The sequence below is a fragment of the Haliotis rufescens genome, unplaced genomic scaffold (genome assembly GCF_023055435.1).
Source record: "Haliotis rufescens isolate VD_foot unplaced genomic scaffold, xgHalRufe1.0.p SCAF_15, whole genome shotgun sequence".
NCBI classification, from domain to species: Eukaryota; Metazoa; Mollusca; class Gastropoda; order Lepetellida; family Haliotidae; genus Haliotis; species Haliotis rufescens.
In genome coordinates, this window is record NW_025963835.1 from 28,209,021 (window position 1) to 28,497,378 (window position 288,358).

Below are 288,358 nucleotides of genomic sequence, written 5' to 3' on the forward strand. Positions count from 1 at the left end.
CGCATCGCCAGTAAATAAAGCACTATACTGAAGCAGCATCACAACGCTCATCATCTTCTTACGACCTTGAACTTCGTGTTGGAAATGAGAGTAACTCCCCTTGAACCACGTGGACAGTCGTTGGAAATGTCATTCGCGTGTCAACCAATACAACCCGTGTCATGTTTTGTTGGCGCTTCAGTTGGTGTTCCTTACCTGTAATTACAATCAATTTCATAACATGTGAACTTCTGCGTCGTATGAAATAACATCTTGAACATCTCTAGGGACTCCGCGCCCTGGTCGCATCTTCAGAAACAGTACATAGTGAGTGAGTGAGTGAGTTGGGTTAAAAGCCGCTTTTAAAAGTATTCCAGTTAAATCACGGCGTGTCAGCTTAATGTGGGAGGAAAGCCCGAAGTGATTCAGGTCTTAGACGTTTACCACTTCGGTGAAACCAACGAGCACGGGTATGGTGCTGACAAACCTAGAAACATAATCGGGGCGAACCGGGATTCGCACCCACAATCATAGGTTTCTGGCGTGCCCAAGGGACGCAACTCTGCACAGCGAATCGCGGCGCCTTAGACGACTGGGCCAGCCGTGCCCCGAAACAGTATTTGGACGCATTACCATCTACAAATGTTGCAAAATTTATACCAGCGACGTACAATGTTAACTTTAGATCATGTGCAAAGTTTATGTGAGTAATCAATAAAGTACTACACTCGTTTCCATTAGATACTGTTATTATTACAAATTTCGCTTGTTAGGTACGTTTTGAAATTTGTTCGTTGTAACAAAAGGGATATCTAACGGGAACTCGTTTAGTAGTCAATGTTTATTACTAATAAAACGTCAGTGAGATCGACACTCAATAGAATGACCAGTGATCTCATTTGAACTTTAACGATAACAGTAACAACTGGAACATATTACTTGAATAAAAACTCACTCACTCACTCACTCACTCACTCACTCACTCACTCACTAAAATGGTTGTATTCTGCTGTGTAGACAAGCGCCCCTCAGCGATGTTAGAATCAGCCGATTTCCTGTGGTCGCTTATTTTCACTTACGACCTCAAAATATGGGGTTTAAAAAAAACTTCATAAAAATACATATATTTTAAGAAATAGTAAAAAACACGGGGATTGTGACAAAGAAGTAAACACTTTCCTTGCCGAGGCAAGGGAGTTATCTGACTATAAAAGTACAGTTTCCACCCTTGCCGAACTAGGCTCTGGGCTCGATCGTAGCGCCACCGGTGACTACTACGAGTTATGTCCCTACTATGTCCCTCGTATTGACCAAACAGATTCCACCTCCCATATCACTTGCATTTGCTTCAAACAAAATGGCGGTGCCCAGTGAAGACGATCTGATCGATAATCAAGATCTATAGTGTAATAAAACGGGTCTTACTTCGCGAAGTGCATCAAATCACTAAGCACTTTAATTAAATATATGAAAAGATTTGGAAACTATCTGTTGACGCTAAGTGGACGGTACACATGCTTTGTTAATCCTGCATTCGACCGAAATTAAATAAAAGTAGTTTACTGTATATTTAAGTTCATTGATGGACAGTGGAATGACCAGCTTGAAAGGCTGCATTATATCTGTACAATACGGTGCTGATTAAAATAGTTTGACACGTGTTTAAAAAACCCCATTTCAAACAGTTTACCAATGCAACAAATAAGATATATGGGTTTATAATATGACACTTCAGTTTTCTCGCTTTTCAAAGAAACGGCAGAGCATAAGCTATTTTCCATTCAGTTGAATAAAAACCTTTTTGCGGTGACAGACATTACAAATTAAACAATTTAACACTTAAATGATTGTATGTTCTGGGTTTTTTATCCTATCAGGGCAAATGGTTTTATTAGGGGACAAACACTGAATGATGTCAGCTATTTCATTTTTTGTAACTACTTTATTTTCTGAAGTAGAATTTGTGCCCTAAAATTAGGTAAAGGCATATTTTCGTCAGTTATACATAAAATAGAAACAAAATTACCATTCATTAGCTCTGCTGCATCTATATCCGGAAAAATAGACAGTTCATTTGGATTCTGCCTTGGAGCTGAAATGGAAGTTTGCGTAAAAAAGTTCTTTGGTGTGTTATTAATGGTGTTTCTTTCACAGCCGAATATCTCTTTCATACCCCTTTTAGGCTTTTTTAAAATTTTGTTTCATTTTCAAACAAAATTGCGGTGCCCAGTGAAGACGATCTGATCGATATTCAAGATCTATAGTGTAATAAAACGGGTCTTACTTCGCGAAGTGCATCAAGTCACAAAGCACTTTAATTAAATATATGAAAAGATTTGGAAAATATCTGTTGACGCTAAGTGGACGGTACATATGCTTTGTTAATCCTGCATTCGACCGAAATCTGCACGGCAGTTTACGAACCCGATGTCGATTGGACCATGCATAGACTGGTTAGTCCAGCAACAATATAACACCATGATTCCATTCCAGTTCGGCAAGGGTGGAAACTGGACTTTTATAGTCAATTAACTCCCTTGCCTCAGGAAGATGCACTTATCTATGTTTAAACACAACTTTAAATATGTTTTGACTATCATTCTGAGAAGGACTGATCCCGAACTACCCGTTACCATGATTCTCATCCGACATTGTTGCCCTTACACATTTTTATTATTTGGTCCGGATCGCCCTCCACTTTCAGATACACACAGATAACCGACATATCATTATGATAACCAGTCGCAGTTACACTTTGATTACATACTCAGACAGTAGTGACAATCACGGAGACGACACTATCTCCTGAACGTGGGGGGTGCCCGTGTCCCTAATGCCCAGCAAAATAATAAACAGTCACGATATATTTGCAATCATGTAGCCTTCTTATTTAGTTGATTATTTGGAAGGGGCTCGAGGATAAAAGAGTGAGAGGTAAGAATAAACTTACTGTAATACATCATAATTGAATAACACAGTAATTACCAATCACTTTTAACAGACTTTAAGAAATTGTGTCAATTGTCAAAATGGCATTCTATAGATACACCTGGATAAGATTACACACCCCTGCTTCCATATTTATATAGTTTCTGATCTAAGTAACATTGTATCGGTATCAACTGTAGACATCCCTATAAAGCTCGTCGACACACTTAGTAACATTGTATCGGTATCAACTGTAGACATCCCTATAAAGCTCGTCGACACACTAAGTAACATTGTATCGGTATCAACTGAAGACATCCCTATAAAGCTCGTCGACACACTTAGTAACATTGTATCGGTATCAACTGTAGACATCCCTATAAAGCTCGTCGACACACTAAGTAACATTGTATCGGTATCAACTGTAGACATCCCTATAAAGCTCGTCGACACACTTAGTAACATTGTATCGGTATCAACTGTAGACATCCCTATAAAGCTCGTCGACACACTTAGTAACATTGTATCGGTATCAACTGTAGACATCCCTATAAAGCTCGTCGACACACTAAGTAACATTGTATCGGTATCAACTGTAGACATCCCTATAAAGCTCGTCGACACACTTAGTAACATTGTATCGGTATCAACTGTAGACATCCCTATAAAGCTCGTCGACACACTAAGTAACATTGTATCGGTATCAACTGTAGACATCCCTATAAAGCTCGTCGACACACTTAGTAACATTGTATCGGTATCAACTGTAGACATCCCTATAAAGCTCGTCGACACACTAAGTAACATTGTATCGGTATCAACTGTAGACATCCCTATAAAGCTCGTCGACACACTTAGTAACATTGTATCGGTATCAACTGTAGACATCCCTATAAAGCTCGTCGACACACTTAGTAACATTGTATCGGTATCAACTGTAGACATCCCTATGAAGCTCGTCGACACACTAAGTAACATTGTATCGGTATCAACTGTAGACATCCCTATAAAGCTCGTCAACACACTTAGTAACATTGTATCGGTATCAACTGTAGACATCCCTATAAAGCTCGTCGACACACTTAGTAACATTGTATCGGTATCAACTGTAGACATCCCTATAAAGCTCGTCGACACACTAAGTAACATTGTATCGGTATCAACTGTAGACATCCCTATAAAGCTCGTCGACACACTTAGTAACATTGTATCGGTATCAACTGTAGACATCCCTATAAAGCTCGTCGACACACTTAGTAAGATTGTATCGGTATCAACTGTAGACATCCCTATGAAGCTCGTCGACACACTAAGTAACATTGTATCGGTATCAACTGTAGACATCCCTATAAAGCTCGTCGACACACTAAGTAACATTGTATCGGTATCAACTGTAGACATCCCTATAAAGCTCGTCGACACACTAAGTAACATTGTATCAGTATCAACTGTAGACATCCCTATAAAGCTCGTCGACACACTAAGTAACATTGTATCGGTATCAACTGTAGACATCCCTATAAAGCTCGTCGACACACTAAGTAACATTGTATCGGTATCAACTGTAGACATCCCTATAAAGCTCGTCGACACACTAAGTAACATTGTATCGGTATCAACTGTAGACATCCCTATAAAGCTCGTCGACACACTAAGTAACATTGTATCGGTATCAACTGTAGACATCCCTATAAAGCTCGTCGACACACTAAGTAACATTGTATCGGTATCAACTGTAGAAATCCCTATAAAGCTCGTCGACACACTAAGTAACATTGTATCGGTATCAACTGTAGACATCCCTATAAAGCTCGTCGACACACTAAGTAACATTGTATCGGTATCAACTGTAGACATCCCTATAAAGCTCGTCGACACACTTAGTAACATTGTATCGGTATCAACTGTAGACATCCCTATAAAGCTCGTCGACACACTTAGTAACATTGTATCGGTATCAACTGTAGACATCCCTATGAAGCTCGTCGACACACTAAGTAACATTGTATCGGTATCAACTGTAGACATCCCTATAAAGCTCGTCGACACACTAAGTAACATTGTATCGGTATCAACTGTAGACATCCCTATAAAGCTCGTCGACACACTAAGTAACATTGTATCGGTATCAACTGTAGACATCCCTATAAAGCTCGTCGACACACTAAGTAACATTGTATCGGTATCAACTGTAGACATCCCTATAAAGCTCGTCGACACACTAAGTAACATTGTATCGGTATCAACTGTAGACATCCCTATAAAGCTCGTCGACACACTAAGTAACATTGTATCGGTATCAACTGTAGACATCCCTATAAAGCTCGTCGACACACTTAGTAACATTGGATCGGTATCAACTGTAGAAATCCCTATAAAGCTCGTCGACACACTAAGTAACATTGTATCGGTATCAACTGTAGAAATCCCTATAAAGCTCGTCGACACACTAAGTAACATTGTATCGGTATCAACTGTAGACATCCCTATAAAGCTCGTCGACACACTAAGTAACATTGTATCGGTATCAACTGTAGACATCCCTATAAAGCTCGTCGACACACTTAGTAACATTGTATCGGTATCAACTGTAGACATCCCTATAAAGCTCGTCGACACACTTAGTAACATTGTATCGGTATCAACTGTAGACATGCCTATAAAGCTCGTCGACACACTTAGTAACATTGTATCGGTATCAACTGTAGACATCCCTATAAAGCTCGTCGACACACTTAGTAACATTGTATCGGTATCAACTGTAGACATCCCTATAAAGCTCGTCGACACACTTAGTAACATTGTATCGGTATCAACTGTAGACATCCCTATAAAGCTCGTCGACACACTTAGTAACATTGTATCGGTATCAACTGTAGACATCCCTATAAAGCTCGTCGACACACTTAGTAACATTGTATCGGTATCAACTGTAGACATCCCTATAAAGCTCGTCGACACACTAAGTAACATTGTATCGGTATCAACTGTAGACATCCCTATAAAGCTCGTCGACACACTAAGTAACATTGTATCGGTATCAACTGTAGACATCCCTATAAAGCTCGTCGACACACTTAGTAACATTGTATCGGTATCAACTGTAGACATCCCTATAAAGCTCGTCGACACACTAAGTAACATTGTATCGGTATCAACTGTAGACATCCCTATAAAGCTCGTCGACACACTAAGTAACATTGTATCGGTATCAACTGTAGACATCCCTATAAAGCTCGTCGACACACTTAGTAACATTGTATCGGTATCAACTGTAGACATCCCTATAAAGCTCGTCGACACACTAAGTAACATTGTATCGGTATCAACTGTAGACATCCCTATAAAGCTCGTCGACACACTTAGTAACATTGTATCGGTATCAACTGTAGACATCCCTATAAAGCTCGTCGACACACTAAGTAACATTGTATCGGTATCAACTGTAGACATCCCTATAAAGCTCGTCGACACACTTAGTAACATTGTATCGGTATCAACTGTAGACATCCCTATAAAGCTCGTCGACACACTAAGTAACATTGTATCGGTATCAACTGTAGACATCCCTATAAAGCTCGTCGACACACTTAGTAACATTGTATCGGTATCAACTGTAGACATCCCTATAAAGCTCGTCGACACACTAAGTAACATTGTATCGGTATCAACTGTAGACATCCCTATAAAGCTCGTCGACACACTTAGTAACATTGTATCGGTATCAACTGTAGACATCCCTATAAAGCTCGTCGACACACTAGGTAACATTGTATCGGTATCAACTGTAGACATCCCTATAAAGCTCGTCGACACACTTAGTAACATTGTATCGGTATCAACTGTAGACATCCCTATAAAGCTCGTCGACACACTTAGTAACATTGTATCGGTATCAACTGTAGACATCCCTATGAAGCTCGTCGACACACTAAGTAACATTGTATCGGTATCAACTGTAGACATCCCTATAAAGCTCGTCGACACACTTAGTAACATTGTATCGGTATCAACTGTAGACATCCCTATAAAGCTCGTCGACACACTAAGTAACATTGTATCGGTATCAACTGTAGACATCCCTATAAAGCTCGTCGACACACTTAGTAACATTGTATCGGTATCAACTGTAGACATCCCTATAAAGCTCGTCGACACACTAAGTAACATTGTATCGGTATCAACTGTAGACATCCCTATAAAGCTCGTCGACACACTTAGTAACATTGTATCGGTATCAACTGTAGACATCCCTATAAAGCTCGTCGACACACTTAGTAACATTGTATCGGTATCAACTGTAGACATCCCTATGAAGCTCGTCGACACACTAAGTAACATTGTATCGGTATCAACTGTAGACATCCCTATAAAGCTCGTCGACACACTAAGTAACATTGTATCGGTATCAACTGTAGACATCCCTATAAAGCTCGTCGACACACTAAGTAACATTGTATCGGTATCAACTGTAGACATCCCTATAAAGCTTGTCGACACACTTAGTAACATTGTATCGGTATCAACTGTAGACATCCCTATAAAGCTCGTCGACACACTTAGTAACATTGTATCGGTATCAACTGTAGACATCCCTATAAAGCTCGTCGACACACTAAGTAACATTGTATCGGTATCAACTGTAGACATCCCTATAAAGCTCGTCGACACACTAAGTAACATTGTATCGGTATCAACTGTAGACATCCCTATAAAGCTCGTCGACACACTAAGTAACATTGTATCGGTATCAACTGAAGACATCCCTATAAAGCTCGTCGACACACTTAGTAACATTGTATCGGTATCAACTGTAGACATCCCTATAAAGCTCGTCGACACACTTAGTAACATTGTATCGGTATCAACTGTAGACATCCCTATAAAGCTCGTCGACACACTAAGTAACATTGTATCGGTATCAACTGTAGACATCCCTATAAAGCTCGTCGACACACTTAGTAACATTGTATCGGTATCAACTGTAGACATCCCTATAAAGCTCGTCGACACACTAAGTAACATTGTATCGGTATCAACTGTAGACATCCCTATAAAGCTCGTCGACACACTAAGTAACATTGTATCGGTATCAACTGTAGACATCCCTATAAAGCTCGTCGACACACTTAGTAACATTGTATCGGTATCAACTGTAGACATCCCTATAAAGCTCGTCGACACACTTAGTAACATTGTATCGGTATCAACTGTAGACATCCCTATAAAGCTCGTCGACACACTAAGTAACATTGTATCGGTATCAACTGTAGACATCCCTATAAAGCTCGTCGACACACTTAGTAACATTGTATCGGTATCAACTGTAGACATCCCTATAAAGCTCGTCGACACACTAAGTAACATTGTATCGGTATCAACTGTAGACATCCCTATAAAGCTCGTCGACACACTAAGTAACATTGTATCGGTATCAACTGTAGACATCCCTATAAAGCTCGTCGACACACTAAGTAACATTGTATCGGTATCAACTGTAGACATCCCTATAAAGCTCGTCGACACACTTAGTAACAGTGTATCGGTATCAACTGTAGACATCCCTATAAAGCTCGTCGACACACTTAGTAACATTGTATCGGTATCAACTGTAGACATCCCTATAAAGCTCGTCGACACACTAAGTAACATTGTATCGGTATCAACTGTAGACATCCCTATAAAGCTCGTCGACACACTTAGTAACAGTGTATCGGTATCAACTGTAGACATCCCTATAAAGCTCGTCGACACACTAAGTAACATTGTATCGGTATCAACTGTAGACATCCCTATAAAGCTCGTCGACACACTTAGTAACAGTGTATCAGTGTTAACCGGTGAAATCCCTATACACTCAAACCCCGTTGACTCACTGAGGCTGAGTGTGAATCATATTTAATCGTCTAAAAATATAGCTGTATACCGTAGTCCGTGTTTAGGTAAACGGAAAAGTTTCAATTCTTAACTTAGATTAGATACTCCTATCCTATCTCCCTTTATTCCTTTCTAGCGCACAGCCTCCACTCTATCGTCCGTCTCGTTCACTATGGAAAACAATGGTGAACAACCCAAGTAACCCTTAACCACGTGGGCACGTAAGGGATGGATTGTATTCATCGTGGTTGTTCTGTGAATAAAGGTAAACATTTAATCTTCTTATCCCGTATAGGGTCAAATTGTATATCGTCAGAACATGTATATGTGATTTAAATTGTCATAATGATATACCGTTATTTTTTCGAAAAAGTGGTATAAAATTCCACATTCTTGATGCAGATGCGGCGAATGAGAGACGATAATTCTCTTTTTGGCAAAGAAATATTTCCAGAGTTTCATATCTCATACCCTATACATTGAGGGTCAATCTCCTTTAAATGCGAAGGGACTTCTTCATTGTAACCATTATAAAATAGAGAAAGGTTCATTTTGCCATCTACGTTCTGCTAATGTTTGTAGTCCAGTTTCAATTTTGAGAAACTGGTATAAAGGAGTAAGTTAATTATTCATGCTGTTTTCACCTGAAGTTTTTCCAGGTGTATACTTAACTCTTGCCCACGTCCATCCAAACTTTCATATGCATACTCAAAGTTTGGCCTTATTAATACTTTAATTCTATTTTAAGAAGTATGTTTCTATTCAATAGATACTTAATTTCATTCTTTAGAGAGAAAGGCTCAGTCTATGTTTTTTTTTCTAGATTGTAAGATATTAAGCACTGTTTAGACCCACTAATGCTGTTAAGTTTGAATTCATTGACGTTTCTAATGAAGTGAGATTTTGGAAGCTTGGCCCATAGCTGTATCATCAGCAAGGAGTCTTGTTATGTATTCATTAAAATATATCGGCAATATGGTTTACACAAACAATGAGTAAAATGGTCCCACGGCCGACCTTTTGGACCAGCCTCCAGTTCTCGTGATTAATGGGGCCTTTACACAGGATGGCGACCTTTGTGCCTCCCGTGTGCGACCATAACATTTGCCAGGTCGTCGTTGGAGGCTCAAAGGAGGCAGAATGGTTGCCTAGGTCGTTCCAAGGTGGTACACGGGAGGTTCAGACATCGCGATGGACGCCATGGTCGCCGTGAATTTTTCAACATGTTCAAAACAGTCGCACAAAGGTCGCCGAGGAGGCTGGTTGCTCAAAGGTGCCTCAAAGGAGGCAGAATGGAGGCACAAGCATTGTCGGAGTTGCAGAATGAAGGCACAGTGGTCGTCGAATGGTCGCCAGGTGAAGGATGCGTTCTGTTGCAATTTTTTCCTGTCAATCTGGTCGATGCTTCTGCCTCCCTTGTGCCTCCTTTGGGCGACCAACATGGTGCATTGAACGATGACTGTGGCGACTGCTGTGCCTCCATTCGGCGACCACGGCAACCCTTGAGACACCATGGCAATGCTTCTGCCTCCTTTGAGCTACCTGTAATGCCTCCACAGTCTGCCTATAAATAGGGGGTTTGTACCTGCAGTGTTTCACTGTGGTTGCAGACGCTGAACAACTCGAGCAGTTACTGCTGAACAACTGCTGGAGCAGTTACATAGATACATGATTTCCTGGGTTCAGGCGACCATTGAGCGTCCTGGCCAGTTTTTGATCTCTCAAAGGTGGCACAAAGGTCGCAGCCCAGAGTTCCATTCACAAAGACCCTTTGATAACGATTACTTATATAATTACATGTCCACTCGAACAATCCTCCTTTAATATCATACATTTCTCATTTGTGCATAATCCCTCAAAGCCAAACTCTGTCAAAGGCCTTCGATACATCACATAAGACCATACAATACTGTTATTCACCATCTAGAACTTTGAATAGTTGATGGTACAGTAAACTACGGTTATAACGAACTCGATGGGACCGCTAATTTGAGTTTGTAATAACCGTAGTTAGTTATTAGCATACTTACAGCATATACACAGCAAATGGTCGGGACTAAATAATAAGTTCGTCATATGGGTCAGTTCGTTATAAGAGTGTTCGTTATAAACGTAGTTTACTGTATATCTAAGTTAATTGATGGACAGTGGAATGACCAGCTTGAAAGGCTGCATTATATCTGTACAGTACGGTACTGATTAAAATTGTTTGACACGGTTTTTTTTAAATACAACCATTTCAAACGGCTTACCAATGCAACTAACAAAGATATATGGGTTTATAATATGACACTTCAGTTTTATCGGTTTCAACGAAACGGCATAGCATAAGCTATTTTCCATTCAGTTGGATAAAAACCTTTTTTGCGATGACAGCCATGACAAATTAAACAATTAACTTAACACTTTACTAATTGTATGTTCTGGGGTTTTTTTTTAAGTTACGGCTTATCCTGTCAGGGCCTGTAGTTTTATTTTGGGACAAATACTGAATGATATCCACTATTTCATTCTTTGTAACTACTTTATTTGCTGAAGTAGAATGTGTACCTTAAAATTAGGTAACGGCATATTTTCGTCAGTCATACATAAAATAGAAAGAAAATAACCATTCATTACCTCTGCTGTATCAAAATATGCTTGTTGTGTAAGGCGACTAACGGGATCGGGTGGTCAGGCTCGCTGACTTGGTTGATATATGTGATTAATCCCAATTGCGTGGATCGATGCTCATGGTATTAATCACTGGATTGTCTGGTCCAGACTCGATTAATTACAGACCGTCGTAATATAGCTGGAATATTGCTGAGTGCGGCGTTAAACAATAAACAAACAAACTATATCCGGAAAAATCGACAGTTCACCGTCATTTGGGTTCTGTCTGGGAGCTGAAATGGGAGTTTGCGTAAATATGTTCTTTCGTGTGTTATTAATGTTATTTTTTTGTTTCTTATACGGTCGAATATCTCTTTCATATCCTTATAGGCTTTTTCTGAATTTTGTTCCATTTTCTGCCTTCGCGTCTTCGGTCTGGATCATACCCAGATTTATCAAGTAGACTGTTTTTGTATTCGATGGAGCAAATGGTTTTACAAACTCTATGAAAACTTCATAAAATCTGTCACATGCTTCATCAACATTTACACCTTAGTATTAAATATATGTAACCATTTTGTATTTCCTGTAGGGTTGTTCAATTTATCGTAGTCGCCCATTTTATATCTTCACAATTCACGGGTAAAAGAATTTTTAGAACACCTTTTTACATCTAATGATATACATGTGTACCTTTGTGGTCGCTCGAGCTCATCTTATCAAACTCAGCAACTCCACTGTCGATAACAGAGATTTCATCACTTACAATAACAGGGCTTAACAGCGAACTTGTCGTTTAAGCTACTATAGCTGTTTCCTCTATAATATTTCATAAATATTTCCTTTCCATTAAATCAAAGATGCTTAGTCTTCTTTCAGACAAAAGATTTCAATTAGATCCCAAACAAGCACTAACTCATCAAGGACGGTTTAAACACTGTTACTTTGTCAAACGACGTGGTATAATTTTGATTTCATCGTTCAACACTGATGCAATGCCACTTAGTGTGTCAACCGGGTGTATAGGGATGTTCACGGTTTCATTGTTGTCCGTAGACATCCCTATACAACCCGTCGTCAGATTGAGTATTACAACATGTTGCCAGAGTAAGTACCTTTGCGTTAAGTGTTGAGCGTTGACCATTACTATACACATCGCCACCAGACATCGACACGTTAAATCAGCGTTAACTGAGTGTACATCATCGCAATACATATTGTCGCGAAAAAAAGCAAAATTACGTTATTCTGTTATTCTTTTGTTTCAAATTTTGGTATGAGTTTCAGACATTCTTACAGTTTTCGCGAACACCAGGTATCTTCACTGATTTTAGTGTTCCATTTATATAATGTTGACCACTATTTTGCCCCTATTCTCCTAATGTAATCTGTTTCAGCAAACAATCGCAACAGATTATTCTCTGGTGTTGATACTTTATTTTTTATGAATATTTATAAATGTTTGCATTGTAAAGATGCATTCTGTTACAAAACGTAGTTGGAATAAGTAATAAACTGTATGGTAAGGTGGAACAGAAACTACGAGGTTCTTCAGATTGAGTTTCATTACACAGTGTGCTCACAGAGCTCCATGGTGGCGTTGACGCCCCTGTACAATTTACATAAACGTTTTGCAACCTAACATGTACTAAATGTTACATAACAAGTTGAGTAAATAGAATTGAAAAAAACTTTCCAATTGAAAAAAGAAGGGTGTGTGTGCCCTCTATTGCCGTAGTGACAAGTTTGCTGAGGAAACAATATTTGAATGCTAGACCTCCTCAATAATATTTTTTGTAACATTTAGGGGTAAGAGATTTAGGCAGGAAGTAGCATTCCCCATGGGCACCAATTGCTCCCATTCTTGCTGATCTGTTTCTTTGTGTATATGAATCAGAATCTGCTCGGATTGGTCAAAACAAAATAATTTGGCCAAGAAGTTTAACTTAGGCTTCAGGTATATCGATGATCTGATATCGTCCAATAACCAATTCCCTTCCATTGATTCACCCACCTGAACTAGAAATAAAGGAGGCCAGTGAGACCCCCTCATCTGTGTCATATTTATATATATGCATAAAGATTAAGAGTGATAAAATACTCTCCATCAGGCTGTATGAAAAGAGGGATGACTTCAACTTTCCAACAGTCAACTTTCCCTTCATGTCGAGCAATATTCCTGCAGCTCCAGCCTTGTGAGGTACAAACGAGATGCTCTTTCTACCACAATTTTAAAGAGCTTCAGACCCCTCTTCCCAGTAGTTGTTTGATCAAGGCTGCGACATTCAAGGCCTCAATAAAACTTTCAAAAGGTTTTATGGTATACATGTAGGGGATATTTCCATAATTGACGCACCAGTTCCAAGAATGATGTCCGATTCAATTACCTTTTTGGCTTGTAGCTTTATGTTCTCGGACCCGTGAAGATCCGGGTTAGAATAGGTCTTCAGCAACCCATACTTGATGTAAATGGCGACTATGCTTGTCGTAAGGGGCGACTAACGGGATCGGGTGGTCAGGCTCGCTGACTAGTTTGATACATGACATCGTATCCCAATTGCGTGGATCGATGCTCATGATTCCAATTACTGGACTGTCTGGTCCAGACTCGATTATTTACAGACCGCCGTCATATAGCTGGGGCGTTGCTGAGAGTGGCGTTAGACAACAAACAAACAAACGTATGTTCTCTTGTGTTGTTGTTTTCTTGACTTGCCCTTCCATGTGTTTGTGACGGGTGCCACCGCTGGGGCAGGATATGCTACCTTTTCGCGAAAACCAGGTATCGTCACTATTTAATAGTGATTAATAAACACATGCTCATGATATAGTAGGAATCGTACATTCGACTCTGTTTATGGAATATAATTCTTATGAATATGGAAATGATTTATTGCTTTTGTTTCAATAAAATATTGCATTAAAAGTTTACATTGCCAAAGGATTGCTTAATGACATGCATCTGCATGTTGCATTGAAATGTTATGTTGACAAAGACACTTTAGTATCACGCTTCAATATGTTGCATTGCAACATTATCAACGAAATGTATTTGGATTTGTTGTATTAATAACATTATTTGCGAAATGTATTTTGATTTGTTGTATTAATAATATTATTTGCGCAATGTATCGGGATTTGTTGTATTAATAATATCATTTGCGCAATGTATTTGCATTTGTTGTATTAATAACATTATTTGCGAAATGTATTTTGATTTGTTATATTAATAACATTATTTGCGAAATGGATTTGGATTTGTTTTATTAATAACATGATTTGCGAAATGTATTTTGATTTGGAATATTAACAACATTATTTGCGAAATGTATTTGGATTTGTTGTATTAATAATATCATTTGCGCAATGTATTTGCATTTGTTGTATTAATAACATTATTTGCAAAATGTATTTTGATTTGTTGTATTAATAACATAATTTGCGAAATGTATTTGGATTTGTTGTATTAATAACATTATTTGCGAAATGTATTTTGATTTAGAATATTAATAACATTATTTGCGAAATGTATTTGGATTTGTTGTATTAATAACATTATTTGCGAAATGTATTGGGATTTGTTGTATTAATAATATCATTTGCACAATGTATTTGCATTTGTTGTATTAATAACATTATTTGCGAAATGTATTTGGATTTGTTGTATTAATAACATTATTTGCGAAATGTATCGTTGGGGTCCTGCATGCATGGCTGCACAAATATTGACATGAGTTGAAATGTTGCATGAAATGTAAGATAGAGAAAGACGCCAGGGATCTGCATGCATAGCTGTATAAAGATTAAACACAGACGAAGTTGCATTGGTGACATGCGCTACATATTAGCATAAACCTATACATGTGAAACCTTCATTTACATAAACATTGATACTGCATTGATGAAATAAAGTAAACCGTTACAATAATAACCGATGCATTGTAACATTATTAAAACTTGGACAGCATCAATTTTCTTGTATAGTATACATAGAAAACTGCATTTAGGATAAACACAAAAATTCTCAATAAGTAAATATGTAAAAAGGTTGCACTGACAAAGTGTTAATGGCGCGCTCCAAAGATTACATATATATAGAATAATAGATCTCAAGTCCGGCTGGTTTCAGGCCAAGACTGGCGTGTCTATATTGGAACATCTCTGTAATAAGCACGTGATTTCAGTAAACTCTCCTCCACAGAGAAAAGGGGAGTGTAGTTGAGCAAGGTGCGCGCTTTGACGTTGCTCAGTTTGATGGTGGTGTTGGCGAAGCGTAGGGCGCTGGAGGTGACGCCGATGTCGATTTTGATTAAGGGAGATAGGAGAAAAAGAAGGCACTCCGCCAAGTAAAATAGCACGAACATCATCCAGAAAGGGAACCTGATGGGGGATGGTCGTATACCCTTCTCCGCCAGAAAGGGGATCACCTGGCTGTATATGTTGCTAACTGGGGTGTCGTCCGTGATGAAGTAAGCCTCACCAGCAGCAGCAGGGTTGGTACGGACAATCTTCTCGGCGCAGATGAAGGCCCAGGCGATGTTACCGACGTAGGCGTGCTGATGGAGTGCCTTGTCGTTACCTGTCTGGATGAGGATGCCCGCAGTCCTCTTCACCACCTTCATGAGCTGCGTGATGTAGTGGCGGTCCAGTTCGCCGTAGAAGACGTAGGGTCGTAGGGCGGCCGTCTTGAGTACGCCACCTACGTAGACAGGGACGGACAGCAACCCACAGAAACTCATCAGTGCAGTAAATGAGACAATATCTTCCCAATGAAAACATCAGGCTAAAACATTTCCGTGATGGGGTCAGAGAAAATATGTTTTCGAAGAAAGGCCTCTAAATTTAGGCAGGGATGATAGAATAATCATTTTGTATTTGTGCTCAAAAGGACTTATCCTAAATGGCGTCGTTATTATAACAAAACTAGGGTTACATTCGTTCCGTATAGCAGGTAATGCAAGGCGTGGGACACTGTACCTGTATCCAACTGGCAGTTGTTTTCCTGCAGTACCATACTCTCTGCCTGGAGCTTGGTCTTGGCATAACCCTCGTGGACATACGTCTTGGGGGCCTTCATGTTGTCCTCGGTGCCGTCAATAATGTCGTCGAACCCCAGCACAACCTCAATGGTGCTGCAGTAGATGAGGCATTCCACCCCCTCCTTGATGCAGGCGTCTATCACCTGTCGAGTTCCTGTACAACATAGAAGTGTCAAACGTCGTTCCTGTACAACAAAGATATGTCACACATTGTTCCTGTACAACACAAATATGTCATACATTGTTCCTGTACAACAAAGATATGTCATACGTTGTTCCTGTACAACAAAGATATGTCACACATTGTTCCTGTACAACAAAGGTATGTCATACATTGTTCCTGTGCAACAAAGATATGTCATAAATTGTTCCTGTACAACAAAGATATGTCATACATTGTTCCTGATATGTCACACATTGTTTCTGTAAAACGTAGAAATGTCATACATTGTTCCTGTAGAACATAGAAATGTCACACATTGTTCCTGCGCAACATATATATGTCACACTTTGCAAGTTATGGCAGTGATTATATAAAGTAAATTTTATTTACACGGACATGTTTACGTCACCACGTCATGGATTTTTTGACAAGACAAGAAGATTTTTGGAAAAACGTCGTGCAATAAAGACATATAAGGCGGTAGGACTTCAGATTCGTGTGGTTGCACATTGTTGCTGTCCAACATATATATTTCAAACACTGTAACATGGGTAATGTTGTAGTGGTTTGTCTTTACCTTTGTTTGTGTCCGTGAGTGAGTGAGTATGGTTTTACGCCGCTTTTAGCAATATTCCAGGCCTATCACGGCGTGGGACACCAGAAATGGGCTTCACACATTGTACCCATGTCGGGAATCGAACCCGGGTCTTCGGCGTGACAAGCAAACGCTTTAACCTCTAGGCTGCCCCTTGTGCCAGTGTCTTGATGTACATGTGTCATGTTTGTCCGGCGTCTGCTGTCTCACGTTTGACGTTTATATTATTCTCTCATTGGCCACATATATGTCACACACTGTAATATGTGTAATATGTGTATCTGTGTGCGAGACATGTCGTTGTCTCACCTTTCACGTTTATTCTTTCCATACCCTGGTTGTCGGGGAAACTGCCTAGGCTGACGAGACTGGCCAGATGGAAGACTGACTTAGCTCCCCTGAATATCCGGCGAAGTAGGTCTGTGTTAGTGATGTCACCGCACGTTGAAATCACAGGCTTTGTCTCTTTATGACCTGTGCATGGTATAACCAACAACGGTAGTATTGATAGTAGTAGTAGTAGTAGTAGTAGTAGTAGTAGTAGTAGTAGTAGTATGACAATGATGATATCTAGAATAACTTCAACAGTTCAGATCATAACCTGTTGCCACCAAAACAAATTCCATTGCGTGTAAAAGTCAAACTAGCAGTGACAATTATATGAATAGATTTTGTTGTCTTCTGACCCAAATGACATGACGTCTACCAATCTGCAAAATGTAGACCTTCACTGGAAATAAAACAGTTGTGATGCTTTTTTCGCAATTTCAATATTTATCTACTCCTTGCAAAAAAAAAATATGCTCGACATAAGTGGTCAGTATGTTGCCATATGTTCCTTGATGGATTTGCTTTCTTATTTTACCCTCCATAACTCACCAAGTTTGTTCTCGTACGGAATGGCGTCGAGTACCCGGATCTCAGTCACGTGATCAGCGTTCGTTTGGAGAAGTTTGATCAGGTGTTGCCCCAAACAGCCAGATCCACCCGTCACAACCACCGGGTATTTGGAGGTCATCGATGAGGTCATCGTGGAGAGGTCAGTGGAGATGAAGACACGAACTCTACAATCAAATAGAATCTAACAGTTGCGACATTGATTGATATCCTTTCTCGGTGAAACAATGTTTGCATAATGTTTCCTGAGGAAGAATTTTGTATATGTTTGAATACGGTAGTAAAGCATATGGACAATGAATTATTTAATATACATAACGTTGCAAGAAACGAATACAATGGTACGTATAGGAATAAGAAAGATGAATATTACAAACAAATCATTCTAATAGTTTAGATCTTCTGTTGAAAGTAACAGTTCAAATAAATAGCAAGAGAACAAGCTTAAACAATCTGTATATACATTTGATTCCAACGATGAAAACGAAGATTATTAATTTAGACTTTGGTGACAATTTGTAAGGGAGCAAAGTCAGGTGAAAAAAACTGTTTTGTTCACCACCTACTACATAAAATGTTTGACCATACGGTTTGGTCCAGGAGAGAGAACTGAACCTTTTCAGGCATTATGTAATCCCAACTTATATGGTAGGTAAAAAGCTATAGGCAATCTAACCTAGTGTTTGAATTTCACCTACAAGCTTCTCAACTGATTCTTGAAAGCCATAGGATTCAAGTTTAAATATGTGTCTTTGTAATCCATGTATCGTGTTACCAATATACGTATATCTTCGCTGTGCAGAACTGCGTCCCTTGGGCATGCCAGAAACCTATGATTGTGGGTTCGAATCCCGATTCGCCCCGATTATGTTTCTAGGTTTGTCAGCACCATACCCGTGCTCCTGGGTTTCACCGAAATCGTAAACGTCTGAGCCCTGCATCACTTTGGGCCTTCCTCCCACATTAAGCTGACACCCAACTCACTTACTCACATGTATATCATCGGTAACAAACGGAGAAATAACTTGACCGTTCCAGGAGGTATTTGTATACCATCTTTATAATTTGCCTTCATTTGCTCGACTGATTAATTTATGAAGACAGGGAAGAGAAACGGACTTAAACTACATCCTTGACGAATACCAATATTACAAGCAAAAGTATCCGATACAGTAGTGTTATTACGCACACAAACCTTTACATGGACTTTGGTCCATGCATTTATTTGCCGTGTGTTTATCTGTATGAAAACAGTCAAACGCTTTCGCAAAAACTGCCAATAATGCCTATAGTTTGGCAACCTTTGTTGTAAGATTATTATAACAGCAAAAATACCTGTAAATGTTTGAGAGAATGTGCACCATTGTGTCGCATATCTTTGTTTGCATTGAGCACCTTCCCTACCATGATATGATAACATGAAATTGATTAGAGGATCATGGAAGATAAACGGTTATTGGAGCATCTTAGAACACAGTACAACAACCTTTTGCGAGGACGGTCTCTGGCGTAGGTCACGTGTCTCACAGACAAGTACCTCAGTTTTTGTGAGAATACGTCTGAAGGGTCGGACGCGTCGGACGCGAACTCGCGACCCCTAACACCGGCGACATTTGGATGTGTTCAGCGCCAATATAATTTTACCTAATAAACTGCATTCCTGTGCATAATAATATAAAATTAATGAATCAAAAGAATAATATATGTATATTAGTTCCCAGTTACCATCATTTTAGCCACTTGAATTACGAATAAAAAACGAAATAAAAAATATATTGAAAATAAAAATGCTTTCGTAAACTAGCGCTTGCTATAAAATGCGACACCGAAGGCTATATTTAGTAAACAAATATTCAAAACTCTCAACATCGCTGGGCGTATACAATGACATTGCGCGTAGAGATTATAGATCAATGGGAGGAGCTTCTGCACACTCTATGACCCCTGACGTCACAGGGCATTGTTACTACATATTACGTCACAGGGTATTGTCACGTGTTTGAAAAGTTTGTGGTACTGTATTCTAAAGGTAGGCCCTGTAATTTTGTGACTCTAAATTAATATTGATGACACAAAACAATTCGAAAATAAATATATTAATTATTCTTTTTAGTTATTAAATGAAATACATTTTATATCTTTCAATGCAACGAATGATGCTAACAATAAAATACATCAGTTTGCAACTAATTTTTTTAAGTATGAAGACAAATACATGCTTACACTTTTCGCGAACACCTGCCTGGTGTCATCACTGATTTTCAGTGATCCATTCATATAATTTTCTAAGTATTATCTGTTTCAGCGGATAATCTAGTTATTCTCTGGCGTTGATGTTTAATATTTTTTACAGTATTCAGTTACTGTGTTTCAGCGTATTGTGGAGGAATGAACTTGCATTCTATGGTTAAACGTATCGCAACAGACCAAGGCGCACCAATTGGTCGATTCTGGAATGTGTCTCGTGATGCATTGGTCCACTATGTTTCCTAAAGCAGACATTTTCCTCCAACAGAAAGCTGAAACGCCTTCAAATAACTAAAATACCCCCCTCGCTCACTACCTTATCCGTGAAGATCCGGGGAAGAATAGGTCTTCAGCAACCAACGCTTGCCGTAAAAAGCGACTCTTCTTGTCGTAAGAGGCGACTAACGGGATCGGGTTGTCAGGCTCGCTGACTTGGTTCATGAATGTCATTGATCCCAGTTGCGTGGATCGATGCTCATGATGTCAATTACTGGATTGTCTGGTCTAAACTCGATTATTTAAAGACCGCCGTCATATAGCTGGAAAATTGCTGAGTGCGGCGTTAAACAACAAACAAACAAACACTACCTTATCTGTAAAGTATCCCTTTCTGTTCCGACGTTGTGCTGCTATGTTCTCGGTGTTCTCTACAGAACTACTTCTGGTCTATGCTGTGTCTACCCCAGTCAGCAATGTACCATGGTCCCTAATTCTTCTATCTCTGTCCCGTCTGCACTTTGCATCCAGACGTTCATTGGCAGCTGCAGTTGACGTTGATGTCTTCACCTCTGCCCCACGCGTGCCGTATCTACCTTGGTGACGTTGAGTACAAGTGTACTTTCACACCCTCATGTTCCCTCCACATGCATGCAAACCATGTGAATATCTACCTGACATACTCTGATGTGTGAGTGAGTGAGCGCGTTCACTTTTATGAGTATAACATGTAAATAATGTCTTAAATTTCCTTAAACAAACAAACAAACAAAATACAACTTAACACATGGTTAAAACAAAAATACTTTCCAGAGGGTTTAATGCATTCGGAACACACGAGGGAAGAGAAATAATTAAGTCGAATTTTTTCTATGTTTTTGAATTTAATGTCAACACGGGCTACTTCCAGTCAAGGCTTAAAGGTGCTCTAACATTTATTTCAGTAATAAAACTGCCTGTTAGTTTTATGGCCGAGGTAACCCTAAACAGACGCAGATCGTAGGCCCAGATCGTAGGCGCAGATCGTAGACGCAGATCGTAGGCGCAGATCGTAGATAGTAAAATTTAATAACGAAACCTACGGGTACGGGTATGGAGCTCACCAACCAAGGATCATAATCGGATGATCAGCAACTTGGGCACCCGTGGCCATCTGAATTCTATGATGCTAGTTAGGGATACTTGTTTCTAATCCGGCAGGAATTACATCATGGCAACCGTTCATCGACCTTGACTACATTCACAAATGGGGAACAATGGAAATTTAGAAACAAAACAAAAACGTCTGTTCTAAGGCAACTATGGCATAATAAATATATCTATCATCCAAAACAGGCAGACATCGGGCATGTTGCTTGGGTGGGTCCAAGCTACATGTATATCCAGCGGTAGAAACTACCATTTCTAGTCCACTTGTTCTTATAATGATAATATATAGCAACACCCTTAGAAATGTCAAATCTCTACTAGTCCTCATGATACCTTAACTATTGGGCAGTTTGGCAAGGACTGCTGGACTAGTGTCAATTTCCAACGCTGTATTATATCTCCTGGAGATATGCTACTATGAAATCATACCATGACGTCATAATCAAATGACATCACTGATCTCTTTTCCACCTAAGTTTCTTGGCTGTAGTTTTTACACTCAAGAAACTGGTTATTACTGATTACAAACTGAAAAAAAGGTTTGGGAAGAGTGATTTTGGACGATAAATAGAATCTCAGCATCATGTCATTTGTTATTAAAGATATGAACTCTCGTCGATAAATGGTTAATTTTGCTGACATATTTATGATTCTCTATTGATAGCTCACGAAGACATTACCGTTGATTTTAAACAAAAGTACAACACTGACGTCCTACGGATAAGGGGTCACTAAAACTTAATGAATATATATATATATATATATTAAGGAGTAAAAAAATTCAAACAAGTCTGAAATATTTCACTTACTGGGTGATCACTAATTTATAAATTCGCCATACTTAAACACAACGTTGTATATGTATTGACTAAAAGTCTGAAAATGCCCTGTCCCGAACTTGCTGCCGTAGATTTCACTAAGTTGAAAACGTCTGAGACCTGCATCAGTAAGGGCTGACACACCGTGATCTAAGTGGAATACTGCACAAAGCGACGTTAAACCGAACTCACTCACTCACTCAAGCTAACATTGTTTCACTTAAACCATTGAGACTATACAATGCTAGACTCTATATAGACTCCCTGCTTAGACACTGTCAATTGGGGGTAACGATCGCCGTCCGCTCTAATACAGACACAGATAACCGACATATCATTACGATAACCAGTCGCAGTTACACTTTGATTACATACTCAGCCAGTGGTGACAATCACGCAGACGACACTATCTCCTGAACGTGGTGACTTACCCACAACGTCCCACAAAATAATAAAAAGTTAGAATATATTTGCAATCATATCAGCCTTTCTTATTAATTTGATTATTTGGTAGGCCTGCAGGGTTAAACAGTCCGACGTAAAAATACATCTTCCTGGGGCAAGAGAGTTAACTGACTATAAAAGTCCAGTTTCCACCCTTGCCGAACTAGGCTGGTATTATGGAGTTACAGTTTGGCCTGACTAACGAGTCTATGCATAGTCCAATCAAAATCGCGCAACGAAATCGAAATCCGGTTTGTGAATTGTCATGCAGATTTCCGTCGATTGCAGGATTTGCAAAACATGTGCACTGCCAACTCGTTGTCAACAGATATATTCCTAATCTTTTCATGCTTTTAATAAAAGGTGCTCACGTGATTTGATGCACTTCGCGATGTAAGACCTGTTTTATCACAATGTAGATCTTGATTATCAATCAGATCGTCCTGACTGTGCGCCGTCATTTTGTTTGAAGCAAATGCAAGTGATACGAGAGGTGGAATCTGATTGGTCGGTCCATAGGAGAGGTATAGAAGGGACATAACTCGTAATAGCCACTGATTGCAGCCTTGTTCGGCAAGGGTGGAAACTGGACTTTTAAAGTCAGTTTACTCTCTTGCCTCGGGAAGATGTAAAAATAGAAATATCAACAATACATTTATCACATTGGATTAACACTGTTATAATCAATCCCTCTGACAACACTTTCAGCATGTTTGTCATAGTGATTACGTATGTAAAAGTAACCTTGTACCAGCCTTGACAGTAGAAATCCCCCCACACACCGTTGACACATTAAGTAACATTGTAACAGTGTTAACAGACGCAATTCCAATAATGACGATTATTGGGGATCTAAATGAAAACGGCCGCCTCAGTGATCTAGTGGTAGAGCATCCGCCCGGACAGCGGAAGGGGTTCGATCCAGGTGTTCGTGAAAAGGTGAGCGTATCCTCCACCACCGGTGGCATCCACATGCAAAGGAAAGTCAATTGTTCACCTGATAAAACACGGGAACATGTGGTACAAGTCAAAATTGGGAATTGCGTTGGACATTGTTCTTGTTACTGATGCGTCACATTTTGAAATCCACATGTCTGCCATAAAACATTTCGGAAGCTTCATTGAGTCCTTAAATGTTGCAACCTTTATCCAGCAAATTCTGCGCAAGAGTTGTATGACGCTCTATAAAATCGTCGTAGAAAGGGAGTGCTCCATTGTATCTAAAACATGTAACACATGTAAAAATGTTACACCAAAGACTGAAACTGCTTCGAATTTGCTTGACAAAAAGGGAGAGTTGACGTCATCCCTCTTTTCATACAGTCGTGTGGAGAGAGTTTTGCGACTCTGAATCTTTATGCATAAGTCTGATTGTGACAAACGGGTCACCTTTACTTCTAGTTCAGGTGGGTAAATCAGAAGAAGGAAATTGGCTATTTGAATGTTATTGAATCATGCGACACACCTGAAGCTTAAGTTAAATTTCTTGGTCAAACTTCCTTGTATTGCCCTTATTTTGCAAACCCGAGCAGAAATTCGTGGATAAAGAAACAGAAGAGCAAGAAAGGGAGCACAATCGGTGCTCCTGGGTGTGCATCAACGAGGAAGTCCAGCATTTCACATAGTGTTTCCTCAATAAACTTCAGATGGCATTTGCTTGCATTTTTGACAAACTATCCTAAATCCCCGAAAGTAGATATACAACCATTATACCACACGGATCAGGGATTGAAGAATTCTCCTTAAGCTTTAGATTTGGGGTAGGCGTCTACAAAGTTGAAAATCGAATGATCTTGGTTCCTTTCTGGGATTGTGAAAAAACAAGCAAATCCTTTGAGTATTTTGATCCACTTGTCTCAAATAGTTATAAAGAAAGTCCTTCCTTGTTTGTATGAAGGGTTATGGTTAACCTTCGAGACAGAGATTTGATGGTACATGATCAAGCAATAGTTCTCTCTTATTACGGATTATTGTGCATGATTTTGGCAGATATCTTCCTCGGTTAACATTCTGGCCTTATGGGGGCGGTCGGGTAGCCTAGTGGTTAAAGCGTTCGCTCGTCACGCCGAAGACCCGATTTGATTCCTGACATGAGTACAATGTGTCAAGCCCATTTCTGGTGTCCCCCGCCGTGATATTGTTGGAATATTGCTAAAAGCGGCGTTAAACCATAATCACCCACTCTAGCCTTATGAGTGGCATTATTTGATATACTTTTCATGTACGGCAGCTACTATTGATTACAGCTGCTTGGGACAGAATGCGTTTATTCCTATGCCATTCCTCTTTCAGAGTGTGCATTCTGCCAACGACAACATCACGCACTGACTTAACCAACTCTGAAAGACATTCAGCAGGTTCCTCGTCTCTTTTTAGCATATGATTCGACAGCATCCACACTTCTAGCTACCAATTGTTAGGAGGCTGCTCACGATATTTTGGTCCATATTTGTATAACAGACGAAGGTTGTTATTGTCAACAATAGCGAAGTCACCTGTGACTATATGACCTGCTAAGTCCACGTTCTGCAACACGTTCCTGTAATTGAACGGGCTGGGTAAAATGGCATCCGTATAGGAAAATGAAATTGTTGGTGGTTCCTGAATTTGGGGATATTTAGGGAAACTGATTTTTGTCTGAACATGTTACTTTGGTTTAAAGCATCTATTCCCTTGTTTGCAAATTTCATATTCAGGTATATGAGGTCTCTGTCAGATTTATTGGAGTCTGTTTCTGGTTTTGCCAAACATGTTAAAGCAATATCAGAACTATACATTCCAGTCGATACTGAGGGATAATCTATTCATCCTTTGTAAACTCATCCATCAGCAAAAAGATGCTAGAGCCGTTTGATTTCTTTTAACGCTACAGAGTATAGTCTTGTTCTTACTTTGTGCACCTCTTGGTTCCTGAAGAAGAGGCAACAAATCTTCAAAATGAATGGTACCATTTGGGCTTTGTCCTTCATGTGACCATGGCTGCGTCTGCGGCTTTGGGATGCCGGAAACAGCTCAAGACACATCGTCACCAGGTTTAGTCATTCGTGACCAACTCGTGTTATTCCGGGACAAGCCGAATAGCGACTCGTGCCCCTCTCGTGGCCATTTTTGCGACCGGGTTCCGTCTTAGCGCAAACGGGCATACCTCAAACAATTGTCAATTCGTTGCGTAATGGTTCACACATATCATGTATATTTCAGATGCAATTTAAGGCACATCGGGACGTGCGGAATTATACAGCATGATTGAACACATTTAACTGTGTCTTTGGTATATTTTTAGATGCAAGACTTATGTAAAATCAAAAATTATTTCTGAGGTATTCTTTGACGAAGAACTTGAAATCATACGCGCATTCTGATTGGTTTGTCGTATTTTCGCACATAACATTCATCGATAGGGGGATGAGTCCTCTTGCAGGTTACGGAAAGGGGCGAGTGTTGACGAATGCAGGTTTAGTAACATTGTACCGGTACTGAACATAGAATAATGCTATTGCCCGTCGCCAGACTTCTAAACGTTAAATCAGCGTTAACTGTACAATATTACATTACTATGCACATCGCAAAGAGAACAAACTAACTTGATGTAATGTGGATAATGTTTATTTGGAAAGAGTGTAACAAATCTTGGCATCTTGAGTATCTTCATTGTATTATAAATACTTGCATTGTAAAGATGCATACTGTTTAACAAAGAAGGTGGCACAAGTAATGTACTGTGTGGAAAGGTGAAACAGGTTGAGCTACATTACACAATGGTAGAGTTGGCGTGCATTTATAATCACCAATCTAAAATGTTCATGTTACACAGACATAATAAGTTGAACAAATAGGTTAAATTGGTAAAACACTGGTTAAATATTCATTCATAAATTGTGGGACATAAACCAAATGTAACTGCTACACTCAAAGATGGAAATTTATGTATAATAATGTTAGAAATATTACAGTCAAAGCTTGCATTGAATGTTGCACTTCCATATGTTTTTAGGACGATTTCCCCAATATACATCGTTTGATGTATCAACTTATCTGTTCCTATTGACAAATTGTGTCTGAACCATGAAAATTACTTTTAACTTGTCCACTGATTTGCATTAACATTGAACTTAATAAGTATTTTTAAATTCCATAAAATTCAATCAAACTTTCCATTTGAAAAAAGAATGGCGCTATTCTGCTTTTTACTGCGCTAGGCACCACTGGTAAGCTAAAACTATAAAGAATTTTAGGGAAAACACTCATGTTCTCTTTTTTTTTACAAAATTAGCGAAAGCATGACTCATGATTCACGACAGTTAAAGATGCACTTTGAACACAAAAACGTAAAGGCCAAAACACTTGAATAAAGATTATTTGGAGCATTGCAATGAAATGCTACATTGACAACCAGCCCCTCCCCCCCCCCCCCCCCCCCTTTGATAACAAGTTTTAAAAGTTGCGCTGAAATGTTACACTGACAAAGATTGCTTGATAACATGATTTAAATATTGCATTGAAATGTTACATTGAAAGATATTGCTTGATAACATATTTTAGATATGGCATTGAAGTCTTGCTTCGACAAAGGATTGCTTGATGACATGCATTGAAATGTTGCATTAGAATGTTACAGTGACCAAAATTGCTTAATATAACACGTTTTAACTGTTGCACTGAAATGTTACACTGACAAAGATTGCTTGATAACATGCCTTTAAATATTGCATTGAAATGTTACATTGAAAGACATTGCTTGATAACATGCTTTAACTGTTGCACTGAAATGTTACATTGACAAAGATTGCTTGATAACATACTTTAACTGTTGCACTGAAATGTTACATTAACAAAGATTCATGCTTTGTCATACTGTATGGCAATATGTTTTTCGAAATGTATTTCGACTTAATAACATTATTTGTGAACTTATCGGCGAGGACCGGCGTGTATATATGGAGCTGTATAAAGATAATAAAATAAACAAAGTTGCATTGGTGAGATGCGTGCAAATCGACCTAAACATGTACATGTAAAACTTGCATTGACATGTTGCATTAATAAAATACATTAGATGGTTACAATGATAAACGAGGCATTTTAACATGCATTTAAACTTTGCATGAACAGAATTGCATTGACAGTTCACAAAGAATATAAGATGCTTGATCAGATGCAGTGGAACATTGCACTGAAATGTTACATTGAAAAAGATGGCTTGATAACATTCTTTAACTGTTGCACTGAAATGTTACATTAGCAAAGATTCTTTAGTTACATGCTGAAACATACTGTATTGCAATATCTTCATCGAAACGTATTTCGACATTTTGCATTAATAACATTATTTGTGAACTGTATCGGCGAGGACCGGCGTGTATACATGGAGCTGTATAAAGATAATAAGATAAACGAAGTCGCATTGGTGATATGCGTGCATATCAGCATAAACATGTACTTGTAAAACTTGCACTGACATGTTGCATTGATAAAGTATATTAGATATTAGATATATAGTTACAATGATAAACGAGGCATTGTTACATCATTTAAACATTGCATGAACAGAATTGCATTGATAGTTCGCAAAGAATATAATATGCTTGATCAGATGCTTTGGAACATTGCACTGAAATATTACTTTGACAAAGATTGCTTGACAACATGCTTTAAATATGTTGCATAGCAATGTTATGTCGACAAAGATTCTATGATAAAATGATATTGAAAATCTGCCTTTGGCAAAAATTATTTGATAACATGCTTTAAATGTTTCATTGAAGTTTTACACTGACAAAGAATTGTTTGAAATGTTGCATTGGAATATTACATTTACAAGGCGCCAAGGTTCTGCATGCATAGCTGCATAAATATTAAGATTCACAAAGTTGCATTGGTGACATGCGCTGCATATCAACATAAACATAATAATACATGAAAAGCTTGCATTGACATGTTGCATTGATAAAATACATTAAATAATTATAATGATAAACGATGCATAGAAACCTTGCATGAACAAAAATGTTTGAAAGCATTGCATTGATATTCACTGAGAAACGGTTTCTTCTAAAATATGCATAGAAAACTGCATTTTAAACACATAAAAATTGTATTAACATGTTGCATGTTACAAGAAAAGATAGATGGACAATAAAATCGATTCTTGCAAGGAATGATTTATCATCAAGGTATTGCATTGAAACATTGCACGATGTTTACATCAGAATATTGCATTGAAGGTTGCAGTATACATGATCTCATGTCCGGAGATGTTCGTGTCTATATGGACTGACGTGTCTATATTGGAACGTCCCTGTAATAAGCACGAGCGTTGCGGAGGCTCTCCTCCACAGAGAACAGGGGAGTGTAGTTGAGCAAGGTGCGCGCTTTGACGTTGCTCAGTTTGATGGTGGTGTTGACGAAACGTAGGGCGCTGGACGTGACGCCGATGTCGATTTTGATAACGGGGGACAAGAGAACCACCAGACACTCCGCCAAGTACATAACCATGAACATAAGCCAGAAAGGGAACCTGATGGGGGATAGGCGCATACCCTTCTCCGCCAGAAAGGGGATCATCTGACTGTACATATCGCTAACTGGGGTGTCGTCTGTGATGAAGTAAGCCTCACCAGCAGCAGCAGGGTTGGTACGGACAGCCTTCTCGGCGCAGATGAAGGCCCAGGCGTTGTTACCGACGTAGGCGTGCTGATGGAGTGCCTTGCCGTTACCTGTCTGGATGAGAATACCCGCAGTCTTCTTAACCAATTTGAAGAGCTGCGTGACGTAATGGCGGTCCAACTCGCCGTAGAAGACGTAGGGTCGAAGGGCGGCCGTCTTGAGTACGCCACCTGGATAGACCATGGACAGCAATATAGAGCAGCTGATTGGTTCTGGGGAAAACGCCTCTACTTTGGACAGCACCGTTCCCAGTGAAAACACATTTCAAGATTAGCGTAATCTTAGTTTCGGGGGACACAGTCTATATGTTTTTTCGAAGATGGGTCCGCAAAGGTTAACCAAACATAAAACCAAAACATATATCTTAGATGTAATCAAAAGGAGTTTGAATTATTTTTTTTCGCAATGGTTACCTCAATGGACACCCTATTCTAATGAAGATATAATGTTTACATGTTCTGCTTTAACAAGGACAGTAACGATCCTGTACAACATAGATATGTACCTGTGTCCAACTGGCAGTTGTTTTCCTGCAGTACCATACTCTCTGCCTGGAGCTTGGTCTTGGCATAACCCTCGTGGAAATACGTCTTGGGTGCCTTCATGTTGTCCTCGGTGCCATCGACAATGTCGTCGTACCCCAGCACAACCTCAACGGAGCTGCAGTAGATGAGGCATTCCACCCCCTCCTTGATGCAGGCGTCTATCACCTGTCGAGTTCCTGTAAAACATAGAAGTGTCAAACGTCGTTCCTGTATGACATATATATGTCAAACATTGGTCCTGTACAACACAAATATGTACACACATTGTTACTACACATAATAACATAGATACGGCACACATTGTTCCTGTACAACACAGATGTGTCACACATTGTTCCTGTACAACATAGATGTGTCACACATTGTTCCTGTACAACATAGATGTGTCACACATTGTTCCTGTACAACATAGATGTGTCACACATTGTTCCTGTACAACATAGATATGTCACGCATTGTTACTACACATAATAGATATGCCACACATTGTTCCTCTACACCATAGATATGTCACACATTGTTCCTGTGCTACAGTGATCTGTCACACATTGTTCCTGTGCTACAATGATCTGTCACACATTGTTCCTGTGCTACAATGATCTGTCACACATTGTTCCAGTACAACAAAAATATGTCACACATTGTATGTTTTGGCATGTGCGTTGGAGAGATGTTTGTCAGTGTGTGAACGACATGTTTGTCTGTTAGTCCGTCTGTGTCTGTTGTCTCACCTTTGACGTTGATTCTCTCCATAGCCTGGTTGTCAGGGAAATTGCCCACACTGACGAGACTGGCCAGATGGAAGACTGACTTAGCTCCCCTGAACGCCCGGCGAAGTATGTCTGAGTTAGTGATGTCACCACACTTGGAAATCACGGGCTTTGTCTCTTTATGACCTGTGCATCATCATCATAATAATAATAATAATAAATGATGATTATGGTGTTCTCAGCAGTCCATATGTGAAAACAGTCTTAAAAATTCGTGACAAACCCGTGAATTCCGGGACAAGCCAAATGGAGACTCGTGGCCCCTTGGACAAGAACGATAACTCTTATTTCATTCTTATAGTTACTGTAATATGTAGACGCCGCTGCAGCGCTCACTTATTCTTGTTGTAGAAGTATTGAACCTCTGTGATATATTAATATACATTTTGCTAAAAAAGTATATTTAACATGTCAGATCATGAATTCTAATATTTCGCTTGCAAATTGTTATTCTTTAAATTAGATTTGAAAATAATATGAAAAAAATACAGTACGAAGGTGGTTGGCGTTTAATTAAGAATTGAACGTCAGTTTGGATGGGTTCATTGAAGTTCGAACGATTTTAAAGCGCTGGTTAAACTGTGTGAACCTCCGAGCTCGCTCAATAAATCAATTTCGTTCACCTCAGTAATTTTACAGAATTCATTTTCTTCACGTGCGTTATTAGTATTGAAAGATCGCCATTCCATATCCACATCACCCTAAGGACAATCCATTTTGTTTCATCTAGCAGCTAGACATTAAACACAAGAAACAAAGCATTTATTTATTTTTAAGTCAGATGAAATGTTACGAGACAAGGCAAAATCACTTAATTAATTATATTCCTGATAAATGCAGGGATTAAAAAGTAAATACGAAAACGAGTTGATTGTAAACATCGATCGAGAATTCGGGGAAACCCCGGAAAGTAGTTCCGGAAAAAGTTCACACGATCAATTTAACAAAAAATTGTTCACATCGTGTGAACTTTTCAATCCGTCCACAGGAGTGTGAACTCCAAATATCAGATCACGTGACTACCTATTCAGCCAATCAGCATGAAAGAAACAGTGTAAACCTTAAAGTATGAAATTATTATATTTTCAACATTTCATTTTTTAGAATTATTCAGTTATGAATAGCAATCAAGATATTGTCTTTACCCTGCTTGTAGTGGCAATTTGAAACTTATATTTCACGACTTAGTTTGTCTTTTTATTGAGAGCGTCAACAAACACTAAACACAAATACTATGTGTTCCTTGCAATACTATAATTAAATATAAACCGTCAAAGCCAGACAATATCTAGTCTTGATTATCCGACGAAAGAGAATCCAGTGGGCGTAAAAGGCAAAATAGCGGTGAAGATTATATGAATAGATCACTAAATATCAGTGATGACACCAGATGTTCGCGAAAAGGGTAAGCATGTGCCTCTCCATTCGTCACCACTCGCCTCGTTCCGTAACCTGCAAGAAGACTCGTCCCCCTAAGGATGCATGTTATGTGCGAAAATACGACAAACCAATCGCGTATGATTTCAAGTCGTTCATCAAAGAATCCGTCAGAAATATTTTTTTTGTTTTTACATCTTTCTTGCATCTAAAAATATACCAGAAAACACAGTTAAATGTGTTCAATCATTCTGTATAATTCCGCATGTCCAGATGTGCTTTAAATTGCATCAATTGGTCACGAATGGTACCTCTCTTCAGGCAACATTCGCCGGTCTGTCTGTTGCCTGACACGCGATGGTGACGAATGGCATATTGAACATATCCAAGAGATACTTAGAAGGATTTCAACATAGTATGGTCATTGTAATATTCAAACCCTGTTGGGATTCGGAGTTGGATGGACTCCAGGATAATATACACATCGTAAGAGGCGATTACATGAATCAGGTGTTTAGACTCGGTGACTAGGTTCATAGTATTCCATTGTACTATGATTGCGTGGATCATTGCTCACAATATAAATCACTGGTTTGTCTGGTCCAGACGTTGTAGTTTAGGGAAGCCAAGAAGAGTCTCAGATCAATGTCGCAGTCTACATGGTCCACCAGTTTATGCCATAAATAGTTCTATTCTTCGTATATTCTTACTTGTGGAACTGACAATCTTCATTTTTCATTTTTTTTAAATAAAGCAAATAGTCTGAATTAAATGAAAAAATAGTGGGTTTTTATTGATCAAAGTACCCCAATCCAGACACGTATTCTGACTGACTTCGACTCATGACAGCCATCGAGAGAGGGCGATACCTCTTCTCGGTCACAGAAAGATGGGAGGGGTGAGGAATACACACAATCAACTGTTCTGGTACCACAGCAGTCACAAAGTTGTCCGAGGCGGGATTGGTGGCATTAGGAATTATGTCTGTCACTAGCTGCGATTACTGTTATAAGGTTAAGATAACCCCTATTTCGTCCCGTCCCTCAGCCCCTTGGGTGTGATCAGCCCTTCCGTTTGTACAATGTTGAATCCTCACCACCGGATAATGCTTCAAACAATATATGGTTGATATCTATCTCTTAGTTCCAGAGAAGAAGCCGTTTAAAGCAATATAGCCAAATTACTCCTATTTGGCTCTGCCCCTCAGTCCCCTTGGGGGTCAGCCCCACCATTTGTACAATTTTGAATCCCCACCACTTAGGGATGCTTCCAACCACATATGGTTGATATTTATCTCTTAGTTCCAGAGAAGAAGCCGTTTAAAGCAATATAGCCAAATGACCCCCATTTGGCCCCGCCCCCCAGCCCCTCCATTTGTAAAATTTTGAATCCTCATAACCGGAGGTTCAGAAGAAGAAGTCGTTTGAATAAATTGTTGACGGACGGACGCACGGACGGACGGACAGACGGACGACGGACATAGTGAGCTAATAAACCTTGTGTTGCGATTTTTATTGTAAGGGGCGGCACATGCATGCTTATGGAAACAGTTCAGAGTAAGGGCCGATAGACCGAGCACTCCTTGACTGAAATGACCCTTGGCTGACCAGGCGAGTTGTAGCGTTGAAGCGTTTGTAAATATGGCGCTCGTAAAATATCAAGTGTTCGGGTGACTACCCCTGCAGCTAGAGTGACCTCCCTTAGTGCTCACATTCCAAACTCAGTCATCCCATAGTGTTTACAGTCCAAACTCCATACCAGCGCTTCACATATTCGTTACCCACCCGGCAAAGAGGACTCCGCTGTGAGGAGTATTTTGTCAGGCATGTTTACAGTCATCGACACTGTGTTCGACTATTTGGTTTAAGTCGTTTCTTGAAGGCTCGCGATTCGAGGCCTTCTTCAACGATTTTAACGTGCGGGTTTTCCACTTGCCCAGTGCGAACGGGATACCTAGCGGAAAACACCGACTCGTTGCCTGCTTCCAACACTGTTACGTAGATTCAAGGCCCGAGCACATAGCCTTATTCGACTGTGACAAATACTAGACGTTCGTCAGTTGACGTTTAGATTAGGACCCATTATAAAATGGCCACATATTTTGAACAACTGTATTCGCTTTTATGAGTGTAAACCTAAGCCTGTGCGTTTCAATATACAGTTTACTACGTTTATAACGAACACGCTTATAGCGAACTGACGGATATAACGAAATGTGTTTTGATCACGTCCATTTGCTGTATGTTGGCTTTATATATATACTACTCAAAAGAAGTTAAGGATCACCCGATTCTTTCATATTGGTTATGTTAATCTGTCATGGCATGAGAGATTAACTATTGTAATACCAAAGAATCAGGTGATTCTTAACTTCTTTTGAGTAGTATATATATATATGTGCTCATAACGAACTATCTAAAATCAGTGGTCCCTTTTAGTTCATTATAACCGTAGTTTACTGCATGTTAATTTTTCAATGATCTTGTGTGGTGTTTTACTGATTTCACAATTTAGTTCTGAACCTACTAGTTTTCTCAAAGAGCATTGAGAATCGCTAAAATGCACATGTGCAAATATCGGGAAGTTATTACACACGACCATTTTACCCTTCTGAGAAATATTCTCTATTTATCATCCAAAACTATCGCTACAGTGAAATTGCATCACAATGACGAGCTGATCATTGCGACGTCATCGGTTACCATGGCGTCACAATGAAATGACATAGAGATTACTACACGAGTGTCTATCAGGGGCGCGTTGCAAACCACGAATCGCTTAGAGAAAGCAAATTCATCGCTGAACCCGGGGTCTGCAACAGTTCGAAGCGCTTGCGCACTCTTCCAAAATGGCGGCGCAACTACCGGTTGGTTGCCTTGACGTTTGTTTGTTTGTTGTTTAACGCCGCACTCAGCAATCTTCCAGCTATATGACGGCGGTTTGTAAATAATCGAGTCTGGACCAGACAATCCAGTGATTGACATCATGTGCATCTATCCACGTAATTGGGATACGATGACATGCATCAACCAAGTCAGCGAGCCTGACCATCCGCGTAATGAAGAACGTAATAGAAGAGGCTCGATGACGAGCTGATGAAATTTATGACTACTTTGAAGATGTGGAGCAGACTGAGGATGATGGTGTGTTAGCTGCCTTTGCTCATTTTCTCGTTGATCCAGTCAAGAATTCCTTGTTAAGCTGTCAAAGTAAGCCGCCATTTTGGTTTGAGAACGAAGCGACCCTCAGTCAGCGATTGTTTCGCTTGCAAGCGGCTGAAAGTTAGCACACTGTTGTAAGGCGAATCGCTGTACATCGCTTACAAGCGATTGGCGCTTTGCAACGCAACCCTGATACCATTGATCTTACAACGAGCTGCTTCAAAACGTATCTAACGAGCGAAAGCGAGTTAGATACGCTTTGTAACAACGAGTTGTAAGATCAATCGTATCTGACAGGCCAGATCTGAGTTGTTTCAAAACGTATCTAACGAGCGAGAGCGGGTTAGATACGCTTTGTAACAACGAGTTATAAGATCAATGGTATCTGACAGGCACGAGTACAGTAATCTGTTTCTTACACACCCTAAAATCGCACCTTTTTAGCATCGGATCGATGCATTTTGTATATTCTCACGATCGCAGTGGCGCATTAATACATAACACCATTGTCATAAGTGACGTCGTTCCATGTACTGCTTACTACTCATAAATAATGTGACCCTACACAAAAAGGTTTCCACCATGTCTGTGTATTATCAAGGCGATGATGATAATGCAAACAAGACAAAAACAAAGAACACGCTGGATGCCGAGTTAAAAGTTTACGCCTCAATAGAGAATACTACACTCATTCTCGTTAGATACCATTTTTACGAAACGAGTGGACTTTCTATGGTATCTGACAGATACCACGGAAAGTTCACGAGTTACGTAAAAATGGTATCTAACGAGAATGAGTGTGGTATTTTATCTATTACCCACGTTAAATATGTATGTAAGTGTAAATACATAACAGCTTTTGTTCGTTGACAGACCAAACTGAAACCGGTTGCAAATTCTGGTTGGGCATGAATATTGATACATGCCCAAATATGGGCATTGTTTACATTCCTATGCATACGCATTTACAACATGCGCCTGCAGTTGTGTTTGCAAACATAACAGCACCGACGCTCAAGATCCTTTTGGAAGAATTTCTGCAACTTATGAGAATTCAAGCGCCATGTTGTTAGTACGCAGGACACCTATAAGAAAATTTGAAAAGTCACATTAGCGCCGCGCTTTGAATATCGGACCAACAGTCGGTCACTCGCACTGCCGGGGTCCTGTCTGTGCATTCAAGATGGTTCGGCTTCCTTGATCTTTCAGGTGAATTTATATAATGTCCGTACCATTTTGGAAGAGGGAAATCAGAGTGTTCGCCAAAGACATTTATGTTTACTGTACCACCCTTTACTGAAGACGTGAAAATCAACACGCTCAAGTCTGCTTGCATGTCAGTAATAGCTTCGAACGAAGGGCAAGGCCACCACAGGAATAAGAAAAGACAACCGTGATCTACTCAGCGTTTTACGCTAGAGATAGGGAATGTTATTGTTCACATTTGGGATATTTTGGACCACATAATCAGAAATCAGGCACACTTCTACGGAGTTTTCGAATGATTTGTATCAGAAATGTTCACTTTGAGTGATCTGGTTGTGCAGTCGTGAACAAACAACTCCCGAAACAGTGCCACAAAATACGCTTCGAAGAGGACAGTGATGGTACAACCGGATCATCCTAAGTAAGTCCAGATATCTGTCCAGATAGCTTAAACTGACTTCATTTCACCACGCTTATCCTTTTACGTTAAATCAAATTGGAAGTTGCAAAAGTAGTTGGGTGCGTCACGCTCATTGGGACCCTCGATCTATTTGAACGGTAGTCAAACATTGTAAATGGATATAGCTCGATTATATAATGTCTGTGGAAGCTCAATGCATTACTTATATAGGATGCAAACCGAATTTGATGCGTGTGACCTTCTTGTTTGGTTTAATAAAGTGTTTGTTAATATCCCTCGATCCCATGAGATTGCTTCAGTTCTGCCTTGTAGTTGCAAAATGAAAGACGTCTCGCGATTTTTATGAATGAAAAAAGTAGTCCCGGTGTGACAGAGGTCACGGTTATCCAATCAAAACGAATAAAACAAGGTCAACTTTGTACGACACACGTGTGACGTACGGATTTAGTATCTTACCACCTGTATCTTCACCGCGTGGGTAATAAAAGAAATTACCAAATATGTACAACAATATTTACTTCCATATGACATCACTACCGGTGACCGACTTTTGCAAAATGGCGTGTACACTGACAACAGTAAGCCGGATTTCCAGGGGAGGATTTTCGTTGATTGAGGGATCGTATATACATAAATGTGTACGTAAGTAATCAGAAACATTCTGACAATCTGCGTACTGTTATTTGTTTAACATTTTTTTCCAATGTAACAAAGTGAATTAGTCAGAAATGCTGTCGTCGTTGTGCGCGATATAGCGTCAGTCATGGCGTCACACTTGTACGGTTTCTATTGAATTTACCGCATCATTGTAATGTTTATACTTGGAATTCCATTATTAGTGCAACGATACTCTTCCCATGAATATTCTCAAACGCGTGATCGAGCCAATGCATGCAACAATTAGACGAAAGTACCTCTAAACATGCAACACAGTGTAAAATCTGAATATTTTGCTTTGTTTACATTTCAGCAAGTAGATCTACAGTTTCCCGAGCACAGTGTTAGTTTCAACACCTAATTTATTTCGCATGATTTCATCTGGATAATTTGCATTGGTGACAAATTTGTCATTTGTTTATAAAATATATGAGGAATTCAGGGATGCATGAATAGCATCTGAGTTTGAAATATACCTGATCGAATAGGCTTCTCATAACCGGCATTTTGTAAACACAATATGGCGGAACGTACACCTCGGCGTTCGTGAATGCGTTTTTTCCAAAACATCAGCGACGTTTCAGAATTATCATCAGTGATTTGATACCCGTGATCACTAATATGCTATTTTTCTACTTTAATTATTCGAGTAAATATCAAATATTTAGATTTCTAAACACACAGTAAATAACGCCGTGAATTATGATTTGGCTAGATTTACAATGTACCTAATTTTCAGAAGTCACTTTCAGTAATTTTGCTTTGCCTAAAATGACAGCAAATGATAAACAGAGGAGTGAATTCAAAACTGCGGAGTGAATTAGTTTGCGTGATGTATTTTGAATTTTATTCGACTTCGAAGTGAGGGCTGAAGAGGATGGACATATGTGTCGCCGTGGCATCCAGGGGGTGCATTACACTCTAAAAAATGATAACGTTGACATAACAGCAGATAATGTAACTGATAATGATAACAAACAACCTCGCAGACGGGTACGAGTTTGTTTATAATTATTATTATCAATTATTACATGGTCCTGTGGTTCAACAAGGCGTAGGTGAACATTCGACTGAAGCACGAGCAACTTATCAATGACTTATAATCAGAAAAGTAGTCCGTCATCATCTGACCTCAGGTCATCACCATGGAGTAGCCAATCACGGGCCTGGAATTCGATCTCACCCATATGTTTGATACCAGTTATCTCAAATGGGTTTCTTACCCACAGGTGTGTAAGAAAACACTAATCTCTCTGCCACCCAAGCTGGTTAGCTGTACCTTTTTCACTCAAGACACTGGTTATTACTATTTACAAACTGAAATGTTGGAAGGATGATTTCGCATTATAAATAGAATCTCACCCCCTTGTCTTGATATCAAGTTAATCAACACGTGTCGATAAATGTTTAAAACTCCGAGGCTTGCCGAGTTGATATGCAAATGACACAAACAAGAGTGAGTGAGTGAGTATGGTTTTACGCCGCTTTTAGCAATATTCCAGCAATATCACGGCGGGGTACACCAGAAAATGGGCTTCACACATTGTACCCATGTCTGGAATCGAACCCTGGTCTTCGGCGTGACGAGCAAACGCTTTAACCACTAGGCTACCCGACCGCCCCTCACAAACAAGAAATGGTTATTCGATTAAGATGTATTTACTACGGGTATCATAGTTGTGTTTTGGACCTTTAGTTTGCATGGTTTCGGCGACAGTTTTCAGCCGTGATTTATTTAACTTAATTCCTATTTCTTTCTTTTTTTTCTTTTTTTTTTACTATATTTAAAAAAAATTACTTTTGGGGTGGGAGGGGGGTCAAATCAAATTTAAAGTTTAAACATTCTTTGGCCCGGCAATTTATGTTCCTTGATATGCAATGACTTCATAACTCACCAAGTTTGTTCTCGTACGGAATGGCGTCAAGTACCCGGATCTCAGTCACGTGATCAGCGTTCGTTTGGAGAAGTTTGATGAGGTGTTGCCCCAAGCAACCAGATCCTCCCGTCACAACCACGGGGTATTCGGAGGTCATCGTGGAGAGGTCAGTGGAGATGAAGACAGGAAATCTACAATCAAATCAAATACATTTATAACAGTTCCCATAAATTGTTACGTTCCCTTAAACTAGACCCCACACAACCTATGTTATTCGAGCTATATGCATATGGCATCGGCCTGTCAATAATCGAGTCTGGACCAGACAATCCAGTGACTAATTTTATTAACAACGATCCACCCGTCGACGTTCAATGACACACAACCAATACGACAGAAAAACTAACCACCCAATCATTTTTATCGACAAGAATATATTGTCACCGAAAATACTTGAAAAAAATAATTGCGTTGACAACAAAAGAAATTATCAGCGGCTCGTGATGCATTAGACCACTGTTGCCACCTTTTCCTCCGACACAAAGTTGAAACGCCTTGAAAAAAACTGTAATACCCAAACTCATTCAATCACTACCTGGGGCGGTCGGGTAGCCTCGTGGCTAAAGCGTTCGCTCGTCACGCTGAAGACCCGGGTTCGATTCCCGACATGGGTACAATGTGTGAAGCCCATTTCTGGTGTCCCCCGCCGTGATATTGCTGGAATATTGCTAAAAGCGGCGTAAAACCATATTCACTCACTCACCAATCACTACCTTATCGGTGTATGCTGGTCAACTGGTTCCCCTTATGTTTCCAGATTGTGCTGCTTTGTGGTCACGCTGTGACTTCTTACAACCTTTCTGCTGCCGAACTAGCTCTGGTCTGTGCTGTGTCTATCCCAGTCAGCAATAACATACTGTCAGTACTCCTTCTATCTCTGCCCCGCCTTTCCGTTGCATCATCTGGACGCTCATTGGCGGCTGTATTTGGCGTTAAGTCTTGACCTCTGAACTTCACATACCCTCGAAGCATCTATCTGCCACGTGCACATGTAGCTAACAGACAGACACCGTATATGTTTATGTCGTATTTTGAATTACTTTTAAAATTCATATTTAAAGCACAGACTTCTAGTCCAGGTTTAACGCTACTTTGAATATCATTTCAGTCATAGCACAGCTTCCAAGTTTCACGTGTGACCGACAAATGCCAGTTTTATAGTGCCAGCTCACTGAGATGCCGCAGTTTAACATAAATACCCCACTCAGACTCAGTATACGGACTCCGAGCAGACCAGTCCTTGTTTTAGCCCCTTAATCCCGAGCGCCAGACAGGGTAACAACAAGTACCATCTTTTAACGTCTTTTGGTATGACGCAGCCGGGGATAGGAACATCGACCTTCCACTCTCCAGGCAGACGCTCTATCGACTAGGCCACGGAGGCGGTCAGTAAGTGCTGGAAAACCAAGGATCTTAATCACACGATCAACAACTGGGCCACCCGTGGCCATCTAAATCTAATGCCCGTTTCAGCATGGCTCAGTATGGGTACTGCGTTGTATTATAGCATCACAGGCCATCAATCCCCAATGACATTCAGTGTATAGGAACATGGATGCTGGGTATCTTCAAAATGACACAAAAACTCAAAAAGGGTTCTGCGAAGGCATCCATATTCAAAACACATATATACATGTCTGCATTCCAAATAAACATTTAACCAGGAACCACAATAAAGTTTGTCTGTTTGTCTGTTGTTTTACGCCGCACTCATCAATATTCCAGCTATATGACGGCGGTCTGTAAATAATCGAGTCTGGACCAGATGGTCCAGTGATTGATACCATAAGCATCGATCCTCGCAATTGGGATACGATGACATTTATCAACCAAGTCAGCGAGTCTGACCTCCCGATACCGTTAGTCGCCTCTTACGACAAGCATAGTCGCCTTTTACGGCAAGCCTGGGTTGCTGAAGACCTATTCTAACTCGGATCTTCACGGGTCCACAATAAAGTGGGTTTAACGGTAATTTCCTTTTCATCGTTTTAATCATTTTACAGATATTAGTGCACATAAAAACTACCTTTTAGCTGACGTAGATATAAAATGAAAAAAAGAAATGCAGTTCATTTTACACTGAGGAATGGCAAGGTAGCCCAGTAGTACACGCGATCGCTCGGTATGAGTGACTCCAGTTCGACTTCATATATATCATGTGTAAACATGAAGGAAATTGTGTTCCTGTTGTTTCCCCCTCACACACTCACTCACTCACTAAGCAATTACCGAGGGGTCACGCTTGGCCCAGTGACCTAAGACGCATCATCCATTCACAATACTACATTGCGCCCCTTAACTGTGCCAGGATCCGGTGATCGTGGATACGAGTTATGATCCTTGGTTAGTCTGCACCATACACATGCTGGCTGGGTGTAACAGTGACACTTTGCCGTTCATCATTGTTTCACTCAGACACAGACAGTCTGGTCGACCTCGACCTTCAGGGAGACACAGATAACCGACATATCACATATAATATTAACCAGTGACAATTAAACTTTGAATATATACTTACTATGCCAGTAGTGACAATCACGGACACTATCTCCTGCACGAGGTGACATATGTATACCATGTCACACACAAAAGCATAAACAGTTGAATATAATTGTTATGTATTTCGTATTTGATAGAGGTTGCAGGAGTCAACTAGTGAGTGAGTGAGTGAGTTTGGTTTAACGCCGCTTTTAACAGTATTCCAGTTATATCACGGCGTGTCAGCTTAATGTGGGAGGAAAGCCCGAAGTGATGCAGGTATCAGACGTTTACCACTTCGGTGAAACCCACGAGCACGGGTATGGTGCTGACAAACCTAGAAACATGATCGGGGCGAACCGGGATTCGAACCCACAATCATAGGTTTCTGGCGTGCCCAAGGGACGCAACTCTGCACAGCGAATCGCGGCGCCTTAGACGACTGGGCCACCCGTGCCCCCCAGGAGTCAACTAAGACTGAGTGTTTAACGCCGCAATAAACAGTATTTCAGTAATTTCAAATCGTGTCTTAGGCAAAAACCTGTGGGAGCAAAGCGCGAATTGGTGCAGGTCTCATCACTTTGGTGAAACCCACGAGCAAAGGAATGGTGCTGACAAACCCGGAAACAGTGTGGGTGAACGGGGATTCGAACCTACAATCATAGGTTTTTGGCACGCCTAAGAAGCGAAACTAATATTTGAATAAACCGAGCTGTTTGGTCTCGTACGGACAACTGACGAAGCAAAACGATTTCTATATACAGTTGAATCTCGTTGTGTCGAACTTGGATGTGTCGAATTCCCGGTTGTCTCGAAGTCACGTTCCGGTCCCTGCGTGTTCTTTCTGTATGTATCATCATTTATACTCGGAAATCTCGCGTAGCGAGATTTCGTCTTCTTTTGAAATGTCCTACATCCGGTTATCATGATGAAGATGCCAATTTGTCATATGTTTCAGTGTGAAAGACTGAGTTTTCTGAAGTTGAAGAAAAAAGTAATATTTTTATTGCAGTGAACATAACACTTGATATGTAACTGCAGTGAACATAACACTTGATATTTCACTGCAATGAACGTACCACCTTGACGAACTATTGCCATACAAGAGTTACCTTCCCGCAACTTGTCTCCCTTTATCGTAAGTGTCTGGCCCGAACACAAACTGTTGAGTTCTTTTTGACGTTTGTTCCACACTGACAAGGCAAATCAATTACACATGGTCTATTATGTTACTGTCGGTTCTTGCCGTTTGTTATTCTCTTGAAAATGTCTCATTTAACTCGTCAATCGGGATCGTTCGTTTCGCAAGCTGCCATATTTGTTACTTGACCAGCCTGTATTCTTTCGCTTCCGACAGCGGTCTCGTAGATTTCACGAATATATTTTGTTGAAGTTGTATATAATCATATATAAATGTCTGATAAAGAATTTTCGTGACCCTAAATATTTTTTGTAACCTTTGTTTATATTTTTTAAGATTTTACAAACACGGAACTGCCTTGTAAGTCGCAAATACCATGGGTGGTGAAACGTCCTGTGTGTTAGGTAAGGAGTATTTACGTTTCAAGGTTTTACATTTGTAATGAAATAAGTTTCCAGTAGACAACTACACAATAAGTATACAATACATATGATATTCCATGTGTCTCGTGAAAAATCATGTTTCTTTCATCGACTGACGGGGGGAAACATGATAATTAACTGGAAATTTCCATTTGCAAGCAATCACTGCACATCCACGTAGTGAAATGTCCACTACAGCATTAAATTTACTTTCATCGTATTGCCCGAACTTGTGTTACAATACTTGGAACCTGTACAATCTGTGTCAGTGAGCCAACTCATTTCAATGTACGTTATTTGGAATTTCCTGCTATTTTGTCACTTTTTTTAACAGTAGTCGCTTTAAAGAATGCGTTTATTGTTTATATATAATCATTTCCGTGCGCCCGTGAAGATCCGGGGTAAAATAGGTCTTCAGCAAACACACCCCCCCCCCCCCCCCCCCCCCCCCCCCCACCCACCCCCTGTATCCGCCCAAGGGGAAATATATGTGAACCATTACGCAACGAGTTGACAATTGTTTTAGGTATGCCCGTTTGCGCTAAGACGGAACTCGGTCGCAAAAATGGCCACGAGAGGGTCACGAGTCGCTATTCGGCTTGTCCCGGAATAACACGAGTTGGTCACGAATGGTGCAGTAATCTAGACAACGACGCGTAATGATACAATCCCTTCAGATACATTGCTCCTACTCAGGATCCACTTCAACTTTCTATTTTTATCGGTGTGTCCCGTGGAATCCTCGGTGGCTGAGTGGGTTAGATCGCTGACTTTGTGTGCTGGCGATAAGGTGCCTCACTCTGGCAGTGTGGGTGCGAATCCCTGATGGGACTCAACCAAACAAATAACTAGAATCTGTACTTTACTAAGAAAGTGTTATCCCAAATATAATAATTGTTGCGTATCCTTGAAAAGAGAGAAAGATTGTGTAAAATCCTTTTGGTGAAGCCGGATTCAAGGGAAAAAACTAGAGAAAGGTAAGTTGCCCTTATGGTTAAAGCATTCGATCGCCACGCCGCAGATCAAGGTTCGAGTCTCAACGTGAACAGTGAATAATTTCATTTAGACTTCCCGTCGTTATTAAGCTGGATTATTGCTTAAAGCGGCTAAAACCATACTCACTAAATATCTCTGAAATCAGTAGTCGTCTTTCTTATCAAAAACCTGTGATCATGTTTGTCGCTGCACCCACATTCATATATACACAAGCACAAGGTCGATACACATTATACTGAAACACTTGAAGTAGAAAGGTGAGGTGAGGTGAAATGGGGTTTAACGTCGCGTCCAAGATTATTGCACTTATATAACTACGTGCATGTACGTGTGTGTGTTTGTGTGGCTGCTTATACTAGTCCGGACTGATGCCGAATTATAGTGCTAGCTCACTGAGATACCATGCCGCAGTGCTCACTAAGATACCATGCTGCAGTTTAATATGAATACCCAACTCAGACACAGTATACTGACTCCGAGCCGACCAGTCCTTGTTTTAGCCCCTTAATGCCGAGCGCCAGACAGGGTAACAACAAGTACCATCTTTTAACGTGTTTTGGTATGACGCGGTCGGGGATCGAACCCCGGACCTTCCGCTCTCCGGGCGGACGCTCTACCACTAGACCACGGAGGCGGTCTGAAGTAGAAATGTAGTCGTGATTGCTGTTATAGCACTATCTATTTCACGTGCGTTCTCAAATGTCAGCTATCTCACAGCTACTCAGCGATACGTGTCATACCCTTGTAAACACTGATATACGGCGATACGCACCAATTTATATGATAAACATCGATCACAAATAGAGTCATAAACAGGTTATCATTGTCAGACATTGAAAACAACGGTTACACAGCTGTACCAACAGAAAGGTGACGACCGAGTTGTCAACATTCTGTAGTGATGGAATCATGTTTTCAGGTTAGCGAGTATAACTAAGTATTTGATACCTCAAATATTATTTGAAACCGGTGTTTTCAAGACTCGTATCGACTGTGTCAGTCGGAGGTTTAAACTGTTAAAACACACAAGCATTATATACTCGGTGACACTCGCAAATTTGAAAAATGTGTTGGCCATCTTTGAAAAAAAATCTTATTGTATGACATTGTTAAATACAAAACTATGAGAAAGTTTTCATAGCACTCATTCTACGTGAATTATCACATACGAGGGGCGTTCAATACGTTTTGCAACTTCAATATAACACCAAGTCTCAGAATATATTTTGCACTTTTAATTTTCAATATAATCTCCATTCACCTCAATACACTTATTCCATTTGTCCTTGAAGCTTTAAATACAACTTTTATAGAAATCCGCAGATTGGCACTCTAACCACGCCTCTGTGGCAGCCTTTATGTCCTCGTCATCCTGTAAGTCTTCCACGTAGGGCAGATTTCATTTGCCGTAACAGGAAATAGTCACTGGGGGCTAAGTCTGGGTTGTAGGGTGGGTGATTTAACTGTTCGAATCCACATTCACATATGGCGGCCTGTGCAATTCTCGACTTGTGAACCGGAGCGTTGTCAGGCAAAAGTAGAATAACACGTGTTAACATCCCACGGCGTTTCTGGTGAATAGATTTTCGCAATTCTTTCATTACATTAGCATCATACTGTCCATTGATTGTAGTTTTTGGTGGCATGTAATCAATCAGTAATATGCCTCTTGCATCCCAAAATATGGTGGCCATTACCTTGCCAGCCGATGATTGAGTGCGAAACTTCCTCGGATGCGGAGAATTGGGTGGCTTCCATTGCATGGATTCCAATTAAGTTTCTGGGTCCCAGTGGTGGATCCATGTTTCATCACCTGTCACTAGACGATAAAGAAGTCCGGCTTCATCAGCAGCATAGAGATCCAGGAGTTCTCGACAACTTTCAGTTCTCTGATGGCGATCTTGAGTTCTGAGGTTTCTAGGTACCCATCTTGCAGATACCTTGGACATACCAAGATGCTCATGAATAATGGTTACAGCAGTTCCAACTGATATTTGGAATTCCCTGGAAAGTTCAGATACTTTCACTCGTTGGCAGCAATGGTTTCCGGTTGGGTGGCATCTGAAGGCCTACCTGATCTTGGGTCATCGTCTATGGACTCCCTACCCCTTATAAACTGTAGAGACCAATGGCAAATTGTGGAATAGTCAGGAGCATCCTTACCCATCACTTTACTCATGGATTTCTTTTGCTTTGCATCCCTCCTTGGTAAGGAACTTTATTACAGCGCGTTGTTCATGTTTGAGAGAATCCATGATTGTGACCACCCTTAGGTGAATGAAGCCATCACATCTAACTTATTGTTGTGTCTGGAACGTTTTACGACACATGTCAACCTGATGTCACGTCATGTCACGCCTGCCACAAGTTGACATTGTTTGTGCAAACACAAATGCACAAGTTTCAAAACTTATTGAACACCCCTCGAATGAGGGACATTCAAGACGCCATTTTGGAACGCAATAACGCCAAATGCTGCCGTGACAACTGAACACCCCTTTTTAGTAATAGAGAAAAAACAAACAAATCGAAGTTATCCAATCTCATTAAAATGAGGGGGCGTAGTTATAAACATTGTCAGAATTTTCTTAAGAATACCCTTAAAACGCCAAAGAAAAGAGTCTTCGACTAACAGTAACTTTTAAAGAATTTAATTTATCTAAAACATAGAAGTAACTTTTTCAACTCTGAGAGTGTTTATTACTATGGCCCCATATCTTTTACGTCCGTACGATACATGTCTTAGTAAAGATTTCCATTCGATTCAACAACGTTTTTTAACCAATCATATTGCAGCACACAATCGTTTTCGTTTGACAATTATAACATTGTGTTGAATAAACAAAAAATAGTTTTGGGCATCCCGAAAAGGTCCTGAACATAGCTAGACTCTACCTTCACTGGGTCTCATGTGAACGGTGAATTATTTAAAGAGATTATGTGCAGTGAGTCGTGGATATAATATACATGTATTGGAAATACGAATATAACTGAAACACACCGGGTAAGATTCTCTTCATCATAAAATACATTCTTAAAAAAGACTAAGTCTCGTTGATAAAACGAGATGATAAAAGTAGCAAAAATCGTCGGCAAGCCTCGGATTTTTTCCACTTTTATCAACTCGTGATTTTATTTATCATCCAACATCATTCGGGTGAGATTCTCTATGTCTACAATGTTAAAACGGTATTCCATCACGTGCCGTCAGCTGTCAAGGTCAAGACCTGTATGACGCACGCCCTGAGATTGTTACCAGATAAGCTTCTGATAAAATACTGACTGTATACTAATGAGGCTGCTATCGTCGCCTTCAGCGAGTACAGGGCTGGTCGTACAGGCATGCCAATCCTTCTCATATCACAATATCACTTATCTCGCATACAGACACTGGAGAAAAAATCTCCCAGTCAAGTCTACAATACTTTGGCATGTCTTGAATTCTTGCGTTTCAAATTGATCTGGGGTTCTTTCTATTATGTATGAAAATATTTATTTAAATATCTTAAAATGTTTTCTTTTCAGAGACTTTATATTCGTTTACAATATCAAGGTCCAACTGACTGCGATACTCCAACAGGTGTCGCTTCGCGTAGCGCACCGAGAATAGCTCCGAACACAAGACAAACCAGTCGAAAATATAGTCCATGATAAGCAAATTTTGAATCCGCGAAGAAAATGCCCATCTACATGTCAATACTTTTAAATTTGGAGTGTTGTTTCCCTTTATGCTAAAATTAAAAGGTGGGACAGTGAAAACAGAAAACATTTTTTCTTGTACAGAGTTCTTCATCCAGGGAGTGTTGTGGCAAATTGTAAGAGATATATCATCTCAGAAAAGATAAAGATGAGCAGATATTACAGATATTTTCATCTTGATATAGAAAAAGTAAACGGCTGGATACGATCCTCTCAAAGCGTACGTAACTGCAACATGGCCAACACCAAAAGCGAAGCCTAATGTCTGTGTAAGGAGTAGATAAGCACGTGGTGCAAACATCCGGTTTCGAGATTTGTATGTGACTTCGGTCGTCGGTGACGAATCTCGATGCCTAGACAGGAGATGGTTGTCAAATCTCCACTGCAGCTTTACCGGTACCTACTTCGATGTACAAAGAAGTTACCAGAGGAGACGCAAGCTCATTACCGCCATCACATTAGACAGGTGCGCACAGAGTATCCTAATTTCGTGATATAAAAATTGAAATATGTAAACAATTCTTTAAGTTTCAAGAGACTCAACTCCTTAGGATTGATGTCTAGAAGACTCAGTCGTGGTATCGACTAAATACTGCTGTACCAATATTATCTGTTTTTAACAAAAAGGTTAACGTGGATCATTTGACCTTTCATTCTTATATGGGGGGCACGGGTGGCCCAGTCGTCCAAGGCGCCGCGATTCGCTGTGCAGAGTTGCGTCCCTTGGGCAAGCAAGAAACCTATGATTATTGGTTCGAATCCCGGTTCGCCCCAATTATGTTTCTAGGTTTGTCAGCACCATACCCGTGCTCGTGGGTTTCACCGAAGTGGTAAACGTCTTAGACCTGCATCACTTCGGGCTTTCCTCCCACATTAAGCTGACACGCCGTGATATAACTGGACTACTGTTAAAAGCGGCGTTAAACCCAACTCACTCACTCACTCATTCTTATATGAATAAAACACGAATCACTATTTTATGAATAAAACATAAATCCATTTGATTGGTGGAGGTAATAGGATATGAAAATTGTCCGTGATCGGACTTAGTCGTTATAATACGCGGTTGTGTTATACACTCGTGATCATGCTTTGGCGAAATGTCATATTTTGAGATAAACGTTTTCTAGAAAGAAATGTTAGCTCAAAGTGAAAGAGTTAATTTATGAATGACGGCCCGGGTTAAAAGGATAACAAAACAACTGACCTAACACCTAAAACTCCCACTCAATCACAATTTAGGTTAGTTTTCCTTTTGCTACGATTACCATATTATACCACGACGCCTGGGCCCACTTGCACAAAGCGATCTTAGCGCCATACTTTAACATAGGCTTACGACAGTCTTAGCGCTAAGATCGCTTTGTGCAAGTGGGTTTTGGACCCGAGACTAACATATTCAATTCTTACAGATGACTCTTGTGGAACCAAGCATGATATATTTGCGCGATCTGTGATAAGTTTTCGAAATACGTTAAATCTACTTAACTTTTAATCTTTCTTGTCAGGGTTTTCGAAGTCATGCGGACGAAATTCACCCAGAGCGTATTCAGCAGATCATCAGTCGTGCAGTTGATGATGCGCACTGGTTGCTGAAGAAGGTCAGTGACGTGTCTGTATTAGACACATGGGAGACGTGACATGTGTGAAGTAAATCCTGACATTAATTTACTAAAGTTATCATGCGACTTGATAAATGTAGTTATGTTTATTGCCCATGATACGTGAATATATTTAAGACAGCTTCTCGATAAATCGCAAAGAATTCGAACAATTAAGCGTGATTTATTTCACGATAAAACAGTTGTATCATGACTTTTTTTCTGGAGATTCGAACATGAACTCTCAACTTCATGACGTCGTAAATTGGACGACGTATTTTTTAGAAGGAAGTTTGTTTGTTGTTTAACGCCGCACTCAGCAATATTCCAGCTATATAACGGCAGTCTGTAAATAATCGAGTCTGAACCAGACAATCCAGTGATTGACATGAACATCGATCCACGCAGTGGGGATACGATGACATGAATCAGCCAAGTCAGCGAGTCTGACCACCCGATCCCGTTAGTCGCCTCTTACGACAAGCGTGTGAAGGGAAGTGTGTGTGCGTGCGTGCGTGCGTGTCCTACATTAATTCGGATAATGGTTATCTAAAATCAATAGCACACACTCACATACATACTTTCCAACTGTGTCACTGTCCATCTTAGATCGATCTTTGATTGAGAAGCATGTTTAACAAACAACTCGAATATACCAGAAAAAAAACATTTTACACTTTTATCTAAAACAGTTGAATTGTGATTTTGTTGATAATCGTTTGTTGACTCTTCGTTACAGTATTCAAAGTGACACCTGTACAACATGGCCGACCGTCAAGAACAAGGGGTAGACAACTCTGGTGACAGTTGTGACCCAAGGATATGTGCATGTGCTGCCAGATTGAATCATGCGACGTCTGTGTGGGACATAGTATCAGACTGTGATATCAAATGAGCGTGTTATGTGACTTACTCCTATGAAAATAGCAAAAAGTATGTGGAAATCACGTAATCTAGTACTTTGCTCTTCTACCACACAGCTCTGTTCTGTTTACAGCCAGTCCATGTCAAAGACCATTAGAAGGAAAGACCCCTTCCATTACTCAACCTTGGGGCTAAGGTGATCATAAGGTCTGAGATTTTAACCTTAATCTTAGCTAAGGTTGTTTTGTGGAACGGGGGTTAATTTTGAGCTGGGTTCCGTTCCACAAAGCCATCTTAGCGCTAAGGTGTCGATAACTCCCATACTTTAACACTGGCTTACGATAGTAGTGCTAAATCGCTTTGTGGAACAGTGCCCAGATTGTAGATTTCAAGGGAATACAATATGTTTGTGATGCAAACTTAGTTCCTCTTATTTTGTTCGTGTAGAATTATATGATACTGCCATGTTTCAAGCTTGGCATTGAGTGAGGAACTCTGGAGATGTCTGCTGACCGCACGTTACTGACCTGCTGACCAAGGGCAGGCAAAGAAGTTACATGACTATAAAAGTCCCGTTTCCACCCTTGCCGAGCTAGGCTGGAATTATGGAGTTATAACGAGTCTATGCAATCAAAATCGCGTAACGAAATGGACATCCGGTTCGTAAACTGCCGCGCAGGTTCCAGTCGATTGCAGGATTTGCAAGGCATGTGTACCGTCAACTTAGCGGTCATTATTATTCCAAATCTCAAGGTGCTCACGTGATTTGGTGCACTTCGCGAAGTGAGACCCGTTTTATTACAATAAAGATATTGGTTATAGATCAAATCGTCCTCACTGGGCGCATCCATTTTGTTTGAAGCACATGGAAGCAGGTGGAATTTGATTGGTCATTAGGAGGGACATAGAAGGGACATAACTCCTAAAAGCCACTGGCGGCGCTTCGATCGCGCCCAGAAATTGCAGTCTAGTTCAGTGAGTATGGTTTTACCCCGCTTTTAGGAATATTCCAGCAATATCACGACGCGGGACAACAGAACTTGGCTTCACACATTGTACCCATGTGGGGATTCGAACCCAGGTCTACGGCGTGACGAGCGAACGCTTTAACCACCAGGCTACCTCACCGCCCAAAGACATAATGAGATGGCGTTGTCACAACGTATTTCAACCTTGAAACATAACGTTAGCTCACGTCGTTGTGACTAAGTCCATGGTAGGCATTCAACAGAATAAAGTTCCATGGACGTAATATTATGATATGTGACAACGTGCAATGCCACGTTCTCATAACGTGAAATACAACGTTCTCACTAACAGGATCGAGTGGTCAGACTCGCTGACTTGGTTGATGCATGTCATCGTGTCCCAATTGCGTGGATCGATGATCATGATGTCAATCACTGCATTGTCTGGTCCAGACTCGATTATTTACAGACCGCCGTCTTATAGCTGGAATATTGCTGAGTGTGGCGTTAAAAAAAACCCCAAAAAACCGTAAAATTCAGCATCCCCACAAGGTAAAATGCACGTTCCTACAACGTAAAAAAACGTCAACGTGATGACGACGTGAAAATGACGTATCACAACGTTAGCCAACAACGTTGTGACAAAATCATTTGAATGAAAGTTCGCTGAAGAACGTTTTATGGACGTAATACGAGGGGTGTTCATTAAAGATTTCCCCTGACCCACTTCCGATGGACCTAGTAAAATGAAACTTGGCAAAGGTATTAGTCTTTCTCCACATAGGAACCACCAAGAGTTACACACTTCTCCCTTCGTTTTATGCAACTATGGAGACCCCGCTTGTAAAAGCCCTCATTTTGCGTCTCAAACCAGGACTTGACTTCAGAAATCAGTGTTTCATCATCTGTGAAACGTTTTCCCTTCAAAAATGACTTCATGGTTGGAAAGAGGTGGAAGTCAGATGGTGCAAGGTCAGGAGAGTAAGGAGGATGTGGAAGGATTTCATAGCCACAGGACCGCGCTTCTGTCTGGGCAACATGAGAGTTGTGTACTGGAGCATTGTCTTGCGGGAGACGGACACCCTTGGTCAGCATGCCACGCCTCTTAAGCTTGATAGCGTCCTGCAATTTCCTCAGCAGTGAAGCATAATAAGCTCCTGTAATTGTGGTACCCTTTGCCAAGAAATCCATCATCACTACTCCGTGCTTGTCCCAAAACACCGTGAGCATGACCTTGCCTGCAGAGGGTTGGACACGTGCCTTCTTTGGGGGTGGTGGCTCCACATGCTTCCATTGCATCGACTGAACTTTAGTCTCAAGATCATAGTGATGGACCCATGTTTCATCCTGTGTGATAAGTCTGTCAAAAAAGTTTGCCTGTTTTTTTTGGCACATGTCCAAAAGATCCTTTGAGCAATTGACTCGTTCCTGCTTTTGGAAAGGTGTGAGCAACCTGGGAATCCATCGTGCAGACACCTTATGCATGTTCAAATTGTCATGGATGATTTTTTCCACAGACCCTACACTGATCTTGACGTCTTGTGCTAACTGGCGAACAGCTATACGTAGGTCTGCCAAAATGGCGGTCTCCACTTGATGGATAGTGTCCTCATCAATGGCTGAATGGGGGCGACCAGGAATGGCAGCTGTTTCCACAGATGTCCGACCACACTAGAACTGGCGATGCCAGTGTTTAACAACGTCATATGATGGGGCATCTTCCCCATAAGTTGCTTTCATTTCATCGAAAGTTTCTTTTGGTGTGCGCCCTTTCAAATATAAAAACCTAATCACTGCTCGGTATTCTACTGGCTCCATTGTCACACCCTACTCGATCATAACACCTGTAAAAGTGGTAAGATTAATAGTTCGGTGCTGCAAATTCAGTGATAACCCATAGATACATGTATCATTACACGTGAAATTTCAACCAAATATGATAACCCTAAGTGGTTTAGGGGAAATCTTTAATGAACACCCCTCGTATCATAACTTGCACCGCCTATTTGTCTCGGGTTTTGTGAGTTGGTTCAACATTTGCTGGATTACCAGTAATATCATAACATTGGGAAAACGTAAACATAACGTTGCCACAACGTTGGAACAGCGTGAAATTGTTGGCTAAGTACATGTACACTGTACAGCGGCCGTATGCATTCACATGAGGTGGAGGCACGTGGTGTATTCTTATCTGTGAAGTATTGACAATGGAGATATGAGTCCAGTTATATTCTTGCCTGCAATAACACCATTAGTTGCCTTGACATGGAAATAATATTTGCTGTCAAAACCTTTTTACAAGGACATAGAAGAGTGATGTTTAACGAAATGAAAACAAACATGAATATGCTTTTAATAACTACATACGTGTTCATTGCTGTTATTACTGAAAATAAATATTGAATACATTGTTGGAGTCCAGATCGATGAGTTGAGTGATACCGCATTTCCTGTATTTACGCCACCAGGGGTCTATTCTGTTTTACGCTGGCAAAGTGGCATCTCCTTACCGAATCCCAATTTTTAAATTTACACAAAGAGTATGTTATTACACCAACATATGACAGTATCAAATCGGGAACTGTATCTTGGATTTTCATTAGAGGCTATTATATGTAAGTGTTTTCAAATCATACCCATATCAACCCGAGACCCACGTATCAGCCCTTATTATCATATGAGTGAGTGAGTTGGGTTTAACGCTGCTTTTAACAGTATTCCAGTTATACCACGTCGTGTCAGCTTAATGTGGGAGGAAAGCCCGAAGTGATGCAGGTCTCAGACTTTTACCACTTCGATGAAACCCACAAGCACGGGTATGGTGCTGACAAACCTAGAAACATAATTGGGGCGAATCTGGATTCGAAACCACAATCACAGGAATCTGACGTGCCCAAGGGACGCAACTCTGCACAGCGAATCGCGGCGCCCTAGTCGACTGGGCCACCCGTGCCCCTCATATACCATGACATCAAATTGTAAAATGTATCCATCAATCAAATCTGGGGACATTCCGTACATATCCGAAAAATTGTGCCGGGTCTTGCATCTCGCCAGATAGTTTCTGAACAGCTTTATGTCGCTTATTATTCATTTTGTTCACAAAACCCTTCCGTGTCCGTTTCGCTTTTAAATCTGTCCTCGTCCCTTAAAGATTCCTGATTAGAATAGGTCTTCAGCAACCCATGCTTGTCGTAAGAGGTGACTATGCTTGTCGTAAGAGGCGACTAGCGGGATCGGGTGGTCAGGCTGACGAATGACTTGGCTGATTCATGTCATCGTATCCCAGTTGCATAGATCGATGCTCATGACGTCAATAATTGGATTGTCTGGTCCAGACTCGATTATTTACTGACCGCCCTCATATAGCTGGAATATTGCTGAGTGCGGTGTTAAACAACAAACAAACACAAAATCTGTCCGCGATTTGGCTGAAAAGAGGTATCTACCTCCATAATTCTATTTGCAAGTGAATGCAGTACATTTTGACCTTGTTTTAAAGGCATTCACGAGAAAGCAAGCCGAGCAGACTTCGCGCTAAGGGACGTAACTCCATTTTCTTAACACTCATATCGATCGTCCATTTGGGGAAATACGGTATGTGTTATCATAGCAGGTTGCCGTAAATTTGCGATGCTCTTTTTTCAAAATGTCTCCATTGTGTCGATGATGCTCGAAGCTTCCTGATGCAGGACGAGTAACTTGGCTATGCAAATAAATAGGTTTCATATTTCAGAAATAGCTGAGAGTAGAATCGAAAATTATTTATTGGTGCATTGTGCTGTATGTGCATTGAAATCCGAATCGTTAGAGAGCATTTGCGTTTAAATTTATATATAACTGTTTTGTTGTGTATGTCAAGAGGAGCTGTTGATCATTACTATACACGTATTACAACGCGGTGTCATTGTGGGGCCCTGCTCCGTTTGCGGTTGTACAAAGACTGGATCAAGCCTGTCCTTCAGTATGGCATGGCCCGGAATTTCACAATACGCGTGTCATATCTGTGTTCTGTTTGTTTGTTGTTTAACGCCGCGCTCAGCAATATTCCAGCTACATGACGGCTGTCTGTAAGTAATCGAGTCTGGACCAGACAAGACAGTGATTGACATCATGAGCATCGATCTACGCAGTTGGGATACGATGACGTGCATCAACCAAGTCAGAGAGCCTGACCACCCGATCCCATTAGTCGCCTCTTACGACAAGCATAGACGCCTTTTACGGCAAGCATGGTTTGCTGAAGACCTATTCTAACCCAGATCTTCATGGATCTATATGCGCTATAAGCGTACGTGACAAGGTACATATGAATGGGAGATTAAATACGAAAGAGATTTTTTTTAAATTTTATCATATTGATTATACTTTTTTAAAAGTCCCGTGCATTGTCTTGTGTGATTATACGCAATTGACAGAATCGGGGTTCTTTCTTAATAGGGGGTACGGGTGGCCCAGTCGTCTAAGGCACCGCGATTCGCTGTGCAGAGTTGCGTCCCTTGAGCTTGCCAGAAACCTGTGATTGTGGTTTCGAATCCCGATTCGCCCCTATTATGTTTCGGGGTTTGTCAGCACCATACCCGCGCTCGTGGGTTTCACCGAAGTGATAAACGTCTGAGACCTGCATCACCTGGGGCTTTCCTCCCACATTAAGCTGACACTTAAGCTGACCTGATATAACTAGAATAATATTAAAAGCGGCGTTAAACCCAACTCACTCACTCTTAATAGGATGCACGCACGCACGCACGCACGCACGCACGCACGCACGCACGCACAACTTCATCTGCATCCGGGTGTTGGGAATCAGCTGCGTACATGATAAACCTAGTGCGGCGGGTCACGTGATCAGTGGTGAACTTAATATTTCGTGGGATTAATGATAAGTTCAGTGGGGATTCCGCGATAATAGGACACTTGCATATGTCATGGTTTTCGTATGGCCTATTACGGTCAGCATCGGACCCCCTCCGTGGTCTAGTGGTTAGAGCGTCTGCTCGGAGTGCGGAGATGTCGGTGGTTCGATTCCCGGCCGCGTCAAACAGATTATACTTATTGGTACCTTGTCTGGCGTTCGACTTTAAGCGAATTAAACAAGGACTGGTCGGCTCGGAGTCAGTTAACATAAAGCAGAGTCGATGGTACTATATCATGAGCATGTGTTTATGAATCATTATCAAATAGTGATGATACCAGGTGTTCGCGTTTTAGTGTTCAGTGTTCAGGTTTTAGAGTCAAGTCAAAGGATGATAGTACTGTTGCATGGTTTTGGCAGATTGTTTCCTCAGCCTTATGTGTGGCATTTTTTTATTTGTCACTTCCACTATGACCAGGAATGTCCCGAATCGTCACGAAATGGAAATATTTTGTGTTCGTAGATATCCGTAGAAATATCTCAATCAATTCTCGAAGTCCGTAGTTGAATCCTATTTGATTCCCAGATATCCATGCAGTTCGCAGACGTTCGGGAAATCGTGGAAAAGTTTTTTGTTTGTCACAAACTTTCGTAGACATTCTTGATCGACCCGGCGTCTATTAGAGGCCCGGCTTCTATTTTTTGCACTGAACAATTGACCCGGCTTCTATTAGAGGCCGGCGTCTATTAGAATAGAGGAAATACGGTAACTGACGAAGGTTGTCATTGTCAACAACGGAGAAGTCACCTGTGATTATATGACCTACAGGTTGGTATCAGTATGATGAGTTTTGGCAGCCACAAGTAGTGGAGTTTACATCATGAACTGCCAAGACCACGTTCCGCAACACGTTCCTAGTATTGAACAACCTGGATTAAAATGTGTTCGTAGGAAAATGTTATTGGTGGTGGTTCCTGAAATTGGAAATATTTTGCCTGAGAATGTTACTTAAATTAAAGGTTTTAATTCCCTTGTTTGCGAATTTCAAATTCAAGAACATGCGGTCTTTGTCTGATTTAGCGGAGTCTGTTTCTGGTTTGGCCAAACGTTTCAAAGCCATATTAAGAATTATACTCTCCAGTCGATACTCGGGCATGAACATCGTTGTTTGAACAATAAATTAGCAGGGGTGAATTCTTCGGATCAGGGGTCTTAATAAAACACGATTTTATTGCTATGACTATTGTATAAAGTATTTGTAAAGACTTAGTGTGAGAAAAAGACAAGTATTTGATCTGCATACTTCATTCCAACACCAAGTACTCAATGTTGACTGCGTTTTCTGTGATTTTACGTCACTTCAAACATATCGTTTTGGGGTTTGTAAAGGGGAGGTAACTCCTGAGATACAGTTGTCATTTGAGCGCACCCCCCTACTTGTAGGTACAAAGTTCTATCTTGAATCTCATGACGGAGCATAGGTGTGTGACGACGGGGCGAGACGCTGGCCACACAGGTAAAGGCATGAAATAGTAACACTGCCACTAACGTTTGTAAAGTTTACCCGCTGGCACCATCCGTTTGTGAACGTTTTTGTGTACAATATATGTTATGAAACATCGAATATTCACTGTTATCTTACTTCTCAACTCTCTCTAAATGAGTTAAGCAGTCTAAGGGTTAATGGACGTGTGAATTATCCCCCGTTCCCTTTCATCGGCTGTTTACACTAAACATGGATACACTTACCTTGAGACACTTTTTACAAGTAGTGTCATAGTTTTTTTAATTTGAAAGACAGACAAGTTAGTCAGTAATGAGGTCAATGGCCCAAAATCAAAGTAACTCGTTATTGGCCAGTAAACAAAAATAAATATATCCGCTATTATAGGGGCATATATTTTTCTTTACTGACCTGTGCATTCTACATTATGATTTGCTTCCTGCAATAAACTTTGTTGAAAGGTACTTTTAAAACAAAAACATTCTAAGCCTTCCCTACAGGCACAGAAAACATCAAGGAATATATCATACACTCAGAAACGTATTCCTCATAATTAAGAAGTTGACATCCATAAATTCTCTCTTTATTTGTATCACTTCTAAATGCCATTTAAAGAATTAACCTGAATATGTGTGTCTTTTGGGCAAACAACTCAAACAAACCTAGAAACATAATTGGGGCGAACCGGGATTCGAACCCACAATCATAGGTTTCTTGCTTGCCCAAGGGACGCAACTCTGCACAGTGAATTGCGGCACCTTAGACGACTGGGCCACCCGTGCCCCCTCATGATTTAAAGTCAGTGTTTAAAATTTAAGAAATTACCAGGCTGCCATCAGGACCCACACCGGAGTTTGTAATATATTTCTTGACTGTGATTTACGTGGCTGTTTGTAGTGAGATGACCGACGCCTATCCAGTGTTAGTGACAGGGGGCTCTGGTTGCCTGGGGCAACACCTCATCAAACTCCTCCACACCCATGCTCCGCATGTAACAGAGATCCGAGTCTTAGACATGGCACCATTCACCAAAAAACTTGGTAGGCATTTACTGGTAACTACATCGTCAATACTTCACATGTTAGGTTGCCCTTGAATACATGCAGCTGTAGTGTGCCAGTACTGGGGAGTGTTCTGACCATCAACTCTCTGCTTACATAAGCAATATTTCTTTTACTCTTTCTCCAAGACCTAAAAAACTTACAAAAGGAGCCCAACTCAAGTCTAGAATGATTTGGCAAGTCTAGATTGCCTCAGCTCCAGGAAATTAAGGATTTTTCTGGGCTCCATTTGGATTTTATATATTTTTATTTTGTAGATATATTAATTTTAGATACGATCACTTTATTTCTGGGACAAAATGTTGGCCCTTATTTCTTGTACAAGCCATATGTAGGCCTGTATAGGGTTACAATGAAGAAGGCCCCAACCCCCTTCTCCCCTGAATCCCAAATACCATCTAATGTTTCACTCTGTCTCATTGTTCGCCCTGTATACTACATAACACAAATTTCAAAAGCAATGAATTGAAATTAAATTACTGAAATTTTTTTTTAAGAAATAATATAAAGGAGACTTTTACATACCCCATTATTTTTTTCAAAATGCAATTATATTTGCATCTCGCGTCCCACACTACCGAGTCCGGAATACCCACTAAATGGCCCCCCGAATACAGCATACTGAAAGGGGTTGGCAGCCTCAATGTGGAGTCCCTTTTACCATGGTTTTACTTCAGCCTCTATAGAGCAGACTGCCTCCGTGGTCTAGTGGTAGAGCGTCCGCCCGGAGACCATAAGGTCCGGGGTTCGAATCCTGGCCATGTCACACCAAAAAATGGCACTTGTTGTTACCCTGTCTGGCGCTCGGCATTAAGGGGCTAAAACAAGGACTGGTCGGCTCGGACACAGTATATAATGGGGTATTCATGTTAAACTGCGGCATGGTATCTCAGTGGCTAGCACTATAAATTTGCATCAGTCCGAACTAGTACAAACAGCCACACACACACACGTGCATGCACGTCGCTATATAAGTGCAATAATCTTGGACGCGACGTTATGTTTCACCTCGCCTCTAGAGAGCAATGAACTGGGGCTAGGCATTGTGTTACTGCATGTCCTGCAGACAGTGGGGATGGGTAACTCGACGACCCGGACCGTGGTCAGTCATGTGATATATTGTATAATGGCTTAACAATAGACAAATTGTTCGTAGTTACATCACCCTCAACCAGCTGTATTTTCTTGGAAAATATGGTATTTATTTATGATCTGAATGTGAATTATGTAGTCGATGAATATAATTTTAAAGGCTGGTATACAGCCGGTCATTTAGTAGGGAGTTGGGAGTCAGGTTGTACATTTGGATTCGGCTCCACCCCAGCTCACACTCAGTCTCAGTAAAATCAGACCTCAGTTCTCGCTACCGCTAAACAAAGATCTGAGGACATCCCATTACAGGTCACGTCAGAACGACCTTTCATCCGACCAATCAGAGCATCGCTTACCAGATTATGAAAGTGACAGTCGGAATGTGATTTTTGATCATGCAGCCTCGAAAACTCCGAACGATAGTTACAGGTTTAACGACTGAATCCATACAATCTAGACCATCTATTAGCCATCCCAGAATGTTCTTTTGTTCAGGTTTCAAATTTGTCAAAATATGTTTCGAAGCATAGTCGCCAATTTGAAATTTAGTGCCGTAAAGCACGAGAAAGCTGCCTTCTGATTGGTCATTCCATTGGTCTGTCAAAGTTCGCGCAAGGTCGGTCTGACATGACCCGTAATGGGATGTCCTCAGATTTTGTTTAGCAGTAGCAAGAACTAAGATCTGATGTTAATGAGATTGAGCTCACACTATCAAACACAGTTTTATCTGATGTGGGTGTGATAAGCTACCAGCTTGTTTGATGAACCTGTAATATTGAAAACTACAGAGCAGCACAAAAATATGTAACTCCCATATGAATGTAGTGTTGTTAGCATATATGTTATCTCCTGTACTGAATTGATTAGTTTGGCAATGTACTTGCCCACATGTTGTGATGTTGTCATGGCAATGGTATGTTTGTATCAGAGTATGAAGACAGAGTGCCGGTCACAAGCATCACTGCAGACATCGGGGAGTTAACCGACACATCGCCGTTCCAAGGAGTGAAGACGGTGTTCCATCTTGCCTCCATCATCAGTGTCAGCAACTTCCCTGACATTGCCAAAATGGAGAGGGTTAATGTGAAAGGTGGGTCTTGGGGTGATGAGGGTGTACGAGATTGCGGTGGGGCTGAGACAGGTAATGTTTGAATGACAGGTAGGGAGTGAAGTGGGTTAAGAAGGATGGGGTGGTGTGTGGTGATGGTGAAGTGGGTCAGGGAAGATGGGGTGGTGTGTGGTGGTGAAATGGGTTAGGGAAGATGGGGTGGCGTGGGGTGGTGGTGAAGTGGGTCAGGGAAGATGCGGTGGCGTGGGGTGGTGGTGAAGTGGGTTGAGGAAGATGGGGTGGGGTGGGGAAGTGAGGAAGTGGGTTGAGGAAGATGGGGTGGGGTGGGGAAGTGAGGAAGTGGGTTGAGGAAGATGGGGTGGGGTGGGGAAGTGATGAAGTGGTTTGCGGAAGACAGGGTGGGGTGGGATGGTGGTGAAGTTGGTCAGGGAAGGTGGGGTGGGGTGGTGGTGAAATTGGTCAGGGAAGATGGGGTGGCATGGGGCGGTGGTGAAGTGGTTCAGGGAAGGTGGGGTGGGGTGGGGTGGTGGTGAAGTGGGTCAGGGAAGATGGGGTGGCGTTGGGCGGTGGTGAAGTGGGTCAGGGAAGACAGGGTGGCGTGGGATGGTGGTGAAGTTGGTAAGGGAAGAAGGGGTGGCGTGGGGCGGTGGTTAAGTGGGTCAGGGAAGATGGGGTGGCATGGGATGGTGGTGAAGTGGGTCAGGGAAGACAGGGTGGCGTGGGGCGGTGGTGAAGTTGGTAAGGGAAGAAGGGGTGGCGTGGGGCGGTGGTGAAGTGGGTCAGGGAAAATGGGGTGGCGTGGGATGGTGGTGAAGTGGGTCAGGGAAGACAGGGTGGCGTGGGATGGTGGTGAAGTTGGTAAGGGAAGAAGGGGTGGCGTGGGGCGGTGGTTAAGTGGGTCAGGGAAGATGGGGTGGCATGGGATGGTGGTGAAGTGGGTCAGGGAAGACAGGGTGGCGTGGGGCGGTGGTGAAGTTGGTAAGGGAAGAAGGGGTGGCGTGGGGCGGTGGTGAAGTGGGTCAGGGAAAATGGGGTGGCGTGGGATGGTGGTGAAGTGGGTTAGGGAAGATGGGGTGGCGTGGGGCGGTGGTGAAGTGGGTAAGGGAAGATGGGGTGGTGTGGGATGGTGGTGAAGTGGGTCAGGGAAGACAGGGTGGCGTGGGATGGTGGAGAAGTGGGTCAGGGAAGATGGGGTGGCGTGGGGCGGTGGTGAAGTTGGTCAGGGAAGATGGGGTGGCGTGGGATGGTGGTGAAGTGGGTCAGGGAAGATGGGGTGGCATGGGGCGGTGGTGAAGTGGGTCAGGGAAGATGGGGTGGCGTGGGGCGGTGGTGAAGTGGGTCAGGGAAGACAGGGTGGCGTGGGATGGTGGTGAAGTGGGTCAGGGAAGATGGGGTGGCGTGGGGCGGTGGTGAAGTGGGTCAGGGAAGAAGGGGTGGCGTGGGGCGGTGGTGAAGTTGGTCAGGGAAGATGGGGTGTCGTGGGATGGTGGTGAAGTGGGTCAGGGAAGATGGGTAGGCGTGGGGCGGTGGTGAAGTTGGTCAGGGAAGATGGGGTGGCGTGGGATGGTGGTGAAGTGGGTCAGGGAGGATGGGGTGGCGTGGGGCAGTGGTGAAGTGGGTCAGGGAAGACAGGGTGGCGTGGGATGGTGGTGAAGTTGGTAAGGGAAGAAGGGGTGGCGTGGGGCGGTGAAGTGGGTCAGGGAAGATGGGGTGGCGTGGGATGGTGGTTAAGTGGGTCAGGGAAGATGGGGTGGCGTGGGGCGGTGGTGAAGTTGGTCAGGGAAGACAGGGTGGCGTGGGATGGTGGTGAAGTTGGTAAGGGAAGAAGGGGTGGCGTGGGGTGGTGGTGAAGTGGGTCAGGGAAGATGGGGTGGCGTGGGATGGTGGTGAAGTGGGTCAGGGAAGACAGGGTGGCGTGGGATGGTGGTGAAGTGGGTCAGGGAAGATGGGGTGGCGTGGGGCGGTGGTGAAGTTGGTAAGGGAAGAAGGGGTGGCGTGGGGCGGTGGTGAAGTGGGTCAGGGAAGATGGGGTGGCGTGGGATGGTGGTGAAGTGGGTCAGGGAAGATGGGGTGGCGTGGGGCGGTGGTGAAGTTGGTAAGGGAAGAAGGGGTGGCGTGGGGCGGTGGTGAAGTGGGTCAGGGAAAATGGGGTGGCGTGGGATGGTGGTGAAGTGGGTCAGGGAAGATGGGGTGGCGTGGGGCGGTGGTGAAGTGGGTCAGGGTAGATGGGTTGGTGTGGGATGGTGGTGAAGTGGGTCAGGGAAGACAGGGTGGCGTGGGATGGTGGAGAAGTGGGTCAGGGAAGATGGGGTGGCGTGGGGCGGTGGTGAAGTTGGTCAGGGAAGATGGGGTGGCGTGGGATGGTGGTGAAGTGGGTCAGGGAAGATGGGGTGGCGTGGGGCGGTGGTGAAGTGGGTCAGGGAAGATGGGGTGGCGTGGGGCGGTGGTGAAGTGGGTCAGGGAAGACAGGGTGGCGTGGGATGGTGGTGAAGTGGGTCAGGGAAGAAGGGGTGGCGTGGGGCGGTGGTGAAGTGGGTCAGGGAAGAAGGGGTGGCGTGGGGCGGTGGTGAAGTTGGTCAGGGAAGATGGGGTGGCGTGGGATGGTGGTGAAGTGGGTCAGGGAAGATGGGGTGGCGTGGGGCGGTGGTGAAGTTGGTCAGGGAAGATGGGGTGGTGTGGGATGGTGGTGAAGTGGGTCAGGGAAGACGGGTGGCGTGGGATGGTGGTGAAGTGGGTCAGGGAAGATGGGGTGGCGTGGGGCGGTGGTGAAGTGTTAAGGGAAGATGGGGTGGCGTGGGGTGGTGGTGAAGTGGGTCAGGGAAGATGGGTTGGTGTGGGATGGTGGTGAAGTTGGTCAGGGAAGACAGGGTGGCGTGGGATGGTGGTGAAGTGGGTCAGGGAAGATGGGGTGGCGTGGGGTGGTGGTGAAGTGGGTCAGGGAAGAAGGGGTGGCGTGGGGCGGTGGTGAATCGGGTTAGGGAAGATGGGGTGGTGTGTGGTGGTGGTGAAGTTGGTTGATGCATGTCATCATATCACAGTTGCATAGATCGATGCTCATGATATCAATCACTGGATTGTCTGGTCCAGACTTATTTACAGACAGCTGTCATATAGCTGGAATATTGCTGAGTGCGGCGTTAAACAACAAACAAACAAATACACAAATATATACCAGGTGACATGTGTAATGCTGTGTGCTTCAGTGATAAAACAATCTCATGCACACAGGCACCAAGAACATACTGGAGGCCTGTCTCAGTGCAGGGGTTGAGCGCATGGTGTACTGCAGCACCGTCGATGTTGTATGCGGCTTCAGCAACATCGTGGATGGCACAGAGGACACAACTAGACCCCCAGGGCGACTGCTATATGAGGGCTACGGTGGCACCAAACTCAGGGCCGAGGAAGCAGTTCTCGCCTCCAATGGCCAACCCTTGCAGTCAGGTACTGTAGCGGAGATTTGTGTCTTCTTCGTCTCTTCTTCCCAGTTTGGGACCGGTCATTTATTAGAGGGGATGTTGAGTCAGAGAGAATCAGAGGGTCACCAAGATATATGACAGTCTCTAGGGGAGGGTCATAAAAAATAATACATATATTTGGGGCGGGTCATAATATATGGACATTTTAATATAATAGTGTGAGTGAGTTAGTATCGTTTTATGCCTCTCTTAGCTATATTCCAGAAACATCACAGCAGGGGACAGAGATGGGCTTTACACATTGTACCCATGATGGGAATCAAACCTGGGTCTTTTGCGTGACTAGCGAATGGTTTAACCACAAGGCTACCCGACCGCCCTCTTTCAGGGGGGGTCATTAAAATGTGGAGGGTTATCCAAAAATATGCATTAGGGGAGGGTTATTATTTTCAGTACATCAGCACATCAAATCCTCTATCCGCCCGACCCATGCTTGTCGTAAAAGGCGACTAACGGGATCGGGTGGTCAGGCTCGCTGACTTGGTTGATGCACGTCATCGTATCCCAACTGCGTAGATCGATGCTCATGATGTCAACCACTGTCTTGTCTGGTCCAGATTCGATTATCTACAGACAGCCGTCATGTAGCTGGAATATTGCTGAGCGCGGCGTTAAACAACAAACAAACATAGCACAGATATGACACGCGTATTGTGAAATGCCTGGCCATGCCATACTGATGGACAGGTTTTGATCCAGTCCACAGAACAACGTCCTCTCTTTGTACAACCGCTGGGCTGGGAGCTGGGCCCCACAATGACACCGCGTTGTAATACGTGTATAGTAATGATCAACAGCTCCTCTTGACATACACAACAAAACAGTTATATATAAATTTAAACGCAAATACTCGTCTCTAACGATTCGGATTTCAATGCACATGCAGAACAATGCACCAATAAATGATTTTCGATTTCTGAAATATGAAACCTATTTAATTGCATAGCCAAGTGACTCGTCCGGCATCAGGAAGCTTCGAGCATCATCGACACAATGGAGACATTTTGAAAAAAGAGCATCGCGGGGATCAATGCTCATGATATCAATCACTGGATTGTCTGGTCCAGACTTGATTATTTACAGACCGCAATCATATAGCTGGAATATTGCTGAGTGCGGCGTTAAACAACAAACCAATCTATCCGCCCGACGCACCTCACACCCCTGGAACTTTCTGTGGTTCCATTTACTCAACTTAATTGATGTCATCCTTGTGGAAGAATATACTTCACTAATTCTAAAATATATCCGAGCAATATTTTTAACTATTTTCCACACTGTCAAAAGCTTAATTAAGATGAAGTTTTTGCTTTCTACTTGTCAACATGAAGAATGGAATTGTGAATGTTTCTACAGGTGGGAGATTCCAGGTGGTGACTCTACGACCCACTGTATTCTATGGAGAGCTGGACGCCCACTACATCCCTTCAGTGCTACGGACGGCAAACCGTAATGGCGGAGTGTTGGTTCAGATTGGCAACGGATCAGCTCTCTATCAGCACACCTACGTCGGCAATGTGGCCTGGGCATTCGTCTGTGCTGACCGGACTCTCAAATCAGTGACAGGGGAGGGGGACATCTCGGGACAAGTCTACTTCATCACCGATGACTGCCCACCATGCAGCTTGCCGGATCAGGTCCTCCCCTTCCTCGTGGGCAGAGGATTCCGTCTCTCCACATACAGAGTACCCTTCTCACTTGTGTACTCCGCACTTTTGTTCACACAGGGGCTGTTGTGGCTTATATCACCCCTAACTAAGGTTGATCTTGGCTTCTCGGCTCTTTCGCTTCGGTACGCCAACATGACCTTGACCTTCAAGAGCAAGAAAGCAAGACTTAAACTGGACTACTCCCCTTTGTTCACACCAGAGGAGTCGATAGTCCAGGCCAACGACTACTATTCCAAACTCACATTGACATGACGTGGAGAACTTAATACTGGAAACCTTCACTTGACCTCAAGAACAAGCAGGATGCTCATCTGAACAGTCAAAGTCAGATAATGAATGATGAATCCCCTTGGGATGATAAAGTCTAAACATATCTTAATAAGTCACCATTTGCCAATTAGTTTAGACTTAGAAATATTTACAAATATGCATGAAAAATAATTAAAATAATAAAAAAATATTTAAAAACTTAATTAGTTTACCAACACTGGGCATGATTACCATATGTAGCCTCTTTAGCTTTTTTTACCCTGTATTATTTTACAGATATTTACTTAATGATTGACGACATTTATACATGAAATCAACTGCAGTTAATAATGCACAAAAGCACTTTGTCTCACTGACTGTTACTTAGGCATGTATGTCCCTGTTGAGCTTACAAGTTACACATTTGGGGCAGCACATGAACAGATACAAATTATATTGGACTTATCATTGGACTGTACCCAAGGGAGTAAAAATATATTGAATGCCCAAAGAATGTGAATGATAATATGAGTAAATACTAAATGGCTGAATATCTGGAGCCCTGCACAATGTTGACAGAGACGTTTTGAGAAGACCTTGACCTTGACCCCAAGAACAAACAGGGATACTCATTTGAACATTGGCCACCAATGCCAACAGTTCTAAGATCTTCACCTTGACCTTGACCTCAAGAACAAACAGGGATACTCATTTGAACATTGGCCACCAATGCTTACAGTTCTAAGACCCTAATTGACATTCAACTTGCCCTTGACCTCAAGAACAAGCAGGGATACTCATTTGAACATTGGCCACCAATGCTTACAGTTCTAAGACCCTAATTGACATTCAACTTGCCCTTGACCTCAAGAACAAGCAGGGATACTCATTTGAACATTGGCCACCCATGCCAACAGTTCTAAGACCTTCACCTTGACCTTGACCTCAAGAACAAACAGGGATACTCATTTGAACATTGGCCACCAATGCTTACAGTTCTAAGACCCTAATTGACATTCAACTTGCCCTTGACCTCAAGAACAAGCAGGGATACTCATTTGAACGTTGGCCACACAATGACAGCAGTTCTAAGACCCTAATTGACATTCAACTTGCCCTTGACCTCAAGAACAAGCAGGGATACTCATCTGAACATTGGCCACCAATGCCAACAGTTCTAAGACCTTCACCTTGACCTTGACGTCAAGAACAAACAGGGATACTCATTTGAACATTGGCCCCCAATGCCAACAGTTCTAAGACCCTAATTGACATTCAACTTGCCCTTGACCTCAAGAACAAGCAGGGATACTCATTTGAACGTTGGCCACACAATGACAGCAGTTCTAAGACCCTAATTGACATTCAACTTGCCCTTGACCTCAAGAACAAGCAGGGATACTCATTTGAACATTGGCCACCAATGCCAACAGTTCTAAGACCTTCACCTTGACCTTGACGTCAAGAACAAACAGGGATACTCATTTGAACATTGGCCCCCAATGCCAACAGTTCTAAGACCCTAATTGACATTCAACTTGCCCTTGACCTCAAGAACAAGCAGGGATACTCATTTGAACGTTGGCCACACAATGACAGCAGTTCTAAGACCCTAATTGACATTCAACTTGCCCTTGACCTCAAGAACAAGCAGGGATACTCATTTGAACATTGGCCACCAATGCCAACACTTCTAAGACCTTCACCTTGACCTTGACCTCAAGAACAAACAGGGATACTCATTTGAACATTGGCCACCAATGCTTACAGTTCTAAGACCCTAATTGACATTCAACTTGCCCTTGACCTCAAGAACAAGCAGGGATACTCATTTGAACGTTGGCCACACAATGACAGCAGTTCTAAGACCCTAATTGACATTCAACTTGCCCTTGACCTCAAGAACAAGCAGGGATACTCATTTGAACATTGGCCACCAATGCCAACAGTTCTAAGACCTTCACCTTGACCTTGACCTCAAGAACAAACAGGGATACTCATTTGAACATTGGCCACCAATGCTTACAGTTCTAAGACCCTAATTGACATTCAACTTGCCCTTGACCTCAAGAACAAGCAGGGATACTCATTTGAACATTGGCCACCAATGCCAACAGTTCTAAGACCTTCACCTTGACCTTGACGTCAAGAACAAACAGGGATACTCATTTGAACATTGGCCCCCAATGCCAACAGTTCTAAGACCCTAATTGACATTAAACTTGCCCTTGACCTCAAGAACAAGCAGGGATACTCATTTGAACATTGGCCACCAATGACAGCAGTTCTAACATCTTCACCTTCACCTTGACCTCAAGACAAAGCAGGGATACTCATTTGAACATGGGCCACACAATGGCAGCAGTTCTAAGACCTTCACCTTCACCTTGACCACAAGAACAAGCAGGGATGCTGACAGCAGAGCATAATATACATGTTACGTAGATAAACATCACTAAATCATTAGGCGATACGTTGTCAACAAAAATAACATGACCAAACAGATTGTTTTGCAAATTATTTGATTCATCCACCATGATGTATGTTAAGTGCACTTCCTGTTCCGAAGAAGATGTTTTGATATGGTGAGGACTGTTGACAGAGGGGTCATACCGTATCATATAGTGTAGGTTTCGTATCATAGTTGACATTTCGTACCACAGTTGACATTAATGTTATTTTGTCATTTTTGTTCACAGCATTCATAATAATTATACATATATGTGATGAAGAAAACGTGTACCATTAATCAACTCTATTTAGCTTTAATTGATGCAGTGATTCAGGGTGGTTGGGTAGCCTCGTGGTTAAAGTGAGTGCTCATCATGCCAAAGGCCCGGGTTCGATTCCCCACATGAGTATACTGTCTGAAGCCATGTATGGTGTCCCTGTAGTGAAATTGCTGGAATATTGCTAAAAGCGGTAAAAGACACACTCACCCCGATATAATCCCCCAAGTCCCAAGTGTTTTCATTAAGGACTCCTGATGGTCAGTCTTTGGGTCTTCTACAGATTCAAATTTGCAACTCATATTTTTACGTCTTTTTATTGAACATTGACCCTCAAATTTTCTGTTTGAAAAAGTTTTAGAACCCATGAATACTAGACATGGGTGTCACTGAAATCTGGTTATCCTGTCCTTACTTGATAATTCACATGACATTGTTAATAAGTAAAATGTTCAGCTTAAAAAGTAGCTTTGTTAATACTTTACTGGATAATTTTTAGTCATATAGGTTTATTTTTACATATATATTTTAATATATTTATGACTGTTATATATTGAGCTGTTGTATAAAATACTTTGTGACCTTTAATGACAATTCCAATAAAACATACTTTATAATTCAGAAGTTGTTTGATAATACGGCAATAAAGGTATGATCATTTTTTTCTGACCAGGTTAGTGTCATACCTCAGACAGCTCCTTCTCCTGTGGTCAATAGTTTGTCTGCTCCAGGACTGACTACAATGACATATCTTAATATTTCTGACAATATTGATATATCTGAACCATCATTGTCTGACAACAATGTAAGTTAATCACTAATGGTTCATTTATCTATCATCTTTATGGATCATGTATTCTTAGAGCATGGTACATTACCATACACATGATGGCGACCCGTGAAGATCCGGGGTAGAATAGATCTTCAGCAACCCTTGCTTGCCATAAAAGGAGACTATGCTTGTCGTAAGAGGCAACTAGTGGGATCGGGTGGTCAGGCTCGCTGACTTGGTTGATGCATGTCATTGTATCCCAATTGCGTGGATCGATGCTCATGATGTCAATCACTTGATAGTCTGGTCCAGACTTGATTATTTTTAGATCAACGTCATATAGCTGGAATATTGCTGAGTGCGGCGTAAAACAACAAACAAGACAAAAACAACAACAATTAGATATCTGAACCAACATTTTTCTCCCTTGCCAAACAAGTCTCAAATTTCTGAGCTCGATCGTAGCGCCATCTGTGGCTATTTCGAGTTCTATGTCCCTCCTATTGACTAATTAGATTCAACCTGTCATCTCGATTGCTTCAAAATAAATGGCATTACCCAATGAAGACAATCTGATTGATAATCAAGATCTATACTGTAATATATAGCGAAATGCATCAAATCACGTCAGCACCTTCATTATAGACATGAAAAGAATTGGAAAATATCTGTTGACGCCTAGTTGACCATACACATGCTTTGCAAATCGAGCAATCGACCGAAATGTACATGGCAGTTTAGGAACCAGTTGTCAATTTCGTCACACGATTTGATTGGACTTTGCATAGACTCGTTCGTCCAGCCATAACTCCATAATTCCAGCCTAATTCGGCAAGGGAGACTTTTATAGTCAGTTAACTCCCTTGCCTCGGAGAGATGACTAATAGTTGATAGATCAGAACTTATCCACACTCAAGGATTCAAGCAGGGAGATTCCTGACAAACAACAGAGGACAAGAGTTCAGTTTTGTGCTATTTTATTGCATATTTGGTTGAGTCTGTAATACAGAGACATAAATACACCGAAGGTTGTGTGGCTGTACAGAGTGCTCTCCCCTTGGACATGGGAGGCACAACACAGTATATATTTCATATACACATGCTTGTATCACTGACTGTGTGACGTAGTCAATATTCACACATTAGGGCGGATTATAGAGATGAACACAGATATCTAGTACAGACAGACAGACAGACAAACACTTGGACAGGGAGCAGGACAATACGTGGTGAAAGTGACAATATTCATAAAATAGATGTAAGTTACACATGACTCTGGTTTACTGGCTACTGACTCTGGATACGGGGTACTGGATCTGGCTTGTCCCATCACAGGGCTTTATTTGCCACCTACAGCACCTACAGATATGTCAGTAACAAAGATGAAGTACCTTTAGACTAACATTAAATGGCTGTTTCAACACTAGTAGCCTTGTTGTAAAACTGCATAGGGCTTGAAACACTATAAAGTTGGGTATGACACCAGATTGTTTCTTGTGTAAAAAATCATACTGGACGAGTGAGTTTAACACCTCAGTATTGCAGTTACATCATGGTGTGTCAGCTTGATGCGGGTAGGAAGTTTGAAGTGAGGCAAGTCTCGGGCGTTTACCACTTTGCTAAAACACACGAAAAAGGATGTGGTGCTGACAAACCTAGAAATAACCAGGGAGAACTAGGGTTAAACCCATGACCGCAGGCTTGTAGCATGTATAAGGGAGGCAACTCTGCAAAACGAATTGTAGTGTCTTAGATGACTGGCCTACCCCCTGCTCCCACGCATCATGAAACACGATTCTGACAACTAAGGTTTGTTTCAAGGCATCAATAGTGGTAATTTGATCGTGGTTGATGTAATTAATGGAAATTGTGTGATCACTTTGTATCACCAGATAGTGAAATAAGAGGAGCAACTTAAATACTTACTTGTCGACATGCTATTTCCAGTGTTACGTGCATTAAAAGAACTTTTACACCAAGGAGCTTATTGTAAAGTGATATGACTTAGTAATATGACTCCCTGCAATCTGAATAAAATCACATATTTTACACCAATATGGACCATAGGTCACATTAGGTGAATTTTCTTATCTGCCAATCAGCATCGAGGCTGAAATATGGCTCCATATATTGCAATGGGGCTCAATATATTCCCAGAGGCCGTAATATAACCCTACATGGTTCAATGTTATGCCAGAGCTCATTGTAATGCCATATGAACACTGGGCTCATTGTAATGCCACAGGGTTCAATGTAATGCCAGAGCTCAGGTGGAAACCAATATGGCTCATTGATATTGAAATGCCATGGGGCTCAATGTAATGCCAGAGCTCAATTGGGACCTAATATGGCTCATTGTAATGCCACAGTGTTCAATGTAATGTCAGAGCTCAATTGGAACCCAATATGGCTCATTGTAACACCACAGGGTTCAATGTAATGCCAGAGCTCAATTGGAACCATATATGGCTCATTGAAACACCACAGGGTTCAATGTAATGCCAGAGCTCAGTTGGAACCTAATATGGCTCATTGATATTGAAATGCTAGGGACTCAATGTAATGCCAGAGCTCAATTGGGACCTAATATGGCTCATTGTAATGCCACAGGGTTCAATGTAATGCCAGAGCTCAATTGGGACCTAATATGGCTCATTGTAATGCCACAGGGTTCAATGTAATGCCAGAGCTCAATTGGAACCCCAAATGGCTCATTGATTTTGAAACGCCATGGAGCTCAATGTAATGCCAGAGCTCAGTTGGAACCCAATATGGCTCATTGAAACCCAATGAGGTTCAATGTAATGTCTTATGACTACGACAGCACTGGGTCATTTTAATACCTATTCCACCAGGTGCATGGACTCCAGAACTCATCATGACCAATAATATATTACTCTCATCACTACCTGCTTGACGACGTTTGGTTGACACCCTGGAGATTGATGTCAACAAGTCCCACATTGACACACACAGACTATTGAACGTATTGCTTCACAACATACAGACATACACACAGACTCGTAGACACACACAAACTCTTAAAGAGCTGGGCCCACTTGCACAAAGCGATCTTAGGGCTCAGATGATCGTAACTCCCATACTTTAGCATAGGCTTACAAAAGTCTTAGCGCTAAGATCGCTTTGTGCAAGTGGGCCCTGGACTATGTACAAAAATTATAAATACCTTCATGAACAATGCGTCAACTGTATGCTGTCTACAATTTGACAACTAGAAAATCATGACTCAGCACACAGACATTTGAATGGCAACCATGCTTAGCACAGGAACAGAACACTTGAGATGGCAACATGGCTTGGAGCAGGAACATTATATACGTGGATGCCACATAGCCTTGACACAGAACAGAAATTTAAGGACGGCAACATGGCTTAGCAGCAGAAAGCAATCTGGTGTGGCAACACTGCTTAGCATAGGAAGAAGAAAAGTGAGCATGGCTTTGTAACAATGAGGGCACCACAGCTTACCACGGTGACAAAACATTGGCTGCACCATCACATGGCGCAGGAACTAGACACTAGGGGCACCACGGCTTAGCACAGCGATAAACATTGGTGTCGTAATGTCAGAGGACAGGAACTAAATACTAGGGGCACCAAGGCTTAGCAGTGGGACAAACATTGGCTGCACCATCACATGGTGCAGGAACTAGATACTAGGGGCACCACGGCTTAGCACAGCGACAAACATTGGTGTCGTAATGTCAGAGGACAGGAACTAGACACTAGGGGCACCACGCCTTAGCACAGTGACAAACATTAGTGTCACGACTTCATAGGACAGGAACTAAACATTAGACGGCTTAGCACAGCAGCAACTATTGGTGTCACAATGGCAGAGGACAGGAACTAGACACTAGGGGCACCATGGTTTAGCACAGCGACAAACATTAGTGTCATGATGGCAGAGAACAGGAACTAGACATGAGCGGTACCACAGCTTAGCACAGCGACAAACATTGGCGTCATGATGGCAGAGAACAGGAAATAGACACTAGGGGCACCATGGCTTAGCACAGGGACAACCATTGGTGTCATAATGTCAGAGGACAGGAACTAAATACTAGGGGCACCACGGTTTAGCACTGGGACAAACATTGGTGTCACGATGGCAGAGGACAGGAACTAGACACGTGGGGCACCACGGCTTAGCACTGGGACAAACATTGGTATCATGATGGAAGAGGACTGGAACTAGACACTAGGGGCACCACGGCTTAGCACAGCGACAAACATTGGTGTCATGATGGCAGAGGACAGGAACTAGACACTAGGGGCTCCACGGCTTAGCACAGGGACAAACATTGGTGTCATAATGTCAGAGGGAAGGAACTAGACATTAGACGGCTTAGCACAGCAACAAACATTGGTGTCACGATGGCAGAGGACAGGAACTAGACACTAGGGGCACCACGGCTTAGCACAGGGACAAACATTGTTGTCAGGAAGTTAGACTGAGAAGAAGGATGGAAGAAGCAGATGGATGCAGCTACTGCAAAGCAGTTTTTCACTAGACACTAGACACTAGGGGCACCACGGCTTAGCACAGGGACAAACATTGGTGTCATGATGGCAGAGGACAGGAACTAGACACGAGGGGCACCATGGCTTAGCAAAGGGACAAACATTGGTGTCAAGATGGTAGACGGAAGAAACTAGACATTAGGGGCACCACGGCTTAGCACAGGGACAAACATTGGTGTCATGATGGCAGAGGACAGGAACTACATTAGGGGCATCACAGCTTAGCACAGGGACAAGCATTGGTGTCACGATGGCAGAGGACAGGAACTAGACACTAGGGGCTCCACGGCTTAGCACAGCGACAAACATTGGTGTCACAATGGCAGAGGACAGGAACTAGACACTAGGGGCACCACGGCTTAGCACAGCGACAAACGTTGGTGTCACGATGGCATAGGACAGGAACTAGACACGAGGGGCTCCACGGCTTAGCACAGGGACAAACATTGGTGTCATAATGTCAGAGGGAAGGAACTAGACATTAGACGGCTTAGCACAGCAACAAACATTGGTGTCACGATGGCAGAGGACAGGAACTAGACACTAGGGGCACCACGGCTTAGCACAGGGACAAACATTGGTGTCAGGAAGTTAGACTGAGAAGAAGGATGGAAGAAGCAGATGGATGCAGCTACTGAAAAGCAGTTTTTCAGATATACTTTAGAACTGATCAGCAACCAAGATTTAACAAAGTGAGGTCTTTGAGCAGGCTGATGAATTTATACACTAATAAATGCAGCTGTGAAAAGGAGAAAAACATATTCCACATAAATAGCAGGCACCTACTCTTGAACATACAATGGCTGATTGGGAAACCAACGACTGGGTTCAAAAGCTCTTAGTGATATTCCAGCAATATTTCAGAAATATAACAGCAATATCACAGCAATATTCCAGCAATATCAGAGCAGGGGACACCAATGGGCTTCACACTTTGTGCCCATGTAGGGAAAAGAACCCAGAACTTCGGTATGACAAACAATCCCTTCAACCATGAGGCTACCCTACTTCCCCTCATGGCTGACGAGGTGGACACATCTATTACTGCTGACACAGGCACACACTATTTACAAACACAAGCAGCAGCAACAACACAATGAGTGTGTTTAACACAATGTCAACAATTATGTAAAAAATAATCATACAACAAGATGGAATATATGAATAAAATCCAAGAGACATTAGAGAATGGTAACACACCTTGAAGTCAAAAACATGTAGAACAGTAGCTGTGGTAACCATATCTGTGATGTTTCCCATAAATGACTTTGATATTGATACTTGTTGCTACACAGAGTTCCGGGCTGTTCTCATAGTGTTTTCCTATTTGGTTCCAGATTCGGAACACACTGCACTAACCTCCTGGCCATAATGAACACAAGCCATCATCCCACGAAATCTGCAACACAGTTCCCTTCCTAAGCATCTTCCCGAGGCAAGAGAGTTAACTGACTATAAGAGTCCAGTTTCCACCCTTTCCGAACTTGGCGGGAATTCCTCGGCTCAATCGTAGCGCCACCAGTGGCTATTACGACCATTCTATTCTATGCCTCTCCCATATGGACCAATCAGATTCCACCTCTCGTATAACATGCATTTGTTTCAAACAAAATGGTGGCACCCAGTCAAGACGATCTGATCGACCACCAAGATCTATTTTGTGGTAAAACGGTTCTTACTTCGCGAAGTACATCAAATCACGTGAGCACCTTGATTAAAAACATGAAAAGATTTGGAAAATATCTGTTGACAACGAGTTGGCGATGCACATGCTTTGCAAATCCTGCAATCGACCGAACTCTACATGACAGTTTACGAACCGGATTTCGATTTCGGTGCGCGATTTTGATTGGACTATGCATAGACTCGTTAGCCCAGCCAAAATGTAACTCCATAATACCAGCCTAGTTCGGCAAGGGTGGAAACTGGACTTTTATAGTCAGTTACTCACTTGCCTCGGGAAGATGCTTCCTAAGACACTTTCCTTGAAATGTGTGTACTCATATTTTTTACTTCCTGTGTACTCATCGGTTTGGAATAATTGAGAGAGTACAGATTTTTTAATGCCATTGCTGAGCTAACTGGCGGATAAAAATCTTTATGAGTCCGGTTTCAAACTTAAGTAAATATTTGTTGTTAGATTACAACACATGCACTTGGCTGAAGCATATACAGTATGATGCAGATTTACATTGGGAACCTATTCGGAAAACACTATGGAACAGCCTGAAGCTCTGTGTACTGACAAGTCAAAATCCAAATCTTCAATAGGGAGCAGCAGGGAGATATGGTTACCACAGCTAGGTGGACAGCACATCAGCTACTCTGACAGTTGAACTGTTGTACATTTGGCAGCTGAAACTGTTTTAGATATTTTTGTTGATGGCACATATAGTACTATACAAATGTACTATTGATAGTTGAACTGTTGATGTACATTTGACAGTTAAACCGCAGTTGTAGATTTCACAGTTTAACAGCTGTTGCACATTTGACAGTTAAACAGTTGTTGCACATTTGACAGTTAAACAGCTGTTGCACATTTGACAGTTAAACAGCTGTTGCACATTTGACAGTTAAACCGCTGTTGCACATTTGACAGTTAAACCGCTGTTGTACATTTGACAGTTAAACCGCTGTTGTACATTTGACAGTTAAACCACTGTTGCACATTTGACAGTTAAACAGCTGTTGCACATTTCGCAGTTAAACCACAGTTGCACATTTGACAGTTAAACCGCTTTTGCACATTTGACAGTTTAAACGCTGTTGCACATTTGACAGTTAAACAGCTGTTGCACATTTGACAGTTAAACAGCCATTGTACATTTGACAGTTAAACCGCTGTTGTACATATGACAGTTAAACAGCTGTTGCACATTTGACAGTTAAACTGCTGTTGCACATTTGACAGTTAAACCGCTGTTGCACATTTCACAGTTAAACAGCTGTTGCACATTTCACAGTTAAACTGCTTTTGCACATTTAACAGAGAAACAGCTGTTGCACAATTCACAGTTAAACCGCTGTTACACATTTCACAGGTGAAGCGATGCTATACTGATCTAGGTGAACTGCCGTTGCATTAGTGAAAGTTCAACTGCCCTCGTACTGATAACAGTTGAACTGCTATATCTTCGTGACCACAGAAGGAACTGGCAAGATCTTAATGGCAAGGTGTGACCAGCTGAGCTAAGCCTGGGCAACAGGGCAGGATGTGGTACAGTTTGACTGTGACCAGGGATCGTCAAGCTAACACAAGTAACCTGAAGGGTTGATTGGAACACATTTGGTGTCAGTAGCTACTAAAAAACTGCTGCCAAGATACCCAGGGCTGGATGTAGATGCACATGGTCAACTTGTTGTCATGGCAACACAGGACTATGTAGTCTTTGCCGCTGCTTCACGCAGGGATCGCGGTTCCAGCTTGTCTTCGAGATAGTTGTCCACAAATAATGTGGCAGATTCTGGTGTGATGGGTTCGGAGCAGACGTAGACTTGCTGGTTTGGTAGGTCAAGGATGACCAGAAGAGGACTTTGGTCATCAAGGTGGGCAAAGTCTCGCACTTGGTCACAGAACTCGTCCTGAAACACAGGCAACGCAGTTAGCAACATGTCAAACAGTAGCTCACAGGATGGACAGTAGCTCACAGGATGGACAGTAGATCACAGGATGGACGGTAGATCACAGGATGGACAGTAGATTGATCACAGGATAAATATTATCTCAGGATCCACATGGAAAAACAACCCTCATGATATCGACATATATCTCATATCCTGATCTGATATAACATTCAAAAATAAGCTACAGATCATATATTTTACGGCCTGCTGTGGTATAACACACTACAAAACATGAGCATAATGCAAAAATAGAAACATAGAAACATCAAACATGAAATACCGTATTCGATGTAATAAGCGCCCAGGGCGCTCTCAAAATTAGAAATAGGGGGCTCTTATTAGAATAGTATTTTGGTGAGAAAAAAAACAGAGTAGAAAGATAAATTTCGCGATTTATGCTGACAGCCTGAAATGTTTATATACGACAGATATATTTTTCCAGAATTTAATTGCCCATAATTAAGTCTTATGTCCATTGATCAATCGGAAGGGGTGCTAATTGGGATTGTTAACTAGCCAATATATTAACAAATATCGCTGTGGGTGCTTATTACAGCGGGGCGCTTATTACGTCGAATACGGTACTTATACTTATATTTTCCCAGGCAATGGTATTTGCTATTTAGTGCAAGTCTCAAGATCCTGACCACAAAAGCTGGTATGAATATCAAGTGCAAACTTCCTGATACTTGTTCTAAATAGTCATAGACACCCAGTCAAATCTGATTACTACTCTGCTATCTGACGGGGATCTTCAGCCATGTCACTAGGATGGTGTTACTAGGAGAAGATCACCGAGAGGAGTGGCTATCATTGGATACACTGGGGTTTTCTATTTGTTTTTTATGGAATAAGAAAAAATATGAAAGACAGAAAATTCCCAAAATATTAAAGTAAGCAGTTGACCAACTGATTAATAAGTGAGGAAATAGAAATGGTTCATAAATGGTGCACTGATCGGAATTTGTTGTCATGGAAACTTGAATAAATGAAACTTTCCAAATATCCTAAATAGCAAAACGCACAAGCTCACGGCTAGACTGATATCTGTGCTAAGTTTGATCAAGATATACTGAGCTGTCATTGAGTTGTCTTCGGAAACAAATTGTGACAGCAGATGGAAGAACGGACAGACAGTTGTCACTTCATTGAGGGGGATAACAAGCATTCATTGAAAATGTGTATTGCAAAGTATGTTTATCAATGTCACGAAAAACAATTAAACATTAAATGCTTGGATTGGATTGAAGATGAGTTAGTGATTGAGTGAGGGAGTATGGCTTTATGCTGCTTTTAGCAATATTCCAGCAATATCACGGCTGGGGACACCAGAAATGGGCTTCACACATTGTACCCATGTCAGGAATCGAACCCCGAGTCTTCGGCGTGACAAGCAAACTCTTTAACCACTAGGCTACCCCACCGCCCCACAAAAACAAAGATGTATAAGGTACTTTATTTTCTGGTCCACAGGGACTGGCAGTAACATGAATTACCGGTGCAAGCCTAATTTGACCTGTAAAAAACTGGTAATTAATGGTAAACAGGAACGCCTTAACCAGTAGGCTACCCAATCGCCCCAGATGAGTTAGTAATGAACAGAGATTATTAAACAATACAAGTGTGTCCCACTGATTCTATGAAACGAGTATCAGAATTCTTGTATTTCCCAAAACGAGAGCAAGAATAATACATGAATTCTTACACGAGTTTCATTAAATCAGTATGACACACATGCGAGTGTAATAATTTCTTAATGACCCATTATTTCTTAATCCTTTTGTGCTCCCCTTTAAAAAATGCACTGATCACCACTGCTGTCCAAGAAAAAAACCAATTTGTCTAATGACGTCAACAATCTTCAGTTATGATGTTGTTTCTTGGGTGACGTCATTCCGACGTTACATCACAATAAGATTTAAATGATGTCAACAATGCTGTCGGAATGATGGAAACAACAACCTGGTGTGCAAGAAGTGATATTTAAGTGCACATATGATTTTTATGAACTCGGTTATGTCAAACCCTATGGGTAATAAATGTCGATTCATCCCAGTTCTCTCACAGAACTTCTCATTTAACTGCTCAACCAATACCCACAAACTGATTGATAAGGGACATCTAGACTACGACTCACGTCTCCTCCATAGAAGAAGAATATCTCCTGGTCCTCCCCCTTCTGGTTTTCCCGCGTTGCCACTTCGGACAGCACCTCCTGCGCCCGCTCGATCTCCTCCGGCTCACCCTCTACAACACACCATCACAATGGAGTCAATGTAGATGCAACCTTGCGAAACACATACCGTATTCGACGTAATAAGCGCCCGGGGCACTCTCAAAATTAGAAATAATGGACTCTTATTTGAATATAATTTTGGTGAGAAAAGAAAACAGAGTTGAAAGATTGTAAATTCGTAGTTTATGCTGATACAAAAGAAAAGTATGTGCGTGTCATACATGACAGATATAGTTTCCAGAATATAATTGCCCATAATTAAGAGTGCATATAACACACGAGTGCGTATTATACACGAATAAATAAGTCTTGTGTACATTGATCAATCGGAAGGGGTGCTAAATTGGATTGTTCACTAGCCAATATATTAGCAAATATCGCCATGGGCGCTTATTAGAGCAGGGCGCTTATTACGTCGAATACGGTATATATGTACACAATCCAGCTGTATGTAATACCTGGAGTCGCTTCATGACAAGGGATAGACCATCCCATATTCTTGGAGGGGGGGGTGCTAAAATACTTGCAATTCTGAAAAAAATATTTGTGCCTAGGTGTTAAAACAATAACAAATAAAAAAGTTCGCTGAACATTCTAGATGACCCCAAGAAGATGTGGTACTTGGCACCATTCAGAGAAAATAATTTTTAGGCAGTGACTGAAAAAATATTCTGTATGCGACACAATCGCTGGTCCCTCCTCCCCATGTATTAGATGGTCCATCCCCGATCACTGGTGTTAACCTACCTGTGAACATGACGAGACACACACACTCATTCAGCTGTATGGCGGCGTTCTGCGTGAGTTCATTCAGTGCCTTTGGGTACCAGGGAAACTCCTGCAATATCAACACATAACTAGAAGGTGTTTTTACTCAGAACAAATGTCTCCCCCATCCTTCATTTTTTTACATTAGTTTAAGTTGTTACTGTAATGTGTTTGCAAATCCGAAAAATAATAATAGCACATTATAGCCTGGAAAGATAATGGTTTCATACAGAAATATTCATTAGCATGATTATCTGTAGAGTTTTGGCGAGAATTAAATGCTACTTAGTCCAAATTGTTACAATGGAAACACAACAATTTTTAAAAATCAAAATTGAAAAATATGAAAGGCAAAAGTTGAGCATGTGCTCATTGCATTTGCGTCTCATTAGTTTATGAGTTATGGCTCGGAGACAAAGCCTTGAGTTGTTTGAGAAAAAGCCAAAATTGTTTCCATGGATACGTATCAAAATAAAAATTGGAAAAATTTCAAATTAGTAAAAGGAACCAGTTAAGCTGATGAGCAATGCATATGCCAAGTTTTGTTGAAAAATGTTGAAGGGTTTTCAAGTTATGGCCCAGAAACAAACCCTAACCTCGTTTGAGAGTAAGTCCAATACAAAAAATCAAAGGAATAAAAAACGTCAAAAAAAAGAAAGAAAGTCCAATACAAAAGTCCCTGCATGTACACATTGTTTTAAATGAAGGTCCAAGATTGCATTTTTGTTACATCAGGATTCAATCAGGATTCATTGTTCTCCACACTTTAGAGTTTAATTCATCCTCGTATATCCAGGGCATAATACCCCAATTCCATCATAATTAATACCCTGGACCAAAATGCCACCATACTTTTGTTGTGAGTCTGGTTTCAATACAAAATGCTCTAAAAAAAGGTCCAATCAAATTACACTGTTTTATCATGTACCTGACCCACCTTTAGTTTGATGTTCCCAACACAACTGAGGCAAGATTTCCCATCCCCTGTCTTAGAACTGACGAAAACATCTTTTCCAGTAAAGACTCAATTTCAACAGTTTTCTGGTCCGATTAACCCTATTAAGGACTCACTCTGACGAAAACTAGATTTTTATTGTAGATCCATGCCAAACTGACTATCAGAACTGGCATTTTGGTTGGTTTGAAGTTAACAAATGAGGAAATTTGAGTTTAGTAATTGATTAGAGAGATGGATCTGGTGACATCACTTCAAAACAAAGCTCATCTTCCCGCGGCAAGAGAGTTAACTGACTTTAACAGTCCAGCTTCCATCCTTGCCGAACTAGGCTGGTATTATGGAGTTACATTTTGGCTGGACTAAAGAGTCTATGCATAGTCCAATCAAAATCGCGCACCGAAATCCAAATCCGGTTCGTAAACTGTCAAGCAGATTTCGGTCGATTGCAGGATTTGCAAAACATGTGCATCGCTAACTCCTTGTCAACAGATATTTTCTGAATCTTTTCATGTTTTTAATCAAGGTGCTAACGTGATTTGATGCATTTGATGTAAGACATGTTTTATCACAATATAGATCTTGATTATCGATCAGATCGTCTTGACTGGGCGCTGCCGTTTTGTTTGAAACAAATGCAAGTGATACGAGAGGTGGAATCTGATTGGTCCATAGGAGAGGCATAAAAGCCACATAACTCGTAATAGCCACTGGTGGCGCTCCGATCAAGCCAAGGAATTCCAGCCTAGTTCGGCAAGGGTGGAAACTGAACTTTTATAGTCAGTTAACTCAATTGCCTCGGAAAGATGAACAAAGCTAGGGTGGCGAATAGATCCAGGATGTATAGAGAACCTAATCCTGGAGTCTTTTCATTTTGAATATGTCATCAAGAGTCGATAAAAGTCGAAAATCTGATCCTTACCAACATGACCAAGGAGTTTCAAACTTTTATTCACTTACATTGATATATTTAAATCAAAAGACACAAGGGTGAGATTCTATTTATCATCAAAAAACATTCTTACAAAATTTTCAGTTTGTAAACAATAATAACTAGTGTCAGTGTTAAAGATACAGCTAATCAGCTTTGGTGCAGATCAAGTATGTCATTCGTTTGTGACGTCATGGTAACTGATAAGGTCACAATGGAAAGCTTTGTGTGGCACTTTCATGTGATGTGGGGAAAGGTAGTCAGCACTAGGGGTGAAACAATACATCGGTGCACCAGTGCATCGTGAGTTTTCATGCGACGATGCGATGCACAAGGCATTTTTTTCTGTATTGATACAAGATGATACACTTGCTAAAATAAATGACTGACTACTCGTTTGATGACCCCGGGAGTTTTTGTCAGTCAAATATTGTGAAATGAGTGTAATTAGGGTTTTAAGTTCACTACTAAAAATAGCTGCTACGAACATGTGTCTACAGCGAGCTTTACCATTTGCACCTGCTCTGAAATATTTATAGTCAAGAAGTTTCTATACGATTTGACGTAAATATGTGTATCGCGATATGTATCGTATCGTGACCTATGTATTATGTTATGTATCGTATCGTGGCCTTGCTGTATCATTTTGCCCCTAGTGACTTAAAAGTCAATACCACTAAAATAACTGTTGGATCAGTTGGGAAATTGGAACATAGCTTTTTGTTTTCGGCCCTAGTTGTCTCCCCTACTCACGGCTCCTGTCTTGTCTGTCAGTAGTGATGATCGACCGTTCAGAGTGATGACGTTGCCCTTCTCATCGATCAGAATCAGACTGGGGATACCTGAAACACAACAGACACATAAATCTCCCCGCTCTGGATGTACCGCCATGATGGTGATCCCTGGGTATGAGTAATGGTCAAACATCCAACATGTGTTAGTGTCTATCTCACATCCTGCTATGATATAACACTACACTACATGAGTGTGTATCTCACATCCTGCTATGATATAACGCTACACTACATGAGTGTCTATCTCACATCCTGCTATGATATAATTCTACACTACATGAGTGTGTATCTCACAACTCACATCCTGCTATCATATAACACAACACTACATGAGTGTGTATCTCACATCGTGCTATGATATAATGCTACACTACATGAGTGTGTATCTCACATACGCCATGATATAACGCTACACTACATGAGTGTATCTCACATCCTGCTATGATATAATGCTACACTACATGAGTGTGTATCTCACATCCTGCTATGATATAACGCTACACTACATGAGTGTGTATCTCACATCCTGCTATGATATAACGCTACACTACATGAGTGTGTATCTCACATCCTGCTATGATATAACGCTACACTACATGAGTGTGTATCTCACATCCTGATATGATATAACACTACACTACATGAGTGCATCTCACATCCTGATATGATATAACACTACACTACATAAGTGCATCTCACATCCTGATATGATATAACACTACACTACATAAGTGCATCTCACATCCTGATATGATATAACACTACACTACATGAGTGCATCTCACATCCTGCAATGATATAACACTACACTACATGAGTGCATCTCACATCCTGCTATGATATGTGTAGGAGAAACCATGTCTCCGAGGGATTACTAGAGATTGTAAACCCTTACATGAGGGACGTTCCCGAATGTGAGGGTTTACAATCTCTAGTAATCTCGAGGAGACATGGTTTGTCCAACTTATAAACCGACTCATCACATAGACAACGTTTTTAATTAAATAACTGTAATAAAAACTCTCAAATGTATAACCTGTATCGGAGATGAAATATCGCCTGCAGTTGTGAACTCGGTTCAATGAAACCGGTGACCTCAGCACTTGGGTTTCGCAACGGTGCGAAATCTGCACATGCATCTCGTAGGCTGTTCGTTGTTTTTGTTCTATCAAGGGTTTACAATGATTGCAAGCCCTCCTGCGAGGTGTTACAATCGTTGTAATAGTTTATAAAACACTAGACTGCATGAGCATGTGTCCCTACATTCACTATGGTAAAGCACCATGACATAAGGCAGTAACCATCTCATATTCTGGTAGGGCTGTAATTGTATCCAAAAAAATAAATTGTCCTCAGACAATGCTTGAAAAAAACCATAATGCTTTGACTGCCAAAAAATTGTCTGCAAATTGTCTTTTTTAATATTAGGCTCATAGTTTTAATTTTAAAAATATCTATTTTTTTCAGCTGTAACTGAAAAATGTCTATCTCTATGCAAAATCCCAGCCCTCCTTCCCCAGAATATCCAATCGTTGGTGCCTAAGCTGTACATATCGCACATCCCACAATGCTCTGTTCACACTTCCAGTACTGAAACAGTAGTAGATGCTGCACATGCTATAGGTGTGATTCACTACGACATGACTATGTGCTGTATGTCTTTCCTATCACTATAATCTCTCCCCCACGTCTGGATTGTTGAAGGCAGGTGCATCACTGTTTAACCCCCCTCTCATCACCCCCTACCCCCTCCTATCACAGAGCCCCTCCCGGTGAACGTATCGCTCAGCATCTCTCACAATCCTCATCACCCCCAGCTTGACAAATGGCTTAGTAGATGCAGTTAGCCGAACTGTGTATTTTATTGCCACTTTCCGCCTGTAAATATCGAAGGTGATAGCTCCCGTCTCCCCCTCATCACCTTCCTGCCTCCCTCACCACATGCAGCCTCTGATTGTGTATGGTGCTGATGGGCTCCCTACGAGGAGTATCGAGAAGTATCGGTCTTCAAAGAAAAACTTGCCACCACTGTTGTGTCTGAGGCTACCTGCTTAAGGATCTCGGCTGGTATGATTTTGTAATCAGCGTACATCTCAAAATGTCGCTCATGGGAATGCTTGGGCAATATAACGTAAGTCTATCTCTCCCTGATTTGGAGTGCGATGTGGAGAAACAGACTGAAATCAAGTCTTCCGAGATGTGGGTTTACACATCAAACAGAAAGGAAACAATTATGGTTTTAATTCATTGTCATGCACAAAGCATATGGAAAAGTTGAATGGGGGTTGTGCTGCGACGCTCTTTAAACCAAGGATGGATCCAGCATCTTCAAAAGGGAGGGATCCAAAATATCAAAATTTTCTCTTCGTCAATATTACTGCTTACAACATTCATTTGGTTTTCAAAAGGTGTGTGTGTGTTTTGTGTGTGTTTTGTGTGTGTTTTGTGTGTGTGTGGGGGGGGGGGGGGGGGGGGGGGGTTGGAGGGAGGTCCCTCTTGATCCCCCTCTGTTAAACTTGGATGTCACTAGCAACCTAACAGCACTGTATGATGTCATCACTAGAATATCGCTGCACTAAAAAGTGGGGAAAATACATAACTGAGCATATTTTTATCAGTTTGGATTAAAAAAAACCCAGTATACCAAGATATTGTGATGTTTTTTCCTACATAAATGATTTATGTTGCTAAATATTTTAAAAGATAAATAAAGTAAATTACGTTTATAGCGAACTGACGGATGTAATGAACTGTTTTTTGGGTCTAAGCTATTGGCTGGATATTTTATTATATAAAATTAATGGATATAACGAACACACTTATAACGAAATAACAGATATGGTTAACTCACTTTGTGGTCCCGTGTGTACTCTGCTTATGCGTGTGACAACGCTTATGTTTATAATGAACTGTTAATCTCTCGGCCATGCGCAGCTGTTCAAAGTGGAAATAAACAGTTGCATGCAAGTAATTAACTGGATTAAGTACTGACACCTCATCTTCATTTTACTCCCTCAAGTAACAATAGTAAAAACGTGATAAGCCTTTGAAGTGGATATATGCTGTCTATAAAATGTGACGACAAGATCGAGGAAATTCAGTCGAAATGCTTATAACGAACTACGGATATAACCAATTTAAATTAGCGGTCCCTTTTGAGTTCGTTATAACCGTAGTTTACTGTACAATACATAAACGATTATGTGAAAATGAGAACATGGTGAATGATTTCCGTTTGTGCTTCTACAGTAGTGTGAATTTACCACATTAGTCAAGAAGTGTCCCTTTGAACAATTTTGTGTCGGTTAATTAGAGAAGACAATAAAGAGTTAAGAACGACCTAACTTACATCTGTATCACACCCTTGATACAAACAGACCTGCCGACATCCTCACCTCCTACTATTGTGTTGGAGTTCACCTCCTACTTTTGTGTATGAAACTTTTAAAACTCACTGTTGTCTTAAAGACTTCACCCAATGTTGTTCAGAGACATTAACACCACTTTGAGCAATATTTCAGTTCCATTTACCACTTTGGTGAAACCCATGATAAATGGTTGGTGCTGACAAACATAAAAAAATAATCAGGTCAAATCTGGGATTCAAACCCACACTCATAGCTTTCTGACACACCTAAGGGAGGCAACTCTGCACAAGGTGAATCAGTTAGAAGACAACAGCACAAAGACATTCTTCACACTCAACTGTCAGCAGAACCTACTGTGAAGAGTGTCCGTAGTTTTCTTATCTGAGTAATCAATAAATTAAAATACACACAGATTACCAACGATTTTGGGAGACATGAATAACACATAAAAAAGGACTTGGTTTCCACCGACAACACTTGGTAATTCTGTCTGAATTCAAGATATCATTTGATGCTTTGTATATCATATACAATGATATGACCCCTTGTAGATGGGAAAAGGTGTTACGGTGACCCCTAGATTCGGAGGTCAAGGTCAAACCCCGCACCTACCACCCGCTGATGCCTTCGAGACTACCAGACATCTATGCTACTAAAATAGTCCATCAAACCCTGTAGGTCATAGATCCTTCAAACATTATGTCTTGTAGGTAACATTCTCGTCCCGAGTGGTGGTGTGGCCCTGAATTCAGGCTGCCATATGTGTAAACATTAAACCAGAACAAGCCTGTGTAATTTCTGTATTAGATCAAATCTCCTTAACTCGATAAGTTTGTTTTGTGCCATTTATTTTCGCCAGAAATGCTGTGCTTCAAAGGCACACTGATTTCTATCTGGATATTTTAAAAAACGAGTTTTGTTTTGTTTTGCTCTTCAGATGTATCAGAATATCCTTTTTTCGCCTGCTTGTGAGTTGCTGTCCCTGTCAACATAGCTGAGGTCCTGCTCAAGTCATAAGTGATGAAACAGACCCTCTGTATTGATCAAACAGATCCCTCTGTATCAAATATATCCTTCGTAGTTATCAAACATAGCCCCTCTAAAGCGATCAAACACCCAATTTTGTAGTGATCACCCCCCCTCCTCTCTCCCTTGCTCAAATATTCCACTCTGTGGTGATCAAACTTTCAACTCTGTAGTGATCAAACACCCTATTCTGTAGAGATCAAACATGGCACTGTAGTGATCAAACAATCCACTCTGTAGTGATCAAACACCCAGCTCTGTAGTGATCAAACAATCCACTCTGTATTGATCAAACACCCAACTATGTAGTGATCAAACAATCCACTCTGTAGTGATCAAACACCCAGCTCTGTAGTGATCAAACATCCCACTCTGTAGTGACCAAACACACCACTGTCGTGATCAAATGTCCCACTCTATAGTGATCAAACAATCCTCTCTGGGGTGTTCAAACATACTTGTGCTCACACACCCCACTCTGTAGTGATCAAACATCCCACAATGTACTGATCAAACATTCTACAATGTTCTGATCAAACAACCTATTCTGTAATGATCAAACACCCTATTCTGTAATGATCAAACATCTGACATTGAAGTGATCAAACACCCCAGTCTGTACTGATCAAACATCCAATTCTGTAGTGATCAAACATCCCACACTGTAGTGATCAAACATCTAACTCTGTAGTGATCAAACACCCCACTCTGTAGTGATCAAACATCTCACAATGTACTGATCAAACACCCTATTCTGTAGTGATAAAACATCTGCACTGTAGTGATCAAACATCCACACTGTAGTGATCAAACAACCCACTCTGTAGTAATCAAAAACCCCACTCTGTAGCGATCAAACATCCACACTGTAGTGGTCAAACATCCCACACAGTAGTGATCAAACACCCCACTCTGTAGTGATCAAACATCCCATAATGTACTGATCAAAAACCCTATTCTGTAGTGATGAAACACCCCATACTGTAGTGATCAAACATCCTTGTGTTCACACATCCCACTCTGTAGTGATCAAACACCCCGCTCTGTTGTGATCAAACATGCCACTGCAGTTATCAAACATTTCACTCTGTAGTGATCAAACACCTTACACCATAGTGATCAGTACCCCACTCTAAAGTGGTCAAACATCCCACTCTGAAGTGATCACACATGCCCCCCTCCACCATGATTAAACTGGCCCCCTCTGAAGTGCTCAGATAGCTCCCCCCACACCCCATCACCCCCCCTTGTTTGATTATTATCATGGGGCACAGGGAAAACTCTTCTCAGATCTAAATTCTGCTTTATTGATAATTAATGCAAAAATCAATGTGTAATCACAACATATCAATTTGATCAAAAGGATTCCCCATTATTATGAAATCCCCCTTCAATGCCTGTGATTAGGCTGCATGTATCCTTCCAACCAGCTTCATAGCGATGGGTTTCACTTATTGGAAATCATCACAACTCACACAAACATTTGTGTCGGTATCTGTGATCATCGGCCCTCTGTTGACCCCTCACTGCCTCTATTACGCCACACATCACAGCAAGCAGTAAATCCTATGATTCATAGGCACTGATGCAAGAGATTTGGCCACGGCTCGCGAGGCAAGCCTACTGACTGCCCAGATCTGCCTTCAGAAGCAACTCAAGCTATTAAAGAGACAGCCACTGGGGCCTGGGATATTCTGATGGACCAGCTCTTGGCAATGACTCTGAAGCAGTCATTAAACAGGCAGTGAATCAGCCAGCAGACTCATCATCAACCGCCTCTTGCAGATCAATGAGACTGCATGCGGACTGACATCATCTCATATTGGCCACCAACTGCATAACACACTGTTAATCAACACTATTGATTGCATGTCACTGTGGTGTTTCCAATAGGCTTGATGTCAAGAACAATATCCACTAATACCAGGAACTGATGGTGAAACTAAAGTAGATTATATAACAACAAACAGCTGGGCATGGTCGTGGGACACGAAGTTAATGATTACAAACACTGGAGGATTATCAGGTTGAACTTCGGAAAACTTTTGGTAGCTTTGGTAGTTCATAGCTGGGATATTATGACATAGCTGCTGATGATATTATGACATAGCTGGAGATATTATTATGACATAGCTGGAGATATTATTATGACATAGCTGGAGATAATATTATGACATAGCTGGAGAGGATATTATGACATAGCTGGAGATATTATTATGACATAGCTGGTGATGATATTATGACATAGCTGGAGAGGATATTATGACATAGCCGATGATGATATTATGACATAGCTGGAGATGATATTATGACATTCCTGTCATTATGACATAGCAGGTGATGATATGACATAGCAGACATAGAGGGTGATGATATTATGACATAGCAGGTGATGATATGACATAGCAGCTGATGATATAATTATGACATAGCAGGTGATAATATAATTATTACATAGTGGGTGATGACATAATTATGACATAGCATGTGATTATATAATTATAAAATTAGCTGGAGATGATATTATGACACAGCGGGTGATGATATAAGTATGACACAGTGGGTGATGATATGAGTATGACTCAGCGGGTGATGATATGACATTTTGAGTAAAATGCATCCAACAACTGTTACCATGCCTGATAGACACTTCTAAGAGAACTGAAGGTGTGAGTTATCTCCCCTGGACAGATGTCATAATATCATCACCTGCGGATATTCGAGTCTTGACATGGGCTCGAATCCACCTAAACCCGATCTGTGCTTGTCTCAGTACCCCTCAGAGCACTAAATCCTATTCTTGCAGGACTCAACGCAAATACTGTAATTTTAGTATCTCTTTCCGCCCAGCCATCATTACATTGTTTGTTTGTTGTTGAATGTGCTTATGGCAATATGTCAGCTATAAGACGTCGGTATGTAAATAACATAGTCTGTACCAGACAATCCAGTGATTGACATCATGAGTATTGATTTACACAAGTGGGGATACGGTGACATGCATCAACCACGTCAGCAAGTCTGACTGCCCAATCCTGTTCGTCGCCTCTTACGACATGCATGGGTTGCTGAAGACCAATTCTCTCCCCAGGGGATATATGATTTACAACTCACCTGCAATGCCGAACTGTGTGGTGAGGTAGTGTACTCGGGGATCTCCGAATGGCAGCGCCAGCCATGGCATGGTTGAATAGTACTGCTCGAACGAGTCTGCACTTCGGTCAGAGGACACAAACACAACCTCAAAGCTCTTCCCATCTTCTCGGAGTTTCTCATAAAGTCGTAAGAGCTCTGGCGTGAAGTGTCGGCAAGGTGGGCACTGTAAGTCAAACAAGATGGATGTACATTTAGGGTTAGAAATTCCTTGCAGCAGAGTGCCCATGGCATGGTTAAAATCGAAATGACATTGCTAAAATATGTTTCTGGTGCAAGAAAGATATGCACAGAGATAAGATAAATGTTCACAAACAAGCCTTTACTGGGATGAAAATGAAATTTTTCTTTCATAAGTTAGAAAAATTGCTCAGCTACAGAATTGTCACCCATCCAGTAGTAAAAGGGGTAGTCCACAAGGAAGTGTCACTAGTCCTTCCAAATCCCATGTCCCCTACACAAGGGAGTTAACGAATATAAAAGTCCAGTTTCCACCATTGCCAAACTAGGCTAGCCTAACAAGTCTATGCATAGTCCAATTAAAAATCGTGTGAAGAAAACTTTGTTTATAACGAAAACACTCTCATAATGATCTGAAGATATAACAAAATGTTGGGTTTTTTGGTTCTCGGCCATTTACTGTATATATGCTGTATCTATTCTTATAACTATTTTTTTATAGAAAACATTTTTCCTTGTGAAAGTTAACTTGAATAAGAAATGAATAATCTTATTTGCCCCCCCCCCCCCCCCCCCCCCCCCCCGTCAAAAAAATGTTAACTACAGCCTTGTAGTATATATATATATGGTGACTGTTCACATACTAGAAGCAGACTTGTAACTTGTATGCAGTGATTTCTTAAGTCATCACATTAATAGTTGTTAAAATACAGATAGTAAAAAAGATAGACATTTATTAAGAAAAAGAAAACACCACCAGGACATGTTCAAGGTACATGACATTTTTATCCCAGTGAGGGGATCAGTGTACATTCAAACTTCATTCTCAGCTCCCTGGGGAATATGCTACCTAAGCTCCCAATTCAGGGGGAGAAGCTTTGTTATTCATATTACCACTACATCCCGCCAGGAATGCATAGCAAATTCAATTTTAAAGAAATCTTAGTCTCATTATATTGCTTGGCATCCTCCTCGCAGTTTCAGCTTCATCCTGTCAGCTGCCTTGTTAAAGATGAGGTGAGGTCAAATGGGGGTAACATCGTATTCAAGATTATTGCACTTTTATGGCATGTGATGTGTGTGTGTGTGGCCGCCTGTAATGGTCCTTACGAATGTTGGCTTTGTTGAGTTATCCCGCTGAGACACGATCCTGCAGTTTAGCATGGATACCCCCACTCAGGCACAGAATACTGATTCTGAACTGACCTATCCTTGTTTTATACCCCTTAGGCCAGGCGTTTTATATTTTTCGGATTACAGACCCGCCGACTCTAATTTTGAGAAAATGTAAAAAAAATACATCAGATTTCAAATTATTTTTTTCCGCCAATAACCACGTAGTCAGTTATTTTATTTGTTATCATCACCTTTTAATAGAAAACATATGAATTTACCATTGTAATCTAGTAAAGAGATACATAATCGATCTTTGTTGATCTCGAAGCCGAACATGAATAGCCTCCCTCGACAATTGTCCGTGTTGTAAGTGGTAGAAATTTTATTGATACAAGGGGCTTTATCGTAACAAATGGTGGTCTTTTTAGCATAGAATATGTTCATAAAGTACGCCAGAGGCATTCTGCATTAAAAAAACTGCATCTGGCTTTTTTTTGCTTTCTTTTTCCCTCCTCGAACCCTGGGCTTTGGGCTGAAAAATCCGAAATCCTAAAAATAAAAAAAGCTTGGCCTAATGTCATGTGCCAAGCAGAGAGAGAGAAATATATTTTAACATCTTTTGATATGGGAATCAAACAACCAACCTTCCGCTCTCTGAGAAGACACTCTACCCACTACACCATGGCCGTGGCTCTGAACTAATTTAAATGAGTAGTATTACCACAGTTGCAGCATTCCCGTTTACTGGTAACTACCAGTTTTTTACTGGTCGAATTAGGCTTGGACAGGTAATTCATGTGACTGCCAGTCCCTGTAGATCAGAAAATACAGTCCCTCATAAATCTTTGTTGTTGTGGGGCGGTAGGGTAGCCTAGTGGTTAAAGAGTTCGCTCGCCACACTAAAGACACGGGTTCGATTCCCCACATGGGCACAATGTGTGAAGCCCATTTCTGGTGTCCCCCGCCGTGATTTTGCTTGAATATTGCTAAAAGCGGCATAAAACCATACTCACTCACTCACTCTTTGTCAGCTTGTCGGTTACCATCAGGGTTTCCCCTTGTCTATTTGTAGTACAAGGAAATAACATTTCGCTTTGCTTCAAGGTTAAATATAATTTTGTAGCAATTTAGTCGAAATATTTGAAACATACGGAACTTTGTGTGAATGATGTGTAGATCTAATTACTACAGAGATGACGTCATTGCATTCAACATGATGTTGAAAGAATTAAAGCCAGGTAGCTTTCATACATTTTTTATATTTGTCGAAAGTTGTGACTGACAAAAATAAGTGGGGACTGTTTATTTTTGGAGTTGCTGGTCCACCAGGACTGGCAGTTTCAAAAGCCAGCAGGAACAATGAGTTGTGATCTCTGTTTCTGACTGAACTCCTCGAGCATCTAAATTTGATTCTCCATCTAGTACAACTGTTGTTCTTGTGATGTTTTTGTTGGAAGAGCAGCACACACACAAGTGACTCCACTCATTTCTGTGTCTAAACTTCATAAATAATGTGAAACAACATGAAGCTTATTTTTATTGTTGAGACCATCTGGGAAATTTGTTTCTTTACTTGCATGAATATTTCAGTAAAATCAACACATTTAGCAGAATAAATACAATGTAATGTGTATGTTGACATTGTAATTCCATACCAGCTTATGGATCAAGGAATGGCTTTGTAATTGGCAAAGTCAGCCATTTTCTAAATCCCTACCCTGGTGACCATGTTAAAGATGAAACTGAGGCCTGGAATTCGATATTATCACGCTTAAGTGCAAGGATTGTCAATGGAGAGTTCTAGTTTCCTGGGCGAGATGGAGAGAGGCTTAGTAGGCAGCAGAGGGACAATGACGAACCTGGCTTGATGGAAGATTTGCCCAATACCTCCTATTTTCTGCATCATAATCAAATTGAACATCAATCGTTCAGAAATGGCTGAGTAATGGGTAATATGACACTTTGAATATGGTTGCTGTTTAAAATCAAATCAAAATTCTGGAATTACTTTTTAATGACATCAGTTTATAGATCATTCATCCCTAAGCGGTTTTAGTGTGGCAATCCTTGCAATAATAGGAAATATAGAAACCTGTTATCACGGGATCAGGGGGAAGTCACTAGCCAATGGTGGCACATATTGTTTACTCACCCAATGAGCTGAGAAGTACAACCAGCCACTGTCAATACTGTTTACTCACCCAATGAGCTGAGAAGTACAACCAGCCACTGTCAATACTGTTTACTCACCCAATGAGCTGAGAAGTACAACCAGCCACTGTCAATACTGTTTACTCACCCAATGAGCTGAGAAGTACAACCAGCCACTGTCAATACTGTTTACTCACCCAATGAGCTGAGAAGTACAACCAGCCACTGTCAATACTGTTTACTCACCCAATGATCTGAGAAGTACAACCAACCACTGTTAATACTGTTTACTCACCCAATGAGCTGAGAAGTACAACCAGCCACTGTCAATACTGTTTACTTACCCAATGAGCTGAGAAGTACAACCAGCCACTGTCAATACTGTTTACTTACCCAATGAGCTGAGAAGTACAACCAGCCACTGTAAATACTGTTTACTCACCCAATGAGCTGAGAGGTAAACCAGCCACTGTCAATACTGTTTACTCACCCAATGAGCTGAGAAGTACAACCAGCCACTGTCAATACTGTTTACTCACCCAATGAGCTGAGAAGTACAACCAGCCACTGTCAATACTGTTTACTTACCCAATGAGCTGAGAAGTACAACCAGCCACTGTCAATACTGTTTACTTACCCAATGAGCTGAGAAGTACAACCAGCCACTGTAAATACTGTTTACTCACCCAATGAGCTGAGAGGTAAACCAGCCACTGTCAATACTGTTTACTCACCCAATGAGCTGAGAAGTACAACCAGCCACTGTCAATACTGTTTACTCACCCAATGAGCTGAGAAGTACAATCCAACCACTTTCCCCTTTAATATTGATGCGTCGATTTCTTCCTTCTCATGGAGTAACTTTCCCTTCATGACGTCATGAAACGGTTTTAACTTCCAGGGGAAGCCATTTCCCGCCTCGTCTTCCTGTACATGGTTGAAGCCGTCCACTGTGATGACCTTCCCCGTCTCCCCGTCCAGCAGCACCAACTTGGGGATGCCCTGAACTCGGAACTTCTTCACCAACTTTGCCTGAAATCATGTTAGGTGTTCAGCTACAGATTTGTATCCTTAAGGCATTGCAAACAGACTGAAACGTTTATGTTTCATGATATGACTGAAATAACACAGTTGCATCAGTTTCATAACACAGATCCACATGGATCTATCCGTTTCAGTACACAGACCCACATGGATCCATCAATGTTTCAGTACACTGACCCACATGGAATCATCAATGTTTAAGTACACAGACCCACATGGATCCATCAATGTTTCAGTACACAGACCCACATGGATCCATCAGTTTCAGTACACAGACCCACATGGATCCATCAGTGTTTCAGTACACAGACCCACATGGATCCATCAATGTTTCAGTACACAGACCCACATGGATCCATCAGTTTCAGTACACAGATCCACATAGATCCATCAATGTTTTAGTACACAGGCCCACATGGATCCATCAGTTTCAGTACACAGACCCACATGGATCCATCAATGTTTCAGTACACAGATCCACATAGATCCGTCAATGTTTCAGTACACAGACCCACATAGATCCGTCAATGTTTCAGTACACAGACCCACATGGATCCATCAATGTTTCAGTACACAGACCCACATGGATCTATCAATGTTTCAGTACACAGACCCACATGGATCCATCAATGTTTCAGTACACAGATCCACATAGATCCATCAATGTTTTAGTACACAGATCCACATAGATCCGTCAATGTTTCAGTACACAGACCCACATGGATCCATCAATGTTTCAGTACACAGACCCACATGGATCCATCAATGTTTCAGTACACAGACCCACATGGATCCATCAATGCTCAGTACACAGATCCACATGGATCCATTAATGTTTTAGTACACAGACCCACATGGATCCATCAATGTTTCAGTACACAGATCCACATGGATCCATCAATTTCAGTACACAGATCCACATGGATCCAAACAGTGTTTCAGACCCACACAGGAACTTCATCAGTGTTTATAATCACATAATGCCGTTTACTTTCAAGAGACTATAAATATACCAGCACCAAGACCCGTGTTCATCAGAACCTTGATCAGTTCGCTGTCTGACAGCCTGATATCTGGGAAAAATCTCTGGGGTTACATGCTGCATGTATAGGACCAGATAAAAAATATTTTTCATTCAGTTTTTCAACAGTTGCAAACTTACAGCGAATATGTTCGTTTTGTTTCCGTTAAGTTTCTGCGTCAACTAAACGCAAGGCTAAATGCACACAGACACTTGATGCACGTGAACAGCCTCAATGCCACTGAAAAAACATGCCTCATTCCGGTCTCCTCCAACAACACATGATCAGGATTCTTCCTGCGTGGTGGAAGGCACGACTCTCATCTCATGAACACCTGGTGTCATCCACAGACATTCATGTAATTTATATTGCCATTACATTCCAAAGAATAACAAGCATTAAATACTATTAGCCCCCCCCCCTCACCCCTGTCAATGGTATGTATATCAAGTGCAAACTGCCTGGTACTTGTTCTAAACAGTCATAGACACTCAAATCTGATTACTCTGCTGTCTGACCGAGATCTTCAGCCATGTCAGTGGGATGGTGTTACTAGGAGAAGATCACTGGGAGCAGTGGCTATCATTGGATACACTGGGGTTTTCTATTTGTTTTCGACTTAATGAGACAGTATATAACTACAAAATATTAAAAAAACATAAAAGTCAGTTGCCCACCGGATTGCAAAGTGATGAGAGACAAATGGTTCATGAGTTATGCTCTGGAAATGAGTCCTTCATTGATTTGAATTTATTGGCATGGAAACCAGAAACGTTTTTTTACAAATTCCAAAATTCCTACATAGAATTTCAAGGCACCTGAATTCATGGCTAGACTTGCATCTGTGCAAATGTTTTATCAAGAACGACAGAACAAACCCTACCCTTACTTGTGCTCAAGTCCAATTTGTTGTCATAGAAACTGGAAATTGTAAAATTCATAAAATTCCAAAATAGAAAAAGGCACCAGTTGATGGCTGGATAGATATCTACGCAAGTTTGATAAGAAATATTCAGTGTCGTCTTTGTGTAATGCCCCGGAAACAAAAACTAATGGACAGATGGACATAATCCATTCCTTATGATATTCCCCTCCCACATCAAGGCAGGGATAATTAAAGGGGCACTTTGCTCAAATCTGAGAACCACCCAGCCAATAATCCAACGCTAGAGTGAGTGAGTGAGTGAGTTTGGTTTTACGCCGCTTTTAGCAATATTCCAGCAATATCACGGCGGGGGACACCAGAAATGGGCTTCACACATTGTACCCATGTCGGGATTCGAACCCGGGTCTTCGGCATGACGAGCGAACGCTTTAACCACTAGGCTACCCGACCGCCCCTTCAAATGTTAGAGCAATCACTTTCACATACTATAGGGCTGTATTATTAGTATCATCATCGGGTCACAAGCACAACAAGCATGTGGCAGTAAAAACTGGAAATTCAACTGACTACATAAGGCGGCCATTTTGAATTTTTCAAAACAAAAACATTACTTCATTGTAAAGAAGGATCTCATGTAAAGAAGGAGGTTACATAAAGAAGGAGGTTACGTAAAGAGGTATATTACATAAAAGAGGATGTTACGCAAAGAAAGAAGTTATGAACATCCTCTAAAGATTCATAACTTGGAGAAGAGGTTGGCCTGTATTCATCACAAAAGTGTCCTTTGCTGACTGCCATTTTGAATATTTGAAAATGAAAAGACTACTGAGTTCCAGTCAGCAATGTGGCATGTGTGTGTGTGTTTGTTGTTGAACACTGCATTCAGCAATATTTCAGTTATGATGACGGCTGCCTGTGAATAATCAAGTCCCGACCAGACTTTATAGTGATTGATATTGTGTGCAATGATCACGTCATCGAGGTATGATGGCACGCCATCAACCAAGTCAGTCAGAGCCTGACCTCCGTATCAATTAAGTCGCCCCTTATAATCAGCATAGGTTGCTGGGGACCAATTCTAACATGGAATCTCCACATGGGACAGACAAGTAGAATATGTTCCTAGGTGAGTGAGTGAGTTTGATCTTATGCCGTTTTTTGCAATATTCCAGAAATATCATGGCATGGGACACCAGAAATAGGCTTCACACAGCATGTCGGGAATCAAACCCGGATCTTCAGCGTGACAAGTGAATGCTTTAACCACTAGGCTACCTGACTGCCCATCATATGGGAATAGGATATTCATAGGTTACATTTGCAAAGCCAAATATTTTCTCTTTCATTTGAAGTGAAGTAAAATGAAGTGAAATGATGCATGCAAGATTATTACATTAATATAGTGATATGCATGCACAGTTTTTTGTGCGTGCGTGCATGCATGCATGTATGCGTGTGTGCATGCGCGTGCTTGTACTAGTCTTGACTAACGCATATTTTATAGTGCTAGCCACTGAGATACCATGCCGCAGTTTAACATGAATACCCCACTCAGACATAGTATACGGACTCCGAGGCAACCAGTCCTTGTATTAGCCCTTAATGTCGAGCGCCAGGCAGGATAACAACAAGTACCATCTTTTAACGTCTTTTGGTATGACGCAAACAGGGAACAAACCCCGGACCTTCCGCTCTCTGGGCGGATGCTCTTCCTCTAGACCATGCAGGCGGTCTCTTTCATTTGACATAAAGCTGGTTGGTTTAGTTGAAAAACATAAAAGCTTATTCTTATTTAATATACTTTTGTCATAGAAGGTCTGCCCAAGGGAAGTTACTTAATGAAAATTAGCGAAATGAAGCACCTCAAACAACTGGGCCACCCGTAACCCTCTTATTTGCCACCGGCACCAGCCTCCCCCCCCACCCCCTCCCCCCCAAACACACACATACATACACACACACACATGACCAGGCATATAAAAATAAACTAATACTAACTATATTTATTATATTTCTGCTCATGGATATTGGATATGGCTAATCTATCCAGAAAAATAAAAAAATAAAGTGTCACCTCCTGTGTTTTTATCATCATTTGTGTCCAGACAGAAAGTCGGAACTCTCCCCACACCGGCAGTGTAATCTGTGCGTGTAATACAGCACGCACATATCTCTCCGAGCTGAATTCAAGGCTGATGCAGAGACACTGAACCCCCTGCTATCTTTATATAAACACCCCCATCTCCACACCAGCAACTCAATTTACCTCCTATCTGGGCTGGAAGTGACAACCAACTGGACTATCTACTACCTGCCAAACTGTAGCACACGATACGATGGCGGGTCGGCAGATCAAACACTACACGCTCAACATTGAAACACTGAACACAGTAATCGGTGGTATTCATATTTGTGTCTCGGTCATAAACTCATTAGAATGGGTCCCAGAATTTCCTGAGAACATACATGCGTGTCCTGCATCCCCAATGCAGGGCTTGGATGCTGAAATACATCCCAAAATCCTTGACCTCTTGATGCAGAAAAGAATTGAAACTTTACATGAAATTTATAAGAATGATGATTACTGTTTAAATTGTGCCATGTCGTATCTATTTATTTATTTTTAGTATTTTTTTCTTGTTTAACGCTGCACTTGGCAATATTCTACGTATATAACTGCAATCTGTAAATAATCGAATCAGATCCAGCAGTCTAGTGATTGACATTATGAGCATCGATTTACGCAATTGGAATATGATGACATTCAGACCCAGGCAGAGATCCTGACCACCCAATCCCCATAAGTGGCCCCTTGTGACAAGCATGGGTTGCTGAAGACCAGTTCTAATCTGGATGTTCACGGTGAATGTATAATTCAACATGTAAATCTTTGAACATGGATAAAATTTGTTAGTACCATACCCGTGCTTGTGAGGTTTCATTAGACTTGCACAAGTCTCTAAGGCAATAATTTTTAATCTAAATCATAATTTTTAAGATTATGTAAATAATAAGAACAAGTTGTCCCAAAAGAGAGTGGAGAACTTACTGCCACATATCTAGACTTGCCTATTAGGAGGATAGAATTACTACACATCCATGGACTTTTCTTTCAGTACAGCCTTGGGGCAAGGCTAGGGATTCATCAAGAAGATGAGACCTGTATCACTTCTGGCTTTCCTCCAATGTCAAGCTAACACACCATGACATAACTGAAATACTCACTGATTTAACTACCTTCCTTCATTTGGATACAAGAGTGGTATATTGCTACAGTTTATGACATCATCTTCTGTCCAGGAACAGCTGATATTGTTTACAGAGACAAGTGAGATCATTAGTTCAAGCACAAGAATGTAGAACAGTCAATATTGTTTACAGGGACATGTGTGATTATTGGCTCACAAGCACAACAATGTAGAACAGTTAACATTGTTTACAGGGACATGTGTGATTATTGGCTCACAACACAACAATGTAGAACAGTTAACATTGTTTACAGGGACATGTGTGATTATTGGCTCACAACACAACAATGTAGAACAGTCAATATTGTTTACAGGGGCATGTGAGATTATTAGCTCAAGCACAACAATGTAGAACAGTTAACATTGTTTACAGGGGCCTGTGTGATTATTGGCTCACAACACAACAATGTAGAACAGTTAACATTGTTTACAGGGACATGTGTGATTATTGGCTCACAAGCACAACAATGTAGAACAGTTAACATTGTTAACAGGGACATGTGTGATTATTGGCTCACAAGCACAACAATGTAGAACAGTTAACATTGTTTACAGGGACATGTGTGATTATTGGCTCACAAGCACAACAATGTAGAACAGTCAATATTGTTTACAGGGGCATTTGACATTATTAGTTCAAGCGTAACAATGTAGAACAGTCAATATTGTTTACAGGGGCCTGTGAGATTATTAGCTCAAGCACAACAACGTAGAACAGTAAATATTGTTTACAGGGCATGTGAGATTATTAGCTCAAGCACAAAAATGTAGAACAGTCAATATTGTTTACAGGGGCATTTGACATTATTAGCTCAAGCACAACAATGTAGAACAGTCAATATTGTTTACAGGGGCATGTGAGATTATTAGCTCAAGCACAAAAATGTAGAACAGTTAATATTGTTTACAGGGGCCTGTGAGATCAATTGCCCAAGCACAACAACGTAGAACGGCTAATTTTCTTTACAGGAGCATGTAGTAGATTATCTTGAGTATAACAGCATAGAGCAGGTACTGATGTTTACAGGGGGGTGGAAGCATTATCCTGGTATTCAGCAAGTGCCTGCTAATTTCCCCAGTAATGCTGTACTCCGAGGCCGCATTGTCTGCCGCGTTGAAGCCCCCTCCAGGATAAGCTAACAATATCTGGGGAGAAGTGACTTGTGAAGTAGTGGCATCGGTGGGATTCCCTGCTCCCCTCGCCTTCCCACAGCTGCCTCGACCATCACTGGCCTTCCTTACAACAGACAACCACAACTTGAAGAGCTGTGATAACAGACGTGCAAGGGGGGAGGGTGGACAGGGAGGGGGAAGCAAGTGATTTACCAGAGCGTTCACATCAAGTCAAGTGTACCTCTATCTCCTGAAGGTGCACCGACTGTCTGATAGCTGTACATTAATAGATTCATACATTGATGTAGCGCATACATGGAAACAGTAAGCTACAAGGAGGTATTCTGGTACATAGGTTAATTTCCTAAATATATTAAAAATAAATGTTGGATCATAAATTGCAATTGTTTCAATAAATCCTTATTCAAATCATAAACAGCATTACACTTACCGGTATTTAATGTAACATTACAATAATTTGTTCTTGATGTATAGAGCTTTTTAAGTGCGGAATATTAATATTTTAATATATCAAATACCAAGAGGTTGGATACGATGCTATAGGCAACAGTAATGTGATAGTTTAACATCCTCCTTGTATAATGGTGTAAAACACAGTACAACACATAAAGTAGGCAGTAACACTGTACACATCCATCATGACTGCCCTATAGCTCAACCAAGTACCGTATTTACTCTAATAAGCACCCAGTCTCTAATAGGCACCGTTCTCCAGTCAACGTCAGGTATGAAGCAGCACACAACACAATAAGCCCTGGATCTCTAATAAACATTGGGTGTTTAAAGCGCCGGATATGTTAGATTTAAATTTCTTCTCCCTGAACTAAACATAAGCTCAGAAACAAGGGTTTAATTATTAAGTGCCAGTTCCCTGATTACATCCATTACCCACTGGGATTGGAAGTTTTTTCAAAGAAAAATACCAAGGCATATATTAGAGAAAATACAGTATATTGTAAATATAGCATCATAGCATGGTAATGCAGCTGGTACATGTATATCTTATAAGAGTGATACCCCATTCAACCTAATAAATGGCCATTAGAAACATATACATCCTCATCCCTGTTTATCCAATGGATCATATACTACTCAAAAGAAGTTAAAGAAACACATTTTTTTCATATGACTAAAGTTAATCTGTTGTGATACGACCGAAGATTAACTATAGTCTCATTGAAAATTTGGTTGTACACTTCAACTTCTTTCATAGTCGTATGAAAAAATCGGTATTCCTTAACTTCTTTTGAGTAGTACATCTCCATTATATTACTACATATACACCGGAGCCATCATAGCCTTGCTTCAGAAGTGACGTCACCATCTTTATCTTTCTTATCAGTAATGGGGCACAGAATTTCTTGTGATAATCAGTTTTTATTCAACAACCAATCAAAATTCCTTTTCTGAACACAAATTTGACAAGGATCTACATATAAATCTCGGCCTCGTAGGACCGAGATCTTGATATATATAATCTTATCAGAAGACTGTTTAATATGCACATTAGCTGGGAGGGATGGTTTCATGAGTTGTGCTGCACGACGTTCCCAGTTGTATTTGAGACCACACAACAAGACAAGTAGTAATTATTTCACTGATGGTTTCATGCCTTAAAAAATAGTATTATTTGATTGGACGTCTGTTTTCAACATCATGTTGCTTAGTGTTTGTTTGATTGTTTGTCGCACTCTGCATTATTCCAGCGATATGACGGCAGTCTGTATATTATAGAATCTGGACCAGACAATCCAGTGATTGACATCATGAGCATCAATCTACACAGTTGGGATACGATGACATGCATCAACCAAGTCAGCGAGCCAGATCACCCGATCCTGTTAGTCACCTCTTACGACAAGCATAGACATGTCTTATGACAAGCATGGTTGCTGAAGACCTATTCTCTACCTGGATCTTCACAGATCGTTTATAAAGTGACAAGCCAAACTGAAACTATGAAACTAAAAAAATTAGTAGATCTTAATTGTGCACCCCCCCTTTTAAAAAAAGCTGTATCCGCCCATGTTTATCATAACACAAAAGAAATAAGATATGATGGCTAACAGCGAGTTGATGTTGTGATACTTGCTTCAAGCTATCACTGAAACATAAAAACATATCAGGGATTTATCTAGGATTCCAAACTATGTGCCCCTGGCAGAGACGTTGGGTTGGTTGGTTGGTTGGTTGGTTGGTTGGTTGGTTGGTTGTTTAACGCCGCACTCAGCAATATTCCAGCTATATGACGGCGGTCTGTAAATAATGGAGTCGGGACCTGACAATCCAGTGATTAATATCATAAGCATCATTTGAGATCAGCGAGCCTGACCACCCGATCCCGTTAGTCGCCTTTTACGGCAAGCATGGATTGCTCAAGATGTGTTCTACCTCGGATCTTCACAGGTCAGAGATATTGGGAAAAAGGTACAGTAAACTATATTTATAACGACCTCTAAGGGACTGCTAATATTACTTCGTGATAACCGAAGTATGTTATGAATATATATACAGAATATATACAGCAAATGAACAGGACCAAAAAACAATTTGTTTTATCCGTCAGTTTGTTATAAGCGTGTTTGTTATAAACATAGTTTACTGTAAACTCAAAATTTTGAATTTTCTAAATAGTCTTCTTTTTCACAAATTCAGGGGTATTTTATGATTTCATTCAAAGCACAAATGTAAACATTACTACTTCTTGTTTATCGGGCCTGTTATTAGTGAGATGCAAGTCCCACTACAAAGAAATAACATTAGTTATTACCATAATAACATGACAGGGCAAATTATTACCGTATTCGGCGTAATAAGCGCCCAGGGCGCTCTCAAAATTAGAAATAGGGGGCTCTTATTAGAATAGTATTTTGTCGGAAAAAAACAGAGTTGAAAGATAAATTTCGTGGTTTATGCTGACAGCCTGAAATGTTTATATACGAGATATATATTTTTCCAGAATTTAATTGCCCATAATTAAGGGTGCATATAACACACAAGTTCGTATTATACGCGAATAAATAAGTATTGTGTTCATTGATCAAACAGAAAGGGTGCTAATTGGGATTGTTCACGAGCCAATATTTTAGCAAATATCGCCGTGGGCACTTATTAGAGCGGGGCGCTTATTACGTCGAATAGGGTAATTCCAATTTAGGAACTGTTACTGCATTAATTTTGCTTTAAACTTGAGGCTAAATATCGTCCCCTCAGCAGGTCTAGATAAATCCATGAATATGTTGTATGAATTTTTTAAATTTGTAAATAATGTTTGAAAGCTTCTGCTGAAGAATACCTTGGACATAACGAACACACGTTTGCATGATGTGTATATTATCTGTCGATGATTTATCATAGTGTAATCTATTTAGTATTAGCCGCACGATCTACTTCTTAAGCCTCTCCTTTGTTTGGAAGCTCTTCACAGTTCAAGGGCTGTTTTTGAGATGAATACAACACGTTTACAATTCTCATGTTTACCTTGGGAGTTGCAGTGATATTTACAGCCCAAAAATAAGAAAATGGTGACTTTTATGAGGAAATAAATTGTCTTCTTCAATTTGCTGCGTATTCTGGTTTAATGGGGGAGCATGGCATGTCATCGGCGTTAACTGTCAGTTCAGGGAAAGCTGTTGAGATCAGTCAGCCACAGTTGAACATTATCTGTGATAAGTGTTGTAATTTTGCACAAATACCTCAACAACTAATTAGTTATAAACCCAAGTCACGCATTTCCTACAGCTATGCCAACACAAGATGAAAATTGAAGTCTTTGAAACTGTGAACAAGGCAACTGGGTTGCAACAATGTAATGTAATCTTCAACACTTTAATAATGTAATTGTAACACTGTGTAACATCAATCCTCGCCATTCACTGGATACATTTTTCAGGCCTTACAATTTTTTTCAAGGTTTATGGATCTTAAAAAGCAAGACTTAGGGAAATGATAAAACTGGTACTCCAAGGTTGTTGTTTTTATGTTGCCGACAGTTAAAATCATTTTGATAATAAAATCGTAAAATATTTTGCATCAAACTGAATGACAGTCTGGGTTTAGTGCATTTGGTACTATACTCCTCAAAAGAAGTTACGGACTACATTAGTATGAAAGAATCGGGTGGTCCTTAACTTCTTTTGAGTAGTATAACTAAAAACAGAACCATAAAACTCTGGTCACAAGCCCCTCAAAAATCTGTGTTATTATTTTTTTCATGTCTTGCCAAATAAGTCTTGCCTGATGCAAATCAGAAGATGTAAATTGTTGCTAATTTAAAGTAGATGATGGCATCAACTGATATGTTTGTGTGTTGCTAAAAGCCCCACTCATCAATTATTCCAGCTATGTGATGACTGTCTGTATAATTATCATGTCTGGATCAGACAATCAAGTGATTGACATCATCAGCATCAATCCACACAATTGGTATACAATGACACATGATCAACCGAATCACCGATTCTGACTGCCCGATCCATTTATTTGCTTCTTACGACAAGCATAGATTGCCAGGGGCCTTCATTATCACCAGGAATCCCCCAACTGATACGTTTATAAACTGAACCTGTCAACCTAGCCTTGCTCCAAGGCTGTACTGATTGATAAGTCCATTGATGTATAGTAATGCTATCCTAATATTAGGCAAGTCTAGTAGTATAGGTAATAGGGGTTCTGCCGCAACTCCACTGGAGCTGGATTTATATACCTATACTGCTACTACAGGTGGCATTTTTTATGCCAAAATGATTATGCGATTCAATGATAGTCATGAGATTAAGTTAAATTGGCTCTAGCTCACCAATAAGCAGACAATACAAGGAAACAAGTCTTTTATAGAGATAACTTGTCTTATTATTTATTTAATGTAGGAATTACGATTTAAACTACCGTATTCGACTAATAAGCCCCCCGCTATAATAAGTGCCCACGGCGATAATTGCTAATATATTGGCTAGTGAACAATCCCAATCAGCACCCCTTCTGATTGATAAATGTACACAAGTCTTATTTATTCGTGTATAATACGCACTCGTGTGTTATATCACCCTTAATTATTGGCAATTAAATTCTTGAAAAATATATCTGTCGTATGTAAACACTTCAGGCTGTTAGCATAAACCACGAAATTTACGATCTTTCAAATCAAAATAATATTCTATTAAGCGCCCCCTATTTCTAATTTTGAGAGCGCCCTGGGCGCTTATTACGTTGAATACAGTAATAATAATTGCCTTAGAGACTGCAAGTCTACAGTTGACTCAGCTGACATACAGTCAAGTCTCGTTAATCCGACATCGTTGGTTGCACATGATTGTGTCGGATTAACGAGTATGTCGGATTAACGAAATTAAGTGATTTGTGATCGAAAATCGGACATCTTCACGATAGATAATAACCGTGTGTTTCCTCGTGTAAATGCAAGTGCTACTGTCTTAACAACTTGCTTCATCTACTTAAAATAGTCTGTCAGTGTTTTCTGTTTCTCACATTTTGAAGGCACATTTCTCAAAGTCCCCTGTTCGCTTGACGTCTAGGGCTGGTGGTTCTTCAGCATTAATAACGCTTGAAATTCTTTATGATCCCGGCATCTAGTGTTAATTGTTAAAGTTAATCTCTGCAGCCGGTGCGTGTCAAAACACGGGGTTGTGTACTCGCGGGCAGATGACCACGGAGTACGCTGACCACTGTGTCGGATTAACGAGACTGATTAATGAGTGATTTCGGTAATTCGTTGCAAATTAGGTGTGTCGGAGTCGGAGTGCGAGAATGTCGGATTAACGGGACTAAATAGCGCTGAATCAATCGGTTCCCATCATTTGTGTCGGATAAAGCCGAGTGTCGGATTAACGAGTGTCGGATTAACGAGACTTGACTGTACTTGTTAAGGAACTGATTATATAACCCACAGGATCATCGACTCAGTTTCAACTACTGAATGCTTTATCATCTTTAACCAATCCCATCTCTGCCTTTTCACGAACACCTTCCCAAGGCAAGTGAGTTAACTGACTATAAAAGTCCAGTGTCCACCCTTGCCGAACTAGGCTGGTATTATGGAGTTACATTTTGTCTGGACTAACGAGTCTATGCATAGTCCAATCAAAATCGCCCACCAAAATCGAAATCCGGTTCGTAAAGTGTCATGCAGATTTCGGTCGACTGCAGGATTTGCAAAGCATGTGCTACGCTAACTCGTTGTCAACAGATATTTTCTAAATCTTTTCATTTTATAATCAAGGTGCTCACGTGATTTGATGCACTTCGCGATGTAAGACTCGTTTTATCACAATATAGATCTTGATTATCGATCATATCGTCTTGACTGGGCGCCACCGTTTTGTTTGAAGCAAATGCAAGTGATACGAGAGGTTGAATCTGATTGGTCAATAGGAGAGGCATAGAAACGACATAACTCGTAATAGCCACTGGTGGCGCTACGATCGAGCCCAGGAATTCCAGCCTAGTTCGGCAAGGGTGGAAACTGGACTTTTAAAGTCAGTTAACTCCCTTGCCTCGGGAAGATGTTTCACGAATGACCCAACTCAACATAAAGGACACTTTTGACTTTGATATTCTTGGAATACATCCCACCATAAACATATATCATTTATCAGGAATTTCAGTCATTTGCCCTTCAGCCAATCAGGGATAATTGCCTAAAATAAAATCTATCTCTTTCCAAATGACGATGCAAAAACTACTGATAGCACTGAATTAGTTTTTTGACAATCACATAAAAACATTCATTGCCAAGAATTAATGATGCCAAAGATACCCTGAAGATATTAACCAATACATATGGAATGCATCTTACTCATAAAGTTTCAACTCTATGCTCATTTTGGTTTAAGGGGGGAAAAAATGCTGTTGTTTTTTAGAAATTAAGGATAGCAGCCCGACTGCCATATCGAAATGATGATTTTGATGTCTTGAACAAATTTAAATACCACCGTTCAGACATACATCAGGCATTTTGGGGAAAGAAGTTGGAATGGGAGGTGTTGATGGATGCCCGACAACATGTGATGGTGTCGCTAAGGTGAGCTAAAAACATTGCATAAAACTGCTTAGATCGGGATGTGTTCCCGTAGGAATCATGAACACCTACTCTTAAGGTCATGCAATCAGGTGAGCTTTGACATTAAATATAAAATATAACTTTAAGTTACTTTGGGTTCAAGGATTATTTCCACACACTGTAATGCCAGACTTTTGATGGGGTTTACGGGAGGGCCAAATGTGTGATTTGTCACGCTCTGCAAAGTTTTCCAAGGTTTTGTATCGCCTTGTGCCAGCACATGGTGCCACGTTTGCCTCTTATTACTTTGCCGTGGTACACCATGTACATGTCATAGACTCCATGTGAACTTTATGCGAAGTTTCTCATGTATTATCATATTTCAGTAGACCCATGAAGATCCCGAGTAGAATAGGTCTTCAGCAACCCATGCTTGCCATATACAACGACCATGCTCGTGGTAAGAGGCAACTAACAGGATCGGATAGTCATGCTCGCTCACTTGGTTGATGCATGTCATCGCATCCCAATTGTGTGGATCGATGTTCATTATGTCAATCAATGGATTGTCTGGTCCAGACTCAATTATTTACAGACCGTCGTCATAGCTGGAATATTGCTGAGTGTGGCATTAAACAATAAACAAGCAAACAAAATATTTCACGCTGCAAAGTTTGCAAAAAGTGTTGTATTTTATTATGTAGTTTGGTTCAATAAATATTATTGCGCCCAATCATGAGTTGTTAGCAACCATAACAGAGTTTTAATTTTTTTTTAAGTATTTTACGTACATCTGGTCAGGGGAATAAAAAAACAAAATCTTTCCGAAATATTTTTCACATTTCAATCTTTCTGAGTCGGCAAATTTGTAAACCAACTTTTATTATAAATCTGGTCTAAGAATGTTGACTAAAGTAACGAGTGTGAAGTCATTCTATATAAGTCTTCAAGCATATTTCTGATTGACATTTAATGGTGTCAAAGATTCCCAGATGCTGTGCAACATATTACTATTAATACTTTTAGAAAATTAACTTCTAAGCAGCTATTTACTCATCAATATAAAAACGTCAACACGTTGCTCATGTGACATCAAACTTTAACCAAATCACATCATCTTTGTTCAAAGTTTCATCACAATCACATCATCTCTGGTGATCTTGACACTTGATCCGAACAAATGCCGCTTTTATAGTGCTAGCCTACTGAGATACCATACCGCAGTCTAGCATGAATACCCAACTCATATCCGGGGTAGAATAGGTCTTCAGCAACCCATGCTTTCCGTAAAAGGCGACTATGCTTGTCGTAAGAGGCGACTAACGGGATCGGTGGTCAGACTCGCTGACTTGGTTGATGCATGTCATCGTATCCCAATTGCATAAATCAATGCTCATGATTTCAATCACTGGATTGTCTGGACTAAATTATTTACAGACCACCGTCATATAGCTGGAATATTGTTGAGTGTGGCATTAAACAACAACTACAATTTATGTAAACTTTGCCAACAAGATGAAAATATGGAACCAGTCCTTGTTTTATCTCCTTAATTTGCCAGGGAAAGAACAAGTACCATCATGTAATGGTATGACACGGTCAGGGATAGACCCACCAACATACCGCTCTCTGGACAAATGCTCTATCCATGACAACACATAGGTTGTCGGCAGGAGGAGTAAAAAGAGACAAACGAAGAATCACATTTGAGTCAAAAATGGGAAATGAACAAACAATAAATGGTTCCTGGCACAGGTAAGGGATGCAACTCCGCACTGCATGTTGCTACACCTTAGCCCACAGTGCCACCCGCACATAACTTTATGAGAATAAACTACGTAAATTATTTGTAAGGGATTCACAATCAATTGTACAGTGACGGCAGAATATGGCGTATTAGTGGTTATGGTATGCCCTTGTCCATACATGAACACAGTACAGCAAGCAGATACCAATCTCTTGCTTAATCTCTTTCCTCCAGAAATGACAATTACAGAGCGAAAAAAACAAGGTTTTTGAAAACAGGATGGCGGTATCCAAGAAACCACTTTTTGTGTTCAATCTGAAATCCTAATCCTTCGTTCACTTTTGATGAAAAATGAACAATTATGTTCCTTTAAGTAAACAGATTGAAAGAAGAAGACTGATTGTGGTTTTGTGGGGTTGGCCATATTGTTTTCAAAAACCTGACTGCTGTTTGTTTTAAGTGATTGAAGAGATTAGTATATTGATTTAATAAATATTTTATTATTTGTAGCCAATCTGAGATGTAGAAGTGTTGTAAATCCTTAGGCACATACTGGCACACTTTTCTAGTGGTGAGTACCCTAGCCCCCAGTAGTGCTGCGGGATTGTAGCTCACCTGGATATGTAGTCTACAGACTAGTGAGTGAATGAGTATGGTTTCATGCCGCTTTCAGCAATATTCTAGCAATATCATGGCAGGGGACACCAGAAATGGGCTTCACACATTGTACCCATGTCAGGAATCGAAACCCAGGTCTTCGGCGTGACGAGCGAAAGTTTCAACCACTAGGCTACCCGATCGTCCCAGTCTACAGGCTAAAGGACAGACACTTAACAAAACATACATGCCAAAGCTCAGTTCCCTCATGCTGTGAATTCCAGGGTAGAAGATATTAGAGGGCCAAAAATGCATTGTGAGAATTTAAAACAAGATCAAAATTTACAATTTTGTCAAAAACAGTAAATGAGTTGATTCCCACAATCAACTAAACAAATGTTACATTTTGCAGACAAAATGGCCATAAAAAGATTTTCAATATGGCTGCTGTGGCGGCCATAGTTAAATTTGATTCCAAAAGCTTAAGCAAATTCAGGTGTAATCATTGGTTGGAACAAACATGAAGTTTCAGCCTCAATGGTTTAGCAGTTTCTGAAGACAAGACACGACCGACTTCAAGGACAGACCCCAGACAAACAGGCCATGACATAAGCTGACTTGAATTTTGGTCAGGTGAGCTAAGAGTATATATAAATTGATGAACAGATACGGGGATGCCACAACTAGGCAGGATTGGCATTAAGTGCTTATTCCACTTCCACTATAAACAACTATACACAAGAGCAATGTGCCCGGTCAGCTAATGATGGAAGTGCTCTGGAGTTGCTGCCCCAACCCTTGACCTGACCCTCCTTGTCTGGACGAACACTCATTACGATGCTACGAAACTATGGCATAACATCAACACATCGGTAAAGTAAAATACAACAACTTATGTAGCCACAAAGGTCATACTGCTCTGATATGCCTTGGTCCCATTCCACGAAGTGATCTTAGCGCTAAGGTGATTGTAACTCCCATACTTTAACATAGGTTACGACAGTTGTAGCATACTGCTCTGATATGCCTTGGTCCCATTCCACGAAGTGATCTTAGCGCTAAGGTGATTGTAACTCCCATACTTTAACATAGGTTACAACAGTTGTAGCATACTGCTCTGATATGCCTTGGTCCCATTCCACGAAGTGATCTTAGCGCTAAGGTGATTGTAACTCCCATACTTTAACATAGGTTACGACAGTTGTAGCATACTGCTCTGATATGCCTTGGTCCCATTCCACGAAGTGATCTTAGCGCTAAGGTGATTGTAACTCCCATACTTTAACATAGGTTACGACAGTTGTAGCATACTGCTCTGATATGCCTTGGTCCCATTCCACGAAGTGATCTTAGCGCTAAGGTGATTGTAACTCCCATACTTTAACATAGGTTACGACAGTTGTAGCATACTGCTCTGATATGCCTGGGTTCCATTCCACGAAGTGATCTTAGCGCTAAGGTGATTGTAATTCCCATACTTCAACATAGGTTACGACAGTTGTAGCGCTACGATTGCTTTATGGAATGGGATCCTGGATATCCATGTTTGCAGAAATGGGACATCACAGTTAGTTTATACTTATATAAGCTTCAAATGAGGAAATGTTATATGTAGATGTTGCAGTACTGACATAGAAGTAGTTGTCATGTAAGTATTGTGAACAGTGCCCTATAACATCATAGTAGTTGTCATGAAGGTAGTTTGAACATGCATCTAAATCACCTGCATTGGTCATTGTGGTCATTGGACAATTCATTTAATTCACAAGCACTTGTCACGGGAGTAGTCTGAACAATGCACTTGAATCACAAGTAGTTGTCATGGATGTAGTCTGAACAATGTTCTTAACTCACAAGTAGTTGTCATGGAAATAGTATGAACAATGCCCTTAACTCACAAGTAGTTGTCATGGAAATAGTATGAACAATGCCCTTAACTCACAAGTACTTGTCACGGACGTAGTCTGAACAACGCACTTGAATCACAAGTAGTTGTCACGTAAGTAGTCTGAACAATGCCCTTAACTCACAAGTAGTTGTCATGGAAATAGTCTGAACAATGCCCTTAACTCACAAGTAGTTGTTACGGACGTAGTCTGAACAACGCACTTGAATCACAAGTAGTTGTCACGTAAGTAGTCTGAACAATGCCCTTAACTCACAAGTACTTGTCACGGACGTAGTCTGAACAACGCACTTGAATCACAAGTAGTTGTCACGTAAGTAGTCTGAACAATGCCCTTAACTCACAAGTAGTTGTCATGGAAATAGTATGAACAATGCCCTTAACTCACAAGTACTTGTCACGGACGTAGTCTGAACAACGCACTTGAATCACAAGTAGTTGTCACGTAAGTAGTCTGAACAATGCCCTTAACTCACAAGTAGTTGTCACGGACGTAGTCTGAACAACGCACTTGAATCACAAGTAGTTGTCACGTAAGTAGTCTGAACAATGCCCTTAACTCACAAGTAGTTGTCATGGAAATAGTATGAACAATGCCCTTGACTCACAAGTACTTGTCACGGACGTAGTCTGAACAACGCACTTGAATCACAAGTAGTTGTCACGTAAGTAGTCTGAACAATGCCCTTAACTCACAAGTAGTTGTCATGGAAATAGTCTGAACAATGCCCTTAACTCAAGACACTGCTTATAACAGTTTAGAAATGGAAAAAGTTGGAAGAATGATTTTGAATGATAAAAATAGAATCTCACCCTGATGTCTTTTGATTTCAAATAAAAAAACATGCATGGACATATGATTTAAAGATTTATATCGACTTGTGTTGATTTGGGTGAGAGTTTTCTATTTCTCAATCAACCTAATTCATCCATTATTCCTCCTAGTTAAGTATTTTATGAAAAATACTTTGTTAATTTAACCATCTCACCTTCCTTTTGCACCCTATTATTCTCCATAAACCTGACTCACACATTTCTTTTATGATTTATATATCCTCTGTACTAGGATATGTAAAGATTACAGTTTGTAAATTATTATTTTTAAAAACTTTTGTAGTAACATCTTTTCAGTTTGCTAATCCATAAAATTAAATAATGCACATGCAAATTTTAATTTAAATAAATTTAATACTTCTTTCAACTGGTGGCAAAGTGATAAATACAGCTTTTCAAAATGTCAGATGTACATGTAACCCTATTTCAGGGGCGGGTTGAGTGTGTGAGTGTGTGTGTGTGTGTGTGTGTGTGTGGGGGGGGGGGGGGGGTAGTAAGTAGTGGGGGTGAGGGAGGGTGATGTATTACCTGACAAAATGAGCATGCACGCCACTCAGGATCTGCCAGTGTCTCTGACCCATCATAAAGAGGAGTGAATTTTCTCCTAAGCACCATGTCCCACCTGTGCTCTCATATAATGAATTGATTTTTCAAGTGGAGTGTTAAATCTATCGATTTTGGTTTTTACATAAGAATATCAAATCCCAGCCATAATCTTCTACTTGTGACTAAACTAAATATTAAGCCTGTAAAATGTTGCAGCTTCACCGACAACGTTCTTAAAATGGTGTTGCCTGCGTCGTAGAGGCAGTGCTGTTAGTCGGCAGACAACCGTCAACGTGCGCCGAGTCGAATGACACAATACACTACACGCACGAAGAACAAAGAAACATTGGGGCAGGTGAAAAACGTGTTGAGAATCTGAGCGTATCTCCGCTAAGAACTCCCGACACCTCTCTTTGATAGCACTGCATGCTGGAAATGCCAATCCTGACTCTGATATCTATCAGTGCACCGTGTCAGGAGCATACATAGGCGATAATCTGTCAGTTGGTATATACACAGTGAAAGTGTACCATCCCACCATGGCTCGAGTCGCGATACCGTCACGCACCCTCCAATCTCTCGCACACACGCGTGACAACGCTGAAGCTAGCTTCACACACACACGTGCTTTACTGCCTCACATTTCGATATTGCGATAACTTATGAAGAAAATGTTTACATACGATCAGATGTAAAGGTGGATTTTAAACAACACTGCTCGAATTGTTGACATTCCATTCCCACACAAACAATGGCACGACTTTAGTAATTGGACCAGATCGCAACTCCCACCCGCTGTTTCCCACGATGAGGAGAGTTGTACACTCCACATCGTCTCAGGTCTATCATGGTGAATAAGATATTGAGACAGCTAGTGTATTGTATTTATTCTTTTAGAAACGTGAGCCCGTTACCGAAATTTATTTCGCGTACGATAAATAAACCAGTGAGTGCTTACTAGGGCGAGATGACCTAACCGAAAAGGAGAATTCTTCTTCCAACTTTAACTTTACCTCCTGTTCTTCGAATCAGTGTGCAAGTACTATTTAACAACGGAAATAACAGTTAAACTTCCCCATGTTGGTCTTACACACGAGAATGGAAAGCAACAGGCCTTAGGACGCCGATGTGAACTAAATTATGCGGCCTATCTACTACGCGAATCTGGCATGTAACTCATAAAACATAACGGTAAAAATACCAAACCGTTTGTGAGCGTTTTGGCTCATCTACAATTTGACTGGCAGCTGTCAGACCGCACGAGACACGCGGATGTTGACAGTCTGACTAGGAATGTGACTTAGCACTTGATGAATGGCACTGCCGGGTGTCGGGGAACGGAGGGGGAGAGGGTGGGGGTAACCTACCTTCCTGTCCCGGTCCTGGTACGGTAGAGCCAGCCACGGCATCGTGGAGAAATATTCCGTGAAACACGCTAAATCTTTGTCCCAACTTACAAACACAATTTCTAGGGTACATCCTTTCTCTGAGCTTTTGAAGTTTTTATAAAATTCCGCAAGCTTTGGCGTGAATCCTTTGCAAGGCGGGCACCATTGTGCTGAGAAATAAAACCCGATCACTTTGTCTTTCCCACATAGCGTCCTGACCCCCACGGCTTCGCCCGACCCCCTGATGACTCGCTCTCCAAGAAGTGCCTCAAGTCGAGTCGCCATCGTAACCTCCGTCATCCAAAGCCCGGCCGGCCGGTTCCCTGTCTCACTCAAGTCAATAACTGGCAAGTCTGTCTACAGGAGAGGGAGAGAGAGAGATCGAGAGAGAGAGAGGTGACCCGATGCTAAAAATACTGACGGGATTTGCATACGGGATAGACTGTACGGTGAGCCGGCAGGGACATCACAGCTAGGAAATGAGAACGTTGGCGCTGTTTTTTCTACCTGGTCTGCGGCGCGGTGGGGTGAACTGGATGGGAGGCTGTGTTTTTTTTATTGTTGTGCAAAGCCTTAATTTAAAATATTCCAGCTTTATGACAGCGGTCTGTAAATAACTGACTCTGGACCATACAATCTGGTGATTGATATTGACGCAACGTCCCATATGCTGTCGGGGTACGATGACACGCAATTTACGAAATCACCGTGCCTGGCCACCCGATCCACTTTGTCGCCTCATACGACCAGCATAGGATGCTTGGGACCTATGTTTACCCGGAATGCTACGGAATTAAATTAAATAGTGAACGAAGACGAGTTAACACCAGACAGTTTTCAAGTCGGTAGCGGATTCTGGTGCTCCATAGTTTTGTTTGTATTGGTACTTTTCATTCATTATATTTATACTGCACGCTAAGACCAAACCAATTCTGGATTTTTGCTTCTGGTGTAATATAGGGGTCGATCATTTGATATGAGATCGATGCCATGCATCAACCAAGTCAGCGAGCCTGACCACCTGATCCCGTTAGTCGCAGCTTGTCGTAAGAGGTGACTAACGGGATCAAGTGGTCAGGCTCGCTGACTTGGTTGATGCATGTCATCGATCTCAATTGCGTGGATCGGTGCTCATGATATCAATCACTGGATTGTCTGGTCCATATTCAATTATTCACAGACATATAGCTGGAATATTATTGCTGAGTGCGGCGTTAAACAACAAACACATTTGATATTCATGGGAGGGGGAAGCATTATTCTTTTTTTTTCTTGTTCCCCCCGAAAATGGTGACAAATACTAATTAACAATCTCCGTTGGCTAGTGGGAGAGCGGTTTAAAGATGGTAAGTGTTGTTACCCTGCCTGTGCATGCATGTCGCTATATAAGTGAAAATAATCTTGGACGTGACGTTGAACCCCATTTCACCTCACAGTGACATATAATGGATAGCGTCATCGATGCCATAAACCAATCAGATAAATATGCAAATGAGATCACCTAGGAGGAACTACTTTTAGCTCCGTACATCGACGCAGTGTCTGCTTACTCAATAAGTTGAAGTGAAATGGGGTTTAACGTCGCGTCCAAGATTATTGCACTTATATAGCGACGTGCATGCACGTGTGTGTGTTTGTTGCTGCTTGTACTAGTCCGGACTGATGCCGATTTATAGTGCTAGCACACTGAGATACCATGCCACAGTTTAACATGAATACCCCACTCAGACACAGTATACTGACTCCGAGCCGACCAGTCCTTGTTTTAGCCCCTTAATACCGAGCGCCAGACAGGGTAACAACAAGTACCGCTCTCCGGGCGGACGCTCTACCACAAGCTCACGGAGGCGGCCTTACTCAATAAACTATTAACTAAAATTCCCAGTGTGTTTAAATAGGGGCGGTTCACTCAAATAATATATTCATACTGCGGTTATTAAAGTTGTTTCATTGAGTAAAATTAAGACTTTAACATCATTTGTTCCAAGAAGGACATTATATATGATAGAGAGATTATTTCCCCCATGTGTTTCCGTATCGTAAATATCACATAAGGAATAAGAGTTGTATTGCGCAAGCTAGTGTTTATTCCTCATATATGATATTTACGGTATGGAAACCCACTCGGCTAATAATCTCTATGTATTAAGATAAGTAGATAAATTAGAGATTATTATATGAGGGTGTGTCAACGATTCATGTTTAGATGCTTTGTTCATGTATGCCAGGCCACATGGTCAAAGGGACGATTGATTTTAACAAGAGGTACTTGAGTGCACTTGAATATATTCAAACCACAAGGGGCGGTGAGGTAGCTTAGTGCTTTGGTTAACGCGTTCGCTCGTCACGCCGAAGCGCCGGATTCGAAACCGATCATGATCCCCCCCCCCCCCCCCCCCCCCGGCTCTAAAAACATAACTAGAATCTGTACTTTACTAAGAGAAGAAAGTGTAATCACAATTATAACATTTGTTACATTTCACTACTTTCTAAATGGCACGGTGTATTCATACCCTTTCTCGCTTGACTGTAAAAAATTGTAATTTCACCCGGCACATGGAGGATTGTTTAGGCAGGATTTTAGACCCCAAGGGCTTCCGGACCGCATCGTTATAGTCTTTACATACGACATTCAATAATAAGTTCAATATTTCTGACTTTAATGATGTTGTCATCTGACACAATAGCAACGAGTAGAAAACAAGGTGTTTTTCAGTATAAAAACATCATTTTTTACTTTTAACTTTTGTGTCAATATTAGCTTGACCAGGCTATGTTAGGATTTGTATCAATGTAATACCTTTGTGTGATGAATATATTATAGGATATTTAGCAAAACAGAAACTGTACGAGTTGATGGTAGTTGGCTGCGTGAACAGATTTGCTGTCAACGTTGTTGGATTAATACAGTCTGGGTAATTAGTATTTGAACAGATTTTTAAAACAGCAGTGACATTGATAAAAACTGATCTGATAAAAACATTTTAAGACGTGTCGTTAGTCCTCGTATTCTCTCATAGTATTTCAATTGCATTGTTTTGGCCGAAGACAGCTTCAAACGAGCTGACATGCTTTTATGCGGGTGCAGGCCAAAACGGCACCTCAGCATAATAATCATGAAACATCTCTTCTAAAAGCAATGTCCATTGTGCGATTCCGACTATATTATGTTTGATTGTTTGTTGTGTAATGCCGCACTCAGCAATATTCCAGTTGAATATTATCATAAGTTTTTCCAATATTCCAATATTCGTATGTAAATACTATAACGATTATGTTCCAGTTATACCAATATTCCGTCTATGTCATACGCCTTTTTTGATGAATCACTATCAAATAGTGATGATACCAGGTGTTCGCGAAAAGGTGAGCATATCCTACTCCACCGGTGGCACCCGTTGCAAACACATGCAAAGGCAGGTCAAATGTTTACCTGAAAAAAAATATTGCTTTGGTCATAATTTTTGTTATTGATGCGTCGAATTTGGAAATGTCCTCTACCATAACATTTTGTGGGTGTTATCAATTAAGAAGTCCAGCATTTCACATATTGTTTTCTCAATAAACTTAGATGACATTTACTTTCATTTTAGATAAATAATGTTCTGAACGTCTGAAGATAGAGATGTAACTGACCGCCTTTGTGGTCTAGTGGTAGAGCGTCCGCCAGGAGAGCGGAAGGTCTGGGGTTCGATCCCACGCCGCGTCATACCAAAAGACGTTAAAAGATGGTACTTGTTGTTACCCTGTCTGGTGCTCGCCATTAAGGGGCTAAAACAAGGACTGGTAGACTAAGAGTCAGTATACTGTGTCTGAGTGGGGTATTCATGTTAAACGGTGGCGTGATATCTCAGTGTGCTAGCACTATAAATCGGCATCATTCCGGACTAGTACAAGCAGCCACACACACACACACACACACACACACACACACACACACACAGCGCGCGCACGTCGCTATATATGTGCAATAATCTTGGACTCGACGTTAAACCCCATTTCACCTCACCTAGAGATGTAACTATGGTCGCCACGCTTAGTTACGCCCGTCCCGTGGATCGATCAAGGAATTACGTTTTCCCTTAAGATTGTCATGTGGGATGTTTATGTGGAAAAGTTGAAGAATCAAATGTTTTGACATAATTGAACTGGGTTCTTTTGGGGGCATTGTAGAAATTCAAGCAAATCCTTTGACGTTTTGAGAATCCACATGGTATTAATTCCACTTGTCTCAAATACTTTCTGTGATGCGTTGTTTTTTTCGGATTTCGTCCTCAGTTAACTTACTAGCCTTATCCTAGTGTGTGGCATTATTTGATGTGTCACTTTAACCAAGTTCTTTCAATGGTCTTTAGTACCAATTTGACATAATTCATTTTCTTTCATATAACCGTGGACATCGAGACAACTGATTAGTCATGTGTGTCACTAACACCAGCTTTAGCACCCACGACAAGAAACATGATTTAATCTGTGAATAATGTCTGAAGACGTGCGAGTCTAAATATGGAATATCACTGCATGTGAAAAGAATTCACTGTAATCAGTAATAGCAGGTCCGTGGTAATAGCAATGAAAAATGGCTTCCGTCGTTCCTAGAATGATAAACATCCTGAACCATTCGTGACCAACTCGTGTTATTCCGGGACAAGCCGAATAGCGACTCGTCCCCTCTCATGGCCATTTTTGCGACCGGGTTCCGTCTTAGCGCAAACGGGCATACCTAAAACAATTTTCAACTATTTGCGTTATGGTTCACATATATTCCCCATATATTATATATATTTCAGATGCAAGATACAGCACATCGGGACATGCGGAATTATACAGTATGATTGAACACATTTAACTGTGTCTTTGGTATATTTTAAGATGCAAGACATATATATATATAAAATATATTTCTGAGGGATTGTTTGACGAAGAACTTGAAATCATACGAGCATTCTGATTGGTTTGTCGTATTTTCGCACATAACATTCATCGATAGGGGGACGAGTCGTTTTGCAGGTTACGGAAAGGGGCGAGTGGTGACGAATCATCCTGAACATGACCTCATATTTGGCCTGTCGGCTCTCTGAAAGGCAGGACCAAAGTCTCATACAGACCCTGAAACAAATATATCAAATACAGCCCATGTTTGGCAAGTCTAGATTACTGCAGGATCTGAAAATGAAGAAAGTCTCTGGGCTCCTTTTTATTATATTTTATAACTATAATTTAACAACTGTTTTTTTCTGTAAAATATGTTCATTTCAGAGACTAGATGTTAGTCTAGAACAAAGTGTAAATGAGATTTTGTCAAACTAAAACAACCACTACAGTCAGCTTATATTAAACCTTAACAACCTAGACACTGTTAAACCAACTACCATGAACTCGTACTGTCTTTTGTTTTGTTAAATATCCCAGAATATATACACCACAGAAAGGTAATATAGTGCTACCAATCCTAAAATATCCTAAAAAAGCTAACGTTGATACAAATGCGATGGAACGAAGTAATTATGTTGCTTATACGCTGAAAACACATTGTTTTCGACTCACCGTTGTCGTGCCAGATGACACCAAAAGTAAAGTAGTTGGTATGGTTTTACGCCGCTTTTTAGCAATATTCGAGCAATATCACGGCAGGGGACACCAGAAATGGGCTTCACCCATGTCGGGAATTGAACCTGACGAGCGGACGCTTTAACCACTACTAAGTAAATAAAAAATATTGAACTTAAGTATTGAGTGTGGTAAATAAATACTACAACGATTGTGGTCCGTAACCGGTGCAAGATTTAAGTCAGATTTTGTTCAAAGTAATAGGGCTAAAAACTCCATGTGTTTTATTGTCTAGCGAGAAAATGGTAGTTGCTACCTTCCAATATCCGGTTTGGCATGGGCGGCGCTTACCCCCTGTGTGATGGCGGTATGTAAATAATCGACATTGACATGATGGGCATCTACACCACTGGGATGCTATGACATGCATCAGCCAAGACAGCGAGCCTGGCCATCTTACCAAAAGCATGGGTTGCTGAAGACTAACTCTAACCGGGATCTTCACGGGTATCGCCATTGAATGGCGTAGACAAAGAAAGTGGCTTTTGAATGACTTCGGTCAAATGAGCTCGGACTGCTAGTTGGCCCGAGCCTACAGTCTATTTTCCCTTTAATGACTTGGGTCATGGCAAACTATATTTTAGAATTCCACTTGTCCGTGCATGCGAGTTCACACGCAGACCTGCCCTTTGTCTAAAGGTCGCTCAGGCACCTACAGGAAGGTTTTCAGGACAGGTACGTGCCGTCTTTCAATATTGCATGGTGACGTAACCATTTCTGCCAGCGAAAAACCAATTAAATTACGTCTGTTGTTGTCTCCACAAAAAATCGGAACCAAACATTTCAAAGTCGGTAACTGAATTTAGAAAAGATTTGGCTTTTATCAACTAAGAGAAGCCTTTCGTATACCAACACTCTTGTGTGAAGTCATTAGCACTTGTCAGAGTACGAGATAGGTTATCAACTCACTTAAGCAACATCGGAGGTAATTGAGCGCGTAATAGTTGCAGGCAAACTGTTAATTGGCCGCTGATTGGTTGGGAGATAGTTCGATAGCCCGCTGATTGGACAGCGCTGCGCGTGCACTTCTCCGTCGGCTCTAATTAATCACCACATATTATATGAGCGTGAAGTAGGGTATCACAGCACATGGCAACGCTCAAGCAGATCACAAGGCAGTACTTCAACAGCTCCCGTCCGTTTGCAGTTGGCCGTGCCAACCCTGACAGGGCGCTCACCCTTGACATATCTGATGTGTCTATAAACGTCGGTAGTATGGGACATGTTACTCGTATCGCTGTCATGGAGAATATGCTACCAGAGACCATATAATAATCTATTATATGGTCTCTGATGCTACTATAAGGGTAACGCTATTTTTCAGGGCATTATCATTTGCAGAAGCCCGAGGTCTTCCGTTAACTGCCCGACGAAGGAGGTCGACCCCACCAAAACCAATTGTAATATGTTGTAGGGAGTAAAATTACCTGAGAGAGGATTTTGATATTTTGCACCCCTCCCTTTTAGAAATGCTGATTCCGCCCTTGCTTCCGCACCAAGCTGGCCCACTGTGATATACCTACAGTACTGCTCAAAGTGCCCTTCAATCCAACTCACTCACTCACCCATGCTGGTCATAAGAGGCGACTTGAAGAGGCTCGGTGACTTGGTTGATGGCATGTCATGATATCCCAATGGCGTGGATTGATGCTCATGTTGACTAGGGGGCACGGGTGGCCCAGTCGTCTAAGGCGCCGCGATTCGCTGTGCAGAGTTGCGTCCCTTGGGCACGCCAGAAACCTATGATTGTGGGTTCGAATCCCGGTTCGCCCCGATTATGTTTCTAGGTTTGTTAGCACCATACCCGTGCTCGTGGGTTTCACCGAAGTGGTAAACGTCTGAGACCTGCAACACTTCGGGCTTTCCTCCCACATTAAGCTGACACGCCGCGATATAACTGGAATACTGTTAAAAGTGGCGTTAAAGCCAACCCACCCACTCGCTCATGCTGACTACTAGATTTGATTGTTTGTTGTTTAACTCCGTACTCAGCAATATTCCAGCCACATGACGGCGGTGTGTAAATAATCGAGTCTGGACCAGACAATCCAGTGATTGATAGCATGAGCATCGATCCACGAAATTGGGATACGATGACATGCATCAACCAAGTCAGCGAGGCTGACCACCCGATCCCGTTAGTCGCCTCTTACGACAAGCATAGTCGCCTTTTACGGCAAGCATGGGTTGTTGAAGACCTATTCTACCTAGGATCTTCACGCGTCTGACTACTAGAGATTGTGCGTCTTTGTACTCCGGTAATTCGTGGATAATGAGTTGATAATGTTATCAACCAGGATGTTTATTTGGCCCCAACTAGAATGTGACCGCCGTGGTTTGAAGTTTAGAAAAAGATGACTACATGAGTTATGTACTGAAAAAGAATGTTGTACAAAATATAATTGTTCGGCTGCCATTTCTGTATTGTATGTTTCAAAGCAGTAACCGCAAAATTATCCTCTCTCAAACCAATACAGCTGCAAATATCTGGTCCCAACCTGTTCTCAGACACACGGTCACGCGACAGCACACTCGCACGTGCAGAACGTGATCATGAGTTTACAGTTATACACGGTCACGTGGCGGATAAAGTCGTTCGTGGAAACGAGATCATTTTAACAGTTTTTTTGGTCACGTGAAAGCTTTTTACACTGGCACGCGGAGGAGCCAATCTTATTTTGAGAGTTACACGCGGCCATGTGACGGAGAGGACTGCACGTGGAAAACGTGATCTTAATTTAACATTATAACGGTATATTGGGCATGCAACAGCACGTGGAAAACATGTTTTAAACATTATCGCAGTTACATCGTATCAGATCAACTGAATTAAATCGTACTTCCCCAATAAGCTGGCATGTAGCGATATAACTACATAATAGACTGTCCAAAGCAACGTCTAACGAATATGTATAAATTATACCTAACTATACAAAATATAGACTAGTCCTGCACCATGACTGTGGAATATATTTATTTTATGAAAAATTACTATCTAGAAACGCATACAAAAGCAAGTCTAGCCAGCTCTAGCTCGCTCTATTCCACATGAAATCAGCAGAGGGAATTATATTTTTAGAGTCACGAAGGATATTGTGTAATATAAGATTTCATAGACTAAATGTTAGTCTAAATATAGACAAACTGAGTGGAATATTTTGAATGGTACCTATATTTGAACAGAAATAGTGTACGACTATCTTATGCATAAAGTAGCAATTCTTTCTTACCCCTTTAGGCACTACGACTGTCGTAAGTCTGTGTTAAGTAAGTATAGGAGTTACGATCATCGAAATACATGTGTGTGTGTGTCTGTGTGTGGATTGGGTGGTCAGGGTTTGGTGACTTTGTTGATTGTGATTGAGAAAATCTTTATACATTATATGTGCGCTTCTCTTGCAGACGCTTGTAATATGTCTGCAAGAGAAGCGCACATATACTGTATAAAGATTTCTCAATCAGTGTTCTCAAGTGTCCAAATAATACGATTCATTATTTTTATTTATTTAACAAATACATATTAAAGTGCTGATCTCAAATAACAATACGTGATATTTATCAATTATCAATTAGTGTTAATTCACGAGGGCAATATGGTTTATGGGCCCAAGAAACGGAAACTTTCTTGAGTTCCATAAAACATGACCTTTCCCAAATTGTGGTCAACAAAATAAATTCACATAATATAAAATAAACAATATTTCAATTTGAGCTTTTAATAACCAACAAATTCAACAATAATTGATTCCCACGAGATGTCACAGGAAGCAAGGATGAAATGCTCATATATATGAATGTTAATTTGAAGCATTTAATAACTGTTTAACAGTTCATCGATCAATATCTGTGTCAGCCATTTCGGTTATGAGTGTCACGTGAGCCGTTGGTTGGGGTTCAGGTAAGGCCTGAAATAGATTCCTTGTTGAAGGTGGGGGCGGTCGGGTAGCTTGGTGGTTAAAGCGTTCGCTCGTCACGCAGAAGATCCGGGTTCGATGTCCGGCATGGGTACAATGTGTGAAGCCCATTTCTGGTGTCCCCCGCCGTGATATTGCTGGACTATTGCTAAAAGGGCGTAAAACCATACTCACTCACTCTTGACGGTGGGCAGGTTTTGTCACTCAGATTGCGCGACCTGATCTTTGTGCCGTCATCTGTCATACCTGTGTAAGTTTTTCGTCTGTTTCGCTTTTGTGAGCGACCAGTGTCATCAGGTGTCTCCTAGGAATTTGTCCTGAATCCAGCACAGGACCTGTAGTTGCCCTGACACAGTGATTAGTGTAGATCTTCGAGTGACCAGGTGGTTTACTCAGGGTTAAGGGCATAGTGCCCAGCTTGTTTTTTTCAAGTGTATATAGGGTCCAGATATTCGTGCTTGTCAAAACTCCTTTATCCACACTAGTTCTTTCGCCGTTTAACGGCTCTTCGGGTGTAAGAACGGCGAAAGATCTTGTATGGATAAAGGAGTTTTGACAAGCACGAATATCTGGACTCTGTTTTTTTCTATATTTAATACTTATACTAAAACAGCTAGGTCACTATCGAATACTGTCTTCTAAAGAAGGCCATGTGGCCGTTTCTCAACCAATGAGTTGTTTGTTTGTTGTTTAAAGCCGCACTCAGCAATATTCCAGCTATATGACGGCTCAACAAATGAAAATACAGTTTTATACACCAGAAGAAACAAACCACACGTTGTAATCATATTTACATTCACAAATGATATCTGTATTTTTAACCAATGAAAATACAGATATCATTTGTGAATGTTAATATGATTACAACGTCTGGTTTGTTTCTTCTTGTGTATAAAACTGCAAAATCCACGCGTCATTCAAGTCCATCGTGTTAACAGTGTCAAATCAACTTTCTATATCTTACTCTTTCCTACACAATGCAGATGAAATCGCATTGTTATTTATTGTTTCACTTTGAAAAAAAATTGGATATTAGTAAAGGGGAATGCCCGGGTAAATCTCCAATCCCTAAAAATAATGGAGCCAGGGCCATTACAGACAGACAGACAGACAGACAAGACAATTGTTTATTTGAGTCTCATCCCACTAATCCAGTATATACTTTGCAAACATATATAACACAACATAAAATTATTACTTAGGCCACTCGATAAGGATTTGTGAGAGAATAAAACGTTTAAAACCGCCTCCGTGGTTTAGTGGTAGACCGTCCGCCCGGAGAGCTGAAGGTCTGGGGTTCGATCCCCGGCCACGTCATACCAAAAGACGTTAAAATATGGTACTTGTTGTTACCCTGTCGGGCGCTCGGCATTAAGGGGCTAAAACAAGGACTGGTCAGCTCGGAGTCAGTATACTGTGTCTGAGTCGGGTATTCATGTTAAACTGCGGCATGGTATCTCAGTGAGCTAGCACTATAAATCGGCAACATTCCGGACTAGTACAAGCAGCCACACAAACACACACACGTACATGCACGTCGCTATATAAGTGCAATAATCTTGGACGTTACGTTAAACCCCATTTCACCTCACCTAAAACGTTTAAAATTATGTACAGCAAACATGTATAAAAATAGTAAAGAAATATCACACTTTGTTATAAATAACCGATTTACGTTCTTGTAAAATTGCATAGCAGGTTTTGGCACTCAGAATACACGTAAAATTATTGGGAAAAAACAAGACACTTTTTCAACTTCGCTAAGAGTATTAACACCAGTATACATATCACAGCATTGTGCTAAAAGAGGTTGAGGCTCATCATTATAAACAGTACGATTCAATGAAACATGTATTTCATCTTCAATAAAAGTTTAGCAACTAAAACAGAACCTTTCATTCACTGGTGTATAATTAAATCTTCCCGTCTCGATGTGTGATGCACGAGGAATGCCTTCTCTGCTGTTGTTGCACGTGCACCAATCTCCGTCGCGTGCATTCGTCACCACTCGCCCCTTTCCGTAACCTGCTATTCGGCTTATCCCGGAATAACACGAGTTGGTCACGAATGCGTCGCGTGCTGATATTTACAATGCATGGTACACGGCTCTTCATAATTTCGTGTGGTCCTAAACTTGTATTTTATCAATCGGTTGCACGATGTAAATACATGCTGACGGGGATTACAGGAAATATGGAGCCCAAAACAAGGATGTTTATATTTACCTGATTTTTTTCTCTCGTCAAAAGTTTATCTAACTGCTTTAATTATGAACATTGTTGCATGTAACCAGCTGTTACACAATGATTATATATCATATATATAATATAATGACGCCACAAATGTGTTTTAACTTTCTCTCATATTATTTCCATGTACTGTACACTCTCGTCTAGATGTGTCTCGTCTCGCAATAGTCCACTGAATCCGAAGAGAATCTGAGAGTAATTGTTGCTTCATCATTATAGGTATATTTTACCAAACAATATATTTGTTTCTGTTAACTGAATTTTGAATGACTTCAAGGACGTTTATACAACACAACTACTATAGTGACATCAATAATTTACACAAAATCTTGCGCAAAGCTTTTTTCAAGTAACATATGTACATGTTACTTGTTTTCAATTAATAGTTTTATAGGGAGTCACGAGGAGAGCTGCGAATGTCCACTGGCCAATGAAATGCAAGCCCTCAGTGTAAGGGAGATAACTCACATTGTGATTGCTATAAGGGGCACTGGAAGGTCGCTAATATAAACGAAAAAAATGGCCTCACTGCGAGCTTCCAAAACAGCAAGTTTCTTGCGAAGTTGGCGCAGGTGAGCACTCGAACACCACTACCACTGCACGTGACAATCATGACACATGACGCATGTTTTGTTGTTTTAATAAGAACTAATGCCATTGTGTAAACATAGCATCATCTTGTAGATGAACTGGATGATTATCATGAACTACGGTCCACATGAGGTGTCTCATACATACATAGACTTAGCAAACAGGCAGAAAAAAATGAACAATGAATGAATCCGATAAATATATTGCATTGGCTCAGCATCGTGAGGTAATCAGGGGAGGTAATCCAGGACTGACCATATAGCCCCTCAAAGAGGAGGGTTATGCTTGGTACAAGGACGGTTTCCCCAAATGAATCCATCCCACTTCATGTTGCAGTTGGAATTATTTTAAACATTACTGTATCTCTTAGTATGTTTCAGTGTCTGCATAAACATGGTAGATCTGCCTGCTTTCCAGGCAAACAAACCTGGTACTATCCTCAGCTAGGCTATGTGACTTTTCGAGTTTCAGACCCGTGAAGATCTGGGCTAGAATAGGTCTTCAGCAACCCATGCTTGCCGTAAAAAGGGACTATGCTTGTCATAAGAGGCGACTAACGGGATCGGGTGGTCAGGCTTGCTGACTTGGTTGATGCATGCCATTGTATCCCAATTGCATGGAACGAAGCTCATGATGCCAATCACTGGATTGTCTGGTCCAGACTCAATTATATAGCTGGAATATTGCTGAGTGCAGTGTTAAACAACAAACAAACAAATTTTGAGTTTCATTTGAGCATCCCCCTGGTAATGTGTATTTGGTGTGTGTACTCATTAAGTCATGTGAGTAGCATTCAATGTTAGACACAGTCACTACATTCTGTTTGTCCGAGACAAGCTTTAAGTCCACTGGGATTAGTTGTTGCCTGAATGCCAGTTACCCTGATACCTGTGAACATCCGGGGTAGAATAGATCTTCAGCAACACGTGCTTGTCATAAGAGGCGACTACGCTTGTTGTAAGAGGCAAGTAACAGGATCGGGTGGTCAGGCTAGCTGACTTCATGCATGCTTGTCATTGTATCCCAATTGCGTGGATCGATAATCATGACATCATTCACTGGATTGTCTGATCCAGACTTGAAGATCATCATATAGCTGGAATATTGCTTAGTATGGCATTAAACAACAAACAAACAAATAAGGAACAATTAAACTAATATTTTTCTGTATCAACAAGTCCAGATTAATGAACCATGTATTTCAGTTTGCCAAGAACTACTGAGTCAACTAGCCAAAGAGCATCTTCCCGAGGCAACCGAGAGTTAACTGGCTCATACACCTTACTAGCCCTGTTATTATGTGGCCTATTATTAGCTGACATTACCAGATCTAACAAAATTTGACTGGACACAGCCTTGGATCTGATGGCTAAAGTTGCAGACTGCATACTGTAAATCTTGAAATTAACACGAGCATGAATTAAATGCAAAAAATGCGAGTGGTCTTTGCTCGCATTATTAAACAATTATCAACAATAAGACATTTTGGATAGCAGAAATACCAACTCAGACATACGCTGAAAACAAACAACTATGTATTCCACATCACTGTTTATTGAGCAGCACTTGTAACAAGTATGTATACAATGCCATTCAAACACTAATTACGTCCTGTGAATTGTCACTGCTGGGGTCCAGACAGGAGTTCCACACACTTAGGTCATCACTGATCACACCTGCAAGTCCAGACAGATGCAACATGGTTTCTTTGTTCTTTGCGACTGCGTCAATGGCCGACATGAGCCAGCGCGCATGTATTGTTTTAGCGGGAGTACTCTAATCAGCGCTAATGAGCGGTGCTATTTGGTGTGTGATTGGATTAATGTTAGGTTGGATGAGGGTGAGGATTCTCCTGTAAACCTGACAGAGAACATTTTCTTTAGATATAAATCCACTGATGCTTGAGAGGAGGGGGGTGTCGCATTCATATTGAGACGCATTATTGGCTAGGGGCCAGCAGTCGCATTCTTTTGGAGACGCATTAATTTCACGATTTTACAGTTACTAGATGTTCCCAAGGTGGGTCAGGACTATAATTATGCACAGCGTTGGACTGACGACTGAATATATACAATGTCAGGCTATTGTCGATCTAATAAACAAAACCGCATAGGACCGATGGAGTTTTCCGACATGGGGTCAGTGATGCACGATATGTCACAGGGACATTGGCCTTGTGCCTAAGATTACAGAAGAGCCCTGTCCAATCTCATTAAAATCAGATCTTAGTTTTCCCTACTGCTAAACAAAGATCTGAGGACATCCCATTACGGGTCACGTCAGAACGACCTCTCGTGAACTTTGACCGATCAATGAAATGACTGACAAGAAATCGACATTAGCCAATCAGAAGGCAGCTTTCTCGAGCTTTACGACACTAGTTTCAAACTGGCCACTACGCTTCGAAACATATTTTGACGTGTTCTCAGTTAAAAAATTTAAAACTGATAAAAAGAACATTCTGGAATGGCTTACAGATGGCCTAGATTGTATGGATATAATCATAAAACCCGTAACTGTCGTTCAGAATACCCTCTGTTAAATATTTTGAGGTTGCATGATCAGAAAACACATTCCGTCTGTCACTTTCATGATCTGGTAAGCGCCGCTCTGATTGGTTGGATGAAAAGTCGTTCTGACGTGACCCGTAATCGGATGTCCTCAGATCTTTGTTTAGTGATAGCGAGAACTAAGATCTGATTTTAATGAGATTGAGCCCTGTCCAATTTGTATTTGCCTTTAAAGAATGTTTGCAATGACCTGGCATAATGTTTCCACCAGAAACCATTTCCTGATGTATTTCCAGATCAGACATCAGCACATCACTATGTCGCAGCTGGAACCGACCTGCATCACAAGGTTGGTATATCATGTGACTTCTGACTGATGGGTGGGCACGGGTGGCCCAGTCGTCTAAGGCGCTGTGATTCGCTGTACAAAGTTGCGTCCCTTGAGCACGCCAGAAACCTATGATTGTGGGTTCGAATCCCGGTTCACCCCGATTATGTTTCTAGGTTTGTCAGCACCATACCTGTGCTCGTGGGTTTCACCGAAGTGGTAAACGTCTAAGACCTGCACCACTTCGGGCTTTCCTCCCACATTAAGCTAACACGCCGTGATATAACTAGACTACTGTTAAAAGTGGCGTTAAACCCAACTCACTCACTCTGTCTGATGAGGTCATGGTTGTCTAAGTACAATGTCGGTCTGTAGAGTTGCATTCCTTGCCAATGCCATAAACCTATGATAGTAGGTTCAAATGAATTGCGTGTAGACTATTGTTCAAAGCAGCATGAAACCTGTCTCACTCACTCACTCATGTCTTACAGCTGCAGCTGCCGCCCCGATGGAGAAGCTGCTGATTGCCAACCGAGGGGAGATCGCCTGCCGCGTGATGAGGACAGCCCACAAACTGGGCATCAAGACGGTGGCCGTGTACAGCGAGGCCGATGCCGATTCTATGCATGTTGCCATGGTAACAGAATACAGTCGCTAAGCACAATTTGGTCATGAGTGATGTACAGCTGCATAATTCCTTTTTTATTTCTTGTTTACTCCTGTCAAAACGAGATTTTCATTGAATTGTAAAAATTGTTGGCATTTGTATAGATTTGAATTGCTCGTACATATGTAGGACATTTTTGAGCTGCAGAAATAGGTGCTGTACCGGTAACTTTGATATTTCAGTTGATATGATTTTGAATATGAGAATGAATATATTTTGAAGCCAGGGTGAGGCATATATTCATGTGTTGTGTGTTTGTGAGGATGTGTATGTGCCAGACCTTGATATGAAATAACCAATAGTACCTTAAGTCTACATGACCATTAAGGTATGCAACTTCACAATCCATTTGGGTTTTGGACAGTGACATCTATTTTTATCAATTCTGTGTGTTTAGGCAGATGAAGCCTACCTGATTGGACCCCCTGCAGCGGGGGAGAGCTACCTGTGTATGGACAAGGTGATGAATGTTGCCAAGGAGTCTGGTGCACAGGTGAGTCAGGTGTACATGTGAGTCAGGTGTACATGTGAGTCGGGTGTACAGGTGAGTCGGGTGTACATGTGAGTCAGGTGTACAGGTGAGTCAGGTGTTCATGTGAGTCGGGTGTACAGGTGAGTCAGGTGTACAGGTGAGTCAGGTGTACAGGTGAGTCAGGTGTACAGGTGAGTCAGGTGTACAGGTGAGTCGGGTGTACATGTGAGTCGGGTGTACAGGTGAGTCGGGTGTTCATGTGAGTCGGGTGTACAGGTGAGTCAGGTGTACAGGTGAGTCAGGTGTACAGGTGAGTCAGGTGTACATGTGAGTCAGGTGTACATGTGAGTCAGGTGTACATGTGAGTCAGGTGTACATGTGAGTCTGGTGTACAGGTGAGTCAGGTGTACAGGTGAGTCAGGTGTACATGTGAGTCGGGTGTACAGGTGAGTCGGGTGTACATGTGAGTCAGGTGTACAGGTGAGTCAGGTGTACATGTGAGTCTGGTGCACATGTGAGTCAGGTGTACATGTGAGTCGGGTGTACAGGTGAGTCGGGTGTACATGTGAGTCAGGTGTACAGGTGAGTCAGGTGTTCATGTGAGTCAGGTGTACAGGTGAGTCAGGTGTACATGTGAGTCTGGTGCACAGGTGAGTCAGGTGTACATGTGAGTCAGGTGTACAGGTGAGTCGGGTGTACATGTGAGTCGGGTGTACATGTGAGTCGGGTGTACATGTGAGTCAGGTGTACAGGTGAGTCAGGTGTTCATGTGAGTCAGGTGTACAGGTGAGTCAGGTGTACAGGTGAGTCGGGTGTACATGTGAGTCAGGTGTACAGGTGAGTCAGGTGTACATGTGAGTCAGGTGTACAGGTGAGTCAGGTGTACAGGTGAGTCAGGTGTACAGGTGAGTCAGGTGTACATGTGAGTCTGGTGCACAGGTGAGTCAGGTGTACAGGTGAGTCAGGTGTACATGTGAGTCGGGTGTACAGGTGAGTCGGGTGTACATGTGAGTCAGGTGTACAGGTGAGTCAGGTGTACAGGTGAGTCAGGTGTACAGGTGAGTCAGGTGTACATGTGAGTCAGGTGTACATGTGAGTCAGGTGTACAGGTGAGTCAGGTGTACATGTGAGTCAGGTGTACAGGTGAGTCAGGTGTACATGTGAGTCTGGTGCACAGGTGAGTCAGGTGCACATGTGAGTCTGGTGCACATGTGAGTCTGGTGCACATGTGAGTCAGGTGTACATGTGAGTCTGGTGCACAGGTGAGTCAGGTGTACATGTGAGTCTGGTGCACATGTGAGTCAGGTGTACATGTGAGTCGGGTGTACATGTGAGTCGGGTGTACAGGTGAGTCGGGTGTACATGTGAGTCAGGTGTACATGTGAGTCAGGTGTACATGTGAGTCAGGTGTACTTGTGGGTCAGGTGTACATGTGAGTCAGGTGTACATGTGAGTCAGGTGTACATGTGGGTCAGGTGTACATGTGAGTCAGGTGTACATGTGAGTCAGGTGTACATGTGGGTCAGGTGTACATGTGAGTCTGGTGCACAGGCGTACATGTGAGTCAGGTGTACAGGCAAGTTTGGTGCACATGTAAGTGATAGAAAATAGGGATATATTCAGTAACAGAAAGGTCTGCAGGAGAACCTGAAAAAGACACAATTTAAGTCCCATGACATATTGCAGCTCACAGGCAGAATGCTTAAGAAATTTTGTGTTTCATGCAATGACTGACTATGAAATAAAACATGGGTTAACTTATTTCAGAGATTATGATACCATATTCATGATGGATACAAATTCACTGTATTTTATAACTTTCTTACCATTGGCTTGTCTCCTCCAAACTTCCCTTATAACAATAAACAAAGAATTCTTGGAGAAGATACATATTTTGGAAAGGAAGGTGAAAGATTGTTCTATCAATAGGATGATGTTAACAAGCTTGTAACAACTTGGTCATCTTCCTGAGGCAAGGGAGTTAACTGACTTTAAAAGTCCAGTTTCCACCCTTGCCGAACTAGGCTGGAATTCCTGGGCTCGATCGTAGCGCCACCAGTGGCTATTACCAGTTATGTTCCTTCTAAGCCTCTCCTATGGATCAATCAGATTACACCTCTTGTATCACGTGCATTTGCTTCAAACAAAATGGCGTCGCCACGTCAGGACGATCTGCTCGATAATCAAGATCTATATTGTGATAAAGCGGGTCTTGCATCGCGAAATGCATCAAATCACGTGAGCACCTGGATAAAAACATGAAAAGATTTAGAAAATATCTGTTGACAACGAGTTAGCGGTGCACATGCTTTGCAAATCCTGCAATAGACCGAAATCTGCATGACAGTTTACGAACTGTATTTCGATTTCGTTGCGCGATTTTGATTGGACTATGCATAGACTCGTTAGTCCAGCCAAATTGTAACTCCATAATACCAGCCTAGTTCGGCAAGGGTGGAAACTGGACTTTTATAGTCAGTTAACTCTCTTGCCTCGGGAAGATGCAACTTGGTAGGAGTGGAAGTAAGGGCGAAACCTGTTTGTAGGTTTTCCTCCTGTCTCATATTGATTTACTTTGTAGGAGAATATTTTCATCACTGAAATATAACACTAAGCAAATAGAAATCACAGAGGAGTGGAATCAATGAGATTTGTGATGGGTATGGAACCCTATGTTCTCAAGAACTTTCATGTTCACAGTTTGATTTTGTTTGTTTGTTGTGTTGATCAGGCCATCCATCCTGGCTATGGTTTCTTGTCCGAGAACACCGAGTTTGCCGAGCTGTGTGCCAGAGAGGGCGTGACCTTTGTAGGCCCACCTGCCTCCGCCATCAGAGACATGGGAATCAAGAGGTGAGATGTGGTCCTGGGGAAGTGGGAATTTGAATCACTAGGTGGGAAATTGGAATCAAGAAATGGGAAATGGGAATCAAGAAATGGGATCAACAACTAGGAAATGGGAATCAAGAAATGGGATGAGGAAGTGGGAAATGGGAATCAAGAAATGGGATCAACAACTAGGAAATGGGAATCAAGAAATGGGATAGAGAAGTGGGAAATGGGAATCAAGAAATGGGATCAACAACTAGGAAATGGGAATCAAGAAATGGGATAGAGAAGTGGGAAATGTGAATCAAGAAATGGGATCAACAACTAGGAAATGGGAATCAAGAAATGGGATAGAGAAGTGGGAAATGTGAATCAAGAAATGGGATCAACAACTAGGAAATGGGAATCAAGAAATGGGATGAAGAAGTGGGAAATCAAATCAAATGGTAGGAAAATGGGAATGAAGAACTCAAATTGGGAATCAAAAGATGATCTGTGTGACTGAAGGAGAGGGAAATTGGAATCAAGAAGTGAAATATGAGAAACTAAAGGTGAGAAATGAGAATTGTGAGTTGAAATGGTATGCAAGAATCACAAGGGATTGATAAGGTGAGATATTAGAATCATGAGGTGAGATATTAGAATCATGAGGTGAGATATTAAAATGATGAGGTGAGATGAGAATCATGAGGTGAAGTATGGGAATCAAGGTGAGATATTAGAATCATGAGTTATATGAGCATTGTGAGGTGACATGAGAATCATGAGATAAGATATCGGAATCAAGGTGAGATATTAGAATCATGAGTTATATGAGCATTGTGAGGTGACATGAGAATCATGAGATAAGATATTGGAATCAAGGTGAGATACAAGGATATAATGGAGAGATGTAGGAATGACATGCACGTTTTAAGATGTAAAATCAGTTGGGATCAAGCCATAATTAAGTACAAAACAGAGTTTCTTTTAGAAGTTAGTTTTTACTTTCCAGTACTTCGAAGACTATCATGTCAGCTGCTGGTGTGCCAATTATCCAGGGTTACCATGGCGAGGACCAATCACTTGACAGGTTAAAGAAAGAGGCCAAGCAGATTGGCTACCCAGTCATGATCAAGGCAGTTAGAGGTGGAGGAGGCAAGGTAGGTGGACGCAAAACCAGTCATGTTCCTTCGAGATATATCACTATTTTTAAACTGATCCTATCTCACACTATGCATTTCTTCTTTCTTCTTCGATCCTCTGTGGAAACGTGCTTGAACCAAGTTTCCAGCTTCTTATGTGCGTGACCCATTTGTTTGGGAGGTGACAATGGTGATGCTGGGGTGTGTTGTAGATTGTTTTTTCGAAGCTGGAAACTCGGTTTAAGAACGTTTGCACATAGGATTGAAGAAATGCATAGTGTGAGAAAGGATAAGTATATGAATATACAATTTATTGGAAAGTTTCCAATATTGATATCCATTTCCATGAGGTATATGTTGTAGCCATTTCCTGCCTGAGGCCCAGCATTAAAAGCATATAACAAGGACTGGTCGGCTCGGAGTCAGTATAGTGTGGCTGAGTGGGGTATTCATGTTCAACTGCGGCATGGTTTCTCAGTGGGCTAGAACTATAAAACTGAGCTAGAACTCTGTATGGGAAAACCAGTGTATAAGTCATCCTCATTCGTTTTTGACAGAATTTATGTCGCATCTGAAATGTAGTTATGAACAGGATTGGCATACTCTTCTGGTAAAAGGTAGTAAATCTTTCTCGTATTCTCTATTCAAGGTATCGTTTGGTACAGAGTTGTATCTTAGCTGTATGACTGTCAGTAAATTGAGAGTGGCGCTAGCTCGGTTTAGATGTTTTTCGCATCAGCTGTGTGTTGAAACTGGGAGATATGCTGATATCCCACGTAACAGAAGACTATGTTGTGTTTGTAATGCTGGGTATGTGGAGGACGAGTTTCATTTTTTGTTAGTTTGCTCCGGTTATAACAAGATACGCATGGATCACTTACCACAGACATTTTATGAATATCCGACCATACAAAAATTTAATATCATTATGTCTACAACTGATTGTAAATAAATTGAACGTCTAGCTATCTATATCTATCAAGCGATGTCACTTCGTAGTACATTATTGTCACAACAATAACAGCTGTGTACATCACGTTCATTGTAATACAAATGTAACTATGGGCCGATGGCCTACACTTACGAAATAAACCGAATTGAATTGAACTATAAAACTGGCATAAGTCTGGACTAGTACAAGCACACATGCATGCATGCACGCATCTCTTTATAAATGCCACAATCTTGGAAGTCCTGTGTGTTATGCAACCTATACCGGCGACTAAATGGATGTGGTTGATTGCTTGTCATCATATCCCAACATGGTGGATCAATGCTCATGATGTCAATCCCTGGATTGTCTGGTCGAGACTCGATTATTTACACATACATGTAGCTGGAATATTGCTGAGTGCAGCATTCAATAACCAACAGACAAACAGTTAAACCATAGCATTCCAATGTGTCATGTCTCACAGCCGTGACAGTTCACGTAGGGAAAGAGTGCTACTGAAAATTAGAGATAACATTTATAGTTCACAATGTTGGTAAATAGGGCTCGGTCAGGTAACTAAGGTACCCGGGTCGGGTGGGTCCTGAGTAGGACACGGGTACCCACAGTACTACCCGGACTCGTGGTAAATCATGTGATATATTGTTTAATGACAAAAACTCTCTATAGCTCAGTGGTTACACTACAAGATGCTAGTGTTCACATTTCTTTCTCACGATGCACACATTCCTTTTGACTTGTATATATTGAGTAAAGATGAAGCTTCAGTCAACTTCAGTGTATGCATGATAAGATCGTTATCTAAATAGTATTGGACAGTGCTGCGGTAAAACAATTCCCAATCAGACATTTTGTTTCCAGCTCTTGCGATCTACAGTGGATCCCCAGGTAGGGTTGGGTAATAGGTTGGGTACCCGGGTAGTAAATTTGGACTCGTCCCAGCCCTATTGATAAACATAATTATTCTCTTTCTGATTAAATCCTCCTTGGGGCACTTATTGCATTTTCCTTGCTCAAGAAAATCTATATGACATAGTTGTAACCATTTTCCTTAATAAAAAATGTTACCACACAAAAAACTTCGTTTTTGTATTATATACGACCACCCTTACGGGGCCTCACCCCCAACGGCGCCTCACGCCAGGGGGAGCAACTCTCACCCAAATCACTTTCCATATGTCATCGGTTTTGGTGACCTTGATCCCATTTTCAAGGTCACAGCAGACAAATTTGCTTTTAGAGTTGGAAAACGGTGTTGCCGCGATATCTCAAGAACTAAAGACTGGATTGTCTTCATATTTGGAACTATGGTGTATATACAGACACCGCAGACACCAGTCGGTTTTGGTGACCTTGACCCCATTTTCAAGGTCACAGCAGGCAAATCTGCTTTTGGAGTTGGAAAACGGTGTTGCCGCGATATCTCAAGAACTAAACACTGGATTGTCTTCATATTTGGAACTATAGTGTATATACAGACTCCGCAAACACCAGTCGGTTTTGGTGACCTTGACCCCATTTTCAAGGTCACAGCAGGCAAATCTGCTTTTAGAGTTAGAAAACGGTGTTGCCGCGATATCTCAAAAACTAATCGCTGGATTGTCTTCATATTTGGAACTATAGTGTATATACAGACACCGCATACACCTGTCAGATTTGGTGACCTTGACCCCATTTTCAAGGTCACAGCAGGCAAATCTGTTTTTGGAGTTGGAAAACGGTGTTGCCACAATATCTCAAGAACTAATCGCTGGATTGTCTTCATATTTGGTACTATGGTGTATATGGCGGGGGATATTTCGTCACTCTGTGACAAATACTTGTTATACTACGACATTGGCTATTAGTATCGCGTTACAAATCGCATTCTACATTACGCCTTTGCTTCTAGTTTCACAATTTATGCACGTTTCTTTCCGATCTTTATATTGCACTGATACACGTTGATACCCTTCCCGCCCACCTCAGAAATTACGGTCTTGTTTACAAGACCTTCAAACTGTGTACGGGTTGTTCTAAGACAGGCACGAACGCTGCCTAATATGTCTGGCGGAGGACATTGCCTTTACCCCCCGGGGCCCCCAAAAAGAGACAAGTTGACTTGTTCCACTTTAAAGAGGTCTATTAAAGGCGGGGGTTGATATCAGATCTACTAAGACATCCCCCCCCTCCCCATCTAAAAAGGGTATAAAAAAAAAAAAAAAAAAAAAAAAAAGCTGCCGAGATTGTCTCCCCCGCTCCCTCTCCGGGGGCCGGGGGAGAAGGCTCGAGGGTCCCCGTAGTAAGCACTGCACCCTCTCCTGCACTGTCTTTGGCAGACTTTTCTGCGTTACTTAAGTCGCAGATGGCGTCGATGATGGAGGAGGTAAAGTCTCAGCTCCGAGAGGAGATGCGTTGTCGGCGCCGGACGCGGCTTCGAGACCTTGTGATATGCCCGGCGTCGGCCGAGGCAGGCAACTTGGTCTCGGGGACGATCTCAGACCGGGCTTCGGCAACGGCTCGAGGTCGCTCCCCAGCGGAGGGGTGGCGGGCGCCGGCCCGTGCACTACAGACGCACAATTTTTCCTAGCGGAGCCAGACGCCTCTTCCGAGGCCGAGGCTTTCACTAGTGGATTCGTAGCCCGGAGCCAGGGGGGTTCCCTTGGTCCCGGGGACGATCCGAGACCGAGCTTCGGCTCCGGCTCGAGGTCGCTCCCCAGCGTAGTGGTGGCGGGCACCGGCCCGTGCACTACCGACGCACAATTTTCCCTAGCGGAGCCAGACGCCTCTTCCGAGGCCGAGGCGTCCACTAGTGGATACCTAGCCCGGAGCCAGGTTGGTTCCCTTTGTCTCGGGGACGATCCGAGACCGAGCTTCGGCTCCGGCTCGAGGTCGCTCCCCAGCGTAGTGGTGGCGGGCACCGGCCCGTGCACTACCGACGCACAATTTTCCCTAGCGGAGCCAGACGCCTCTTCCGAGGCCGAGGCTTTCACTAGTGGATTCGTAGACCGGAGCCAGGGGGGTTCCCTTGGTCCCGGAGACGATCCGAGACCGAGCTTCGGCTCCGGCTCGAGGTCGCTCCCCAGCGTAGTGGTGGCGGGCACCGGCCCGTGCACTACCGACGCACAATTTTCCCTAGCGGAGCCAGACGCCTCTTCCGAGGGCAAGGCTTTCACTAGTGGATACCTAGCCCAGTGCCAGGTGGGTTCCCTTGAACCTCCGGCACCTCGGCACCGGGACTCGGCCTCGGGCCGGGTGCAGAGACACGTGCGGGACAGGATTGTCCATGTACTGCCTCAGGTGGCTGCGCCCATGCCAGAGTCGGAGACACCCAACTTGACTAAGGTCAAGCAGGGCCGGCGGTTGCCCCCCCTTTCCCGTGTGCGGTGCGGAGTTGAAGGCTGCTTACATATGCTTCGAGGAGCAATATCATAATGCATGCCAACAGCTCCGTGTGTCCGTACACTCCGCGTATCTGTCGGCTGTACAGAGGGAGTTAGCGGGAGAGGGGCCGGCCGACTCTTCGGAGTTGGCCGCGCAACTAACATTATCTTGCGCGGGACGCTATTCGTAGCTGTGCCTCGCAGATGATGTGCGCTGTTATGTGCATGCGCAGGCGGTGGATGTCGGTATCTAAATACTCGACTTACACACGCCAAGACCTACTTGCTTTGCCGTATAAGAGGGTGCCACCCTCTTCCCTGGGGCTCAGCAGGCGGTCCGAGAGGCTGCTCAATTGTATACTTCCATCAAAGACTCATAAGGCCTTGTTGGAGGTACCAAGCGTTAAAACCGCGTAAGCGGGCCTCTCCAATTGTCCCCTCCTACGCTAACGCACGGGTCAGACGTCCACACCTGCTTGGAAGCCGCCGCTTCCTTCAGGTATAAGGGCGCCGGGAGGAGCAAGAGAGGCACGGGCCGGGGCAAGGCAGCTGGTCGAGGCCAACAGCTTTTTCGTGGGGCTGGGAACGATGGGTTCCCATTAGCGCCCGAAGAGCCCCGGGTGAACCCACAGTCGCAAGTTATCGGGAAAACTCATCCGCTCCTCCACTTTTCCGGGATAAAGCACACTCCGGTGCCTGCTACCCGAGAGAAGGCGGAATGCCTCCGTGCCGAGGTCGACGCACTTCTTATGAAAGCTGCGATCGAACCGGGTCCCGAGGGACAGGAAAGCGAGGGCTTCTACTCGACTTGTTTCCTAGTCACCAAACAGTGATCTCAACTGTTGAGACAGGAGAATGGCTAACGTCAATAGACTTAAAATACGCCTATCTCCACATACCAATACACCCCGAGTTCAAGAAATACCTGAGGTTTTCTTTCGACGGGAGGTGTTATCAGTTCAGGGTTCTACCATTCGGGATCTCCACGGCCCCGAGGGTGTTCACCAAGCTGATGTTGATTCCCGCCCAAGTGGCCAGGTCAAAAGGTCGGTTCTGCCATCCGTACCTCGACGACTGGTTACTAAGAGCTCTATCGCAATCCCTGAGTCAGATAGCTACACAACAAGTGATAGATATTCTGATCACTCTAGGGTGGATGGTTAATCTCAAGAAGTCAGATCTGAGCCCCACTCAGAATCTAGTCTTCCTAGTGGCTAATTTCAACACGGTGAGAGGACGTGTATCTCTGTCACAAGATATCTAGTCCCTTAAGCGCAAGTCACACTGCTCGTACATGGCTCCAGTTACTGGACAACATGGCGGCGACAGTGGATTTGGTCTGGCGGGCGCGCTTGAGAATGAGTCCCATTCAACAAGCACTCCGTCGACTTTGGGCGAACTCGGAAGATCTCGAGACTGTGCTCGAGACTCCGTAGTGGCTCATTACACACCTCCAGTGGTGGACCGAGGTCGGGAATCACTCCCGTTCCGTCTCTCACAGTTCAAACCGACGCGTCACTCTCCGGCTGGGGAGGCGTTCTGAATGATCACACTGCCTCGGGACTATGGTCCCAGCAGGAGATCAAACTGCATACCAATGTGCTAGAACTGAGAGCGGTCAGGTTGGTGTTCCAATGCTTCCCGGATCTGCTTCGTGGCCAAGTGGTTCGTCTAGAGATGGACAACCAAACGGCGATGACTTACATCCGGAAGCAGGGGGGAACGGCGTCTCCGTCGCTTCGACGAAAGACGTGGCAGCTCCTACTATAGTGCGACTCTCACGATATCAGGGTGCTACCTGTTTATCTCCCGGGGGTGGACAACGTCCGTGCGGACGCTCTGTCTTGCCGGATCCTCGCTCCTCACGAGTGGAGGCTCGACCCGGGGATATTCGGGATTTTCTCCCTGTTATACAGGTCGTTACAGGTGGATCTGTTTGCGTCTGGGTTAAATAACCAGACACCAACGTTCTGCTCCCGAGTCCACGACCCGAGGTCGGTGGCACCAGACGCCTTTCAGCTAGATTGGACGGACAGTTCTGTGGGCATTCTCTCCAGTACCTCTGATTTCCAAGGTCCTGTCTCAGCTAGGCACTCAGCCTGCGCGACTAATTGTGCTCCTGGCACCTCTTTAGTCGGCGCAGAGTGGGTTTCCAGTAATACTCAGGTTTCTGGCTCAGCCTCCTGTTATATTACCTTTACGACCGGACCTCCTATCCCAGAACGGGGCCCTCCACCCGAATCTCAGGATTCAATGGGTGGCTTGGCCACTGTCAGGAATCGCCTCCAGAAGAGCGGTATTCCTGCACGAGTTGCAGACACAATACTGGCTTCGCGGAGGGATTCGACAAACGTTCAGTACGATAGATAGGCCTGCTATGCGCCCTGGTGTGTCGAAAGAGGGATTGCAGATCTTTTTTCTGCAGATCTCGTATCCGTGCTTGAGTTTCTCCAGTCGCGACTAGATGACGGCCTGGCCGCATCAACAGTCCGAGGGTACTCTACAGCTATAGCAGCTTTTCACGTCCCTGTCGACGGGGCACTTCTGGGTGCACACCCATTAGTGCAGCGCTTTTTAGCAGGTGTGGACAGGATCCGACCGCCAGTCCGGCGGATCAGTCCCCCTTGGGACTTGTCAATCATTCTAGATTGGCTGTCCGGTCCTTCCTTTCGGGATCTGTCGTCTCTCTCTCTTCAGCTGTTGAGCTGGGAGACGGCGTTCCTTGTGGTGGTAACGTCCGGCAGAAGGGTAGGCGACATTCGTGTTATGTCAGCCGATCCCAAAATAACTGTCTTCCATGGGGTCGATAAATATCACCGGGACAGTCAGTTTTCGTCTACCGGACTATTACCGTCCTAGGGTCGCACACGATTCCACGTGAACGGCTCCTATTGAGCTACCTGCTCTTTCACAGCCTTCCTCGTCGGGGACCACTGCAAGACATGCTCATGTCTTGGATGTCCGCACGACTCTCAAGGCCTATATCAGCAGAAATATGGGTGTCCGTAAGGATAACCAACTATTTTGCTGTTACTGCGGTAGGAAGGTTGGCTCACCTGCGAGTAAACAATCTATCTCGAGGTGGATAGTTTCAAACATTTGTACAGCGTATACGCTTACAGGCAGGGACCCCCCTACCAGGTTGAAGGCTCATTAGGTTAGAGCAGTAGCTGCGTCAAAAGCGTACGCCGCGGCTCTGCCCATTGAGCAGATCTGCTCCGCGGCTATTTGGAGCCAGCCGAGCACGATTCATCAAACCTTACCAACTCGACAAACACTCAAGCGAGCGTACTCGGTTTGGTCAGTCAGTTCTCCGAACTGGGCAAAGTTCTAATCTCTAGCTGATTGAGCATTCGAGATTTTAGACAGTCTTCCGGTTATACTGCTCAGTAATGGTCCGGATTTTATCTTCTGCGGTCGATAAATATCAGTCCTTACTACTCGATAATACTCGTATTTTGCGCACGCACTCCTTCGATCCTCGGGGACCCTCTGGCCTAGCTCAGCGCTGGTTATGGTCTCTCGTGATCTACGCCCTTATATCACTTGTTCAAAAAAGTGTGGGGGGGTGGGAGGTGTTTCGAGTTCTCAACTTATGACAAGCCGCAAAAACAGGCTTTATCATAATATATGGTCGACCACGCCCTGTCTCTAGCCCCCGCCTTTCGACGGTGGTGCCTCACGATAAGGTTGGTTCCATTTATTGAACTCAATATTTTATTCTGTTGAATAATCAAATACGATGTATTTATTTACGCCTGTTGCTGACGGATGCCACTTCCTAGATTATCTTTGGGAGTCTGTCTTGATGCAATAAGTGCCCCAAGGAGGATTTAATCAGAAAGAGAATTTTACAAACCTGTAGAGGTTATGAATTCTCTGATGAAATCCTCCTTGGGGCACGGCCACCCACCTCCCCACATTCCGTCAGCATTTGACATATGGAAAGTGATTTGGGTGAGAGTTGCTCCCCCTGGCGTGAGGCGCCGTTGGGGGTGAGGCCCCGTAAGGGTGGTCGTATATAATACAAAAACGAAGTTTTTTGTGTGGTAACATTTTTTATTAAGGAAAATGGTTACAACTATGTCATATAGATTTTCTTGAGCAAGGAAAATGCAATAAGTGCCCCAAGGAGGATTTCATCAGAGAATTCATAACCTCTACAGGTTTGTAAAAGTTTTCAGATTTGCAGGTGTTATTGACACCTGAAACACAGAATGTTGATATTTTAGTTCATACATATGTACAGAGGCTGGCTTGTTCACAGGGGATGCGGATCTGTATGTCGGAGGAGGAGTTTGAGACCCAGCTGGAGTCAGCCATGACGGAGGGTCGGAAGTCTTTTGGTGATGACGTGATGCTGATTGAGAAGTTTGTGGAAACACCAAGGTAGGACAGGAAACATTTCCCATGCCACATTGAGAACTCTTTGTCAGGAAATCAAGATGTCTGAAGGTTTCATTGCTCAGCGGGGAGCATCGGAAGTGGTCTGTAAACATTGTACACGTCTGAGGCATCAAACCTAGAACTTTGGATGAGCGCTTCACCTGCTTGGCTACCAACTGTTAGTGTAGGTTTACCGAAGATATAGAGGATGATTCAGAGTTGGCTCCTCTCTATATGCAGTTGTTAAATGTTTAAAGTTCGTTCATAAATATATCGAGATCTCGCGAGAGCGAGACTCCATTCAAAATGGCGGCACCCAGCGAGTGATTGCATTTGATGTCGCCAGGGTAACATATATCTTGTAAGTGATGTTCTTTGTGAATGTGATAGTATATGTGACGTTATGGAGGTAGGCTGCTGGGGAAAGGACAGTTAGACGTTGGGATGGTTGAGAGTACTGCTGTGTGCGCACCTACATGCATTATTATCAAATATATAACCAATAAATAACTTTGACTGATGATATCATCATTGTGTCATCTGGGCCATATTCTGATCTAACACAGTGAATGGTAGTGACGTGGTCAGTTTCTGTGTGTTCTTCTTTGTCAGGCACGTGGAGGTGCAGGTGTTTGGGGACTCCCACGGCAACTACGTGTACCTGTTTGAGCGGGACTGCAGCGTACAACGGCGCCACCAGAAGATCATTGAGGAAGCACCTGCAGTGAGTTTATATAACCAGTACTTCTAGGCCTCATAGTATGTATTCACAGGTGATGGAGGAATGAAGTGTATACATCCCCCTGAAGTATTGACGATGGACTTGTCATTAAGTTGATATATTTATGAAAAATGAAATATGAAAAATATTGCACTTGTTTTTCAACAGTGTGTCATGTTTTTGAACAATGTGTCAAGTTTTTCAAACAGTGTGTCATGTGTTCAACAATGTGTCATGTGTTTCAACAATGTGTCATGTGTTCCAACAATGTGTCATGTGTTCCAACAGTGTGTCATGTGTTTCAACAATGTGTCATGTGTTCCAACAGTGTGTCATGTGTTCCAACAGTGTGTCATGTGTTCAAACAATGTGTCATGTGTTCCAACAATGTGGTATGTTTTGCAGCCTGGAATCAGTGAAGAAGTGAGACAGGCTCTCGGTGAGGCCGCAGTGAAAGCAGCAGCCGCCGTCGACTACGTTGGAGCAGGTAGGTGGCGCTGTGTTCATAAAATCCACCATAAGACAGTGTGACAACCACATCCACTTACGATTAGGTTTCTAGAAATGTTAGTCTTTAAAAACAAATCTTTGTGAACGAAGGGGGAAGATGGGTTTTAAGCCAATTTTAGCAATATTACAACAATATCACAGCGGGGGACACCAGAAATGGGCCTTACACATTGTATCCATGTGAAGAATCGAACCCAAGTGAACGCTAAAATTACTAGGCTAACCTGCCGCCCCAAAAATGTGTAATATATTTTAGTGGAATGAATGTTTTGCTTTCTTCCCTGAATCCTGTCATGAAGATTTTCAAAAGACTTTTTTTCAAATTAGTGAAATTTTTGGTCATTGAATCCATAAAACAAAAATTACAACAAAAAAACATGCATGAGTGTGTGTTGTGCAGGGACAGTGGAGTTTATCATGGACAAGGACTTCAAGTTCTACTTCATGGAGATGAACACACGTCTGCAGGTGGAGCACCCCATCACGGAGATGATCACCAGCACCGACCTCGTGGAGTGGCAGCTCAGGGTGAGGGACTCGACCATTATTGACTTTACTTTGTCATTCTGCCATTCTTTGGATGAGAAGCAGTCACATGTCAATGGACAGAAACCCATATTGACTTAAAATCAGTTATAGATAATTTACGGTATTTACTAAAAATAGAATGGGACAATGTCTGATAGTATAATGACAGTAAATGAATATCTTGTCAGCGTTTCACCAATGGGTGACTGTACTGTCAATGAATATTTTTGTCACCAGTTTGCTGCTGATGTGTGACAATACTGTAAAGAATATTTTGTCAACAGGTCGCAAAAGTGTGACAGTACTGTCAAAGAATATCTTGTCACCAGGTCGCCAATGTGTGATGATACTGTCTGTCAATGAAAATCCCACTGCAGGTTGCCAATGTGTGACAGTACTGTCAATGAATATCTTGTCTACAGGTTGCCAATGTGTGACTGTTCTGTCAATGAATATCTTGTGACCAGGTCGTCAATGTGTGACTGTTCTGTCAATGAATGTCTTGTCAACAGGTCGCCAATGTGTGACTGTTCTGTCAATGAATATCTTGTCTACAGGTTGCCAATGTGTAACTGTTCTGTCAATGAATATCTTTTCACCAGGTCGCCAATGTGTGACTGTTCTGTCAATGAATATCTTGTCACCAGGTCGCCAATGTGTGACTGTTCTGTCAATGAATATCTTGTCACCAGGTCGCCAATGTGTGACTGTTCTGTCAATGAATATCTTGTCACCAGGTCGCCAATGTGTGACTGTTCTGTCAATGAATATCTTGTCACCAGGTCGCCAATGTGTGACTGTTCTGTCAATGAATATCTTGTCTACAGGTTGCCAATGTGTGACTGTTCTGTCAATGAATATCTTGTCACCAGGTCGCCAATGTGTGACTGTACTGTCAAAGAATATCTTGTCACCAGGTCGCCAATGTGTGACTGTTCTGTCAATGAATATCTTGTCACCAGGTCGCCAATGTGTGATGATACTGTCTGTCAATGAAAATCCCACTGCAGGTTGCCAATGTGTGACTGTTCTGTCAATGAATATCTTGTCTACAGGTCGCCAATGTGTGACAGTACTGTCAATGAATATCTTGTCTACAGGTCGCCAATGTGTGACTGTTCTGTCAATGAATATCTTGTCTACAGGTTGCCAATGTGTGACTGTTCTGTCAATGAATATCTTGTCTACAGGTTGCCAATGTGTGACTGTTCTGTCAATGAATATCTTGTCTACAGGTTGCCAATGTGTGACTGTTCTGTCAATGAATATCTTGTCTACAGGTTGCCAATGTGTGACTGTTCTGTCAATGAATATCTTGTCTACAGGTTGCCAATGTGTGACTGTTCTGTCAATGAATATTTTGTCAACAGGTCGCCAATGTGTGACTGTTCTGTCAATGAATATTTTGTCTACAGGTCGCCAATGTGTGACTTTTCTGTCAATGAATATCTTGTCTACAGGTTGCCAATGTGTGACTGTTCTGTCAATGAATATCTTGTCACCAGGTTGCCAATGTGTGACAGTACCCTCAATGAATATCTTGTCACCAGGTTGCCAATGTGTGACAGTACTGTCAATGAATATCTTGTCTACAGGTTGCCAATGTGTGACTGTTCTGTCAAATGAATATCTTGTCTACAGGTTGCCAATGTGTGACTGTTCTGTCAATGAATATTTTGTCACCAGGTTGCCAATGTGTGACAGTACCCTCAATGAATATCTTGTCACCAGGTTGCCATTGTGTGACAGTACTGTCAATGAATATTTTGTCTATTGGTCGCCAATGTGTGACAGTACCCTCAATGAATATCTTGTCACCAGGTCGCCAATGTGTGACAGTACTCTCAGTGAATATTTTGTCTACAGGTCGCCGGCGGAGAGAAGCTGCCTGTAGCACAAGAGCAACTCAAGTTTACTGGTCACGCCTTTGAGGCGAGGATCTACGCTGAAGACCCCAACAACAGCTTCATGCCTGGAGCCGGACCCCTTCTACACATTACCACCCCTGTGGAAGGGGATGGAGTCCGTATCGAGACTGGAGTCCGACAGGGTAACCTTGGTTACTGCTCATTGTTGTAGAGTCAGTCCAGCGACATATATCCGCGACCCAGGGCCCATTTCACAAAGCGATTGTAGTGCTACGACTCTCATAAGTTCTCCATTATTCCAGGCTAATTCAGCAAGGAGGAGACCTGTGAAGATCCGGGGTAGAACAGGTCTTCAGCAACCCATGTTTGCCGTAAAAGGCGACTATGCTTGTCGTAAAAGGCGACTAACGGGATCGGGTGGTCAGTCTCGCTGACTTGGTTGATGCATGTCATCGTATCCCAGTTGCATGGATCGATGCTCATGATGTCAATCTCTGAAATTGTCTGGTCCAGACTCAATTATTTACAGACTGCGGTCATATAGCTGGAATAGTGCTGAGTGCGGCGTAAAACAACAAACCAACAAACAATCAAAACAACAAGGGTGGAAACTGGACTTTTACAGTCCATTTACTCCCTTGCCTAGGGAAGATGGAAGTAAAAAGAAAACCAAATTTTTACATATGAATAAATCTCTGATAAGTGTAAAACTGTAAAAGCTGGGATAATCTCTTTAGATATGATGGGTTCTTTTAAAACTTGGAATAACAAAATGCAGCTTATGTTTATGAGTCTGGACAGTTGCACCAGAGCCGGTCACTTCATCTCACAGAATAAAACTGTCATTGTATAGTTCATCAATGTAACTGCATAGCCTAATCAAACTAGCAGTTCATCATGTGAGTTAGGGGTGTGTGTTTCTGCTGCAGGAGATGAAGTGTCGGTGCATTACGACCCTATGATTGCCAAGCTTGTTGTGTGGGCCGCAGACAGACAGTCAGCTCTCAGACGCACCAGGACAGCATTGCAAGACTACCACGTAAATATTATACAAAGAATTACTCTTGACGAATTCAATTTGCGAAAATTGTGATCAATTTGCGTATTCACCTCATCAAGAGCAATCATTCGTGTTGTTATACCGAAATTCACTTTAAAGTTTATGAAGTCTTAATAAAACATCCTGTTTCATTACAGTAACTTAGTTGCAAACCGAGAAATGTTTGTACCAGAAGCCATCTTGTTTTCTACGGACGAGTCAATACTGATCATGTGACGAGTCATTATTCGAGGTCAGTGTCAGTCACATGATTTCAGGGTCGACATTGAAATGTATTGTTTCGTCACATGGTATGGATTAACCAATGGAATTGCAACATTCTTAACAGAGGTTTAACAATGTCAATTATTGCCAACACATTAACACAGATGATGAGACGTGGCAACACACCCCTCCCTCCTTTCATGGTGTTTCAGATTGTGGGTGTCAACACTAACATCAAGTTCTTGTTGGATCTGGCGGCACACCCCGAGTTCCAGGCAGCCAACGTTCACACCGACTTCATTCCCCAACACAAGGACCAGCTCTTCCCACAGTCCATCCTCTCGGCACAAACACTGTGTCATGCTGCTGTTGCTATGGTTACACTACAGCAGAGTCGGACGGTTAGAAGAAGCCAAATTACACAAGGTGAGTTGTGTCACGTCTGCCTGGGACCGCCTCCATGGCCTAGTGGTAGAGTGTTTGCCTGAAGAGTAGAAGGTCCAGGGTTCAATCCCCGGCTGCGTCATACCAAAAGACATTAAAAGATTGTATTTGCTGTTACCCTGTCTGGCACTCGGCATTAAGGGGGGTAAAACAAGGACTGGTTGTTTGGGAGTCAGTATAATGTGTCTGAGTGGGGTATTCATGGTATCTCAGTGGGCTAGCACTATAGATCGGCATCAGTCCGGACTAGTACAAGCAGCCACACACACACGTGCTTGCACGTCGCTATATAAGTGCAATAATCTTGGATGCAACGTTAACCCCCATTTCACCTCACCAGGAAGGCAGAGTTTTAGTTGGAGCATCAAGCTGTGAAACTGAAGAGTTCGATATCATCCATGAATTCAGTTTATGACATGCTCCTTGGCGTATGTTGCCATGGCATTGCTAGGACGATATAACAAGTTGTATAACCCTCATCACAAAGAGAAGTTGTTGAGATTTTCTCTGCAACCTGTGATGCCACTGATATAAGGTTCGATCCCCAAAATACAGTTTATTTTGTTCTTGCCATGAAAGTTTGTTTGTTGTTTAATGCTGCACTCAGCAATATTCCATCTATATGACAGCAGTCTGTAAATAATCGAGTCTGGTCCAGTCAATCCAGTGATTGACATCATGAGCATCAATTCACACAATTGGGATACAATGACATGCATCAACCAAGTCAGCGAGCCTGACCACCCGATCGCGTTAGTCCCCTTTTACGACAAGCAAAGTCTTCTTTTACGGCAAGCATGGCTTGCTGAAGACTTATTCTACCCCGGATTTTCACGGGTCTGACATGAAAAAGATTGTTATCATATGTCTATACAGATTTCTTCTGCTGTTCTTCACAGATCCCTTCTCTCCTTTCTCGTGGTGCAGCGGAGCCCGTGTTAACCAGGCTGCGTCTAGGCAACTGTTGCTATGTGACGGAGACGAAGGTGAGGCTATGTTGATAGAGGGCTGTGTTCCTGGGTGGCTGTGTCCCAGTGGAGCTGTATTCCAGGGAGGCTGTGTCCCAGGGGGGCTGTGTTCCAGGAGGGCTGAGTTCCAGGGGGGCTGTGTCTCAGGGGGCTGTTTCCCAGTGGGCTGTGTTCCAGGGGGGCTGTGTCCCAGTGGGCTGTGTTCCAGGGGGGCTGTGTCCCAGTGGGCTGTGTTCCAGGGGGGCTGTTTCCCAGTGGGCTGTGTCCCAGGGGTCTGTGTTCCAGGGGGGGCTGTGTTCCAGGGGGGGCTGTGTTCCAGGGGGCTGTGTTCCAGGGGGGCTGTGTTCCAGGGGGGGGGGGGGGGCTGTGTTCCAGGGTGGCTGTGTCCCAGGGGGGGCTGTGTCCCAGAGTATCCCAGGTGTGGTATTTCAGAGATAATACTGCAGGTGTGGTATTTCAGAGATAATATTGGAGAGGTATTTCAGAGATTGTACTAGAAGTATTTCAGAAGTAACATTTAAGAAGTGGTGTTTCAGAGGTGGCAGTGGAAGTGGAGTCAGATGGAGGTATGTTCGTTGTGCGGATGGACGGCGTGGAGCGTGAGGTGGTGGCGGAGATGAAGGAGGATGGGGACAGACTCTCCCTCACCTGCACCATCGACGGAGTCAAGACATCATCCACAGTCATCATGCAGGGAAACTCTCTCCACATCTTCACCCTGGTGAGCTGGGACACCCACTGAAGCTTCCAGCTGCTTCCACCTCACATCATTATTAACAGTATTCAGCCCCGCTTTTTGTTTGGAAAAATAATTGATTTTGCAATTAAGATTTTTCCAGTACAGTTCTTCGTGAAGCTTTGAAGCTTTTTTCTTTTTTTGTTTTGTTTGCTATATGACGGCGGTCTGTAAATAATCGAGTCTGGACCAGACAATCAAGTGATTGATATCATGAGCATCGATCCATGCAATTGGAATATGATGACATGCATCAACCACGTCAGCAAACCTAGACACCCGATCCTGTTAGTCGTCTCTTACTACAAGCATAGTCCCCTTTTACAGCAAGAATGGGTTGCTGAAGACCTTTTCTACCTCGGATCTTCACGGGTCGCTATGAATCAAACCATGTAACTTTCTAGTGATCAAGATCCGGGTTAGAATTGGTCTTCAGCAACCAATGCTTGATTGGTGCTTCGATTCACTGAGTTGGTAGATACATGTCATCAGATCCCAGTTGCGTCGATCAGTGCTCATGATATCGGTCCCTGGATTGTTTGGCCCATCTCTAAGTTACAGACAGCCGTCATATAGCTGAATTATTGCTGGGTGGGGCATTATACAACAAACAAACAACAAATATTGAGGCCTCTTAATGCTGAGCCATCCTCTTTACTTGTTTCATGGCTTGTTGCTCATGATGTCAGTCACTGGACTGTGTAATCCAGACTCGATTATTTACAGGCTGTTGTCATATGGTTGTAATATTGCTGGGTGATGCGTTAAACAACAAACAAACAAACAAGTCGTAGGACTGTGACCGCAATAAGTCTATGTTGAGGTATGTCAGAGCTCCAGATAAGCTGCGTATCTGTGTAAAATACGCATCGGAAATGCAGAAATATGCAGTAAAATAAAATCCAAGCGTATCAAATACGCAACGAACATTACAGATACGCTACAAAAATAAAACTTGTGCTTATCATCAAAATATTGTGAAGTAACCCTGCGTATTCGATTCGCAAATCAGCAACTTATTTTGAAATTATCTACGGGCATTCCGTCAACTCTGTCAAACTCCACGATGACAGTTACATCATGATCATTTGCCATCACACTTTCTTGTGGAAGTATCATGGTATTTTTTAGTCCTTCAAAGCTCTCGAACCCACACGACACCAGTTTGCAGGGACTACATGAATATTTAAATATTTAACTTAATTACCCACATGTGTAAAAACTAGTGGGTAACAGAAATTTGAATACCCAAATAGAATTGCTGATACGCAATGATTTTAAAATGCATGGGTAAAATACCCACAACACCAAAAGCTTATCTGGAGCTCTGGTATGTAGCACTACGATTAGTTTGTGAATAGACGCGATTGTTTCCAGGATGGTAGTCACGAGCTGCACATCCCTGTGCCAAAATATCTGCAGTCTACCGAAGGAGGAGCATCAGATGACGACGCAGTGGCGCCGATGCCGGGCGTGGTGGAGCGGGTGATGGTGGCCGAGGGGACACAAGTTGAGAAGGGGGACCCCCTCGTCGTCATGATTGCCATGAAAATGGAGGTGAGTTGGAGAGAGTTATTTTGGAGAGGGTGGTATGTTGTTTCCCTCAGATTTTGCAGGACAATATAGAAAATGCAATGGCCATACGGTCGCATCCAGAACGTGGACATGATATGGCAACCTCTGTAGGGAGAAAAGGTACAGATCAGCGCCGTTAGAATTGAAAATCTTTAAAAAATTGCATTGTGATCAAATCGGATGTTGGTAACATTTAAAAGAGCAATCATAAACCTATAGTGGATGTTTGCCATTGTAGTGATGGGTACTCAAAACACTGGAACACTTGTTACGAGGTTTCACTTGAATGTTCAATCAATACCTCACAAATGGAGGAATAATTGTAGAGTATTAATAAGACACCCCTTGACAAGTTTTATTTTCAACCATACAGTCAGTTGAAATTTGGGCAGCTATCTGTGCAGGTTCATCTGGTACATGATGTTTGCTTGTTTCAGTATGTTATACGGGCTCCACGGTCCGGGGTGGTCCAGCGGGTAGCGGTATATGATGTTTGCTTGTTTCAGTATGTTATACGGGCTCCACGGTCCGGGGTGGTCCAGCGGGTAGCGTTCCAGCCAGGTCAGACCGTCAACAGAGGGACAGTGCTGGTTCACTTCAAGGAAGACGAAGCAGCACACGACTGAGACCAACAGCATTAGGACATATTGTGTATATAGTGAACAGCGTAGTAGTGTATACGCTGAACAGTGAACAACATTGCTATGGATGAATAGATATCAAACTTGTTGATATCCATGAACTTAGGGCCAGTGAGATTTGTGTCTGTGTGTTGTGTGTGTGTGTTTCACCAATACCAACATGAGGTATCCAGGACTAGTATTCAGAGAGAAATACAAGACATCTTTTATGTGAATTGTTTGATAGGGATTACTTAGACGTTGACGTTACGGTATGGATCCTGTATAAGGATAACTGTATAAGGTGTCAGCCTTGCTTGACAACTGTATAAGGTGTCAGCCTTGCTTGACAACTGTATAAGGTGTCAGCCTTGCTTGACAAATGTATAAGGTGTCAGCCTTGCTTGACAACTGTATAAGGTGTCAGCCTTGCTTGACAACTGTATAAGGTGTCAGCCTTGCTTGACAACTGTATAAGGATCTATACCAAAATGTCACCTTTACAGTAAATGAAGTTGTTATCCATAGATTGTGTCTACTTTATCTCTTATGTGGATCGTAAAAGTCAGGATGTTCATTACTTCCTTCCTTGTTTTGAAATAGGGTCAAAGAAGACATTTGTATCAAGGTTGCAATAATATGGTTAGTGTCAAACAAAAAGATACTGTGTTAACATCTTGACACAAACTTAAGGATTGTAATTTTCCGATGTTATTAATATTTATTTGGCAAGCCTTCTGACAGCCTGTTGGCATGGTGATGGTGAATGTAACTTAACTTGTACATACAACTTTGTGTGTGAGCTGTGTATCTGCACTTGGAAATAAATCATGTTTCCATATTGTCGGAGTTGAGGGTGTTTACTTAAAAATAATGTGCATATTCATGATACGCCAAATCCACACCCTAAGCCATACTTGAGGCACTACATTATTACCCCTGTCCATGGATCAGTCTCAACTCCCTGGGGAGTATGTGCAACCCAAGCTGCCTGTGGAGTGCTAGAAGGTTAACAGTCACACTACCATCTCATCCTAACAGGTAAACCATTCAGTGCTGGGTGAACAGAGGCATATTTCTAACAAAGTCCCTTGCCTAAGGGACCCGTGAAGATTCCGGGGTAGAATAGGTCTTCAGCAACCCATGCTTGCCGTAAAAGGCAACTATGCTTGTCGTAAAAGGCGACTAACAGGATCAGGTGGTCAGGCTTGCTGACTTGGTTGATGCATGTCATCGATCCCAATTGCGTGGATCGATGCTCATGATATCAATCACTGGATTGTCTGGTCAGACCGCCGTCATATAGCTGGAATATTACTGAGTGAGGCGTTTAACAACAAACCAACCAACCAACCAACCACTTAAGGAGACTTGTAATATTGTCTTCCATGTGGGCAGGACTGAAACCCTAGCAACCCTCAGGAGACCAGCTAATAATTTACACCAATATACAGCCTGTCCGGAGCTCTCTTAATATGTATTGAAAGTCAGCACAGACAATAGATATGGATCACAGTATTTTTTATTTTATAATAACCATGAAAATTACATAACTATCACTATTCCTTGGTGCAACTACTTCAGACACAAACACTCTGTATTCTTTCATATCACTGAAGTTCTAACAGGCATTACCTACCGTATATGTCCGCAGATAAGCCGAATTTTGAAGACCAGAAAAAAGATTCTGTAGAAAGGGGTTGGCTTATTTTTCAGATTGTGATCTGTAAGAAACATCGCCTGAATGACGGTCCGATAGATTACAACGTCCCAAAAGTCTGGAAGTTGCCATGACTACAGCCATTGTTATCAATGATCAATAAAATAATTACACATAAATGTTTCAATATAATTACAAGGTTTTCCATCTTATATTAATGAAGTACCATACTGGTACAGTCTTGCAGTCCGACTTTGCGGTGTGTCGTTGCCTTTCACTTCCTGGTTCGGCTTATCTACGGGTTATATCATGTTCCTTCATATTTCAATGGTCAAGTTTATACCTCGGCTTATCTACGGGGTAGGCTTATCTGCGGTCATATACGGTATGTAGCCCTGGCAGAACGATCACCATGAATCTATTTCCAATTCACCTTGTTCTGTTGGAAACGGTAGGAACATATGTCCCAACTATCTCAATATCCTCATCATCGATGACTGGCACACAGTCACAATCTCTGTTGAAGACATACCACGTCTTGGTCCAGGACCTCAATTTGAAACGGCACACACACTAGAAGTTATACTTATTCCCACTTCTTGGAACAGTTTAAGTGATTGAGCTCATCTTCTAAAAGTTTATGTGGAATCATTTTGAGCTGTTTTGATGCTCTTAGTTGCTCAGTTTTCACAGCGCTACGCTCTTTAGTGTGGCCATGTTCTTCATCCTGCAACATAAAAAATGTCATGATCAGCAGGGTGATAGTGAGTGTGTGAGGTTTAACACTGTTTTGAACAGTATTCCAGTTATAGCACAGTATATCAGCTTAATGTGGGAGGAAACCCGAAGTGATTTAGGTATCTTTGTTGAAACCCACGAGCACGGGTATGGTGCCAACAGACCTAGAAACAATCGGGACGAACCGGGAATCGAACTGACATTAGTTTTCTGTAGTGCCAAGGGATGCAACTCTGCATGGAAATTGTAGCCCTGAGACGGCCGGGCCACCCTAGCCCCGGTTACACAAAGCCACTAGTCTTCATACAGAGACTAGCAACATTCTAGAAATAATAGTAATCTTTAGTAAATACTTCCCATGTGTGTTTGTTGTTTAACGCCACACTCAGCAATATTCCAGCTATATCACAGCAGCCTGCAAATAATCAAGTATTGACCAGACAATCCAGTCATTGATATTGTGAGCAACAATCCACGGTGTTGGGGGAAGAAGACACGCCATCAACCAAATCACCATGCCTGATCCATTTAGTTGTTTCCTACAACCAGCATAGGTTGCTGGGGCCCTATTCTAACACGGAATTCCCACTCGGCTAATACTTCATGTTTGCCACCACATTCCTACATAAGCCATAAATACAAAGCTGCCAGTACTTGTAATAGTGATGTGATGTTATGTCTAATTTTAGACCAGTAATAATATGAGGCTGTGTATTACTCACTGATGTCTAACATTGCCCCGATTAGAGCCAAGGCCACAAGGCACATGTGTGCACAAAAAATATTGCCGATGTAATCTGAGCCAAGGCTTGATTCGTTGGTGAAAAATAGCGACTACATTACAAAGTGACTGTATGTATTCACTGTTGAAGGAGGAATGTGAGTGAGTGAGTTGGGTTTAACGCCGCTTTTAACAGTATTCCAGTTATATCACGGCGTGTCAGCTTAATGTGGGAGGAAAGCCCAAAATGATGCAGGTCTCGGACGTTTACCACTTCGGTGAAACTCACGAGCACGGGTATGGTGCTGACAAACCTAGAAACATAATTGGGGCGAACCGGGATTTGAACCCACAATCATAGGTTTCTGGCGTGCCCAACTCTGCACAGCAAAACGTGGCGCCTTAGACGACTTGGCCACCCGTGCCCCCTGGAGGAATGTGAAGTATAGATGTGTTCTCCCACACAAATAGTTGTGCTACATGAACCCCTGGTCCAAAATCAGTAGTGTACACAACTTTAATGCTGGTAAAAAAAAACGCAATCCCACATGCATGAACTAAACAACCATACCGAATGTACTGGTACCTGTTTGCTTAAAGCCTTGCTTCAAATTGTTTCACATGGCCATGATTGCAGTCAGTGGTATTATAACATGACTAATGTAGCTCAAGACACCATACCACACACGTATGCTCTAAGTGCATGCTCCGTCAACTGAGCAGTGTTGGAGACAAAAGAGTATCAAGTGGTCCTTCGGGTTTGCTGTACTAGTATTTGATGCCAGGGAGCCCCAAACCTTTTAACTTTAAACATGTTTGATATTGGGAATCGTCCATTTATTACAGGGGTGGGGTGGGTCAGAGGTTTTTAATGTACAAATATATAGAAAAAAATGACTCTCCCCTATTGTCATATTTTTGGTTGACCCTCCCCATGTCCTTGTACATTTTTTTCATCACCTTTCCAGAAAAGACAACATGCAAAGAAACTTTGTATTTCATTCTGAAATGTCCATTTTTTTCATGACCCTCCCCACATATGTGTATTATTTTTTATGATCCTCCCCTAGAGACTGTCATAATATTTTACCCTCCCCAGATTCCCTCTGGTTCACCCCCTCCTATAATAAATGACTGCTCCCTTAGGATTATGACTAGGATCCTTTTATCATTCTTAATTTCAAACACTGGACCCTTGCGCTTTCCAACTGTCTCGCCTCCCTTGTTACTACATGCACTCTGAAATTAATGCCAGTAGAAATAACCTCAGGCTAATGATATCATAATTCTACAAGCCATACAGCCTGTAAGTTTTTTTACACATGCTGTAAAATATCTATCGTTCTCCATTCCCTGCGCTAGACATTTGGCACAACCCTTTGATTCTTGAAAAACTGAAATGTGAAAGTCTGCGTATATTATGAGGACTTGTAACATTTTGCAGGGTGAGGAGAAAACAAATGCCACTATCCCTATGGCCATGTTTGGCTTTTGAGTTAATTTCCATGTCTGAGCGCTTTGCATGCTATGCTGGTGTATAGTTCTACCTACCCCAGTCAGGTAGGGGTTCTTCAGAATGTCCAGGTTGTCCTGCTCCACCAGGAGGCGACACAGAGCCCTCCGCTTGGCAGCAACAGAGATGCGCAGGATTATCTTGTTCCTCCTGCAGTGAAAACACAACCAGGTAAGTTGAGGTAACCATAGCAATTTGGACATGTTGATTAAATATGCTTCCTGATACATCCAAGTGAACATGATTAATGACATATCCAAATGTATACTACTTAAAAGAGGTTAACACATGGTTTTATGTTACACTAGTTAATCTGTCTTGCCATAACAGATTAACCATAGTATTCATGAAGAAGAGAATTTATGGATATCAACTTCTTTATTATGAGGAACACAATTTTTCAAAGTAGATGCTTACTCTTTCATCCTCATAATAAAGAAGTTGAAATCCATAAATTCTCTTCCTTATGTGTATCACTTCTAAATGCCTTTCAGAGACTTCATAGTATTCATGGTGGTCCTTAACTTCTCCTGAGTAGTGAATGTTTGGATAATATATCATAATTTAGGACTCACAATTTGCAGTGTTTAGACTTTAGAGGTAATCTGATTCAAAACTGAATCCGTTAACCTAGCTGAAAATTTCAACTCTAACTTGTCTAATACCATGAATCTTACACCAGAATATTGAATCCATTGTCAGAAAATTACAAGTTGTGACTTACTAATAAGTTCCATCTAGTGCTCAGTTTGCAATTTGTTACACTAACAAAACTAATTCAAAACAAAATATGAAGCAGTAGCAAGGATCATCTGAAAACGTGTGACTCTTCAAAACCCTGTACACCATGAAAAGAAGCAAAGATATTTACAGATGACTTACTCTTGTAGATATGGCAGCAAAGCCCACATCCATAACTGGCTTCACAAACAGGATAGTCCCGATACATTTACAATTATTTATTCGAATAAACAAAAAAATGGTTTGTTTGGTGATGGACGTTTATGATTGAGATTATCATGTTAGTGGTGTTACATGCAGAAGGGATTTTAGTGAGTTGTATTTAACGCCGCTTTTAACAGTATTCCCCTTATATCACGGCGTGTCAGCTTGGTGTGGGAGGAAAGCCTGAAGCGATGGAGGTCTCAGACGTTTACCACTTCGGTGAAACACACGAGCACGGGTATGGTGCTGACAGACCTAGAAACATAATCGGGTCGAACCGGGATTCGAACCTACGATCATAGGTTTCTGGCGTGTCCAAGAGATGCAACTCTGCAAGTAATTGCCTCACCTTACGCGTTCCCCCCTATTGTGGTCAAATGTAAAACTGTTATATTTCTTAGTCGGTATCCAACTCTAAAACGTTGCCAAGAAAGCGAAGGGTTTACTTGACACCCAATACTTTCGTTGACAGTCGTGCCATTGAGATGGTTTTCTTTACGACTTTAGTCATTACCCTTGATACAGCAACCCCGGCACACGTATCCTGTGTTTATAATACTGCAAGCACCTTGTGAAAAACATTTTTCACACGTGAAATTAACCGGAAGTAGTAGATCTTGGCATACTGTGAAAAAGGTTTCGTATTCTGTCTGATCTTACACCTAAGCATCCTGAAAATATATAAGAAATCTGAACAAAGAAATTTAATTAATGTTACATTCTTTTGATGTCCACATTAGATTATTTATGCAATTACTACGAAAGTACCATACTGATACATTTTCAAAATGGCCGCGTCCATGCGACGAGTGTGCAAAACATGTTTTCAGAGAAAGTTCTACAGGACATTATTTAAGACAAATCCATGTGTTGTTGGTGAGCGTTATATATTTTGAAGCCATGATTGAATGCATATATGTATGTTGAAGTCTGGTCTGTGTTCAAGGAAAATAGAGACAAAAATTCGCATAAGTTTGGCAGAGGCCCTCATCAATGACATCATGACACCGTTTCCTCACTGCGGGTTAATAGCTAAAACGGCACCTTAGCAAAACGTCACCGATTGGCGAAAACGTCACCTCGCCTCAAGCGAAAACGGCTACTATTGCCAGGCGAAAACGGCACCTTATTTTTTTTTACCTTGGTAAAATAAATGAAATTTAACTTACATGGTAACTTGCAAGTTTTTACACCAATAATTGTGAAATGTTGAAACAAGTTTACATTAGAAATTAGCCTCTACAACAATATTCCAAACTTAGCCTGTACACTACTCAACTTACTGTGAAAACATAACGTGCTTTGAAGTATGAAATGAAAATAAACTCACATCATCTCTTACAAACACAAATAACAGGAAATACCATGTAGTCTAAATACATCAAATACATCCAATAACATGTAAATAAACCATAATTACTACTACATTCTTATCATTGTTAAAAATAGAGGTGCCGTTTTCGCCCAACACATAGTAGCCGTTTTCGCCAAATGCTGTGCCGTTTTTGCCCGAGAAATTGGTGACGTTTTGCTGAGGTGCCGTTTTAGCCTGCATCCCTCACTGCGCTCAGGGAATACATCGTATTCTCTGTAATAAGCGCATTGGGCGCATAGAAAATCCACAAGGGAGAGTGTTTAATAAGTCCATACACAGACCAGATAAACTTGTGGTCAGAGATCGAGCTGTAGACAGCAGACTTAGTTTATAAATATGTCAATGAAACGTCTAGACTGTTGCATTTTCTGTGAAAGATCACTGACGTACACAAGGAAATATGGATTGTCATGTAGATTGCCAGACTTAGTACGGTACGCTTATAAAGATTGCACTGAGCATTAAACGGATAAAACAAGGACTGGTGGCAGAGAGTCAGTCTGAATGGGATCTCCATGTTGAACTGCTGCATGGTATCCCACTGGGCCAGCACTAAAAGACCAGCCTGGTACAAGGAGCCACACACATACATACATACACATTTGCTACTGTGCATGTGCATCAAGGTAAACAATTGTGTGCTGGTCACAAGGTAAACACACATTAACCATTTGTGATAGCGCCTGTTGTCGCCTGGTAAAGTGTTGGCTAATAGGCTAACAAATGTGTAAGTTTAACTCAGCTCAATTGGCAATGCAAGTTTTATCATCCAAGTGGCACAAATTCAAATCAGGAAAAAAAGAGTCTGGTAAAGTGCAGTACTCCCCAATAAAGGTACAATACATTTATGACAGGTTTGTTAATTTCTGAAAAACATATTGATCATGTTGCATTGATTACGGTAGCATCTCTTTTTTTATGCAGCAAACCCTGATCAGTAGAACATGGTAGAATATTTCAGCAGTCACAGTGATTTTGCCAGAGACAAATGGCAATAGGACATTTTCTTGATTTTACCTAGGTTTGACATTCTTCTGCATGATTACTAAATTGTCATAGAGATTATGCCTGTAAACATGGTAAAGATCTGTGTTAGAATAGGTCTTCAGCAACCCTTGCTTGTCATAAAAGATCACTATGCTTGTCGTAAGAGGCAACTAACAGAATCAGATGATCAGACTCGCCGACTTGGTTGATGCAAAGACGTATATAGAATATACATGTATATATATATATGTATATACGTCCGTGGTTGATCCATGTCATCATATCCCAACTGCATGAATCAATGCTCATGGTATAAATCACTGGATTGTCTTGTCCAGACTCAATTATTTACAGACCACCATCATATAGCTGAAATATTGCTGAGTGCGGTGTTAAACAACAAACAAATCATAGAGATTGAACTGATCTGAAACAATGTGGCTATTTGCAGCTGATATGCGATAAACAATATACAAGCATTGGCATGATCAGTGTGAATGACCTCTTTTGCAATCCCTTTAACCTTACAAAGGATTCTGAGTAAAATATTTTCTATGTTATTTCACATCTCACTGAAAACCCAGGTATATAGCCATACTTCAGACTGAAAATTATTCAAGGTCACATCTGCATTTTGTTGTTGGGGGATCTAAGCCTGCAATCTATTTTGAAAAAGTAAGAAAAATGAAAACGGTTTTAGATTAAAAATATGGTAATTTAGAAGTTTCAACATCTTAACATGTTAGTGTTTGAATTTTTTGTTAGAAGACTGAATGTCACGGCAGCTTATGTCGTGGTGCATTGTTCATTGTCTGTCTGGTCAAAGAGTTTTCTGTCCATTGTTAACTTTCACATTTTTCATATCTCTAAAACTACAAGGCCTATAAAATTGAAACTTTCCATGAATTATCACAGCTATGGTGTCTCTAAACTTGTTCACAGAATTCCAATCTGACTTTGAAAATGGCAGCTGTGGCAGCCATATTGAAGATGTCATTTCTTCCCATTACCATGATTATTTAGTCATCTCTACATGTATCCTTGTGAATTTGATACGCAGCAAGTATGTGGTATATAATACGTTTTTATTAATACGTGTTGCTGTATTTTCAATGTCTCCTCTGAAGCTACACAGCCTATTGAGCTAAAGCTCTGTATGAGTGATCTTGCTGTGTTTTTTCTAAATAATGCCCACATAAGTCCGATCTGACGTGAAACATGGCTGACATGACATTTTTGCCTATTACTGCCTATGACATATCTGCATGTGTGTTTATATGCAGCAGGTATGTGGTCAGAGGAATAACGTATACATGATATCCCACTTGCTGGTTTTTGTCATGTTTCTCCAGAAATATTGAGGCAAATGTTTATTGTTGTAGTGCCAGATAAAGGCTACAAGCGATGGGTTCCAAAGATCGACAACATGTTGTATAATCGCAGACTTGCGGCGGGTCCGGAGGTGGAGAGACATCGGTCAGAGTGGATCAACTGGTGAGTACAGGATGGTATTTTGTATCTAAATAATCTTAGGCAGCATCTTCCCTAAAGAACTATTTCCTTTGTGGGATGCAAGTATGACTGTAATTGCATCCGGTCAGCACATGTTTAACACTGTATGTGCGGCATAGGACCTTCTTCTAGCACAAGCACAAGCCCTATTGTTGTGTTGAGCATGTTGAGTGTGGTGGGCTATCTCACGAGTTAAAGCTCACCTCAAATATGCAAAAACAGTTTCATCATGTTCATGACCAGTGAACCAGCGTCATACCAAAAGACTTTAAAAGATGGTACTTGTTGTTACCCTGCCTGGTGCTCAGGATTAAGGGGCTAAAACAAGGACAGGTCAGCTCGGAGTCAGTATACTGTGTCTGAGTGGGGTATTCATGTTAAACTGCGGCATAGTATCTCAGTGGGCTAGCATTATAAAATCGGCATTGGTACAGACTAGTACAAGCAGACACAGACACACACACACACACTATATATATATATATATATAGTGTGTGTCTGTGTGTGTGTGTCTGTGTATCTGTGTCTGCTTGAACTAGTCTGGACCAATGCCGATTTTATATAGTGTGTGTGTCTGTGTCTGCTTGTACTAGTCTGGACCAATGCCGATTTTATAGTGATAATATAAAGTGTTTATTGTGGATTGTCTGGTCCAGACTGTTTTTACAGACTGCCATCATATAGCTGAAATATTGCTGAGTGTGGTGTTATGCAACAAACAAAATCATTAGGTAGACAATTAATTATGTTCTTTTATTTCAGGAATTATGATGCTGAAGTATATGCTTTCGGTAAACGACTGGGTGAGGAGTTTGAAGAAGGTACGCTGCGGAGAGCTTTGACACACAGGTATTGACAACTTGAAAGTCTGTTTCACCTGTATATTAATCATGTTAATTATGAATCAAACAAACCTGTGAGGATATGTAGCAGCTGGTCGTAGCACAAGCTTTGTCAAATGTAAGAATACTACTCAAAGGAAGTTAAGGAACACCCGACCCTTGAAGATCCAGGGTAGAATAGGTCTTCAACCCATATTTGCCGTAAAAGGTGACTTACAGGAATGGGTGGTCCGGCTCGCTGACTTGGTTGATGCATGTCATCGATCCCAATTGCATGGGTTGATGCTCATGATATCATTCACTGGATTGTCTGATCCTGACTCGATTATTTACAGACTGGCGTTAAACAACTGATACACAAACTAAGAACACCGGTTTTTTCCTATGACTACAGTAAATCTGTCAGGGCTGGTGGGTGGGTGTTCTTTAATGAACAAGTAGAGGGGAGTTTTGCCATCAGTTTTATTGTACATTTTATTCTGTCATTTATTTAAAGACAGCCTTGGAAACGTGTCCATATCGCTTGGATATCTTAGAAAGACAATTCAATCTGGAAATAAATGTAGTTCAAATTACCCCCTGATATGTAGTGATATTGGCACTGACCTTGATTCAGTCTTGTGTGGGATGATTGACACATGTCTGTTACCATATACATATATATGTCATAAACACCGGTACCCTTACTGTGAAGATTCCAGGGGTAGAATAGGTCTTCAGCAACCCATGCTTGCTGTAAAAGGTGACTATGCTTGTCGTAAAAGGCGACTAACGGGATCGGGTGGTCAGGCTCGCTGACTTGGTTGATGCATGTCATCGATCCCAATTGGGTGGATCGATGCTCATGATGTCAATCACTGGATTGTCTGGTCCAGACTCGATTATTTACAGACCGCCGTCATATAGCTGGAATATTGCTGAGTGCGGCGTTAAACAACAAACAAACCAAACAAAAACCCTTACTGTGGATAGAGCATCTGCTGGGAGAATGGAAAGTTTGTGGTTCAATCCCCAGGCACGTTATACCAAATGATGTTAAATGATGGTACTTGTTCTTTCTCTGCCTGGTGCTTAAGATTGGGGGCCTAAAACAAGGATTGGTAGCTCAGAATCACTATAACGTGTCTGAGTTAAGTGTTAAACTGTGGCATGATATCTTAGCGGCTAGGACTATAAACTGACATTAGTCTGACTGGTACAAGCAGCCACACACATGGTACTGCACCGCATAATGTGAGTGGAATAATCTTGAATGCAACCCATTTCACCTCAACCATGTTTATCCTTAGCAACAGTTTATAATTCCAACTGCTTCCATCTGTCAGGTCCTACATAGAGAAAGAAGAAGAAAGGCGAAGAGAACTGGGTATTGACCTTGATGCCGCACCGCTTGGACTTTCAGATAACCAGGAATTAGCCGCTATTGGTGAGACTTATCTCCCTTGACACCTTGAGCTGTGAAGCACATTGGGCAAATATCATTATTGTTCGAAATGGGGATAACTCCTATGGATACTTCACCTGTATTACCATGATTACATCAAACTATAAAATTCTTTAGATTCAACAGAAGTCCTCTTCACTGTCAACTATCAATAATCAGTTGTATGGATAATAGTCTTCAACTGCCCAGTGCTCTTGCACATATCTAAGATGAGAAAACGTCACTTCTTTCCGATAATCAAACTTAAATCATGATGCAGATATATTTGGGTGGGATTACTATTGATGTAACAGAGGTAGCATTCTTAGAATTATTAACTATGATAACTATTGGTTGATTGTTATAGTTAAAGTGGTATTTTAACATTGTGTTTTAACATTGCTTTCAATACAATAATGTATGACTAAACATTAAGGCCTCTTCCTCGTTATTGACCATAGCATTAGTAGGGAACTTGAAAATGTTGAAGTTTGTACTGATATTTGCTGCTGACTTTTGGCCGACCCTGGTTTCCAGTCCCCTGACCCTGGTTTCCAGTCTCCTGACCCTGGTTTCCAGTCTCCTGACCCTGGTTTCCAGTCCCCTGACCCTGGTTTCCAGTCTCCTGACCCTGGTTTCCAGTCCCCTGACCCTGGTTTCCAGTCTCCTGACCCTGGTTTCCAGTCCCCTGACCCTGGCTTCCAGTCCCCTGACCCTGGTTTCCACTGGTTTCCAGTCTCCTGACCCTGGTTTCCAGTCTCCTGACCCTGGTTTCCACTGGTTTCCAGTCTCCTGACCCTGGTTTCCAGTCCCCTGACCATGGTTTCCAGTCCCCTGACCCTGGTTTCCAGTCTCCTGACCCTGGTTTCCAGTCTCCTGACCATGGTTTCCAGTCCCCTGACCCTGGTTTCCACTGGTTTCCAGACCCCTGACCCTGGTTTCCAGTCTCCTGACCCTGGTTTCCAGTCCCCTGACCCTGGTTTCCAGTCTCCTGACCCTGGTTTCCAGTCCCCTGACCCTGGTTTCCAGTCCCCTGACCCAGGTTTCCAGTCCCCTGACCCTGGTTTCCAGTCCCCCAACCCTGGTTTCCACTGGTTTCCAGTCTCCTGACCCTGGTTTCCAGTCCCCTGACCCAGGTTTCCAGTCCCCTGACCCTGGTTTCCAGTCCCCCAACCCTGGTTTCCAGTCCCCTGACCCAGGTTTCCAGTCTCCTTCGTGGTATTTTAGGTCAACTTCCTTACCTGCTGTCCTTTAGGTTTCCTGCGGATTCCAGGTCAGAATTTGTCCCCAACCCATGCTGGTCGTAAGAGGTGACTTAATGCACACTGTCCTACTGTTGCAGGTGCTGAGTCTATGAGTGTGTACATCAAGGCCTATCTGCGCCATGTGTATCCCCGCTTGTTTGAAGAAGGCGTAAGGTATGAAGAATGATACACATTTCAATGGAGTTAAACTGTAATAATGCATGTCTGGGAGACCTAAGTTTTAGCTGAACTATGTTTCATATTCTTTTCTTGTGGTTGCAGCTTTCTCTTGTCATGTCATGCCCGAGACCTGGCCCTGATTACAATGTGTAAAGACACTACTAAACACAATGTCTCATGGCAACTAACAGAACTGACTCAGTTGATGCACGTAATCATATCCCAGTTGTGAAGATCAATGTTCATGATGTCAATCACTCTACTAGACTCAATTATTTACATATTGCTGTCATATTGCTGGAATTTTGCTGAGTGCTGCATGAAACAACAAATATAAAATAAAATAAAATCACTGACCCACTCTTTCACAAATTGTGCAATGTAGGGTGTTTTGTGGCTATTTTTAAGGCTTACTTTGTTGAAATCTTTGTCTCTTCTACTTCATGCCAATGTGTCAAAATGGGACTAACTGAGTATCATTTTGTAAAGTCTAGATGGGAAAAGCCTTGTAACATGTTTCATTCTTTCTTTTGCAGTGCTATACATGATCATTTGATATCAACTGAAGTGCTGTCCAAAATAGCTTCACATATAGGACTGACGGACCTCATCCTTTGTCAGGTATTTGTTTTTGTGAAAACATCCATCGGTATATGATAGGGGTCTCGTAGTATCTCCATCAGTGTCGATCTACATATCTCATCCTTTGTCAGGTATTTGTTTTTATGAAAACATCCATCAGTACGTGATAGGGGTCTCGTAGTATCTCCATCAGTGTCGATCTACTTAATGTCTTCTTTAAAAGTCCTGTTTGTGGCACTGAGTATATATCATTTATATACACATGTGATGTGATGAAGGGCTATTTCCTTTGTATAGTTCAACATTGAGCACATTTACCATGTAAGGGGTCACAGGTGGCCTTGTCATCTGAGGCATCGCAATTTGCTGTGCAGAGTTACATCCCTTGTGCAGAAACCCATAATTATGAGTTTGAATCGATTTGTACTTTGTAGGTTTTTCAGCTCCATACCGAAAGTGGTAAATGTCTGAGACCTGCATCATTTTGGAATTTCCTCCCACATTAAGCTAACACGCTATGATATAACTGGAACACTCTTCAAACCAATGTTGCTTGCATGACAATGTCTAAGGGAGATCACTCTTGTCTGCTACAGAGAGTAATTTATATTCAGTAAGTGACTTACCGGTAAAACTAATTTTTCAATTAACTCACTCACTCACTCCATTCCATTCCATTCCATTCCATTCCATTCCATTCCACTCCACTCCTCTCCTCTCCTCTCCATTCCACTCCTCTCCTCTCCTCTCCATTCCATTCCACTCCACTCCACTCCTCTCCTCTCCTCTCCTCTCCTCTCCATTCCATTCCATTCCACTCCACTCCACTCCTCTCCTCTCCACTCCACTCCACTCCACTCCACTCCACTCCTCTCCTCTCCACTCCACTCCACTCCACTCCACTCCACTCCACTCCACTCCACTCCGCTCCGCTCCACACAGGTCTGGTCCACTCAACTCCACTCCACTCCACTCCACTCCTATCCACTTACTCACTTATTTTTATCCTCTAATAATCTGTCTGATGTTGGCAGGAGTTTCCTGTGGGCGCGGGGACTCAGAGTGATACACTCCAAGCAGTCATTGGAGCGCTTGAACATGGCCAGGTACAGTACCCGTTTCTTCATGTTGTAGGAGTAGCATGGTGGCTTAATCAGTCACTTGTAACACTTCTAAATTATTATTGCCCTGGTCAGTGGATCAGTGTACACTTGGTTTTTCATTATCAGCTCCCTGGGGAGTATACAACCCTAGCTGCCTGTTAGGCACTAGAAGGTTAACATCCACATTGCCATCTATTCCTACCGGGTACCCATTCACTGCAGGTGAACAGAGGCATATTCTAAACAAAGTCACTTGCCTCAGCAAACGCCACATGTGCTTCAGACCCGTGAAGATTCCGGGGTAGAATAGGTCTTCAGCAACCCATGCTTGCTGTAAAAGGTGACTATGCTTGTCGTAAAAGGCGACTAACGGGATCGGGGGGTCAGGCTCGCTGACTTGGTTGATGCATGTCATCGATCCCAATTGCGTGGATCGATGCTCATAATATCAATCACTGGATTGTCTGGTCCAGACTCGATTATTTACAGACCGCCGTCATATAGCTGGAATATTGCTGAGTGCGGCGTTAAACAACAAACCAACAACAACAACATGTGCTTCAGAGTGGGGCAGGACTGAAGCCCTAGAACCTCACAGGAGTCTGATGCCCTAGAACCTCACAGGAGTCTGATGCCCTAGAACCTCACAGGAATCTGATGCCCTAGAACCTCACAGGAGTCTGAAGCCCTAGAACCTCACAGGAGTCTGAAGCCCTAGAACCTCACAGGAGTCTGATGCCCTAGAACCTCACAGGAGTCTGATGCCCTAGAACCTCACAGGAGTCTGATGCCCTAGAACCTCACAGGAGTCTGATGCCCTAGAACCTCACAGGAGTCTGAAGCCCTAGAACCTCACAGGAGTCTGAAGCCCTAGAACCTCACAGGAGTCTGAAGCCCTAGAACCTCACAGGAGTCTGATGAATACGGTCACCCGTCTAGCTACTCTCCACGATCAATGTTGTCACAGGACCACGTGCCACCACATTCATATTGAACACCTATAACTCATAGATAGTGTTCATAGAGGTGGCACATAGCTACAGTTAGGTCTTTCAAAACATTTACATGACATCAGTACTGAAAGAAAGGTATATTTCATTTTCAGGGCAGAGACAGAGCTCATCTGTTTGTTCGCGACTTTGTGCTGCCCCAGCTGATAGAAACAGACATGGCAGAGCTGTGGACTGTCCCCAACCCCATGGGGCTCCTCACCGACATACTGGCGAGGGAGGGCCGGCCACCCCCGGAACCCAGGTGAGTGCAGCTGTCTGTGTGTGCCTTAAGCTCAGTCTGAATGATGCAGTGTTTGCTGGAGAAAAATGGCATATGCACGATAGGACATCTTAATTATTTTGTCAAATATTGGACATTTTTCGGTATCAGTACAAATTTCAAAACAATCTGTCGGACATTTGGGATGAAATCACTGTCCGTGAGTGAGTGAGTGAGTGAGAGAGCGAGCGAGTGAGGTTTTACGCCACTTTTAGCAATATCCCAGCTATATCACGGCGGGGGACACTAGAAATGGGCTTCAAACATTGTACCCATGTGGAGAATCAAACCCGGGTCTTCAGCATGACGAGCGAACGTTTTAGCCACTATGCTACCTCACCCCAGTGTCCTAGAGAAAGACCTGATGTGAAACTGTGTTGTGCCTTCAGGTTACAGTGGAGTTCAGCTTCCCAGACCGTGATGTCCCTGTACTACGTCGGCATCTACTGTGATGGACAACTCCTGGGCCAGTGTGAGTACCTGTTTACATCCAAGCTCTTATAAAGCTTAATTGAAACTCCTCAGGACCTTGATTATTGTTCATTTGATCATCCTGATCCATGTGTTCTAAAAGCTTTGTTACCGTATTCGACGTAATAAGCGCCCAGGGCGCTCTCAAAATTAAAAATAGGGGGCTCTTATTAGAATATTATTTTGTCGTAAAAAAACAGAGTTGAAAGTTAAATTTTGTGGTTTATGCTGACAGCCTGAAATGTTTATATACGAGAGATATATTTTTCCAGATTTTAATTGCCCATAATTAAGGGTGCATATAACACACGAGGGCATATTATACTTGAAAAATAAGTATTGTGTACATTGATCAATCGGAAAGGGTGCTAATTGGGATTGTTCACGAGCCAATATATTAGCGGGGGGGGGGGGGGCACCTACCTATGCTGGTCGTAAGAGGTGACCAAATGGATCAGGTGGTCTGGCTTGCTGACTTGGTTGATTGCATCTCATAGTACCCTGATGTATGTAACCAAATAAACTGTTGTGTACCATTAATCCGGGAAAGTGCCTCCCTACATAAAGACATACAAAAGCATACAAAATCCTATTGCCGCCTTGACTATACGAGATGCACAGTTAAGCAGTGGGTATGTAAAGGGAAGTAACTTTATTGGATCGCATTGTTGTTATGTTTTCGGATTTAAAAAAAATAAATTAAAATGGAAATAAAATTGAAACCTATGGCGGACTTTATGTTGATGTGGGCGGTGCCTGAGAAACAAGAGTATCATTTTTTTAGCCTAATGTTTGCCATCATTTTGTCCTCAGCTCCAGGTGAGACTCTGACGATTGCAGAGGAGATGGCAGCTAGAGATGCAGTGAAGAACCAGCTGGGACTCGCGGACAGCCGGTCCCCACTCCCCCTCGGCAGCCTCGCCAACACGCTACAGCTCGACTTTGACAGAGTGAACCCATGTGTGGCAGACTTGACAGCCTTGGAAGCGTCTTCGATGTAGGACTTTGTGTCAGAAGTGCTGTAAACAATCATACATCAAATATGGAGTGCACTGCGTGATGGCACATTGAAGAGGATTGCTCATCACTGAAGCCTCCTTGCAATTGATGCCTATGTGACAGACAAAATGAAAGTGCCCCCAGTATTAGTGTTGTGGCACAAGGATTCATCAATCTCTCATTGCCAGCACTGTCACCTGCAATTATATGTACATCTTCCTGAGGCAAGGGAGTTAACTGACTGTGAAAGTCCAGTTTCCACCCTTGATAAACTAGGCTGGAGTTTCTGGGCTCTATTGTAGCGCCGCCAGTGGCTATTACCAGTTATGTCCCTTCTATGTTTCTATTGACCAATCAGATTCCACGTATCATTCGCATATGTTTCAAACAAAATGGCAGCGCGCAGTCAAGGCGTTCAGATCGTTATGCAAGATCTATATCGTAATAAAATGGGTCTTATCTCGCGAAGTGCATCACATCAGGTGAACACCTTGATAACCAACATGAAAAGACTCTGTACAAGAAGCATTGAGACTGATGTGCCAGCGGAATAGTCACAGGTGTTGTTAATTTTACATAGCATGTAGCAGGCAACTGATGTGTTCAGTGTTACATTGTGATAAAATAAACTATTGAAATACTACATGTGGTGTTATCTTTTTTCAAATGTCGAGAGATTCAATGGTTGATCTCCAACATCACCAAATCCCCTAAAGCTGACTTAAATATCAATACTGCAAAATTTACTTTTATAATTGTTCCATCTCATTTCACTCTGAATCAGAACATGAAGACAAAAATACTATTAAAATGTTGGGGCCTGTTTGTGTAGCGTCTGTGTAGCGTCTTTGTCACCTGAATTTGTTCAAGAAGTTCGAAGCCGATTTTCAATATGGCCACCACGGTAGCCATGTTGAAAAACCTATTTATGGTCATTATTACTTGGCCATATTTGTACATATACTATTGGTAGCCAAGTAGCACCTGTTGGGAGCTTCTAGTTGTGGGTTGGAGTCCCGGATTTGCCCCTGTCATAATCTGTCCCCACGACACCTTTGTGGTTAGCATACAACCTGTGTTACTCTCTGCTTTCGGACCCGTGAAGATCCGGGGTAGAATAGGTCTTCAGCAACCCATGCTTGCCGTAAAAGGTGACTATGCTTGTGGTAACAGGTGACTTACGGGATCGGGTGGTCAGGCTCGCTGACTTGGTTGATGCTTGTCATCGATCCCAATTGCGTGGATTGATGCTCATGATATCAATCACTGGATTGTCTGGTCCAGACTCGATTATTTACAGACCGCCGTCATATAGCTGGAATATTGCTGAGTGTGGAGTTAAACAACCAACAAACAAACCAACCAACTCTGCTTTCGCCCTGTGGGGATATCCGGTTAGAATTTGCCCTCACCAGCCTTTGCTGCTAGAAAGAGGTGACCAAATGGTGTAGGTGGTCAGGCTTGGTGATTTGGTCGATGGCGTGTCATCATACCCTGATGACAAGGATTGTTGTTCACAGACCCGTGAAGATCCGGTGTAGGATAGGTCTATCACTACAGACCTCTGTAAATGGTATTTAAGAAGCTGTAGTGACAATGACGACAGAGCTGCCTTTTGGAGTTCAGACATGTGAAGATCCAGTTTAGAATAGGTCTTGAGCAACCCATGCTTGCCGCAAGAGGCGACTATGCTTGTCATAAAATGCGACTAACGGGATAAGGTGGTCAGATTCGCTGACTTGGTTGATGCATGTATCCTAATTGCGTGGATCGATGCTTATGAAGTAAATCACTGGATTGTAAGATCCAGACTCGATTATTTACAGACAGCTGTCATATAGCTGGAATATTGCTGAGGGCAGCGTTAAACAGCAAACAAACAATCAAACAAACAAATCACATTACCAATCACAGGATTGTCTGGTCCAGATTTGATTATTTACAGGCCTCCTTCATACAGCTTAAAATTGCTGAATGCAGTGTTAAACAAAAAAATAAACAAACACTATTCTTTCCTTACACATAAAGAAGACACGCTGTGTGCAATACTGTTTACAGGACAGTAAACTCAGATTTTCTCTCGTTCATTCATTCCACAACAGACAGGACTGAGTAAACAATGTTTTTATTGTTAAATGTGAAAATATAAGCATACAAGGCACTTGGAATGTGATAGTTGACATGAATACTGCGGAGTAATGGCAAGTATCAATCGATGTATCTGCTGTAAGAATCCTATACATGTGTATAGAAAAAATGTAAATGTATCTACGTCACATAAGTGTTTACACCCTAAACATCTGACATATATAGATAGCACTGATGGAATTTCTATGTCATGGACATCAGATATGTGATATATCGTGAACGACCTTGGTCTGATAACAGAACAATGACCTTGGGAGGATAACAATAACTTACCGTATTAGCTCGAAATAACACAACCGCAAAAAGGCAAATAATAAACTACTCATAATAATAAGCTTCCATGTTTTCTTGAATAATGATAAAAATAAGAAGACATTCATTTCATTTTGGACAGAACACCTTAATGATATGAACCATGATGTTTGCACATTTCAATCAATTCCTCATTATATAAACAGTTCAAAATTAATTTGTTTAGAAATTGTTCCCTGGTCTTGCTATAAGTTAGGTTTTGTTGGTAAAAAAGTAATTCTTTCAGAGAAAATAATTGTTTATCTTGAGCCACTGATTGAAAAAATAGCATCCTGCCTCAAACCAACATCCCAGGATATGATCAGTCTGTAACTAGAATATTGACAGTACTCCAGTAACAAAACTACTGTAAGGCTTAAAAAAATAAAAGAATTGTTCTCAGGCAATGGTTTTTGAAAATATAGTGCGAGTGGGCGTTGTCTTTTTTTTTTTTGGGTCATTCAAACTAGTATGTAACCCATAAAAAGTTACGGTATGTAATCAATTGTGTTCAATCAACCTGGGAAAGGGCCTCTCTACATAAATGTATTCCTTGATGAGTAAAATATTGGAATACACTATTTGACTACCGTTGGACTTGGAATATTTAAGGATTTTTTTGTTTGTTTTTTAAAAATGGAAATAAAAATGAAACGTGCGTCGAACTTAATGATGATACGGGCGGTGCCTGAGAACCAAGACTATTATTTTTTTAGCCTAATGTACTGTGTGAGTCAGGCACAGTAAGACAATGGGGTGATACGGCTGAGATGATGACAGACTGGGACAGATAATGTGTAAGCAAGTGTCTGGCACAGTGACACAATTGGGAGATACGTCAGTGAGTTAATGAACGACTCGGACAGATAAAGTGCAGGTGAGACATACGTCCTTGGCATAAATACGCTACTGGTCCGATGGCCTTGGTATATTTTGAACATGATGTAACACAGTGATTGAGTAAGGTATTTTGTGACCCCCTTGCTGACACTGGAGATGTACCCGGTGATTGATTAGTTCAAGGGCTCCTTAAGCCATAACCCTTATGAATCAAGAGAACGAAACAGGAGTGTGCACTACGGTTGTCCTCGCCTATTGATTTTTATACAAATTTTTAATTTTGATACTATATCGATACAAATTTATGAATATCAATTCTAATTTAATAATTCACTGCCCAACATTCACGCTTGTAAAGATTATCTGGTTAAGATGGATAAAAATGGCAGAAATTTAAATTATAAATATTTAATGGACCAACCTTGTTCATATTGAGCATTAAGCTTATAAGTCATGTACAGATAGGAATTTCTTTTCCATGCTCATACAGAATAACTTATTTGTTATTAATCAATACATTGACATTTCATGATACTCTTGAGTTGTTATATATTGAAACTACCATATTGTTTTGAGTATAGTGTGCACCCAAGCATAAATCGCATCGTATTCCAGGCGATGCAGTATTTTGGACAAAAAGAGATTTTTAAAGTATTTTGAACAGTCGGAAACTAGATCATATCCCTTGAGGAGTACGAGCAGGTGATAACAAACTTTGTCAATAAAGATGTAAATTTGCTTTAAAACATCACTAGACATGATGATCTCCAAAACATCCCAATCAATCACAACCCTAGTGCGCACCACCTGTTTTAAAGCATACTAAACATGTACATTTAAACATTATACCGGTGTTTCAGCTTCAGTCATCATATAACAACTATATGGCTAACTTATATGGCGATACATTTTCTACACAACTAAACAACTACTTATTGCGAACTACCCAATCACAAATGCTCCCATACTGTTAAACAAAGCTGTAGTATATGATGCACTGGTGCATCCCCTATTGGCCCACGTCCAATTTGGCCTACGTCCCATATGGCCTAAGGAAACAGAAATTATATTATTGTTTTAAACAACCTACACCCCTATTGACAAAAATGGTTTGGTTTAAGCTTAATTAGCTCTTGTTATTCACACAAGATCTTATGCTAAGGCATATTACGTTTGATTAATTTTATACAAATACTTTGGCCAAAAATTCAATGTAAGTGGTCGAAAGAAAGAAATAGGAAAATTCTGAGATTAATTTGAACTAATTAAAAAATTGTGGTATTGATTAGTTATGTTGTAATGACATTTGATGTTGATTTCTTGTCCTTCATATTTTTTATAAATTAATATCATGCAAACCTTGCTGCTGATTTTTTTTTTATTAATGTTAATTAACATACGTTACAATAAATATACCCAAACAAATACATTAATTCACCCAATCTGTGATGAAAGCAATTGTAAATATTTCCATTTTTGGTAAAATCACCCAGGTGTCTTTACCCTGAATGCTGCTTGTTGCCACATCCCTTGTGTTGCTCTCCGACAGTTATCTCTGTCAGGTATGGAACATCTGATAGCATCATGGAGCAGTCAAGGTCATTTAATGGTGACGTGTGGAATTCATCAGCTTGTGGTATCGGTTTCTCAGCAGGAATGCAGCAGCTTTCGGCTGGCGTTGGCGGGTGAGCACACCTTTCTTGTTGCCCACGACTCGGGTGACACCTGCAGTCAGTGAAGGAGTTGTAGGGATACATAGATATCTCACTCAAGTGTCTTGTGATATGAAATATATCATCTTTTGATATGACATATATCATCTTTTGATATGACATATATCATCTTTTGATTTGAAATATATCATCTTTTGATATCAAAAATATCTTTTGATTTGAAATATATCATCTTTTGATATGGAATATATCATCTTTTGATATGAAATATATCATCTTTTGATTTGACATATATCATCTTTTGATATGACATATATCATCTTTTGATATGAAATATATCATCTTTTGATTTGAAATATATCATCTTTTGAATAAATAAAAAATATCTTTGATTTGAAATATATCATCTTTTGATATAAAAAAATATCATGAAATATATCATTTTTTGATTTGAAATATATAATCTTTTGACAAAAATATATCATCTTTTGATATGAAATATATCATCTTTTGATATGAAATATACCTTTTGATATGAAATATATCATCTTTTGATAACAAATATATCAACATGAGTCAGTAAAAGCTTAAACTTGTGAGGCTTGCTGAGAAGTCTAAAACTTTCAACGATGAGTGTTGATATATTTCCTATCAAATTACTTTAGGTGGAGATTCTATTTATCATCCCAAATCATTCTTCAAATTTTTTCAGTTTGCAAACAGTTATAACCAGTGTCTTGAGTTAAGAATGTGTAGTTAACCAACTTCAGTGGCAAAAAGATTAGTGATGTCATTTGAATGTGACATCATGGTAACCGATGACATCACAATGGTCCAAGCATTGTGATGCAATTTCATTGCAGCGACATCTCCTGGAAGATATTGCTTCATCTCACCAAGCTGTATCTCTTGTGGATGTCTGTTTTGGATATCATAACAAACAGTGTTCCCATTGGTTTTTGAAACTGCCAGTCCTTGTGGACTGGCAACTCTAAGAAATACCAGTCCCCCCTAATTTTTGCCAGTCCCCCCTAAATTTTGCCAGTCTCAACTTTCAACAAATAAAAAAATGTATGAACATTATTTGGTTTTTCATTCTTTCAACATCATGTTCAGTGCAAAGATGTCATCTCTGAAGTAACTTACGGTAGTTAGATCTATACGTCATTCACACAAACTTCAGTCACAATTTTCTCTCTCTTTTTTAATATTTCTAGACAAAGTCCCTACAAATGGTGGTAACAGACAAGCTGACTTTGTTCGAAAAATGTACTTACACGAATATCACCGATGTTTTGTTCAATAACAAAGATTTATAAGGTACTTTATTTGCTGGTCACATGAATTACCGGTCCAAGCCTACTTTTACCAGTAAACAACTGGTAATTACCGGTAAAAATGAACGCCGATAAACTTCATGGACACTAAACATGAACATCCTGACTGCTGAGATTTGAAGTGATTTTGCTTCATGCTGCTTTGAACATTATTTAAGTTAAAAAACTCAGCTTGAGATGAGGTCATAGACATTTACCACTGTGGTGAAATTCATGAGCATGTGTTTGGTTCTTCAAATCAAGCATAGTGATGAGTACAAATCTTGGTTTTTATACCACTATCAGCACATCTTGGTGCAGCCAAGGGACAAAACTCTACATGGCTTCTTAACAACTGGGCCACTTGTATCCCACTTGTATCCCACTTGTATTCATTTTTAGACATTGCTTATTATAGTTGTCGAAATACATGACACATCAACAAATGAAGGTTTGACACAAGCTTAAAAACACTAACACTACAGGCCTTTAAGTGGTATTTTAGTAGCTGTAGTGACAATGATGACAGAGCTGCCTTTTGGAGTTCAGACCCGTTAAGATCCAGGTTAGAGTAGGTCTTCAGCAACCCATGCTTGCCCCAGAGGCGACCATGCTTGTCAAAAGAAGCGACTAACGGAATCGGATGATCAGACTCGCTGACTTGGTTGATGCATGTCATTGTATCCCAATTGCGTGGATCGATAGGCATGACGTCAATCACTGGATTGTCTGGTCCAAACTGGATAATTTACAGACTGCTGTCATAGCTGGACTATTGCTGAATGCAGTGTTAAATAGCAGACAAACAAACAAATAACCGAAATGTTGCATTGAAAAAATAAAAGAAGTTTAAATCCATAGGTCAACTCTGTTTTCAATCCAAACCAAATCTTTGATAAAATTTATCTAAATCAAAATTGCATCAAAACAGTGTATAACGATAGGTAAAAATATATGACACAACATCACCACAACATCAACTTTTTGTCAGTCTCTTCAGTATGTGAGAGTGCCGCCACCACGTTTGCCTGTTACCATGGTTACAAAAGCAACATTAGAAACTTACCCTGCTTTGTCATAAAGTCGGCAAAATTCCACACCATTTCACCAACTAAATATTTTCCAATCCTGGAGTCGAACAGTTTGTGATATTCACTCATAAAATCCACTTGGTATTCTTCTGTAAATACAGATGAGGGGTCCTGAAAAAATATATTGATGAAGTTGAATCTTTGGCAGTCCCACAGGTTCCAAGCATGAAAATGTGACTTTGCAAGTCACTTCAGTAAAAAAACATTTATAGTATTTCTGGAGGCTGGACATGTATACTCACTGTCACTGCCAAAAGAACATGTGTGTGTGTGTGTGTGTGTGTGTGTGTGTGTGTGTCTGGTGTGTGTGTGTGTGTGTGTGTGTGTGTGTGTGTGTGTGTGTGTGTGTGTGTGTGTGTGTGTGTGTGTGTGTGTGAGTGTGAGAGTGTGTGTGTGTGTGTGTGTGTGTCTGTGTGTCTGTGTGTGATTGTGTGTGTGCCTGCTTGTACTAGTATGGACCAATGCCGATTTATAGTGCTAGCCCACTGAGATACCATGCAGCAGTTTAACATGAATACCCCACTCCGACACAGTATACGGACTCCAAGCTGACCACTCCTTGTTTAAGCCCCTTAATCCTGAGCACCAGGCAGGGTAACAACAAGTACGATCTTTTAACATCTTTTGGTGTGACGTGGCTCATGGTTCACTGGTCATGGAACTGAGGTGAGCTTTAAGTCGTGAGATAGCCCACCACACTCAACATTTGACAACCAGTACAAGATTGACAATCAGTCATGTGTTACCACAGTGTCCTTATTCTTATCACGATATGCTGCATGTGTGCACGAGACAAATGGTGTCATGGATCTATGATGTCACATGTGATGCGTTCATGAGCATCGGTTCACATCATACCAGTATGTTCATTTGTACATCTAACATCTCTTGAATATGAGTAAGTCTTCTGTATAAACCAACCTATATGGTATTCGTGTTTCTTTGGCAGTGAGTATCCACTGGACATGGAGAGTAAAGATTTATGTCTGAGTCCCTGTTATCATAGTTGTCAGCTTCCTATTCAGTCAGTGAGTCACTTGTTCTTTCCCTGTGTAATGGTGAGTCTCTTGTTCTTTCCCTGTGTAATGGTGAGTCACTTGTTCTTTCCCTGTGTAATGGTGAGTCACTTGTTCTTTCCCTGTGTAATGGTGAGTCACTTGTTCTTTCCCTGTGTAATGGTGAGTCACTTGTTCTTTCCCTGTGTAATGGCGAGTCTCTTGTTCTTTCCCTGTGTAATGGTGAGTCTCTTGTTCTTTCCCTGTGTAATGGTGAGTCACTTGTTCTTTCCCTGTGTAGTGGTGAGTCTCTTGTTCTTTCCCTGTGCAGTGGTGAGTCTCTTGTACTTTCCCTGTGTAATGGTGAGTCTCTTGTTCTTTCCCTGTGTAATGGTGAGTCTCTTGTTCTTTCCCTGTGTAATAGTGAGTCTCTTGTACTTTCCCTGTGTAATGGTGAGTTGCTTGTACTTACTCTGTGTGATGGTGAGTTGCTTGTACTTATCCTGTGTAATGGTGAGTCTCTTGTACTTTCCCTGTGTAATGGTGAGTCTCTTGTACTTTCCCTGTGTAATGGTGAGTGGCTTGTACTTACCCTGTGTAATGGTGAGTTGCTTGTACTTACCCTGTGTAATGGTGATTCTTTTGTTGTACTTACCCTGTGTAATGGTGAGTTGCTTGTACTTACCCTGTGTAGTCCAGCAACTGTGTCAGCTCCATATTCAGTGATGATGAGTGGCTTGTTGTACTTGCTCCGCCAGCCATCCATATCGCTTCCCAGTTGGAGCTGTATGACCTCTGTGTGCCCCGTGTCGCTGTACCAGCCATAGTAGCGGTTGAAGCAGATGATATCCACATAGGGAATCTAGGAATATAGAGGATATCCACATAGGGAATCTGGGAATATAGATGATATCCACATTGGGTATCTGGGAATATAGATGATATCCACATAGGGAATCTAGGAATATAGATGATATCCACATTGGGAATCAGGGAATATAGATGATATCCACATAGGGAATCTGGGAATATAGATGATATCCACATTGGGCATCTGGGAATATAGATGATATCAACATTGGGCATCTGGGAATATAGATGATATCCACATTGGGAATCTGGGAATATAGATGATATCCACATTGGGAATCTGGGAATATAGATGATATCCACATTGGGCATCTGGGAATATAGATGATATCCACATAGATAATCTGGGAATATAGATGATATCCACATAGGGAATCTAGGAATATAGATGATATACACATAGGGAATCTAGGAATATAGATGATATCCACATAGGGAATCTTGGAATATAGATGATATCCACATAGGAAATCTGGGAATATAGATGATATTCACTTTTGGCATCTGGGAATATAGATGATATCCACATAGGGAATCTGGGAATATAGATGATATCCACATAGGGAATATTGGAATATAGATGATATCCACATTGGGAATCTGGGAATATAGATGATATCCACATAGGGAATCTTGGAATAGAGATGATATCCACATAGGGAATCTAGGCATATAGATGATATCCACATAGGGAATCTGGGAATATAGATGATATCCACATTGGGCATCTTGGAATATAGATGATATCCACATAGGGAATCTAGGAATAAAGATGATATCCTCATAGGGAATCTGGGAACATAGATGATATCCACATAGGGAATCTAGGAATATAGATGATATCCACATAGGGAATCTAGGAATATATAGATGATATCCACATTGGGAATCTAGGAATATAGATGATATCCACATAGGGAATCTGGGAATATGTATATATATATATCCACATAGGGAAATCTGGGAATACAGATGATATCAGGGAACAAATAGCACTCAGAACAATAACCCCTGGACTAGATCTGACATTGTGTGGTACACTGTGTACCTGTGTTGCACCATCTGCAACAGTACAGCCACTGTTTGATAACGTACTGCAACCATGACAACAATGTCCCATTGACATGCCTTTGTGTCAAACGACACCAATGACATCTCATAAACAGCCGACATTAATATTCACAGTCGCAGTCAAGGTCTTTTTCGAAGAACAAATACAAATACTCTTCTTAATTAATATACAATATCTTCTAGAATGCAAGTCATTATCAAGAAAATATGCAATTTAGTAAATGCAACTCATCCAATTTTTAAAGTTTTAGTCAACAAAATGTAAATAGTATAATTCATACTAATGCCCTGTGACTTTAAACTATATCATAAGGAAAAATATAGTATGCAGTGCTTCACAGTTTGTCTATGTGCATACAGGAGTTTAGCTGTGTGATCAACTTGTGATACAACAGTTTAACTGTGTGATAACTCGTGATACAACAGTTCAGCTGTGTGATAACTCATGATACAACAGTTTAACTGTGTGAGTGAGTGAGTGAGTGAGTGAGTGAGTGAGTGAGTTGGGTTTAACTCCACATTTAACAGTATTCCAATTATATGGACTGTGTGTTTAACTGTGTGATAACTCTTGATACAACAGTTTAGCTGTGTGATAACTCATGATACAACAGTTTAGCTGTGTGATAACTCATGATACAACAGTTTAGCTGTGTGATAACTCATGATACAATAGTTTAACAAGGGGTTGGACATGGACATGGGGATAAAGTGAGTGAGGGAGTGAGTGAGTGAGTGAGTGAGTTGGGTTTTACCCTGCTTTTAGCAATATCACGGCGGGGGACACCAGAAATGGGCTTCACACATTGTATCCATGTGGGGAAACAAACCTGGGTCTTCGGGGTGGTGAGTGAACGCTTAAACCACAAAGATACTCCACCCCCTGCAATTAAAGTGGGGAAGGGGGGGGGCAATCACATTAAAGTTAGATCTGTTACTCCCATACGGTACCTCTCTGCGTGATAATCTGATAATCCTAAACTTAGGATTCATGGATTCTGAGCCAATGAGATGTGAGTTTTCTAAAACTGTCCATTTTTTTACAACCTTGGTTTGAACATTTTGATTTTAACAAAAGAAACCCACAGAGTACACATATATTCCTTTGGATGGTATTCTCTTTTAGGTGCGATGTCATGGCACTCAGAAATGAAAGGGTGATTAAATTAACCACAACAACAATAGCATGGCCTTTTTTGTTTACATTTGTAACTGTCAGTTAAAATGTGTTTACAAGATACAGAAAGCAGATATCCTTCCTTCACTCATACCGAGAATTTAGATGCCTCAACACTGTTTACAAGATACAGAAAGCAGATATCCTTCCTTCACTCATACCGAGAATTTAGATGCCTCAACACTTAGTGGCTGGTTAGAATGATCACCTGGGGCTGTTTTAAAAGCGATCATAGCGCTATGACTACCATAACTCCTATACTTTAACATAGACTTACTATGTCTTAGCGCTACAATCTCTTTGTGAATCGGGCCCCTGATACAACCTCCTATTGCTGGGTTGTCACACAGAGAGGTATTATTTCAGAGTAAAAGATTTCATCTCAATGGGATTGTGACATCTACTCACAGCAAGATCATTGTTGAAATCATGATCACTAACAAAAGTCACAGGTCGAGTTGGGTCAAGGACTTTAGTGTGACCAATCACTGACCTGGAAACAAATAATCAATAAATATTTAACTTACAGCCTTATCACTATAATAGTCCTCGCTACACACAAAGGTCACAGGTCGGGTTGGGTCAAGGACTTTAGTATGACCAATCACAGACCTGGAAACAAGGAATAAGCAAATGTTTGACTTACAGCCTTATCATCATTATAGTGATGGTTACACACAAAGGTCACAGGTCGAGTTGGGTCAAGGTTCTTTGTATGTCCAATCACAGATCTGAAGAAGGAGATTTTGTTGGGACATAAATGTCATGAAGAATGAACATGTAAAAGGTGAAGGTCAAAGCTTGTAGTTTGATAAAAACATCAAAATATGTATCCTAGTATTTCGCATATTTATTGCATATTAATGTCATAATGATACATCAACATGAATGAATAACAGGTAAAGTGAAGGTCAAAGCTTGTAGCTGGATAAAAAGATCAAAATACCTATCCTATTTTTTCAATATACCACATATTTATTGCATATCAGCTTTAAAATGATACATGCAAAAGGGCTAAGTAATAGGCAAAAATAACATATGCAAAATGACTTTCAGCCAGGTGAGCTAAAAGCAAATATTTTCAATAACTAATATGTTTTGACATTTTTTTTCAGTTTTACAAAATTTAGGGAAATCAGAAAGTATAAATTGGTAAGGGCCCATTCCACAGAGTGACTTTAGAGCTACGACCATCGTGTATGTCAAAGTAAATGGGTGCGGTGGTCATAGCACTAAGATCACTTTGTGGAACAGAGCCCTTGTTCAGCAGAAGTTTGTGTTATGTTAGTATTAGTTGTTAGGTGTATAGTTTCGTCAACCAGAGGTCTTGTTACATGTATTGTATCTTGTTCTCAGTTAATTAAGTGTCCACCTAGAAGCACGTCGTCTTGTGTCTCTGTTCGTCCCATTGATGTCCTTGTCTTGTTTTTTGTCCAGTCTCTTGTCTTGTACAGATAATAATATTGTAATGTGTAATTACACAATATACAGCTTTTCCTTTTGGCAAGAGGTCCGTCACACAACCGCGAAATTGACGTTCATGAGTATATGTTAGACACAATTTGACGTTCATACGTTTTGCACTAGACGGTATTCTTAAAATGACGTAAACACTGACGATCTACTTACATATTCCTTGGGGAACCCCTGGGAATTCCCTTGCACTAATTCATAGAGAAGCGTTTTTCTGATCATTTAGACCCTTTAATCTTGAAATCAGTGTTTTAGCACACTTTGAGAAACATCAGTGAGTTTTATTGCATGATCGTTTATGAATATCCTTGCTACGACCCATCCTAGTCAACAAAACGACGAAATTGACATCCAAACTATCGTAGTATCGACTCGATCCATGTCTAGAATGACAGTGACAGTCTACAACAATCTACGAATTTAACTTAGTATCTATTTACGCATCTTTAAAACCACCTTTCAATGACTGGCCAATTAATCAAGGATGACCAACATAGGTAACTGCCACAGGTTCATTAACAACTTCAGAAATCTCTCCAGTCACATTTATCGTGTAGGCCATTTTGACATCTTGTATTTGATGTAAATTAATTACAATGCGCTGTCATTCTGACTGACTTATTGAAGTCCTTCTTAACAGACCTTTCTCATCAAATGATGATGTTATTTGAATACATTACTTGTAAACTAACTACAAGACATGTTCCTGTAGAGCAAGTTGAGCATACATACGCTCACGTTGCCTCTCTTTTTGAGGAACTATTTTATTCCGCAGTACAGCTGGTTGTTGTATGGCTGTCAGTGTAAACAAAGTGACACATAATAAAAAATAATTGTGAATAGATGTGAGTCCTATGTCATTCCAGGTAAAAAATAGTGATACAAAAAAATTCAGAATTGACTTTCAGTTTGTGTGAGTTCATTGGAGCAGGAACCTTCATCATGTTCATTGAATGAAGGCCAAACTGTACGAACATCGTCTCAAACTCAGACATTTATACAATTTGGCCCTCACTCTATGAAGGTTCATACTCCAATGAACTCACAATAAATGAAAGACAATTCTTAAATGGATGTAGAAAACTTAAACACGGCAGTGCCCTGGCGTAAAATAAGTTGCTTACTTGAAGTAGGGTGCAGCAATGTCCTTGCTAGTTGATGGTTCGTTGGCCACAGACCAGATCATGACAGAGGGTCGGTTCTTGTCCCTCCTCACCAGCTCGCCCATCACCTCCAGGTGGTGAGACAGAGACTCATTGCTGAAGTTCTCATCCCTGAATAACACACCAGTCATCCCTGAATAACACATCAGTCATCCCTGAATAAAACACCATGCAGTCATCCCTGAATAACACACCAGTCATCCCTGAATAACACACCAGTCATCCCTGAATAACACACCAGTCATCCCTGAATAACACACCATGCAGTCATCCCTGAATAACACACCAGTCATCCCTGAATAATGCCTTGAATGCTTTCAAAAGAGCTTTGCACACTCTCCATTCCCTGTGAGCTTATTTAGGATTTACTGATTTACCGGTCCAATAAATTAACAAATATTTCGTAAAATTTTGTACATTGGTATTGCAAGTGATGTTTGTTGTTGCTACCACCTACGAGGAAATGCCGACCCCCGGGCTCTCATCAATGACCATGACACCCTGTTGATCAGCCTGATCCATGATCTCCTCGGCGTACGGGTAGTGGGAGGTCCGGAAACAGTTGACCCCCAGCCACTTGATCATGTTGAAGTCTTTCGCTATGAGGGCATAGTCCAGGCCTTTCCCTCGAATCTGCAAAGGAAATTGCAAATTTTAAATTAAATTGTATATTCATACATTTATCCTATCTCATACTAAGCATTTCTATCTTCTTCTTTAGATTCTTATGTGGAAACGTGCTTGAACAAAGTTTCCAGATTCTGAAAACATTTCTCCCGAACACATCCCAGGATCACCATGGTCACCACCCAAACAAATGGGTCACGCACTGTAATTCTGTGAGTGTGACCTTTTATGATTTGATAACCTGACCACCCCTGCCACATCATTCTCTTCCTTAAGAGCTGACAGGCTAAAGGAACTGGCTTCCTTACATCTGAGTCTTCATGTTTGGCAGCTCCGTGGCAGTAGAAGGGCTTGTTGTTGATCAGGAGCTGAGTGTCGGTCACTTGTACGGTGCGGATACCAACTGGCAGCCTGTACACATCCATTCCAGCTGAAGAGGTCAAGGTCATCTGAAGAAAGGGGAAGTCGTTGTGAATATCAGAAGCTCAACACTGATATTAGACATCCAAGGTTGCAGTGATATAAGTTAACATATTCAATAACAATGAAATATAGAGGCACAAGATACAGTAATAATGAGGCATTCACTACAGTAACCTACCTTCAGTGTGTAGAGATAGGCATTCACTAGAGTACCCTACCTTCAGTGTGTAGAGATAGGCATCTTGGTGTAAAGGTACCAGAGATAGGCATTCACTGCAGTACCCTATCTTCAGTGTGTAGAGATAGGCATTCACTAGAGTACCCTACCTTCAGTGTGTAGAGATAGGCATCTTGGTGTAAAGGTACCAGAGATAGGCATTCACTGCAGTACCCTACCTTCAGTGTGTAGAGATAGGCATTCACTGCAGTACCCTACCTTCAGTGTGTAGAGATAGGCATTCACTGCAGTACCCTACCTTCAGTGTGTAGAGATAGGCTGGAGAGTCCGGCATCATGGTGTAGGGGTACCAGAGGTTGGGATTAGCCACAGACACACTGCCGGCAAAGCTGGCCGAGGTTCCCACGACGTTCCCATCCCTGTCCTCCACTTCCACCTTGATAGTGTTGCCCTGCGTCGATCCACCTGCCACGATCTGGTAGTTGACAATACCTGTAATTAAATATCAGTCATGTATGGAATATTATCAAGACTTGTAACAAAATCCAACTATTCCACCATCAAGATGTCGTCTTGTAAACACCAATACAAGTTGGTCAGCTGTTAATAATACATAGTGTTCCACACAAAGTCATCTGTTTCTCATGCCACAATGACCATGTTTACATTTTGGAGTTACCGTATCAAACCCACTGGCAGTCGTAGACAGATCTGATATTGTCTCTAAAGACGTATTTGACCGAAAAATGGAACTCTGTACCTGTGACCTTGTAATGCTAAAATTTGTGAGACGTTTCACCAGTGGGGAGTACAAGAGTGAACGAGCCACCCCAAACTGGGGTTTTGGGTGGTGGTGGGGCAAGAGTGTCCAGTGATATTTCTGTCAGTGCTTCAAGACAAACATTTTTTTCTCAGGAAGAAAGAACCGAACAATGTTTTTGTGACCAACACAATATTTTCTGAAGATCCAACATTTACAAATAACTATTTACTTTTTTTTGCATCACGACAGATGATTTTTTCCTGACATTCGAGAATAGGTAATTTCAGCAAAACTATTTAAAGATTGAATGAAAAACATTTTTTCTCTAAACAGCGCCATACCTTTTCCATTATTGATGTCTGTGGTGACTGTCACATCATCTATGTACGCGGTCGGGGTCGTGTACAGGCGGACGTGGCGATGAATACCAGCATAGTTGAAGAAATCCATCTGAAGGTTCTGAACAAAGTACCCAGCTGGATATCTGCAATACAGGAGTGAGTGAGTGAGTGAGTGAGTGAGTGAGTGAGTGAGTGAGTGAGTGAGTGAGTGAGTTTGGGTAGGTGGGTGAGTGAGTGAGTGAGTGAGTTTGGGTGGGTGGGTGAGTGAGTGAGTGAGTGAGTGAGTGAGTGAGTGAGTGAGTGAGTGAGTGAGTGAGTGAGTGAGTGAGTGAGTGAGTGAGTGAGTGAGTGAGTCAGTCAGTCAGTCAGTCAGTCAGTCAGTCAGTCAGTCAGTCAGTCAGTCAGTCAGTCAGTCAGTCAGTCAGTCAGTCAGTCAGTATTTTTGCAGGGAACACCAGAATGGGCTTACACGAAAATTCTATACCTGATTATGTTCTAATTCTGTATCGATTTTCAAAAAAATAATGTTTACAAAATTTTACAACAACAAAATGATATGTATTACCTTACCACTGATCAGGAAACATAATGCTAAATTTATAAATACTATTAGGCCAAATGCAAAGCTGTTTCAGTAACCATATTATATATCGCATTGTCAGGTATAGAATTATGATACATCAAAATATCAGAGAATTTTTGACACCCCAATGTATATCTCTTGGTTGAGATTTTTTTTGTTTCCTGGTTTATATTTATATTTTTTGTGAAAATTCTTTGTTGGCAGCTGGGAAGAACATATTACCAAAAAATCATTTCATAAGATATTTTTTTCTTCCTCTGGATGCCATGCACAGAAGTACCTAAAAGAAACTTACAATCACAATGACTAATTCTTTCAGTTCTATACCACAAACAAATCACGTATCAAATTACGGTATGACAAATCTTCATGTTCATTAAGCTCTGTTCCCAGGACCTTGTGCTTTCTGATGAGATGATTCTAAAATAATTCAAAATTTTACTTTTTACCTTATTCTAAAATTTGTGGTATGATCAACCCTCAATCCCATTGCTACAATTCATAACCGAGTATCAGATCCCTAAACCTGCGGTTTCTCCGAAGAATAATTTAAGAGAGTTTTCACGGTTTGATTAATTTTTTTTATTTTTTAGTAAAATAGAACAACAAATATATTTAATGGAAAGAACAATAACGGAATTTTCAGGCTTATTCCTTCAGCCAGTTTGTAGAAGAATGACAGATGGACAGGCGATCAACAACACGCCATTCCATAGGTAAAACAGTGGGTACGACTATACTCACTTTGTGGTGTCTGTCTCGTATGTGATGGTGCCAGGGGGAAGTGTGTGGGGGGTGAGAGTGTTGTTCACGGCAACGGTCAGCAGGTTGCTGCCAGCAAAGTTGAGATATTTGTTGATTTCTGCCTCAAACGGAAGATGGCCTCCGTTGTGCTCCACAACCTTCTGCGAGTTGACCCACTGGAAAAGAGTGTTTGTTGGTTAACATTGAACAATATTCCAGCTATGTCACACGGCTGTAGGGGGCACGGGTGACCCAGTCGTCTAAGGCGCCACGATTCGCTGTGCAGAGTTGCGTCCCTTGGGCAATCTATTTGAAACCTATGATTGTGGGTTCGAATCCCGATTCGCCCCGATTATGTTTCTAGGATTGTCAGTACCATACCCGTGCTCCTGGGTTTCACCCAAGTGGTAAACGTCTGAGACCTGCATCACTTCGGGCTTTCCTCCCACATTAAGCTGACATGCCACGATATAACTGGAATACTGTTAAAAGCGGCGTTAAACCAAACGCACTCACTCACACGTCTGTAAATGATCAGCCGGACCAAGGTGCCGTTGTACATAACAACCTTAGAGACACGACTGTCGTAAGTCTATGTTAAGGTATGGGAGTTACGATCACCTTAGGGCTAAGATCGCTTTTACAAAGTCACCCAGACAATAAAGTGATTCATATTGTGATCAATGAATAATGTGGTTGGGGGATAATAACACAATCAACCAACTCACTGAACCTGACAAACTCCCCCTCACGACCAGCGTGGGGACCAATTCGAACCCGAAATCCCCACAGTGTTGGAATAGTGTGAGTAAGCTGGCCCCACTGCCTTCAATAGAATTTAGTTACATCACAGAGTGATGTGAAACAAATACCAAACCCAAAAGTCTTACATGTTTACCACTTTGGTGAATATGGTGCTGACTATCCAACACATAATTAGGGTGAACTGGGATTTCAACCCATACTGGAAAAAAAAACATGCAAAAAAGTGAGTGACAGAGGGAGGGAGAGGAGGGTGCGAGCTTTTTATACCACTTTAAGCAATATTCCAGCAATTTCAACTCCAGAACTGGCTTCACCTGTTGTAACTCTGTATGAAATCCAACACATGATAATCCATAATTTCTTGTAGTTCGTATTCTCTTATCACTCTGTACCCATGATTCATTTATCCATACATCAGTTACTCTGTATGATGTCAGAGGGAACACTATCATATGGATAATCAGGTCAGGTGGTGAGGTGAAATGGGGTTACTGTTGCATTCAAGCATGTGTCCATGTATACTTCTACTATAGCGCTAGCCTACTGAGATACCATGCCGCATTTAACGTTAATACCCCACTCAGACACTGTATACTGACTCCGAGCCAATCAGTCCTGGTTTCATCCGTTAATGCTGAGCGCCAGGCAGGGTAACAACAAGTACCATATTTTAACATCTTTTGGTACATTGCAGCCAGAGATCCCCTCTCTGGACAGACGCTCTACCACTAGAGAAAGGAAGCCGTCTGTGTTAACTGAGTTCCACTGTATTCAATACAGTCCATACATTGATGCCAGTTCATGGATGTATCTCTGCTGGAACGCTACAACACATACTAGTTGGAGGAAAACTACTTACCACCATGGCGTAGTAATGGGCACTGCCAAAGCGAAGAACGACTCGACGGTTTTGCCAGTCCTGAGGTACAAAGAATGTGCGGTCATACCACACCCAGCCGACAAAGTCTCGAAGAGCCTTATCCTGGCCGACATCATTGTAGCTGGAGGGTACAGGCATGGGAATCACGGGACCTGTCTGGACACACGAAAGAGATATTGTCAAGGATTAACCCTGTGGCAGGGATGTATCTTGACCTGCTCAGAGGCTGATATTCAGCCCCAAGTCTGCAGCAAATGTCAGTCAAAATTCCCCAAATAGAATTAAAAGTTTGCCAATTCATGTTACCATATCTGTACCAATTTCATGGCTTTGTACAAATAAGCTGTATTTCACTAATAGCAGGCGAAAAAAATAGGAAGAGGTTGTCATACTCAGTTATATATTACTGCATGGAATGCAGTCTCAAAATACAATGTTAAAATATGTTTATTTTAATTCATGTAAAATATGAGCATAAAAAATCCCAATCTTGAACAAAGTAGCTTTTTTTTCCCAATTTGCCAGCCAGGGGCTTATAGTTTAAAATCCAAGAAAAAACCCTGCTGGGGACCCTAGTTTAATACTTAGGGGGTTTCAAAGCATTGTCTAGGATTTTAATCTTGTAAGCAGTTTGGGAAAAAACTATCATATTTTTGGAACTGGAATTGTTAAAAGTTCTGATTTTCTTAAATTCTGAAGTATGGTATCATCTTATTTTGAGATAATAATATATAACTAAGCATTAAAACTTCTTCCTATTTGTTGGTCCTGTTATCAGTCAAATACAGGTTGTTTGTACCAAGTCATAAAATTAGTTATTAGTTATTATGAGAATAGCAAAATTAATAATTAATAAGCTGCAATTGATTTCCAAAAACCTTTTTTGTTCGGTACATCTTCATTAAATGCAGCCGTCATGAATACATGAACTTTAGTGCAGTGAATAATGCAGAAGGGTGCTACATCACACCTACTGTAACATTGACAGCTACAGCTACATATTGAAACAGGCAGATATATAAATACCCCACGAGAACAAAGAAAATGTAACATGTGTAACTTAAATGAAATAGAAGATGTCCATTATATTTAGAACTAAGAATAAAATACTTACCAAAATACTATTACAGTGAAACAAACATATGTAAATTTATAAGTTTATTAAAATGTGAAAGAACAGAGGTTGTAAAGAATTTATCGATGTTTATTTACCATGCTTTTGTCCACAGAAATGAAATTGTTAACTGTTAATTAAATACTATCTATGCCAGAATAAAATGAGCATATTTATGGTTGTCATGATGTATATATGTGGGAGACAATTTATTTCAATTTGACGTTCTATTGTTATGATTAATTATTTTGAATTGTATTATGTACTAAAGGCCTGTGGCCTCTTGAGTACAAAATAAAGATTGATTGATTGAGCACTGTTGTTGGCTCATGCGACACGTTACAGAGTTTTAGAGTAATTGAGTTTTTACTCGGAGGTTTCTATTTTAATTTGGTTACACATTTATTACATTTGTCATTGGGTAAGCAAAATTTTTTCACTCATCTTTTCATCACTCTATTGGGTTTTTCCCAAAATGAGCTAACATTTTGAGATTTCAATCGAAATATAATAATGTTTTAGATGTATATAAGGGTTCTAAATATAGGCTTGACTCGGAAAGTAAATCAGCTCATAATTGTGTTTCAGATATTAGCTGTTGTACCCATGCTGAAAAAAGCTTCATTGGGTATTTACGTTTGCTGTTTTATACATTTGAGTTTTTCATTTAATGCATGCATTTCTGTATGCAAGTTAATTGAAAGTTATTGCAAATATTACAGTTATACCACAGGGGCCTGTAGTCAGCAATATTACAGTTATATAACAACAGTCTGTAGTCAGCAATATTACAGTTACACCACAGTGGCCTGTTGTCATCAATATTACAGTTATACCACAGAGGCCTGTAGTCCGCAATATTACAGTTATATAACAACAGTCTGTAGTCAGCAATATTACAGTTATATCACAGTGACCCGCTGTGTAATCAGATGTTGCCATCACATGGTTGATAAAACAATGATGTCAAGGTTTGCTACCTCAGACAAGTCCGAAGCTTTGTCACAGTAAGTAGCAGCTGTGAAACTGAAGCTACATTGATTAAAACTGGCGTACATTATGACTCCACCATGATACCAGTATCCCAATAATAAACACATATTTTTAAAACCTTAATTCCACTGTTTTGTCTCCTATCTCAGGGACTTAAGACTTCAGTCCATCCAAAAGTAAGGCATTTACGTCCATTTATTAATATTTTCTTCATTGCTTTGTTGGTTGGTTTGTTGTTTAACGCTGCACTCAGCAATATTCCAGCTATATGACGGCGGTCTGTAAATAATCGAGTCTGGACCAGACAATCCAGTGATTGATATCTTGAGCATCAATCCACCCAATTGGGATACAATGAGTGAGTGAGTGAGTATGGTTTTACGCCGCTTTTAGCAATATTCCAGCAATATCACGGCGGGGGACACCAGAAATGGGCTTCACATATTGTACCCATGTCAGGAATCGAACCCGGGTCTTCGGCGTGACGAGCGAACGCTTTAACCACTAGGCTACCCGACCACCCCGGGATACAATGACATGCATCAACCAAGTCAGCGAGCCTGACCACCCAATCCCGTTAGCCGCCTCTTACGACAAGCATAGTCGCCTGTTATGGCAAGCATGGGTTGCTGAAGACCTATTCTACCCCGGATCTTCATCATTGAGAAACAGAAACACTTTGCCATTTTTGTATCATATCGTTCATGTTTGCTTTAGTGGAGCCCACAATCACTAGTACTGTGTTGACAGATCGTGAAAGTTTCATGTCAATTTTGCAGTGTTGCCTTCTCAGTCTAGTACAAGTTGAAGTTGTAGCAAGATCAATATTTCTAATCCATAATTCATACATTTACTATTCAATATTTGTGATAAATCAGTGTGATATACATACTTATTTAATTATTTGTCATATACAGACCATGTAATCTAAATTAATGGCCTATTGTACCTACATAAGTTTGCCAGTAGAATATTACCAATAATTATCTTTCATAATTCATTTGATAATCACACAATCTAAGTTATCTATACAGAGAATTCATACTCAATTAATTCTTTCACTTCTCTTTCTGTTTAAACTAGTTTATACCATCTTTTAAAATATCAACCAAAACACACTGGCTTGAAAAAAATCGAGTAATTTTTTATAACTGGTTGGTGGGGCTCAACAACCATGATGACATGAACAAAAATAATACCATTAAATGTCATTCAAAGACTAAATATAATACTGTTGCATTATTGAAATGTATCTATGTCTGTACACTTACAACTAGGGCTGGGGACCCGTGAAGATCCGGGGTAGAATAGGTCTTCAGCAACCCATGCTTGCCGTAAAAGGTGACTATGCTTGTCGTACAAGGTGACTAACGGGATCGGGTGGTCAGGCTCGCTGAATTGGTTGATGCATGTCATCGATCCCAATTACGTGGATCGATGCTCATGGTATTAATCACTGGATTGTCTGGTCCAGACTCGATTATTTACAGACCGCCGTCATATAGCTGGAATATTGCTGAGTGTGGTGTTAAACAACAAACCAACCAACCAACTAGGGCTTGGACGAGTCCAAATTTACTACCCGGGTACCCGATCCCCTATTACCCGACCCTACCCGGGTCCCCACTGCAGGTCTCAAATGCGAACATTAACGACTTGTAGTGTAACCACTGAGCTACAGTGAGTTTTTGTCATTAAACAATATATCACGTGACTAACCACAGGTCCGGGTAGTCCTGTGGGTACCCGGGTCCTACTCAGGACCCAGCCGACTCAAGTACCCGAATCACACATCCCAGCCCTAACCCCCTTCTTCTAACTTCTTCATCTACCCATGAATTGTAAAGGTTGGTTGTTATACGGACTCATTAAGTATATACCGTCTACGACGTAATAAGTGCCCAGGGCGCTCTCAAAATTAGAAATAGGGGGCTCTTATTAGAATATTATTTTGGTGAAAAAAGGAGAGTTGAAAGATTGTAAATTTCATAGTTTATGCTGACAGCCTGAAATGTTTATACGACAGATATACTTTTCCAGAATTAAATTTCCCATAGTTAAGGATGCATAAAACACACGAGTGCATATTACACACGATTAAATATGTCTTGTGTACATTGATCAATCGGAAGGGGTGCTAACTGAGATTGTTCACTAGCGTATATATTAGCAAATAGGGCCGTGAGTGCCTATTAGAGCGGAACGCTTATTACATCGAATACGGTATATATATGTGATATTCAATGGGATATATATATATATATATATATATATATATATATATATATATATATCACTGTATTATTGTACCATTATATGATGTCAAGAGTGAGTGTGATAAACACTGGTATAACATGGTGATGTATTCCAATATTTGACAACAGTTAGTCATGCCATATGCCAAGGTGTTTAACTGTGTTGAAAGTCAGTACTTACTGCATGTTTAACAAGGATATTCCATCATAATTATAATACACTGTTACACATATTAAAGTCAGTGAGGTTATTGGATTTCAACATATCACACTACTGTACCACAAAGAGGTCAGTGTTTCACTTCATGGGGGTGGGGTGGGGAGTGGTGTGTATTTTTGGTGGTTTGAGATCAGCATATTTTATACAAGTCTTTGATAGGCATTTAGAAGTTGGAAGAACATGAATACATGACACTGTTCATGGACAGCAACTTCTTGTATTCTTTGTCACAATGTTTCTGAGCTACTTCCTGCTCCTTCATCAGATGAATCATTCACCTGATGAAGGAGCAAGAAGAAGCTCTGAAACTGACAAAGAATTAAAGAAGTTGCTATCCATCAAAAATGTCCTGAATTCATATTTTTCAAAAAAGTGTCATGTATTCATATTTTCAGTGCTTGATTACCTTTCCAACAAAAACAGGTGCTCAATTATTTTTTTTAAATAAATAAAAATAACAAACAGTATTCTTTAGACACTTGACAAGAAAAGGGCACATTATGTTTTGTTCTTACAATGTGATGTAATTTGTTTCAGTAAAATATGGGTTTGAGTATTTTTTAACAAAAAAGAAATCCTCCGCCCCTCCCACCTCCCTTGGAAATCAAATGGTCGTTCCTGAAAGATACATTACGGAACTAAATGAAACTGTCACATATATCTATGAGTAAGAAAACTATGAACTGTACTGTTGCAATATCCATTTAGTTTATTCAAATCTCTGCATCCTTCGATGCACGATATGGGAAGGACTCGTTTCAGTGTATTTATTATGCTGCGTTAAACAACAAACAAGCTTCCAAAATGTTAAACGTAACTACAGCATCAAAAAAATTCATTAACAACATTCAAAGGAAACATTTTTTTGCATTTTGAAGACAAATAATTGAAACCGAAAATAAACCTAATGTCGTAAAAAAATACCAAAGTTTACAAACAAGAAGGAACTCACTTTCGCTAGAGGCTGAGAGAACCAGCCCCCCTTCAGCCCAGCGTCCCTGGTGGGGGACATATCGGCACGGAAGTTCCACATTCCATCCAGGTTCTTCACCTCCCGACTCTCCGAGTCCCGGGGGTAGAGCATCCCTACCCCCACAACGCCTGTGACACACAGGATCGTTACTGCAAACACGCCCAACACGCCTGCCGACATTTTGACTGAATGACCACGTGACTCTCACATGACCGACTGTTTCTCTCGCCAGTCAGGACAGTTTATATATTCCCTGATGGGGTAACTAGGTTAATGGGCGATATGATAGCCAATCCAATAAGCCGATAAACTAGGTTACTATATCCACGTTTTTATCTATGTTTTTGCATAAACAGGGAGAATACGGAGCAAAGATCGACCCTATCCCTTCGGATGTATAAACATTAATAATACAACCCTGTTATCCCCAGCAGGTGTTCAATGTTAGACATTCCAAGATATGTTAAATGCTACCATTCAGCGTAAAAAGTACTAAATGAAAAGTTCATTGTGCTTCATTAAATTACTGATTCATTAATTATTCACAGACTATCTTCGGCCATTTGTCTTCAATTAGCTACAGTAAACTACGGTTATAACGAACTCAAAGGGATCACTAATTTCTGTTCGTTATAACCGTAGTTCGTTATAAGCATTTATACAGCATATATACAACAAATGGCAGGGACCAAAAATAAATACGTTTTATCCGTCTGTTCGGGATAAGCGTGTTCGTTATAAACGTAGTTTACTGTACAGTGAAAGTGGGTGAGTGAGTAGAGTTTTACGCACGCTACGCCATTTATCGCAATCTCCCAGCAATATCACGAAATAGGAAATTAACGTGTAATCGGAGGTACATATGGCACACGCTTGAAATAAAAGTATCATTCAGACGCCAACGAACATTTTTACGCAATTCATGAAAAAATAATAATCGAGTGAGTGACGCAATGAGGTAATTAGTATGTTTATTGTTTTACGCCGCAATCAGCAATATTCCAGCTATATGGCGGCGGTCTGTAAATAATCGAGTCTGGACAAGACAAGCCAGTGATTAATATCATAAGCATCGATCTACGCAATTGGGATATGATGACATGCATCAACCAAGTCAGCGAGCCTGACCACCCGAGCCTAGCCGCCTCTTGCGACAAGCATAGTCGCCTTTTACTGCAAGCATGGGTATCCGAAAACCTATTCCCTACCAGGATCTTCACGGGTCGAGGCAGTTAGTAACAGAGTTGAGGAGAACTTGGGTTTAAGGTCGCGTTCAAGATTATTGCACTTAGATAAATTTATAGGGACGTGCATACATGATATTGGCTGTTTGTACCAGTCCGGTCGTCTGCCGTTTTTAGTGCCAGCCAAGACTAATGCTTATTTAAACTTTATAATTTTAATAGAAAGAACAACCTACATTTAAATTGAAAAGGAGCCCCAGTGTGGAAAATTTAGATTTGCGTCATTTGGGGCTAAAGTATTACAGTACGGTCCGGGCGGTAAGGTAAATAATGTGGTTCATGGATTTGGACAGTCCTACGCCATGAGTGTGGAATGACTGGCCCAGTCGTCTAAGGCGCCGCGATTCGCTGTGCAGAGTTGCGTCCCCTGGACACGCCAGAAAACTATGATTGTGGGTTCGAATCCCGGTTCACCCCAATTATGTTTCTAGGTTTGTCAGCACCATACCCGTGCTCGTGGGTTTCACCGAAGTGGTAAACGTCTGAGGCCTGCATCATTTCGGGCTTTCCTCCCACATTAAGCTGACACGCCGTGTATAACTGGAATAATGTTAAAAGCGGCATTAAACCCAACTCACTCACTTATGTATTGTGTAACGAAAGATTTCATAGACTATATGTTCGTCTAGGATTGTGAGACAGATTAGTGCAAGGCCGCTGAGATAGCATGCAGCATTTTAACACGAATACTCCACTCGGGCACATTGTATTGACTTCGACCCGACCAGTCTTTGTTTTTATCCCGTCATAATGTTGACACCAGGCAGGATAACAACAAGTACATATGCGGATGACACACAGCTAGTATTATCTACCTGGGAGATATACATTGTTATCAACTCCTAAAGGTATAGAGAATCTCACTCCAGTATCTTCCGAGATGAAATATGTTCGGACGAGTTGATAACAGTTACAAATATCCGAGGCATGCTGAGGACGTATACTTTTATCAACGAGTCAGGATATATTGGAGATTGCAAGACCGATAACTCCCGTAGAAGCCAGTTTTGGATGATACATATTTGACATAAAAAGACACTCAGGTGTGATTCTCTATTTATATCTCTATCATGAAAATATCTCATTTTCTGGAATGGATAAATATTTAGTTGATTAAATGTAACAAAATATAATACACTCCATAGTCTACATCAGTAAGAAGACCCGTGAAGATCCGGGTAAGAACTGGTCTTCAGCAACCGATGTTTGTCGTATGAGGCGACTAGCGGGATCGGGTGGTCAGGCTCGCTGACTTGGTTGATACATGTAGCAATGTAAAAGTTACGATTTTTAAGTGATTTTAAAACTCAGGATTCGAAGCTGTGTTTTGTGCCACATTCAAGACTTGAAATAGGTCAGTGCTAAGAATGGTTTAGTTACAATATAACTGTATGGTGATTGATGCTTTTTTATCTTCGTGTACTTTCCTTTTAGATAATTCCCACAATTTCGTTTGAATTTCGGTTTTCGGTTGAACTTGCTATTAATAGCCGAGCTGACATGTTTAAATTGTCAAATGTTTGGTCAAGGTCGTCAAAGCATTGTGACTGTACGTTAGGCTTTTGGTTTCACATTGTAAGTTTTGACCATCTTGAATAGGTATTCTGCAATAAAGAACCCTTTTTCTACTTTTTTTCTAACCCGCCCGTCCCTCTCTGAGGAAACCTTGGAGATGAGAAACACACAAAGTAAGGACGCCCTTACGCTCACTTGAGTACATTCAAAATTCGTACTTTAAGTACAATCAAACTGTTTACTTTGAGTACAATCAAAATGTTTACTTTGAGTACAATCAAACTGTTTACTTTGAGCACAATCAAACTGTTTACTTTGACTACAATCATTACCTTACTTTTCGTACAATAATATGGCATTCCCCTTATTCCCCTTGACACACACACACACACACACACACACACACACATATATATATATATATAAAATAAAATAATAAAGTCCACGTTAGTCCATCATCTTTATATCAATTTCATACACAGTACTTTCGCTGTCTATTTATGATGTATGATATATATGATTTATCGTCAATGCTTACACCTCATGCAAACGCTCTGAAACTGTTACATCAAGCCTATGGAACAGTTACGTCAATTACAGAGTCAGGCTACTCTAGAGGCAGGCTCTTCTTCCGCCCGTCATGACCTGGGGTGTCCCGCCCCTCCCGACCCCAGGATACCGCTGACCTATTTTGGCGGGAGAACGACTCACTCAGCCGGGAGTGTGAATCTATTTATAGCAACATTTCGGCGTGGAACGCGTTGTACGTAAACACGAACACCGAAGTGCAAACAATAGCAGCTGTAGATGGGTAGCCATCTCACTTGTGCAGAAGAAGCACGTGGCGGTCAGTCTTCCCTGAAACACCCAAGGTGAGTCCTCTGTGGATGGCGTAGGGTATTTCCAAAACAGGCTATGCTAAGGGATGTACGGTTTGGGAGTCGGGAATGCGAAGCTACCACGCGCAGGGTAAACACGAGCGTCGATAGTGGATAGATAGACTCGGATGCTTGAGCCGACACAGGGATAGTCTGGATATTCACAAAGGATAGTACCCACGGACAGCCGATGCAATGGATGGATCGTTTGTAGTTACCATAAACACTACTCCTAGATACTTGTATGTTGATGCGTGTGAATCTGGTTTAACTGAGAATAAGTGAATTTGAAAACATTCTTGTCGAGACGCTGTTGGGTACATGTTCAAAGATATTGTCCTCGGACCTGATGCTAAGGGTATATAGTTACCTTAAACACTACTCCCAGATATTAATGTCACTGTGTGAGTGAATATATGGCTTAACGCTGTATCAGTGAATTCTACCCTTTCGTACCTGATGCTCCTGGGGTAGCTTCCGTGAACAGTGAACAAAGCGGTTTCAAATTTGCAAATCGTTTGTTTGTTTGTTGTTTAACGCCGCACTCAGCAATATTCCAGCTATATGACGTCGATTTGTTAATAATCGATTCTGGACCAGATATTCAGTGATTGATACCATGAGCATCGATCCACGCAATTAGGATACGATGGCATGCATCAACCAAGTCAACGAGCCTGACCACCTGATCCCGTTAGTCGCCTCTTACGACAAGCATAGTGGTCTCTTACAGCAAGCATGGGTTGCTGGAGACCTATTCTAACAACGACTATCGTAAAACTATATTAAAGTATGGGAGTGACGATCATTTTAGCGTACAGATCGCTGTGTGGAACGTTGCCTTGGTCCAATGTGCCAACTGCTTGTCAACAATGTCGTTACAACAAACTTGAGGATTAGATGGTTAATGTGTGTTTGTTGTTTGCTTGTTGTTTTACGCCGCACTCAGTTATTCCAGACAATCCAGCGACTGACATCATGAGCATCGATCTATGCAATTGCGATCTATGCAATTGGGATTCGATGACATGCATCAACCAAGTCAGCGAGCCTGACCACCCGATCCCGTTAGTCGCCTCTTACGACAAGCATGGGTTGCTGAAGACCTAACCCAACACTTCACAGGACGGTTAGGATGTGAAATGGCGATTTGTGAGTTGAGGTGAAATGGGGTTTAACAGCACTTTCAAAGTTATTGCACTCATACAGCTAAGTGCATGGCTGTGTGTGTGTGTGTGTGTGTGTGTGTGTGTGTGTGTGTGTGTGTGTATGTGTGTTTTGCAGGTGGTGGTGGGGTGGGGGGTTGTGGGGGTGGGGGTGGGGGTGGGGGGGTGGGGGGGGGTGGGGGTGGGGGTGTGGTGTGTGATGCTTGTACTAGCCCGGTTTGCCGGTTTTATAGTGCCAGCCCACTCAGACACAGAAGACTGACTTCGAGCCGACAGTGTTATCCCCATAATGCGAAGTGATGCAGATCTCATACGTTACCACTTTGTCGGGGCGGACCGGGATTGGAACCACAATGAGAGGTTTCTGGTATGCCCTCTGAGAAAGAAAGCGCAGGGAACATATTGGATTATGTCTGTTTGTTTGTTTGTTGTTTAACGCCGCACTCAGCAATATTCCAGCTATATGAAGGCGGTCTGTAAATAATCGAGTCTGGACCAGACAATCCAGTGATTGACATCATAAGCATTGGGATCGATGACATGCATAAACCAAGTCAGCGAGCCTGACCACCCGATCCCGTTAGTCGTCTTTTACGACAAGCATAGTCGCCTTCTACGGCAAGCATGGGTTGCTGAAGACCTATTCTACCCCGGATCTTCACGGTTTTTTTTTGGCTTATGGCTTAATATGTACTTTAAACATGTTTTTCTTATTTCAGAAGAGATGGCGCTGGTCATGCCAGACACTGGAGGATGAACAGTTCACTCGTCTGTGAAGATTGGCCGTGCCATCAAGTGTTTCGACTCTGGACCTTGTCTCACAGGGGTGTTGATACACAACACGATTCTGTCAAAGGATACGAATTGAACGAAAACGAAAAAATCACTATCCAAGGATTCATCGATTCTCGTGTACGCAAAGCAGCCCACCTCAAACTATTGCAGTGACAATGACGGCTAATCCAACCACGGCTACAGGAAACAGCATCAAACCCTTCGCTATCCGAATCATCGTCAAACCTAAGGTCGAACATAACGTCAAACTCAACGTCATTTGTAACAGGACCTGCATAAACAGTGTGTATGTTAAGGCTTTGTCAATATTTTGATAATGAGATGTTTAAGAGATATTCAGTCGCAGGAAGACGAGGAGACGTGTTCCATAATGTGATATATACACTTCGGTCTTGCCGTGAAGAAGAGCAGGAGGAAAGATCCAACTGAGTTATTCCGAACTGGAAAGGTTTTTGACAAATGAACAATGAAACGAAACGTGACAAAATGCCTGACGTCTTGTGTGACACCGACTGTAACCCCGGTGTCCATGCCGACAATGGCGGCCGGAATGTGCATTGTTTTTCTCACCAGCCTTGTCGCCAACTGTCTTGTAATTGTCGTGTTTATCCTGAGACCCACACTGCTGTCCCTATCCAACAAAATTGTTCTAAACCTCATTCTGTGCAATATTCTCACAACAATCCTCATCATGCCTGGGGTAATCATCACCATGGCAACAGGATCGTGGTTGCTGGGAGACGTGTGGTGCCAGGTGTCAGGGTTTCTTCTGAATGTTCTGTTTGGTGCCAGCAACCTGACCCTATTGACGGTGAGCGTTGACCGTTACTTCGCCATCGTGTCTCCCCTTCACTACAAGCTCCGCGTCACCCCCTCGCGGTGCACCGCCGCCCTGATGGCGGTGTGGATGCTGTCAGTGTGCGTGTCGGTGCCCCCGCTCCTGGGGTGGAGCCACATAAGCTTCCAGGACCATATGATGCTCTGCACCGTCCAGTGGTCCGGTCCAAAGGTTGTGGACCGGTACTACGTTGGGTGTATAACCTTACTGTTCTTCCTCGTGCCCCTGACGGTCATGTTATGGACGTATGTTGTCATCTTCTGTGCCGCTAGGGGAAACAGTCAACGCACGCGGCGGAACAGCGTCCTACCAGCGCCGACGGAGGACGAGAGTTCTATGCGAATGGAGCGTCGGGGAAGCGGCTCTGTGTCGACACTTCGTCGTCTGAGTTCCGGCACCATCCGGCTTGGGCAGCAGCTGGCCCAGAAACAGGGCTGGAAGGCGGCGGTGACCAGCTTCATCGTGCTGCTGTCCTTCCTGGTTTGCTGGCTGCCCTATGTGTGTGTGATAGTCCTAGAGGCGGCCAGGAGTCCAGCGACCGTGAGCAGGTACGCGGGGACGATCAGCATCCTCCTAGCTGCCATCAGCTGCACCGCGAACCCGCTCGTTTACGTGTTCCGGAGCCGGACCACCCGGACTGTGTTGACGCAGTTTATAGAGAGACAGACGGTTGTCCAGGACATTGCAGGCCAGGTGGAAAGTAGACGACATTCCGATGTGTCAGACATTGCCTCATCCTCCTTAACACTGGCTCGTACAGCGCCACCGGTGTCACAGTCCTCCACACTCACTCTCCCTGGAACTTCCACGACGTGATGATATTGGCAATATTGGTAGGTCCCGTTGTTGATATTGGTCATATGTCCCGTTAGGGATCGACCATTTGATATTCGGGAGGGGGAGAAGGAAGCTGGGACTTTGTATGGAGATTCTTTTGTTCAGCTACAGCTGCAAAACCTGATATATTTTATTTAGGATGTATGAACCTAAAATCATTTTTTATAAACACCTTGCAACAATGTATTTTTTGTGGCAGACATTTTTTTCCTTTCAACAATCTGAAGCATAATTATTTTTTAAAACATTTTCTTGGACTATATATTTTTCAATACACCCAGGGTATCAAATGGACGGTCCCTCACTAGTGTTCTCATTGGCCGTTTGTCCCGCTAATAGTGTTTCTATTGACCATTTACTTGTGTTGATATTGGCTATGTGTCCCATTACCAGTCTTGTTATTGGCCATGTTTCCCATTACTAATGTTGATATTAACCATTATCTAGTGTTTATGCTGGCCATGTTTCCGATTATTAGTGTTGATATTGATGATGTTTCCTTCCCATTACTCGTGTTCATATTGATCATGTTTCCCATTATTAGTGTTGGTATTGATCATGTTTCCTTCCTATTGTAAGTGTGCATATTGATCATGTTTCCCATTGTTAGTGTGCATATTGATCATGTTTCCTTCCCATTATTAGTGTTGATATTGATCATGTTTCCTTTCCATTAATAGTGTTTTTATTGATCAGGTCTCCTTCCAATAAAAAGTGTTGATATTGATCATGTTTCCTTCCCATTATAAGTGTTGATACTGGCCATGTTTACTTCCTATTATTAGTGTTGATATTGATCATGTTTCCTTCCTATGATTAGTGTTGATATTGATCATGTTTCTTCCTGTTTTTAGTGTTGATACTGGTCATGTGTCTCATTATTAGTGTTGATATTGATCATGTTTCTTTCCCATAATTAGTGTTGATATTGGCCACGTGTCATATCTGCATTATGCTCTGCGCAAGACGGTACAAAGAATTACTCCATTCCAACTGCAGTTATTTACCAAAAATGTCCCTCCGTGTGTGTTAGGAGGTTGTATATGGACAGTACAATCTGTTAGCCTTAACCATGTATACCCTATCAGAGGTGTAGATATTGACCAGATGTCCCAAGATGGGTGCTGATGTTTGCCATATTCTCCGTCCCAGATGTCAAGGGGTTAAGTTATGTGAAACTGGGAAGACATTAAAACTGTATCGTGTGCTCGTGAACAAAAACAATAAAAGTTAATAAAAGTGAAACTTCTCTCAAAAGCACGTGTCTTGTGTTAAATCACCATACCTTCCGCCGCACCTGAGTTGCCCAGCTAGCCTCCAGGATCGACATATTGCAGTGTAAAGAACATAGTTTGGCAACTGTCATGACGAAACAGAAGCTTTACATCCGTCCCCAGTTACAAGGCACCTGCATTATTAATCAGTTATTCTTCTCTCACATTTACGCACCCAACCCATCAGTTGCCGTACCATCTAAAGTACCCATTGAGGAAGTACTGTCACTGTACATGGTCTGAAACCCAGCTGATCCACACATGCTTTAGGCAGTGACGTTTGTTTGCAGTAAATGGATATGGAGGACCTGGTGGACCTAGAAGGGATGGAGTCGGATGTCTTAGAGGGTACCTGATGGACCTAGAAGAGGTGGAGTCGGGTGTCCCAGCTGACGTAGAAGGGGTGGAGTCGGGTGGCTTAGAGAGTACCTGATGGACGTAGAAGGGGCGGAGTCGGGTGTCTTAGAGAATACTAAGATGGTAGTTTGAAGATATATCCCTATAAACTTAACTTACGTAAACATATATTGGTTATGCAGTGGCTAAGTCGTCTAAAATGCCGCAAATTTGCTTTAAGTTTCGTCACTTCGTCGTGTCAGGATTCGACGATCGCGGATTCTAGTCTCAGATTCGCCCCGAATATAATACTGGGTTTGTCAGCAGTATACCGTGCACGTGGATTTCATCAATGGTCAATGAATTCCGTAATGTTCACCCGCATTAAACTGACAACCCGTCATCCTACCAAACTAACGTCTGCAACATTACTGACGCGGTCGTTTATTTTAAAAAGAGGAAAAATGTATTGTTTTTACTTTAAAGATATTTGATGAAAACAAACTTGTTTCATATACTACAGTTTCTTAATATTGATGAAGCTTGGAAAAATATTGTAGGTATGTCACAAGTCATTCTGCATCATTAAAGAACTGACCACGATTTTAATAATTCAGAGAATACACGGTTAAGTTCGCCAGAAAATACATTACATGATTGTGGGTTAACTTCAATATTCCTTAAAACTATCTTCTTCAGTAGAAGCTGGCTAATATCAAACTAAAGGTAGAAATGATTCTTACAACCAACGCGGGATTGGTTTAACGCCGCTCAGCTTGACGTAGGAGGAGAGCCCGAAATGACGCAGGTCTTCGACTTTAGTCTTTGGCGAAACCCACAAGAATGGGCATGGTCCTGACAAACCTCAGAACATTATCTGGGCGAATCGGGATCCGAGCCCACGATCTGAGGTTTCTGGCCCTCCCAGGGGACGCAACTCTGCACAGCGAACCGTTACGCCAACCGTGCACAGTTTTTTCGTTATTCTACAGTGACATATCTTTTTCGTTATGGCTCCAACTTTTTGTGCAGAGTGATTACAACTCGAAGTAAAATATACTACATAATGACAGCATTAACAATGGTCACTTATGATTTAAGTTATTTGTAAGATGACGAACGGTCATCATGGAGAAAAACGGCCAAAAGAACTGTTTGAGTCGTTCATAAAATGATAGATTTGAGATTGAACGGTGAGATTGAATACGTTGGGAATGTGATGTCAAGAAATCTGAGGTGACTATTATCTATATTGCACATTTGCCATATTGCTTTGCCTAAAAAGATTTGTATATGAGTGCCTTACCCAGTAACTGAGAATTGTTATATACTTATCTTTGTTTTAAAATATTAATTCTAGCTTTACACTTCAGAGATTGTTGTGTGATTCTTGTAATAGTTATTTGTGGTATTAGTGTGAACCCCTGCCGTTCATCCCACACGTAAAACTATGATGACATGAAAAGTGTGTGTCTTGGCAAGCTTGTGCATAATCATCTCAGTGAAATGTTGCCACTGATATCTACCCTTCCCTTGCGGGGGCGGTCGGGTAGCCTAGTAGTTAAGGCGTTCGCTCGTCACGCCGAAGACCCGGGTTCGAATCCCGACATGGGTACAATGTGTGAAGCCCATTTCTGGTGTCCCCCGCCGTGATATTGTTGGAATATTGCTAAAAGCGGCGTAAAACCTAACACACTCTCTCTTACCTTGCGGGAAAGAAGACTTAACATCAGTCAAACTCTATTTTACAAGCATAATAGCATTGAATTGTATTTTCGAAGAGAGTTTGATTTAAAGGAATGTCAGAAGGTGGTTTATTTGATATTGTCTTACAAAAAAATTCATTCCTATTATCAGAGAATCACGGAAGTTCCGGGTTAATGCTGCTCATTATATAATTCATTATTTGTTCTAGTTTAATCGACTGTAGGTCGTTGAAAGGCATTTAGAAGTGATACACATGGGGACGAGAATTTATGGATGTCAACTTCTTATTATGAGGAACTCAGGGTTTCGGAGTACATGCTTGCTCCTTCATCGAGTGAATGATGAATCTGTAATATTTGATACATAAAGTCATTTTAAAGTTTCAGTTTTAGGATTCAAGTGAGTGAGTTTACGCCGCTTTTAGCAATATTCCAGCAATATCACGGCGGAGGACACCAGAAATGGGCTTCACACATTGTACCCATGTCGGGAATCGAACCCGGGTCTTCGGCGTGACGAGCGAACGCTTTAACCACTAGGCTACCCCACCGCTCCTTTAGGATTCATGGAGGAATTGGGTGGTATTATAACAAAATTAATATATGAATAGCAAAAAACACTCACAAGTATCCTAGACCAATACCTACTTGACCATACAAATATAAGATTAAAGCGTAGTATTTATTCTCATATTAAGAAATGACAATGTTTATACCCGGACATCTATTTGTAAATCATGTAATATTGTGACGAGGGATCATGTAATTATGGTGGCCGCGAGAAAGCGATAAGAACAAGACGAGAAAGCGATAACACAAGACAAGAAAGCGATAACTCAAGACGAGAAAGCAATAGCACGAGACGAGAAGCGAAAGCAATAGACGATAAGGTTATAGAGCGAGAAAATGATAAAACGTGGCGAGAAAGCGATAGGACGAGAAAGTGATATTTCCACAATGCCGTACATTAAAAGGGTTTTGCTGACTTTCAGTGGTCCATTCCTATAAATATTTTACATATAGATACATAATGCTATCCGGTTGGCGTACCCGGATGAGCTTACTTTGTATTGTATTTAGCAAGATCAACCTACACTACAACGCAGTACCCTTTAACTTTATTTCGCAAAAAATCCACAGAAACTCCGTGGGTTAATCGCAAATATTTACGATTTCCTGCGAAACATAATTGGCACTTTTATGGGACGAACTATATTAATGACCCATGGGCATCGACCTGAGCGTTGTGTAGGATCATACAAGTTATAGCCACTGTTTTTATTGTCCAAATAATTATTTTGTCGGTCATCTTGAAGATTTGGTTTGACGTCGAATACTAGTACGTGCTCGTCCGATTTAGAAATGACAATTATATTGATTATGATAAATGTATATTATGCAGAAAAAAAATATACATGTACACTGCTATGTATCTCTTAAAGCATACAGATAGATTAGATCAATGTCTAAAATAAAGTCTTTTATATACGACTTTTGAGGGGGGCATTAACCCGAAAAATCATTCCGTAAACAAGAGGAATGGAATTTTTTCGTAAAATATTATTTAATAACTGATTTCTCATAATTCCTTACAATCAACAGTCTTCGGAATTCGAAGTCCATGCTAATATGCTTGAATGAATAATGTATGTTTTTATCATTTGACTGACGTAAAGTCGGCTTTCCGCCATGTGAGACAAGATATCAGTTGGACCGATTATAGAATAGGCTCTTTGTTCAAGCAGGAATGTATACAACTCTTAAGTTTTCTGAGGATCGTTTCTCAAATTCTAAGGCTGTAAGGTATGGCACCAACGCAAGCGTCGCTGTCGATGCATCTGTTGCAAAACAGGGACGATGACTGGTCTTCTGGGTCGGATTCCAGTCCCGCGAAGATGGTTCCTGACAGTCTGATCTGATATTCTCCTCAAACCAGGGATGCGTCCTGCAGCCTCCGTAGCTGTGGCATTGCGATGACGTAGGTTGAACAGTCGAATTTAGCGATCCTGTTCAGGGGTGGTCGGCCGGTTCTCGGACGGTCTGCAGTGGAATTGAACTGTGTGTATCGGTCCCAAAGGCGGCAAATGGTGCTGTGGTTGACGTTGAAGTTGGGTGCAACAGAAGACTGCGATTTCCCTCTTTGGATACGCCCTATGGCGATGTTCCGATCGGCAGCGCTGAGTCGCGGCATTTTCGAGCTTGAAAAATGTTGACAATTGAATGACAAATTATTGGCTTATGCTTGCCTTTTTATAGCAACTACCACTGGTTACAAATGCCATAACGTGCACGTGCATTTTGCTTTACTGTTTACCTTCATGACATTTTTGAACTGGTGTGAAAACAATGCCGTTTAAGACATTGCAAATCGACAATGGCTGCGTTTTGACGCACCGTTTGTCGAATATCAGGCCACCAACATTTTCCAATAACATATATCCAATTTATATACTGGATTTTTAATGTGTTAGGTTCAATGAAATACATACTACCTGTGCGTTACTTTCTTTTTTGAAGAGTGTATATTTGATAGACTTATATTTAAAATATTCATACGTTGAAATGCCAGCTAATTTAGTATCATATTAATACACTTCATACTGTCAGCAACGTTAGCTGTGTGGCCACACAGACAAGGATGTCTCTCCATACATGTGGTTAACATGTATTAACTGTACAATGGTGTTTATCAAATTTCTATATGCAAGTACACATACATGTAGATTTGTACAAGACAATAGACACAATACAAGTTGATCATATATCAAATATCGAAAGGAATATTTACGTACAAAAGCATTATGGTATTCGAACTGTAACATTATATATTACTCAAAACAAGTTAAGAACATCCACAATTATAAGAATGTGTGTTGGAATAACACCAGTCACGACAGATGAGCCATAGACATATGAAAAAATCCGGTTGTCTTTAACTTCTTTTGAATAGTATATATTTAGATTTTAACCTGAATTATTTAGAGGCGATAGCCATAACGGCCAAGCGATGGACCTATGATGTACCTAATTAGGGCCATAAATCAATCAATTTATTAGAAATTAAAAAGCCATTGTTTTAAACTCAACTGCATCTCTATGTTATGTTTTATTTGACTTTGACGTTTAATAGTCCTACAAAAGCCAGTTTAGTCGGGAGGCCGTTATTGACGTAGGAACTTTGTTGGTGACAGACAAAAATCGATGGACTTCAATTATTCAGACAATGACATTTCGGTTCAAATGGAAGGTCTAATAACGCGATACATTTGCTCAGCTAGCATCTGTTCAGCACTGCCTGTCGCCAACAGCAGCCTAAACACTGACATTGCAGTAACAGACTGTCATGGTTCCAGCCATGCGTTCCACCAAAACGTTGCTGCTGATGTCTTGTTTTACCTACCACTGTGGTGCCACTTGTACGTGGCCTTTCCTCGGCAACTTAACGGTGAATGATGCCAAATCGCCACAAGTTGTCATGAATTGCCTGAGGAAATGCCTTCAAAGATCCTGCACCTCTGTCAGTGTAACCTCTTCGGGCTGCAAGATGGCAGCAACATCCAATCCACTGGAACTTGGTATTGCACGGGTTCCGTCTGTGAGTGTGAACCTAAACATTTTTCGTTTTAAAAAATGTTTTAATATTTTTATTATTTAATTATTTTTTTTAATTATTATTATTATTATTATTATTATTATTATTATTATTATTATTATGCACACATTTATTCTTCTGATGATCCTCTTGTGAAGCATGACTCATGATGAAAGTAAGGCATTCCACAGTTTTATTAAACGAGCCAGGGATGTGGAATATAAAGTCAGTGCCAGTGATTTTGTTTATGGCTCTGTATTGCTGGACGGTACAGAAATGGGTGTAAACCAAGCCACATCAAATTGGCTTAGATTCAGTTTTTCGAGGCGAGGCTATCTGAACGACCACTGCATCGAGTTTATGTGCAGTGTGTTGAGAAGGTTGGCAACACCGCAGAGTCCTTCGCTTGGATAAGGTCGGCTGGCCTGAAAAGTGAAACAGGAGGCTTTCTGTTTGCTGCTCGGGACCAGTCACTTCCATCTCGAAACAGTAAATGCGTGATGTTGCATCAAAATGTAAATATAAAATGTAGATTATGTAATGAATTTAATGAGAATGCCCAACACATTGTCAGTGGATGCCAAGCTTTGGCACAAACACAGTGTCTTAAGCGACATGATGGCGTGGCTCGATCATTTTGTTCCGTCTTCGCCATGCTTGTGGTTTTGACACAGAGGTCCACCCATGGTACGACCCGGAATATGTAGAGGGCATCATGGAAAATGATAAATACAAAAGTCTTTGGAATAGGCCCGTGTACAGCCTCAGGCGTATCCTGGCCAACAAACCTGATCTGGTCCTTTTTGATAAATCCAATGAAATCATTAATATCACAGAATTTTCTGTCCCTTTTGACGCCAATGTGATTGACAAGATTCAGGAAAAAACATGGCAAATATGCAGACCTCACTTTCAAAATGTCACTCTTACATCCCAAGTACCGAGTTGTCCGACTCCCCATTGTTCTCGGTGCCTTAGGTTTGGTACCTACCAATCTGTTGACTGACACTGGGAGAGTACCCGGGTTTGCTACCAGGAATACAGCCCTTCTGACAATCTGGGTAATGCACAAGGCTGCAGTGTTGGGGAGTCTTCACATTCTCCGAAAAGTTCTGGGTGGCTTTGACTAGGCAGTGCTTCCTGGGAGAAGTCCCATTCCCTGTCTGGGCTGCGAACAGAGGGGGCAAGGGCCTTGAGCTGATGATGAGCCTAACCAGCCTGACTGCCAGGATCACCCACACCCTCTTTAATCTGTAAATAAAAATAATATAACCAGAAAGAGAAAAAAAACAAATACTGGAGAAACATATATGTCCCTGACCAGGCTCCATATTTCCCATTATCCCTGTCAACATGTAATTTATACAAGCCATTGATAAAATGGACCCACTGAAATAGCAAAGAGCCACAAGTACCAGAATCAGGGGCGGTGGGGTAGCCTAGTGGTTAAAGCGTTGACCCCTCACGCGCATTCAGTTTTATGGGTAAGTGAGTGAGTGAGTTGGGTTTAACGCCGCTTTTAACAGTATTCCAGTTATATCGCGGCGTGTCAGCTTAATGTGGGAGGAAAGCCCAAAGTGATGCAGGTCTCAGACGTTTACCACTTCGGTGAAACCCACGAGCACGGGTATGGTGCTGACAAACCTAGAAACATAATCGGGGCGAACCGGGATTCGAACCCACAGTCATAGGTTTCTGGCGTGCCCAAGGGACGCAACCCTGCACGGCGAATCGCGGCGCCTAAGACGACTGGGCCACCCGTGCCCCCCCCCCCCCCCCCCCCCCCCCCCCAGTTTTATGGAACCCAGTGGACTAAATCGAAGGGTATGACTTTTGTTGAAGTATTGTTGTGCTTGCCTTTCAGCGTCTCGCGGGGGCGTGTCAGGATCACCCATGCGCACCCGGCACAACGTGTGAACCACACCCAAACGGAGCATATCAATGCACCAAGAGGAAGGGTAAGTTTTGCAAACCAAAGATGATCTGACGAATTCAAGGTAAATATACTCCTGTACACAGCTAGTTTGCCTTGAAGCTCGAGTTTCAAACCAGCAAACGCATATTTAACGTCAATGCAAACGAATATAGTCAGTCAGGCAGTCAGTTGGGTTTTAACAGTATTCCAGTTATTACACGGCATGTCAGCTTAATGTGGGAGGAAAGCCCGAAGTGATGCAGGTCCCAGACGTTTACCACTTCGGTGAAACCCACGAGCACGGGGCAAAGGAATAAAGCTTAAGATGCTGAAGTTATCACCGTTCCTTCACAGAGTGCCCTTTCAAGATGAAGTTGTGCTATCGGTTCATCAGAATACGTCAGATGCCTACCCTTTTCGCAAACACTCGGTGACATAAAATGAATGGTAACACCAGACCTCATCTCTTATTTCCAGGGATCCATTAATCATTGTTTTACCTTTTACTCCATCTGTATATTCTTTCGGTAGATAATCGATTACTCTCTTTTGACCTTTTGAATTGTTAAAGTTTTGCGTCATCACTAATGAAGGATGGTACATCGTATTATGATATACATAAGGGGGAGAGGGGGGTTGGGGTGGGGTGGCAAGCATGGGAAGATAAATTCTAAGGCGAACCGTCACGGATATAAGTTAGAAAAAGGAGCGTAGGTGGTGACGCAAGTTCCGAAACAAAGCTATGGTAGCGTATAGATCGAGGGTTTTTGTTACGATAGAAAGGAGATGTAATGCACCGGGTACTTTATCCCATGTATGTATGTAGCTAGCACATAGTTGTGGCTACTTTAACAAAATAAAGGTCATGGGTCTATGGAATCAAATGAACGTAAATATACGACAACGCGAGGATATTTTAGATACAGAAGTCAACGCCAGAAATTATCAGCCAAAAAATTGGGCGTAAAAGGCAATGTAAATTACAGTAAACTACGTTTATAACGAACGCGCTTATAACGAACTGACCGATATAACGAACTTATATTTTAGTCCCTGTCATTTGTTGTATATATGTTGTATATATGCTTATAACGAACTACGGTTATTACGAACTAAAATTATGGTCCCTTTTAGTTCATTTTAACCGTAGTTTACTGTATATGATTTGATCACTGAAAATCAGTGATGACACCCCCGGGTATCGCGCGAAAGAGTAAATATATCCTGCGCTTACGGTAGCACTCAAGTTAAGAATGGTTGACCGTGGTTTTTACGTTAATGCCATTTATCAAAGTCTCTCTAGAATCTGATCTTTTACTTTCAAAGTACAAAACATGCATAAATTTAACGACATACATTCCTGTACTTTTTTTATATTGCAAGAAATATAGTCCTTCTTTATCATATTGAGTGGGTATAAATTATTCAACAAAATAACCTTGGAAATACTTTGTCTGCTATTCAGTTCTCTGTAATGACATTTCACTTGGACCAAGATAGTAATTTAAAACAAATCTACATCTCTTGTTTTTTTCTTTTCTGTGTCTTTCTTTCTTTTTCGTAAATAAGACAAAAATGCTGAACCAACTCGTCGGTTTTAAATATCGATGAGAATTATGCGATAGTGTTAATGGACTATCATGTGACATGGATATCTATAAAGGTGAGGTGAGGTGAGGTGAAATGGGGTAGCGACGTACATGTACGTGTGTGTGTTTGTGTGGCTGCTTGTACTAGTCCGGACTGATGCCGATTTATAGCGTTAGCCCACTGAGATACCATGCCGCAGTTTAACATGAATACCCCACTCAGTATACTGACTCCGAGCCGACCAGTCCTTGTTTAAGCCCCTAAATGCCGAGCGCAAGACAGGGTAACAACAAGTACCATCTTTTAACGTCTTTTGGTATGACGCGGCCGGGGATCGAACCCCGGACCTTCCGCTCTCCGGGCGGACGCTCTACCACTAGACCACGGAGGCGGTCTCTATAAGGGTAATATGTTTAAATCAAATCAAACAGACCACATTGCACTGTCAATATATACATCCCAAAGGAAAATTGTGGAAGATTACAGAAACACAAAGAGCGGTCATAGGATGGTAGTGGACGGATATGAAAAGGTAGGACGAGGTGTATCATGACAATAAACAAAAAAACAGTTGGCGGGGCATAGTGAGGGTGCAAACAAATAAGATTGACGACAAGGGTGTGCAAAAAAAAAGGGAACTTTTGAGACTAAAGCAATAAAGCGTCATACACCCACGATTATTTTGTCAAACAGTTATGCAGCCTGGCAGGGTCCAATGATTATTTGAAGGGGTCTTTTGAACTCCCCTGGCAGCACGTGGTCCAGTCCGGCTGACGTAGCGAGTGGCCAAGACGTCTCCCGATCATGCTCCAGACGTGCTCTATGGGGAAAAGGTCAGGCCTCACGGCTGGCCATTGCATTCTGGTGTTGTTTTGCTGCTGGAGGTAGCCAGTTAGGATACGTGCACAGTGGGCACAAGTGTTAAGGTCTTGAACGACACTATGTGGATCGGCATGGTGCCCAAAAAGCACAACTAGTGGCACCGCGTTGACGTTTGCATGACGTTCGTTTGGACGCGTCCAGACATGGCCACGCCTATCAAGAAAGTCCTGAATGAATCTGGACAAATCTTATAACATTACACGAGATCATCGACGATTCTCACAGTTTCTCCGCTCTAAAAGCACAACTAGTGGCACCGCGTTGACGTTTGCATGACGTTCGTTTGGACGCATCCAGACATCGCCACGCCTATCAAGAAAGTCCTGAATGAATCTGGACAAATCTTATAACATTACACGAGATCATCGACGATTCTCACAGTTTCTCCGCTCTAAAAGCACAACTAGTGGCACCGCGTTGACGTTTGCATGACGTTCGTTTGGACGCATCCAGACATCGCCACGCCTATCAAGAAAGTCCTGAATGAATCTGGACAAATCTTATAACATTACACGAGATCATCGACGATTCTCACAGTTTCTCCGCTCTAAAAGCACAACTAGTGGCACCGCGTTGACGTTTGCATGACGTTCGTTTGGACGCATCCAGACATCGCCACGCCTATCAAGAAAGTCCTGAATGAATCTGGACAAATCTTATAACATGACACGAGACCATCGACGATTCTCACAGTTTCTACGCTCTCAAAGCACAACTAGTGGCACCGCGTTGACGTTTGCATGACGTTCGTTTGGACGCATCCAGACATCGCCACGCCTATCAAGAAAGTCCTGAATGAATCTGGACAAATCTTATAACATTACACGAGATCATCGACGATTCTCACAGTTTCTACGCTCTAAAAGCACAACTAGTGGCACCGCGTTGACGTTTGCATGACCTTCGTTTGGACGCATCCAGACATGGCCACGCCTATCAAGAAAGTCCTGAATGAATCTGGACAAATCTTATAACATTACACGAGATCATCGACGATTCTCACAGTTTCTACGCTCTAAAAGCACAACTAGTGGCACCGCGTTGACGTTTGCATGACCTTCGTTTGGACGCATCCAGACATGGCCACGCCTATCAAGAAAGTCCTGAATGAATCTGGACAAATCTTATAACATGACACGAGATCATCGACGATTCTCACAGTTTCTACGCTCTAAAAGCACAACTAGTGGCACCGCGTTGACGTTTGCATGACCTTCGTTTGGACGCATCCAGACATCGCCACGCCTATCAAGAAAGTCCTGAATGAATCTGGACAAATCTTATAACATGACACGAGATCATCGACGATTCTCACAGTTTCTACGCTCTAAAAGCACAACTAGTGGCACCGCGTTGACGTTTGCATGACCTTCGTTTGGACGCATCCAGACATAGCCACGCCTATCAAGAAAGTCCTGAATGAATCTGGACAAATCATATAACATTACCCGAGATCATCGACGATTCTCACAGTTTCTACGCTCTAAAAGCACAACTAGTGGCACCGCGTTGACGTTTGCATGACGTTCGTTTGGACGCATCCAGACATCGCCACGCCTATCAAGAAAGTCCTGAATTAATCTGGACAAATCTTATAACATTACACGAGATCATCGACGATTCTCACAGTTTCTCCGCTCTAAAAGCACAACTAGTGGCACCGCGTTGACGTTTGCATGACCTTCGTTTCGTTCCAGACATCGCAACGCCTATCAAGAAAGTCCTGAATGAATCTGGACAAATCATATAACATTACACGAGATCATCGACGATTCTCACAGTTTCTACGCTCTAAAAGCACAACTAGTGGCACCGCGTTGACGTTTGCATGACCTTCGTTTGGACGCATCCAGACATGGCCACGCCTATCAAGAAAGTCCTGAATGAATCTGGACAAATCTTATAACATTACACGAGATCATCGACGATTCTCACAGTTTCTACGCTCTAAAAGCACAACTAGTGGCACCGCGTTGACGTTTGCATGACCTTCGTTTGGACGCATCCAGACATGGCCACGCCTATCAAGAAAGTCCTGAATGAATCTGGACAAATCTTATAACATGACACGAGATCATCGACGATTCTCACAGTTTCTACGCTCTAAAAGCACAACTAGTGGCACCGCGTTGACGTTTGCATGACGTTCGTTTGGACGCATCCAGACATCGCCACGCCTATCAAGAAAGTCCTGAATGAATCTGGACAAATCTTATAACATGACACGAGATCATCGACGATTCTCACAGTTTCTACGCTCTAAAAGCACAACTAGTGGCACCGCGTTGACGTTTGCATGACCTTCGTTTGGACGCATCCAGACATAGCCACGCCTATCAAGAAAGTCCTGAATGAATCTGGACAAATCATATAACATTACACGAGATCATCGACGATTCTCACAGTTTCTACGCTCTAAAAGCACAACTAGTGGCACCGCGTTGACGTTTGCATGACGTTCGTTTGGACGCATCCAGACATCGCCACGCCTATCAAGAAAGTCCTGAATTAATCTGGACAAATCTTATAACATTACACGAGATCATCGACGATTCTCACAGTTTCTCCGCTCTAAAAGCACAACTAGTGGCACCGCGTTGACGTTTGCATGACCTTCGTTTCGTTCCAGACATCGCAACGCCTATCAAGAAAGTCCTGAATGAATCTGGACAAATCTTATAACATGACACGAGATCATCGACGATTCTCACAGTTTCTACGCTCTAAAAGCACAACTAGTGGCACCGCGTTGACGTTTGCATGACCTTCGTTTGGACGCATCCAGACATCGCCACGCCTATCAAGAAAGTCCTGAATGAATCTGGACAAATCTTATAACATGACACGAGATCATCGACGATTCTCACAGTTTCTACGCTCATTGGCTTCTGGCTAGACAATGCGTATTTTCTAACAGTGGTACAACACGTGCGCGCCGAGCATGCACACCAGCTGCATTGAACATATTGGCTACTCTCTCTGAAGTCTATCTGTGTGAAGCATGTCGACAGCCCTGTGACGTTAGCCACGTTGTAGACGAGACCCATTCCGAATATAAACACAAATACTGCAATATAGCGAGACAGAGAGTACGTGTTACTGTGGATAATGACAGCAACAATACTTAATAATGATGGCGATTTGATGTCATTCTTTTAATAGACGCAATCAGGAATGACCCCGACCCGCTACCCACAAGCACGAGAAAATGCAATATCCACGTGCAATATTTCGGGTGTGTTTATTCCGTCAGCATGTCATTAATACAAGCCATTGATAGACTGCACACTTAGGACCCATTGAAATAAGAAAAGATCCTTGTACTCGGATCAGAGGCGGGTTCGATTCCCCATATGTGTAAAGTGAATGAAACCCATTTCTGGACACCGTTCCACAAAAGCGATCTTAGCGTTACGACTATCGTAAGCCAGTGTTAAAGTATGGGAGTAACGATCACCTTAGAGGTAAGATGGTTTTGTGGAACGGGGCCCTGGTGTCCCCCGACGTCATATTGGTGGTATAAACATACTCACTCACTGTTCCGATATCGACTCGTGAGGTGGTGGAATGGGGTTTAACGTCGCGTCCAAGATTATTGCACTTATATAGCGACGTGCATGTACGTGTGTGTGTTTGTGTGGCTGCTTGTACTAGTCCGGACTGATGCCGATTTATAGTGCTAGCTCACTGAGATACCATGCCGCAGTTTAACATGAATACCCCACTCAGACACAGTAAACTGACTCCGAGCCGACCAGTCCTTAGCCCCTTAATGCCGAGCGCCAGACAGGGTAACAACAAGTACCATCTTTTAACGTCTTTTGGTATGACATGGCCGGGGATCGAACCCCGGACCTTCCGCTCTCCGGGCGGACGCTCTACCACTAGACCACGGAGGCGGTCGACTTGTGAGGGATAGGAATCATTAACACATTTCTTATGCACCACGCAAGAGCGCCTCTTACAGAATACATTCAGTGAGTGAGTGAGTTAAAATTTAACGTCGCATCGGCATCATTTAAGCCATATAGCGACGACTCCAAGGAGTATTTGTTCATTTTTCAAATATTTTCCACAAAATACTATTTTATCCAATCGTTCAAATATCACAAGAATATTTTGTCAAGGTCTAAATGTGTGGATATATTTTAAGTCAGAAAAAAGTAGGGCTAAGTTTCAATTTAGAGAAAGAAGGGATGTATCAAAAGTTAAAGAAAGAAGGGATGTGTTTTAAGTTGGAGAACATTTGACTAACTGTCGGCCCCTGAATACGAATCATCTCACTCTGACGAACTTAGCCAACACATTATATATTACACATATTATGATACTGTCTCTTTATTGCAGACACCCCACGCTGCAGCAATAACTTCCATAAGACTCCAAAGTGCAAGTTCCCGGACCAGGTTAACATTAGGACGGTGCCGAAAGTCAACTTAAACGTTTGCGGGGATTTATGTGTTAACCACACTCAATTCTTATGTGGTGGATTCGTGTATGCTACCCGTTATCTCTTGTGCCGCCTGTTCCCTCATCACAAAAACCTGCTGGATTTATCCTGTACCAAGAACATTATATATGATTCATATAGACGCGATTGTTATTTTGTGTAAATATTTCTTAAGGCTTAAGTAGGCCTTGACGAACATCATGCGGAAGGACCGGTTCAATTCCACACGTGTGCAATATGTGAAGCATTTTTGGTGTCAAACGCCGTGATATTGGTGGTTGGTTGGTGTGTTTTAACGCCGCACTCAGGAATATTCCAGCTATATGACGGCGGTCTGTAAATAATCGAGTCTGGGCCAGACAATCCAGTGTTTGATATGACGAGCATCGATCCTCACAATTGGGATCAATGACATGCATCAGTCAAGTCAGCGAGCTGGACCACCCGATCCCGTTAGTCGCCTCTTACGACAAGCATAGTCGCCTTTTACGGCCAGCATGGGTTGCTGAAGACCTATTCTACCCCGGATCTTCACGGGTCGATAGTGTTGCTGAAGACCTATTCTACCCCGGATCTTCACGGGTCGATATTGATGGAGTGTTGCTGAAGGTGCGTGAAACCACACTGACTCAAAGAACTAAACCTCATGTATAATAACATCGATCTATCGATGGCCTGTGCATCAAGGCACATGATCATGCAACAAAATAATTTAAGTACCTTGAAATTACCTAATAAAATAGTTTAATGTTTTTGTCACTATTTCTATAACATGTCGCCCACAATGGAAGGTGTCAGGTTGTCACTATGTGTGACCTTTTTCGGCACGTTTTAAGATAGCTAGCCTCTTTGGTCATGATTGTAGGAGGATACGCCTACTGTGTTATACAATGTAAAGTCGTCTAATTGTGGATTAGATGTTTTTTTCTTAATTTGGAACCGAGCGCCATTATTATAAAACAAAAAAGTATCGAATCTTCAGTTAGGCTACCTTAAATTCCAAAACACAGAAGCTGTCTGCTAATTCAGATACGCGTCAGCAAAACGCGTGAACATACAGGCATCGAATCTGAGTTTCCTGATAGAGTAGAGCTAAAACTGTAGTAGTGTTACTAAATTTGACAATACTTGTTTGTTTATTTGTTTGTTGTTTAACGCCGCACTCAGTAATATTCCAGCTATATGACGGCGGTCTGTAAATAAACGAGTCTGGACAAGACAATCCAGTGATAAATATCATGGACATCGATCCACGCAATTGGGATCAATGACATGCATCACCCTAGTCAGCGAGCCTGACCACCCGATCCCGTTAGTCGCCTCTTACGACAAGCATAGAAACCGTTTACTGCAAGCATGGGTTGCTGAAGACCTATTCTACCCCGGATCTTCACAGGTATAATAATTGTTTGTCGAGTTGCCGCCTAAACTATATAGCCACACTCGGTTGAAAAAAACTAGACACTGCAGAGTGTTATTAAGCTAGATGATGTTTGCGAAAAAAAGTGCCATTAGACATTTTCTTTCGATATGGTGTTCATGATAGTGAAAACGTTAATGTGCCCGGAAGCTGGAAACAAAACTATTACCGTCAGTCATTGGTCAAGTGTCGCGATCTCGCGTTCTCTCGTTTTCGTATTTTTGTGCCAATTGCCTATACATTTATATGCAACTATTTTCAAAAACACGAGAACGCGAGATTGCGACACTTGTTTTATTTTTCAACATGATCTTCCTGCTTTTCAATGCACTTCTCATATCGACAGTGAGACTTTTCAATTCCAGTTAGGAAGACGTTTTCTGAAGCCACCCTGATAAAAACATTCATTCACGTCAGCTTTGATGTCATCGTTGTCGTCATAGCGCTTTCCACGAATGGTTTCTTTCAGTTTAGGACACAGGTTGAAATCACTTGGTGCCAGGTCTGGCGAGTATGGAGGGTGAGGAACCTCTTCGAACCCATATTGTATTACAGCAGCCTTTGCAAGTCAAGGTGTGTGAGAAGAGGCATTGTCATGAAAAAGTAGGATCTCCAGCAGTCAGCATTCCTCGCCGTATTTCTTAGATAGAATCTCTCGGGCGATGAAGCAAATCATCATAGTAGACACCGGTAATCGGCTATTGCTTTTGTAAGTTATCAACAATGATCACGCCCTTTACATCCCAGAATACAGTGGTTATAACTTTCTTCACTGATCTTGAAGACTTGAATTTCTTTTGTGTCGGAAAAGTGGAATGGTGCAATTCCATGGATTGACGTTTTGACTCGGGACCATAGTGGTAGACCCATGTTATATCACCCGTAACTACTCTTTTGAATTTGACGAAACCTCCTCAATTATCACTAAATTTTCTCTGTCAATGTCAGTTCTTTTTTCATCAAAATCAGAATTTAGAAACTTTGACATGTAAATGTCATGAATAATAGTTTCAATGGTGCCATGGCTAAGACCTGTGTCGTCCTCAAGTTCAGAAATGGTAATACGTCTATCTAACAGTATATATTTTCGATCTCCTTGCTTGAATCTTCATTGATGAAAGTTGAGGGACGGCCAGACCTAGGATCATCATCAATCCTTGTTCTCCCAGCCTTATACACGGCCGCCAAACGTTTGACAGTGGAATAGCTTTTGCACTTATCTCCATACATGCTGTCATGAATTTCTCTAAGGGAGTACTTTTCTCTAAAGTAAAAAAACCTTCATGATCGCTCGGTACTCGTTCGGGTGTTTATAAAATTGATTTTTTAATTATAATTTTTTTTTATAAAAAGGCCTCGACAAGCCTAGCATTGCATTTGCAATTGCATATTATGTAAACACAAGGACATACATGCATCTAAATTATCTGTGCCGAGTTGACTAGTCGCTAATATCATGTTTTATCACTTAGTATCCATGTACAACAAGACAGATAGACCCACTGTTTTATTGATAGCAACAACAATAATGTTATATAATCGTATCCGCGCCGACGCTTCTCCTCTTATCCGCGCATCGGGGCGGATACGGTTACCATGACATTTGATAATGGATTGGTGGCTCTGTCAGTGAAATTCGCTGCCTTACAGTTCAGTTAAGAATTGACCTTCACTTTGTGTGAGTTCATTGGAGTATGAACCTTCATAGAGTGAGGGCCAAACTGTATGAACGTCGGATCTCCAATGAACTCACACAAAGTGAAAGTCAATTCTTATAAAAAAATTTATCACAGTTTCTTACCTCAAAGGATGTAGGCCAAGATCTAAACACAATTTTATTTAGTACTTGTGACTTCAGCCATACAACAACCAGCTATATCGCGGAGTAAAATAGTTCCTCAAAAAGAGAGGTGACATGGGCGTATGGATGCACAACTTGCTCTTCAGAAACATCTTACGCAACACATGTGTTCAAATAATAACACCATTAGATGAGAAAGGTCTGTAAAGAACTACCTCAGTAAGTCAGTAACAAAGACAGCGCGTCGTAATGCATTTACATCAAGTACAAGACGTCAAAATGGCCGACACGATAAACGTGACGGGAGGACTTCCGAAGTCGTTAATGAACCTGTGGCGGTTACATGTGTTTGTCATCATTGATCAACTGACCGATTATTGAAATGTGATTAAAGATGCGTCAAAGGTAAATTTGTAGATTGCTGGAGACGGTCACTGTCAACCTAGACACAGGTCGAGTCGATACTGACGATAGTTTGGATGTGCATTTTTTCGTTTGTTCATTAGGATGGGCCGTAGCGAGGAAATTCGTGAACAATCAGGCAGTCAAGCTCTCTTACGTTTCTCAATGTATACTGAAATGCTGAGACCAAGATAAAAGGTTCTAAATGATCAGAAATAATGCTTATGTATGTTTTCGTGCTAGGGAAATCCCAGGGGTTTCCCCAGGAATGTGGAAGTAGTCCGTCAGTGTTTACGTCATTTCAAGAACACGGTCTCGTGAAAAACGTATGAACGTCAAATTGTGTCGTTCATACACTTATAAACGTCAATTTCGCGGTCATGTCACCGACCTCTCGTCCAATGGAAAAGCCGTATATCGTGTAAACTTCAAATTAAAAAATTATTTGGATATCAATTCAAGTCACTACAACTCCCTTTGCATTTTTCATATTGAATGCCTATTTATGTGAACGAAAGATACATTTCACGCACAAACCATCTCCATCTCGACCAATTTGTTTGTGTTTGTTGTTTAACGCCGCACTCAACAATATTCCATCTATCTCTATAATCGAGTCTGGACAAGACAATCCAGTGATTGATATCATGGGCATCGATCCACGCAAAACAAAACGCAGTCATGAATTTTCAATATTATACTTTGACCGTTCAAAATGGTTCAACAAATGTTCCTATCTATTCAAATTCAATTTTAATTTCGCTAATTGTTCCCATCCAGACTCATTCTACTCTCCTTGATGTATATCGAATAAATTCTTTTGGCTTACCACTTAATCAATCAAGTACGCATGACACTCGGGTTATGAATTTACCAGATTATCTTGCTGTTTCGGAAGCGACAGACCAGTATATTGAATTTTCGGCTGGGGATTTTCAAACATGTTATGGTGACCACGGAAAACACTGTCCAATTTTTCAAAGTCCGAAACCAAAAATATCGCTCACATGCGCACTTGCTTTGTTTACTGAAGACGCACAAGAAATTAAATCCTTGTGTGATACTTAATTCCGATTAAATGGGCTACGTTCCATTGCTCTCGAAATCGAATCAGGCACAATTCTTCTAACTGGAATAAAAACCATAATACTAACGTGCAAGGGTCGCATTGAGAAGCGTCCAGCTTGTCAGATTTGTATATTAAAAATTCCCTGTCCCTTTGCGTTGAAACTGGATGAATTCGACATAGACATGATAATTCATAATTGTGAGAAAAGACAACTGCTTCAAAATTATACCCACCTAATCTCTTACTTTTATCGGAATTTTTAAAACATCCATTTTAAAAAAACATTGACAGTTTACAGTCCCTTCTTAAGGATTCCGCTTTTAAGATCGCACATTTATTAATTGATGATAAAGTTTTCGATGAAATTCTTAGAAAGGACACAGAATTTCAAGTTGATTTACGCCTTATTTCTCAACGTATGAAAAAGGCACAGGTCATTTCGGATAATTTAATTGAAGGTAATTGGATGCATTCCCTTCCACGCTACGCTTTAGATGGGGATTTAACCAACCCATATCACTTAACGGCAAGCATAGCCGCGGGTTTATCCCTATTTCTCTTGATAATCGTTCTTTTTTATGGCTTAAAGTTCGACGCTTATTTTTTGCATTGACCTTACTTACAGCAGGCTCCCCAACTGACGGTTTGACAATTTGGAAAACACATCAAACTACACCCCATCCAAATTACCCACCTCCTTCAATCGTGTCGTTGATTAAATCCACTATTTCCATGGATGTTTTTTCTGATCATATCGACAGTATTTCTAGTAGTCATTTTACTTTTTCGAAGATTAAAAAAAGTCAATCGACCGGTCACGTCATTGGTTTTACATTTGACAAATTCCTTTGCTTGTCATGAAATTATGGTTTCACAATTCTATCCTTGACCCCGAGACCGTACGTTAACGGCAGGAAATCCTTTAACAACATTTCTTATTCAGCGGGTATTCCTTACTTATTATTTACTGTTTGATTGTCACAATTTGCAACTTTAAACCCCGACACAATCTATATATACTCACACGCAAAAGAAACGCAAGTCGAGTATGCAGCAATACATGTTATTTATTTTCAACAGTAAAGACAAGAAATACTAAAAGGGCAAGACTGACAAAAATTTGACTGAAGTTTAATGGATTAAAAAGCAGATGACATGATTGTTTTTTCCAAATGTTAAGGGCTTACACAGTTTCGGGTCAATACCCAAAATGTCAGTCAATACCTGGTGTGACCACCATTAGCATTGATCACTGCCACACATCTCCTGTACATTGAGTGGATCAGACGATTTGTGAGGGCCCTAGGGATCCTCCTGCACACATCCAGAGCAGCTGTGCGTAGTTCATTGGCAGTTGTAGGGACTGGGCGCACATTGTGCAGACGCCTTTGAACCTCATCCCACAAGTGTTAGATGGGGTTCAGATCAGGGCTGAGGGCTGGCCACGGTAGAACACGGATGTTGTGTTGATGCAGAAAGGCCATGGTAGCTCTGGCAACATGGGGACGAGCGTTGTCCTGCTGGAAAAAGTGTTGTTGAGTTTGTGCAAAAAAATGGAACAACGTGGGGTCTGATCACTTGGTCGATATACCGCTGAGCAGTGACGCCGTGTCCCCGACCTTGACCAACATTCAGAAAGCACATGGGTCCAAGTCTCGCATTAAGTCCAATCCCTGCCCATATCATGACGCTAGGTCCACCCCATGGATCCCTTTCCACAACGTTTCTGTCAGCGAAACGATCACCTCGACAACGCCAAATTCTGACTCTTCCGTCTGCATGGGAGACACAAAAGCGACTTTCATCAGAGAAGATGACACGCCTCCACTCACGATGACGCCAATTGTGTGACCCTGTGCCCACTGAAGTCGTGTTTGTCGATGCCGTGGTTGGAGAACAGGACGACGTGCTGGTCGGCGACATCTGAGGTTGTTGAAACGGAAACGTCGGATCACAGTGTCCCGGCTAATGTGTCGATTATGTGTTCCTATGGTCTGGCGAGCACTTTCACTAGCAGTTAGGAACAGATGTCGCTGGTGTTGACGGGTAATCTGCCGATCTTGTCGAGGTGTGGTGACCCTAGGACGACCGCTCCGAGGAAGGTCATCTGTGGTCTGTGTAGCATTGTATCGATGCAGGAGACGGTAAATTGTGGTTATGTTAACGTTGAAATGACGGGCAACTTCTTGGACAGACTCTCCAGCTTCCAAACGTCCGATAGCCTGGTTTCTCTGAATTTGAGTTAGGCGTGGCATTGTTGACCAAGGAGTGGTAGGTCAAAGAATTGGCCACAATTTTATACCCACTACAGTTCGTGACAGTTCGTGCATTTTCGGTTTCGCGAGAAATGGGTGCATGATACCCACATATTCATTGAAATGGTGCGTTTTGGCGATTCGTTTTTTTATGTTGCGTTTTTACTCGGGGCTTCCAAAATGCAACCAAAAATATTGATAACATCTGATGGCGTTTCGTTTAAAACGATTCCTTCCTTCAACGACAGGTGTTTATATTGTACTTCAATATTGTGGAGTCGCTTTTCCGTTACCTCTGACATAATTCATATACAAATTGCCATCTGCCATGATGCGATAATGATGATAATTCCCTTATCTAGATAGGTTATTCTTGCCCAAAATATTTCATATTGTAATGACCTTGTTTTAACCATTTTACGGACCAGTTATTTGTGAGTGTTATAAACGCTTGTCAGAAGGGTACACCGAGAAGTTCAGACTATAAAATGGTTACAAATTTGAAATATTTTATCATATTAGTTATCCCCCTTTACAGATGCCGAATTACAAGGAGAAAGTTTATTTCTACGTATTACATCTCATTATTGTGACGATATTGAATTAATTACTTTTCTGTAGAGACAAGACCTGTATTTGGAATTGGGATCTCTCATATGATGGTCATCTGATGGTCAGTTGGTGACTGAGTGAGTGAGTGAGTTTGGTTTAACGCCGCTTTTAACAGTATTCCAGTTATATCACGGCGTGCCAGCTTAATTTTGGGAGGAAAGCCCGAAGTGATGCAGGTCTAAGACGTTTACCACTTCGGTGAAACCCACGAGCACGGGTATGGTGCTGACAAACCTAGAAACATAATCGGGGCGAACCGGGATTCGAACCCACAATCATAGGTTTCTGGCGTGTCCAAGGGACGCAACTCTGCACAGCGAATTGCGGCGCCTCAGACGACTGGGTCTCCCGTGCCCCCAAGCACAGGGGCCTGTTCCACAAAGCGATCTTGGTGACATTACGTTACATTATTCTACTATTGTGTATCTTCTATATTACTTGCTACGTTCATTTACTGTCGGTGTTTCAATGTGTGCTCTCAGTCCATCCCTTAATAATTATATATGTTGTTCGTTCTGGTGTTATTAACTACAAAGCATTTACTGAATGTTGTTAGTTAGAATTTTATAATAGTTTATCCGACTGTTCTGTTGAAGCAGTCCATGTGATTTTGCGATTTGTTCTTGCTTATTAATGTCTTTTTATCATTATATTGGTCTACGCAGGGGAACCTGTAATGAATAGTCCAGAAATTCGATTCCTGCCGTTATGATCCTTATATGCAGATATGCATATGCCAGAAGACTATTACTGTCTATAAAGTCTTATTTTTATACCCCGTTTACGAAGTAAATCGGGGGTATATAGCGTTCCGTCCGTCCGTCCTTCCGTCCGAACTTTTGTACAGCCCATAACTTTTTAACCATGCATCCTAGCTTCACCAAACTTGCTACACACATTAACCACTATGAGTACTTGTGCCTTTTGCTAGTTTGAAGATTCTGATTTTTTATTTTTTTGTCGTTTCCATGGAAACATTAGAAACTTAAACTTTTAGGGTGGGTGTTTTGTACGGCCTATATCTTTTTAACTATGCACCCTAGCTTCACCAAACTTTCTACACACATTAACCACTATGAGTACTTGTGCCTTTTGCTAGTTTGAAGATTCTGATTTTTTAAATTTTTGTCGTTTCCATGGAAACATTAGAAACTTAAACTTTTAGGGTGGGTGTTTTGTACGGCCCATATCTTTTTAACCATGCACCCTAACTTCACCAAACGTACTACACCCATTTACCACAATGCGTACTTGTGCCTTTTGCTAGTCTGAAGATTCTGAATTTTACAATTTGTGCCGTTTCCATGGCCACATTAAGAAACTTAAACTTTTAGGGTGGGTTTTTTGAATGGCCCATATCTTTTTAACTATGCATCCTAGCTTCATCAAGCTTGCTACACCCATTTACCACAATGAGTACTTGTGCCTTTTGCTAGTTTGAATATTCTGATTTTTTTTATTTTTGCCGTTTCCATGGAATCATGGTGAAACATAAATTCTGGGTAGAGTTTTTGTACGATCCATGTTTACAATATCCTAGCTTCAGCAAACTTGCTACATTAACCACTATGATTGTTTTTAATCTTTTTAAAGATTCTGAAAGTTTTCTCTTTTGCTGTTTTTATGGAAATATGATGGAATTTAGAAATTTTGATGACTGGTTTTGTATAGCTAATATATTTTCCAAAATTGTTTCCGCACATGTAGATCATCATAAGTATCTGTGCTTTGTGTTAGTTTGAATTTATGAATTCTTTACCATATCTGTTAATTTATTGATTTTCTTATATGATATTGTTACATTTTTTAAGTCAGAAATCTTCAATTATGTGTTTTTATATCGACAATTTTTGGTCCTTTTGATAATTCTTCTTATGTAACTCCTCAATCAAATTTTTTTTTTTTATTCAAAGGTTTTCATGGTGATCTACTTCCTCGTAGTGAACACTGATAACATGGGAGATTGGGGGGGGGGGGGGGGGGGGGGGGGGGGTTGTCAATTGTCACTGGAACTCAATCTTAGTTTCTAAAACATTGAAGTTAAAACTATTTACTATTTGTTGTTGTCCAGCGGGGATAACGGGGGTATGTGACCTTTGCTCACTTCTTTCTTGATTTACAGGCAGAAATCTGAGCTGCAGATGTCACATTTTATATGTATTAATATTTCTATAGTTGGTATGGTACTATTCACTTATTGATCGTGAATTACCAGTATTGTTAAGTGTTCTAGATGATGGCCGTCCCCATTCTATAGGGCGGACAGTCAAGCACTTCCCCCGCTGTCGTCTGGTCCACGCGAAATCATTAATCTGGCTTCTGGCTCCACGCTTGCTGTCGATGGTGTACGCTGTCCTATCACCTCTGCCGCTGAACACAGACCGCAAGCCACAGAGGGTTATCCATATCTGTCAGCACCCCCGACGTCTACATCACAAGTGACTCTATCGGCATACAACATCTTTAGACAGCGACCAGTTGGACAGCGTTCCGCCAATTGACTTTTCGAAACAAGAAAGGAGCCAGTGAATTCGATTGGGACCAGCGACAAATGAACTTTCGTGAATGGTGGTGCCATGTTGTGGCCATGTGCAGTGACATTTGACATTTATGCATCGCTATTAATTAATTCTACATTGTATTTGAACACTATTTCGTGATGATTATGCTTTGTGGTTATACGAAGTAACATAGGATCATTTCTCTTATCTTTAGCATGTAAATACATTTTGACTGTTAGAGTATTCGCTGTTTTCCGGATCTTTATAAAATTTTGAAACAACAAGCAAACCATCAAACAAGGGTGGGGGGTCAATTTATCCACTTTTACTCTGTGTGTTTGTTTGTTTGTTGTTTTACGCCACACTCAGCAGTATTCCAGCAGTATGACGGAGGTCTGTAAAACATCGAGTCTGGACCAGACAACCCACTGATTGACATGATCATGAGCAACGATCCACGCAATTGGGATGCGATGACATGCATCAACCAAGTCAGCGAGCCTGCACCTTGTGTGAGTTCATGGGAGTATGAACCTTCATAGGGTGATGGCCAAACTGTATAAACTCACACAAAGTGAAAGTCAATTCGTATATTATTTTTGAAACTACAGAAAGTATTTGAGACAAATGGAATTAATACCATGTGGATTCTTAAAAAAATCAAAGGATTTGCTTGACCTTTTGCAATTTCAAAAGTTTCTTTCCGTCAAAACATTTGATTTTTCAAATTTGTACGCCACTATCCCACATGAAAAACTTAAGGGAAAACTTCGTTCCTTGATCTATGGGGCTTTTGTTACAAAACGTGGTAAACATAGATTACGGTTATATTCTGATGTTCTGTACAATTTGTGAAAAATGAAAGCAAATGCCATTTGAAATTTACCGAGAAAACAATTTGTGAAATGCTGGACATCCTCATTGATAACATCTACGTACAATGTGGGGGTAAGACATTTAGGCAAGAAGTAGTCATCCCCATGGCACCAATTGTGCTCCCCTTCTTGTGGATCTGTTTCTTTATGCATATGAATCGGAATTACTGTTAGGATGGGCAAAGTCAAAACAAGGTAATTTGGCCAAGTAGTTTAACTTAAACTTCAGGTATATCGATGATCTGATATATTTCAATAACAATCAAATAGTCAAGTCCCTTTCACTGATTTACCCACCTGAACTTGAAATAAAGGAGACCAGTGAGACCGCCTCATCTGTTTCATATTCAGATCTATGCATAAAGATTCAGAGTAACAAAACACTCTCCACAAGACTCTATGACAAGAGGAATCACTTTCCCTTAATGTCGAACAATATTCCAGCAGCTCAAGCTTCTGGTGTTTACATTTCGCGACATACAATCGATCATGCTCTTTCTACCAAGATTTCAAAGTGCGTTACACGACTCTTGCTCAGACATTGTTTGATCAAGGTTACACGGGTGCCACCTGCCACTGGGGCAGGATGCGCTCACCTTTTCGCGAACACCTGGTATCGTTACTATTTGATAGTCTGTCATAAACTACAGCTATACAACAACCGACTGTAACATGGAATAAAATAGTACATCAAAATGAGAGGTTACATAATCGTATCTATGTTCAACGTGCTCAACATGACATCCTTTTGTGGTTTGGTTACACCAAATAGTTCCAAACAATGTCATCAATAGATTAAAAATGTCTCTTAAGAACAATCTCAATAAGTCAGTCACAGTGGTAGCGCGTCGTAAGACATTTACATCAAATACACGATAAACGTGACGGACGCGTCAGGATCCTGTGGAGATGACAAAATGTCAGTCATCATTGATCAACAGGCCGATCCGCGAAAGGTGATTATAAAGATGTGTCAAAAAGAAACTAAGGTACATTTGTAAATTGCTGTAGATTGTCACTTGTCAATCTAGGCACGGATGGAGTCCGTAGTTCAGATGTGGATTTCTTCGTTTTGTTCACTGGGATAGGTCGTAGCTAGGATATTCTTGGACGGAAATTCAGTCAATCTTTCTGACTTATCCCAATGTATGCTCAACGCTAAGTTCAAGATTAAAGGGTCTAAATGATCAGAAACAAGATTCTGTATAAAGTCATCTGAGGGAATTCCGGGGAGGGAAGTCATCTGTCAGTGTTTACATCATTTCAAGAATACAGTTTCGTGAAAAACGTATGAACGTCAACATGTGTTGTTCAGACACCTATGAACTTCAGTTTCGTGGTCATGTGACCCACCACTCGCGTAAACTCAACGTTTAAACCTTATGTTTTGTATCACTAACAAATAGCGATGTTGGTGCATGGGATTCTGAGATGATAATGAGATGATAATCTGTTTTATTAAATAGAATTTTATCTTAATTCTTCAAGCATTTACAAAGGCGAAGTTATTAAGGTCTAGAATGCTCAAAATCTAAACACTCGCAATAACAGAAGAGAGTTTTGTTTATTAGCGATGTTAAGTTTCACTACAAATTGTTTATATATAATATTTAATTGAATTTGAAAACTAATGGCCGAGTATTGGCAATGTTTTGATTTTTTTTAATGTGGCTCCCTTGACATTTCAGCCCCGCTGGCACAATGCTACCCAAGCTGTTCTTTGTCCAATTTCTACGGACTTGAATTCCTATTTATTTCAACATGCGTACTTGGTGACAATAAGAAAACGGACTTACTGTCTGTATTCAACAGCAGGAATTCAAGATTCTCCTGTCACTGAATATTTAATTGATCGAATATACCACTCTAGCTTAACAGCTTCATTTATATTTTACATGGCACTCAGATTTCATTCTGATATATATATATATATATATATATATATATATATATATATATATGATGCCACAGATTGCCTACACGGGGAATGGGCGACTTCAATGCTTCAATGCACTGGGTGGGAGAGACGTGGATGCTGCATCATACATTATTAAAGCTTTCCTCCCACATGGTCGTATTAACTGAAATACTGAGGCCTCATGAAACACGTGGATAGTATCAACTTACACATAAGTACATTTTGCTGATAATCGTGCTGGCAATGTAAGTACGCTGCTATATATAGCCACTTGCAGTCACCTGTCTGCCGATTCTTAGTCGGACTGTAACCACGTGATCTGAACTCAATGATGACATTTATCGCTGGAAAAATTATATTTCTTGAAAAGCATAATTTGCAATTTTTGTCATTACTGTAAGTCATCGCCGGAATGGCTTGTACAAAATCAGTTGACGGTACACTTGCTTTGCAAATCCTGCAGTAGACCAAAATCTTCAGGCTGCAATTATGTTGTTTACGAACCGGATGTCTGGTTCGTGACGCTATTTTGACTGGACGCATAGTTGGTTGGTTGGTTGGTTGTTTAACACCGCACTCAGCAATATTCCAGCTATATGACGGCGGTCTGTAAATAATCGAGTCTGGACCAGAAAATTCAGTGATTGACATCACGAGCATCTATCCACGCAATTGGGATCGATGACATGCATCAACCAAGTCAGCGAGCCTGACCACCCGATCCCGTTAGTCGCCTCTTACGACAAGCATAGTCACCTTTTACGGCAAGCATGGGTTGCTGAAGACCTATTCTACCCCGGATCTTCACGGGATGGGACTGTGCATAGACTCGTTAGTCAACTCCGGAATTTCAGCCTAGTTCGGCAAGGGTGGAAACTGGACTTTTATAGACAGTTAACGCCCTTGCTTCGAGAAGATGGAAAATGCGTGTTTAGGGAGGGGCATGTATTGGTGATACAGGTCTAAAAGTCAATATTGATTTGGTTAGCATTGTGTATGGAAATGTTGTGACATTTGATAACACAACTTTACATTGAGGAACCGCTCTATCTGATCATTTATAGAACACACTGCCTGTCATAGGTTGACAAAAAGGATTTACAATAAACAAAGCGACAAAACCCTTACCATATCCAATAGAAATCTCTGCATAAAGCAGAGTCGACTGTACGATTCCGACTATATCATGAGCATGTGTTTATGAATCACTATCAAATAGTAATGATACCAGGTGTTCGCGAAAAGGTGAGCGTATCCTGCCCCATTGGTATCATCCGTCACAAACACATGCAAAGGCAAGTCAATTGTTCACCTGCATAAACACGGGAACACATGGTAGAAGCCAAAATAGGGAATTGCATCTGGCATCATTTTTGTCACTCAGTGTTATATTGTTGAACATAAGAGCATACTGTTTTGTCATTCGTCTGATCAATGTTTTATCCAAACAAATTCATTTACAAAACCCATACTAAAGTTCTTAACACAGATATTTCAGTCGCAGAAATTACATTTCAATTAAAGGTCTGAAGAGGATTAAAGTTACTTGACTGGAGAAGGATTACTCTATAGATGCTATTGACAGCCTAGTCCAATTTATTATCAATTTCTTTAATGTTATATGTAGCTCTCTGTAGCTCTGTGATCCACGTGATGCGATCTCAGCCTGGCGTCTCATGTTCCCAATAAGTGTCTGGATGGTCGCCAAGGGAAGAATGTTACATTCTTCAGTAAGAGCACTGCCAAGTTCCTGTAGAGTTCCCGGAGGACAGGGCGTCGTGAGAGGGGGATCTGCAGCTCGTTCCACATGTGTTCGATAGGGTTGAGGTCAGGTGATCGGGCTGGTCACTTCATGCGGATAATGATCTGCTCTAAGTAGGCATCAACGGCCCTGGCACGAGAGGTCGTGCGTTATCATCTAAGAGGATGTGCGATCCGATTGCACCAGCATACGGCCTCACGTACGCATCCAGAATGTCATCCACGTAGTGCACTCCTGTCATCGTGTCCCACTCTAAGACATGTAGATGAGGTTTTCCAGCTCTACAGATCCCACCCCAAATCATGATTGAGCCCTACGTTCGAATCCTGAAAACTTTCTCCTTGTCTAGACAGTATATTGTACTGGACCCCTGGCGTGTCACTGGGATGCGAATGCATGCCCTCCATGACCGGAGACGATTATGCACTGTCCGAGTAGAAACGTTAACGCCACTGGCGTTCCGCGGGTCATTTCTGAGTGTGGTGGCAGTCACGAAGTGATGACGACTGGTGGCAATCAGGAGAAACCTGTCTTTCCCCTGTACGGTGGAGGCTGTGGATCAACTGCATGTCGCTGGGCAGCTAATCCAAACGTCTGGTGTCGATTCCATGCCCTGCTGATCACATTTTGGCTGACACCAAAGACGTTTGCATCGTGACGTTGTGTTTACCAAGTTTCAAGCATGCCTATGAATCTGTCTATCTCTTCGGCCATCAAACGACGTCTTTGGCGCTAAGGGGGCATAAGTGAATTCATTTTGCAATCCTCAGTAGCAAATGTTGTGTTCTCTGATAATGAAGAGCAAAGTTTCTGTCACGATTCTAACAAACAAAGATTTTCAAGCACTTTGTGCACACATCGTGTCCATCACTGCATGCCTCTGTTCGTTCATCAGGACATTGAGGTCCTAGAGGGGCTACCCAACTAATGTGTACCTGGAGTTTTCAATCTTTACTTGATTGATGATTTTTTATATGAAACCTTGATCCTTAGCAAACTGTGAGTAGTATATTTCAACTCCAATGATATTATATTCCACATACGTTTGGCCTTTGTGTGAACATACCACATGGGTAGCGGTTTGTGACAAAAAGGAAACGGCCTGACTGTCTACACTTACAAGCGGGAACTTATGATTCTCCTACCACTGCAATTTTTATTGATAAAAAATACCAGTCTCGTTTAACAAGATGCATTCATATTTTACATGACTCTCACATTTCACTCTGATATATATGCATGTAAAACACTGTTAACGCAGGACAAAGTGACATTAAAGCACTGGATGGGAGAGACGTGGTTACCCTTTGCTCCATCAAGATAGCTTTCCTTACACACCGTCATACTATGATGTGTTTGTACTCATAAAAGCAGATGTCTCCCCTTCCTTTTTGATACATTCGAAACACCATACTAGTAAAGTATAGCCGGGAAAGATAATGGTTTTCATTCAGAAACATTCATTACCTTTATTGATTTGGCGGGAAACAATCGCTAGTAATTGAGACTAAATCTACATTGTGTCCATGGAAACACAATAATAACATAAAATATTGACAAACATGAAAAGGCAACAGTGGACCATGTGGTCATTGCATAGTTTTATTAGTTTGAGAGTTATGGCTCGATAACAAAGCCTAAAGTTGTTTGAGAATGTTTATACAGTAGATTAGGCATCAGATGTAGTTACACTCGAGTGGAGAAGCCTGTTATGTACACACAAGGGTAGTAAAGACAATCATCGGTGAAGTCAGTGACATAAACAAAGAATGAAGCCAGTAATATAAACAACAGGATTATGGCTGATTGGGGTCTTTGATGTTGATGGCTTCTCGTAGTTTTCTGAATTTGAAGTCTTTGAGGTTGGTGGTGAGGGCTTTGACTTTATCCCACTGAATGCTGTGGCTTGGGTTGTCACGTAGTACTCCAACTTCTAAATGCCTATCAAAGAAGTTGGTCTGTAAATAACCGCGTCTGGACCAGATAATCCAGTAATTGACATCATGAGCATCTATCAACGCAACTGGGATATGATGACATGCATCAACCAAGTCAGCGAGCCTGACCACCCGACCCCATTAGTCGCCTCTTACGACAAGCAAAGTCGATTTTAACGTCAAACATGGGTTGTTGAAGACCTATTCTACACCGGATCTTTACGGGTAACAAAATTACAAAGTCTCTAATGATTTGGTTAACACTGTGTATGGAAATATTCTTCTGGCATTTAATAATACAAATATACATTGTGAAACAGCTCTAGCTCTTTCAGATCAGTACAAGAACAAACTGTCTGGTATTGCATGACAAGCCCGATCTGTTGCAAGTGTGAACCTTTCCTTCCTATTTACTTCCGCAGAGATACATTTCCCCAGTGCGAAATTGGATGCAGATGGAGGCCCCAGTTAAATGTTTAGGCTGTGTGGTCTGCCAGCATTTATCCATTATCACCACCTGGAATATGAAATAATATCTATTCAAAGTCTCTTTAGGTTTACGAAAAAACGAAAACGCAAATGTCTCAACCTCTGGATCGAAGGTTTTCCTTTGGGCAAAATATTTTGAATCTGAACATATCTTCAAAACATAATAGTCTCTGGAGGATTCAATGACGTTGATCTGGGAGGAGGCGGTTCATCAGAATCAGGTGTGTCTAATGTGTGATCTGACTGAACATGACCCTGACGGTGTTGATCGTGCTGTCGTGACTCCATTATATCGTCCAACATTCACAGAATATAAAACGTACCTTCGGTTATGTCTTTATCTCTTCTCCTGGGGCGTCTTCTCGAGGCTCACTACAGCTACAGCAGCATAGCGACCTCCAACTTTTTTGTTTCGGTGTTTCACAGCGACGACCAACTTGAGTCTTTGAATGGTTCTGAAATGTTGGACTTTCTATATAGTAAAACCTATGTTAGATTTTGGGGTAGGACATTTAGGCAGGAAATATGCATATACATGGTCTCTCCTTCTCGCAGATCTGATTCTTTATGCATATTAATCAGAACAAGATAAGTTGGTTAGGACATTTAATTTGAGCTTCATGTTTATCGATGATCTGATATCTGACATCAAATGGCCAATTCCCTTCCACTGATTTACCCACCTGATCTAGAACTATAGGAGACGAGTGAGAACGCCTCGTCTGTTTCATATTTAGATCTATGCATGAAGAGGCTGTATAAGATTTTTTTCTTTAACTTTACAATAATTAACTTTCCCTTTATGTCGAGACATATGCCAGCAGTTCCACCATTTTGAGCATGCTCTTTCTACCAAGATTTCAAAGAGCCCCACACGACTCTAACTCAGAAGCTGTTTGATCAAGGTTTACATCATTCGAGGCCCCAGAAAAGCTTTCAAAATGTTTTATGGAGAAATGAGCATAACATTGACAAAACTGATGTCCGATGCAATTCCCTATTTTGACTTGTGCTTAATGTTCCCTTGTTTTTTCAGGCGATCAACTGACTTGCCATTGTATGTGTTTGTGACGGGTGCCACCGGCGGTACAGGAAAAGGCGACTATGCTTGTCGTAAGAGGCGACTAATGGGATCGGGTGGTCAGGCTCGCTGACTTGGTTGATACATGTCATCGATCCCAATTGCTCGTATCGATGCTCATGTCAATCACTGGATTGTCTGTTGTCCAGACTCGATTATTTACAGACGCCGTCATATAGCTGGAATATTGCTGAGTGCGGCTTTAAACAACAAACAAACAACCAACATTATGCACAAACAGCAAAGACATGAATGAAAAAAAAAAATCATATGGTTTGTGAATGATCTCAATCTGTAAGTATATGGAAGTTAGTGACCAGCTGGCTTGGGAATATAACGGGAGGAACGGTGCAATGTACAAAGGAAATATTGTATTTGGATTTAAAGGAAAACACATCAATCCAGTGAATGTCATAACTTGAATCACAAAACAACTTAATTTGCAAAGTAGAAATGAATTAAGTTTTAATTTTAAGCAGATTCAAAGACAAATACTCAAATACTATGAAACAACTAAAACAATTGTTTATTTGTTTAACTTCTGGCCATCATTCCATACACTATTCAAATATACTAATGTGTAGCATGTCTTCCCATAATAAAAAGTGTAAATTCACCTGGTCCGATGAAATATGTTATATTGAATAGAAAACACAAATGAAGTATAAACATTCCAATATATTGTGGGGCGGTCGGGTAGCCTAGTGGTTAAAGCGTTCGCTTGTCACGCCGAAGACCTGGGTTCGATTCCCGACATGGGTACAATGTGTGAAGCCCATTTCTGGTGTCCCCCGCCGTGATATTGCTGGAATATTGCTAAAAGCGGCGTAAAACCATACTCACTGACTCACTCACTCACTCACTCCAATATACTGTTTTGTAATATGGACTGTTTATATAGGGATGTATACAGATATGGATGCATATGAATCGGTATTTCAGCCCCCTTTTTGGCAAAGTCAAAACAGCGTAATGTGGCCGAGAAGTTTAACTTAAGCTTCAGGTATATTGATGATCTGATATTGTTCAATGACCATAAACCTGTCAATTCCCTTCCATCGATTTACTGAAATAAAAGAGATCAGTGAGACCACTTCATCTGCTTCATATTAAGATCTATGCATACAGATTCAAAGTGACAAACAAACTCCTCAGAAGAATGTAGGACTAGATGCAGGACATCAACTTTCCTATGGTCGACTTTCCCTTTATCTCGAGCAATATTCCAGCAGCTCCAGCCTTTCGTGGCTACATTACACAACTTCATATTTCTTATATTCACACATTTCTTATGAATATGGAAAGGGGTTTGTCGCTTTTATTCCAAACATTTTAAAATATTTTGAAAGTTGTGAAAATGTCTTGAGATTTATGGAAGGTTTTAAAGAGGTGGTGATTTTCTTGGAATCTTCGTGTAAAATGTTTGCTGCTCTTAAACCTCACTATTGGAAATCTTGGTAAGATCCGTATTTCCCAATCTTGGTAAGATCCGTATTTCCGTCAAGGACATGTTGCCAAATCCAGTCTTTCCATGATCTTTCCAAGCTAAGAAATGTTTCCTTTTCTTCCAGTGAGAAAATGCCCGTTTGCCCGTTATGACTATCATAAATGACTTACTATTTTTTTAAAAAGAAGGGTGGTCACTTCCTCGAGTTCTTCCGCTCTCTGTTCAAATTCTTCAAGCTTGTCGTCCCCCTGGATGATCGCATTTCTGTCCTGAAAAAAAAAGTTTCACGATGAGTGAGTGAGGTCGGATTAAGGCGGCTGTGAACATCATATCAGTTTCAATGTATATCACAGCTTGTCACCTTCATGTGAGTTGGGATAGTGCTGACAAATAAATCATTGTAGACTGTTGAAAAAAAGAAGAAATTGTCAGCCACAAACACTACATTATTGCAAGTATGTTTGTGTAAAAAACATTTATTAAAGAAACATCTTGTTTTGTAGGTGTTGCTGAGTAATTATCTAATCCCCCACCCCCACCCCCACCCCCACCCACCCCTCCACCCCACCCCCCGAATATAAAATGGTCAGACCCTTACCTCAGTGATCATTGTGTCAATCTCACCCACCTCTGTCATTATGAAGACCTCTTAGGTAATCCTACTGTAAAAATAAAATCCACTTAAATCCAGTCTAATGAAGTTTTAGACAAACTAACTGAAAAGAAATTATCAAATGCATCGTGAACAATCTTACACTAACAGAAACAAGTCACTGTTTCATATGAAGTTCAATCTAAATGGATCTAAAAATAAATAAATCTTTCAATACATATGCATGAAGAGATCTCAATTTTAAGATCGTGATTAACAATTTGCACATTGGATGTTTGCGTGTTTGTTGGGAGCATGTGTTATATGGCAGTGTATAGTATTGTTTAACAATGATTATAACTGTTACATTGTTTCTGTTGAGATTCGGTAGACGCTCATTGCATTGTATTTGGGCAGTGATTAGTCGTCAGGAATGTTGTACTATTTAAGGTAAGCAGTCGTCAGGAAAATACTATATATAGATGCAAGAGTGGCGTGGTAACTTCCGGAAATGGCGAGACTCGTCAAGCATTGTATAGAGCCTTGCAGCAAGGTCTAAAAAATTCTGGAAGCTAGGTTGACGTTACTAGGTTAACACATTACATCGCTCACGTTTTTCATTGCGTCGGTACCAGTTTTCATGTGCGGATCGGTCATCATACCTATTCCCCGCCTGACCAGGGATTGACATCATGTGCATCGATCCACATAACTGGGTTGTTTGGTTGGTTTGTTGTTTAACGCCGCACTCAGCAATATTCCAGCTATATGACGGCGGTCTGTTAATAATAAAGTTTGGACCAGACAATCCAGTGATTGATATCATCAGCATCGATCGACGCAATTGGTTGGTTGTTGGTTGGTTTGTTGTTTAACGCTGCACTCAGCAATATTCCAGCTATATGACGGCGGTCTGTAAATAATCGAGTCTGGACCAGACAATCCAGTGATTAATATCATGAGCATCGATCCACCAAAAGCCCGTGTGTATTGGTCCGCTGAATGTTGGTTCAGTGGGGTGGTAATGCAACCTTTTCTGAATCTACATACCTTGTACTTTCGTTTTACAGGGGTGTTTGTTGTTGGACGCCAAATTCAGCAATACACAGACATATAGACCACAAACACACACGTGCATGCACGTCGCCACACGAGTCCAATAATCTTGAACGCGACGTTAAATCCCCATTTCACCTCACCTCTACTTACCCGGAAACGTGTCCAATCCAGTCATATATTCGACTGACACGAGTACAGGCAGAGAATCCGAATGAGAAGTGTAGGTTTCCCGATAATGGACTGAATGGACATTCATTGTACAACAATTGCGCTCTGTACGACTCACACAACACGCGGTGGTTCGTTTTCTAATGCACAATATGAATAGATGGTTGTATCATCAATAAACAGCTTCGACTGTTATCAAATAGCTTTTGAATGCTGTTGGGTTAATACACGAATTTTATCAGGTCGTCATGACATATCCAAACAAGAGATTTGTCTCATTCACTTACTATATATTTTCGAGCACAGGCGGGTTAGAGGTCTTTGTTGCCGCAATTCACTGTGATTACTTGAGTTTGTTGTGATTGACAATGCGATCATTTGTTCGAAACCCTGATTTGTCTAAAAATAGACCGCTTCCGTGTCCCGCCCTGAGAGCGGAAGATCCGGGGTTCGATCCCCGGCCGCGTCATGCCAAAAGACGTTTAAAGATGGTACTTGTTGTTACCCTGTCTGGCGCTCGGCATTATGGGGCTAAAGCAAGGACTGGTCGGCTCAGAGTCAGTATACTGTGTCTGAGTGGAATATTCATGTTAAACTGCGACATGGTATATCAGTGAGCTAGCACTATAAATCGGCATCAGTCCGGACTAGTGCAAGCAGCCACACACACGTACGTGCACGTCGCTATACAAATGATGTTTCCCTCGTTTGAAGTATTAAATTAGAGGGAAACTACTTTCTCCTAGTGGTACGTTCTCTAATCAAGGGAGGTAATTATGCAGGGTAGATGGCGCTGTCATTTGGAGGTATATAAGGGGAGGGTTTTATGATGTCGCCCCTCTCGTTTGCTCTCAAGGCAGTTCAATTAACAACATGACTGATGAAATATCAACCTCGACAAAACTAGACGCCATCTTGGATCAGCTAAATTCAAACAAGACAGAAATTGAATTGGCAATAGATTCAAAAGTTACGGAAAGGCGTCAGGAAAATAAAAGCAGAAAAGAATACAGGTGGTCACAGGAGGGAAACAAAATTCAATTTGGCTTCAACAGAATGTGTTGACGGGTTGAACAAAATCAGACAGTTAATATACTCTGGAACTTTATGAGAAGCGGAGTGCTATTGGTTCAGAGATCCAGAGATTACAGCAGAGGAACAAGCTAATCAAGATTGCAGATTCATCAGAAGGTGGTTGGGAAACAGGCCGAAACTACGTGACAAACGATTAGGTAGATGTTCCTGACGATGATAAGAAGATTACAAGGGCTGATTAAAAGCAGTAAAAAAAATCAAGCAAAAACGAAATCGGAATGCGCAGTATCCGACAAGGCCAGGAGCCAAGTCCAGGATTTCACAACACAGCCCGTGCAGTTTGCTTTACCTGCTTCTTCTGGTGTGCAGTCGATTCCACCAATCAACAACCAGCTTTTTCGAGGTAAAGGTCAGCGACAAGGATCATATTTTCACCCACTTCGGAGGAGATTGTCCCGATCTCAACGCAAATGTCCAAACTGCAAGGTTGTCAAGCAGCGTCACGTCAGCAACCGCCGTGCAGTAGAGAGGGCACAGGCCAAGGTCTATCAGTTAAGTGTTCATCTACTCAATGTTTAGATGCATATGATCTTAAATTGCCTGATAACTAGAGCAGGGTGCTGCAGAAAGGTAAAGTTTGAAACAGAATGAAAACTTTTGGCAGCAGATAAGTGCAAACGACTTTGTTTTAGATATCATCAAAAATGGATACAAATTTCCATTTTTGTGTATGCAACCCAAAATGTACGTAATAACCAGTGTGCCTTAAATAACGCTGATTTTGTGTGTGAAGCTGTATCAGAGCTTGTCAAGAAACAACTAGTTGTTGAGTGTGATACTCCGCTGTATGTTGTTAATCCTCTATCTGTCGCTATTCAGTCATCGGGTAAGAAACGCTTGATTTATGACCTGAGTATTGTTAACAGGTTTGTGTTCAAACAGACTTTGAAAGTTAAAGATTTGAAAACTGTTTAGAACATATCAGTGCAAATGACTGGCTAATCAAGATTGACATCCATTCAGCATATCACCATATAGATATCTACGAAGGATATACTGACCTTTTGGGCTTTGCTTGGAATGCCTCTGATGGAAAAAACACATATTTATAAGTTTGCAGTACTTCCCTTTGGACTGACAACAGCTCCATACGTTTTCACAAAAGTCACTCGCCAGCTTGTCAAGAAGTTGAGATTTGAAGGACATAAGATTTTCACTTATTTGGTTGATGGTATATTATCAGTCAGAATCAAGAGCACTGAATTCAGGTTCTGTCATTAAAAATGACTTGATTAAAAATCTTTATGGGCACCATCGCAGTCCTTGGAATGGCTCGGTTTTCATATTCAGGCTACAAATATGACTATATCTGTGCCTCAGAGGAAGATAGTCAAGGTGAAGCGTTCAATTACAGACCTATTAAAATCCAAGTCAAAGAATGTCAGTGCGAGATGTAGCTTCTGTTGTCGGTCGGCTAGTGTCCATGAAACTAGTACTGGGGCCGTTATCACAGCTTATGACAAGATAATTAAGTATAGACACACTTATTGTTTCTACTTGACATGGTTCAATAAAGCTTTCATGTGACAGTATTCATCAATTGAAACTTTGGCTTGGTAATCTTGACAAACATTCTTCAAGAGCACTTGTTGATAAATCTCTTACTACAAGACTTGTTTATTCTGATGCCAGTGATAGTGGTTTTGGTGGATACTGTGTTGAGAGTGATTCTGACAAGTCCCATGGTCAGTGGTCTGCGGAAGAACCTCGTCAGAGTTCTACATGGAGGGAGTTAAAGGCTGTTCACTTGACATTACTGAGTTTTATTCCAAACCTGAAGAGCAACCGTGTTATGTGGTGTACAGACAATACAAACGTTGTGTCAATCATTGAGAAAGGCAGTATGAAAATACATTTGCAAAATTTGGCTTGACATATATTTGAAATATGTACAAAACAGTCAATACAGTTGTATATGCAGTGGATTCCACGATGTGATAATCAGAGGGCTGACTATCTTAGTAGAATGATCGATTTGATGATTGGAGTATTTCAAAACCGTATTTCAGCAAATTGAACGGAAATGGGGTCCACATGAAACAGTCAGATTTGCTACATATTTAACACTAAACTTAAGTACTGCAATTCTGGAAGTGACGTTGTCGACTGTTTCACTGTCAACTGGGGTGGCGTTATGAACTGGGTGGTTCCTCCTGTATGTTTGATTCCGAGGGCAATCAAACACAATATCTGAATGTAAGGCTAAGGGTACCCTGGTGATACCAGAGTGGCACTCTGCTTGTTTCTGGCCATTGATATGTCCTAACTCAGTTTTCATTCCACAGGTGAGAGATTGAATGTATTTGCCACAATCGAATGAGGCTTATGTTGCCAGTAGATTATAGGGTGGCATGTTTGGGGAGAGAGATCTTTCATTTAACATGTTAGCTCTTAAGATTAATTAAGATTGTCTTTTTGGCATTACGATAATCTGTACATTGATATTGACATATGGTGGATGCCGAGTGTTAAAGAGGTGTTGTCTTGAACCAGTTGAATCAAGTGATTATCATTGACCTCAGACATGACTATGTTAAAGAACTGATTGACTTTGCCTTGTTTAGACAAGTCACGACAAGTGTTCTCCTTCTCCGTCAAACATACAACCAAAGCAGAATTCAGTAGAAAAACGCTTGATGATTTTACGGAGTTCCAAACTGTAACATAACGACAGCAAGGATTCAATATACTGGATCACACAAACAGCTTCCGCTTCATCTACTAGAGACCCATGAAGAGTCCGGGGTAGAATAGGTCTTCAGCAACCCATACTTGCCGTAAAAGGCGACTATGCTTGTCGTAAAAGGCGACTAACGGGATCGGGTGGTCAGGCTCGCTGATACATGTCATCGGTCCCAATTGCGTAGATCGATGCGCATGATGTCAATCACTGGATTGTCTGGTCCAGACTCGATTATTTTACAGACCGCCGTCATATAGCTGGAATATTGCTGAGTGCGGCGTTAAACAACAAACAAACAAAATCAAATCATCTACTAGAACTTTCTCTGGGCGTACTTTCTTGACGATGAACCGCATGGTTGCTTCCTCGTTGTCATGGAGCTTGATCTTCGCATCTTGATCTCTGTAATCATCTTGAAATTTCCTGATGATGACTTGAAATTTCAACTTGGTATCTAACCTGCTGAGATAACAATTTCAAGAAAGATTTCAACATGCTTGAATCTATAACCATGGTATACTGGACTCCGAGTCTCCACGTACTATATTTTGCACCGTTTGAGCAGGATAAGCTCTCCATTGTTCGAACGCCCATTATCATCACTATGATTCATAAACACATGGGGGCGGTCGGATAGCCAAGTGGTTAGAGCGTTCGATCGTCGCGCCGAAGACCCGGGTCCAATTCCCGACATGGGTACAATGTGTGAAGCCCATTTCTGGTGTCCCCCGCCGTGATATTGCTGGAATATTGCTAGAAGCGGCGTAAAACCATACTCACTCACTCACTCACTCATAAACACATGCTTATGATATGATCGGAATCGTACAATGGACTCTGCTTTCAACTAACGGAAAAGGGTGTTGGCTCTTATATTTAAAGGGATACTAAAATTGTGTATATTGGCAGTCACAGCATGTCTTAGTTTTCTCATGTCACTAACTACAACGTCGAATAAACCGCAGACCGTCGACTACAGCCCCCGTCCTTTAAGGCCCTGTCGATATTACAGCTTCCAATACAATAACATTGATAAGAAATACGTGAATCATTGACGTTAATACATTATTGTTCAAACAGTTGAAGATAAGACGTCAACGACAGAGAAAACCAGTCTCGAACCGCCGAAACAGATTCTATTGAGTGTAAAAGGCAAAATAGCAGTAAAAATGATAAAAATGGATCACTGAAAGTCAATGATGACGCCAGCTGCCCTACGCTGCAATGCATATCTAAAGAAAACACAATGGCACATATAGAGTTTTCCTTTAAAAAAAGGCAATATGGATGCGTATGGTAGATTATCAACAAGATGTACATTCATGTAAACACGTAATATCCACGTGGGTGACTGAGCCCTCTATAACGGTATTTCTGACGTGGGTTGGTTGGTTGGTTGGTTGGTTGGTTGTTAAACGCCGCACTCAGCAATATTACAGCTATATGACGGCGGTCTGTAAATAATCGAGTCTGGACCAGACAATCCAGTGATTTATATCATGAGCATCGATCCACGCAATTGGGATCAATGCCATGCATCAACCAAATCAGCGAGCCTGACCACCCGATCCCGTTAGTCGCCTTTTACGACAAGCATAGTCACCTTTTACGGCAAGCATGGGTTGCTGAAGACCTATTCTACACCGGATCTTCACGGGTCAGGAAAGCTTAGTATTGCTGGACTAACTATAGCAGAGGGTAGCCCTCGTGCAGCATCCCATTCTCAGTCAGTGTTTTCAAGTCACTTTTCACCGTGAAGGTATTCCATGACATCAAATCATGTAGGAGTGAAATATAAATACAACTGCCAGGCGAGAGTGGTATTTTCGATGAATTAATAATTTTGTAACAAATTCGACCCAGATGGTTATAAAATGGCATTTGCAAAAATAGAAGCTCTGACGTCCTTGATTTGTGCAGTTAGCATTTGACATGGATGAGCTTAGAATGTCTGCACGATATTCGTCGCAAATTCACAATGAATCGTAAATTTAAAATAACAATTAACAATTGGTGTTTTCTTCAAGGCGGCGATAATGGATCATCCTGGTTGATGTTCCCTTGAATAATATATGCTTAGCTGCACATCCTCCGCATTTATGTGGGTTCGAATCCCGGTTCTCCCCGATTATGTTTCTAGTTTTGTCAGCACCATACCCGTGCTCGTGGGTTTCACCGAAGTGGTAAACGTCCGAGACCTGCATCACTTGGGGCTTTCCTCCCACATTAAGCTGACACGCCGCGATATAACTTGAATACTGTTAAAAGTGGCGTTAAACCCAACCCACCCACTCACTACTCCGCATTTAATCGGGGCTTCCAGTTCATCCAATTTGGCACTGGGGAAATTATCTCTCTGTTGAATTTGAAATTTGTATTATATTGATCTGTATTATAAAATGTCAGAACATGTACATATATACAATGTTAACCAAATCAATATTGACTTGCTCTGTAATGCTATTGCTTTGGACCTAAACATGTAGTTGGTTGGTTTGTTGTTTTACGGAATATTCCAGCTATATGATGGCGATCTGTAAATAATTGAGACTGGACCAGAAAATCCAGTGATTGATATCATGAGCATCGGTCCACGCAATTGGGATCGATGACATGTGTTAAACGTGGTATCAACACTATTGTAGCTCTATCACGGAGGTCAGTAATGTATGAGTCAGATACCCAGTAGTTGATATTATGAGCAACGTTTCACGCCGTCGGGGACCATGGCCACGGTATCAGCCACGTCACCTTGCCCTACAAAGCCGATCCATCACAGTAAGTGCCAGTGAGTAAAGAGGGGTGCAAACTCCGTGTCAAGGTCACAGCAGCCCCATCATGGTCACAGGCGACGTGTTATTTAGTGCAGTCATCTGAACGTCGACCATAGACGACTTATCGAGGCCTTTGATGCTGAACGTCACAGTATTGCAGCCATCGCGGCGGTATGCATAATCGAGTTTAATCAGCCAAGTGGTTGATATAATGAGACACGTTTCATGCCATCAGGGAAGAAGACACCTAATCAACCATTGTCCCTTATTGCTGCGACATAAAACAAAATTCACTCACATAAAGTGTTAAAATCATCCACTTAAGTGCAGTCGGTCAGCCGACATACGTCTTTGTGCCAATGCCTATGAAAGCACACAGTCAAATGTGGGTGGATGTGTTTGGGTTAATGTTTCGAACAGTATTTCAGTAACATCAGATTCATGTGGGAGGAAAGCGGGAAGTTATGCAGGTCGTGGAGGTTTCCAATTTGGTGAAACCCACGAACACGTGAATGCTGCTTAAAAACCTAGGTTGGTTGGTTGGTTGGTTGTTTAACGCCGCACTCAGCAATATTCCAGCTATATGACGGCGGTCTGTAAATAATCGGGTCTGGACCAGACAACCCAGTGATTGATATCATGAGCATCGATCCTCGCAATGTGAGATCGACGACAAGCATCAACCAAGTCAGCGAGCCTGACCACCCGATCCCGTTAGTTGCCTTTTACGACAAGCATAGTCGCGTTTTACGGCAAGCATGGGTTGCTGAAGATCTATTCTACCCCGGATCTTCACGGGAATAAAAACCTAGGAGCATAATCAGGGCCAATCGGGATTCGAACCAACAATCAAAGGGACGTAACTCTGCACTGCGAGTTATTTTCGTCCCTCGGCAATAGACATGGCTTTTTCTAAAGGTCCACAGATATCTTCCCGAGAGGAAGGACTTTCTCTATATTCACAGACACTTCAAGTTGAATTAATACTGTATGGATTCCAAAACCCTCAAAGGATTTGCTTGAATTTTGATTGTCTCAGCAAAGAATCAAGTTCAATTCTGTCAAACATTTGATTTTTTCTACGCACCCACCGCTATCCACACGGACCCTTGACCCATGGATCATTTCTCACAAAACGTGGTGACCATAGACACACATAACGATGGGACAAGATACCCTCACCTATTCGCGAACACCTTGTATCATCTCTATTCGCTAGTAGTTCATAAACCCATGCTTATGTTATAGTCGGAATCGTAAAATAATCCAGATAATATTATTCCTAATATTAATGTAAAGCATAAATATAGTGAACACAATGTCATGTAAAAGGTCCGCATGGAAAATAGGCAATATGCATTTTTTATGGTCGATTATCAGCAAAATGTACGTAAATGTAAATTATTCTATCCACTCGTGTAGCTTCCACGTCTCTCATCCAGTGCTCTGAAGTCGCCCACTCCCCGTGTAGGCAATATATATGGCATCCTAAATATCAGAATGAAATCTGAGCGCCGTTCAATTCAAATATTAATTGTATGAAAGGTCTCGGGGCCATTACACAAAAAGTGCATACAAAACAGCACAGGATAATGTACGTATATGTAAATTAATACTATCCGCGTGTTTGACTCTGACAGTTCATCATCTTCCCGAGGCAAGGGAGTTAACTGACTATAAAAGTCCAGTTTCCACCCTTGCCGAACTAGGCTGGTATTATGGAGTTACATTTTGGCTGGACTAACGAGTCTATGCATAGTCCAATCAAATTCGCACACCGGAATTGAAATCAGGTTCGTAAACTTTCGTGCAGATTTCGGTCGATTGCAGGATTTGCAAAACATGTGCACCGCCTACTCGTTGTCAGCAGATATTTTCCAAATCCTTTCATGTTTTTAATCAAGGTGCTCACGTGATTTGATGCATTCGCGATGTAAAACCCGTTTTATCACAATATAGATCTTGATTATCGATCAGATCGTCTTGACCGGGCGCCACCATTTTGTGGGAAGCAAGCGCAAGTGATACGAGAGGTGGAATCTGATTGGCCCATAGGAGAGGCTTAAAAGAGAGATAACTGGTAATAGCCACTGGCGGCGCTACGATCGAACCCAGTAATTCCAGCCTAGTTCGGCCAGGGTGGAAACTGGACTTTTATAGTCAGTTAACTCTCTTGCCTCGGGAAGATGACAGTTCATATGACATTATACAAGCCGTAGCTGGAACAAAGGGCAGCACTGGTGTAGCTTCCACGTCTCTAATCCAGTGCTCTGAAGTCGCCCATTACTCGTGTCGGCAATATATGGCAACCTAAATATCAGAATGAAATCTGAGCGCCGTTCAATTCAAATATTAATTGTATGAAAGGTCTTGGGCCAGTACACATGACGTGCACACAATACAGCACAGGATCATCTTACGACATCACGGTCGCTTTTTACGGCAGGCATGGGTTGCTAAATAGATCTTCAGCAACCCATGCTTGCCGTAAAAAGCGACTATCCTTGTCGTTTGATATATTTATTGTTTATTGTTTAACGCCGCACTTAGCAATATTCCAGCTTTATGACGGCAGTCTGTCAATAATCGAGTCTGGACCAAACAATCCAGTGATAGCCAACGTGAGCATCGATCCACGCAATTGGGATACGATACGACCACCCGATCCCGTTCGTCGCCTCTTACGATCAGTAATACTTGCCCTTTAGTTCAAGCGCGGGTTGCTGAAGACCTATTCAACCCCTGATCTTCACGGGAAAGTTAATTATTAAAAAATATGAAAGAAAATAATTCTGTTCACTGTCATAGATTACTCAGATTACTATTTCACCATTAACAGAAAATTTATAACAATTTTTTTTTTATCATAAATATGTTAAAATGTTATTTGATATAAGAATGTTTATCTTAATATTGCAAAGTTGAAAAAGAGGTCAATATTTTAATTCTACAATCCAGTCACGTGATTCAGGGGTCCCATGAGATTGCAACTGCGCATGCGTAGACCAGTGCGACCTCATGGCGGAGATGGGATACATTTCGTTCTCCGAGTTGAAATTTTCTTAGGATAATTTGCTGCCAATTACTCTGGTTTTTTTACGATCCCGAGGTGATCGCATTCATAGAAGGTTTACCGTTTGACAACCTGCGGAGTTGTCAGAATTTCCACTTGAATATTGACCTACCTCTTGGTTGACCGTGTCGGCTGCCATGATGGGGACGACGTTCGTAATACGATTTCTGCGGAGCACAGATCTACACCCAAGGGAAAATCTAAAGCAAAGACGTCTAAATCTACGAGTTATTCGAGCTCTAAACCCTCTACTAGTTCGGGGGACAGTGTAGCTAAAGCAGGGACTTCGCATTCGGTAACATGAATGGCACTAATGCTAGACAAACTAAAGAAAATGTCGGAGGGGCTTTCGCAACTGCGGTCATCGTTCAAATAAGTAGAACAGAAACTTAACAGTCAACAAGTTCATTCCTATGGAGAGGACGATTACTTTCCGGAGTATGAGTTGGGCGAATGTGCAATCTTATTAAAATCAGATCTTAGTTCTCGCTACCAATGGAATGACCAATCAGAAGGCAGCTTTCTCGTGCTTTACGGCACTAATTTCAAATTGGCGACTACGCTTCGAAACACATTTTGACAAATTCTCGATTACAAATTTGAAACCTGAACAAAAGAACATTCTGATATGGCTAATAGATGGTCTAGATTGTATGGATTCGGTCGTTAAACCCGTAACTATCGTTCGGAATACCCCGTGTTAAGGTTTTCGATGTTGTAAGATTAGAAATCACATTCCGACTGTCACTTTCATGATCTGGTAAGCGACGCTCTTATTGGTCTGATGAAAGGTCGTTCTGACCCCCCCCCCCCCCCCCCCCCCCTTTATTTTGAAAAAATTCTTTATTTCTGTATAAATTACCACCAAGACAATAAATAGATCTCAATTGAGCACCCCCCCTTTTCAAAAAAGCTGTATCCGCCCATGTCTTTGTTTAGCGGTAGCGAGAACTAAGGTCTGATTTAAATTAAATTGGGCGAATGTGGAGACGATAATATTAAATCCTCACAATTGACTCGTAATTTCAAGGGACTGTGTTCCAACGCTAGGGACATTATTACTGACCCATTAGGGAAAATGTACTCACCCTCGCATTATTATGCGATTATTCCACATGAGGATGATGAATTCTGTTACTTTAGACAAAGTCTCGGACTTACTGAGGGATACTCTGAGCCTATTGACCCCAAGTTGGCAGACATCATCAAAACTTTGTTTGATTTGAAAACTTCTTGCGATGGCGACAAGCTCAATGAAGAGCGCATAAAATCGTATCGCAAGCCCGAGAACTGTGATGTGCTTGACGTTCCGGAATTAAACAAGATTTTGTGGGATAACATCTCGGCATACGCACAGAATGTTGACCATGTTTCCCGTGCTTTGGACATCCCATTTCGGAAAAAGTCCGAAATGGATAAAAAAACTTTTAGCGATACCCAGAAGTGCTTGGTCGACGCGCTTTGGTTGCTTGGAACCACAAACAGTGATCAGTTCACAGACGCCAATAAGCCGTGCCAGGTGAAATTAAACCCGAATTTCGAGCTTTGTGTTCCTCTTCATCAGAATCAACGCCAAACCTACTTTTTGGCGAAAATGTGGTTACAAATCTTCGTGATATTGGGACTATCGCCAGAGTGAGTGAGTGCGTGAGTTAAGATTTATAGTCACATCGGCAATATTTCAGCCATATCATGACTAAATCACGCTGTACATTAATAATACATAAATATAGACATTAAAATCTGTAGAAGGACTGTAAACACACTACACTATCACAGATGTAGATTTAAAACTAGCATATCATCATAAAATGTTATCAATTCAAAACAGTACACAATAAAAATGGGCTATAGATCACCAATAACCAAAGGTAGGTCACCATGCTAGGTACCATGGGGACTTACGATACACTATCGCCAGAGAGCGTCGACAGGCTACTGCAGGCGATCGTATGCAGGCTGGGGATACCCCTGAAATGAAGGAAATGGTTCCACCGGAGTGAAACACCCCCAACTGAGTGAATAAACGCACCCACTAACCCCTATAAAAAGGTGACAATTCCACCATACGGTAATAAAAACGGAACTAATAAAACGCATCTAAAAACACAATAACCTACCAAACCATATCACATAAACAAACAAACATCCACCATACCCAGCTCCCTTAGTTCTCCTCCCCAATCCCATCGGCATCTATTCCAAATCTCAAAATTCCCAAATTCTATATAAGCAACCCCTAAAACCCCCCTCTTGGGTTGCACAGACCACCTTCGCCCCTTTCGGAAACACATTAAATGGCCTGGCCGGGCCCATGTGCGAAATACGCATCAGTCGGAAAGCGCACATTAAATCTCCAAAGTAAGTAAGTAAGTAAGTACCATGCGGCATCTTAACAAAACGTCGCAAGATGGTAAGTCACTTTTGATCAGTACGGTACTACATTCTCCACTATGCAACACATGTCGACATGAACACGTGTCTCGGCACTTGCGTTGATAAACATTTAGAAACAGACATTAACTCGTTTTACAAGAACTTTGACCTGTCACATTGCTATTATGGTACGATACAACTCTGAATTGACTACAGGACAGCATTAATATCCCCTCTCACACACACAGTAACCTTCCGGAAACAAGCGACTATGCTTGTCGTAAGAGGCGACTAACGCGATCGGGTGGTCAGGTTCGCTGACTTGGTTCATGCATGTCATTGATCCCAATGGCGTGGATCGATGTTCATGATGTCAATCACTTGATTGTCTGGTCCAGACTCGATTATTTACAGACCGCCGTCATATAGCTGGAATATTGCTGAGTGCGGCGTTAAACAACGAACAAATCAAACCACGTGGAAACTGGCCTGTTGAATAAATCCTATGAACAATACTGTAAGACATAATTAGTTTACATGGTGATTTCCGGTAATAACATATCTTACCCTGAAGATTTACCCTTCTGTTATGAGTGTATACCATTCAGGATTACTTGTTCTGTAATCTCGTGTCTCTGTCTCATAATTAAGTGCTGCTTCACCAAAGCTGCAACTGGAAACAAATCAGTTAAATATTCGCAACAAATATCTGCACTAATATTTATTAGAGAGGAACGTTTACAACTCATTCTGTGATAGATAAGAGGGTTACAGGCCGGCAAAGCCACATTTCGAAAATAGATAGCCCAAATTGATGTGGCGCTCCCGGCAATGGTTATGGTTGCGTGATTGTATAATGTGGCTCTCACGGCTATGCTGTCAAAACATGCTTTGTGATTCTAACAGGTTACCGTATATAACAAAACAAGTCTTGTTTTCTCATTTCTTATTCAACAAGGATAACATATTCATCAGAACTTTACATTGATGAATATGAATAGCATATGAATATCATAATGGATCATAACTGCAGATGAAGGAGGTCGCCCACGTGGTCAGCATATTCCATCTCACTCAGGTGTTGGTTCAGGAGCTGGATCTTGAGGGACGCAATACGTGCATCGATTGCCTTGTACTTCTTTCTTCGTGAAGGTTCTGACCACTGGTGAGAGAGTCTCAGGACTGCAACCTCTTTGAGTGACTGCTCTCGCTGAAATAGCTTCACTACCTCGTAGATGTTCGGGTGGCACTTCTTGGCAAGTTTCTTTATCTTGTTGTGCCACCCTTCCAGGTGATTGTTGGTACGGTGGCCTTGGTTTTCGAAGTGATTCCAATTCTCTGGGATGAAGGCCTGTCCTTGAACCCAACTGGTTGTCACGTAGTCCATGAAAGCAGTCACTTTAGGGCCAGCAGGAGAGTCAGCAATGGCATCAAGCCACACATCATCCACTTTGTCACGAGGTACTAGAGGGAGGGCAGCAGCTCTTCTCACCAGCTTCTTCACCCCCTCATCTTCCTTATAGTCCATCACCAGACCTTCTTTCTGCACCCTCCTCCAGATACATTGGGTGAAGTGAAAGAAACACCCTCTAACTAATGTCCCAGGAAATACATCAGTCACGGCATTGTGAGCTGCACGTTCAAAGTCCAACTGAATTGTAAGTGGGGCAAACTCTAGACCTCCTCTACTAGCAAAATCGCAAAAGGTACTGAAACATGTTGACATAACACTCTTTTTTTCGATTGGACAACAAACAGTAAACTAATGGAAACATATGGCCAAACACCTCAGCATGTAAACAATAAATCTGATCAAACAACTTGGGACAGGCATAAAATGTACCACCACGCTTCGTAATTTAAATGTGAGATACTCATTTAAAGGTATCTCTAAAGAACACCACGCTTAGTAATTTAAATGTGGGACACTCATTTAAAGGTATCGGTAATCGGATTAATTAATTACCCGCTAGAATAGGTGAAATGCACTCAGCTGAAAATGTGGCCCTACCGGCAATAGCCATTTCTGAAATGTGGCGCTCCCGGCTAGACACCGATAAGAGAATCATGGGTTCATTGGTTCCTGGATTCCAGCTTCTACATGTAGACAATCAGCCCGTTTTCTGCTTGTCTCCAATGACGTATATGGAATACAATATCTGTGGGGTCGAAATACATAGGAATTTTATTCGGGAGATATATAGAGGTTATCACGCGAGTGTGTTTGGGGATGGTAAATATCCTGCATTAGGAATAAACATTGTATTTTGCGAGCCTTGGCTCTCTCACAAACATTACCGAAACATTGCGAGTTTTCCTGGAATGCGCGCATTAATATTTATTACGTCACAGGGTAAGTGATGTGTCAGTCGGACACTGACAGTAGCCAATATAGTTCTAACTGAAATCTGTTTCTTATACAGTGGCGAAGCAACATATACGCAAAACAACAATTGTTTTTAATTGCCTTTCGCGGCAATCCATCGGTCTGTCCGCTAGAGTAACTGCCCTTTGTCAAAGGGAAGCTACTCTAACCCTAGTCTATGAGACGTCACGGCCACGGTCAGACGTTGTTGACAGTCGGTCTGTCCTGTCATTACAATAAAAAGTGTAGTCAGATGTACACACAGCGACAAAACGAAACAAGGTAACAATTCAAACAGATTTCCGCCAAATCCAACTATTTTTATTTGTGGAGGAGGTTTCAAGCCGCAGAGGTCTACAAGCACAGATATGGCTACTGATCCCGCTTGGCTAGGCCTCGTGCCCTAGTCAAATTGTTTCGAAATTTATATCTCCAAAGTTGACAAAACTTATAAAATGCCTTAGCTACGTCACAGTTAGACACAGATTTTCAGTATATTAGACTGTTCTTTTGATAATGATAGCAATTATACCTGTAGTTTATCCAGATTCCCGATGGTTAATTCTGACTCGATCCCCGAATGACAAGGGCGACGCCATGTTTGTTTATAAACAGTGAAAGTAGTCCCTACTTGACCTTTGATATTTGCATCTCTATCCGCATATGACCCCAACGGATATCGTTTTTATCCGTTGGCTTTATCCTGCCGAGAAACCTACCCATTATATGATAAAGGTCGATATTCGGAAGATGAAATATTTAAACGACTTATTATCTCATGCAAAAACGTGTTTCTCGTGTTTCTCAGAATCCAATGCTCCAAATGCATGTCCACATCTGTATGAGTCACCATCAAACGGTTCTTAGAAAGCATTTCAGTCAAGTGGAATTAAAACCATTTGGATTCTCAAAACTCAAATGCCTTTCTTGAATTTTTGCAGTCTCGGAAAAGGACCATTCCCTGATCCTTTCGCACAACACGTGGTGACCATAGATCCACTCACCGGTGGGACAGGATACGCTCCCCCTTTCGCTTCGCTGTGTTCCCGTGTTTTTTTTAGGCGAACAGTTGACTTGCCTTTGCATGTGTTTGTGACGGTAGCCACCGATGGGAATGGATACACTCACTTTTTCGCGAACACCCGGTATCCTCACTAGTTGTTAGTGATTCGTAAACATATGCATATGATATAGTCGGAACCGTAAAAAGGGCTCAGCTGTTGCTGAATATTTCTTCTGAGAAAATCAGATCACCAAATGATAATTTTTTTTCAGGTAATGCAGACAACAACATTGATATCTGTAAGATATGTTTTAATCACTTTCTTTTCAGCGAAATGGATTTTTAAAGTTTTATTTTAAAAACTATTTGGAACTGAGTAGGTGGTGAAGTGGTAAATAATAAACTCTTTGTTCCGTGAAGTGTCCATTCGTTTGTACTAATGACGTGTAGTTTTTTTTAACGTTCCCTACATTAGCCCTGTTTTATTTTTTATTTTTTAACATATAATTTCGATTACACTCACCTCACGCCGATGAGTATCAGTGTTACACGTCGATCTGTCTTTTTATGACACTGATATTTCATGAAAACCCTGTACATGTATGTCTGTGTAATGAACGTTGAACAGTATAAAAAAGGGGTTTTATCGCTTCAATGCCAAAACTATTTTACAGATTTTACAGATTTTCGTAATTCAAACATATTATAATTAAAATAGTATTACTACACATTATAGTGATCTACTACATGTAATAAAAATATATTATTATATATATCAAAAATATTATTTGTAGTTTGTATTTATACTATGGGAGTCGCCTTTGTATACTGCATGAGAAACATGGGAAATCCGTCGCGACTTTGCTAGTTCATGGAGTCATAAACGAATAATTAAACAGTCGCGTGTACGAGCCACTAAATTGCTCCCCCATCTCAATTCCACACAACATTGGCCTGATAATACTTTTGTTTTATTATACTTCATCGATGTTATGCAACAGACATTGTTTCTAACCTAATTTTTCATAATTCATGTCTCAAGTAATTTTTGTTTACACACTGAGAAAAAGGTCTAGTTACTCAATTAATGTTTTGTCATCTTGTGTAAATAAAGCGGCAAAACTTTACCATAGACTTGTTTGATAGGCATTACTTAGAAGTTGACGGATGACAAGATAGACACAATTTTATGGATAACAACTTCTTTAATACTGTGAAAAGCGAGGTTTCAGTATAGATCCTTATACCGTTGTCAAGCAAGACTGAATGAGGGACATTGTACAGAATATATATAGTAGGTGGAGGATTAACAGTACCAACAATTTCTACCCCGGAATCTTCACGGGTCAGATATTCCTAGTAAACACATCTGACCACTACATACATACCATAGCAACCAACTGGACCGTCCATCTCTCTACCTTCCTCGACTGCTGCAGTCTGAACAAAGCCTATTGCGACTGATTATCTCTTCTCCGTTTGAAACAATCTACGACCAAGTGGTGTGACATGCCACAATAACTACATCTAGACGTGTGTACTATTGGAGTAATACCTTGGCTAACACTTCGAGCAGACGAACTACCCTTGCTTCCATTTGACTACCACTCTGACCACTAGCTTGAGGACCCGTGAAATATTCCGGGGTAGAATAGGTCTTCACCAACCCATGCTTGCCGTAAAAGGCGACTTTGCTTGTCGTAAAAGGCGACTAACGGGATCGGGTGGTCAGGCTCACTGACTTGGTTGACGCATGTCATCGATCCCAATTGCTCATGATGTCAATCACTGGATTGTCTGGTCCAGACTCGATTATTTACAGACCGCCGTCATATAGCTGGAATATTGCTGAGTGCGGCGTTAAACAACCAACCAACCAACTAGCTTGAGCAAATTGACCACTACGAAGACCACGACTTTGACCACAACTGACATTGCCATTAGTAAGTCTACCATACGGAACAAGATTACAATGATTGAAATTGCCATTTCTACGGAAACCCGCTCCATTGTGAGAAAGACATCCACCTGTTGACTGAACCTTGTGAACAAGAAAAAACATAATTGTCTGACCGCTCAGCGACCTCTGACAACTTTCTGATCTGACAAGAATTTCCAAACCAGGCGGCACACTATCCTTGACCTCTTCTAACACCATCAAATCTCTAAGTTCAGACATCTCTTTAAGAAACTCTGCATTAGTCCACTTATCGAACACGTGGCCCTTCTTAGCAATAAACTCGGCGTAACTCTCAGAACCTGCTTTCTTGAGACCTTGAAATTGCTGATGATACGCTTTATTGGTCACCTTATAAGCTTACTTACTTTGGAGATTTAACGTGCGCTTTCCGACTAATGCGTATTTCGCACACGGGCCCGGCCAGGCCATTTCATGTTTTTCCGAAAGGGGCGAAAGTGGTCTGTGCAACCCAAGAGTGGGGTTTAGGGGTTGCTTATATAGAATTTGGGAATTTTGAGATTTGGAATAGATGCCGATGGGGTTGGGGAGGAGTATAAGCCCTGAGAATAGCTGATTTAACCTGTTGGTAATCCCCAGCTTGTACGTCATCCAATTAGTTATACGCTACAGTTGCCTTGCCTGAAAGTTAAGAACGATAACATTCATTTATCTGGATCCGAGCTCCCGCCTGACTTTTATTTTGTCATGAACACACAATGCCATTTAGAAAGAGATCAAATGTGACAAATGTTATATTTGGGATACCACTTTCTTTGTAAAGAACAGAATCTGGTACTTTGGGGGGTTGAATCGATGGATAACCAACCTTCCAGTGTTTTTTTTGTATGTATTTTAGTCTTTCCTTGTTTCAGCCAAAGAGACTGAATCTTTGGTCGATTAAATTAGTTTGATATTCAGATGTTCTCGTCTATTTTATAGTCCAAGTGACTTATTTTAGCGATGGGCCCTCTGAGTTTATTTCCCGTTATTTAACCCAGCAGAGATTATTCAATCATTAGCGTGTTCAGTTAATTGACTCAGGTGTTAATTTGTTGCAGCCGATTTGATTGGCTGTCTTCGCACCTGGTCGGTATGTTGTCAAAGTGTTTTAGCTACATGTACTCTCATTTTATAACTGGAAGACAGTTGCTTAGCTAAGCCACTTGTGTTATTGATCTTATTTATTTAACCAGTGATCTTTCTCAGCGTTTTCAGGTGAACAATTGATTTGCCTTTGCATGGGTTTCAATCTAATTAAAATCAGATCTTAGTTCTCGCTACCGCTAAACAAAGATCTGAGGACATCCCATTATGGGTCACGTCAGACCGACCTTGCGTGAACTTTGACCGACCAATGGAATGACTAGTCAGAATGCAGCTTTCTCGTACTTTACGGCACTAATTTCAAATTGGCGACTACGCTTCGAAACATATTTTGACAAATTCTCGTTTACAAATTTGAAACCTGAACAAAGGAACATTCTGGAATGGCTAATAACTGGTCTAGGTTGAATGGATTCAGTCTTTAAACCCGTAACTATCGTTCGGAATACCCCGTGTTAAAGTTTTCGAGGTTGTAAGATTAGAAATCACATTCCGACTGCCATTTTCATGATCTGGTAAGCGACGCTCTGACTGGTCTGATGAAAGGTCGTTCTGACGTGACCCCTAATGGGATGTCTTCAGATCTTTCTTTAGCGGTAGCATGAACTAAGGTCTGATTTTAATGAGATTGCATGGGTTTGTGCCGGATGCCAGCAGTTGGGTAGGCTACGCTCACCTTGTTTCGAACACCTGGTATCATCACTATTTGAAAGTGATTCATAAACACCCTTTCATTACAGTTCGGGGTAGAATAGGTCCTCAGCAACCCATGTTTGCCTTAAAAGGCGACTCTGCTTGTCGTAAGAAGCAACTAACTTGATCGGGTGGTCAGGCTTGCTGACTTGGTTGATGCATGTCATCACTCCCAATTGCGTGGATCGATGCTCATGATATCAATCGCTGGATTATCTGGTCCACACTCGAATATTTACAGACCGCCGTCATACGGCTGGAATATTGCTGAGTGTGACGTTAAACAACAAACCATTAATCCATCATCGGTTATGGTCGCTAAACTGCATTTAATAAGTGTTCAGTTTTGACAAAATATAGTCACTTCTTGCATTCGCATTGGTAAGAAGTTCGGTAGCGAGGTATACAAATCAGAAACGAGTCACATATCACATACCAGAAATGCAAGGTAAGGGTTTTGGTGTGCACCATCAAGCGTACATGTTGCTTTGAACGCTGAGTCGTTGCAGCAAGCAACTGCTCGTGATAGTTGACAAGATCACATATTTCAATATTTAGAAATGATGAAGCTACCGACTGACGTGTCTACATAAGTGAGTCAACATATGGAATACACGGATCAATAAAACACTCAATCCTGTGCATCTAACACTATAACTTGACGTCTTGGTTCAATAATGATTAATCTCCAGGCAGTGACAGAGTCCAAGGGTCGCAAAGACACGATTAGAGTGAGTGAGTATGGTTTTACGCCGCTTTTAGCAATATTCCAGCAATATCACGGCGGGGGACACCAGAAATGGGCTTCACACATTGTACCCATGTCGGGAATCGAACCCGGGTCTTCGGCGTGACGAGCGAACGCTTTAACCACTAGGCTACCCGACCGCCCCGATTAGAATGAAGATCCATCAGTAACTGCTGGTGGGTGTGCAATAGGGGCGGCTGGTGAATATAGCGGGCTTTGTGAGATCTATCATTAGAAGACCATTTGGATTTTTCCGAAATGACACGAGCATTCAAGAATGGGGTTGCAACGGGTTTGTCTGTAATCGAAAATTAAAAACTGCCACGCGTTCTGGTAAGGGTCATAGGAGTCTGTAATATGGATAAAACTATGAAATATGAAATATATATATGGTCTGGGCGGTGGGGTAGCCTAGTGGTTAAAGCGTTTACTCGTCAGATCGAAGACTCGGGTCAGATTCCCCGTCTGGGTATAATGGTGTTCCTCGCCGTGATATTGATGGAATTTTGCTAAAAGCAACATAAAGTCATACTTACTCACTAATTCACTCACTCAGGCACATGTAAACCGATTTCGCTTGAAGAGAAACTATACGACCCGTGAAGATCCGGGGTAGAATTGATCCTCAGCAACCCATGCTTTCCGTAAAAGAGGAACTATGCTTGTCGTAAGAGGCGACAAACGGGATCGGGTGGTCAGTCTCGCTGACTTGGTTGATGCATGTCATCGATCCCTATTGCGTGGATGGATGCTGATGATATGAATCACTGGATTGTCTGGTGCAGACTCGATTATTTACAGACCGCCGCCCTATAGCTGGAGTATTGTTGAGTGCGGCGTTAAACAACGAACAAACAAAACAAACAGTGGTCATATCAATTTACTTGACAAGTATGTGATTATTAACATTTGCCTGTATATCGTGACCGTATTGTAGTCATCTTCATTCATCTTACAACGATATGCCAACGTTGAAAACACCTCGCAAATAGCACAGATGGCAATAACATATCTACCAAGCCGTTACGTCTTTACAGCATATAGACTCACCTTGATTTTATACCAAGCATTATATATTGTCAACAGGTCTCTGGTATCGTGAGTACATGATTGTTGTCTAACGCCATATACACTATCGTGTACAATGACGCTCTAACAGCAACGTCACAGCGTCTGACCAACCTGTCCAGTTTACTCGTCACATATGACCATTGGTGATTGAGGACCTATTCTGACCCTGACCCCAACAATGACGTATGTCGGGCACCGTTCTAGTATGGTCCGAGTTTACAGGTTGGACAACGGAAATGATGCAGGAACACCTCCGAATGTTAGTCATTTATTCCGATGGTGTTTGATCAAACTTGCTTTGTGCATGATGATACTTGATGTTGCTCTTGACTGCAAGACCTGGGTGCATACCGTTTAGTTTCTCGACTATATGAATCACAGTGTCCCTTGTGTTTGCATAGCACAGATAGGCGTATAGTATGATTAATAACTTCCTATGATACCAATGATAGACGCGCAGCCAATCATAGAGTGTGTCACTATCAAAGAGAGACGCGCAACCAATCACCGAGTGTGTTACAACGTCGATACCCGTGTACAGTGATGTTTCCTCAGTGTAACAGGTAGGAAGCACCATGGCCGGACTACGCCAACTTAAGGTAATACTTGTTATGTGCATGATGATACTTCCTGTTGTTCTAGACACCAAGACCTGGGTGAATACCGTTTAATTTTAGACTATACGAACCACGCTGTCCCTTGTGTTTAGATTTGCATAGCACAAAAAGGCGTATAGTATTATATATGACTTCCTATGATGCCAATGATAGACGCGCAACCAACGCAACGCGCGGACTAGGCCAACTTAAGGTAATACTCGTACTTTAGTTCACGATCCGGTGACGGTAATGATTGATGTTGGTAATCATGTAAAAATATTAACTGAAGGGAAACAGAACAATACCTCTCATCAAATGTTCGATTTTCAATTTTTAAAAAGAATTAGCGATATTATGCCCAAAAAGAAACTGTGCTGGCGTTTAAGCAACACTCAAAAAGTACTTGTTCACATTTCTTTATTTTTAAAATATAATTTGATTATAACTTTTTTAAAATCAAAAGAGAAATTCCAATAATACATAACTGTTGTTGGCAGGAGTACGGTTTTGCGGCGCTGGCAATAAATATTTACTTTTTGTGCAAATTGTGTGAATAACTGGTGCTACCTGCAGTGCTATTTCATCCAATGTCCATTACATCCTCCTTATCCTAATGTCTGCATAGTAATTGGTCCAAAATAGGAATGTGGTGATGGAACGTGGTTGTTTTAAATCCCAAACATGCAAGTGTTCAAATTAGAAATTATTTTCATAATAATTTGTAAAAGTTGGTCATCATTTCTCAACTTATGCATATCCCATGGACAACAACCGTACCATACATAGTAAATTGTCACATAATTGAAAGTTTTGAGTGTTTGTTCACAGTTTAAGGTGCTAACAACATAGCAATACACATCACAGGCAGACAGGCATTTATTCTCCACAACAAAATCGTTATCTTACATAGAGCTTTAAAGTAACTTATGTTCCTTAACTTTGACGCATCAGAAACAAAAATTATGTCAATGCAGTTCCCTATTTTGACTTGTACTATATGTTCTTCTAGTGTGTTATCAAGTTAAAAGATGACTTGCCTTTGCATGTGTTTGTGACGGGTGCCATCGGTGGGCAGGATACGCACATCTTTACGCGAACAACTGGTATCATCACTGTTTGATAGTGATTCATGAACACATGCTAATAATAATATGACGGATTCTTATGAATTTGGAAAGGGTATTGTCGCTTACAATTAAACATTCAAACATACATGTACTTGTGTTATGTGGCCTTCTTTCGACGTGTTTCCCCTCACGTAGAGTTAAAGGTTTTGTACGGTCACAATATAAGTGTTGTTCTTCCCCGTATAACGTGAAGCAGTTGATGTTTTTCCTCTCCCACTCCCTCACACACACACACACACACACACACACACACACACACACACACACACACACACACACAACCTCTAATCCACTCACTCGTTCACCAGCTTCCCCAACATTCATCCACTCACTCACTCACTCAATCATCCACTCACTCACTCTTCCTCTCACACATGTGTTCACGTACTACCCTAAACCCTATTCACTGACACAGAGTCCTGTCCACTGAATTGACTGAGATTGCTTTACATTTCAGACACAGCTTGTACACCCCTGTCGTGTACTCGGACGAGGCGCCGTGGCACACTTGACCCTTCTTGTCGGTGTAGTTGTATTGGTTATGCTACTATTCCGTCAGTCAAATGATTCTTTTGCAGATAAACAAGATAAAACAACTCCTAAACCTAAAACCACCACGACATTAAAGCAAAGGGTGATGTTACCAGGTGGCGTGAAAGATGAATCAGAGTTGTTCAAAGAGGACTATGAATATATGTATGGGATACCGAATTATGCACTGGTCATTGAGAAGGTCAAGAAAGTGGCATACAAGCCCATCAAGGTCTCCACAAAGGAAGAATCTGTTAAAATGCGGCCCTTGAAGAGACTTGCCTGGCTGAATAGTCCACCGTGGATGGCGAAAAAAGAGAACATTGATTTCTCGGCGTGTGCTGTCAGTGACTGTGTTATGTCGCTCAATAGCAGTGACGTCCCAGCGGCTGACGTTGTCTTGGTTCATGCAGACTTACTGAAAGACTGGATGGTGCCAAATAACAACCCAGACCAGATCTGGGTGTTCCACACAGCCGAGACAATTTACCAGTTCTACAATCCCCGAGCCATCCAACGGGCGGACTGGATTGGAAGATTCAACTGGACATTATCCTTCCGACTTGATTCTGACTTCATCTCTACGTACTCCAGACTCACCCTGAAGGACGACTTCGTCGACACCGCTAACTACACCGACATCGTCCTCAGGAAGACCAGGTCTGTGCTGTGGTTCGTCAGTCACTGTAAGACTCAGAGTAAACGGGGGGAATACGTTAAGGAACTGAGGAAGTACATAGATGTGGATATATACGGTAAATGTGGCAATTTGACGTGTGCCAAAGGACAACGGTGTGATGGGGTGTGGAGTAATTACTGGTTCTATTTGTCTTTTGAAAACTCACTGTGCAAGGATTACGTAACCGAAAAGTTTTTTAACCCATTTAAAAGAAGAATCGTTCCAGTAGTTAGGGGGGGATCAGACTACCGTACCCTGTTCCCCCCAGACTTGTACATCAACACAGCAGATTTCCCCAGTCCCAGAGCTCTGGCAGAACATCTCAAGGCTCTGCAGCAAGACCTACCTGGCTATACTAAGATCCTCAGGAACATGGCTAAGTACAAGCCTGGCGGGAACTTTCTGAAAGGTATTCCATTTATATGTGACATGTGTGCTAAGTTACATCAGCCTCTGGTGAGAAAAACATACAAGAATATATACAAATGGTGGACTGAGGGGATTTGTTTTGATGCCAAGGACTACTAGAGCCGACTTCCGACACTCTCGCATTTATTAAACTAAGGAAATGCTGACTTAGCGTTAGTCTTCCATGAACGAATAGTACCATGAATTGATTGTTAGTCAATCTGGAGGAGAGTCTTGTGTGTCACGTCAATAACGTGGATGAATCTTCAGATATCTAAACCAGTTTTGTGCTCATCATTTATACAATTTGAAAACTTTTTTTTCTATTATATACGTTTAAGTTTCACGATGAACGCCTTGCTGTCTAGCCTGATTGGGCCATGGATGGCCCAGTCGTCTAAGGCGCCGCGATTCGCTGTGCAGAGTTGCGTCCCTTGGGCACGCCAGAAACCTATGATTGTGGGTTCGAATCCCGGTTCGCCCCGATTATGTTTCTAGGTTTGTCATCCCTAAACCCGTGCTCGTGGGTTTCACCGAAGTGGTAAACGTCCGAGACTTGCATCACCTCGGGCTTTCCTCCCACATTAAGCTGAAACGCCGTGATATAACTGGTATACTGTCAAAAACGGCGTTAAACCCAACTCACTCTCTCACTCACTCCGTTATACCACACTGACAATGTGTACAATTATACAAAGATGACAATATGCGTAGTAATACCACACCAATATTACGTGCATTTATTAAAAAAAACTGACCTCTATGGAGTATATTGTTTAGACATATAACAATTGTATCTGTTACCATTGATGGTCAAATATAATTTAAACATCAAAATGATGCCAAACTTTGACTTCACACATTGCAGCCATGTGGGAACTGACCCGTTTCTTGCAAGTCTGTTACCACTCAGCTACCTAATTCCCTAAACTGATCTTTAAAATACCCCCAAAAATATAACGCAGGACATCTTTGCAGAAGAGTAGTATTAACCAATATACATCAACAAACTGTTAGCTTCGGACGATATCATAAGGAGTGTTTATGAATCACTATGAAATTGTTTGTTTGTTGTTTAACGCCGCACTCAGCAATATTCCAGCTATATGACGGCGGTCTGTAAATAATCGAGTCTGGACCAGACAATCCAGTGATTGCGAGTCTGACCACCCGATCCCGTTAGTCGCCTCTTACGACAAAGCATAGACGCCTCTTACGGCAAGCATGGGTTGCTGAAGACCTCTTCTACCCCGGATCTTCATGGGTAGTGAGTATACAACGTGTTCACCAAAAGATGAGCGTATCCTATATGAGCAGTTTTACTTCACGACATCACACTGACAAAATCTGACTTATTACACACCGAGACAATCTGTAATTACACAACATCGACATCAGCAGATATATCAATCTGGACCTTCCTGTTCATTTAAGACCGCCTCCGTGGTCTAGTGGTAGAGCGTCCGCCCGGAGAGCGGAAGGCCCGGGGTTCGATCCCCGACCGCGTCATACCAAAAGACGTTAAAAGATGGTACTTGTTGTTACCCTGTCTGGCGTTCGGCATGAAGGGGCTAAAACAAGGACTGGTCTGCTCGGAGTCAGTATACTGTATCTGAGTGGGGTATTCATGTTAAACTGCGGCATGGTATCTCAGTGAGCAAGCACTATAAATCGGCATCAGTCCGGACTAGTACAAGCAGCCACACAAACACACACACGTACATGCACGTCGCTATATAAGTGCAATTATCTTGGACGCGACGTTAAACCCCATTTCACCACACTTGTTCATTTATAACATAGGATATGTCTCGTCTACACATCGTCAAGCATGTGACGTATGCCATTGGTATAGGCGAGCTGAACGGAGTTGACAGTTGGAAGTACATTGAAGGTTAAAAAAATGTATTTTTAATCAATTGTGGTAATGAATAATTTAATGGTTGGTTGGTTTGTTGTTTAACGCCGCACTCAGCAATATTCCAGCTATATGACGGCGGTCTGTAAATAATCGAGTCTGGACCAGACAATCCAGTGAATGATATCATAAGCATCGATCCACGCAATTGGGATCGATGACATGCATCAACCAAGTCAGCGAGCCTGACCACCCGATCCCGTTAGTCGCCTCTTACGACAAGCATAGTCGCCGTTTACGGCAATAATGGGTTACTTAAGACCTCTTCTAGATATGGTGTCTGATGAAATTCCTTATTTCGATCTGAACAATATGTTTCCGTGTGTTTTAGGTGAACATTTGACTTGCCTTTGCATGTGTTTGTGAGGGTGCCAGCGGTTGGGTAGGTTACGCTCACCTTCTCTCGAACACCTGGTATATTTTTGAAAGTGCTCGTACCCGTGCTCGTGGGTTTCACCTAAGTAGTAAACGTCTGAGACCTGCATCACTTGGGGCTTTCCTCACACATTAAGGTGATCATGACGCGCGGCGACATAACTGGAATACAGTAAAGTACGGTTATAACGAACTCAAAGGGACTACAAATTTTAGTTCGTTTTAACCGTAGTTCGTTATAAGCATATATACAGCATAACTACAGCAAATAGTCGGGACCAAAAAAGTAGTTCGTTATATCCGTCGGTTCGTTATAAGCGTGTTCGTTATAACCGTAGTTTACTGTACTGTTAAAAGCGGCGTTAAACCCAACTCACTCACACACTGTCTGAAAGTGATTCATAAACAAACTTTCGTTACAGTTCGGATATCCTCGGTTATGTTCGCTAAACTGCATATAATAGGTGTACAGTTTCGAGATTATACAAATCAATCTTTGTATTCACATTGTTAAGAAGTTCGGTGTTTGCCAACCGGGTATACACATATCAGAAACGGGAAGCCCAATGCAAGGTTATTAATTTATTGCTTCACTCAGCGTACAGGTTGCATTGACCGTAAAATCGTTGCAGAAAGGGTACATTTGCTGTTGTCAATCATTCGTGATAGCTGACAAGATCACATACCTTCTCGGTCAAAGAGGCAGAGACTCGTCATCGCTCAAACTGTAACACAGGGACCAGCTGGTCAAGAACGTAGCCACAAGTCAATATCAAACTGTAACACAGGGAGCAGCTGGTCAGCAACGTAGCGACCAGTCAATATCAAACTGTAACACAGGGAGCAGCTGGTCAGGAACGTAGCGACAAGTCAATATCAAACTGTAACACAGGGAGCAGCTGGTCAGGAACGTAGCGACAAGTCAATATCAAACTCGTTCACAGGGAACAGCTGGTCAGGAACGTAGCGACCAGTCAATATCAAACTGTAACACAGGGAGCAGCTGGTCAGGAACGTAGCGACAAGTCAATATCAAACTGTAACACAGGGAGCAGCTGGTCAGGAACGTAGCGACCAGTCAATATCAAACTGTAACACAGGGAGCAGCTGGTCAGGAACGTAGCGACAAGTCAATATCAAACTGTAACACAGGGAGCAGCTGGTCAGGAACGTAGCGACAAGTCAATATCAAACTGTAACACAGGGAGCAGCTGGTCAGGAACGTAGCGACAAGTCAATATCATACTCGTTCACAGGGAACAGCTGGTCAGGAACGTAGCGACCAGTCAATATCAAACTGTAACACAGGGAGCAGCTGGTCAGGAACGTAGCGACAAGTCAATATCAAACTGTAACACAGGGAGCAGCTGGTCAGGAACGTAGCGACAAGTCAATATCAACTGTAACACAGGGAGCAGCTGGTCAGGAACGTAGCGACAAGTCAATATCAAACTGTAACACAGGGAGCAGCTGGTCAGGAACGTAGCGACCAGTCAATATCAAACTGTAACACAGGGAGCAGCTGGTCAGGAACGTAGCGACAAGTCAATATCAAACTGTAACACAGGGAGCAGCTGGTCAGGAACGTAGCGACCAGTCAATATCAAACTGTAACACAGGGAGCAGCTGGTCAGGAACGTAGCGACAAGTCAATATCAAACTGTAACACAGGGAGCAGCTGGTCAGGAACGTAGCGACCAGTCAATATCAAACTGTAACACAGGGAGCAGCTGGTCAGGAACGTAGCGACAAGTCAATATCAAACTCGTTCACAGGGAGCATACGGTTATCGCAGCGATGCCACACTAAGCACAAGAGTACGCTTGCGCCTACTCTATACCACGCACTAGAGTACGCTTGCGCCTACTCTATACCACGCACTACAGTACGCTTGAACCTACTCTATACCACGCACTAGAGTAAGCTTGCGCCTACTCTATACCACGCACTAGAGTAGGCTTGCGCCTACTCTATACCACGCACTACAGTATGCTTGCGCCTACTCTATACCACGCACTTGAGTATGCTTGCGCCTAGTCCATGCCAAGCACGAGAGTATGCTTGCGCCTAGTCTGTGCCAGGCACCAGAGTATGCTTGCGCCTAGTCTGTGCCAAGCACCAGAGTATGCTTGCGCCTAGTCCATGCCAAGCACGAGAGTATGCTTGGGCCTAGTCTGTACCAAGCACCAGAGTATGCTTGCGCCTAGTCCATGCCAAGCACCAGAGTATGCTTGCGCCTAGTCTGTACCAAGCACGAGAGTATGCTTGCGCCTAGTCTGTACGAAGCACCAGAGTATGCTTGCGCCTAGTCCATGCCAAGCACCAGAGTATGCTTGCGCCTAGTCCATGCCAAGCACGAGAGTATGCTTGCGCCTAGTCCATGCCAAGCACCAGAGTAAGCTTGCCCCTAGTCTGTACCAAGCACCAGAGTATGCTTGCGCCTAGCCCATGCCAAGCACCAGAGTATGCTTGCGCCTAGTCTGTACCAAGCACGAGAGTATGCTTGCGCCTAGTCTGTACCAAGCACGAGAGTATGCTTGCGCCTAGTCCATGCCAAGCACCAGAGTATGCTTGCGCCTAGTCTGTACCAAGCACCAGAGTATGCTTACGCCTAGTCCATGACAAGCACCAGAGTATGCTTGCGCCTAGTCTGTACCAAGCACCAGAGTATGCTTGCGCCTAGTCCATGCCAAGCACCAGAGTAAGCTTGCGCCTAGTCTGTGCCACGCACTAGAGTATGCTTGCGCCTAGTCCATGCCAAGCACGAGAGTATGTTTGCCCCTAGTCCATGCCAAGCACCAGAGTATGTTTGCGCCTAGTCCATGCCAAGCACGAGAGTATGCTTGCGCCTAGTCTGTGCCAAGCACCAGAGTATGCTTGCGCCTAGTCCATGCCAAGCACGAGAGTATGTTTGCCCCTAGTCCATGCCAAGCACCAGAGTATGTTTGCGCCTAGTCCATGCCAAGCACGAGAGTATGCTTGCGCCTAGTCTGTACCACGCACTAGAGTATGCTTGCGCCTAGTCCATGCCAAGCACGAGAGTATGCTTGCGCCTAGTCTGTACCAAGCACGAGAGTATGCTTGCGCCTAGTCTGTACCAAGCACGAGCGTATGCTTGCGCCTAGTCCATGCCAAGCACCAGAGTATGCTTGCGCCTAGTCTGTACCAAGCACCAGAGTATGCTTACGCCTAGTCCATGACAAGCACCAGAGTATGCTTGCGCCTAGTCTGTACCAAGCACCAGAGTATGCTTGCGCCTAGTCCATGCCAAGCACCAGAGTAAGCTTGCGCCTAGTCTGTGCCACGCACTAGAGTATGCTTGCGCCTAGTCCATGCCAAGCACGAGAGTATGTTTGCCCCTAGTCCATGCCAAGCACCAGAGTATGTTTGCGCCTAGTCCATGCCAAGCACGAGAGTATGCTTGCGCCTAGTCTGTACCACGCACTAGAGTATGCTTGCGCCTAGTCCATGCCAAGCACGAGAGTATGCTTACGCCTAGTCTGTACCAAGCACGAGAGTATGCTTGCGCCTAGTCCATACCAAGCACTAGAGTATGCTTGCGCCTAGTCTGTACCACGCACCAGAGTATGCTTGCGCCTAGTCTGTGTGCCAAGCACTAGAGAATGCTTGCGCCTGGTCTGTACCAAGCACTAGAGTATGCTTGCGCCTAGTCTGTACCACGCACTAGAGTATGCTTGCACCTGGTCTGTGCCAAGCACTAGATTATGCTTGCGCCTAGTCTGTACCAAGCACTAGAGAATGCTTGCGCCTAGTCTGTGCCAAGCACTAGAGAATGCTTGCGCCTGGTCTATACCACGCACTAGAGTATGCTTGCCCCTAGTCTATACCAAGCACTAGAGCGTACCGCCCAACACCAAGCACCCGAGCACCAAGCACCTGAATATACCAAATCTTTCACTATACCCACTCCTATAGTATACCAAAGCCCACACTATGCCCATCTGCTCATCTTCCATCCCTATTATACACCCACCAGCAGTTACTGATGGATCTTCATTCTAATCGTGTCTTTGCGACCCTTGGACTCTGTCACTGCCTGGAGATTAATAATTCTTGAACCGAGACGTCAAGTTTCTTTTGTTGGATGTACACGGGTTGCGTGTCTGATTGATCCGTGTATTCCACATGTTGCCTGACTCATGTACACACTTCAGCCAGAAGCTTCATCACTCCTACATCAATACTCTTTAACGTCCTATGGTAAATTTGCCTTCGCCAGCAAACCTCAACGGGTCTATACCTACTTAATTACAATATACGCTCCCGTGATTCAGGATATGCTCAACAGGCGTTACCGATTTGTTTCACAATATGATATGTTTTTGATAATGAGCTTTTAATATTGTTCATACAAAAATTGCCTATTCCCAAAGATCCACGGCAATGTTTACAGTACGTTGTGTTTACTGAATGACAACGTTGTCTGCTCTGAACCATGTACGCTCTATGCTCTGAGGTTACATACATTTTGGTTATTGCGTTTTTTCGCGTTTCGTCGTTTGAGCTGAAAATAATTCACTCTTGTGTTGTCTTCTACGAGGTCCACGCTTGATATCCATTATATTTGGTAGTCTGATCTACGAAAGGCGTTCAGAACCATCTTCCCACATCACTGACTGACTGACTGAGTATGGTTTTACGCCGCTTTTAGCAATATTCCAGCAATATCACGGCGGGGGACACCAGAAATGGGCTTCACACATTGTACCCATGTCGGGAATCGAACCCGGGTCTTCGGCGTGACGAGCGAACGCTTTAACCACTGGGCTACCCGACCGCCCTCTTCCCACATCAACTTACAGACATGTATATGACTGAAGTACCTTTAAATGCAGCGTTAAACACTACAGCGCTTACTCATAATTGAATTAAGTTTTAATTGATACCAATACGGTAATATTTCTCCTGATTAAAACAAGGGCTTACAAAACCGCTACCCCAACTATACTTACCACATCAGCAACTATTCATCTGTTAATCATCACATCCTATGGTGCTTACTACGTTTTTAGTTGATGGTAAAACCATAAAGTACATGTTACCATAATATATGGGTCGATGCCACCAATTGTTGTACTGTGCTTCCTCCATTCAAACTATCGATGCAATTTGTAACCATTCGTGTATTTCCGTGATCTATAATTACTGTGAGTGAGTGAGTGATTATTGCTGAAAACCGCATACGTAATCTTAATGCCATTCGCGGCGAGATCTGTGATTAGAAGACCATTTGGCTTTTTTCGGAATGACATGAGCAGTCACGAATTGGGTTGCAACTGTCACCATAGTTTTGTCTGTAATCGAAACTTGAACACTGCCACGCGTTCTGGGAGATTCGAGCATAATTGTCTGTAATATGGATACAAATAGGAAATATGAAGACGAACTGCTTGATTGATATACACCATACCACCGAAGCCTGAGACAAAGGGTACAGACGAACTGCTAGACTAGTATACACCATACCACTGAAGCCTGAGACAAAGGGTACAGACGGACTGCTAGACTAGTATACACCATACCACTGAAGCCTGGGACAAAGGGTACAGACGGACTGCTAGACTAGTATACATCATACCATCGAAGGCTGAGACAAAGGGTACAGACGAACTGCTAGACTAGTATACACCATACCACTGAAGCCTGAGACAAAGGGTACAGACGAACTGCTAGACTAGTATACACCATACCACTGAAGCCTGAGACAAAGGGTACAGGCGAGCTGCTAGACTAGTATACATCATAACATTGAGGTTTGACACTCAAGTTGTGTATAAATCGCTTTAATGGAACTTATTGGGACTGTAAACTGTCATGAGTCATGTAAATTGTGAGATTATTAAATTCGCTTGCATATTTTTATAATTGAATTTTAGTCATCTCCACCCTTCATTCAACGGGTCTGTTGTACCCTGAATGAATGGATGTTGTTTAACGCCAGATAGCAATATTCAGGCTTATTAACAGCAGTACAAAATCTTGTCTGGACCAGGGAAACGAGTGACCATCGAGTCAAGGACGTTCAATCAGCAACGTCTCAACGTTTGACCATCCGATCGTCTCTTATGACCATTGGTCATTGAGGACCTATTCTGACCCTGACTCCCACAATGACGTATGTCGGGCACCGTTCTAGTAAAGACCGAGTTTACAGGTTGGAAAACGGAAATGATGCAGGAACACCTCCGAATGTGAGTCATTTGTTCCGATGGTGTATGATCAAACTTGTTATGTGTATGATGATACTTGCTGTTGTTCTAGACACCAAGACCTGGGTGAATACTGTTTAATTCTAGACTATATGAATCACACTGTCCCTTGTGTTTAAATTTGCATAGCACAAAAAGGCGTATAGTATTATATATGACTTCCTATGATGCCAATGATAGACGCGCAACCAATCATAAAGTGTGTCACAATCAAAGAGAGACGCGCAACCAATCACCGAGTGTGTTACAACGTCGATACCCGTGTACAGTGATGTTTCCTCAGTGTAGCCTGCAGCAAGCATCATGACCGGACTACGCCAACTTAAGGTAATACCTTAGTCTACGATCTGGTGTCGGTATTGGTCCACGTTGCAAGCATAACGTATCATGTGTAAATATTTCGAATCTGTATCTCTCAGCTGATTTTATCATATGTTTGATTTTCAATTAAAAATATTTTAAATTAGCGAACTCATGTACAAAATGGAACTTACTGACACTTAATCAGCACTCAAAGAGTACATATATATGGTTTTATTTCTTAAAGTAAATTTTGGTTTAAAACTATAAAACAATTAAAAGCAAAAGTCCGCCTATTACACAACTGCGGATGGGTATCGTAGACATCATATCTTTTAAAATCAACAAATTTGCTATTTTCGTTACACATTTACAGCATTTGAAACATGGTAGTGGTCACGTGGTTGTAAATCCAGTTCTTTCCCAAGTCCTCATTGAACCGATGTATTTTTTATAAACTTTGACCAGCCACAGAAACAATTTTTGCAAACAGTTGCAGGAATGATGTGAGTTGCAGAAGTTATGTTTAAATAGACATAATCAAATTTAACAATAGTTAAAGCTCATTTAAATTTAAATAGTTCATTTTTCAATTACATACAAAAACAAAGACGATAAGACTTTCTTTTGCATCTCAGTTTAAATGCTAGCAACAATTTATTTTCAGAAAGTCAGATTGTGTAGATTCTGCGGACACGGTAAATGTCCTCGTTATTTAATTGCTAGGACACAGCAAAAGGGCTATTTCAGGAAATATGAACGATAGGCTCTTTCTGTGAATATAAAGATCGGCGTTGGAATGTCTGTGTTAGTAAGGTTGTTTCACTTTCATCGCTTGAAACACTTTGACTGGTCTTGGGGCACACATATGGATATTGAAACACGCATGTCTCCGGTTAAAGACACACAGGTCTCATGTCCTTGAGACACACACGCGTCTCCTATCCTTGATACACACACGTCTCCTGTCCATGATACACAGGCGTCAGGGGGTCCTGAGACACACGTATGGTGATTTTGAGACACACGGGTCTCATGTCCTTGAAGCACACACGTCTCATGTCCTTGAGACACACATGTCTCCTGTCCTTGAGACACACACGTCTCATGTCCTTGATACACACACGTCCCCTGTTCAGGAGGCACACATTACCCATTTCCTTTCGACACACGTCTCCTGTCCTTGAGAAACACACGTCTCTTGTCCTTGAGACACACACGTCTCATGTCCTTGATACACACACGTCCCCTGTTCAGGAGGCACACTTTACCCATTTCCTTTCGACACACGTCTCCTGTCCTTGAGACACACACGTCTCATGTCCTTGAGACACACACGTCTCCTGTCCTTGAGACACACACGTCTCATGTCCATGATACACACACGTCCCCTGTTCAGGAGGCACACATTACCCATTTTCTTTCGACACACGTCTCCTGTCCTTGAGACACACACGTCTCATGTCCTTGAGACACACACGTCTCATGTCCTTGAGACACACACGTCTCATGTCCTTGATACACACACGTCCCCTGTTCAGGAGGCACACTTTACCCATTTCCTTTCGACACACGTCTCATGTCCTTGAGACACACACGTCTCATGTCCTTGATACACACACGTCTCCTGTCCTTGAAACACACACGTCTCATGTCCTTGATACACACACGTCCCCTGTTCAGGAGGCACACATTACCCATTTCCTTTCGACACACGTCTCCTGTCCTTGAGACACACACGTCTCATGTCCTTGATACACACACGTCTCATGTCCTTGATACACACACGTCCCCTGTTCAGGAGGCACACTTTACCCATTTCCTTTCGACACACGTCTCCTGTCCTTGAGACACACACGTTTCATGTCCTTGAGACACACACGTCTCCTGTCCTTGGTACACAGGCGTCAGGGGGTCCTGAGACACACGTATGGTGATTTTGAGACACACGGGTCTCATGTCCTTGAGACACACACACGTCTCCTGTCCTTGATACACAGGCGTCAGGGGGTCCTGAGACACACGTATGGTGATTTTGAGACACACAGGTGTCATGTCCTTGAAGCACACACGTCTCATGTCCTTGAGACACACGCGTCTCCTGTTCTTGTGGCACGGGCTTCAGACGGTCTTAAGACACACGCATAATGAACTTGAGACACGCTTCAGACGTCATTGAGCCATAAAACCCACAGAACCAGGTGCAGTCTGCTCTCGACTATTGTTGTCATCATTATGAAATGAATGCAGAAATGACCAAGGAACATATCATTCGTGACCAACTCGTGTTATTCCGGGACAAGCCGAATAGCGACTCGTGTCCCTTTCATGGCCATTTTTGCGACCGGGTTCCGTCTTAGCACAAACGGGTATACCTAAAACAATTGTCAACTCGTTGCGTAATGGTTCACATATATTTCCCCATATATTATATATATTTTAGATGCAATTTAAAGCACATATGGACGTGCGGAAATATACAGTATGATTGAACACATTTAACTGTATCTTTGGTATATTTTTAGATGAGAGACATATGCAAAATCAAAATTTATTTCTGAGGGATTCTTTGGCGAAGAACTTGAAATCATACGCGCATTCTGATTGGTTTGTCGTATTTTCGCACATAACATTCATCGATAGGCGGACGAGTCTTCTTGCAGGTTACGGAAAGAGGCGAGTGGTGACGAATGGGAACATATGTGAATCGGAACCAGGGATGGAGACAGGAGTTTTCATAACTGACATAAAGACATGTTTTGTCAACCAAATACACACAGTTAGCGCTTCGTGCTAGATATGCTAACGTGAGACACTGTTCAGCTGATGAACGTAAAAAATACAACTTTATTGACAGATACATAAATCATAACAAAACAATCCATTAAACATCAAACTTGAATTATTTAAAGCGAACTACATGTATATCATCGCGGGAGTCGTGACGTCATCCGTCCGAAACATTCCACTGGGAGTTACATCCCTTGGTTTTATAAAGGGCAGAAAATGGCGGCTACGGCGGTGAGGTGAGGTGAAATGGGGTTTAACGTCACGTCCAAGATATTGCACTTATATAGCGACGTGCATGCACGCGCGCGCGTGCGTGCGTGCGTGCGTGTGTGTGTGTGCGTGCGTGCTAGTCCGGACTGATGCCGATTTATAGTGCTAGCCCACTGAGATACCATACCGCTGTTGAACACGAGTACCCCACTCAGGCACAGTATACTGACTCCGAGCCGACTAGTCCTTGTTTTAGTCCCTTTATGGTATGACGCGTCCGGGAATCGAACCCCGGACCTTCCGCTCTCCGGGCGGACTCTCTACCACTAGACCACGGAGGCGGTCCGGCGGCTACGACAATGCCAATTCACTTGAAATATATGTTGCATCAAGTAAAGTTCGAGTTGGAAAGAAATCCAGACCCGACAGATGCTGATAATTGATTCATATTAACTGTGGACTTAAGGGGTGTGTTTGATCATACTACGGCTGCTGATTATCGCTTGAGGTTGCGAGCATTCTCTGTTACAGCTTAGAATGGACGCCTAATTTCAGTGACCGGACATATACATGATCTGTCTGGCTTCCAAGCCTGTAACACCGTGAAGATCTGGGGTAGAATAGGTCTTCAGCAACCCATGCTTGCCGTAAAAGGCGACTATGCTTGTCGTAAAAGGCGACTTACGAGATCAGGTGGTCAGGCTCGCTGACTTGGTTGATGCATGTCATCGATCCCAATTACGTGGATCGATGCTCATGACATCAATCTCTGAATTGTCTTGTCCATACTCAATTATTTACAGACAGCCGTCATATAGCTGGACTATTGCTGAGTGCGGCGTAAAACAACCAACAAACCAATCAAAGCCTTTAACATACATAGTCCGTTCACGGCCATGTGATACTTTGAATATTTGGATACATCAGCCATGAAACCTTTGAAACTAGTCTTCCCTAATGATTTACTGGTATACCATACTTCTGACTCAACGGTCGCGATGTGGCCTCCAAATACTCACCAGTTGAGTACATTCTTTTGTCATTGCCTCAGCCATTGCCATTACAGTTATATATATTCATGGCCCATGGTTACAGGTATATATATTCATGGCCCATGGTTACAGTTATATATATTCATGGCCCATTGTTACAGTTAAATATCATGTCGTGGTCCATGGTTACAGGGATATATATTCATGGCCCATGGTTACAGTTATATGTATTCATGACCCATGGTTACAGGGATATATATTCATGGCCCATGGTTACAGTAATATGTATTCATGGCCCATGGTTACAGGTATATATATTCATGGCCCATGGTTACAGTTATATGTATTCATGACCCATGGTTACAGTTATATATATTCATGGCCCATGGTTACAGGTATATATATTCATGGCCCATTGTTACAGTTATATGTATTCATGGTCCATGGTCACAGTTATATGTATTCATGGCCCATGGTTACAGGTATATATATTCATGGCCCATTGTTACAGTTATATGTATTCATGGCCCATGGTTACAGGTATATATATTCATGGCCCATTGTTACAGTTATATATATTCATGGCCCATGGTTACAGGTATATATATTCATGGCCCATTGTTACAGTTATATGTATTCATGGCCCATGGTTACAGGTATATATATTCATGGCCCATTGTTACAGGTATATATATTCATGGCCCATAGTTACAGGTATATATATTCATGGCCCATTGTTACAGTTAAATGTATTCATGGCCCATGGTTACAGTTAAATATTATGTCATGGTCCATGGTTACGGGTATATATCATCATGGCCCATGGTTACAGTTATATATAGTTATGGTCCATGGTTACAGTTATATATATATTCATGTCCCACGGTTACAGTTATTTATAGAGCAATGGCCCATGGTTACAGTTGTATACATAATCATGGCCTGTGGTTACAGTTATATTATGTGTACATGTGTTCGATTGACACATTATTTCTTATATGAGATATTATATTAACCCAAACTCAAACATTTGCAATTACTAAGAATGTATTTTGTACTCATAACACTTGTATCTCCGTCCACGCCACGACTACAGATCATATGGTGTGTGACACCTGTATATCTGTACCATCGTGTATATAAGTTGTATATAGTCTCACCTTACGTTATACTGTTCCTTTGTGCCTATCCTCATGCACAAACTATATTTTTCAAGGAACACTAGGTTGTATCTTTGTTTCTGCTCACGCAACCATTTTATCATTTTCCACGTACAGAAGAAGACGTCTTCTATTGGCCACTGGCCCATATACAATACATACTTTTAAAATAGTGTGGTACATGAAAAAAAGGTACTGTCGGGTACAAATTAACAGATTTACAGGCTTTTCATAATTACGTCTTTTTTCATAGCTGTAACACGGGTATTTACATGGGTTTCCAAGTAATTGTTTACATGAGGGTGACAGCAGCATTTTAAATTTATGTATATTTGAGACTGCATTTTCCAGTATTTGAGATGTATAATTGGTGCCATAACATTTAAGTAACATTCTGAGTCAAAACTCGCTTTCCTTAAATCCTACGATATTTTAAATTTCAGGAACCACTAACAATTATATTTTCCTATACGAACACCATTTCATCAAGGTTGTTCAATTGTAGGAACGTATTGCAGAACGTGGACTTGGCTGATGTAAATTCCACTACTTGTGGCTGCTAATTAAGTCTCACCATACTGCTACCGACCTGGAGGTCATATAATCACAGATACTTCTCTATTGTTGACAATGACAGCCTTCGTCAGTTATTCAAATATGGGGGGCGGTAGGGTAGCCTAGTGGTTAAAGCGTTCGCTCGTCACGCCGACGACCCGGGTTCGATTCCCGACATGGGTACAATGTGTGAAGCCCATTTCTGGTGTTCCCCCGCCGTGATATTGCTGGAATACTGCTTAAAGCGGCGTAAAATCAAACTCACTCACTCACTATTCAAATATGGAGCAAAATATCGTGAGCAGCCTCCTTCCATTTGGGATCTCAACGTTAAAATCAGTCTGGATGCTGTTGAAACTTATGGGGAAAAAAGGCCACAAGAGAAGAGAAATCTATTGTATGTCTTTCAGAGTGGGTTAAGTCACTCGTGTTGTTGTCATTGGTAGCATGCACAAACTGAAAAAGAGGAAACAGAATTTGAATAAACCCATTCTGTCGCAGCCAGCTGTCATCCAAAGTCTGTCTGTCCTACATGAAGAGTTTGTGGTTAATATTTTCCTATACGAACATATGGTGGCGTTTTGCCTATTAATAGGAGAAATGCATTTTACTGTATACTTAAGCTTGTACTTTCGATGTGGTTGAATATTTTTTGTATGAGATATCAATATTATGTAAATCAGGTCTTTGAAAAGCATTTTGAAGTGATTCACATAAGCAAGAGAATATATGGATGTCAACTTCTTAATTATGAGGAACACAACGTTTCGGAGTATATGCTTACTCCTTCATCAGGTGAATGTAAATTATGTAAATCCTCTTTAAGGATGTAACTAAAATGTACAAGCTTTAAAAATATATACCTGTATTTAACTTATGATGACACCCTGAATAGAATCTTACCTCAAATTCGGACTTGCCCATTTTACGAACAGGTGGTTAAGTTTGGTATTTCCCGCATATTCTCACAATCCTCAAGTTGATTACCTATACCTTTTCTTCTAATACCGACTCTCTAATCTCTCACTTTTGGAGGGGCGGTCGGGTAGCCTAGTGGTTAAAGCGTTCGCTCGTCACGTCGAAGACCCGGGTTCGATTCCCGACATGGGTACAATGTGTGAAGCCAATTTCTGGTGTCCCCCGCCGTGATATTGCTGGAATATTGCTAAAAGCAGCGTAAAATCATACTCACTCACTCACACTCACTTTTGGATGCGATTGTTCGGCCACTGCGTTTATCTTGGTAGCCCAGTTACGTCTATACGAATCAACTTCCTAGACACTTCACTATAAAACATATCGTCGTCCAGTAGACCACGGCATCAAGTTGCGAGCACAACACATGACAGGACAAACATCTAGCCACAGCAAAAAAAGTACCTTCCGGATACCTTCCCATTTTGGATCCGGCCCGGAAACCTTCCGGAAACCTTCCGGAAACCTTCCAGATGCCTTAAGCAACCTCCAAATTTCTAGGTATTTTCAAGTTAACTTTTTTAGGTGTTTCACACTTAAGTGAACAAAATGCACCCCCCCCAAATTTTGACATTTTTTTGGGAGGTTTCCGGAAGGTATCCTGGCCGGATCCAAAATTGGAAGGTATCCGGAAGGTTTCCGGAAGACGGAAACCTATACTTTTTTTTGCTGTGAGCGAAACATATGTAAAGAACTTTAAACAAAAAATAACATAGGACATTATGTATAAATGACACCACGGTCCAAGAGATATAACCTACGTGGACCATGGCCAACATTAAAAATACCTTTAGCAGTTGAACAACATTGTTTTGTTATCCATACTTAAAAAGATATATAAGAACTCAATGCTTAACTGTGAACACTGTGTGTGTCGGGTCAGCGTGATCCACGTGAAATATGTTCCCTCTATCCACAAGTTATTTATTCGTGTTGATGGACCTATTATGAGCAAACGCAATGACAAAGTCATCAATATACATGTTTATGAAAAGGATGAACCATAATTAGTCTTCATTTTAGTAAATATTTCATAATTCCACGTGATTTCTTTCCATGTCGCTGTGGTGAATGACTACATTCTATAGCTTTTGGTACGGGCGTGACATGGAGTCCCACTGGCGACACAGGTCTTTCGTGAAATTGTTCCATCATGAAGGTAGATTAAAAGGGGAAAAGAAGTTCTGTCATCGTCAATTAGTTGGTTCATGCACGATCAAAGAGATGAGGGGGGTGAAATGGGGTTTAACGTCGCGTCCAAGATTATTGCACTTATATAGCGACGTGCATGCACGTGTATGTGTGTGTGGCTGCTTGTACTAGTCCGGACTGATGCCGATTTATAGTGCTAGCACACTGAGATACCATGCCGCAGTTTAACATGAATACCCTACTCAGACACAGTATTCTGACTCCGAGCCGAGTCCTTGTTTTATCCCCTTAATGCCGAGCGCCAGACAGGGTAACAACAAGTACCACCTTTTAACGTCTTTTGGTATGACGCGCCCGGGGATCGAACCCCGGACCTTCCGCTCTCCGGGCGGACGCTCTACAACTAGACCACGGAGGCGGTCCGCGCGATCAAAGACAAAGGAGCCATGGGATAAGGTAGATTTATTCCTATCAAATGCAACAGGATATTTCCCGGGCTCCACCACCAGATGGTTGCAAAGGCTCGAGAGAGCCATTCCTACACGTTATCTCTGTAGCTATTGGACTGTGTACTATGGAGAGCAATATCATCAAAACTGGCCAACAGATAGTGAATGAGGCTTCTTTAAGTGGTATTATTATATACTGAACCGCAAAAGAAACGCCACCTTAAGTAACATTGCATGAAAAGTTGTCATTTAAATACATAGGTAATTTTTGTCAAAGTGTCTAAAATTTAACATTACCTTGTCCGGACAAAATGAAATTTGATGATAAAAAACAAAGCAGATGACAATACAACCGATCGCCCAAACGCATCACGGCAACGGCCATGGTAACCCGATGCACGTGAGTTCCGTGCAAATTGAAATGCACATGCGTTCCCCAATTTCTTGCCCTATAAGAATCCACCCAGATCGGATAACATTAATTCGTTATTGAATTGATACCACATGCCAAGATTGACAAGAAATCAGCGACACCATCCCTTGGACGATTGCAAGCTGGACAAACCACACGGCAAGTAGCCTATGCATTTCAAGTCCACGTAAGGACCATATACAGGCTCCAGCATCGGTACCAGACGACCAACACTACAGATGACCGACCACGTAGTGGAAGACCAAGGATCGTCAGATTGTGCGACAGCATCTTCAAGATCGCTTTGTTACTGCTGCGGAAACACCTCGACCGACCATGGGGACACACCAGCAGGGACCGTCTTCAACGGGCAACACAGCACCAGCACTGGCGCCACCAGCAGTGGAGAAGAATCCCCTTCTCAGACGAGAGCAGTTACTGTATCTCAACAGCAGATGGCAGAGAGTAGGAATAATTGTAATACAAGCAGAGGAAGCGACTCGAAAATACGATGTTAAGTTCTGGTTCTAAGTATTATAAGATAAATATTACCGCTCACAATGCGACTCTGTCGTCAATAATGCCACATAATAGGATTGAATAGGATTGATGCGTTCACTGATGGTTTCTCAATAAACGTTTCTGGTTTGGAAATGACCACACGTTCAAAAACAGAAACATTCAATTAGATTTGAAAACACATTGAAATCTGGTGTGCACATTGAGAGAGGGTCGCCTAAATAATGGAAGGTTATGGATTTTAAAGTTCTGATACACATGTCAAGTTTGTTTTCATCGGGTGTTGATATTAGTTTATAGCAAGACCAGATCAGATACCATCAAAGCATACGTTTTGAACGTTCAGATAATGTGACATTTGGAAACCATGATTTACATTCATTGGTAGGTCTTTCAATAAAATATTTTAAAGGCCATCGGTCTACTGGATCATGCATAATTGTAATGAATGAGTGAGTATGGTTTTACGCCGCTTTTAGCAATATTCCAGCAATATAACATGTACTATAGGCCTATGGCCTTTCAGTATTATGAATAAACACATATACAACAATTGTAATTAAATTGTACATGCAACATTTGTGTGTAACATTCATCTGTCCTTTCAATCTTACACATTTTATATTCATATTTTAAATGCACTTCAAAACATGCATCCTGCTCTGAAGGGAATAGCCGCATTTTTCGAGGGAACCCATCCATCATGATCAGTTAACTATTTCTCCAAAATTAATTCTCTCTCTCTCTCTCTCTCTCTCTCTCTCTCTCTCTCTCTCTCTCTCTCTCTCTCTCTCTGATGTAGTAAAGGATGCGCCTGTAAAATCCCCGTTTCGACGATGATCTAAGGGATATAACTCTTGGAAACCCCAGGTCTTGAGTAGACTTAAAACTGTAGATCTTATAACTAACTATCGACAATAATACTTCTGTATTTCAGACATCGCTCGTAAACCCACAGACACGACGAATATTGATTAATATGCACTGGATAATCAAGGCAAGGAAACTATCGACAATAATACTTCTGTATTTCAGACATCGCTCGTAACCCCACAGACACGACGAATATTGATTAATATGCACTGGATAATCAAGGCAAGGAAACTATCGACAATAATACTTCTGTATTTCAGACATCGCTCGTAACCCCACAGCCACGGCGAATACCAATGACCCGCCTTATCCTGGTCATCATGATATGCTTACTGGGGAGTTATGTATTTGGAACATTTTACATAACTTATGTCGTGGACAAATATTTCAAAGCCATCGAGTGTCAACGTGTTGTCCCCAAAAGGGATGTATTACAGTCGGACACACTGTTGGTCAGAGTGGAGTTCCAACCCACGTACGTCATACTGAAGTATGCGCTGGTTGTTGAGAAGGTTCTAAATGTTGTCTTCAAAGCTGTCAACGTTTCCTCCCAGATCAAGTCTGCTCGGAAGGTGCAGTTGAAGAAACTCGCCAGGCTAAATCCCCCTGGTTGGATGAAGATCAAGCCGTACAAAGACTTTACTCAGTGTGCTGTCAGTGACTGCGTCATCTCCTTCAAAAGGAGCGACGTGGATGGTGCTGACTTGGTCTTGGTGGAAGGTAATGCTATTCCTGACGCTGAAACACCTACAAATAACACTGAACAGATCCGGGTGTTCTACGCAGCCGAGACAATATACCAGTTCTACAATATTAGAAGCTACAGACGGAAGGACTGGATTGGAAGATTCAACTGGACAATGACCTGCAGATTGGACTCTGATATCGTCTCGTCATACTCCAGACTCATCCTGCAGGAAGTCTTCGACACCGCTAACTACACCGACATCGTCCTCAGGAAAAAGAGGGTCTGTGTTGTGGTTCGTCAGTCACTGTGACACTCAGAGTAAACGGGAGGAATACGTTGAGGAACTGAGGAAGTACATAGATGTGGATATATACGGTAAATGTGGCAATTTGACATGTGAAAGACAACAGTGCGATAATTTGTGGAATAATTACTGGTTTTATTTGTCTTTTGAAAACTCAATGTGCAAGGATTACGTAACCGAAAAGTCTTTTAACCCATTTAAGAAAAGAAAAGTTCCAGTAGTTAGAGGGGGTGCAGACTACCGAACTCTGTTCCCCCCAGACTTGTACATCAACACAGCAGATTTCCCCAGTCCCAGAGCTCTGGCAGAACATCTCAAGGCTCTGCAGCAAGACCTACCTGGCTATACTAAGATCCTGAGGAATATGGCTAAGTACGAACAAGGCGGGAACTTCTTGAAAGGGTGTTCCGTGTATATGTGACATTTGTGCCAAGTTACACCAGCCTTTGGTGAGGAAGAACTACTTTGATATGCACAGATGGTTGACTGAAGGCATTTGTTATGAGCCAAAGGACATTTAGAACAAGGACTGTCTGTTTGAATTTACCCGAAACCTACAAAACCTATAGTAACAAACACTGTAAATACGTAACAATTGAATTCCTTTTCTGCACAGGACACCAGCGTTATAACTACCAGTTAGGACCCATGTGGCAAAGAGAGCCAAAATAAAACACGATAACGTATACCTGGTGTGGGGATTATGTAGCGCTTGGCATTAACGCTCGAAGACTCTCTAATGAAATTACAAAGACCAATTCGGACCCGAAAACTTCTAAAGCAGTCTTTGATCACAGCCGGACCAATGAGAGTTATTGATGGTTTCTTTTCATTTTGCGTGGAATATGCATGAAAAAGTAGCGATTTTTATGAGGAACTTATACCTTTGCTGGGGCAACATAGTAATCCATCTAGTCTAAAATTGACTTCCTAAACTGTTTGGGATCATGCAAGCTCCAAATGAATCATAAATAGTCAAACCATGAACAGTTTATTGACATTAATTTTTCTGTCATTTACAAAAACGAATATGCACACATTCTATTGTGTCCTTAAAAGCGCATATTACACTTCAACATCTTAAAATAGGTGCAATATTTCTATTCAGGATATCACTATATCGCTTTAGGAAAAGAATTTTTAGGAAATAGAGCTTTACTTGCTTGGTCAGATAAGACTTTACATGCTTTTGTCCATACACACTTTGGTGTAACCATTAGTCCTAGATACTTGTAAGCATTTACAGTATCGAGTACAATATTAGTATATGTCTAATGTGTCCTAATCTGCTTTTGTTGAGGGCGTTATGATTCACTCTTACAGCTCGAAACGTTGTGATCATTACCTGGTTTGAAACTGAAACTATCACGTAATTTGAGCTTGCAGACAAAAACATGTTTTTCTTAAATTATATCAAACTTGCTGAGACTTCAAAATTAGGTCAGGGGTCTATGCATTGTAAATAAAGAAATGTTTAATAGAAAATATACCAAGAGTTATAAAAGACTTTGAAAGAAAAGCAAAAGTATGTAGAAAGTCAATATGTATATATATAAGAGTTGTGTTTCAAGATAATGTGTAAAATTGCCCATGTTAAGGAGACATTATTCCAGTTCTTGATGGTTGACTGGACTCGCTGGTCGTCTTCGGACCTGTCGGTCAAGGTAATTCCATAAATCTTCAATGGAATTCATATCAGGAGAACTTACCGGCCAGGGTGAAACGTCAATGTTCACCTTGTTCAGCAAGTTCTGTGTGAGCATTACCACATGCGGTCTCGCATTGTCTTGCTGGAAGACAATAGCAAGTGGCTGTTGCTGATGTCTGTCTTGACTGTTTATAATGTTTGCATTAATTTAGTAATGGTAACACGGGTGCATCCAAACGTTCTTGCAAAGGCGGCATACGTGGTTCCTTGGTGTGCCATACAGCGGCTCTCACCTTCGGCATAGCGGTTTCATGTGGCATATTTTATTTTTCATAATGTGCCGTGTCACCAGTTTTATCAAGTGCTCTTCGTTTTACGTAGTCCAAAGTCTTTGTGGCAAAATGCAGGATTTTCGCAAAACATTGTCACATTTTCCTGCATTTTCGCGCCAAATACATTTGCTTCGTGTTCGTGCAACATATTTAGATCTTACTTTATCTTGTTGTTTTTTTAATGTATCAAAATAGTGGAAAACATTTTAGTTATGCTTTCTTTTGGACATTAGTTTATATTTCCTTGTTCATATGAAATGTTTTGTTGGTTTTTTTTGCTCAAAAGCGTGTGTTACATGTTTACATGTTTACCCTTTTCGCGAACACCTTGTGTCATCACTGATTTTCAGGGATTCATTCATATATATTTTCAACAGTGTCTTATCCTTCACGCCAAAAGGAATCTGTTTCGGCAGACATTCAAGACCGAGTATTTTTATTGCGTTGACTTTTTTTATATAC

At 41.6% G+C, this 288,358-nt stretch overlaps 12 protein-coding genes and 1 long non-coding RNA gene across 16 annotated transcripts; 6 read left to right on the plus strand and 7 right to left on the minus strand.

Moving 5' to 3' along the window:
• Positions 1–14,199: 14,199 nt before the first annotated feature.
• On the minus strand, positions 14,200–21,065 carry LOC124140223 (3 beta-hydroxysteroid dehydrogenase type 7-like). Its single transcript, XM_046507668.2, has 5 exons — positions 20,909–21,065; positions 18,056–18,240; positions 17,486–17,650; positions 16,357–16,572; positions 14,200–16,078 (listed from the first exon to the last, which is right to left on the minus strand). Exons 2-5 carry the CDS (start codon positions 18,204–18,206, stop codon positions 15,525–15,527), a joined length of 1,086 nt encoding a protein of 361 aa, XP_046363624.2. The 5' UTR covers positions 18,207–18,240; positions 20,909–21,065; the 3' UTR covers positions 14,200–15,524.
• Positions 21,066–27,354: 6,289 nt separating this feature from the next.
• Positions 27,355–40,554, minus strand: LOC124140224 (3 beta-hydroxysteroid dehydrogenase/Delta 5-->4-isomerase type 3-like). Its single transcript, XM_046507669.2, has 5 exons — positions 40,401–40,554; positions 39,646–39,818; positions 30,890–31,054; positions 30,119–30,334; positions 27,355–29,783 (listed from the first exon to the last, which is right to left on the minus strand). The coding sequence occupies exons 2-5, from the start codon at positions 39,782–39,784 to the stop codon at positions 29,230–29,232; spliced, it is 1,074 nt and encodes a 357-aa protein (XP_046363625.1). The 5' UTR covers positions 39,785–39,818; positions 40,401–40,554; the 3' UTR covers positions 27,355–29,229.
• Positions 40,555–58,129: 17,575 nt separating this feature from the next.
• LOC124140226 (3 beta-hydroxysteroid dehydrogenase/Delta 5-->4-isomerase type 1-like) lies at positions 58,130–68,955 on the plus strand. Of its 2 annotated transcripts, XM_046507670.2 has the most exons (5): positions 58,130–58,228; positions 59,114–59,256; positions 61,298–61,459; positions 64,667–64,882; positions 66,274–68,955. In XM_046507670.2, the coding sequence occupies exons 2-5, from the start codon at positions 59,118–59,120 to the stop codon at positions 66,837–66,839; spliced, it is 1,083 nt and encodes a 360-aa protein (XP_046363626.2). In that variant the 5' UTR covers positions 58,130–58,228; positions 59,114–59,117; the 3' UTR covers positions 66,840–68,955. The 2 variants fall into 2 exon arrangements, with proteins under 2 accessions (XP_046363626.2, XP_048252384.1); XM_048396427.1 differs by lacking the exon at positions 59,114–59,256 and having other exon boundaries at positions 58,141–58,228.
• A 7,771-nt stretch (positions 68,956–76,726) lies between these two features.
• LOC124140228 (nucleoredoxin-like) lies at positions 76,727–116,952 on the minus strand. Its single transcript, XM_048396428.1, has 7 exons — positions 116,537–116,952; positions 95,971–96,219; positions 91,702–91,906; positions 84,153–84,241; positions 81,493–81,583; positions 80,647–80,756; positions 76,727–78,467 (listed from the first exon to the last, which is right to left on the minus strand). The coding sequence occupies exons 1-7, from the start codon at positions 116,855–116,857 to the stop codon at positions 78,264–78,266; spliced, it is 1,269 nt and encodes a 422-aa protein (XP_048252385.1). The 5' UTR covers positions 116,858–116,952; the 3' UTR covers positions 76,727–78,263.
• An 11,832-nt stretch (positions 116,953–128,784) lies between these two features.
• Positions 128,785–155,626, plus strand: LOC124140229 (methylcrotonoyl-CoA carboxylase subunit alpha, mitochondrial-like). The gene is made up of 17 exons (XM_048396429.1): positions 128,785–128,902; positions 131,728–131,780; positions 132,251–132,396; positions 132,824–132,919; positions 135,630–135,751; positions 136,722–136,869; positions 145,433–145,554; positions 146,164–146,275; positions 146,678–146,759; positions 147,183–147,310; positions 149,177–149,360; positions 150,108–150,217; positions 150,655–150,868; positions 151,786–151,872; positions 152,391–152,575; positions 153,968–154,147; positions 154,672–155,626. Exons 1-17 carry the CDS (start codon positions 128,850–128,852, stop codon positions 154,789–154,791), a joined length of 2,142 nt encoding a protein of 713 aa, XP_048252386.1. The 5' UTR covers positions 128,785–128,849; the 3' UTR covers positions 154,792–155,626.
• Positions 155,627–156,289: 663 nt separating this feature from the next.
• LOC124140230 (ribosomal protein 63, mitochondrial-like) lies at positions 156,290–160,978 on the minus strand. Its single transcript, XM_046507673.2, has 3 exons — positions 160,877–160,978; positions 159,456–159,567; positions 156,290–157,172 (listed from the first exon to the last, which is right to left on the minus strand). The coding sequence occupies exons 1-3, from the start codon at positions 160,942–160,944 to the stop codon at positions 157,032–157,034; spliced, it is 321 nt and encodes a 106-aa protein (XP_046363629.1). The 5' UTR covers positions 160,945–160,978; the 3' UTR covers positions 156,290–157,031.
• A 160-nt stretch (positions 160,979–161,138) lies between these two features.
• On the plus strand, positions 161,139–172,995 carry LOC124140267 (39S ribosomal protein L44, mitochondrial-like). Its single transcript, XM_048396430.1, has 10 exons — positions 161,139–161,238; positions 164,107–164,218; positions 164,999–165,085; positions 166,404–166,504; positions 167,844–167,919; positions 168,462–168,546; positions 169,542–169,613; positions 170,716–170,864; positions 171,272–171,354; positions 172,167–172,995. Exons 1-10 carry the CDS (start codon positions 161,151–161,153, stop codon positions 172,352–172,354), a joined length of 1,041 nt encoding a protein of 346 aa, XP_048252387.1. The 5' UTR covers positions 161,139–161,150; the 3' UTR covers positions 172,355–172,995.
• A 2,164-nt stretch (positions 172,996–175,159) lies between these two features.
• Positions 175,160–197,541, minus strand: LOC124140231 (beta-glucuronidase-like). Of its 2 annotated transcripts, none has more exons than XM_046507674.2 (12): positions 197,299–197,541; positions 191,744–191,920; positions 190,120–190,295; positions 188,793–188,935; positions 187,987–188,180; positions 187,396–187,536; positions 186,918–187,093; positions 186,422–186,571; positions 184,352–184,436; positions 181,392–181,568; positions 179,687–179,822; positions 175,160–177,356 (listed from the first exon to the last, which is right to left on the minus strand). In XM_046507674.2, exons 1-12 carry the CDS (start codon positions 197,497–197,499, stop codon positions 177,235–177,237), a joined length of 1,878 nt encoding a protein of 625 aa, XP_046363630.2. In that variant the 5' UTR covers positions 197,500–197,541; the 3' UTR covers positions 175,160–177,234. The 2 variants fall into 2 exon arrangements, with proteins under 2 accessions (XP_046363630.2, XP_046363631.2); XM_046507675.2 differs by lacking the exon at positions 184,352–184,436 and adding an exon at positions 184,471–184,555.
• Positions 197,542–200,790: 3,249 nt separating this feature from the next.
• LOC124140232 (G-protein coupled receptor 161-like) lies at positions 200,791–205,165 on the plus strand. 2 transcript variants are annotated; one of them, XM_046507678.2, is made up of 2 exons: positions 200,791–200,950; positions 202,842–205,165. In XM_046507678.2, exon 2 carries the CDS (start codon positions 203,384–203,386, stop codon positions 204,569–204,571), a length of 1,188 nt encoding a protein of 395 aa, XP_046363634.2. In that variant the 5' UTR covers positions 200,791–200,950; positions 202,842–203,383; the 3' UTR covers positions 204,572–205,165. The 2 variants fall into 2 exon arrangements, with proteins under 2 accessions (XP_046363634.2, XP_046363635.2); XM_046507679.2 differs by having other exon boundaries at positions 202,845–205,165.
• A 5,999-nt stretch (positions 205,166–211,164) lies between these two features.
• On the plus strand, positions 211,165–220,706 carry LOC124140287. The gene is made up of 3 exons (XM_046507794.2): positions 211,165–211,503; positions 213,365–213,458; positions 220,235–220,706. The coding sequence occupies exons 1-3, from the start codon at positions 211,252–211,254 to the stop codon at positions 220,498–220,500; spliced, it is 612 nt and encodes a 203-aa protein (XP_046363750.2). The 5' UTR covers positions 211,165–211,251; the 3' UTR covers positions 220,501–220,706.
• A 16,376-nt stretch (positions 220,707–237,082) lies between these two features.
• On the minus strand, positions 237,083–241,760 carry LOC124140288. The gene is made up of 5 exons (XR_006861901.2): positions 241,708–241,760; positions 240,505–240,568; positions 240,077–240,175; positions 237,702–237,833; positions 237,083–237,406 (listed from the first exon to the last, which is right to left on the minus strand). It is a non-coding gene; the product is annotated as an uncharacterized LOC124140288 (long non-coding RNA).
• A 3,702-nt stretch (positions 241,761–245,462) lies between these two features.
• Positions 245,463–255,422, minus strand: LOC125379957. Its single transcript, XM_048395873.1, has 3 exons — positions 254,881–255,422; positions 245,839–245,962; positions 245,463–245,477 (listed from the first exon to the last, which is right to left on the minus strand). Exons 1-3 carry the CDS (start codon positions 255,252–255,254, stop codon positions 245,463–245,465), a joined length of 513 nt encoding a protein of 170 aa, XP_048251830.1. The 5' UTR covers positions 255,255–255,422.
• Positions 255,423–263,245: 7,823 nt separating this feature from the next.
• On the plus strand, positions 263,246–266,278 carry LOC124140289 (glycoprotein 3-alpha-L-fucosyltransferase A-like). Its single transcript, XM_046507795.2, has 2 exons — positions 263,246–263,269; positions 264,854–266,278. The coding sequence occupies exons 1-2, from the start codon at positions 263,246–263,248 to the stop codon at positions 266,132–266,134; spliced, it is 1,305 nt and encodes a 434-aa protein (XP_046363751.2). The 3' UTR covers positions 266,135–266,278.
• Positions 266,279–288,358: the final 22,080 nt, after the last annotated feature.

Coding starts and splice junctions, on each gene's coding strand:
- LOC124140223 (XM_046507668.2), bottom strand. CDS start 18,206: ATGACCTCATCGATGACCTCCAAATACCCGGTGGTTGTGACGGGTGGA. Junction 17,651..18,055: donor TCCGTACGAGAACAAACTTG/GTGAGTTATGGA, acceptor TACCATGCACAG/GTCATAAAGAGACAAAGCCT. Junction 16,573..17,485: donor GGAAAGAATAAACGTGAAAG/GTGAGACAACGA, acceptor TATGTTGTACAG/GAACTCGACAGGTGATAGAC.
- LOC124140224 (XM_046507669.2), bottom strand. CDS start 39,784: ATGACCTCCGAATACCCCGTGGTTGTGACGGGAGGATCTGGTTGCTTG. Junction 31,055..39,645: donor TCCGTACGAGAACAAACTTG/GTGAGTTATGAA, acceptor GATGATGCACAG/GTCATAAAGAGACAAAGCCC. Junction 30,335..30,889: donor GGAGAGAATCAACGTCAAAG/GTGAGACAACAG, acceptor TATGTTTTACAG/GAACTCGACAGGTGATAGAC.
- LOC124140226 (XM_046507670.2), top strand. CDS start 59,118: ATGACCGACGCCTATCCAGTGTTAGTGACAGGGGGCTCTGGTTGCCTG. Junction 61,460..64,666: donor GGAGAGGGTTAATGTGAAAG/GTGGGTCTTGGG, acceptor TCATGCACACAG/GCACCAAGAACATACTGGAG. Junction 64,883..66,273: donor TGGCCAACCCTTGCAGTCAG/GTACTGTAGCGG, acceptor ATGTTTCTACAG/GTGGGAGATTCCAGGTGGTG.
- LOC124140228 (XM_048396428.1), bottom strand. CDS start 116,857: ATGACGGAGGTTACGATGGCGACTCGACTTGAGGCACTTCTTGGAGAG. Junction 84,242..91,701: donor CACACAGTTCGGCATTGCAG/GTGAGTTGTAAA, acceptor GTTGTGTTTCAG/GTATCCCCAGTCTGATTCTG. Junction 81,584..84,152: donor TGACAGACAAGACAGGAGCC/GTGAGTAGGGGA, acceptor TTGATATTGCAG/GAGTTTCCCTGGTACCCAAA.
- LOC124140229 (XM_048396429.1), top strand. CDS start 128,850: ATGGCCTCACTGCGAGCTTCCAAAACAGCAAGTTTCTTGCGAAGTTGG. Junction 132,920..135,629: donor CCAAGGAGTCTGGTGCACAG/GTGAGTCAGGTG, acceptor TGTGTTGATCAG/GCCATCCATCCTGGCTATGG. Junction 152,576..153,967: donor CTCTCCACATCTTCACCCTG/GTGAGCTGGGAC, acceptor GATTGTTTCCAG/GATGGTAGTCACGAGCTGCA.
- LOC124140230 (XM_046507673.2), bottom strand. CDS start 160,944: ATGTTTTTCACAAGGTGCTTGCAGTATTATAAACACAGGATACGTGTG. Junction 159,568..160,876: donor CCGGGGTTGCTGTATCAAGG/GTAATGACTAAA, acceptor TTTTCACTGCAG/GAGGAACAAGATAATCCTGC. Junction 157,173..159,455: donor AGAACCCCTACCTGACTGGG/GTAGGTAGAACT, acceptor TTTATGTTGCAG/GATGAAGAACATGGCCACAC.
- LOC124140267 (XM_048396430.1), top strand. CDS start 161,151: ATGGCCGCGTCCATGCGACGAGTGTGCAAAACATGTTTTCAGAGAAAG. Junction 164,219..164,998: donor CGGTCAGAGTGGATCAACTG/GTGAGTACAGGA, acceptor CTTTTATTTCAG/GAATTATGATGCTGAAGTAT. Junction 171,355..172,166: donor TGGACAACTCCTGGGCCAGT/GTGAGTACCTGT, acceptor TTTTGTCCTCAG/CTCCAGGTGAGACTCTGACG.
- LOC124140231 (XM_046507674.2), bottom strand. CDS start 197,499: ATGTCGGCAGGCGTGTTGGGCGTGTTTGCAGTAACGATCCTGTGTGTC. Junction 191,921..197,298: donor TCTCTCAGCCTCTAGCGAAA/GTGAGTTCCTTC, acceptor TCGTGTGTCCAG/ACAGGTCCCGTGATTCCCAT. Junction 187,537..187,986: donor CCTATCTCTACACACTGAAG/GTAGGGTACTGC, acceptor CCCTTTCTTCAG/ATGACCTTGACCTCTTCAGC.
- LOC124140232 (XM_046507678.2), top strand. CDS start 203,384: ATGAAACGAAACGTGACAAAATGCCTGACGTCTTGTGTGACACCGACT.
- LOC124140287 (XM_046507794.2), top strand. CDS start 211,252: ATGGTTCCAGCCATGCGTTCCACCAAAACGTTGCTGCTGATGTCTTGT. Junction 211,504..213,364: donor GTATTGCACGGGTTCCGTCT/GTGAGTGTGAAC, acceptor CTTGCCTTTCAG/CGTCTCGCGGGGGCGTGTCA. Junction 213,459..220,234: donor TCAATGCACCAAGAGGAAGG/GTAAGTTTTGCA, acceptor TCTTTATTGCAG/ACACCCCACGCTGCAGCAAT.
- LOC125379957 (XM_048395873.1), bottom strand. CDS start 255,254: ATGGACTATAAGGAAGATGAGGGGGTGAAGAAGCTGGTGAGAAGAGCT. Junction 245,963..254,880: donor CTCTCTCACCAGTGGTCAGA/ACCTTCACGAAG, acceptor TTATCTCAGCAG/GTTAGATACCAAGTTGAAAT.
- LOC124140289 (XM_046507795.2), top strand. CDS start 263,246: ATGGCCGGACTACGCCAACTTAAG. Junction 263,270..264,853: donor CCGGACTACGCCAACTTAAG/GTAATACTTGTT, acceptor TTTACATTTCAG/ACACAGCTTGTACACCCCTG.